General features: G+C 44.8%; 2 protein-coding genes and 2 non-coding genes across 9 annotated transcripts in view; 1 reads left to right on the plus strand and 3 right to left on the minus strand.

The window, feature by feature from the left end:
• Positions 1 to 35,624: 35,624 nt before the first annotated feature.
• Prp4k (Pre-mRNA processing factor 4 kinase) lies at positions 35,625 to 215,396 on the minus strand. 6 transcript variants are annotated; one of them, XR_012886888.1, is made up of 20 exons: positions 214,993 to 215,394; positions 201,445 to 201,909; positions 199,842 to 200,507; positions 183,315 to 183,512; positions 170,573 to 170,686; positions 151,429 to 151,513; positions 145,053 to 145,157; positions 118,821 to 118,926; positions 118,602 to 118,663; positions 118,407 to 118,494; positions 117,650 to 117,797; positions 110,974 to 111,111; positions 109,044 to 109,197; positions 99,288 to 99,402; positions 95,410 to 95,648; positions 80,098 to 80,303; positions 70,497 to 70,641; positions 66,357 to 66,421; positions 65,628 to 65,712; positions 35,625 to 35,759 (listed from the first exon to the last, which is right to left on the minus strand). XR_012886888.1 is itself a non-coding variant. In XM_037427374.2 (17 exons), exons 1-16 carry the CDS (start codon positions 215,064 to 215,066, stop codon positions 80,100 to 80,102), a joined length of 2,961 nt encoding a protein of 986 aa, XP_037283271.2. In that variant the 5' UTR covers positions 215,067 to 215,394; the 3' UTR covers positions 68,531 to 70,641; positions 80,098 to 80,099. The 6 variants fall into 6 exon arrangements, 2 of the variants coding, with proteins under 2 accessions (XP_037283271.2, XP_037283272.2); XR_005110443.2 differs by lacking the exon at positions 35,625 to 35,759 and adding an exon at positions 64,975 to 65,134; XR_012886887.1 differs by lacking the exon at positions 35,625 to 35,759 and having other exon boundaries at positions 65,495 to 65,712.
• On the minus strand, positions 144,017 to 144,089 carry TRNAT-CGU (transfer RNA threonine (anticodon CGU)). Its single transcript has one exon. It is a non-coding gene; the product is annotated as a tRNA-Thr (tRNA).
• Positions 144,268 to 144,340, plus strand: TRNAT-CGU (transfer RNA threonine (anticodon CGU)). The gene has a single exon. It is a non-coding gene; the product is annotated as a tRNA-Thr (tRNA).
• A 72,791-nt stretch (positions 215,397 to 288,187) lies between the features above and the next one.
• The window catches only part of LOC142775058 (uncharacterized), a 6,200-nt gene continuing 6,029 nt past the window's right edge, over positions 288,188 to 288,358 (minus strand). The window contains exon 2 of the mRNA XM_075876375.1: positions 288,188 to 288,358. This exon is cut by the window's right edge and continues 1,549 nt beyond it. The gene's annotated coding sequence lies outside the window, so the exon portion shown is untranslated.

A 288,358-nucleotide genomic window follows, 5' to 3' on the forward strand; every position in this document is an offset into this window, starting at 1 on the left:
AAACAGCCACAGATCCTGCCCAAGCTGTCGAGCGGCAGCGCGAACATGACGACGCCTTCGGCAGCGGCCACCCCCCGGTCCCAGTCTCCACGGGCGGCCCAGCACAAGGCCACACCGTGGCCCGCGCCTGTACCGGCGCCGCAGCCTGCGACCACGGTGCAGCGCGGAGCCGCGATGGGGCTCAACACGGGGAGTCCGCTGCTCATCGGGAACCCCGCGGCACCGCAGCCGGGCATGTTTCCGGCTGGACCTGCGCACGGCACTTTCCTGCTGAACCAGTACATTCCGGGCCTGGGTCACAGCCCGATTCTGATACAAGGCGCACTGGGGCAGACCCAGAGCTCTCTGGGACAGATACAGGGGGTCCAGCTGGCCCTGCGACCACCCCATGCCACGGGCCTGACCCTGGGACCTCAGACGGGGCCCAGGCCCCATGGGGGACATCCAGGACCGCCTGGCACCCCGACGCTTGTCATTCCACAGAACCTGGGGCCAAGGCCCAACATCTTTCTGGCACTGCCACGCATGATGTCGCCCCCCTCGTTTGCCATAGTCCCGGGACAGCCACTGACGCTGCAACAGCTGCAGGCCATGCTGCCCACGCAGACCATGCTGGCCCAGCCCACACTGGGTGCGTTCCAGACAGACCAGCACCAATCCCTGGTGCAGATACCGACGTTCACCCAGCCGCAGATACTGGCGCATGCCCACCATCACCACCACCACCACCACCATCATGGCGCACTATCGGGACCTCTAATCTCAACAGGCGGCAGTATAGTGTCCTCTGCACCCAGCGCCAACATTGTCACCCACCATCCTGTCATGACCTCGCGACACACGGTCCACTCTCGGCCTTTCCGACCAGGTCACCGTGAGACCCGCTTGTCGGCTACCACAGCGACCCGGCACTTCCTCCTGCGTCCTCTGCGCAACTCTGAGTGTCGCCCACCAGAGACCCACTGGTTCCCGATGGTCACTACACGTTGACAAACTGGACTTGCCAAAGGAACACTTTATGGACTGCCGTTCATGTACATAGCATTTGTCGCCCTCTTTCTTTTTTTCATATGCGTTCAAATCGCGCAAAGCGCTAGGGGGGGAGCCCTGTAGTGCCATCATCACCATCGTCATTTTTTCCATCACCGCGCCGCGTCTCTCGCGCAGCTGGCGCGAGCTCGAGCTGCGCGAGAATTAGAACGAGCTCACGCACCTGGCGCGTCGGACGTGGACAGCCACCGCGGCTCCTCTTCAGGCATGCAATAAAGTGGCGAGATCGGCACGGCCCCGTCGGCCGCCTTCGACGTCATCTCACGTCTCTCCTTCCTCGCCGCTACACATCCATTCATCCATCCATCGGAAACCGCGGCAGCATTGGTTCTTCATTCTATGGCGGAAGACAGCAGAGCGCACGGTATTCAAGCGTGCGCATGTTGTTTTTTGTTGTTGTTGTTGTTTTTTTGGGGGGGGCGGGGGTACAAGCAAGAATCACCACCAGAATCCTCAGTCTGGACTGAAGGAAAGTATTTTTTTTGTTCCTGCATTTATTTTGGTCCAATTAACGAAGAAAAGCCTGGAACAGGTGCATTTTTCTTATAGGTGATTGCAAGAAGTTATCAATTCATCTGTGGCAGTATAACTTTTTTTTTCAATATGGTCCATTTTGTCTCGGTGATAAATGCCTAGATTTCAGAAATATAGAGGGATTCTAGCATTCCTTTTTTCTGGAGACTTGTATGAGGAAAAACTGAGCTAACTATCATCGTTGAATGGTATTGCTCTCCTGACCTGACTCATAATTTTACTCCTATATCGCATATGGACATTTATGAGGTGGTCAACTGAAGTGCAGTTTCGCTCTAGATAACTGAGTACCCTGTCATGTCACTAAAAAAGGTACGTAAGAATTATTTTTGACAGAATTTTGTAGAAGGCTTTCATGAGCTGACCTACATTCACTCCCAACGTCTTTCACGGTGAAAGTGTCTGAGTTGTGATCGTCTCCTTTTTCGTTATCTGGATTTTGATTATGTTTTAATACCACAGTAGCAATATCAGTGCTGTGTTCATTTACTGTACTCTGGACTACATCTATTTCAAAGGGTCACTCATGCCGCATAATGGCATATTTCTAATGAAAACTAAGTATTCGCCCAGGTATAGACTACTAAAGAAATAAAAAGTGCAAATTGTCACTGTTATGTAACACCGCAGCGTTTCAGATTAGGCACATCAAACTCTGAACACGTGTTGTGTGCTTCTTGAACGAGCAAAACATTTCGGTGTTCGTTTTTACATTGCCCAACGTATTCAATGAGCGCAGTCAAATTCACCGTGCAAATTGGCGACCATAAGTGACCATAACGTAGCTGTAGCAGCCCGTGGCCATCGCAGAACCAGCGACGTTCAGTCTAGACAGTCTAGACGCATGGCGACCGCCTGCACCCTTCTCCCGATATCCTGCTTCTGCGGCTCGACGGGAAGATTCTTGAAAAGGCGTTACAATGAAAAGCAGCGCTAGTTCCACGACAGGGAAGAATGAGCAACCCTTTTAATCAAGTTTAACCAGTGAGCGCAGAACGCGGCACATTTCTGACACCGACGTTGATCAAGCTGTCATTTTTTTTTCTCCGCCAGTACCCTCCATTCTATACAGCCTGCAAACTTCTAAGTAAAGGAAGTTTCCAGCAAACCCGGATGTCCTGCAGAAACATCGCAATTACAAGTGTTCTAATATGGGCGACGCAAATCTACAGCAAAAAAAAGCCCATTTGCGAATATATACGTCCACGCATTCACCTTGCGTCTCGTACACCTTGGCCCGATATTCCCAAATGAGAGCGAAGTTATATAAACGAGCAAAACCATTTTTTTTTGTCGCCACATACGAGCTTCGCCAACGACAACCTTTTTCACCTTACGAAGGAGCGCCGCAGTGCGTAGAAAAGAGCGGGTCACGCCCGCCTCTGGAAACACGCTCTCTCCGTGCGATTGGGACAGCCAGAAAGAAACCCGCCACGCGCCCGCCATCTCGGAAGCTATGCGGGAACTATCTTGTTTTCAGCATTACCAGAGGGATGACGCAATGAGCGCGCGTCACCAGATCGTCGCGACGCGGCGGCGCAAGCTCTCGTTTCCCCGCGGAAAGGGGGTGGGATGGACCCTCACGCGTTCGCGTGCTTATTTCGCGGTGGGCATAATCGTACGCATTGGGCTTTCACCGGAACAATAGACCTCTCCCTGTTTGTAAACAGTGTGACGTCACTGCGGGCACCCCGCCCCCCTACACCCTCTCTCGGAGCAGGTGCTGGTTGGCAAGAAAGTTTCTCCGGCAGCATCTTTATGCATAGCAGAGCTGCGTGTCTACATTCTTTCGACAAAAATTTCTACATTGCTATGTTCTAAAGTCACAGCTTTTAAAAGAAGGGGGTCGCGGAAGGGTCACTGCTCATAGTGTGGGAATTTGCTCGTCGTAGTTGGATGAAGAAACTGTTTAGAGTACTGAGAGATGCGACTAGCACGCAGTGGGCTTCATCACGTAGATGGCAGCCATAAAACAAAATCTGATCTTTTTCGAAAGCAAACGTTTTGAATGTACACGATTACTGGCACTTTGAGAAATATTTGCATGGCATGGATGTAAAATTGCTCAATTTCTATCGTGGCATGTGCAATGCAGTTTTAAACGAGGTAAAGCATTGGCGGCAGCATGGTTTTGAGCTGCTGTGCACAGTCACGGAAAAGATTCTCATTCATTGCCCAAAAGTCTCATCGGAGATGAATGAAAAAAAAAACACTTGTTGGTGTGGGTTAGGCTGAGGTTAACATATCCTCGTGAAAATCAAAGTGAAGTTCTGCCGCTTCGTTCTTTAAATACCCAGTGAAAATTCATATGATGTAAAACCCGACATTTTAATAATATACTATATTATCTGGCACAGTTACCTTGCTGCATTTGACACCTATAACGTGTTTGCGTACTTATCGCTCCTTTAGGCCTGATACACAAACTTCTAACGCGCATTGTCACTTCATAAGGATCGAGCCGTAAAAGTACAAAGTAAATTAGAAACCGAAATTTCCGCTGTTTCCATTAACAGGTATCAGGTATCCGATATTACAAGTTATAGCCGTGGTGAAGCGTATATGCAGATTCGGCAACGCTACAACATGCTTATAGCTCATGCGTAGCCGTATATATCACCAGGATAACATGCCCTTTTATTTTTCTGCACGCCACGCATACGCTGAGATGTACCCACTCACAGATGATCACGCCGAATGTATTTTTACCTTGACTACAATGTCAGATCGTAAAGTTTCATTGACAATCAGTTACTGAAACCGGCCCGCAACGAATGCCAGTGTTTTCGCATACAGGACGCATCACATTATTCACTGTGCACACGTTCCCAGTTTCACCGTCCGGAAAGATGAACCAATATTGTCGATGCTTTTCAATACACACTACACGCCACAGTCACAGTCAGCACTGCACATTTTCGAAGACGATGCCGCTGTTCCTCGCACAGGCCGCCACGTGTGTTCACTTCTCAGAGATAAACAGCCAGCCAGCGTGGCGAATATTTCATCACGCACTTTATCACACACCTAGATGCTCTCTGACACATGCCAAAGCTAATGTTGCCACTGTGAGATGAAGATTAAGCTTTCAAAAAGAAAAAAAATGCCCCAAACACCGAGCGACTGCACCCCACTCAGCCACCGGCGGGAGTGTTTTGCCAACCACCGCTTTGCACGGGCACCGGTGACGTCACGCTGTGACGTACCTCGGTAGTAGTCTATTCTCTTGTAGTTACCGGGCGCACAAAGGCCACTGCACTTGCTGCACAATCTCCATTCGAGAAAAGGGCGCGCTTTTCAGACACAGCGAAGTAACAGGTGAGACGCTTATTCGCGTTCATCTGCACCTGTGAGTACGTTTCACGCGTAATTTGTGCGGGAGCAATTCGGGGCACGTTTCGATCTGCTTGCCATTCTTCGCGTTATCGTCCAATTTATTGCTATCGCGTTGATTGTTTCGCCTTTGCGGCAAAGCTGGGACTTTTTTGAACCATGAGGTAATCGAAAAATATACTTTATAAAGAGTGGTCACTCGAGCCTTTTCGCGGCCGAGCAATAAAGGGTCTGACCAACCACTAGATGGCATACCTGTGCTCACTTCTACTCCTTTGTCAAGAAATGTAATAGCCGCTTCAGGAGGACAATAAAGAACCAAATTTCGCATCGAATTTTTTCCAGAAAAAAAGTTTTTGCTTGTTATTGGTTTATGCAGTTCTTTATATCGGCTCTACATCGTGTCCCGCTAAGGACGTTTAATGCGTTTCCAAAAAAATTCAATAAAACCTGACTAGAAAGCGTTGTCTTTCTGCATTTGTTTCGCACGAAGAGTCCACATAATGTGGTTTAGATGTACTGTACATGTATTCCCTTTATAGAAGGGTGGGTGTGCAGCATAGTGGTAAAGACACTCGCTTTCAGAGCATGAGTGTACGGGTTTGAATCCTATCATCGGAACGGAAAGTCGTTGTTTTTGTAACTTTTTTTGCTTAAGACATTATCGGGTCTGACCAGCCGCTTGTGGCGCTGAAAGCAGCGTAGTAGCTTGGCCGCAGGGCCCTCCGCTCTTTACCTTAGCATGTTTCTCTATGATGAGCTGCCAAATGGGCAGGCCGCCAATGCATGTGATTTTCACCCGGCGAGGACAGCGACAGCGATAAATCCCATGGTTCGCAGAGAGATAGGGGCCACCTTCGTTTGGCTGCGCATCGTTTGATTGCATCGTTTGGCTGCGCAGGGTCGTCACGATAAGCTCCATACAAGGCAGCCAAGAATGAAACTCGATAGTAGCAGTGGCATGCTCAAATGGAAAGTCATTTTTGGGAGTCTGCCTGAAGCCACCCCTCGCCTTTGGTCGAATTGATATTGATATGTGGGGTTTAACGTCCCAAAACCACCATATGATTATGAGAGACGCCGTAGTGGAGGGCTCCGGAAATTTCGACCACCTGGGGTTCTTTAACGTGCACCCAAATCTGAGCACACGGGCCTACAACATTTTCCGCCTCCATCGGAATTGCAGCCGCCGAAGCCGGGATTTGATCCCACGACCTGCGGGTCAGCCTTTGGTCGAAGGATTTCATGCTGCGGCAATGAAAAACCTCGCAATGCAGTGACTTAGCCATGTGTTGTTAGTTCACGAATAATTGTGCAACTAATAGGAAGAGGAGGAGGAAAAGAAAAATGGAAGAACAGGGAGGTTCGATGGTGATCAACGTGATTCTGGCAACATTTTATAGGAACACGCACATTTAAACGTTATCTTTTCAATTGCGAGTGTACTTGTCACAAGAGGTCTAGAGGACGTTTTGTAAATAACAGTCATCACGGACGTCGCTTCTCATATTCCATGACTTATTTGTCATGTTATGAAAACCTTTAAATGACAGAAATTTGTTCGATCAGTGAGGTTATTTGTCGTAATACGGCTATTTATCGTGTTCTAGCCTCGATAAAGTAACATAATAAGTACGAAGTACTAGAAGTGACAAGGCATAAGAAGTAACAAGATCGTTCGGAGTCAAGAAAACAAAAGCTCAGGGCAGGGCGTGAAAGTGTGGGAGCAGATAGGTGTTCATTTGAAAAGCAGCGCAACAAAGACGAAGACAAGAGGCGCAAAAGTACCATATAAAAGTGCTGAGTCCTGCATGTGTATTTCACTGCTTTTTTTATTTCGACTCATATGCACTTCCCGTACTATACAATTTCAGGGACCGAGTTTACAGATACGTTCGTTTGTGAGTGTTGTTTCATAAAGTGCAGAAGTTTTTTACATCGCCACTCAATAATGTGGGCAGAGAAACCAACGCTCAAGTACATATTAAATGCAGGAAGCGTACGTGAGGACAAGAGGTGGTATTATGAGATCAAATTCTTCCGTTAAGTTGGTCAGGTTACGTTACAGGAAAAAAAACACGAGAAGTGTACGAACATTAAGATGTTTCAAATTTTTTTTATTTATTACGTAGTGACCTGATTAGCATTGATGATGAGAAACGTGGAACACAGATATGTTTATATGTGTAGACTGGAGAATCGTCCTGCATATATAAGCAGGGGCAAAGAAATCTTAAGATAACGAATTCCGACGCACTGAAGCGAGGCTCTTAGAAAAACTGAAAGCTGAGCTAGCTGGTATACGCATTCATGCTAAGAGACTGAATGTGCAAACGCGATCATAAAAGACGCGCGTAATGGCGAGGCCTATAGAACGCTTTGAACCGAAAAATTCGAGAAACAGCTGAATTCCCTCTTCTAATAACCACGCCCCTGGGCGCAAGCACTGAAACCAACAACCCCATAAAATCATCACGTGAGAAATACAGGTCAACTAAGAAACAAGCAAACACAATGGAGACACAACGGCACAAGTGCTCCACGCGTATGCCTCGCATGTTGTCCACCTGACTTTGTCGTCACGAACTGCGGAACGAATCACTCCGTTACCACAGGCGGCCACGCGGCGATGTTTTCGGCGCTACAAAGGACGCGCGACGCACTAATTCATCGCGGAGTCACGTTTACCAGGCTGGACGTGCTTGAAGCTTGGAACAACGCGTCTGCATGACACGCCCTTGTTTTGGTTGCTGCTGGTGCAGGACGCACTAACGACTTAAACGTCACGTTCAGCTATCTCCTTTAGGTGACCTTGCACGCGAGGCGGTCGCTTGTGAAGTTTATAACCATATGTGCATTACGTTCACCTTCTTGCATTGTTATTTTTAGCATCTGAACACTTTATAATTTTTTCTAAACTGGCGTGTATGTAGTCGACCTTTAGCATGCAAATGTTTCAGCAAAGTACACTTCATTCGAGAAATTACAAATGCGCAGGCTCAAACCCGCGCCTACGACACAGCAATTACCAGTGCGCCTGGTGAACCTGCCACTGTACCCGCCAACCCCACCGTGGCCAGGATGATCGATGCGCCTGTTCTTTGACAAACGCGAGCGGGCCCTCAATGATCGATGCAGCGCATTGCAGCTGGAATCGATGAGCGCATCCGCCAATATTCACCGATTGGCTCTCTGGAAGCGGAACCTCAAGCATGACTCTTTTTTTCTCCTCTCTTTCCTTATATACGAACTGTTCACGGTTGATACATGTCCGGGCTTGGGACATAGTTGTTCTTGGACTGGTGAAACAAAACACTGCGCAAGCGTATACGAGGTGGTCTTTCTGTGATTTTGCCACTTTTTCTTTAGCATCAAATTATCTTTATTTTTGCCTATAGTGTGCATATATATAATTAAACGGCCTTTTTCTGTCTCCTGAATGCTGTCGACATCATTCAGGGCAAATAGTAAACGTGTGTTGAACATGTTACATGTAAGAGAGGCGTTATAAATTGTAAAGCCCTTAAGCGTAAGTTGTGAGTAAAACTGTAAGTTCAAGTCATTGGTATTGCTGTTAGTTTGCATATAGTGGTGGCACTAGAACAACCAATGCCAGGAAGCATTTGCCTGCACATTCAACACGGCCTCACTATAATTATAAAATACTGCCGCATATCATATGAGGCCCCACGAAAGAGCACATACAATTTCTTATCAAAGGGAAATTGACAAGCACCCGTTTGCAGCACGAAGCCACAAGCAAATAAATTAATAGGAACTTCTCATAAGCTTTTTTTTAAATTCGTGTAGATTTCCTTGTGACTCCATGCAACATACAGGTATTGGGGGGTAGGGGGGGGCAAAAGTTTTAAGGCCATTATCTGATGTATTTTTATGGAAGCACAACCTGGGAACTTTTTACGAGAACTGTACTTGTCAATTTCCTCATCTTAGCCCAGTACAGTTAGTGCGACTACTCATCGGGCCTCCACGAGTTACGTTTCAGCGGGATGTATGCGGCATCATATACGGGCTTCACAATCTGTTTACTGTCATATCGATGCCCTGGTCCTATACAGTGATTGAGTGTTACAAACGGCTATCTATGCCATTGCTTTTCTCAACGTAGAGCCGAAAGGTCGAGGGCTGACGAGATAGACTTGGTCTAGGCCCCGGCCGTGATACCGCCATGCATGGGCCAGTATTCTACAGCCATTAGTTTCGAGAAAGCGTTCACATCTGCAAGAATACGCGTTACGCGGCAATGTGTAGAGTCTATAGCGCCACGAACTATATTCGCACAGTGATACGCGAACACCGCCGCCTGTTATACTTCCACGCCTGGTTGATATTTTACTCTTGCTATATTAAATATGTTAACGTGGTTTCTTACCGACATAACGCCTGTATAAGGTATTGTTGCGATGGAGTTTTGAGCATCGGCACGACTCTGTAGTATACTGGGCTGCCACGGAGATAGCCTAATTCGAACCGCGTTTCAAGTATCCCCGATATTTAATCTAACTTTCTTTAACACGAAAGTGTTTTATGCCGGGGTCCTCCGCGGCTCCACTGGCGTATTTCCGTCATGGATGCGGCGTTGTAAAAGGTATACTAATATATTGCAAAGAAAAAAAAACGAGAAGGAAAGGTTCTGTCGCGAGGCATCAAACCAGCCACATCCCAATCCTCCGCGCGGCGCCAGCCACTACACCTTATAGCATACGTTGTCATGAGCGCTAAAGGCAAGACATTTATATACACCATATATCATTTGGTGGCCTTCAGAGATCCGAAACTTCCGCGCGTTTTCATCATCCGTAGCGAGACGGCGCGATGACCTCGCTTTGGGTAAGCATTGGGTAGCCTTGGGCGCTGCTCCTCTCGCGTTTCGAGGAGCGCCACCTCCACGGAGCATGGTCTCCCCGGCGCGCGCTTATCAGACTCGTGGTTCGGGAAAGCAAAAAAATCACGATTCACTTCGCTCGCTGCCACGGCCACGTTTATCGTAGAAGCACGATGCTCACACACGAAAATGTAAAAATTTCGACAGTTATTCGGTTTGTCCTGTGTATATACTTCAGCGTACGTTTCGTGCGTCTTTCTTCCCGGCAGCACAGTGTGCTTCAAGCGTCGAGCTGTGACAGCTGTTAGTCTGCGCTCGTCCTGTGTATGCTCATTTCGTGCCTGCTTTTTGCTTGAGGTGGGCGCTGCAAGCTTCGAGCTTCTTGCCATTCTTCGCGTGACCCTGCAATTGGTCTCTGCATTTATTCCTTCGCCCTTGTGGTAAAATAATGTTCAATAAGCGTTCAACTACCTCTCTGAAGACGCTTTTCACCTTCGTGTTACACCGATACCTAAAAAAAAGAGGTGATCAGTTACGTTTCTTTTTATTTCGCGGAATAGCAGTTACGAAAAGCGGTGGCGGCTACGGCGGACAACTTTGGCGCCAAAAACGGCCCCTTGCTGTGATCTCATAACAAGTTTCGGTGTAAAACAAAACATTGGAAGCGATATTAGTGGACTAAGCCACCACACATAGTAAGAACCGCATTTTTATCAGCCATATAAAAAAAACTTTTGGTAAACAATCACTTACAAACGTCACTCGATGTTGCAATGCAAGTGTGATCAATGGCGCAGGTAGCGCTGAGCAAATGCTTCGTGTCGCCTCTCGACGTCTACGAAACTTTAATGTAACGCGACATCCTACAATGGACGTGCAGAAAAATCGCATGCATTCATGAAGCTACCAGATATATCCACTCTCCCAGCGTTTACACCCTCGATCTGCACGTTCGCGCGCTCGGCCCGAGTTGCCGCCGCCAAGGCCGAGCGCACGCGCGCTGACCTTACGCTGCAGTTGCGAGAGCTGCGCAGTGTCCTCGCCGCCATTTGTATCAAATACCTGTCTCCGCCACCGAAACTTAGCCGGGACAACTACAGCCATCTGCGTCGGACCTTTCTCCCTTCAATGTCTTGTAATAAAAACTTAACGTTTCAATGCGAAAGCATTTTACTTGGCTCATACTGCGACCCGCTATTATCAGAAAAAAAATAATAACTGGGGCTTTACGACCCAAAACTACGATATGATTATGAGAGACGCCGTACTGAAGGGCTTCGGAAATTTGGATCATGTAGTGTTCTTTAAGGTGCACTGACATTTCACCTACACCTGACGCGCACTGATCATTTCACCTCCATCGACATGCGACCGGCGTGGCTGGGATCGAACCGGCGACCTTCGGGTCAGAAGCGGAGCACCCTGGCCAATGATCGAGATCACCGAGATCATTGAGATCACCGAGATGCACCGAGATCGACTGTTATTAAAAAGCTATGGCAGGAAAACGGCAAACAGGTTACGCCATGTTAGGATGTACATTGGGGTCTACTTTTAAAGGGAACACCGGAGTGCGTGTCGTCTGCTAGGCGCCACTGTTGGCCGCCATCCGCAACTATATTTCCGCGCAGGACCAGTGAGCGCAGTGGGTGGCGCCCGTTCGCCGTCTGCTACAGTGTGTCGTCTCCTACCATAGAGTAAGCGACAAGTAATGCTCTCACATTCACTAACCACAAAAATTGCTTATACATGCACCCTCACAGTGTTTTCCATCTACTTCCTGTCGGACTAGGCCGATGCATGTCTACCAACCGTAAACATGGGAAACAAAGCAAACTGTATCAACAGTTATAGGCACCCGGGACAGAGAGAGAGAGAGAGCATGCGGAAGAGGGGGAGGGAGATATCACCACGCTCTTTCTTCAAGTACTTTTACCAATCATTATTATCATTAAAAAAGAAGCGGAACAAGAAATCACTCATCTCCAATAATTTCTCATATTTCTTTAGATATACAACTAATCATTGGTGGCATGGGACATTTTGTGCCATGCGCACGCTTTTGCAGATGTATTCAAAACCACACTTATATTTCGAACTTTTAAGTTCGGAGCACTTTAGTGGGCCGGGCTGTTATATGCCGTCGTGCGCGGTAGCATGCGGTCATCGTAGCTTGGCGTAACGCTTCACGTGTAGCATATTGAGCGTGCGCACGCACGAAGGAGAAGTGTTGTTCCAGCTGTTAATTCTTCGAGCACCTTGAGGACGATCACTCATCATGATCAGTGAAAAAACTACAAGTGCGCTTGGCGTAACCCAGGGAAAACAACGGATAAAAATAGAAAAAGGAAGAAATAGCGATATAGACGAAGGGAAAAATAAGAAGAAAAATAGAAAGATAAAAAAAGATGATTAGAGAAGAAGAAATAAATAGAAATACATGGGACGACATAAAAAGAGGAAACGAATAAGAAAGAAAGAAAGAAAGAAAGAAAGAAAGAAAGAAAGAAAGAAAGAAAGAAAGAAAGAAAGAAAGAAAGAAAGAAAGAAAGAAAGAAAGAAAGAAAGAAAGAAAGAAAGAAAGAAAGAAAGAAAGAAAGAGAGAAGAAAGAAAGAAAGAAAGAAAGAAAGAAAGAAAGAAAGAAAGAAAGAAAGAAAGAAAGAAAGAAAGAAAGGAGGACAGAAGTAGCAAACAAACTAGAAGAAAGAAGGCTGCCCAGCTCCACGATTCCTTCCGGCTTCGCACTCTTATAAAGAAACTGCCCGTATTTTTTGCTCATCTAATCATTCGCCTACGAGTGCATTTACGCGGTGCTTCCGCCAAGAAGCACATTAAGCGAAAAAATTCCTTATGTGCCTACGCTAAACAAACACACGAATTTTACACAGGCTACATGTATTCTATCCCACAGCAACAGAGTTGGTGTGGAGCCACACCAACTCTGTTTCACATTACGAGGGAATGTACACTTCACAATGAGAAACACCACAGCATGAACAACACAAAGGAACAATGGGAGGCACTGCTGTCCAGCTCGGCATTTGATTATCGGCGTTGGCTGGTGCAACGGGCAGAGATGATGGAAAGGGGCAGCGGAGCCCTGGAATTGGGGCCCGACCATTTGGAATGCTCTGCGTTATGCGCAAATTAAAGTTTCCTATCTATCTATCTATTTATCTATCTATCTATCTATCTATCTATCTATCTATCTATCTATCTATCTATCTATCTATCTATCTATCTATCTATCTATTCAACGCCTCCTAGATTTCCCGTGCCAGCCGGATGAGCACGAAACGCCGGTCATCTATGGCGGTGCTGCCTGCGTAGGGGTAAGGGTCTTTGTACTTGGCCTTTGAGATTGGCAATATTGGCATTTGCTACTAATTTCAGAGGATGCCTTGTATTAAAAAAAAGTAGTTTGCTGAATGACGGTGTCACTTGCGTAGCGTTAACTAAAATTACGTTTACGCCTTTTTAAAACTTTTTACGTTATTTTTGTTGCATATAAGCTCCGAAAACGTAAAAACCTATTTGGAGACACCTCTACTTGAGTGGCGCCACCACCATAGTTCCGACGACCGCCGCTTCCCAAGTGACCGCCAATAATCCGGCAGGCACGGGAAATCTAGGAGGCGTTGATCTATCTATCCATCTATCTATCTATTTATCTATCTATCTATCTATCTATCTATCTATCTATCTATCTATCTATCTGTCTGTCTGTCTGTCTGTCTGTCTGTCTATCTATCTATCTATCTATCTATCTATCTATCTATCTATCTATCTATCTATCTATCTATCTATCTGTCTGTCTGTCTGTCTGTCTGTCTGTCTGTCTGTCTGTCTGTCTGTCTGTCTGTCTGTCTGTCTGTCTGTCTGTCTGTCTGTCTGTCTGAGCTTTCCGTTCTAAACCCTCATGCTAATTGACGCAATGGAAAGACATCGTACACCTGGACTTAACATAAAGCTCAACGGGTGCCTCGCGACTTCGCAAAATAACGATGAATTGCGGCGTAGAGGGTACTTCGAGTAAAAGCACGACTGTACATGCATATGATTCAATCGGTGAAAAGTGAATGAAGTTAGTACTGAGTTAATTAGTGCCCGTTGGTTAGTGATGAATAGTTATTGAACGTTGGACGTCGACATGATAATCCCGAGAAAATGGCCACGCCGGACGGCTTTCATCGTTGAGTTGTCTTAGGTCTATGCATAAGGGGAAAACTGCGTTTTGACAACCGGGAAATCTTCATGTGCATATGCAGAATTAGTCATCTAGGCCACTATCCGCAAAATAAAAAAACCTTAGCCTAAATTAGTCTTAAAGGGTAATCGCAATGCCGGGCATAGCGAAAGCGGCTGGCTGGCCAATGAAAATCATCACTTACGACGTCGGAGCCTGTATACCGCTGAACGCTCTTAATTAGCTATAGAATTTTTCGTGACAAAAAATTTGAGCCAATTTTTTTACACGAGTTGAGGGGCCAGCGGCAAACGGAACTTACGAATAAAGATCGACACTGCAAAATAGAATAAAAAAAGAACATAAGGAGCAAAAAGAAATTAAAAAAAAAGATGTTTGATGCTAAATTGCTCGCAATAGTAGATGCAAGGCGATGATGATAGAATAACGGAAAAGACCTACCTACCGCTAACAGCAGTCGCGAGCAAGAAAACGCGTGAATTTGGCACAAAAAGCTTTGTGAATCATTAAGTTTGAGCTGCTGTTTTGATTTCAACCCAAACTTTTCAATGCGGATAATCTAACCACTGTTCGTGAGAAGAAAAGAAAACGAAAATGTAAGGCTAAACTTTTCCGACTCGGGAAGTTTCCACTTAATAAACTTTGAGCTATTTTACGCCAACCAATGTTGAAGAATTTGATTAGGTTAGTCAAAGAAGTACATATAAAATGAAGGTTTTCAACGCTGTCGTTCTCTTACTACTTTTGCGGCAAATTTGCCCGCTTGTGACTAATCACTGCAGCTAATAACGTGCGCTTACGCCATTAACAGACTTGTAACAGACAGATTTAGCTGAGCGTCTGCAGTAGCTCTGCAGTAGCTCTGCGGTCGCTCATTTATATGTGTCTATTACGTAGGCACTCGCTGTAGGTATATATATAGTGCGCACGCGAAGAGAGCCGAATGCCACATTGTGTTTCGGGGTTCACCATTCTATGCCCCTGATGTTAAGCACCCAGTACTGACGCGTTGAGTACACGAGCAGCTCGAAGAAGGCTCAATAACTCCACAACTGCAATGATAGAAATATCAGTTCTTCCCTTTTGGTAACACAATATTTGAAACGGTGCAGGACAGTAATTGCGCGATAAGCGTACCCTTGAGAAAATAATCAATATTTATTAGTTAACACTTCAACTAGTAACTATACTTCAGCTGAAATGCTACAACGAGGTATTGACTGGAGTTCTAAGAAGTCGCTGTTTACAAGGATCTTTCAAATTAGCAGCAGGGTTGAGCTACATTCACCAAATACACTGGTATTCTATTGAACACACATGGAGTGCTCATCCGTTTACAATATGCCAAACCTCAACGCATTTTTTTAAAGATTTCGAATACATATAGACTTATCTCGAAACCGGTACTGTCACTTTACGCATTTGAAACACATGTTACAATTGCGTTACGAAAAACATCGCAAAGTAAAACCTTTGTTAATGAACTTGTTTACCACTGATTATCACACAATAACACATGTCAATCACGGCTCAACATACGCAATCGGAAAAACGAAGTTATCGTCCTCCATTGTAGATTCTTCAGGAAAACTGGTCATGAAGCTGGTCACATCGTTGTGCCATCTATATACTCGACTGAAGATAATGAGTCCTTTAATAATCATTGAACGGCAGCCATGGGAAAAAGCGACAAACGCAGCACGACTGTTTGAGTGATCTGGACGCAACGTGGTAGAACTTGAATTCGTGGTGAGGGAGGTTCAGCAAAGAGATGAGCCCGCAAGATGATACACCCAGTTCAAGCCCGAATGCACGCAGTGCTTCCACGGGACGAAGTGCACGTGCTGTGGAAGCACTGACGAAACCTGGCCTTTCCCTGCACCCCTACAATAACTTCCATCAAGCGTTGAACCTTGGGTGGTCCCGGTAGAGAAAATTACTGCCTGTTGGCAATGCAGACTTCCTCAACGCAAGAGCACTGTCGCACCAGGTATATATTACTGTTCTTCAAGATATCTACCATAAACCATACAGGCGATCCAGCCTTAACGTAAATCCCGCATAGGGATTATGCCTGCGGAAAGAGGACTCGCCGGCGTTGATGGGAAAAGCACGTGCAGTCACTTTCATCCTGAGATTGTTCATTGCAAACCTCGCATGGTATAAGTCTAATCACACCGCGGTCTGCCTAAGAAAGCTCTGAACCAAAAAAGCACATCAAGCGAGCAACATCATCGTTCCAATCATACAGCTTACACGCTCGATCCTCCATTGAGTGAAACGCACGACGAGCTAATGCGGAAGTTTTACGCGAGCGTGGGCTGCGGACGCGGGGCCTGTTGCGCGAGGGCGCAACAGTGCGCCTCTCCCCCAACTGACCTGCTGCGGCAGCTGCTGGTCGCTGGTGCTAGAGGCGGCCAGGCCGCGGTTCCCAGAGTGTCCGTCGCCATGGGCGCGCCACAGCGCGAATGCTTCCGGACGGACCACCGCCGACGGTGTTGAGGCCAGAAGGCTCGTCTCCAGGGCAACGCGCCGGCCAACAAGCTTCGTTCGTGCTCAGCATTGTCCAGCTCGATATTCGCGGCCACAGAGCCGATGACGTGCCCATCGTCGTTTGGCGGTCCGCTGGTTTCTGGGCGATCATTCTCGTACGGCGTTCAGTCACACGCCGGTGTTCCGTGACGCCCGTTTTGGAGGCGGACGCCCACTAGAGGCGTGCCTCGCACGACGCAATAAGGTTGTCACCGCTCGTGTCGGAAGGTCAATTAATCGGCGGCTGCTTGGAGGCAGTACACACGGAACGCGAATAAACGGCATCTGTATACGTAAGCGGAGTGTAGCAGTAATTCGATGTCACATATGTACGTTGTCAAGCTACGCCTCGTTTTTGATTCGTTCGAAGAAAGAGACAATGAGAAAGAGAGAGAATTTTAGAAAGAGAAAATTGTGAGAGCATTTCTAAGAGCACACACGCACACAAATATATATATATATATATATATATATATATATATATATATATATATATATATATATATATATATATATATATATATATATATATATATATATGGCGGATCCCATGCATATGTGGGAAACAGTTGTCCCAGAAGTTTTATTTTGTAATTTTGTATTGGTTCAGTTTTTTCTTCAACAAAATTATCTACAAATTATACGCAGCTTAAGGTCTTCGTTAAATGAACGTGTTAGTTCGGTTGCTGCTGCTGCTGCAGCTCTTCTTATCTTCACAAGACACTAGCAAGCCCCGCCACGGTGATCTAGTGGCTAAGGTATTCGGCTGCAGACCTGCAGGTCACGGGATCGAATACCGGCTGTGGCGGCTGCATTTCCGATAGAAGCGAAAATGCTGTAGGCCAATGTGCTCAGATTGGTGCACGTTAACGAACCCCATGTGGTCAAAATTTCCGGAGCCCTCCACTACGACGTCTCTCATAATCGTATGGTGGTTTCGCGACGTTAAAACCCACACAACAATCAATCAATTGATCATTCAATCAATCAAGAGGCTAACTAACAATATGGCGCATAAAGTGGTAATAAGATGAATAAAGCTAAACAAACATAAATATTAAAGTGAATTCCAAGAACGGGTAAATTTCATGGGTCAGGTTCAAGAAAAAGAAATGACAGCTTATGTTGCAGCGTACTAAGCAGTAAAAAAATTAAAGCAAATGGAAATCAAGCAGTAGACAGAGGCTTGAAGTGATGAGGAATCGGTCAACAGGGGATGTCACTGGGGCCAAGTGACCCCCTCGTTTTTAATAAACCAATCCTAACTAAGAACGCGGAGAAATACACCAGGTGATAAACACCTTGTCTGGTCGACTTTCTGTTTTTTTTTCTTTTTCATGCTCTAAAGTAATGAGCGATGGCAGCTTCGCATTTTGTAACACCAGCGCGACAGTGGACTTCGCGTATCCACTTTGTTTTGCAAATTTTTATATAGAGGCGTTTCTTTTCTTGTTTTCTTTTGCCATGCACTAAAACAACTGAACTAATAACATCTGTAGATCACCTGCCCCAATCAAAAAAATATTCTTTGTTCGACCTTATGATTCGAAATTCTATGTAACAAGCACCAAAGCATGCAAGTGTGTATTTGTGCACTGTTCTTTTTTTCTTTGAAGATGTAATTTGCCAAAACGTACAATGAACTGTCGCCATAATCAATAATGATCAAGTGCCACACAAAATACTGGCACCATCGGCACATCGCGCGACATAAGAGCATATCCAAATCCTCCACTATACTATTTGGCTTTATGTGTAACGTGGCGATGAATTGATGATATGTCGTCGGCTTTTAAATGCCGTTTTATCCAGCGAAACGGCTCGCTGAACCCAACACCACCATAGGTTGTTGTCATTTGTTGTTTACTCAGAAAACAGGCAACTTCAGGTGAAATGGGTAGAGCAGATCAACGCTTTGTTGAGCCCTTTGATAGTCCGACCATCCATTCATGTCTTGGAAGGTTGACAGAGCGAAAATTGTATGAACTCCCTCGTACTTAAACTACGAGTACCACAATGGTACAAAAATGGTGCATGTATGGGCTAGGCATCAGGAATACAAGAATGCACTGCAATACTTTAATATAGTAGCGTTATTCATAACTATATTGCTGCGGCATAATCAGAAGCGTCCTTGCTGACGAATATTTTTGTCATTTTTACAACGTATACCTGTTAATGGCAATGCCTGCTAGCTGTCGTGGCCTCCTTCCGTGTCTGCGCCCGAATCGAAAACCCACCTTACCTCATCCGAACGCGTGATGACGTAATCATGGTGTGCAGAAAGCTTCATTGTAGAAGCACGTCTTTCGTACGCGTTTCGCCACTCCAGTCGAGTTTACGCGGTGCGTCGGCGTGGTAGCGCGTTGAAACTATACGGCTCGACCGCACATTGTGAGAACGCCCGTGTAGCAGCGTGTTTACAACTAACGCCGACAAAAGCAGAGACAGGAGAGCGTCCACCAGCTTTTATGGTCACCGACCTTCCGAGAATGAAATGGCGCCAACTTTTTGTAACTATAAAATTATTCAATGTAGCATACCTGGTAATACGTGTAATGTTTCCATTCTTTAGCTTCTCAGCAGCATATTTTTCTAGAACTATAGTTTAATTGGCTGTTCTATTTTACCCCCGCGAGAAGTAGCAGCTAGGCTACAAACCCGCTTTTTAGGCCGACCTCTCCTTCTTCATCCCATTGAAAATCTTTTTCTCCCAATTGAAATCAATGCTTTCCATTGATGTTCATAAACGAGAGTTTCTCTTTTAGAGCGTATTACTGAAAAAAATTTCCCTTAGAAGATACCGACCTTGGAGCAGTGGCGTAGCCAGGGCACACTGAGCGCTGGTGAATATCTTTTTTATATTATACCGAGCACAAAATAACACTCGTCCACATTTTCAGTCCGGCCCCCACTTAAAGAGACCCCGAAACGGTTTTGAATATTTTTTTACAAACGCACTGGGCCAGTAGACCAAGTCCCAAGGGTAAATTAGAGGCTGATTTGAGCTCTCTGCGTAAGCTGTGTAATTTATTACAACGCTTTAAACCTGGAGATCGCTCCACATCGCTGTAGATCGCCGCGACTCGGCCAAACGCGTTTTTAACCACCCATACACCAAGCGACACGCTTCGCCTCACTGACGTCATCGTTTCCAGCTGATCTAAATGGCTGTGGAACACGCAGCATAGACTGCCAGTATCGGATCGGCGGCTGAATTTACGCGTATGAGGTCTCACGCCACATCGTGACGCAGGCGCTGGAGCTTATCCCCGAGCACTCAAAGGAAGAGTTGAGTGCAGTTGAGGGTGGAAGGCGGAGCGAAGGAGGAGAGTACTTTTTAATACTCGTAGCTACGTTAATAATGGGTGTTTTGATTGAACTGTGGTACCAATGATATGCTCCAGTTGCGGTTTACTCAAAAATGGAATGTGAAAAAAGTAACAGCTAGCTTTGTCGCAAAGGCGAAGCAATGAACGCGATAGCAACATTTTGAAAGGTCACGCGCATAATGGAAAGCAGATCGAAACGCGGCTCGCGTTTTTCGCGCATAAATTACGTACGAAACGTACTCACAGGTACAGATGCACACGAATAAGCGCCTCATTTGTTACTTCGCTGAGTCAGAAGAACGCGCGCTTTTCGCGAACGGAGAGTGCAATGATTGCAGTGACCTTTGTGCGCCCGGTAACTACAGCTGAATCGTTTCACGTAAAGCTCAAGGCCAGCCAAGGCATACGATCATCCCCGCCTCGCCACCTCGAGATAAGGGCGCGTGAGGGAGCGTCGCTCCCCTTCTCTAAGCCGGGCAAAGTACGCGTAGGAGATTGAAGTGGGCGCTGTTGCGCAATGTAGCGACGTGCGCTTATTGTGCCTTCTTTCTGATAATGCCGAAAACACAGCAGCGGTAAGTGGTAGATATAAATAGCTTGCCGTTTGATCTGTGAAGAATATTCTCCGGTGTGGCTCAGTGGTAAATGCCTCGCTTTCACAACGCAGGGGTCCCACGTTCTATACAACGCGCCGGAGTGCTTTTTTTCTGGATTTTTTCTTTCTTGTGTTTTCATATATATAGATACGTATACATATATGGTGCATGACGCCAACGTCAACGCCGGCGGCAGCAAAATCAAGCCGAGAGTGCCCATATAATTGCTATCGCCATAAAACCGTTTCAAAGGCATCTTAAAAACAAGCAGGTACCCCTCCCTCCCGCACCGAAAACTTTTGTTTTTGCCTATGCCCCTGCCTTGGAGTCCGTAGAACCCCTGTCGCTAACAAGGTTTCCCAGTTATGATCGTATGAGAGGTCACTGCGCCAACTCGTTTCCCCAAGCTGCGAACCTACATGCGCGCAGCAGTAGTACAACAGAACAGCATAACTGCAGCGTTAAAAGCTGTCAATCGGAATTCCTCATGTTACAGATTACGAGGCTTAAAGAAACCCTCAGAAGAGAACATTTATTTCGCTTTATTCATACCCTTCTACGATATTGAAGACAACATTTCTGTAGCCAGGAGACTCATTGGCGCTAAAGTTTTTATTGTGATAGCAATTATATCGACACTCTCGGCTGGATTTCGCCGCCGGCGTCGATGTCATGCACCGTATATGTATACGTATGTATATATATTGTTACGTGATTTCGGCTGACTAGCTGAAACAGGGCATAGTGGGACATAACCAAGAAAGGTGCCTCAGGCTGATAGTGAAGAAGTGGACGTTGTCGGTGAGCTGCGTTGTGGCTGCGGACTGACTACTGTTATTTTCCACGTAACATTTTGGTGGAAGTGCTGGGTGCTCTTTTGACAACGGAGCTACGCAGTGGACGTCTCCTTAAGTCTGCTACCATGACTCCGGGTGAGGATACGGCTTCGCCACCTACCTTGGTAACGACAGCAACTCGGTACAACGCCCTAACGCAACCCCGTGATCCCGGTACCATTACTGGAGAGGACAACGCGAATGTGGAGAAGTGGCTTTGTATGAACTAGTGCGTCAGCAAACAATATGACTAAGACCCAACTGTTATGCTTGCGAATGTCATTTACTATCTTGATAAGACCCCTCGCATCTGGTTTCAGACCCGTGAGCATGAAATCACAAACTGGGAAATGTTTAAACAACAACTCCGCGACCTCTTTGGCAACCCGTTTGGTCAACAGCTTGATGCCCGAAAGCAATTGGCCGTACGTACACAGACGTCCACTGAGCCCTACTTCACTTATATTCAAGACGTCTTAGCGTTGTGTCAAAGGGCCGATCCTAACATGACTGAGGCCGACAAGATTTCGCACGTTTTAAAAGGAATCGCCGACGATGCGTTCAGCCTCCTTGTATTTACGAACGTAACGACCATCGACGCCGTGATCAAAGAGTGCCGCCGTCTCGAGCAGGTGAAGAGTCGACACATTTTGCAGCAGTTCCAGCGCCTACCCGACACCGCGGCAACGTCGTCTCGCAAAGCCACTCCTTGTCATCCGTCTACAACCGAAGACGTGACGCCCATCCTCCGACGTGAACTCGAGGCTGCTTACCCGGCTGCCAACAAACCGACGTTGCCCGACGCCTCAACGCCAGCTTTCTCCTTGATCCAGGCTGTTGTCCACCAGGAATTCGCTAACCTGGGTATCCTGTCTACTGCACCCACCCTGGATAATACTGATCTCTCGATAGCTTCTGTGGACATGAGACGTCGCCGTCCGTACTGTATTCTAACCAGAAACCCGTCTGAATGACGAACAGCTGATGATAAGCCAGTCTGCTTCCGCTGTGGTCGCGCGGGACACATCGCTCGTTACTGCTGACCCAATGGCCATCTATGTCTTCTGGCTCGTACGCCGCTTACAATAACTCATTCCGTCCACCAAACCACCGTTATCCGACCCGCACTGAGTCTACAGCATTTACTGCCCCTGAGGACTACGGCCACCCTTCCCGTCGTCACCGCCGTCTCAAAGCCGCCCTTCTCGTTCAAATACGCGTTGCCGCTCTTCCTCGCCATCATTTACCCGCCGCATGTCCCCGGAAAACTAGGCTGCGCAGCTTCTGGAGGTGAAGCTGCCCTATCGACCTTACCCGAAAATCCTCTGTTGCCCTTACGCTTGAGCCGGAACACCCTTGAAGTATGTGTTGATGGCACACCTGTTGAAGCTTTGATTGATACGGGCACTCACGTCTCTATTATGAGTTCGCGTTTTCGTCATCGCATAAAGAAGGTCCTCACGCCCCCCTTGACCAGTGTCGTCCAAGTTGCAGCTGGTGCAACAGTCCCTGTCGTCGGTATGTGCACAGTTCAACTTACCGCAGCCGGTCATCGAGTGGTCATCCTTTTTACCGTGCTTGCAACATGTCCCGACAACCTCATACTAGGCCTCGATTTTCTTGCCACCAATTCTGCTCTGATTGATTGCTCTGCTGGTGTGCTCCACCTTGAACTGCCACAAATCAGTGACGCCCCGTACCAACCTACATGCCGATTACAATGCAGCGACTTTGTTCAGCTGCCCTCCAAAACTGTGACGTACATCGATTTTCTGTGCTCACCAGCTGTGCCCGACGGTGACTATTACGCTACGCCTCTCACCGACGTACTCCTTGCGCACAATGTTGCAGAGCCCTACACAGTGTTCCGCATCACAGATAACAGAACTTGTCTACCACTTGTAAATTTCGGCTACATGAATCATGTGCTTACACAAGGCCTTTCAGTGACCCACCTGTGTCCGTTGCTCGATTCACAAATTAAATTGCTTGCCTTAGACACTCATGTTTCACCGCAGCGCACACCACTCGCAACACATTGGGGCAGCCGTCAAATTGTAGACATGATCGCCACTGATCTTCCGCCTCCGCAAGTTGAAGCCCTACAACATCTTCTCGAGGCCTACCAGGATATTTTCGATTTTGGCGACCGACCTCTACGGCAGACGTCCTTTGTCCAGCATCGCATACACACAGGTGATGTCAACCCTGTTCACCACCGTCCCTACAGAGTGTCTGCTTTGAAGCGGAGCATCATTCAGAAGGAGGTGAGCAAGATGCTAGCGAAGGACATTATTGAACCATCCTCCAGTCCCTGGGCATCCCCGGTGGTATTAGTTAAAAAGAAGGACAGATCGTGGCGATTTTGTGTGGACTATCACCACCTTAGCAACATCACCGAGAGAGATGCATACCCTCTGTCCCGAATTGATGACGCCTTTGATTGCCTCCATGGTGCCACTTACTTTTCTTCCATCGATCTTCGTTCTGGTTATTGCCAGATTGCCGTGGACCCCATGAACCGAGAGAAGACGGCTTTTGTAACACCCAATGGCCTCTACCAATTCAAAGTCATGCGTTTCGGCTTACGTAATGCCCCCGCCACCTTTGAACGAATGATGGACTCCCTGCTTCATGGATTTGAGTGGTCTACGTGTCTTTGTTATCTGGATGACGTGATTGTGTTTGCTCCCACTTTTGAAGCGCACCTTGAGAGACTGTCGAAAATTCTTGATGTATTCCGTCTCACCGGCCTTCAGCTGAATTCATCCAAGTGCCGGTTTGGTCGCCGCCGCATTACAATACTTGGACATATTGTTGACGCTTACGGCGTACAGCCTGACCCAGAAAAAGTACGAGCTGTGAAGGACTTTCCTGTGCCTAACCGCCAAAGATGTCCACAGCTTTGTGGGGAACTGCTGCTACTTTCGGTGGTTCATCAAGAACTTCGCGGTAATCGCTCGGGCTCTAACAGATTTACTAAAACCAGATGAGACGTTTACCTAGGGTCCCTCGCAAGCAGCAGCATTCTCCGACCTGACCACTTTGCTCACTTCCTCTCCTGTTCTGGCTCACTTCGATCTTATGGCACCGACCGAAGTCCGCACCGATGCCAGCGGTAACAGAATAGGCGCTGTGTTGGCTCAGCGACAACGTGGGCAGCATCGCGTGGTAGCTTATGCCAACAGGCTGCTGTCCCCCTCGGAGCGTAATTATTTCATCACAGAGCGCGAATGCCTAGCGCTGATGTGGGCAGTCGCGAAATTTCGCCCTTACTTATACGGCCGACCATTCATAGTTCTCACCGACCACCACGCTCTTTGCTGGCTCGCCTCCCTCAAAGATCCCACAGGTCGTCCCGCCCGCTGTGCACTCCACCTCCAAGAGTATACTTACACCGTAGTGTATAAATCAGGAAAACTGCACAAAGATGTGGATTGTCTGTCACGCTACCCTGTGGCCGACTGCGATCCTACGAGTACTGATTCTGTGGGTCGCGTCTTTTCCATCTCTCAGCTGCTTCATCTCCGGGACGAGGAGTGTCGCGATCCGGATATCAGCCGCCTAATACAACAGCTCAAATCTTCACCTCAAGACGCTTCTGTTCGCATGTTTACCTTAAAGGGCCACACCTTATATCGGCGTAATTTATCGCCCAATGCTCACGACCTACTTCTGGTCATACCAAAGCACCTGCGCTCCACAGTCCTACGCGAGCTCCATGACGCGCCAACCACGTGTCACCTTGGTGTCTCTCGCACATATGACCGTGTGCGCCGCCGCTTCTACTGGCTTGGCCTTTCACGCACTGTACGTCGTTATGTCAACGCTTGCGAAGTTTGCCAGCGTCGCAAGTCGCAAAAAGCCGTCGGGACTCCCTTCCGGATATCTTCAGCCCATCGACATCCCATCGGAGCCATTCTTTCGTGTTGGTTTGGACCTTCTCGGTCCATTCCCAACATCCGCCTCCGGAAACAAGTGGGTCGCAGTTGCTACAGATTACGCGACCCGCTTTGCAGTTACGTGAGCCCTGCCAACAAGCTGCGCTACAGACGTCGCTGATTTTCTACTACGCGATCTCATTTTAGTGCATGGAGGCCCTCGTCAACTGATGAGAGACCGAGGCCGTACGTTCCTTTCAAAAGTGGTTGACGATATCCTGCGTTCCTGCTCTACCCAACATAAGCTCACGACATCGTACCATCCCCCGACAAACGGGCTTACAGAACGTTTAAACCGCACCCTGACAGACATGCTATCAAAATACGTCTCGACCGACCATCGTGATTGGGACCTTGCACTACCCTACGTGACGTTTGCATACAATTCCTCCCGGCATGACACAGCTGGGTACTCGCCATTTTACCTTCTGTTTGGACGCGAACCAACATGTGAGTGGCGTGCGAACAGCATCGTTGGACGGTTGCTTTACAACATGCGTTTGTTCATGCAGATAGCGGGATGCCTTCAAGTTTGCGCGGCATAGAACTCTCCAGCTGTTATCGCTTCGTGCACACCTACTGATTGCGGCCACCGCCATGAAGACTACACTGGACATGACTTGCCTTGGCAGTCCTACTGGACCTTGGCTCCATTGCACAAGTTCAGCTCATCGCCTACGACATCAACATTTCCTCTGGATAGTAAACGGACGCCAACGGCCCGCGCCTTCCAGTGGGCGTGCGAACAGCATCGTTGGACGGTTGCTTTACAACATGCGTTTGTTCATGCAGGTCAGTAATAACACTTCGTTGTTTGCTAATAAATCTTGCAATGCCTGCCTTTTGCTGTTCCCACGCCCACGAGTGCTACTTGTTTTATTTGTGCAATCATATGATGTTTGTGGTCAGCTGCTTTTGCAGTCAGGAAACGTAGAGTTAAACCCTGGCCCTTCTACTGGTGCTTCTGGCGTTGTCACACGGTCTAAAGACAATGCTAGCGAGGAGGCACTACAGAAGAAACTGAATGATGTGTTAACCTTACTACAGAGCGTTAATTCCCACCAGCTAGGATGGAAACGGAACAGTCACGTTTAATTACGTCTATTGCCGAGTTAAAAGAAGCTCATGAAACTATGAAAAGCAACATAGCCAATATTGATATAAGGTTGTCCGCTGTTGAAACTAGGACGCCTACCACTGACACCGCTCAACAAGACCTGCTGGCCTTACGAGAACTTGCGGATAACCTAGCTCGTGAAAATGACAAATTGCGACTTGGTCAATCACAGCTGGAGGACAGGCAACGAAGAGACAATTTATTGTTCTTCGGTGTACATGACAGTTTATCGAAAACATGGGAGGCCACAGAAAAAAAGCTCTTAAACATGATTTCTAGCTGCTTTACTCCTGTGCTTACAAAGGACGTGCTAGAACGTGCTCATAGAATTGGTGCATTCTCGGAGGGAAAATGCCGTCCGGTAATCGTGAAATTTCGTTCCTTTAAAACGGAGCAGCTGATTTTATACCAGTCAGTGAAACTCGGGGATAAAGGTATCACTGTAAAGGAAGATTTTTCTTTAGAAGCGCGCCAAGCCAGGAAAAGGCTGCTTCAATTTGCAAAGAATAGGGGCTCGCATCACAAACTGAGGTACAACAAACTGTACATTAACGGTCAGTGCTATAGCTACAGCGCAGTACGTGATCATGTTTTTTATGGAAAATAATTTTCGGGGCAGATATCGCGTCACGATATCGACGATTATAGTATCTGTGACTTGTCACGTACCGAGCATACTGATCGCTCTGCTCGTTCGCTGGTCCAGAGTCAGCAGTTAACCCGTGATGTCACTGTTCTACCACACCCTGCGCTGTAGGGTTGCGCGAGGGGCAGTGGTTCAGCGCCCACTACCGCAAACTCTCTCTCTTTTCTTTTTACAAATATTAGAAGTTTATTACCAAAGCACGATGAACTTGACTCTATAATCGATTCCTGTGATGCTGATGTTGTTTTGTTGACTGAAACATGGCTTTCTTCTAAGGTAACAAGTATGGAATTGTTTGATTGCAAAAAGAAGTTCAACGTATTCCGCTTCGACAGAGGCCAAAGGTGTGGCGGTGGTGTTTTGATAGCTGTTGCAGATAATTTTGTTGCGTTGCCCATTAATTCCCCAAGTAACCTGGAACTAGTCTGGGTTGAGCTTTGCGTACGTTTTAAGAAGTTGATCTTGGGCATATGTTACCGTCCCCCGTCTTCGTGTCCCACTTTCGTTGATGAATTGCATGACGCGCTTAACATGATCACTGTACGTTTTTCCAACACTCCTATCCTCTTGGCTAGGGATTTCAACTACTCTCGATTGTGTGGAATAATGCATCGCCTTATCCTAGCCCTTTCTCGACTGAATGTAACAAGTTTTTGATGACTTGTCTGGACTTCAACCTGTCAAAACTTGTCTCTGAACCTACTCGAACTACCTCAGCCACATCCAGCATTTTAGATCTTGTTCTAACTAACGTACCGCATCTTATCTTTTCACTCGTGTATCTACCTGGTCTCAGTGATCATTCATTACTTCATTTTGATCTTGAAACTCCTGTCTGTAAACACATCAATCAGAAAAAATATATTGGAGACTATAAACGTGCTGACTACAACGCGATGAATCGTGAGCTAGCTCTTTTTCTCGATGATTACTTGCGGGAGTTTTCACTGCACTCTGTGGACACTAATTGGGAATTGTTTAACGGCATTGTTGAGCGTCTTATTGACGCTTTTGGGCCGCTCAAATATTTGAGGTGTGAGAGAGAATCACCTTGGTTTAATAAGTATTTGAAAAGACTGTCCAATAAAAAGAAACGTTTGTTTCGCTCTGCAAAGGATATGAATTCCGAGGTGCAATGGGAATCCTATTCTTTCGTGGCTGCTGAGTACAAAGCTGCATTAAAGAGCGCCAAGGACACGTTCAACGACCACACTTTGCCTGCTATGCTTATTAACAATCCTAAACAATTTTGGAATGTAATAAACAAGAAATACACCACCACAATGTTACTTACATCTACTGATGGTGTTGCAGTCCCGTCACACGAATGTGCTTTTGTTCTCAACAATGTTTTTGCGGCGGCTTTTTCTAATGATGTTTCGTGCGATAATTTTAACTACCCTGTTTTTGAAGTTCCTCCTATGGACCCTGTTATTTTTGACTTATCCGGCATTCAGAAGATTATAGAAAATCTTAAAATTTCTTCTTGTGGCATTGACAACATCAATTCCAAATTCTTGAATAATACAAAGTTGTATTGTTCCATTATTCTTAATAAACTGTTTGAACAATCCCTTGAAACAGGTTGTATTCCCAATGATTGGAAAGTTTGGAAGGTGATTCCTCTGGACAGGTCTGGAAATACACATTGCCCTGAGAACTTTCGTCCCATTTCTCTCACTAGTATACCTTGTAAAATCATGGAGCACGTCATATACTCTCATCTCGTCTCTTTCTTAGAATCGAATTCTTTTTTCACTATAGCCCAGCACGGATTCCGTAAATCATTTTCATGCGAAACCCAACTCATATGTTTCACGCATGAACTTCATTGCATCCTCGATCACGGATCTCAGGCAGACTGTATATATTTGGATTTTTCGAAAGCCTTTGACAAAGTTTCGCATGAACTTCTATTTCTTAAACTACGTAATTTTAACATTAACTCTAATGTACTTACATGGTTGATCTGTTTTCTTTCAAACCGCTCACAATTCGTAACAGCAAACAACTTTGACTCACATCCTTTACCAGTCCGTTCTGGTGTACCTCAGGGGTCCGTTCTTGGGCCCCTTCTGTTTCTAATCTATATAAATGACTTGCCGACTAATATTTCTTCTTCAATTAATCTTTTTGCAGATGATTGTGCTATTTATTGCGAAATTAACGACAATAACGATGTCTCTTGCCTTAAATCCGACATAACAAGGTCATGGACTGGTGCAACACTTGGAACATGAAACTAAACATTAATAAGTGTAAGCACATGCACATTTCTCGAAATTCTAGCCCAGCTTCCACTTACCACATTAACAACGTCTTTCTTGAAACTGTACTCTCTTATAAGTACCTAGGTGTTCACATTTCTTCTAACCTGTCTTGGAAAACTCATATTCATTATATCATAAATAACGCCGACCGCATGCTTTGGTATATTTGCAGGAACTTCTCTCATTCATCCAGTTCAATAAAACTATTACCATATAAAACACTGGTTCACTAAAAATTAGAGTATTCTGCATCGGTCTAGAGCCCTGGCATTGAATCGCTCATTTGCGATTTAGAAGCTGTGCAGAACCGTGCCTGCCGTTTTATACTCTCCAACTATCACCGAACAAGCAGCGTAACCGCCATGAAATTAAGTTTGTCACTCTCTCCTCTTTCTCAACGCAGGTCAGTAGCTTCATTATGTCTTTTTCACAAAATTTATTACAACAGCTATCTGAGACAGAAATTATCAACAAGGCCATCATACATATCAGCTCGAATTGATCACCGCAATAAAGTTGCAGTTTCATCATGTCACACCAAATGTTTTCATGACTCATTCATACCCAGAACTTGTGTCAGTTGGATCGCTTGTATAACTGATAAATGTATGTTTCGTGAAACTATTAATCTTCTCTAAATGTTTGTATATATATATATATATATATATATATATATATATATATATATATATATATATATATATATATATATATATATATATATATATATATGTAGTATATATGTGTGTATATATAAGGTTATTATTGTTAGTATACGTTTTTCCTTATAAATTGTTGTCATTTATGCCTACTTTATTTCACTTACTTATCTGCTGTGAGTTTTTTTCTTGGCTGTTTTACATTGCTTCTGTTATGTATATCTCCACTCCCCTCTGTAATGCTCTCGGCCCCTGAGGGTACAATAAATAAATAAATAAATAAATAAATAAATAAATAAATAAATAAATAAATAACATTGCCGCTAGATACCTTCCTGCCAGCCACTACGCAGTCTACTTCTGAATATGCACGCGACGCTATTACCCGAGCTGACCATGCTCGTCCGCTTGCCCGCAGCAGATTAATGGCGTCCCGAGACTCGCAGAAGCATCGTTACCACGAGCGGCATCGCGACGACCACTTTCCGACAGGTTCCCTCGTTCTTTTTCGGTCCCCTACGCGACATGCAGGCCTTTCAGAGAAGCTTCTCTCTCGTTTCACGGGCCATAGCCTCCTATATTTTTTCATGCCCACCGAGTGGGGAGCGGAGCAAGGCACCCCACCCGTACCTTCTATTTCATGCGCTCGCCACCACACGGCGCTGTCACCCCATACCCACTCCCAGAGCAGATGACGCGACTACGCTGTTGCGCGCATGCTTTTGGAGAGAAACTTGCGTTTGTATTAGAGATGGAGCTGTAAAATGAATGCGCAGGTTGCATTTGTGTTTCTTCATGATGCACAGGGGTGATAGAAAAAAAAACGCAAACAGTGCGGCGTGATCTTTGCATCCCGCTGTGACCCTGGTGGAAATAAAAATAAAATATGCTAGAATAGTTTTATTCTAGTGGCTTTTAATTATCATGCAGGATACAACAACCCGAAAAGAAATTCGAAACAGCAGAAAATGTAGATGCCGCACTTTTCGCGTTTCTTTCCATCCCCACAGTACATTCAAAGCAAGCAACACGATACATATTGTGAAAACTGGACCTTTCACTTAGGCCCCCAGCTGTGACATCAAGCTCACAGTTTCAGGGTCTTTCGTGAAAGCGGCTTCATTTCGAACAATTTGGCGACGTCATGTTTGTCTGTCGCTCTCAGAGCGAAGTTGGTGAATATTGGGCGGAAGAACTTTATCAGCAACAGTTTGAGCAAATTCTCCTGGTGCCCTGGCTTCACTGGCGCAGCTGCCTCGCGTTTTCTCACAGACGCGTCGCTTCTCTCTCTTTCGGAGGCTGCAGGTACGGAGGATAATCTTCGAAAATGCTGGGAACAGCGTCTTTCTTGAGTTTGCGAATTTCGCAGCCCTCCTTGAAGTCAGAGGAAGCGAAGTGTCGGCTGCATACAGTCGAGTAGCACGACGTCGTATTCGTTGTCCAGTCGTCCCGAGAAATGACCTTTAGCCATTTCGCTCGAAGTTCCGGATCGCTTGGTATTTCGTGGAACGATATGCCCAGCGTCCGTTGTTTGCTCGAAGACCTGCAGCGTGGTACGCAGCACTACGGCATCTTGTCGGGTACAGAACACCCTTACCGATTCCACACTGCAGATAGAAAACCGAATTGGTATGTGAAAAGTAATGGAGCATGAATATGCACCGTAAATCACAGTTTTTAGAGTAGCAAACAATATAGATTGTGACGGCGCTAGCAACTCGCACATGGACCTGTAGAATAGTAAACAAACGGTCGCTTCATTCAGTGGCACTGAACCTTAAGGATCAGAACGCTGTTAGAACAACAAACGTTCATGTAAATAATTCAGTGTAAAATGCTCAAGGAATTAAAAGCGACAATTTAAAGCTATGTATTAAACGTAAGTTCCACTTGCAGCGTTCCGAATTTTTGCTACGATGGCGTAGGGCTGCCTCTTACACTTACACCAGAGACCACGTTAACATTAGCGGTCAGATTTGCAGCGATATTGCGTTCTTATTATGTTAAATTGCATATACCATTTGTTGTTTTTGAATCTTTACAGGCCGCGTTTTATTACGCGAGCACTGTACACATTGTTTGCGAGTTCTGTCATGCTTCCTTGATAGTCCAAAAAAAAAATTAAAACCGTTGCTTCCGCAAGACACACAAGCTTACCTGCGGCAAACACGACGGACACGGAACAACTTTTGCTTGTAGAGCCACTTTTGTAGGTACTTCAAGGGCTTCGAGGTGCCTCAACACGTTGCAGCGTAGCGAACTATGCTGCTATGCTGACTATGCTTGGTACGCTCCAGAGCATGTACGGGCAAGTATGGGGTGCGAGCACCACTTGCGGAGAAGGCAGGCGTAAATCGAGGAGGAAGAGAGAGGGCAGCGGACGGCCTCCGCCGCTCCACTGCGCGGGCATGAAAAAATATAGGAGACTATGCACGGGCCCATACCGCGTGCTTAGACGAGTGACCGACACTACATATGAAATTGTCCCTGATAATCCATCAACCTCTTCTGCTCTACTGTCCCGGGACATCGTCCACGTATCAAGGCTCAAGCGTTACCTCACTGCTCCTGCTGTGGCCCCATAAGCTCGCCGGGTCGACGCTTTTGCCCCTGGGGGTTGTTTTAAGTGATTTCGGCTGACTAGCTGAAACAGGGCATAGTGGGACATACCCAAAAAAGGTGCCTCAGACTGATAGTGAAGAAGTGGACGTTGTCGGTGAGCTGCGTTGTGGCTGCGGACTGACTACTGCTATTTTCCACGTAACAATATGAAAACACAAGAAACAGAAAATCCCTGAAAACCCTCCGACGCGCGGAATCGAACGTGGGACCTCCGCGTCGTAAATACGAGGCGTTAACCACTGAGCCACCGAAAAGTACCTCACTGAACATTCAAAGGGCAAGCTATTCATATCTACCACTTACCACTGTTGGCGGGTATCTCGGGGGAGGGGGGGAACTATCGTGTTTTCAGCATCATCAGCAAGATGGCGCAGTAAGCGCACGGCGGCTCTCATCTCTCACACGTACTTTAGCCCGCGTAGAGAATAAGGGGGTGTACGATCGATCGCGCGCCCTTATATTGCAGGGGAAGAATGGTACATTTTGACTAGCATTTGAGTTTCGTCGGAACGATTCTGTTGTAGTTGCTGGGCGCACAAAAATCACTGCGATCCTTGCGCAGCCTCCGTTTGCGACAAGGGCGCTCTTTTCAGACACAGAGAAGTAACAACTGAGACGCTTATTCGCGTTAATCTGTACCTGTGAGTACGTTTTGTGCGTTCTTTGTGCGTGAAAAACGTGGGGCACGTTTTGATCTGTTTGCCATTCTGCGCGAGACCTTCCAATGTGTTGCTATCATGTTCATTGCTTCACCTTTGAGGCAAAGCTGTGACTTTTTTATATTTGCTCTTCTAATGACGAATCTTTCATCACAAAGTGACTCTTAGTAGAGTTGTGAAAAAATAATTTATTCTTACATACTTACTTGTGCGATGTTTTGCTTTGAAGTTCCTTCAACGCACGAAAGCAACGCCTATAGCATGGGCTCTGTTTTACTGGCCTCCCGGACATATTTGAATTGCAAATCTACAACGAGATTTGTGTGTGTGTGTGATAGCAACTATGGACCCTCCAGGCGCATTTTTGCTGTTGCGATAGCCGTGAGCTTCCGTATAAAGACCAATGGCGATAACATCACCCCACGCGTCATGTGCTCGATGTGCGAGGGCAGCCGACGATCGGGGCTTAAGCGTTGAGGGAACGTGCTGGCTGTCTCGAGTCGCGCGAAAGGCTCACACAAAGGGTAGGATGGGAGAGCCTTTGAGCTCCGGACGCGGTGACCCTACCTCAGCAGAGATTAGCAGACGGCCGGAGTTGCTCGGAGGATTTCAATCTGAACGGTCGGCGTGCCGCCCGCAATATCCGACGCCAGCGTAGCTCTCGCCGACTGGTCCGCTCTCCGCGACCTCCTGACGCCGTCCAGCTCTCACCGTGTGGTGCTCCATCCTCGGACTTCTCAACCGGCTCCCCCCTTTCCTATCTCCTTTTTTCGCTTGACTGTCCTATTTTAAAGACGATAGTCTTTCTTGGGGACCTTCGACGCCAAAATTTTCGTCTGTCTGTCTGTGTATTTCTCTGTTTTCCCGCGGTAACTGTCCCCCTATATGTAGGCACCAAACGATAACTCAAACGGCCAACCCTATCTGCAGCACCCACCAATATTGCTCTAGTTTTAGCGTTCACACTTGTGCTATTGTCAATTAAAAAACAATTATTGAGAATATCAATACGCAAAACTATCGCACGCAAAACTATCGTCTTTCGACGGCATTTGCAGTTGAACATGCAGATACGGGGCCAATTTTTGTCTATATCTTGTCTATATATTCTCTATATTTTTTCGACTATTCTTTTTAACACTCTTTTCCCCTCCCCTACAGGCACTGCGCCGAGTCGCCCAAGAATCAAACAGAAATTTGGCAGCTTTTTCATCTTCTCGAGAACCATTCATTCAGCCGACGGCCCATACATTTCTACTACTGTACTGTCCACTCGGCTTACGTTAAGGCGACAGACAGTACGAAAATCATTCAGTTCATTACAGCGGTCACGTCTCTTTAGGTCACGGTTGTGTGAAGTTACGCCACGTCGGATGATAAATTAAGGAGTAAGCTCTTAGCCCGGCTTCGTATAACATTGAAATTTTTGTAAACGTTGGTTGACACATGGGAGATACTGTGGTTAAGAGGATGTTGAGGCGAGCTCTCTGGTACTAATCCATTAGAATACACAGCGCGTAGTCAGCCCGTCAGCGCTCGACTTTGTTCTCGCATCATGCATTTCTTGTTCATTTAAGGTCCCCTAAACCACCTCCGGTATTCTTCAAACACTTCAAGTGAACACGCGCATCGGGTGCAGAATGCCGTCACGATCAACGATGCGACGCATGATAGCGCTACGAGACGCCTGCGCGCCACAAATTCGAACAATCCATCCTCCTCTACAGGGCTTTCCGGCCTTTTGTGGCGCGCAGCGCAGTTTATTCTTACGGGCGGCGCATTGGTCGAGTCTGCAAGCAGCTGTCCGCACTCCTTGTTGTTCGTCTTGTTAAAGACCCTGGATATTTGCCCACGTGCGCCACCTCCCTGCAGCACACGTTCGCCTAGGCATGCACGCGTCTCATTCTTCCTCGAACCACCCACCACATAACCACACTGCCCTTGCGGTAGCTACCGCAGCTATACGATCTGGGTGGCTTTTCGCGACCGCCATTTGCGTAATTTTTTGTAGAAAGCCCAATTGCGGTAATATGTGTGCTGTATTGCGCCCTTCACGCAGCATGCCGGAGTGTAAGAACACTTGCGATGGTGAGTTGGTAAAGATGACGTCATGATGCACGATTGATTGATATGTGGGGTTTAACGTCCCAAAACCACCATATAATTATGAGACACGCCGTAGTGAAGGGATTCTGAAATTTTGACCACTTGGGGTTCTTTAACATGCACCCAAATCTGAACACACGGGCCTACAGCATTTTCACCTCCATTGAAAATGCAGCCGCCGCAGCCGGGACTCGATCCCGGGTCATGATGCACGTCGTCCTCCCGCGCAGTGTCACCGCTGCTGGCTACTTTGCGCCAGATTGGCCAGTCTAGGTAACCGCCTGGCTAGTAAAATTTCAGGATGGCGCCATGGCTACTTTTTTGGATATACATTAAGTGTTGTGGCGCAATTAGTAGCCAACATTGTCTTTATTTGCATCTTAAATACAAACAACCTTGAAAAGCACCCAGTTTCTTGACCTTTTTTGCCGCGCCACCCGATGTGCAAGCATGTCCTCGCCCCAGCAGCAGGCTGTAAGTACGTAAGCAAGTAAGTAAAGTAAAGTAAGTTAGTAAGTTAGTGAGTAAGTTAGTTAGTAGGTTAGTTAGTAAGTTAGTAAGTAAGTTAGTAAGTAAGCAAGCAAGTTAGTAAGATTGTAAGTAACTAAGTAAGTTAGTAAGTAAGTTAGTAAGTTACTAAGTTAGTAAGTTAATAAGTAAGTTAGTAAGTATGTTAGTAAGTTAGTAAGTAAGTTAGTAAGTAGGTTAGTAAGTTAGTAAGTATGTTAGTAAGTTAGTTGGTAAGTTAGTAAGTAGGTTAGTAAGTTAATAATTAAGTTAGTAAGTAAGTTAGTAAGGTTAGTTAGTAAGTACGTTAGTTAGTAAGTTAGTAAGTTAGTAGGTTAGTAAGTTAGTTAGTTAGTTAGTTGGTAAGTTAGTAAGTTAGTAAGTTACTTAGTAAGTAAGTTAGTAGGTTAGTAAGTAATTTAGTAAGTTAGTAAGTAAGTAATTTAGTAAGTAAGTTAGTAAGTTAGTAAGCAAGTTAGTAAGTTAGTTACTAAGTTAGTTAGTAAGTAAGTTAGTAAGTAAGTTAGTAAGTTAGTAGGTAAGTTAGTAAGTAAGTAAGTTAGTAAGTACGTTAGTTAGTTAGTAAATAAGTAAGTTAGTAAGTAAGTAACTAAGATAGTAAGTCAATGAGTAAGTAAGTTAGTAAGTTAGTAAGTTAGTTAGTTAGTAAGTAAGTTAGTAAGTGAGTAAGTTAGTAAGTAAGTTAATTAGTAAGTTAGTTAGTAGGTTAGTTAGTAGGTTAGTTAGTAAGTTAGTAAGTTAGTTAGTAAGTAAGTTAGTTAGTTAGTAAGTTGGTAAGTAATTTAGTAAGTTAGTTAGTAAGCAAGTTAGTTAGTAAGCAAGTTAGTAAGTCAGTTAGTAAGCAAGTTAGTAAGCAAGTTAGTTAGTAAGTTAGTGTGTAAGTTAATTAGTAAGTAAGTAAGTTAGTAAGTAAGTTAGTAAATTAGTTAGTAAGTTAGTTAGTTAGTAAGAAAGTTAGTTAGTAAGTTAGTTAGTAAGTAAGTTAGTAAGTTATTAAGTAAGTTTGTAAGTAAGTTAGTAAGTAAGTAAGTTAGTAACTAACTTAGTAAGTTAATAAGTCAGTAAGTTAGTAAGTAAGTTAGTTAGTTAGTAAGTTAGTTAGTAAGTTAGTAAGCAAGTAATTTAGTAAGGAAGTTAATAAGTAAGTTACTAAGTAAGTTAGTTAGTAAGTAAGTTAGTAGGTAAGTTAGTTGATTGATTGATTTGTGGGGTTTAACGTCCCAAAACCACCATTTGATTATGAGAGACGCCGTAGTGGAGGGCTCCGGAAATTTTGACCACCTGGGGTTCTTTAACGTGCACCCAAATCTGAGTACACGGGCCTACAACATTTCTGCCTCCATCGGAAATGCAGCCGCTAGTAAGTTAGTTAGTTAGTAAGTAAGTTAGTAAGTAAGTTAGTAAGTAAGTTAGTAGGTTAGTAAGTTAGCAAGTTAGTAAGCTAGTAAGTAACTTAGTAAGTTAGTAAGCAAGTTAGTAAGTATGTTAGTAAGTAAGTTAGTAAGTAAATTAGTATGTAAGTTAGTTAGTAAGTATGTAAGTTAGTTAGTTAGTAAGTAAGTTAGTAAGTTAGTAAGATAGTAAGTTAGTATGTAAGTTAGTAAGTAAGTTAGTAAGTAAGTTAGTGATTTAGTAAGTTAGTAAGAAAGTTAGTAAGCTAGTTAGTAAGTTAGTTAGTTAGTAAGTTAGTTAGTTAGTAAGTAAGTTAGTAAGATAGTTAGTAAGTAAGCTAGTAAGTTAGTAAGTACGTTAGTAAGTTAGTTGGTAAGTTAGTAAGTAGGTTAGTTAGTAAGTTAGTAGGTAAGTAACTTAGTCAGTAAGTTAGTAGGTTAGTAAGTAAGTAATTTAGTAAGTTAGTAAGTAATTCAGTAAGTAAGTTAGTAAGTTAGTTAGTAAGTAAGGTAGTTAGTATGTTAGTAAGTTAGTTTGTAAGTAAGTTAGTAAGTGATTGTTAGTTAGTAAGTACGTTAGTTAGTAAATAAGTAAGTTAGTTGGTAAGTTAGTAAGTTAGTAACTTAGTAAGTAAGTTAGTTAGTAAGTTAGTTAGTAAGTTAGTTTGTAAGTAAGTTAGTAAGTTAGTAAGTAGGCAAGTTAGTTAGTTAAGTAAGTAAGTAAGTGATAACTTACTATGTAAGTGATACTTACACACGTATGAGCGGCTTGTACATATGCCTGAAACTACGTATGAAAGCATTTGGTCTAGAGCAGCTGGTAATGCACTGCGATAAGATCAGCGATGTGCAACTTTCCAAAGTGTTGTGTATTGTCGTTGTACCCTGTACCCTTCATTTACCAGAATAATTTCAGTGTGGGTGCCGCTTTGTGTTTTAAGTAGATTGTAAAATGCACTTGGCATCGTCTCAAATATGAAGATTATTAAATGGTGAGTGAATGCAGCGTTTGAGTGACTTAGTTGTAAACAAGAACGAGGCTCTAGGCCACGCACTTGCACCTTGTTGTTAGGTGTATAACTACGGCACTCTATATAGTTAATCGACAATGCAATGAGCTTTAGTTATGTTTATCTGGTCATGATACTACTACAGAAAAGTAATTCTATCAAATAAATTGTGACACTTCAGTACATAATTTACTCTACTCAAAATGGAGCTGCCGAGTGCCATTTTTTTTAGCTTGGGGCAAAATTTACGCTGAAATACCCTTGTGCTTATATTTAAAAATGCCTTAAAGAACCCAGACGTTCAATATTAATTCAGACAGCGCGCCTTACATTACTGTTGTATAATTTCACGGAAAATTTCATCTTTTTTTACACTGTCTTGAGAGTTTGCGTGGACCTGTTATTGACTGACGGAAGGCACCAAATTTATTTGTCGATTGAAAAAAAAATGAAAAAGAAAAAATGTTCTGTCCTCGAAATAAGCAGACCTTTGTTTTATCACTGTCATATGCACGTAATCCTTCGATGAAAGCTTTCTGCAAACTTTTATCAGCTTTTGATAGTTTCCCTGGTACACGAACCTGTGCGTACGTGGTAAACGTCAATGTAACGCAAGGCGCTGTCAGCCACGAAGTTTTTCTGGCTACACTCTAAAAAAGGGTGTCTTTTTGTCCCACCACAATAATTGTCATCTATATTGCGTTTCATCCTTGCGCTATCGCCCCGCGCCCAGTACATTCCGGTCACGATCTACATGCCCATTATCAGGGTTATATTGCGTTCTCGATAGGAAAGTGGCCAGCGCCGAGTTTTCAAGAAAGGAAGCGCACGCAAGGCTGATGACGATTACTGTTGTGGGACAAAAACACACCCTTTTCACTCGACATTTTTTTTAGAGTGTAGACTTACCGACTCCCACATTTCATGGGGAACAGAATGAGGCAAAACAATGCGCGTGCGTATTCGGTGCGAACAGTGGCACCGACCACGTCGCACCGATATGAGGGATATCTTCCCTTTTTTTTTTGTTTCATAGTATTCAAATGTACTCAGTATTCATAGTATTGTCATGGAAGATGAGTGCGTAGTAGGCGGAATATAAGCGAAATGCATACAAACAACACAGCACAAACGTGATACAGTGCGAAAACGCGCAGTCAGCCAGCCAGGGCGAGCTTGACTCGATCGTAATAGTAACGTTACATGGGCTTCATGCATCGATTCGGCAGAGAGGAGCTTAAATATTACTAGTAAACTGCATTCAACGCATTTCATTCGCTGACAACCGAGACAAACGGCTCAAACCACGCGCAGCGAAGCGCCACTGCGTGTATTTGTATTGACCTCGAGATCTTAGAGTGGCGCCCTCTCACGTGTGACGTCAGTTTGTGGACTCCGCTCCAAGCCACGCAGCAGCAGCCACTGCTCCTGTGCGCGGATCGTCTGCTTCGGGCGGGAACATTGTCGAACGAACCAACGTTCCAAGAATAATTTCAGTTTCAAAGCTCCATATCTCCCCTAGCGGAGGAGGATGAGCCGAACGGCGGTCGCGAGAACTAGTAGCGCTGCAGTCATATGCGATACTCTCGCCGGATGGATGGATGGATGGATGTGGCTGTACCCTTTAGATCGGGCGGCGGCTAACGCCACCTAGCCGTAATACTTAGTGAACTAACCATTACATTTATCTTTTTTTTCCTTTAAATAATGAAGTTGAGGATTCGTACTTCGCAGTGAAGGGTTTAATTTTCACTCGTGCCTTGACTTTAGCCACCAATCAGATAACCTCCTTCTAGTTAAGTCTACCCGCTTAAAGTCTATTTTGCCCTCGCTGTCCCTAAATCCCAGTGCTTTGAAAAACTCTGCGCCATCATCCTGAACTATAGGGTGAAGCCCTTTACAGAACATTATCAAGTGTTCGGCAGTTTCTTCTTCCTCTCCACACGCACCGCATACTGTGTCTACCCCTTCGTATTTGGCCCGATATGTCTTGGTTCGCAGTACTGCCGTCCTGGCCTCAAACAGTAGAGAACTACCCCGAGTATTATCATAGATCCTTTCCTTGGCAATCTCCTGCTTAAAAGCTCGATAGATCTCTAGTGCGGACTTCTTAATCATGTCAGTCTCCGTTTCCTTCACTTTCTTCTTAACCGATAGTTCTTTTTGGTTTGGCCACCTGCTGTTTTCTAAGTATTTACCAGTCTACTTCCTGGTTCGCTTCCTCCATTTTGTATCTACATTCTTCATGTACAAGTAGCTGAAAACCTTCCTAGCCCAACGCTCTTCCCCCATTTCTCTCAATCGCTTCTCAAATTTTATCTTGCTGCTAGCTTCCCTGCCCTCAAATGATGTCCATACCATATCACCTTTTACTCCCTGATTTGGTGTATTCCCGTGAGCTCCTAAAGCAAGCCTACCTATTCCACGTTGCTTAATTTCTAATCTTGCTTCGTCTGCCGCATCGTCTGCTACAGCGACGTACCACGGCGGCTTTCTTGATGTACTATTATCAAACTTAACCATTTATCGTGCTTCCGGTAAAGATTTTCGTGTCGTATTTGTAAACTGCTTATGTGGATGCGCACAAGGTCGTCTTTACAGATTGGCCCGGATTTGTTGCCTATTACAAGTTTGCTGAGAATCGATGTCCTCCCTATATTTCAGCTGTCTGCAGTGCGTTTACCCTTGTACGTTGAGTTCTAGGTGAATAAGCATTTTCAAGGTAGCTCTCATGACAACCGCTACTATTTTAACCAGAGCCATCTTGCCTAGACGAAAAACAGTCCAAAACGTCTGTAAAAGCCTCAAACAAGTTGATCTGCATGCTGGAATACAAAAATGCTCTAGAAAACAGTACTCATGTTTTTACTAGTTGCAAAAATAGACGTTCTAGAAAAAACAGTACCCATGCTTTACAATGTTCACTAGACAAGTCTTTGCGATGGCTATCGATCGAGAGCGGATTGCGAAATGTTACAGCAACTTCACCTTCTTTCTCGCCTTTTCGGAACACTCCTGATTGTTTTTCTTGCAAAAAGAAAAAAAAGAACGGATATTCGCATCACAATATTAAACATTACTACTCTAGCCATCAGGTTCTATCATGAATGGTATGACCCAAAAATGCAGTGGCAACTACTCCAACTTTTCAAGCACATTCCAAAATCGGTCACCAACTATGGCGTTTACGTGAAGTGCCTCTACACAGCTTTCTCAATTGGTTTTAATGTAGAACGAAGGCCGCGCAAGGGATGATGTAAGCAGCCTTTATGAAAACACCTCATCTGAGTGGTCACTTTCGTGTGGTTTGGGCACGGCTGCCCCAGGGGTATTTCTGACAGTTGCTAGGCACTTTTTGCACGTTGTCACTTATTCAACTTTCCTGCGAACGTGCCCATGGATGTAGTACACTCACAGTGTGCTACTGGTAGACAACGCTGCACCGGGAAGAAGTGACATTTGAAGAAAGGTTCGATTTCAAAGAAGAAAACTGTATTATACTGAAGGTACAACTGAATCACCTGTGATTATGCTGCGATTGAAAAATTATCAACTGGTACAATATGAAGCAAATGCAACAAAACATGGTCACTGGTAAAAGATGACCACTTATATACAATTGCGTTGGTTCATAAGGGAAATGTATACTAAAGCAAAAATATCCACTGCTTTGAAGGCAGTGGGGCAGTTGACAATTGATCGAATGTCACTGTGATGCAACTTTCGAAGCATCGAGAGCGTTGCTCGTCGCGTGCCTTTTATCTTGTTCTATTACTGGCGGCTCCTTGAAACTGCGAACAAGGCATTCAAGGCACGCCGGGTGGCATTTTTTTTTTTTTGGGGGGGGGGGGGGGGGGAATTGGCATTTTGGTTATGAACATTTTGGCTTCGATATATGAGGCGCCATAGCTGGGTACAAGCGCGGAAAGTATCGGGCGCTAGCTCCCAATTTCCGCGTGAGATGGTCAACTTTTTGTCCAGAAAAACATGACGGTAGTGCGTTACCATGTCACCATTCTCAAATCAAACGTCATAGGCATTGTGTTTGGCCGTGAGCTTTTTATCTTTGCTACGCAAAGCATGCTCTCACCTTTTCAATTACGTCGAATTTACTTCGAGGTCTGTCACAATCAACCATTATTGGTTTGTACCCAAATTAAGAACAAATTATGGCATGCAAATGATTCAATTCACCATGACGAATTTAAATACTTGGCTATAGTAACATGGCGTCGAATTGTTTTGCCCGTCCGCTCACAGCCCTGGTGTATTTTTGTTGGAGGTCACAACTACCTTTCAGTGTGTATCTTGATCATGAGCTCAAATTACGTTGTCGGAAAAACGACTAGTCTCTTCACTTGTACGTATATTTACAATATTTATATGTACAGTGTACATTATTTAAACTCGATAGTGTTCAAGTGCTGGTTTGACAGAAATTCCGATATCAGCGTCTCCGGTTGTGAGCGAGCAAACATTATCTTGTCCGTAACAAAAAAAAAAAAAACAAGGAACTTGCCAATAAAATAATTAACAAATAACTTCAATACGAGCACGAATCGAACGAAGACTGTCTGCGTGGTAATCAAGCGTTCTATTACAGCGACACGCCAATTCGAAACTGATCCGAACAAAAAAATGGCCATATCGTGTAGAAGTTGTCATTGACATTGTGTCTAACCACAAAAGCGAGGATTTATGTTTACTCTTCTTTCGTCCATGCACTATTAAGCGATAGTAGCGTAGAATTGCGCCAGGCGTCAAAACATGTGAAAAACTCCACGAGTGAGTGGCTTAAAGGCCCACCCGTTACATAACTTCAGAATTTATTATGTTCACGTGTTGCCTTACGGCCGCGTAGAGGGCCCTTCGCGGATTGACGTAGTTGGCCAACTACGGCGATTTTTCGACCATGTCAGGACAATGGTGCATTTATGTTCTTTAGGCACTCTTCTCACACGCCCAATTAAATGCTAAAAAAATGAAAAGAATTTTTAATTACCGAAAAACCGCAATACCTAAACCGAAACCCAACCGTGTGCGCTTCTCCGTGTGACGTAAAGATTTGCCTGACGCTGCCAGAACCTTTCGGATTGCACATAATGCCCACCAGATGGCACTACCTGTCCACGCCGTCCGCGGCGATCGGCTAAAGCGCCTGTGCTGTTATGGCGAATATATCGCGAATCATGTGTCGCTCAGAACGCAGCACCAATTGGCACCTATCACGCACCCACGAACACAGAAAAGAAAATAGCACGCTCAACCAAAAAAAAGCGCCAGCCAAACCCACACCATCATAGCAGACAGGCAGACGCTGCATTAGTACATCAGTCCGTCACTTCCGCCATACAAAACTCAACGTCACACACACAATGTGGCTATTAATTCTGGCAAGCGAGGTGAGTGTTTCGAGACAAGCTATAAAATTCATTTGAAAAGAATCTGCGAAACTCTCAAACTTGCAATTTGGCATGAATGGCGCAAACGTGGAAATGAACGTACCCAGTGAATTTCATTGAGATCCACTGACTTCTAAAAATCGCCGGAGTTCGCCTTCAACTATTGTACTTTCAATAGACATTCAACGACAGCTTGAAAAACCCAGTGTTGCATACACCCAGACCCAAGGTAGGCCAGTAATTGAGATTATGCGCGCAGGGTCCCGGTTACATATGATCGCGGTCTAGTCTTGAAGCCCAATCGTCGTCCACGTTTTGTAGTTGATCTGTTTGTAACTGTTGTGAAATTGTTCAACACAATATATACATATTACTCCCCGGTATCACCTTTGCCATATCCACCAATCGCTGCCGTGTGTAGTAGTAGTAGTAATAATAATAATAAAATTATAAGTTTTATTTGCGCAACAATGTGAACTCTCGGGTAACCTGCAAGGCTAGCGAGGGAATTTCTTTACGATCGTGCGTCTGCTAACCTGTCATCTTACCTCAGGCAACGTGTCCTTTATTAAGATGCCTGAAAAATGGCTCGTGTTGCCAGTGGAGTCTCCCTGCTTTCAGTTATGAGCGAGCGCCGCGAAGTCGCGCTCAGGGTCGACACTATTTTCAAGGTTTTTTTTTTACTTTTGGCCCCTAGGGGCGCGTCTGTCGAGGGTTATTCAAGATCTGCAACTATACACGACTATTTCGAAGGCTATGCAAAATGTCAAGTTGCTGCACCGTCCACCACAAGTGGCGCTAAACACCGACACAAATCGACTACGCAGATAAAATGTTTTGCATGTTTTGAGCTTGTCTTTATAATTATAAGGCAGCAGTTAAAATCACTGTAGGACTTATTTTATTGTACGGCTTTTTCGGGGGTCAGTCACCAGGTATTAGTTTGTGTGTGTTTGATTTTTTTGTTTTTTGTTGTTTTTCTTTTGCCACCGCGTGGGGGAGGTGCACGTACATTGAACACGCAATTTTTTTAAATAGAGCTTGGACTTTCTCTTTTTCGTAGGGCAGGGCTCGAGTTTTGTAATTACCGAGTGAGACAAGTCATACAACAATCGGTGTAGCAAAGACATGGTTAAAAAGACTGTGAAGTGTTCAGGATGTAGGGTTGGTTTGAAAGTGGACCCAAGTGTAGAAGCGGAAGGAGAGGAGGCTGACGTGAAGTGTAGGCAATGTGAGATCGAGGAAAAAATGGAGTGTGAGATCGAGGAAAAAATAGAGAAAATGATGGTTACCCAGAGTGACATGCTGATGAGAATCACCGAGCTCGAGACTGCGTTGGCGACAGAGCAAGAGAAAACGAGGGCTATGGGAGAAAAGCTGAAGTCCGCCGAGGAAGCACTAGCCAAGGTAAACAGAGGAGCCGCCTACGGAGAGAACAGTAGGGAACCGGCAACCAGAACTGCGGAGAAGAAAGAGCAAGCAAGTTTGGTAAAAACAGAATCAGCCGCTTCATTTGTCGCAAGGCCCAGCTTCAGCGAAGTAGTGGTGGGGCTGGGAGGGGACAAAGCAGTTGGCGTCACAGGTGCAAGTGACCAGCAGGTGCAGGACGCTCCAGCTGAAAAGTCACAGCATGTGATATTCGCCGGGGACTCGAATTTGAACCGATGCACAGAAGCCATCAAAGAGAGGGTAAGAGGTGACAAGAGGGTTGCAGTAGGGGCGTTCCCATGACGCAAGCTGGAAGCAGTCATGAGGCAAGCGAGCGCAAATCTCAAAACTACAGCTGATAGACGAAACCTCGTGATAATTTCAGGCGGTTTAAACGATGTCTTAAATGAAGATACAGCAGGACTAGCAACTACACTGCCGAAAGGTGTCGATGACCTGCGCGCCACTTCTCCTGAGGTACAGGTAGCGATATGCACGATACCGGAGGTACCGGTGCGTGATAGCAACTTGCAAAGAGCGGTTGTCAACGCAAACCAAGAGATATGGCGGATGAGTCGAGAGAAGGGCTTTGAGGTGGTGGAAATAAACAGAGAGGTGCATAGGTGGGGTGGTTTTCAACGAGACAGAATTCACTTCGATGGTCGGCTAGGTAATGAGGTGGGTTGGCGACTTGCAGGACGCGCAGTAGCTTTTTTGGGGGGCAAGCGGGCCCTTCGGGGTGCAGTATAGCTAGTAACGAGGAAAACAACCAGGGAGACTCTTTGACAGATGGTATGGACAGATACGATTCCAAAGTGGCACCAGTATATAAGATAGGTAGAGTCCGGGGCAGAAATAAACGTAGCCACAGCGCCGAGCCAATTCAGACATAGGGTATATTAACATGCAGGGCGGTAGGAACAGGCTCAAGTGGGAAGCGATAGAACAGCTAAGGAAGGAGAGGCCGATGGTATACGGTTTTGTAGAAACACATTTCAGGGACATGGAACAACCTCCTAACAATGCAGACTACGCGTGGGAATATTGTAATAGAACAGAAGGCAGCAGAAAGGCGGGGGGGTGGGGGTGGCATTGGGGCATTCATTCATAAAAGTACAGACTGGCAAAGGGTCAAGCAGAGTGCACGGAACATTTATGGCTGTAAGGGAAAGTGGCAGGGCAAATGACACTCCTTGGTTTTGTGTACTTGTGGACGGGAGCAAAGGCCAGAGAGGAAAACCAGGCAGTGGTAGAGTGTATATCAAAGGACATTCAGGAGTTAGGAGGAGAGTGCGAGATAATTATACTAGGAGATATGAATGCACACATAGAAGATATGGATGGGTATACCAACCCGACAGGCAAAATGATCATGGATATGTGTGAAAGGCTTGGTTTGATCATTTGCAACAGTACCGAGAAGTGTGAAGGGCAAATAACATGGGAGGTAGGAAGGCTGCAGTCGGCGATAGATTATGCACTGATGTCACATAGGATGTATGATAAGCTCAGATGAATGCACATAGATGAAGGTGGCTCCAGAAGTCTGGGTAGTGAACACAAACGTGTCAAGCTAAGTTTTGGAAGAGCAGTGAAAGTGGGAAGGAGGCAAGATGAGCAACTACAGGAAAATTTTTATTCAGAAAGGCAAATTGAAATAGCCACTAAACAAATCGAGAAATTAATCACTGAGGATAATAAAACAGTGTGGACATACACGAATCTAATTAGACTGTTTGAGCTAGAGCTCGCTAAGGCACGTGACAAGTCACCCCGGAAAAAAAGACACAAACCCAAAAGTTGGTGGGATGAGGAAGTTAAGAGAGCCATAGCAAAACGTCGGGAAGCCTCTAGGGAACACAGACATGCTAAGGCAGCGGGGTGAACCGACAAATGGTGTTGAAAGAAAATGGGAAATCTTTCTAAGCTGTAGAAGGGATGCATCTCTTCTGATCAATGAAAAGATTAGAAGAAAGGGAGCCCTGTGGCTGGCAGAAGTACATAAAAAAGATAGAAAGACAGCTGCGAAATTTTGGAACCATCTAAACTCCTTAAGAAATGAGATGAGCCTAGAGCAGAGGTTTATAACTATAGCTCAAGGTGCTAGGCTAGAAGGGGACAAAGCTATTGAATATATAAAAACAAGGGTGACAGAAATATTTCAACACAGAAGTGCTTTAAGCACCACAATAGACAAGGATGAATCAAGTGGCGCAATGGCTCCATTTTCACAACAAGAGTGGGAAAGGGCTAAGAAAAGGGTTCCTAGTAGTACATCAACAGGCCCAGATGGCATTCCAATTATGCTGATAAAGCCATTAGGTCCAAAGTCTAAGCAGGCTTTGAGAGAGACAGTGAGCAAAATAATGATCGATGGAGAAGTTCCTGATGGATGGAAGCTTAGCAGGATGAGCATGATCTATAAAGGAAAGGGGGACAAAGCTGACATAAACAACTACCGTCCTATAACAGTGACATCAGTGGTCTACAGGCTGGCGATGCAGAATTATAAAGACTGCAGGCATGGATAGAGGATGAGGGGGTGCTGGGGGAACTGCAGAATGGGTTTCAGAAACACAGGAGGTTGGACGACAATCTGTTCTTACTGACGCAGTGCATCAAAATAGCAGAAAAGGAACACAGGCCACTGTGGCTCGCATTTTTGGATATCAAGGGAGTGTACGATAGCGTGGTTCAAGAGGAATTGTGGGGAATACTGGACACACTAGGCGTGGAAGATGTAGTCACTTTAAAGGAGACCTATAAAAGTAACAAGGTAGTTATAAAGTGGGAAAAACAGGTATCTAAGCCCACAGAGGTGAAACGGGGGGTTAGGCAGGGGTGTCCTCTGTCACCCTTGTTATTCATGACGTACCTACAAGGATTAGAGGCCAAAATAGAGGGAAGTGGGCTAGGCTTTAACCTCTCTTTCGTCAAACAGGGAAAACTGGTTGAACAGGCACTACCAGCATTGATGTACGCAGATGATATAGTGCTAATGGCCGACAACTAGGAAGATTTGCAGAGATTGATGGACATCTGCAGTAATAAGCGAGATAGGTTAAATTACAGATTCAGTAAGGAAAAATCAGCAGCCATGATTTTTAATGATAATGAAGGTAGTGAACTTAGAATACAGGAGGTCACGCTAGAGATAACAGATAAATACAAATATCTTGGCGTATGAATAAGCAATGGGGCCGAGTACCTAAGGGAACACGAAATATACGTGACTGAAGGTAACAGAAATGCAGCGGTGATGAAAAACAGGGCACTGTGGAATTAAAATAGGTATGATATTGTGAGAGGAATATGGAAAGGGGTCATGGTTCCTGGTCTAACGTTCGGCAATGTGGTCTTGTGCATGAGATCAGAAGTTCAAGCAAGATTAGAAATTAAACAATGTGGAATAGGTATGATTGACTGATATGTGGGGTTTAACGTCCCAAAACCACTATATGATTATGAGAGACGCCGTAGTGGAGGGCTCCGGAAATTTAGACCACCTGGGGTTCTTTAAAGTGCACCCAAATCTGAGCAGACGGGCCTACAACATTCCCACCTCCATCGGAAATGCAGCCGCCGCAGCCGGGATTTGAACCCGCGCCCTGCGGGTCAGCAGCCGAGTACCTTAGCCACTAGACCACCGCGGCGGGGCAACGTGGAATAGGTAGGCTTGCCATAGGAGCTCACGGGAATACGCCAAATCAGGGAGTACAAGGTGATATGGGATGGACATCAATTGAGGGCAGGGAAGCTAGCAGCAAGATAAAATTTGAGAAGCGATTGAGAGAAATGGGGGAGGAGCGTTGGGCTAGGAAGGTATTCAGCTACTTGTACGTGAAGAATGTCGATACAAAATGGCGGAAGCGAACCAGAAAATTGACTGGTAAATACTTGGAAAACAGCAGGGGGCCAAACCAAAATGAATTATCGGTTAAAAAAAGGTGAAGGAAGCTGAGACCGATATGTGGAGAATCGGCATGATTAAGAAGTCCGCACTAGAGATCTATCGAACTTTTAAGCAGGAGATTGCCAAGGAAAGGATCTATGATAATACTCGGGGTAGTTCTCTACTGTTCGAAGCCAGGACGGGAGTATTGCGAACAAAGACATATCGGACCAAACACGAAGGGGTAGACACGGTATGCAGTGCGTGTGGAGAGGAAGAAGAAACTGCCGAACACTTGATAATGTTCTGTAAAGGGCTTGACCCTGTAGTTCAGGTTGATGGCACAGAGTTTTTCAAAGCACTGGGGTTTAGGAATAGCGAGGGCAAAGTAGACTTTAAGCGGGTAGAATTAACTAGAAGGAGGTTATCTGATTGGTGGCTAAAGTCAAGGCACGAGTGAAAATTGAACCCTTTGCTGCAAAGTAAGAATCCTCAACCTCACTATTTAAGGGAAAAAAGTAAATATAGTTATTGGTTCAATAAGTATTACAGCTTGGTGGCGCTAGCCACCACCCGATCTAAAGGGTACAGCCTTATTCATCCATCCATCCATCCAATTGAAAATGAAGGCGAGAAAGGATGTGGCAGCTGTTTTCGTTCTCACAGGGCGGACATCTAAATAGAGGAGGCGTTGCCTCAGGGCGAAAGAGAACGGGGCTCGGGCAACATATATGAGCTTCTCAAGCTGCTTATAGCAGCTACTATCTTGGCCTCTCCCACTGTGTAATTATGTTTACAAAGAAAAAAATGAATAAAAAAAAGTAAATGAACAAGATTGGTGGAACGCAGTCGTCATTGCGGTCGTCACTGTTGGAGCCCTGCGCGAAGCAAGTCGGCGTTTCTCACTGTAGATAAATCTGCTCCTCCTCGGTAGGCTTCATACATGACAAACGCATTTTCGCACACGAAACTACACTGAGTCAAGAACAGCCTGAGAAGTGACGTGTGAATACAGCGGGACATGTGAATACAGCGTGCCATTCCCGGTAACTGTTTGCCATGCCATCGTAACCGCCAATCACAACTTACGCGCCCCGGGCCGCTGCAGCAAAGTCGGACTGCAGCGCCACATGTTCACGCTACCGCCACCCGGCCCACCTCTCCGGCGGAGCTTTCAAACCGACTTAACGTTGGAACAAACAGCCTCGCAAGGGTCAACTACCGCTTACAACGAATGTTTTCAACACAATTATGAATTTGTTTTAGTTGCAGCCCAATCTACGGGGCCAAGAAACCTCCCAGATGGCCGATAAGCACACTGATATTGCATTTTTTTGGTCACTAAGTGAAACATGTGCGAGTGTTCGCGCTCGTCATCTCTAGTTTCCGCCGTGCGATACTAACTAGTTCGGGCGTTTCGAAATTTCAATTATCCTGCATTTCTCCAGCACCTACAGGCATTTAGATACAGCAAGCGAAACGTCGCGGTGTCTCATAGACGGCACAGTGCTGTACGACGCAGGCCATGTTGTTGAATGTGCGCAGCCGATGCCGTCAATAGAGATCGCATCGGCGTCACGGCTCCGGTCTTTAAATCATGCGAACCCGCCCCACAACGTCGCCGTGGCGATGGAGCAATGCGCAATGATGAAGTACTGCTCTGTGCCTCGGTGCGCTTCGTCCGCCAGTAAAAAGGACGTTTATAGCTCTCACAACAATCCTAAAAAGAAGGGCACGCCTGCGCTTTTCCCTTTGGGATATTACTCCTGCAGTGCAACGATAGTGGCAGTGAACAAAAGGATATGCGTGCGAATCGCTGATTTCTGCCACTCTGGCATTTGCAAACACATGAGATCATTACTGTAGAGCAGCTGTTCAAATTGCAGCTCCGGCAGTCAGTTGACCATGCATGGCATCTACAAGAAATGCAAAGCAGCATCAAATTGCCAAATTGTGCTTGGATTGCTGTTATGGGCTTCGGCAGGGTGCAAGCCCGAGTTGTGACGCAGTAAGAAAAGTCTTGAGGGGTATAGGCGCTGTTGTGACTCTCGAAAGGGGCAAGTTGTGCCTCAATGCAAATGAATGCATTGATTGATTGATATGTGGGGTTTAACGTCCCAAAACCACCATTTGATTATGAGAGACGCCGTAGTGGAGGGCTCCGGAAATTTCGACCACCTGAGGTTCTTTGACGTGCACCTATGAAATGAATGCAGTTTGTCTCAGCAATGTTTGTTCAATGAGAGTGACATCATGAAGCAGTTCCTATGAACACCACACAGGGCCGTAGATCAGATATCAGAACATTACAAATATATATCACTTATTGTGTATATCGGGCACAAGGCCACAAAGAGTATGTGACCTTTAGTGAATGTTCACTAAACAGCGACTGCAGGTATCGCTTACTTAAGGAAGCAGTGTGCTAGGCACAAGCTTGTCTTGATCAGTATACAAACTACGTATACATGTACTGTACGCACAGTACGCATTCTCAGCTGTATTCTCAGATGACCTGCGCCACTCAGCTGTGCTCCCGAGACACGCTTACCCGAGGCGATTCGGAGGCTGCTTCGTCGTATGGGCCTAAGTGGTAGGTTTTGGGACGGCAGCTCACCTGATGTAAGTCGCCCACGCCTGCAAGCAATGAATGGCTGAAGTACTGCCGAGGCGCTGAAGCACGGTTGAAAGTTTACCGAGAAGTGGAGCGTAGGGCGGGTATAGCAAAAGTCACTGTCTACGAAGCGATTGCTGCACACAGACGATGGAGACGTGGGGAGCTTTCCCTTTTCGAGTTTGACTATCCACTTCTTCCTCAGCTTTGGGTCCTTAACATAGTTGTGAAAGCTAACACCCTCACGAGTGGGTGATCAATCACATAGACGCACAGTGCAGTACTCCACGATTGCGCAGAACTTGCCGCTAAGACAAGCGGCAGCAGTTTTAAGAAACAAAGCGCTGTGCTTTTAAAATGAGCATTAAAAGTGGACACCCACGGTTATTTAAAATGAGCATTAAAAGTGGACACCCACGAGCAGCGCCTCGGAAGCACGCGAATCCTCGAACTAACGTCCTAAAAACGCGGTTCAGAGCCCCGCCATTGGTCGTACACCAGGCCGGCCATATACCACTTATCCACACTTCAGCGAGGACGGTGCTGCCACCTATAGCCCTATCTCATCGCAAATAACCATCACTCCCTAAAGGACAAAGTTCACAGCTGCTCCTGGAGCGATCAGCGTTTACGAAACTGATACTATACCAGCTTCGATTAAACTAAAAATACGACTTTTCAGCCCCTTTTAGGGGCAACGCACTTTGCGGCTAAATTCTGGTGCTGAGGTGCCGTACGGCGCTGATAGGAGAGTTTGGCGCAGTAGAGGTGGTTCGGCGCAAGTAAGCAAGTTTGGCGCGCAATGACGCAGCTGTTCCACCCCTGCATGCAATTGCACCTTCCTGGCTCAGAGGTTTACATGGAATTTGAATACTTATTCCCCCCCCGCCCCCTAACTGCTCTCCCCTGTAACTATATGCATAACCCGCAATGCAGTGCATTTCCAAATGAGCAGTGGCTGCATCAAATAAGATATCATATTCAATTCGTGTATAAAATTTTGAATATTTGGCACCTCTGTTGTTCAGCATTTAGATTCTCCATCTCAGTATTTGCAAGGTACTGCTCCTGTTAGTCACTAGCCAGCACTGAGGGAATGTCATTGTTATTTGTCTAAGAGTACTTTTTCTATGAAATCCAGTATATAGCCAGTACTGCAGCAATAAATTAAAAACGAGAATGTGCAAAACTGTTCAATAACAGTGCTTAACAGCACGACCCAAAGGAGGGGATAGAAGAGACGAGACAGAACGTTGAACAGCCAACAATTTATTTCTTGCGAAAGTCTTCGCTTTTACACGGTTACTAATTGCACCAGTCATGCTCGAAACACAATGATAATGCATAAGTACATCATACCGACAAGCAAAAGAAAAAACTTTTCTTTATTGGTGAGCGCGACAGAAGGGGTGCTAACACAAGCATCTTTCAATGAGCGTATCTTTTCTGCCTATATGATGCCGCGTGTGGTGCGATCCCTGCATGTTGCAACAATAGTACACTCTGAAAATATTGGCCGGCAGCCACACGTGCTGCAGTGAACGGACAGTCATCCTTGTTTATAATAATCCGCATTATACATATGTTCCTTCAGAGTTTATACAACGACCTGTCTGGCCGACGTAACATCTTCCACGTCATAATGGCAGCCGATACACCACATTACAGATACAATCTCTAAATTTATTTGCAAGTTTTGTAATGCAACAAAGGGTGGGTCTGGACAGAGGAACGGATAGTTTGCACAGACTGTGTGCACTGAAGAATATAAGCATTGAATATATACAATGCACTGAAGAAAGAATATATACAATGCATTGAATAACATATAGATGAGTTTGGTGCCTCTAAATTCTAGACTCAGTCTGGCGTCAGTATCAGTGTGTTTTTAGATCTTCTTCTCTTTTGCCTTCAGTCGACATATGTCCTACGGGATAAAAACCTCACCTTCAAAAAGCCGATATCTGTATTAGTTCTTGCATCGCTCCCATCGTCAGTGATCCGTTAGGCAAATTAGACAGATCCATTTTGGAAGTTTTCACTAACACTAATGTGACGCAGGTTTTCAGACAAGTAGATGATTTTTATCATTCTTATGGACACAGATGTTGCGTCGTATAAGAATTTCTAGACCTAATAAGAATTTTTAGACCTCAGTTTTAGACCTAATTCGAAATGGTTTCGAACATTCTGAGCTTACTCACGAACTATCTGAGAATTGTGAAATCAGGTTCCTTGACGTTAAGCTATTCCTAAATAATGGCCGCACTTGCTGGATATATCAACCGTGTGGAAATAAGCCCGTTTTGCCATTTCACTCTGCGCTTCGGGAAGCGCAGGGCTTGCACCGAAAATCCTGTGTGTACAAGATTACCGAAAGCTTTGCTGAGCAATCTTCAAGGCTGACGTCGGCTGGTTACCCCGACCACATGCAAGTTTCCGTTGCCGAAAGCCTCCTGCGTGAACTTCAGGCCAAAGAAAACAATACCGTAGTTCAACCTGTCACAGCTAGACAAGCTTTCGCCGTGGTTCCTTATATACACAAGATAGCGCACAATCTTAAAAAGGTGGCACAGCGAATTAATGTGAAGGTGGTCTTTTGAGCCCCTAAAAAATTGAGTCGCCTGTGTAAACTGTCGGTTCCTTCGTCCAGACCCACACTCGGTTTCAATACAAAACAAATAAATTTAGAGATTGTATCTGCAATGTGGTGTATCAGCTGTTATTGTGTGGAAGATATTACGTCAGTCATACAGGTCGTTGTATACATGAGAGGCTGAAGAAACATATGTACAATGAGGACCATTAAAACATGGATGGCTGTCCGTTCACTGCAGCAAGTGTGGCTGCCAGCCAATATTTTTAGGGTGTACTATTGTTGCAACATGCAGGGATCGCACCACACGCGAGATCATAGAGGCAGAAAAGATACGCTCATTGAAAGATGCTTGTGTTAGCACCCCTTCTGTCGCGCTCACTGATAAAGCAAAGTTGTTCTTTTGCTTGTCAGCGTGATGTACTTATGCATTATCATTATGTTTGCCGCATGACTGGTGCAACTGGTAACTGTATAAAAGCGAAACTTTTGCAAGAAATAAATTGTTGGCAGTTCAGCGCTCTGTCTCGTCTCTTCCATCCCCTCCTGTTGTTTGTGCTGTTAAGCACTCTTTATCATGTTATACCAACACGCCCAATCCTACTGTCCCAGAACTGTTGGTCGCAATATTTCAATTCCAGGTCACAGCAATCAGCTCAAAATTTTTTTATGACAAAGCTGATGTTCTTTTCAATCATCCATCCACTCCAGTTTCATTAGGTGAAAAAAATGCAGGAAAATACAAACATTTTACTGGCATGCGTATGTAAACTACTCTGCTGCTCTTTCATGAATAAACCACATACATGTAATGCAGACTTCCAATAACAGCTGATGCACAATCACAATTATGTGAGAGCTTTTTAGCGAAGTGTGTAGTTTTTAACAAAGCATTTTGTTTTGAAAAAGTTATTAAAGAACAAACATGTTTGGTGAATACCCCCCAAGTAAAAAAAACAAGGAAATTGGAGGCCTTTAGTATAACAATGCACTGGTTACTGAACAGTAACTACAAGACTAAAGCTGCTAATGGTGGTCAGAAGAGAGTAAAATGCTTGTTGGCATCTATGCAATAAAAGTACAGACATGGTAGCAAGTACAAAAAAAGAACTCTTAGAATATTTGCAAAATTTTAGTATGTATCTGATGCTATGAACCATTTCAAATGTTACCCTCTGGCTTGAGTCCCTCAAGCAGCCCCTCATGCAAGCCAGTTTGCCTAAACTGAAAAATAAGAAAAGTGTGTAACTGAGTGGCAATCCTCAGAATTGACTAAACTGTTAACAAAATCGCACAGTCCTTGGGTTAAATATGACTGCTGAAACTCACATTATGTAATGCGTAAGCTAATGAACAGCACTTTGGGCCTAAATAGATGCCTATTATCCCCTACTTGAACACATTAGTACTTGGACATGTTGACAATCCGCAAGTTTAACTAAAATGTGCAAAGAGGACCCAAAAAAAAAGGCATATAACACACACACACACAGCTCCTGCTTAGGTGTGTTATGTGCCTTTCTCGTAGACACTCAGATTGTGCTTGCTTGGAATACTCATACGCTACTTCCTGTTGCTTCCCCCATAGGCCAAGCCCAGTGCCAGTGAAATGCTTTGCTGAAAATGTTATCAAAAATCAGGCTAAAAAGAAATTTGGCAAGTTCCATGTATCACTGAACCAAGAATGAATACACAAGATTTTGAAGTTCCTAGAAATTTTATGGCAAGACCCTACATCTAAATTACACACATCCACATTCACGCTTGGAAAATTAGTTCTGTAGAAGTACATTTTTTTTTCCACAGAACTTCCACTACCTTGATGATTTTCACAAGACTAATTTGCCACAGTCAGTGTCTTTGCACTATCGATCAATTCGGCTTTCTCCTCCAATGAATTAGGCTACAGGCTTGCTTCGACAGCACTGCAACTATCCTGGAAAAACACTGTAAAGTTGGAGAAATCTTTAGCTGTCATGCATGAGTGGCAGTTTTTTCTGTGCAACTTTGCCGTACGACTGAATTAAGTTACGAAAAAAAGGATTGGACAAGTGTACACCCACAAAGATCATGTCCACAAAGCAATTTCTCATAACCTCGTCCCATAATATGGCGCTGAGACAAAAAAGTGAAAAAAGTGGCCACTGCACACAATAGTTAAAGCTTTAGCCGACTGTACCTTGCTTTGGCCCCAGACAAAACAAGATATTCAACAGCAACCTTTTCTTTTCAGAGTGCTTATGAGTGCTTTTTTAAGCTTTGTACTACCACAGTACCAAACAGATGCCAATTTTTCTATTCACTATAACTCTAGGTAAAAAGAAAATGTAATGTTTAATAGTTTCTAGAACACTAAATACAATAGATGTACTTATGCATGTTACCATCGTAACTATGTTGCAATGCTTGATGTGACATAATTGGAAATAATCGTGTTCACAAGATGTATGATGCTCAGAAGAATGACACCATTCGCATGAATTCTAATCAAATACTAATCTTAAAAGCCTGTAGATCACATAAACATTAGTTCTTCATTCAAATGTCAACACCTGCAGGAGTACCTCTTGACTATGCATATTTATATCATTCCAATACATCCAAACTAAAAATTTTATACTTAGCCAAGTTTTATGTGAAAGTACAAAAAGCATCAATGTAAATGAAAAAAAAAATGTCATGCACCTATTTATAAGCATAAAGTTAGAAAGAAAACCCACATGTGTTTCTCTAACAGCTTCACAGTTAAAGAAAACTTTGTGTTGGTCATGGAACTTTTATCTTTTTTTTAAATGTTTCCCAAATGCAAAGGCTTTGTCTGTTTAAAGAAGCAGGCAGAAATTTTTTTGTAGCTTTGTACAAATGGGTGATCTTGAGTTTCTCTCCCTCACGAACTTTCCTCAACTTTGTGCACTTCCACACAATTTATTTGACAATGACGTCAACATTTCAAATCTGTTACAAACAGTTAAAAAAGACCGCTATTTTCGGACACTAATTAAAATTTTGTACTTTCAGAATTTTTAAAAATATCCAATCACTGGTTCTGTTTGAAGACAGAGGTGGGATAAACTAAAACCACTTTGGTGCAAAAGAACTTTGGCTCAGCCTCTGGAGCAGCTAATACATCATTTTGGAGCTGCAAATCAGCCTTTTGTTACAATTGTTTGTCATACAATGTAGAACAATACTTTTCAAGTCGCTAGGCACAAATAGATTTACCATGTTCAAGAAAGTGAATGCACATGTATGTACACATGTAGTATGTATATTAATATCACAGGATGAAAATTGGCTCAATGTTCCTCACTTTCCTATGGAGAGCCCTCAATTCCTATGAATTCGTGATACCAAGCCACATGAAATTTCGTTAGAACGCCCTTAGCATGTCCTTCAGTGCAGCTTTACTTGGTGCTTCAAGCTTTAAGTTTCAAGCAAATTTCACGTTAATTCCACTTTCATACTTCGCTGCACAACAAGGTAAGCCAACAGCACAACGACAAGAAATCATGGTAATAAGCGTATGGGGATAAGAAATACTTTATACTTGCTCCGCGTGGCACCCTTCTAATCACACCACTTGCTCTCCCAAATGCACGAAGAAAAATATTTTTCCATAAGGAAAAGCCAATCATTTGTGAAGTAAAGCCACGCTCGTTCTGCACTGCCCGAATTTTATTATATTAAAAGGGCCATGACACGGTTACCCACCAAATTGCCGTTTTCAGTGAAAAATGAAAGTAGAGGGTTTGTGCTTACACATATAAGAAAAATAGACTGTAAAGCATTATCTCAGTGCGAAATGAGCCCGAGAAGCTTCTGGCTATACACCCCATTTCCTGCTGGCGACTGCTTTTTTTGTCCCGGCATGTGTGTCATTATGTGCTTCATAGAGCGGAACTGTTGTCTTGTACCCAAGTTTTAGCCACTGCAAATCATCCAGTTTTCAGTGCCAAGCTGAAACAAAATCGTTGGCCAGAATACAGACACCTGCAAAACAAGTGGTTAGTAATGTCACAGCTTGCGGTGCACAAGTGTTGTCAGGCTCTCGGGTCACTTTATAACGAGCATAGAAATGCTCGTTATAAATTAAGGGTTCAGCAAAAAGCACTGACATTTTGCCAGCTTGTTTGCGAATACCAGAAGATTAGCCCATAAAACACAGATTAAGAGTGGGAATTGAGTGCCATGGCCCCTTCAAGTGTTCGGGCTATTTTGTTTGATCTAGCTATAAAATTTTCAATCCATTGATGTTAAAGCACTCCCATGGTAAAGGTCCACTAAACAACCCCAAAGTCTGAAAATTGTTATAAAGAGAAATATGTGCACTTTGGCTTTGTGAACATGCTGCTGCAAGAATTTTATGAATACATGCTATATTAAGGAAGTTACAGGGGTTAGAAGATCAGTTTCATCTGGTTTCCAATTTTTTCGCGGCCTCACCACCTTTCTCGCTCACAGGAGGGGAAGGCGTAGCTCATCATCGTGACTGGTTTAGACCAATCGACAAGCTGCATGCTAAATCAAGTTGCCAATCAGTGACTTTGCATAACTGCATGTGAAAGAACAACTGGTAAGTCGTAGGACAGAAGTGCGGCCATCACTGCGTGTGAAAGGAGGATTGGTCAGGCATAGGAAAGAAGAGCGGGAATTGTTTTTTGAAATGGAGGCTCTGCGTGGCACTGTAGTATTTGCAAAACGTGATTGCATTGTTCTACTCTACGAATTGCCGAGTTTCTCTGGGTGGTGCAAAAAAAAAGTCAAAGCCTGTTGACTGGCTCTTCAAAAAGAATAGTTTGATATAGCTAGGTTCGACTGTACAAAAAAATCCTCTTCCTCATTGGTGTCTCAAGAGGGCATAGAGACAGTAAATTATGTGCTTTGTATTTATACAGAAGTTCATTATAAAAAATTCTTGGCAGGATATATTTACTAGGAGGGGTTGCACTTGTTGCAGCATGATGGTATTGTTTTGGATGCAAACTCTTTTGAATACTATTTCACATAACTCTACAAAACACTGGTGAAGAAGAATACCGATCCTCCAAAGAGAAATGCAGTTTTCGCAGTCTCTTCGTGTTGAGAGCATAGTAAGTAGTGCGCTGATGCTTACCAAAATGGCGCGTGCTATCGTGACCCAAAACCTTCTCACAATGCATTTACGGGAAATTTGTTCATTTCGTTAAATCCAGGTTGAACTCTTTCAGCTTTGCAGATACGTAGAACAGTCAATATGTGACATCTGTCTTGTGCTCGTCTGCATGAGGAAGAACCCTTGCATGCCCGTAACAGTTATACAGTTAAACCTCGATTTAACGAACCCAGATAAAACAAATTATCAGTTATAAAGAACTAAATGAAAAATAGCTCCGTGATATACAGAGTGCAACAAGTGTATGTTTATAAAAATTTTTTTAATATAACAACATATTTTCATGGCACTTGAGACTGTTATAATGAGGTTTGAGTGTACTCTGTGGTACATTGGAGAACATGGCAGCTAATTTCCAAATTCTGCTTTCTATAGGAAAAATATAAGGATGCAAATTTAAGAGTCTCAAAGCCAGTAGAGCCCAATTTATGAAAAAATATCTAAGAAACCTAAAATGTTAAGATGTGCTTACACAAATGAAAATGTATTCGGAAGATACAAAATTGGTAGAATGTAATTCTTCGCCTTCTGGAACTCATCTTTTCTCACAAAAATAACTGAGTATTCACTGTATATAATGGCCAATGACACAGAAATAAATTCAATTTTTCATTCAGTTCAATATCCCTCTAGACACCTTTTTTTGAGGCTTTGATAAGGTACAACATACCCTACCACAACTGAAAATTGCCCCGCCGCGGTGGTCTAGTGGCTAAGGTACTTGGCTGCTGACCCGCAGGTCGCGGGATCGAATCCCAGCTGCAGCGGTTACATTTCCGATGGAGGCGGGAATGTTGTAGGCCTGTGTGCTCAGATTTGGGTGCACGTTAAAGAACCCCAGGTGGTCGAAATTTCCGGAGCCCTCCACTACGGTGTCTCTCGTAATCATATGGTGGTTTTGGGACGTTAAACCACACATATATCAATCAATCACTACTGAAAATTTGTTGTTTAAAGGCACCGACAACTGCACAGAATATCTCCATTGAAAATTGAGAAAAATGACCTGTGGTGCCTCTAGCGACAAAAATGTGAACGATCCGATGTACCCTGCCACATGACTGTCAATTGCTGTACGCGATGAATGATTTTTTCCTTAGTACAGAAATATTTTTTTTTTGCATAATAAAAGATGTTACTCCATAAAAATGTACATATATATAGCCTTGCGTCAGTAGTATCCATTGGAAAGGCATTGCCTTTGCATGATGCAATGATCTCAAGCTCGTCAAAGCATCTTGAGCAACTCTTCAGCGTGCTCATGCAACAGTGCATGCAGTTTCCGGGTCGCACAAATTTTCAGTTTCCAGGTTGTTTCTAAGTGTCAGAAATGATGTGCGCTACTACTCGGCGTGGACGTGCATACGTGTAGTGAAGTTTTTGCTGGATTGGCTCATGTAACGAGAAAGTAATGACGCTGGGACAAGCCACCTATGGCACAGGGGCAGGCAACCTTCATACACAACGCAATACAGGGGAAATGTATAATGCCACATCACTTCATTGTAACAGCTTGTTATTTTTAAAAATATTTGAAAAGCTCGAAATAAATGTCGTTAAACCCAGTTACAAAAACTGTTGTGACAGCTTTCATACATCACGAGAAGGGCAGGCAGCATCACTATCAAAAGGTACATCTGTGTTTACAGCCTTTCAAATAGAAAAATACTGCTTTTCTAAACAGATACTGCTGTTACTACCCAGTATGTGATGCTGCTGATTAAGAGACAAATTATCGACCGACACACCCGAGATGTTCGAGGAATATTGGCCATTGATCTCGCCAAAGCCTTTGATACGATTTCACATCAGTTTATACTGGAGGAGGTAAAACACCAAGATTAGGTCTTAAGTTCCATGCCTATATTCGCGCCTTCCTCACAGACCTCAAAGCCACCATAAAGATTGGCGAATTAAAATCGGAGGCCTTCACCCTGGGTGCGAGGGGCATGCCGCAGGGAGCTGTAATTTCACCCCTTTTGTTCAACAAAGCCATAAAAGGCCTCTTGGAGCACCTCTCCACTGTAGCCAATACCAAACACGCCTTACATGCCGACGACATTACAGTCTGGTGCATGGGCGGTTCGGATGCTGAAGTGGAAGAGGCGCTCCAACCTACTTTGTCTATCACAGAACGTTTTCTGCAGGATACAGGGCTTCAGCTATCCCCTCTAAATGGGAGTTGCTTCTATATCGACTAGTTCGACCCGGAAGAAGGAACGAGTCACCACTTGATTAGGTGCAGATTACTGTAAACACACAGGATGGGCAGTCGATTCCTAGATTCAATTGTATTCCTGTGCTAGGCTTTCTTCTTGAATCCGATGGCAGAAATTTGCAGGTTTTGGTTCGCATCCCCTCCAAAACAGAGAACATGCTCAGACTAATATACTATAATATAATATAATAATAAACAGAGAACATGCTCAGACAAGCCGCAGGGAAGGGCTGAGGGAGAGCAATCTCTTTCGGCTATTCCAGGCATTCCTCATGAGCCACATTAATTACGTGGCATCCTCGCTAAATTGATCTAAAGGCAAGGAGGACAAACTCGACACTTTAATGCATAAAAGCATCAAAAGGGTACTAGGCCTCCCCATGAGCACCAGCACGAACGGGCTCATGAGTCTGGGCATGCACAACACCCTCACGGAGGTGACCGAGGCACAAACACTAGCTCAGGTCGCGCGACTCTCCTCCACAAAAGCTGGGCAGTGTTTCCTACAGTCGCTGGGATATCATCATACGGCAGGGAAGAAACAGAAGATATTATCACGAAGGTGGCACCCTTCCCGTGTAACATTCATCCACAGTACAATGTTGGCTGGTGAAAGGCACTGGCCAAGTCTCTCCCTGATTTCGTGGCTAGGTCCACGGGCAGTGTAGATTTTGACTATGCGGCACAGTATGGCCGCTCCGATCGTTTTGCAGCTGTGGTCGTTGATCATCCCTGTCGCGTACGCAACTCAGCTTCGTGAGGAAAATGTCCGCCTCCGTAACAGAGCAGGTAGCGATAGCCTTGGCGACGACGGACCCTTCGCGTCCAGAGATATTCACTGACTCCAGGGCTGTTGCCCAGACCTTTGCCTCGGGAGTAATCTCTAGGAAGGCTGCCGCTATTTTAAATTCCAGGGGTCTAGTAGGCTACCGCACAATCACCTGGTTTCCGGCTCACACGGGCTCAGAGGTGCATCCGACTCTTCCCAACGCCAACGAACTTGCCCATAACCGTGCGCGAGAAATCACGTGCTGCGGCGGTCCAGGTGGGTACGGAGGTAGGTTCGCGGACAACTTTAAAGATCTACTTTGCATCTTTAACGAAGTGACGTCCCATTATCAGTTGTCTAGGCAGACGAACCCGCTTCCGCACTCTAAGCTCACTCGGCTGCAGTCGTCGGTTCTTCGGATGCTACAGGCAGGTTCATTCCCATCTCGTAGCACATTCAGCCAGTTTGGTGATGGCGTAACTCCAGGATGCTCTAGTTGTGAGGCTCATATCTACTCACTCGCTCACATGCTCTGGCAGTGCCCGGCGTTACATGTCGCAAAGTTCAGCACAGAAGAAGACTGCGAGAGGGCTCTTAAAAGCTCCGACCTCTCAGTCCAATACTCAGCAGTCCAGGAGGCCTGCGAACGGGCAGAGGGCCACGGTCTTCCAGTCCCGGCGTAACCGCGGCCAGCAACTGCGGCGGACCCCTCTTAGAGGGGTGTCTGACTAGTTCTCCCGGACCAAATAAAGTTAATTTTACTGCTCAACTAGATTCTTTTGACAGAACGACAAAGCGCGTCTGGCCCCTTTTTATTACAATAGCAATTATATGAACAGACCAGGCTGGTTTTTCGCCGTCGTCGTCGCCATTCCCCATATATGTATACATATCCATATGTATGAACACTCAAGAAAAAAAAAAAGCCGCCTGCGCTCGGCGTCCAGCTCGTCGCAATGCGCCGACGCGCATTTATCGCATACTTTGCCTCGTGGATGGGGGGGAGGGGGATTGATGCTTGTGCACGCATGCTTATCCTTTGATGGGGAGAATCGTGTGCCTTTGGCTTTCACTAGAACAATTGCGTTAGTTGTCGGGCCCACAAAGGTCCCTTCGGTTTCTCCACAGGCTTCGTTTGCAAAAAGAGTGCGCTTTTCATACACAACAGTTCTTGTCACTGAAGGGAAAGCTATGGAGATGGAGCTTCTGCACATGCAGCACTACGCGAAGTAGTCCGTTTTGGCTCGCGTCTTGTAACGCTGTGGAAAGTGACGGGGGTGCATTATCAACGTTTCATGTAGACCCAGATGCTGCTTAGCGTTTGAGGTGCATGTAAAAAAGCGGGACTTTTTCACGTGTTCAGAAACGCAGTCACAACAGATAAATTAAAGGAAATACGAACATTTTACAGGTGTGAGCTGCGTGCTGTCTCAAATAGCTTCACATAGAAAATAAAGGAGGAAAATTTATATTTTACATTGAAAATACGTGTGCTACTTTGGGATGCTCGTGATTAGGCTCCGTAGCTTTAACTTCAGTGCCAAGCAAAGTTGCCCCTGAGTATAGTTTATACTCATCTGTACCCGTGATTACGTAACGTGGATCGTTTTTGTATAAACAGCATGTTAAGTGTGGAGGGAGTAAACGTTGTTAGTTTGCTCTCGTCCTGTGTGTATCGTTTTCGTGCGCCCTTTGTGCGTGAGCAGCGCGCTGTGCGTTTCGATCTGCTTGCCGTTCTCAGCGCGACACTTCAAGTTGTTGCGGCTGCATTCATTGCTCCACCCATGCAGCGAAACTGTGACTTTTTTCACGTATTTATGGCCTTTAATCTACCGCTGCGTGCCCTCGGAGCTTGTAGAATGCTATCGGGTCACCGTGACCGCAGTTTTGTGCGCGGGGGTTGCGGCAAACGGTAGTTTAGTTTCTTATACAGTCCCAGTGCGCTTTGCTGCGCACGTACTCTCATAACTAAGTTGTTTTATGCCATCTACGATCGCATCTGCCGCAGTTTTGTCCACAGAGTCTGCGGCAAGCAGTGCTGCTTTGACTGATTGAGCGCACACTTTCGGGATTCTGTCAGTTACGTCGTCGCCATAGATGATCGTGTCAAGAGCGACCATGGTTTCGTCCACAGCGGGTGTGGCAACGACAATCACACACAATGTAGAAGACAGTGCGTGCAACAATCACACACACTGTAAAAGACAGTCCGTGCGCCAGTCGCACGCATACTTTCAAAGCTTCGAGTACGCTTTCTGCTCTCAAACTTCGTTCGACGGTTTCCGAACTGAAGTTCATATCACCTGCCGAGATTAAGATATGTGTTTGGTACATTCGAATTCAAGCCCAATGAACATAGTGAAATTTGGCCGGGGATTTCCCCAAATTTGCATCTGCCGCAGTTTCACATCACTCACCTTCTACTGTATGTTTAGATGAAGGCCTCTTATATAATAAAATGTGGTAAATTCAAAAAAACTGGAGCAGAGTGAGCTGCTTTTTTGTCCATGTGGCCAGATCACGCACAGAAATTTCGATTTTCGGGGAGATTTTCATGACAACCGTACAAATGGAAAAAAACGGTCGAAATCCGGGAGTCTCCCGGCCAATCCAGGAGACTTGGCAGGTATGCTCTTTGGTCTAATGGGATTAATTTACTCTAAACTATGTAGTGAGAAAAAAAAAAGGAAGCAGCTCAATAGTTTTCATTATTTCCAATAACGCTGTCAGCAACTGGCGTCACAAAACTCAAATGCTTAAATGAAAAAAAAAAAAAGAAAAAAAAGCTGTCGCATCCGAGTGTTGCATTGGCCAGCAACATGGTTCAGCAAAGACCTGCAGAAATAGCTGCACAATAAAAAAAAAGGTAGAATTTCAATGGGCCAGTGGTTATCTAGAACATGGCTATCACAATGAAGAGCTACTGAATCACGATGGTTAGAATGTATTTTTCGAAGAGTTCCCACAAAATAACTCATCTTCTAAGCAGCACAACAGAACTATACTGTCAAACTTCTAAGCAAAATAGTATGCCATTTCAGCAATGCTTTGTTGGATCAGTGGCGCATGAGTGCACTTGAATTTGTTACAGCACGAAAAATCCTGCGATTAAAATGTGCACGGGTTGGCTAAAGAAAGATTTTTGCTTTGCATTGCTATAAATAGACCCATGGTTTACTTTAATTATGGTAAAATTAGGGTGCAAAATTTGGCAACCGTGAAATCAAAGCTTTTAATCATGAAGATGTGTGATATAATAATGTCATCTGTCATCTTTTCAATTCACAAACATGTACATGAGGATTAGTCATGCAGACCAGAGGTACACGACATCAACTACCTGAAATGTTGGGAAGCCTTCGGAAATTTCTTCACCAATGCCCCAGACTCAACATGGCCTTTGGACTCATGGTTGTTAGAGTCAACTGAACAAAAAAAAGAATATAGAACAAATTTATGCATCTTGCTGCTTCACTTTTAGAAGTCAATGCTAGTCTTCGACCCAAATTGCTTTTTCAGTCCTACTTTCCACTTGGTAGTAATTAAATAGAAAGTCACACCAACTGTGTCCGAGAGCTTATTATAACAAGGAAATACTAATTATTTTCCCAACTCTGAAAAAGTTCACTTCCTATGTGCCAAAGACTAGCAATGACTATCTCCAAAAGCTATGCACGCCAGAATTATGGGTCATGCCTGGTGCACCCTACTACCCTAACACAAAAAGAATATCTAGATTGTATAATAAAAAGCAACACAAACCACCTCTTAAATTTTACAGAAACATCTAAGAATATGCCTGACAAAAAAAATGAACTGAGACTGAACTGAAAAATTAAATGAAAATGAACAAACGATTCAGTCAGTATTCATCAAAAAATAACTACTAATAAAGAAAGCTTAAGGAAAATGGTTTACTGTATTTACTTACAAAATCACAACACTGAATGCCTGTAGTTACAAGTTTAATGAGGCTTACTTTAGATGTTGTTATTCTCAAAAGTCTGGTCATGCACAAATTGCACTACAGACCACAAGCCAAGTACAACAAAATCAAGAAAAGAATTACCACAGTTAGTACAATCGGTAACCAATCATGCCAGGTGAATCCTGTCCTTGCACCTTGGGCTTCACCTATATACAAACAGCAGAAACAGATCAATACCAGAAGCCATAATGCTGAGCACATAATTTGTGGCGATACCGAAAAACTGATTTAGTATGAGCCACTGCAGTAACATGCCGGTTTTAAGCTGCCAAAGCTGCTAGTCGCTTCAAACCTATCCACTCTCCAACTTCTAATGGCTAACATTCAGTACAGCCATCATCATATTAGCTCACAAAGATTTCTTCCACAATTACATAAAAAACATCTTAAATGAACATCTTCAACTATAAAAAATGTAGGTTTCTGGCACTCTGTTTATCTCAGCTTGTACACATTGAAGAATACTACACCCAGGCTTTCTGCTAACACAGTTGCGCCAACATGTAATGGGAAATTGTGTACTGAAAAAGTAAGCAAGTTTTGTGTGTGATGCACACACAGTCAAATGAAGAGCCATACACTGCTGAAGCAATGGAAGAGGAGAAAAAAAATGGGAGGAACAGCAAGACAAAATCTCATACACTTATATAAATAATTCACTTTACAGAGCAATCGCATGATGAAATAAACTTCTATGATACAGTCACTAGAAGCCAGGACAGTTAGTTGGGTGCTTTTCATAATGTGTACAAGGCATACCCAACGATGGGAAGGAGATAAAGCATGCTCTGTCTCTGCAGTTTCTATGACCATCATCTTTTGCACTGTGCATCTGCTACATCTCTGGCATTGCATTAAACTATGATACGAATGTTACTCTCTCCAAATACTGATGTCATGAGGTCATTGAAACATTGAGCAATTTTTTTTTCAAATACACATAATGCAGTACAGTAACATGATTGCTAACATTCAAACAATTAATTTTTAGCATGTGGCAGCAAATGGAAGGCATCAGTTGCAATGAGCATGATGTACCAAATGTTACATAAACAGAAGTAATATACAACTCTTCCACCTGAAATAAGGCTTGTTTACACTGAAATTCTACACAGAGATAACATTTTATGGCTGATTCAATTAAAAACAATTTATTTCTGCACCTGACCAGAAAATTCACAATATGAACTGAAATTGTACATTGTCTAATAATAGGACTATTGTCATATGAATTCCCTGCAATGTAACATTTCTACTATTAGTGGTGACAAATAAAGTAGCTGTTCCACTAGAGGAGAATCAAATTTTTAGTAGCATTGCCCTGAACAAGCCACACTTCAGTTTTCATGGACAAAATGGGCAAGTTATACTAAAAAATGTGGCGGACCAACCACAAAATGCCACCTCTAGACAAATGAGCCAGTCACATAGCTACAAAAAATGTGTATATCTGGCACTCATTTTTTTAACAGTCGTTACATGCCTGAGCAATACGAGAGTAATCACCATAACTTCCATTCTAACATTTCCACCATAAACAAAATGCTCCATTAGATAAAATATTCAATGTGAAAGTACCTTATTCATATCATGAGTCATCCAGAGAAAACAAAGGTTGCTCCTATAAAAGCAATCCTCCAGCAGCAACCTTGAATTTAAGCATCATATTACTTTTTCACAAGTTGCCCGCACTTGCCTATGGCATCACTACCAACGCCATCACCCTATGTGGATGTTCAGTCTTGAACCAAACTTGCAAGACCTCTTTTAAATCAACAAAAATTTATTTTGCTACGCCATATCGCATCTTTCAGAATTAAGCAGACATAGTGCTTTAGATGTCAGAAGCAGATGTGGTGGCCATGAACAAAGTAATAATTCAGTCTATCGTCACAAGTTATATTTGTTTTTACAACATCCAGAGAGGTTCGATTCTCACCTTATCGGAATAGAATGAGAGCAACAGTTTGGTAAAATGAACTCAGTTTGATTGATTTGTGGGGTTTAATGACCCGAAACCACTATTTGATTATGAGAGACGCCGTAGTGGAGGGCTCCGAAAATTTTGGCCACCTGGGGTTCTTTAACGTGCACCCAAATCTGAGTACACGGGCCTACAACATTTAAAATGAACTCAGTTTCACACTGCCTTGGATGAGCCATGGCAGTGGAATAAACACCAAAGCTTTGGGTTTGTTTTTGCTTTATATCATTACGAAGAGAAAACTGTTGGTGCAGCATCAAACCTCCAGCTCTCAGGTTGAGCAAAACTGAACTTTTTTATTTGTTTTTCTCTGGCTGCCTTATTATTCAATCATTATTACAGCCTGATTGATACAAAAAGAAAAAAAAAGGCTGGCAACAACGCAAAAAAGGTACAATATCAACTACTTAGTAAAACAAGGTTTCAACACAATGATGAAATGTTCCACATGAAATGAGTAACAAACTTCTCTACTTTTACACTGCTCTGAACATGAGCGCTAGATGTAAACATGTGTGCTGCATCAACACAGCTGCTGGTCATCTCTTGCTTGAAAATCATGGGAAAGATAGAGGGGTGTCACAAGCATTACGCCGATGTCTACCTATAATACTCACGCCTAACAAGAACTTATACAGTACCTGTTAAAAGTGCAAGCATACACCACAAGCAATACAAACACAAGTACTTTGCTCAAATCGTGGAGCTCATGTACAGATCAAGATTTCATGTACGTTACAGCGACCAATGAACATATCAATCCACTGGGCGTCGATCTACAAGTAGCGCGTTTAATGTTAGAATCTTCACTGCTTATTTCGAAAGTACAATGCTCTTTTCCGAACACAGACCATCATTTATTTAGCTGATCTCACACTGAACTTAGCACACATGCTGCACACTACACAAAGCGGTACTTTCTTTCTTTGCTAGTGTGTAGCAACAATTGCAACAAACAAAGGTCCTTTACATTCAAACATTAGACATTTATACAGACTTTACCTAAGATAAAATCTGCAAATGTTATCCAGAATAACTTACCTGCACATTACACTACAGAGATCTCATTGGCAGAATGTAGTAAATACAAATATTTAATTCATGTTAAATTGTAAATACAAGCCAGATAAAAGGATAGCAGTTTTCTAATGCCCTACCCCTTTCTTAGTTTTTTATATTTTTTATTGGATTTTTTATCTTGCTTTGGATGGTATACTAGGTACACTTTGTATTTTTATATATTTACTGTATATTTTCTCACACTTGTTAAATAGAACTATTAAAACTTCTGGGAATAAAGTATCCCTGAACTAATTTATTAATGAACTATAAGTGTAAAATTATTTAAATAAGAATGCAACTGTTTCTTGTAACACTTTTACACAGCACGGTTATTTTATGTGAAAAACTCATTTCTGATCTGTGCGGGACATTTACATCACAAAGATACAGAATTAAAACATAGCAAACTTGCCTGGAACCAACATGCACATGTAGATAACTTTTCAGAAACAACACACATACCGTGCATACAAACTACATGAAATCTCTGAAAACGTCCAACTATACAGATATCAAAATATGTGCACGCTTCAACAGAATTATTAAAATGTTTTCCTATTTTCCAATAAATGCATGTTAGTACCATGAAGTTACTGGCATCACTGTGTGAATCATAGGAGACGATTCAAAAACAAGGTGCCTATAGCAGATCGAGGGGGAAAAAAAGATTACACTCGTCTCACTGACAAGATACATGCTGCTGAACTGCATGAATCTAAGTCAGGTGAATAAACTACTCAACTACTTTCATCTCTCTTTTTAAGATTTTTATTTTGTTTTTGATATGCAGTTTTTACGCAACATACACTAATGAATGACCGTGGGAGACAAGTGAATGTCAACCATTTGTGCTGAAGTGGGTAAGAAACAATGCAATGTGCATGCTGTAAATCTAAACAAAACTGACCAAATGAGTGGTTTTATTTCAGAAGCATAACTGAGCAGCTGATACAAAAAAATTTACCAGTGTAAACAAAACAATCCATAGCTGACGCATCAGTGCTTTTTAACAAACACTCGTCTACAAACAACTAAAAATTTTAAAGCAGTAAGCAAATATGTGCCAATCTTCCTGTATGTGTTTCATGATTTGCACCCAAATGTGATGTCGTGAACATGTTAATGTAGGCAAAAATGCTCAATGTTAGCTGACATTTGCACTGTGCTAGAAATACCTGTCAGAAGGCAGTCCAAAGTGCCTATCAGTTCTCAAGATACTGGCAAGCAACAGGAGCTGTCACACACACTTGTAGTTTCCACATAAGGTGCTAGGAAATTCCTTCAGTCCTTTGACCAAAATCTTGTGGAAGATCCAATGCCCTACAGAAAAGAAGACAGCTCATCACGTTCAGCTCAGGTTTTTTTTGAGGAGCTACACCATCTTGAAATTGCTAGATGAGAATAAACTTTGCAAATGACGGCTACTCGCTCGCAGCCATCACCAAGACACTCTTGCGCAAATATGTACAAGTGTTCCAGTACTGCAATGTGGTGCCTTTGCAACACAAATTCTGTGAAATCCTTGCAATGAAGGGCATGTGCTTTTTTTTGTTAAAAGTTTCCATGATTTCCACACCACAGAGCCGTTTCGTACTTTGCAGACATGATTGCCATTGCATGACCTACACGCCACACTGGTTCTCTTTCAATTCTCTAAGTGGTTATGAAAAGGAAAAGAAGAGAAAAGCACCGACCCATAAGTATCTCTCTTTACGAGGACACCTCAACAGGTTGGTACAGGGATGGGGTATGAGGAATAAAAGATATAATAAAGAAAAGAGGAGAAAAGCAAAAAATAATATTAATAAGGAAAATAGGACTCATTCAACCCGCCTTCCTCAATGCGCGTTCGAACCATCGCAACAAGGAGCCGGTCGGGAAATACGCTGAAAAGGCAGTCGAAATAATCGCCGAGAAGGAAGCAATAACAGGCCGGAAGACGCATATGAAGTGTATAAAGGCACGAAGAACTCGCCGGGGCTCGTAACCCAGGCATGAAAAGATTAAGAGTTCTCCAACCTAATAATAATACCTAGGGTTTTACCATGATGAAGACGTCATGTGATTATGAGGCATTGCATGGTGGAGGGCTTTGGAAATTTTGACCATCTAGTGTTCATTAACATGCACTCACATTGCATATCGCTTAGGCCTCTACCATTTTGCCTGCATCATAAACGACCACCGTGACCAGGATTGAACTAGCGTCCTTTGAGTCATCCCTCAACCACTATATTACCGAGGCAGATTGCTCTAACTTGGCACAGAGCCCTTTAATTACACTCTGCTAAAATATTATATACAAGAAAGAAGCATTTTGGACTTTAATTATTTGCAAATGTCTAAAAACAACCAATCAGTACTCAAGCCATTTGTATTCCCCTTTCAAGAAATCCATGTGTTTTGCTGTCATCATTTCATAGTGCTGTTTGTTCAAGTATGTCTAATTATTATGCTAGAAAATGATATTGGCCTTACCGTATCAATAACAATTTATTGTGCACAACTGCCATAAGAGGAAAACAAAAGAGAAAACAAAGAAAGCAAGAAATAGTTGAGCATGGCCAAACAAGAAGCTGAGGCAACTATGATACAGTCAAAAGCACATACAGTGCAACCCACTTATAACGATCCCAGATATAACGATCTATCGGTTATAAGACCATATTTCGCTGCACTTACGATTTTCCTATCCTACCCTTTGAAACTGAGTCCCGATACAGCGAACCTTTTTTAATGCCTCCTACTTATACAACGAACATTTTTGACACGGTCACAGTAAAAATATAGTGTATACAAAGCAGGAAAAAAGGGGTAAAACAGGCATCCTGAAGCATGTAATAGGCGCGCTCGCGTGTGCACTGCTGCAGTTTGCTTGGGACGGAAGATATCACAGAACGCGGTGAGCACCGCACACAGATTTCGGACGTTGCGAGTGAGATGGTTCCCTTTCCAGACGTTTCTTCACAGGCAGACCGAAAGAGAGGGGGATAAAAATTAAAAGAAAAAAATAGGAGGCAGCATAGAACATTGCGGCCAGCTTTCGCACGGTGAACTTTTCTGACGCTGTTATCTGCATCTACGACCGCCGACGATGAACCAACGATTCCTTTGAACGCTAAAAGCCATAAATGCGAGAAGCGATAACTTTTGTTGCATGAAAGTTCCCTGCAAGGTTCAACTCTTCGACACCCCCATTAGGCAACACCACGTTGTTTGCTTTCCTCTACGGCCCATTTTATGGATGCCTTCGTTTCTTGCCATGTGCTTGGCACATCTTATTTAGACGAGCGTCACCAGTCATGCCGGCAAAAAGACTTGAAGTCGTTGCGTCAATCGCGTAGCACAAGCGGGAAGCGGACGAACACACACGCGAGACGGGAGCCAGCGGCCGACAAACAACAACCAGGAAAAAAAAATTGGCCCCGTATCTGCATATTAATCTGCGAATGTCGTCGAAAGACCATAGTGTTGCGTGTGGAGAGAGTGAACAAAACATTTATTTGATGTTCTGCGAGAAAAAATCGGTGACTGGTATTCTGGAGGCGCTGCGTTAGAGTGCCTCGAGCGTGCAGCGGAGGCGAACAAGCGCATCAAGTCACGTCACACGTGAGACATAAGCGCCATCTGGCAGTTTTCTTGGAAAACGAAGCGCGGGGCCCTGAGACTGGCGAGCGCGCCCATCTCAGAGGTGATAAGGTGTAGAACGCAAGGCGACGGGTAGGTGCCACCACCGTGTTGTCTTAGCAAAGCGTTGGGAACACTTGCCTTTTCGTGCAAGCGTTGCATAGTCAGCACAGCGTGATAAACGCTAGGGTCCTTAGAATTACTTATGTATGCCTTTTCTAGTAAAAGACGCACATGCAGAATATATATGTGTTGTTTTGGTGCCTCAGATATGCACAATAATTACTTTTTAATTGACAATCGCACAAGTATGAATGCTGAACCTTGAGCAACATTGGTGGGTGCTGCAGATGGGGTCGGTTGTCGGGGTACGGCTGATGCCGTTTAGAGTACCCGGTACGTTAAGGGTGGACAGAGAGACAAATGTACAGATGGACAGACAGAGACAGCCAGCCAGCCAGCCAGCCAGCCAGCCAGCCAGCCAGCCAGCCAGCCAGCCAGACCAAAATTTTCAAGTTGAAGCTCCCCAAGAAGGACTATCGTCTTTTAAAAAAAAACGCAGCCTCGTTAGCCACATCAGCCAATGGGAAGCGAGAGTGGGGGGAGGGGGCTAGCCTGACACGCACGGCAGCCTTTCCTTTCATGTGACATCATTTTGAAGGGTGGCAAAATGGGCCCAATGAAATCAGCTTCAAAACGAGCTCAAGACGGCGGCGATTGTCCAGCTGCTTTGCTAGCAACGCGCGCGCGAAGTTTGAACAAAATTTATCTTTTTCGGGGTGTTTCGCAACTCCCATAGCAACTTTATAACACATTTTAACCCATTTATTGATTGAATTTAGTGTTCACAATTTCAGAACACGTGCATATAGGAACAAAAATTTGAAAAATTGACTTTTTGGTGATTTTTCACCATTCTGCCTGCCTAACAGCAAAGACCGGTCAATTAGTGATAATAACTTCCCCGCGGTGGCGGCGATGCCTTAACGAATAAGCATAAAAAGAATGATACCGAGGTGGCCGGTGGCGATGAACGTGCCATTTCGACTCACTGCCGGCGAGCTTATCACAGTCATCTACAAATAACTGCAAATAACTGCTCGGTGGAGTGATGGTGGTACAAGCACGTCATGGTGCCAATCGCAAGCCCGCCACCGCGTCGTGCGAGGCCACTTGCGCACGTTGCTCACGAAAATCGAACAGGCTACCCGCCGCACCCTAGCATGATCCTGAGTGAAACATGCGCGAAGAACGCACAAACACGCACATACATCGGACTGCAAGTGAACTGGCAAGCAACGGCGAGAGTAGCTAGGGTATGCGACATACCGCACGCAACTAGCCAGGGATGACTGGTTCGATGTCAGTGGATCGCGATTCAGTAGAACGGCGTGAGTTCATTACGAACAAGTGTCGTTTAACACGCGAAAAGGCTTGACTAGTCAGCGAAGGGGTTCTTCACACTTTTTAATAAAAAATACAAAAAAAAAACGTTTTGGTCGCTATGTGGCCGTTGTTAAGGGCAACTCCATATACAACGACCATTTATCGCGGCACTTTCGAGTTCGTTATAAATGGGTTTGACTGTATATCGAACTTGCCTATAACTAATTACTGGGTATTTCGAACGCTCATGAAATCTCCTTGAATATATTTCTCATATACCACATATTTTACATGTCAAATTAGATGAGGAATTCGGAAACAAGAGGTGGGTGCTGGAGCAAACATTTTAACAAGCAAACTTGTCTTTTTCAAGGCTGCAACTAAAGCACCTAACCCTGGTTTTTGCATTTCTCATCACAACCTTCTATCTTCCCCTTCTTGCCCTTCTTTAGAATATATCAAATGAGCCATATGTGGAACTCTTTTGTGATTCCCTTGCAGTTCGATATATCCGGATTTGACTGTATAACCAACCAAAACAGAACACCAGAAAGAGTTCCACGAGAAGAAAAACGGAAACAGATGTTAATAAAATATAACACCCAACGTCTAGAAAAAAGTTCCTTTCAATATAAAAACTAAGCTGAAAACTTAAACATTCTCTCACCAGCCCTGTGTCTGCTTCCCTAGCTTATATTCAACAGTAACTCCACAATAAATAAAATGCGCATTTTTATGTTCGACACTCCCTCTACATGAAGACTTTGTTTATGCCTTACAGTGCCATGGCACGATCACCCTACAATTGCAGTTTTTAATGAAAAATAAGTGCACTGGATCTATCCTGCCTTTAACTATATGAAAAATTGACTGCAAAAAATATTTCTTAGCAATTTTAGCTTTAGAAGTCGACGGCTATAAACTCCGCCCATCGCCGATGACCAACATTCTGCCATTGTGTGTGTGTTACGTCATGTGCGGCATGAAGTGGAGCCATCGTCTTCTACCGAAGTTTCAGCTGCTGAAAATCGTTCAATTTCCATTCCAAGCTGAAGAAAGTTGAAATAACCCCATCGTAAATGCAGCTGGTCACGAAACAAAATCGTTGGCTGTAATTCAAACTTCCGCAAAGCAAAGCAGCTTGTTACACCATGGCTCGTGAATGCGCCAGTGTTCTCCGATTCTCGGGCTGCTCGCGTGTTTATTAAAATATTCATTACAAATGAAGTGCTTGACCGAATGCTCTAAAATTCCACCAGCTTGTTTGTGAAAGCCCAAGGATTAACCTGTACAATACAGATTATAAGTGAAATTGGGTGTCATGGCACCCTTAAAGCATGCAGTAACTATACAATCGGCAAGCTCTTTATGGTGCAGGAGGAGCCACCAGTCCAAGGTGTCTATTATCCGAGTACCACAACAACAGTGATATACTTGATATTGAAGATAACAAGCTCATAAAACATCATTATACGTTTGTTACGCAAATATAGAAGCGTTGTCACCTCCCTCTCCACGCTCTAGATAGATATGTGGGGTTTAACGTGCCAAAACCACCATATGATTATGAGAGACGCCATAGTGGAGGGATACGGAAATTTTGACCACCTGTGGTTCTTTAACGAGCACCCAAATCTGAGCACACGGGCCTAGAGCATTTCTGCCTCCATTGGAAATGCAGCCCCCGCAGCCGTGATTCGATCCCGCGACCTGCGGGACAGCAGCCAAATACCTTAGCCACTAGACCACCGCGGCGGGGCACGAGTCATTAAATTGTAAAGCATATTGCATATTGATATATATCTTGTATGCAAGATCCTATGTTGATACATATCAATATATGCAAGATCATATTTAAGAACTTCTTGCTGGGCGAGTTGGTACATGTCTGTGGTATGTAACGTTGCGCAGCACACAATCGGACGAACACAGGAAGTAAAGAGGCATAAACGGAAAGAGCGCAAACTATCAACTGGCTTTATTGCTTTGGTCGCTGTAAATATATGCACACTTAGCAGACGTCCCAAAAAAAATTGAAAGAAGGTTGAAAGAAAGGAGGATGAAACACACGGCAGGAATACCTCACATCAATAAACAAAGCTGCGCAGAAAACTGCTTGCTGCACTATGCAGTGAAACAGATGTGTCGCTTAAACATTTGTCTCCCAATTTCTTATTATAAAACAGACGTGTCGCTTACACATTTGTCTCCCAATTCCTTATTATAAAAAACTTCTAATGGCTCACACCCTACTCTCTCCTTGCTCCTGCCTAGAATTTTAATTTTTGCTGCGTCATTAGGAAAAAAGAAGGGTCGAACTTGCCCACTCATTGCAGCACATGTATGGGTTGTGAGCCATATTTCAAAAATGTCCATGCTTCAACAGAATTATTAAAATGTTTTCCTATTTTCCAGCATAATAATTTTTTCAGGATGCACATATACATACCTGCCAAGTTCAAGAATTCTAAATCCGGGAGAGTTCCACAATGGGGGGAGGGGGGGTTCATATGTCTCACCACCCTTGGCACCTTTTTTTTTTTTCCACATGCGCGCACACAAACACAGACACACACACAAAAAAGACATCGTGGAAACAGTGGGGGTCCCAAACAGCCTTTTAAGGGTAAATATCAGCGTTGCAGTCTTATGATGGCCTATAAAAAACAAGGCGGAGTGTCCAAACAACAGTAAAATCTCTGTGATACATACGACTCTCAAGCGGGATCGAAAATATTCTTATCACCCAAAGCTTAGTATAATAAAAAAAACTCGCAAAAGTGGTTTTCACACTGATATATGTGCGCAAAATATATTTTTTTTCCATCAAAAACTGGTGTACGTTTTTGTGGGACACACGCGAATGGACCAATAAGGGATGGGACAGCTGGCTGCAACGAAACTGGGCATCGAAGCTTCGCTTGAGGCAAACCAAAAAATGCTTAAGTCTGCTCCACCGTAGATCGCTATGAAAAACAAAATGCTTTGTGCCTTTTTTTTTTAATGCCTTTATCGCCTTCAATCTATTGCTGTTTTAGCCGTGTACGTACAGAGCTTATAGTCCCTATCGATCGGTTCGAAGCAACCGCAGTTTTGTTTGCAGCGGTTGCGGCAAATGGTAATTACGTTCTTATTCCAAGCACGCGCCTTAAAAACTGAGTCGCTAGTTGCTATTTATAATTGCTTCTGTCACAGTTTTGTCTGCAGCTATTGCAAAAGAAAGCGTCGCTTGACTGGGTGAGCGTATGATGCATGTGCACTTTTCAAGCTTCTGTCAGTTTCGTCGTCACCATACATGATCGTGTCAAGAGTGACTGCAGTTTGGTTCGCCGCACATGTCCTTTCCAAGCTTCCAGCACGTTGCTCTCGGCTAATGCTGGACGGTTTCGTTTGAACGTCCAAACTTCTGCCCATTGGACACGGTGGAGTACGGCAGCAGAACTTGGCGAATTCGAATCACCGAGATTCCAGCGTACGTTTACATTAAGGCTTCCTAATGCAATAGTGCCGATAGTTTTACAGAAAGCCTAGATCAGACTGGGTTTAATTTTTGTCAATGCGACCAGATTACGCAAAGAAATTTCGATTTCTGGGACATATTCCTGCCAACCGTACAAACGTAAGAAATGGTGGAAATCCAGGAGTCTCCCAGAAAAGTGAGGAGACTTAGAAAGTAAGCATAAATAAAGAGACAAAAAGGAACTCAATGTAAAGGAACAGTACTGAGAAATAGCCCACACATATTGTTAAAATTTTCAAAGCAACTCTTTTTAAATATTGTTAACCCAACCTGTCAGCTTACACCACTGCCACTTATGAAAGAAGAAAAGTCAGTGACAAGAATTTCCATCAAGATGATTATTAGACACATATATCTTAAATATATATATCAAGGTTTTTAACATGAGCAACAGCTCCCTGTCAAAAAAGAAAAACCATTCTTTGAAGAAAAAAAAAGATAAGCACATCAAGCCCGAGACAATGTCTTTGAATAATGGAAAAGATCTTAAGAAGGAGTGCATTCCGTCTTTGTTGACATATTGATTGCACTTGATCAATAAAAAGTTTAACAGACTTGAGGGTGTAATTCTTGCCCATAATATGTTTAAGAAAAAATCTAGTAGCACCAAGAATTCCAACAACCTTATGTCGCAATCGTTACGACAGCTACCATGGCCATAACCAAGGAATGAGGTTGAAGGAGGCCTTTCTCTGTAATCAATACATTCACTAACTACGCTTTGCAAAAACTGCTCTACGGAAAGCTTGGTGCATATGTGGTGGATTCCAAAAATTTCAAAACAGAAATAAAGAAGCTTTTCAATTAAAACTGCCTCTTTCGGCACCACGCAGTACAAATAAGCAATGTGTCCACGCAACAAACTGCCCGAATGTACACAGACCAGATTGTTGTGAAAAAGAAAAAAAAAGTAAAAAAGGAGGTATGCCAGTCACACCGCGGAACGGCCACCGACTGAAACATAAGTAGAACGTAAAGCTAAGCCTAAAAGCTTGAGCCCAGAGCCGGCACACAGCGATGCCTTTCAAAGCACTCGTTGCAAGTTTCGATTGCAAAATGAAGCAGTGGCATATCACCGTTTATGAAAACTGTGCCATGTGATCGCCAACGTGCATTGAATCATGAATAAAGCGCCAAGGTGACGGTTAATATCGTTTAAACTGGTTTGAACAAGCATATATGTCACGACGAGTTCGCGAATCGTACCAAGTTTTTTCGCGTGCACTATGGACAAGTCCTCAGTGCTGCTACCAAGTGGCTCTCTCGCTCCCTGCAAACACCAATGGGTGGATTTGGCGTGCAATGGCTTTTTTAAGTGCAATGAAAAGTCGCTTGTCTATATAAATTAGTGGCCAATAGGGGTAAACTGGGAGCAGGTCGCACACGTTCTGTTGCTCACAAAACCCAGGAACTCACATGCCAGAGCATGCAAGAGACGTAAGCGTCGCATGCAGGGGATGACTCCACGCTTACGCAACAAGGTACTCGCCGTAAGCGTCGCATGCAGGGGATGACTCCACGTTTATGCATTAAGGTACTCGCCCACGGCAAATGCACGCGCGTTGGTGACCACTCGCAGCAGTGTTGACATGAAAACCGCAGCGACCGGAGGAATGCACTACACACAACGAAGAAGCCAAGAGTCAATCCTGCTACGCATGTCACTCTGTTAGGGGGGGTAACTCAGTGGTTTTCAACAAAGAAGCCAAGAGTCAATCCTGCTATGCATGTCACTCTGTTAGGGGGGGGTAACTCAGTGGTTTTCAAAGTGACAGTGGCACCAGAACACAGAGCTGCTTCTACAGCCTAGCTGTAGAGCACACAGCTTGCTGCTTCCACAGCCTAGCTAGTAAAAGCAGCAGACTCGATGCACGGCAGTACATTTTTGTGGAGTCGCGTATATTTACAACAGTCAAAAGGAAATTATGGGGGCACCAAGGGGGCATAGTCAACTCGGTCTTTTTTCCCCACTAAGCTGAGGGTTGGATTCAAAACTCTTGCTTTTGGGGCTGTTTTGGAGCAGTTCGGCGAAACTTTTGCAATTTTTATGTCTTTAGAGCAGCTTGGCGCAAGAAAACGGAAACTTATCAAACATGCGCAATATGTGCATGTTTGATAAGTTTCCGTTTTCTCTCACCTCTCACAATAAAAGCACAGATTTATTGAGAGTACAAGAAATTTGTCAGGGACCGCACCAAAGAAATAATAAATTCATACATTTCAAGTATTAAGTTGACACTTACACTTAAATCTTGTCATGTATAAATGGGTGGGCCAGGGCATGATTGATCGATATCCGCTTCGCAGGGTCAAGCATCAAGGTTTTCTCCAAAAGATCTTTCAGCTGACCTACTTTCTTGACTTGATCCTCTGGCAGCCGCTGCCGTCCAATTAACTCACTGGATAAGTCACGGGTCTGATTGATGTTTGTCATGACCACCACTTTCTCCTACACAGAGGCAACCAAGGCATATAATTATTTTTCATTGAATCTCACTATCCCTTGTTACCGTCAACAAGGCAGAGCATATTTGGGAGACTTATTAGACATTTCACAATAGTACATCCATTAAAGTAGCTGTAATTGTTTCACTAAGTAAAGGAAAAAAATTCACAATACAGTATATTAATGAGTTGTGCATATTAAAACAGTACTAATGAAGGGAGCGGAACCTTGAAGCAAAGATCCAGAACCAAAAAACCCATGAAGAATACTGGCAAACTTCAGAGAAACCTATATAGGTTTTGTAATAGCTTTCCTCATGAAGTTTCACTTTTGTTATCCATGAGACGACTCATGTTGTGGTGTGATGATGATGATGATGATGATGATGATGATGATAATAATTCATTAAACAAATACATGAGACAGTTTCAGATTGATTAGGTATTAAGGCTAGTATGGATGAATTGCATGTGTGTCACATCCGGGAATGAGAGGATTGAGAACTGCCATGGTTGCCACATATGCAGCTGCCTGGAAGCGTAATCAGGAGCTTTAAAGCGGCAATATCTGGTTTTCCGCCATGCTACCGGCTTTACCATGGCTACTTGTGCCATTTTTAGGTGCAGAAGAAGTGGAATTTCTGCTTCTAAAGGTCAGGCACAGCCACACATTAAAATGTTTAGTTTTCTCACAATTATTACAAACCAGTGCACGTGAACAAGAATTCATCCGAAAAGTACCATATCGCTTGGCTGGCACCCATTAACCATTAACCGGGAAAACCTGAAGAAAGAAAAATACATCCGAGTCTGCAGTCATCACAGGTAAAGTTATTTTTGAGTCATGTCCAGGTTTAGCACGATAACTATCATGATCGCGTCGCTTGTTCAAAATGCTACCTAGATTCTCAGCGATGTACAGACGACCTTTTCCCCTTGAAAAACTGCATCTCGTGCTGTTACGTGAGGTCTAATGGCCCAATACATGTGAACATCTCTTCTTTCGTGGGACAACCTGCGAATTTAATGGACGATGCGAACCCCGACTGGGCATCAAGCCTAGGCAACGGCTGTAATTAGCAGATTACTGCTGCAGCATGTGCACGTTTTCACCGCTCCAAAAAGTGACAGGCGAACACGCTGGATGCAAGCACAAAGGGCATGCCATCCATAAAGTATGGAACATCGCTCGAACTGCCTGCCATAGACGCAAAACCAAAGCGTAATGAACCATCAACAGTAAATCCTGTCCACGCCCACGAGTCTTCAGAAAGACGAAGTTTTACTTCAACTGTAACATGAAAAAGCATTGTAACCAACCTCACTTAGAACGACAACACACTGTGATAGAAGCTGGTTTGCTGCTATGCTCTTCACCCATCCACTGGTGAAGTAGTTGTAGCCAATCAGCGACTTGTAGACCATTTGTTGCAGCGTGACATGGCTCGTCGAAAGCACCAAATAGTTCACGATGTTGCTGTGTGTGCGACAGAAAGCAGCAGATCGACGTTCGGCATCCAATGCGCGGGTTGTACGGGTCGATGCCATTGCACACACACGAGCCGGTCCCACAAGCTCTTCCGAATACGACGGGCAAAGCGCGCGCACGTTTTCTTTCGCCATATCGTTAGAATGACGCCGACAAGCTCCTGCGCGGTGCTAAACTTGCACTCGCAGCCTGACTCAATGTTGACAAACATGGCAGTCGCTCACTTTGCAAGCCGGCATCGACGTCACATGCAATACATGTACTGTACGTTGCTAGGTAGCTGTGTGAAGATGCAGACAATGGGCTCTGGGAGTACATGGTGAGATTTCTGCACTTAGCCCGCATCACTTGGTCATTTGCTATGCTGATACTCATGGTTAGGCCCAAATGACAGCATAGCAGACTACTGAACACAGAGTAGAGAGAGAAAAGCAAAGGAAAGGCAGAGAGGTTAACCAAGTTGAACCCTGTTTACTATCCTACATGGGGGAAGTGGGAAAGAGGAGGAAAAGAACAGGGAAGGAAAGAGAGGTAAATTAATACACCAGCATGCATCATAGCAGCGTGTACCGCGCATCTCCAGGAAGTCATATAATTGCCTACTGTGAAGAAGTACGGGTCGACTTCGACTGTCTTAGATTGTAAAGAGTCAAAGTCGACCATTTTGAAAAAGTGTAAGGTGCCATTAACAAAAATGATGAGCCACTATAAGTAAATGCAGAGTGTTCATTCATTCAAGCAAGTGGGTACTGCACTATTCATACAATGCATTTCCCCTTTTTCCTTATGTTGTTTGACGTCTTTGATTGCCAAAGAAAGATTGAAACACTTAACACATGGTAGTACTAGTTGAGGTTAGCCACAATTAGCTGGCTCCTGCATTATGCACCCTAACTGCCACAAGAAGAGCAGCCTGTTGCTCGTTCATGATAGTTCTCAGGGTGAATGTTTTGCCACAACCAGCCACCTCCGTAAAGAACACCTGCAAAGGCGGTGCTTGAGTGCACATGCCCCCTTTGCAGCATTTAGACATACCTCTATAAAGTGTTGCTTTGCACTAAGCACACTACTTTCTCAGGTACATAATTCCCTTCTCGGCTTGCATGCACCTTCTGTCTCCAGTGATCACTTCCATCACAGCCCAACACATAACATCACTGTTTTCACAGACAGGGCATGTATGCTTGAGAGATGTAGAGAGATGCAGCACTATAAGTCATACACGTTCTTAACCCACTTAATCATACATTAAATGCAAACATTTGAAATTATATCAGTTAATTTGTTAAATTGTTTACGTGTGGCCATAGCTATATCGCGTTCGCTTCACCAGCAGAGGTGGCAGCAAAACATGAAAAGGAAGACATAAGAATTATATGCTATGTTCTAAAATTAAACTAATTTTTGTGCATTTGAGTCTTTTATATTGTTTAAAGATGGCAATTTAGATAAAAGGTGATATCCCAACATATATAATCCAAATTCAGCTTTTTTTTTTTTTTTTTTTTTCAGGAGAAAGCCTGCTTCTATGATTCCATTTACAGAAAGCAAGGATGGAACAGCTGATTTGACCATAAAGCAATTTTTGAAGAACACAATGCATTTGGAGCAGGTCAACGGGGGAGAATTAGACATTTTTTGAACAGCAAATTTTAAGCACAACACCCCAGATATGGAGTAGCTCGATGAAATGATCTGAAGTTTTTTTACTCTCGCCCTTTTCTTACATTAACATTTACATGACTTCTAAGTGGGCACAAGACTGCTACATACCACTTTCCAGTGTTTACCCTACTTGAAGTGAGGTCCTGGCCACACTAGTTCTCACAGTTAAAGCTAAGAGGTAAATTGAATAACATTTGGGGCACATCATAGCAATGACAGTCTTCCAAAGTCATCGGGCTATTATTTAAACAAAAATTCCTGATTCTGCCTACTGCTTACATGGAAGCGTAATGCCCAAACAAAAAAGATTGAGATTACAGGAATGAGAATTGGCTGGAGGGAACAGGTTAACATGCATCCTCTCTAAACAAACACTGCCATGGCAGCTAAGTGCACAAATAAAGTACATACTTACACCACAGTAATGATTGATTGATATGTGGGGGTTAACGTCCCAAAACCACCATACTATTATGAGAGACACCGCAGCGGAGGGCTCCGGAAATTTCGACCACCTGGGGTTCTTTAACGTGCACCCAAATCTGAGCACACGGGCCTACAGCATTTCCACCTCCATCGGAAATGCAGCCGCCGCAGCCGGGATTCGAACCCGCGACCAGCGGGTCAGCAGCCGAGTACCTTAGCCACTAGACCACCGCGGCAGAGCACTTACACCACAGTAAGTAAAAAAAAAAAAATTTCACGTTGGTTTGAGCAGCTGCCACGAAAACGGTACGAAAGCATTACCGGATGCAAGGTAACCAAGCCCACAAAACGTGTCAAGTCTATCATGGACTACTGACAGCTATCACAGTAAACATGAGTTAGCTTCTCCAGAGATAAGCACATACTACATCACAATACTAGACATAAGTCCCCGACAATGCACAAACATGGCTTTGCACTATCACACTTAAATTCAGCAGAACATAGGCTACAATGGGATTATATTAGATTATAGTGGGATTCAGGTAACCCAAAAATGAAATTAACAATACCCTGGTGCCTTGGCTATTTAACTACTATTTTCTTTTAAAACTAGGCTTAGTACAAAACCCTTCATGGTCCCACGCAGTGTTTTGAAGCACCTCTGACACAGAAAGCTGAAAATGTAGCTTTATCACACTGCAGCTCTACCACACCTGCAGAGAGCTACAAAATATCTGGTTCTGGACCAACAGTCTTCTCGTATTACACAAATTCAAGACCAACCTACCTTTCACTTGACCTTTTTCTCTCTTTCTGTCCAAGTACCTAATTGTCTAATGGCTTGATTAAAAGAGCTTACTGCCTCACGAATTCACTGCCACAAAACTTTTTTAAATGAAAGGGGTTAGATATTCACTATGTTTTACCCTAAGTACTTTCTGTCACCCTCAGTACCAGGGAACACCATGAAAGCTACTCCGGGAAGAGGGTAGTAAGGGGGCCAAAAGATGCATTCCTTCGTCAGCGCATCTCACGACCTTGAGCCCTTTCTTTTTTTCGAACGCATGGCTACGTTTAATGTGACAGAAAGAGAGAGCATGCACGCTTGCATTAGACAGTATTGCACAGCGACCACGGTAACTATGCAGCTCACAACACTCTTATCAGCCAACGGCCGTGGACTTGGGTATATGGTGCAGTAATCTGGATATATGGTATCATTTGTAGAAAAAAGAGGGAGCGATTTCTAGCTGATTTTGAGAACTAATTGTAAATTGCACGCTTCACAGTGCACTATAATTTTTGGCTCACATGTTCTTAGAAGCCTTAACTACCAATTAGCATCGTTTTCTGGCCATGCAGGGCCCCTACAAGCAGCGATTCTGCTTAAGCGATTCATATTGACAGAGACACTGCTGCATATTAAATTATGTATTGAGGTGCTCGGAAGCTGGCCAGTAGCTTTCCTATGGACGATTTTCCTACGGCCGGGCTAGACTGCACCTGCACGCTTCCTTCTTACGGCCTTTGCAACGGGTGTAGTACATGCCCTTCGCCACTCCTCTGAGGGGGGCACTGCGACCCTGCCATCTTCCGCTGCTCCGTACAGTGCGCAAACACATGAGTTCGGGTGTGCTTCTTCACGCACCGCGTGTTGAAAAACAAGTTGCCTAATTGTTAAAGGCACAGGAATGGTTTGTTTTGACTTTTTCTTTGGGCTAGGTGCATCGAGCTTAAGTTTATTGAAAAATAAGTAAATGTAAGAGCCCAAAGTACAGCTCTCCAATATCAAACGTGTAGACAATCTGAGGTCTGAAAACAAATATTTATTGCTCATAAGCACTGGCAATAGTTGAACACTTTCAAGTGAAAAACTTTGCCGGACTTCACAAATGTCGCAGCCTAAAATGTTTCCTAGTCAGCTTGTGTGTGTAGGTAAAAGGCTTGTCGTTCGCGTCAGTCAGTTGGTTTGTGTGGCTGACTAGGAGAATTATTAAGAATTTTTCGACTACGAGATCAGCAGAACGTCAGGAGTGGCTGTCGTCAACACTTTCAGGGCAGCCTAAGATGGGAGCGTGTTGCAAGTAGGGCTGGACTGCTGTTTGCAAAACTTCTAGCCCATTTCTGTGTGGCAGGTGTTCACAGGCGTTATCAAAAAAGACCACTATCTTGTCCAAAAGAGCTAAAAAGTGGGGCCTTGGGTAGTGTAGTTCGCCCCCTCTCTTGTGCTCGAAGCAGCTTGTGCAGCTGATGCTGCTAGTTGTTGGTCATCAGCAGCGCAGCGCAAGAGTCACATCCGAGGTCTGTAATAAGTTTGGCAATGTAACCGCCGAGGTATGCTAAGCCGGAGAAGGTGACAGATGGAGACGGACGAGCCTCGTACTCCAACACAGACCGCAGGTCCTTATCAAGTATCTTCGATATCATCGCAGCCTCTTCCTGAACTTCCACAATTGATAACTTGATTTCTTTCGGTCTTGGGATGTGCAACTTGACGATGTGGTCCAGAGCAGCAGTGACTGCTCTAACACCCAGCATGTCATTCCCATCACACATTGACTGCACCATTCCGAAGATTGCTTTGATGGGGTCACTGTTCAATTTCTTTGTCAAGACATAACAGACGCCTTGCTCCAGGAGCAATTCTGTTGTTTCCACCGTCGACCTTGTTGTAAAAAGCAAGGCTTCATACGCCTCGTTAATGAAGCCAGCACTCACTGATTCGATGAAACTCTGCTGTATTTTTTCCACATATGAGATAAACTCATTATACAGTCACAGAAGGCGATTGTCATCGCTTCTAAAAATGGGAGCTTTGTGACCGCTTCCACTGAATGAAGTGTCATGGATGTCAAACCATTTCTTCATGGACTTCACGAAAAAAAAAAAAAACCGCTGAACTTGCTCCCCTAAAATCTCTGGCAGCACCGTGGAATTCCGCTGAAGGTGCTCTATGGCTGCAGACACTTGAGGGGCAAAAACTTAACTGGTCGCAGCATATTCATTTTTTTCCAAATTGAAAGGGTAAATGTCAAATTTCGGGCCAGCTTCAGAGTCTTATGTTAATGATTCTCGTATAATTTCTGCACAAACACACCACTAATCATTCCTGTGCCATCTGCAAGTTCATATTTGAGGAACTGGTTGCTAACGTTTTTGAACACGTGGCACGGGTCAAAACTTATAAAGATAATGCAGTCGGCGTCGTGTGGATGACATACAAGCGTGTTGAGGTTGCCATTACCCATGTGCTTAAACATCGTCACGTTTGCTGAATAATTGTCTGTGACAATGCGAATGATGATAAAGCCACATGATTCCACAGCAACAATGACCTCCTTCGTCCATTCAAAGAGGTCTCTACCGCTCAGTTGCTTCGTGAAGTAGTACGAGCATGGAATCTTGTACCACCTAGTGGTATGTACCATGCAGCACAAAGCAGAGGACTCTGTTCGCAAAGGTTTCTTTCGCTGTATTCGCCATGCTACTCTCTAACGCAGTCTTTGGCTAGCGCAGCCAAAGACTGCGTTAGCCCTCCTATCATAGATACACTTTTATTATGCTAGCTTCATCTATTATTAATGAGGCCATATGTTGTTGTTTGCTGCTGAGTAGTGAGGCCTCATGAACCGGACGGTCCTTCATAGCACTGCTCATACTTGGTGATGTTGGGCTTGGACCAATACACCTTTGAAGAGTGCACTTTGCTGGCAGTGTCAGAATCCCCGAAGTGTGAGTGTTATCGTAGCCTTTTGGGTACAGAAAGTGCCATATCACACAGGGGGAGGGGGGGGGGGCATTTTTTAAAATTTTTTTGAACAAAAAAGCGCACCTTTCGGAAGTACATGGTCTCCAGGCTTTTCAACTGAACTACCTCTGCATTAGGCAGAGCAGGGTCTGTCGGCGAAAACTTGTGTCGCATGTAGTCGCACACTGTCACAAAGTAGTGCCGAACTGCCTCGAAGAGTTCCTGTTGTTCCTTGGGCTTTAGCTTGTCTTATTTTTGAACAAAGGTGGTGGTCGCCGACTTGGCCCTCCTCAAGAAGTCTTCCGTGTAGGTCTGGTTGTAGCAATGTCCAGCCTGGTCACACCTCGCAAGGAGAACATGTTGGAGAGTTTTGTGGGACATGGACGACCGAAATTCAGTTCTTGTTTTCCTCACAAGGCTGAAGAGACGCTCACACTCGGCATTGCTGTGTGGAATTGACAAAATTCCAAGCATCACCTCAGCAATTCAGCTGAACTTCAACCTTCCATGTGCAGTTCTCAGCTGTGACACCATTCTCCACTGGGCATCTACTCGTTCTTCTTGTAGAATATGGGGAGGAAGATCCTGAGCCTGCAACTTGGAAAACTCTACCTCCAGTGCGTCGACCGCTTCCATTTTCGACTCTCCCGGTTGGAGAGGTAGCATCGCTGGCAAAGAGTCCACAAAAAAGCGAACCTTTCGGAAGGACATGGTGTCCAGGGTTTTAAGCTGAACTGCCTCTGCATTAAGCAGAGCAGGGTCTGTCAGGGGAAACTTGTGTCGCATGTAGTCGCACACTGTCACAAAGTAGTGCCGAACTGCCTCGAAGAACTCCTGTTGCTCACTGGGCTTTAGCTTGTCTACCACAGTCCTAGTTTCCTGTCCAATGATGAGGTCCTCGTCCCCTTTCTGTGCCTCCCTGCTATGGTAGTCCAAGTTGAGCAGCTCTGGGCTTCGTTTCAGCCACGATGGGTTTACAAATCTTGAGAAAATACCTCGAAGAAGTTCCAAGAGAAGCGACCGTAGCACGTGGATCTGGGGAGCTTGTGCTTGCAAGGAGAGGTTCACTTTCTCGAAAATGGGAATAATATTCTGCAAGAAGAGACAATATGCTCGGTTGGTTTCCAGGCTGAGGAAAACAAAAAGCCGTTCTTCACATGTTGGGCAGTGCTGGTCAGTCTCCTGTGTAAAGTTCTTTCTTTTCGTTTTGCACTGATCAGGCTTTTCTGCTGGAGCTGTTGCTTGCTTTGCTGCTGCCTTTGGGATCTGGTACGAGTCCAAAAAGCTGGGACTCTTTTTGTCCTTGACTTCGTGCAAGAAGAAACTCAACAGAGGCTTCCACTGATCCAGGAGCCTGGTCAAGCATTTCCCAAGAGATAGCCATCGAGTTGGGACATGTTTCAAGATTTTTCTGAAGTCTGCATCATGAATTTCCTGAAACTGCCTCAAGGCCTCCTTCCTCTTAGCACTCTTTTCCAGGTAATAAAAAAGAACTTCGTCCACTTTTGCTGGAAGGCACACTGCTCCCTTCTCAGCTGCCAAGTTTATTAGGTGGCATGCGCACCCGATTTCAATCAAATTTTCTTGGACTTCCGTCAGCACCACTGCCACGCCATTTTTTTTACCAAGCATCACGTTGGCGTTGTCGGAACAAAACGCTACACAGTTCGTGACCGGTATATGAAACGACGCGAGACCCTCCAGAATTAGGTTGCCTATGTTGCGACCACTTGCTTGTCCCGTCAACGCACACAAAGAAAGTAGTCGACTCTCAACTAAGCGAGACTCCCCCACGTATGTCACCACGATCGGGTACAACTGCGAGTGGCTATCATTACTGCCGTCGATGGCAACCGAGAAAACTTTTTGCTTCAAGGAACTCACTATGCCCTCCTGAGTATGGTTTGCCATCTCACCAACAATTGCACTTGCCTTGGTTCTCGCACAGCCCAGGGTGTCTAGCAAATTATTATTTTAAGATTCTCTGACTTTTCCAGGTTTTCCCTGACAATTTCAAGTGAAATTCCCTGACCTCTGCATAGGCGACAATACATGTAAGATCATTAGTGCAGACGACAAAACATTGTTTTATTTAGAGCGCAAACATAAATAATTCACCGCAAATTGTAGTCGCTGACTAGAGTATTATTGCACAAAGTCTATGCAAACACACATCGGCTTCTGCTGTTTGTGTCAGCCACTGCACAAGACTTCTTGAAGCACTCATCTGTTACTTCTTAAGAGCATCTATTTTTTCTTGCAGGAGACTAGCTTCCGTCAGCGAGTCACTAAGCAGCCTTCGCTTCTTTTCTTCCAGTTCTTTGACAAGAGCAGCCACTCTTTTCTTGTTCTTCTGAACACCTGACTCCACTCGTCTTTCTGCCTTCTTTTTCTGCAGTTCCTCTCTGAAGATGCTGTAGGAATTCCTAACCATCTGCAGCATCTTCTCAGTAATTAGAATTTTTTCCACGCCGCCTGCCGCCAACACGGCATCATGCACCAGTCGTTGTGCTATCAGCGAGTCTTCTTTCAAGATTTCGACGAGGCATTCTTTGTTGACCGAGAAGCCTCTTTCTATGGCAGTGTTGCCGTGAGACAAACAGAGGATGATCTTGATAAAAGACAGCAGCTCTTTGTGATCATGTGAGCAGAGATCTGGCCACAGAACGTCCAGCCTCTGCTCTTTCCTGTCAAAATTTTGCAATTTTTCTTGGTTGAGGCTCAATGAACAGACCTCTATGTAAGAACGATGGGCCCGCTCTGCTTGCAGACCAGTCATCCACTGCTGCTCTGACAGCACTTCAAGTGCCAGGGTCAATCGTTTTGGGCCAGCCTCCGGAGACAATGCAAATGTGGGGTCCAAACAGCTGGCACCCCTTGTTAGCTTGTACTTCAATGGCGACCTCTCCACCACCTTCTGACAGCACGCTTTAACAAAGGAAACACAGTCTTTCTTGAATTGCTGCAAAGTAAGCTGTGGCATTTTGGGCACCTTGCGGAGCTCATTCTTCGCAGCGAACCCAATGTCGAAGGTAGGTACGGGTATACAGTTCTCAAGCTTCTCTAAGTCAATCTTGAGCAACTTCGCAGGTGTGTCTGCAGCAACAAGCACTTCGATTGATTGATTGATTGATTGATATGTGGGGTTTAACGTTCCAAAACCACTATATGATTATGAGAGACGCCGTAGTGGAGGGCTCCGGAAATTTAGACCACCTGGGGTTCTTTAACGTGCACCCAAATCTGAGCAAACGGGCCTACAACATTTCCGCCTCCATCGGAAATGCAGCCGCCGCAGCCGGGATTCGAACCCGCGCCCTGCGGGTCAGTAGCCGAGTACCTTAGCCACTAGACCACCGCGGCGGGGCAACAAGCACTTCCTTCTTGACAATCCTTGCAAGCAGTGACCGCAGTATATTGTGCAGTGCAGTTGAAAGTAGGGCCCCATTGGATTGTCAGTCTGAAATTTTGCCAAAAATGGCTCCAGTTCCTCACAATTTGACAGCATGAAGGCCAGTTTTACTGGCAACAGCCGATCCCTCACTGCGTTCGCAACAGCACTGTAGCTAGAGCATGTAGGCTGCTTCTTTGCCTTCACAGAGCCCTCCACAAACTTCACCAGGTTAGGAAGAAGTTCTAACGCCCTGGTGATTACCTTCCCATTTTCGAGCCACCTGACAGCACAGAATTTGAAGGGAAATAGTGCACTTCCTGTAAAGGTGACGTAGTCAGCACGACGTGCAGGCACACATTTGAACAAGTTGTAGCTGCTGCGAAGAAAGCCTATCACATCCCAGCCAGTTGCAGCATGACCTGCCTTGTATGCTCCATTCATTACGTGCAGACCGCACCTTCCAATATCTAGGATATTGCGACTCCCATCCAACTCCTTGAGTTCCTCCTTCAGTGACCTCAGGAACTTTATGTTCACATTCGGCCCATCCATTGAAACTTGTAGTATCTTGGCTTGCTTGAGCTCTTCTGTGGCCTTCCTGAATGCAGATGCCAGGTCCTCCGCACACGTGTGCCCCAAGAAGCATGAAGTTAGGTACTGCGTTTTCACAGTGCCATCAGTAGTGTCATCCCAATATCGGACGAGCACATCCATCTGTTGCTTCTGGGTCACTTTGTTCAGCAACTCGTCAAATGAAACAACTAAGAACGGCACACCGGCAAGGCTTGATAGAAGATTCTTACGAAAGTAAGGCGCAATACCGTGGCAAATGGTATACCCTACCTTGTCCTTCCCTAGATGAAGTTTTTCAGCGACTTCACATCCCGGAAACATGAGAGGGAAGAGCGAGGCCGACGCCGCTGTTGACCGAAAAGATCAGTGAGTCGCTACCGCGTTTAAGCACCACATTATTTCGGCCTTTGTCACAGCGCTCTCTGAAGAAAGCCGCTCATCGATGTCTTCGCACTTGTGGTGGGGGCAGGCTCCTCGGGCGCGACTGTCCGGTCTTCGCTACATTTGGCTGAAGCGTTCGTCGCTGGCGTAAAAAAGGACAACATACCAGTTTGCGAGGCGCTCGACCGATACTTCAAACCAGCAAGATGCTTCTTGCTGGACGCGTGACTGGAAACTGCAGTTCCTCCCATGTTGCTTAAAGAAAACGTTTTGCAGCACAGTGTGCAATGAGCACTGTGAGGATCATTCTGCACGGGCTTAATCCAGCTTGCGCATTCCGAAACGTTCGGGTTCGTCCAGTCCGAATTAAAGGAGCACTTTCTCGCCGCCGACATCGTCAGTGAGAAGGCTTCTCTTCAGGAAAAAAACGATGAAAACACACGGCCACGGGAAGGTTCCGTCGTTCAAAACATGGCGGACAGAAGAGGTGGTCCAAAACAACAAAAGTGTATACCCAGCATGCCCAGCGCGCACTGCTCAAGGTTGCCAGGCCACGGAGAAAAAAAGGCCAAACTTGTAAATCTTGGCACTACTGCCCCACTGGCTTGAATTGGATCTGTCCCCGTTGGCTGTTTGCGCCAATTACGGTGAGCTGAGTGCGCGCTTCGCGCCGGGGAACAAGTCACGAGTCATTTTCCCTGACTGGGTTCTCTTTTTGGCAACATTCCCTGACGATTCCCTGATTTTTCCCGGCGTGTATTATTTCCCTGACAATTCCCGGTTTTCCCAGTTGCTAGACACCCTGCAGCCGTACCGCTTTGCGAAATCCGAAGTAGGGAACACCTTTAGTAGCAGGGGACTCACGTGGTCAGAGACGGTCAATGAAAGGTTATGTTCCAGCACAAACCCAGTGAAGAGACATTCCGCTCGGATCGTGTCACTATCCGAGTTCCGCTTTGAAAAAAACTGTCTCAGCTGCTGCTGCTTTTCTTGGCATTGCACGTGACTTACGTGTTTCTTGGATGAAACGTGAGCGACAACGTCGGTTTTGCCTCTGTGAGAAACGCTGATGTCGCAGCCACACACCACGCAGAACGCAAAATGCTTGCCCTTCCTCGATTCCACGATGCAGGAGAATTCGGATGTATACTGCTTCAAAAACACCTGTAAGTACTGTTTTCGCTCCCACTCTTTACTAAGAGCCATGGCTGACAGCAAACCAAGACACCAACACCACTGCTCCGAAGCACGCCAGCTCAACCGCTAACAAAGCACAACATGGCAAACATCGCAAGCTCGATCAACTGAGTGATGGCGATGGCAGTTGGTTTTGATTAGTCTCACCAAAGAGTAAATTTTCTGCTAAAAACGGCTAAAAACTTCCGCAAAACTACGTTTTTGCACGCTTCCCGGAAGATTTTTGCGTCAACCGTACAACCGTACAAAGGGGTCAAAATTTGTACATTGTATGGGTAATCCGGAAGACTTGGCAGGTCTGCAGAAAGAGAAATCGGCAACAACCTGCGTGTAGAGCCACAAGAGAATTCCAAAAATAAAAGCTGTTTACTTGCCGAATAGTTGGAATGTCAGTTTCTCTTCCTAAACATGTTCTTCCACGAACTCGAAGTATAGCGCAGAAATGATTTGCACTAGGAATTTTAGTTAGAGCGCAAGCGGCTTGCGAGCGTAAGCAGCTGCATTTTTCACAATGGATGTGGCTTGCAGAACGAAGGAACGCAAAAGAGCTCGAGGTCTCCGGAATTAATGTTTGCAGGTGGTGTTAACACCTTGATAATGCACGCCACTCTTCCAGGGCATGCCGTCCGAAGGGATTATGCAGCAGCAAAAGTCCACTTTTTTTACTTATATTTTTAACCGTTAGAGATACAAGTCACGTACGTGGTTCAAAGAGCTGTCAAGCAGCAGACTGCAGCTTTTAGACCTGAAAACCACTACAGATGTATTTGTAAAAATAAAAAAATAGAAAATAGCTCACAAAGGGAAGATGTGCTCATCATTTCTGTAAGCGACCTTACTTAATTGCAGCCTCGTTATCAAACCAGAGCAAATGCCAAAAGTGTTTGATGCTCACCCCTTCCAGAACAAATGCAGTATTGTTTATCTCTCCATCTCTCTCTAATCGTTGCCAATGGTTTATGCTTCATGCACTATGCCTCATTAACCAATTTTCCACATTTTTACTGAGGTTCAGCTTGTATTATCCACGAGCACATGCACATCTAAATTATGCGTCGAGTTGCCTAATAACATTATTTTTTTTTTTTTTAAGGAGAGATGATCCCTCTACCCCCGACTTTTTGAATAATTCCCTTCCTCCTCATCGTTGAGAACCCTTATTCCACGTTTTCACATCGACAATCGCCCTTGTGCCGTGTGCGCGGCGCAGATGATGCAATGGCAAGGTCGCTGCACCCCCACCGCCGAAGCGTGGCGAAACATACTCATAAACTCTCCCATTGTATTCGCGATGGTTGAGAAGGCCGCACACCGTGACCATGTCCCTATCATGGCTTTTGGCAGCGCTGCTCAATACATTTCCATTTGCGTTGCGTCGTCTGCTCGTCATCCCCATAACGTCTGCATGCACATTAATAAAAGCGAGCAGATGGCAGCACCAGGAAAATCAGCATGGTGGCACCTGCAGATGCAGTTTCCTTTCGTCTCGAACTTATAACGTCGTAATTCTGCATTGTGTGGCCCATAATTTCTTTATGCTTTATTTTATTTGCTTTCTATTTGGGACCTGGAGCTTCAAGAGCAATGTACTCATCGGTATTTTGCAGCATTTTTAAGATTCATTCTCAAATTGTCGGGGACAAGGCTTTGTAGGCATGGCTAAATAAACACAACTAATCTCAACAATAAAGACAGAACATATCTGATGCTTTGTCCCCAGCAAGAGATGGCATGAAGCGATAGCTGATTTCGCCATTTATTTACTGCTATGGAAACAGTGGGCAAGTAGCAAGCACGAGTTTGGCCCAAAGTGGGTGGTCATATTTACATGGGTGCTACCATGTTGGCTTCTAACCCCTGCTACTACCAATTACAGCCATCGTCGTTTCCCGGGCAAAATTCACTGACTAGCGCAACTGGCTGGGAAAGGGCCAGTTATAGTCACGTGGTCATACATGGCAGCGCCCATGCGCTGCTACAGAAAATTGTCTATAGTTCATAGGTCTATACTTAAGGGGAACTTTTTATAAAATTAAAGAAAAGCTACAGAGGCAAAAAGAGCAAAGGCAAGAACACTGATGAAAAATGCTTCCCATTCACATCAGCATTACCTTGAGCAGGAGATGAGAAAAGAAGATTTCAAAATAAAACCAAACATATTCCAAAGCATTAAATGTGATCATTCCGCATTCCTACAGGAATGTCATTCAAACATTAAATGCAGTAAAACTTACCCTCTCAGTGACTTTGTCCACTTCATGGTAGAGAAAATTGCAGTTTGCATCAAAATGCTGGTCTTTGAAGGTTCCTTTTCGAATAAGACGATTAGGAAACTTTCCTTTGAGATCCATACAGAACTTGAGCATCTGGTTGTTAGACTTCCCAGGAAACATGATCTTGCCTGTATAAAGCTCGTACAATGTGCATCCAACACTCCACATGTCAATACCAAAGTCATAGCCCAGGCCAAGAACTGCATGTATACAAAAGATGCAATAATAAGATTACCTGAATTAAACCTAATTTATCATAAAATTTATCACTGTAAACTTTAAAGAAACTCTAAAATAAACAACTGAATCTTGTTCAAAGGATTGCTTAATAAATCCTTTGACCAAGCAAAAAAAAAACAATCTCCTTAATTTAGCACAAATATCAACATATCTTGGCTCCCATGGTTTGTAGACTGACTTGTGTCAACTTATGCTAATTTTCCCAAAGTCTGTTGTGCCACTGATGTTGGAGTACATTGAAAAATGTTGGCATTGTAGCATATCCATGCTACCTGAAATACAATAAAAGTGTTCTTCACTGGTAAGTGCTTTTTGGCCTCGTAGTCTATCAGGAAACATGATATTCTATCAGCCAGCATAGAAGCTAGCCAGTATGGTCCCTAGATTCACTTGGTATCTGGTATTCATGCATGTGATAGCCAACCACATTCAGGACAAAAGAAAAGTTGCTAATACAAATATAAGTAGTTCAGATGCTCAGTTGCATACATTTTTTAAAATTTCATCAGTGGATACATTAAAATAATAATTACTGCACAATTCCCACATCCCTTAGGTCTTTATTGGTCTACATTGAAAATATTTCTTACCAATTCCTATACCCAAGTCAATGTTTTAAAGATAGTCGAACCCACTTTAACGATCTATCGGTTATAACGACCATATTTTGGTGCACTTACGATTTTCCTATGCTACCCTTTGAAACTGAGTCCATATACAGTGAACATTTTTCAAGGCCTCCTACTTTTAGAACGAACACTTCCAATGCGGTTCGGGTAAAAATATGGCGCATACGATGCGAAAAAACAAAAACAAAAAACACTACAAAGCATGTGATAGGCGCGGACTCGCGCGTGCCCTGCTGTATTTTACTTTGACGAAGATATCGTAGACCGCGTCGAGCACCACACGCAGGTTCCAAACTCTGCGAGCAAGGTCACTTACTTTCCAAGCGTTTTTTCATCGGCAGAACGGAAGTGAGGGAAAAGTCGCAGTTTCGCCGCAAGGGCGAAGCAATGAATGCGATAGCAATAGCTTAGAATGTAATGCTGAGAACGGCTAGCAGATCAAAACATGCAGCACGCTGTTCACGCACGAATGACGCACAAAAACAACACACACAGGACGAGAGCTAACTAACAATGTTTAAAACTCTATGCTTAACACGCTGTTTTAAACAGAAACGACACAGGAAACGTAATCACAGGTACAGATACGAGTGCGAACAAACGAATGTTCCAGTTCTTACTTCGCTGTGTTTGAAAAGCACGCTCTTTTCACAAACGGGGCTTGCCCAGCGAGCGAAGCTAGCCTTTGTGGCCCAGGCAAATAATGCAATCATTCGGGTGAAAGGCCAAGGTACACGATTCTCCCCATCGAAGGATAAGCATGAGCGCACAAGCACCTGAAGCCCTCGCCCTCATGCATGGGGCAAAGTATGCGTGAGATATAAGTGCATGTTGACATATCGTGACAAGCTGGGTGCCGAGCACGGATGGCTTTTTTTCGTTCTGGAGTTTTTGTATATATAGATACGTATACATATACGGTGCATTACGGCAGATTTGGCAACGGTAAAAACCAAATGAGACTGTCCATATAATTGCTATCACAATAAAGGAAAAGAAATAGGAGGTAGGATGAAGACTGAAGTTAGCTTTCACACGGCGAACTTTTCTGACCACGGTCTTGAGCGGCATCTACGACCACCGACGATTAACCAACAATGCCTTCGCAGGTAAAAAGCCATCAATTCGAGATACGATAGCATTTTGTCGCATAAAAGCTCACTGCTATGCTCAGCCTGCCGACACCACGATCTACCACAAAAGGTTTTTAACATTTTGATAACGGCGGAGACCGGCCAATTAGCGATAACGACTTTCACTCGGTTGTGGCGTTGCCATAACAGATAAGCTTAAGAAAACAGCGATGGCAAGGTGACCGGTGGCGATGAGCGAGCCATTTTCACTCATCGTCAGCAACCTTATCACAATCATTTGCAGATATGTGCTGGGCGGAGTGACGGCGGTACAAGCGCGTCATGCTGCCATTCGCAAGTTCGCCGCCACCGCGCCGTGCGAGGTGCTTGCGCGCGTTGCATACAAAATTTATTTGTCTTCGTTGTGTTAGACGAAAAAACTACCGTATTTGCTCGATTCTAACGCGCCCTGGATTGTAACGCGCACCTGATTTCCACGACGTAAAAAAAAAAAACGTAAGACATCGATTGCAACGTGCACCCATTTTTTACGCTGGCCCACATGATCACACCACTAAAAAAAACGACTCCTTTTTGGGGCGCCTTCCGTTTAAATATGAGGTACGGGGGAAGCTTGTGCCTATCTGACGTGCAATCGAGCATTGCCGTCACTCTTGTTTTACCGTGGCCCGATGTCAGCATGCGAACTTGCTTCCCCCCTTCTTCTCGACGGTTGTGGTGCCAGGCATGTCGAAGTAAGGAGGCGTCTGATCGGCATTCCCGATTTACCCATGCAGGTAGCCGTCGTTGTGCCGCAAGTTTAGGACGAACCTCTGAAAACTGTGAAGCTTTTCTTCGTACTCCTCCGGCAAGTTTTGGCGCATGCCCGTTCGCTTTGGCGCATGCCCGTTCGCTTTCGAAGGGAAAAGCCCTTCCTCTTCATAAAGTTAGTTAGCCAGCACCTGCTCGCTTTGAACTGGCTCCGCGTTAGCCCTTTTTCTAAAGCTAACTGCATAGCCCGCACTTGGAGCAGTTCTGTCGTCGCGGGCCGCTGTGCCGCTCGCTGCTCAAGCACATACTCGGCGAGCAGCAGTTCAATTTGCGGAAACCGACCCTGCTGTGGTCCACTGAAGCCTTTGCGTGAATCTTTGCTGTCCACAATCTTCTGCTTTTGTTTCCGCCAGTCCCGCACGCACGTTTCGGAAACTCCGAACGACCGCGATGCGGCCCGATTTCGGAGGCAGCGGCAGCACCGCTCATGACCCAAGTTTTGATCTCGTAACAGCTTTCGCTATAAAAAAAAAATGTGTCTCTCTTTCTCTTTTTTTTTTAATTTGGAGAATGGTGCATCTACATCAATAAACATACATGCATCTTGCTTGAATTGACATATCACTGATGATGCTTTTTTCCCTTGTTTTTCTGTAGCTTTTTCTTTTTTTCAAAAGGAGGGAGATGGCCGTACAGTCACATGATCAGACCGGTTTGTCTTGGTAAGTTTTTTTTATATATAGGAAACAGACAATTAAACAATATAATTAGACCACTGTGCAGCCATCATTTAGTATTGATATTTACCATGTAACTTTCAAAGCAGTATGCTCTTGCTTTAGTTGTATATTAGGCTAAATTTCTGTCACTTACAATGGTACCCCGAGCATGCATCACAACCAAATTCCGAACATTATTCCAAGAGCAAATCACACTAGGGCACTTGCAAATGCCAAGCTCTCCACCCAAAAAATGTGCCAGAAGCTTGCGGCTCCTGTCTCAAGCTCTTAATACTATTAGCTTTGTAGCCTTGCAGTTTAATAAACTCGTTGCTCCATAAGCTTTATTTTAATTTTCTAAAGAAATTTTGAAAATATGAGAGATCAGCACAAAAAGGCTCTCTCACCTATTTCTGGTGCACGGTAAAACCTGCTGACAAGGTATGGTGTGATGTCATTTTCAGCCACATGAGATGCAGAGCCAAAATCACAAAGCTTTAAAACCAGCTTTGTCTCATTGACCTGAGGTGAGAAGAACGAGAAAAGTGCATTAACACCAACAGATCATTAATGACAAGGCACAAAGCTTAGCACCACGCCGTAATGTACATTGCTCAGCAATTGAAACGCAATAGTCCGCCCACATGGCACACGGTGCTTTCTTGAAATGTCGTTGAGTACTGAGGACCCCGATATAACCCTTTATGGTACCTAATGGAACAAAAAAGCCACCCACATAATCCCACAGGGGGAACCCGAGTAAATGCGTCACAGAGTGGTGGGGGTATCGCATGAATGTTGCATAATTGGGTATGGTTTGGGAATGCTTAATTGTTATTTTGTCTTTATTATTCTTATTTATTGAATGAAGGAGAAGCACTGCCTTTAACGAGTGGTGGGACACTGACGTTTGATTGTGCCCGACAACTGGTTGAAGGTACTGTTGCTTGCATCGCATCTACTCAATCAAGAAAAGCGAAATCCAAGCAAAGACGCCCTAGACTGAACTCTGAGCGCGCACTCTGCTGCTTATATAAACACCACAGGCATTTGAGGGAGAGGAGTACAGGGGAGAGGTCCACATCCCGACTGCGCATGCTTGGCTTGCTGAACGCCCAGGGTTGTCTTATTCTTTAATGGCTTCTGGAGCGACAGTGTTGCCGGTGTCTGTCTGGGCCGGCACGAGACACGAGTACGCCCAGTATGGGTGTGGCCGCCGACGCCAAAGCGTGACAATGAAATGCTCTGCATTTAAAAGCCTTGCTCCCATGTTGTGAAAGTATTTGACTCCTGGGAAAAAACCACAAAGCAGAAATTCCTGAGGAGGCACTCACTTGCATGCCTCTATAAAGTCACGGAATCAAGCACAGCACCTACATGCCCTGGGCAGTGACAGCCTGCTAGCAGAGAAAGAAAAACTCGTGCATTGCACTTTCTAATCAACCTCATTAGGTTCAAGGCCATTCAGTTCCGATTCACCACTTGTGCTGTATATGCTAATGAATCTTAAGCAATGCTTAAGCCTCCATGCTGGCTCGAAATTTGACGAACTATCGAGAAAAAAAGACACCACATACCTGTGTGAAATCACCTGCATGACATAATTTTTTAGGATGCAGAAACTATCACTTCTTTCATAGCACGGTCTCAATAGCTTTAGCACCCTATTTCCTAATAAATGATGGGACTTTTGCATAGCGACCATTTTGTATTTATGTTGCTGCTTCTCATTTCCCTTCATGCCTTTGGTGAACTGCCACTTCTGGGAATGACTATGTAATACCGGAGATAGTATTGCTCTAGGCATCCAACAATCCACACACGCTCCTAAATAATGAAATGTCCCGACTGTACTATGCCTATTTTTGCATCCTGTGAATGAATTTTCAAGCTCCCCGTAATACGGTCATCTCTTCATGTCACTCTCCCAGGTGCTTCCCGCAAATGCAGTCGAGAGCCGTGAGGTCTCAATGTCTCAATTTTTTCTTGATATTGCACGAGCCTAAACATTGAACCTCATTGGGTCACTCCATACTTTGCAGATCATTACTTCCTCCATGAAGGATGCATAACCCCTATTACATTTCCGCTGAGACACATTTTGCACCCGCTTATACAGAAGCAGTGATGGAAATACTGGAAAGCATTTGCCTTAGCGAGGCGCGAGAAGTGTGTGGAAAGCAAGAAGCCAGCACCACAGGTGCAACGTCAACGCCTACGAGAGAGCTAAAGAGAGAAAGAAAGCCTGCAGATCATGACAGCTTGTTTTCCGAAGGACACATACACACGCATGAGTACAACATGTGAGTGAGAGACCTGTCGATGCAGCAGACACTGTCTGCACAGGGACCACTGCTAGTACCTAATTCCAAGCGCTGTATAGCCTATAATTATGGCAGTATCTATTAATAATTTAAGCTAAAATGTCCGTCACCTTTAACTATCCACATCATGGACAGGAATATGGAAAAATTCTCAATAAACTAGAAGCTTTTACGATTTCTAGGCATTGCATCTGCAGCAAAACATGTAAATGATGGCAACACACCAGAAGCGCCATCTGTCATGCGACAGGGAAAACCGCATTCACTCAGTGACACTATCAGGTTACCTTCACAAGGTGTGGTGGCCCAGCAGATTCTCTTTCTCAAATACATCTTTCTTCGTGGAAAAAACAAAACATTCACCGATAGCTCAAAAAAGCACAAACCTTTGCGCAGTTCAACTATAGCGTTTCGATTGCCAAGTGCTGTACATCAAGTTGGAAGAAAATGGGAATATTGAAAACCACACTAAAGGTGTACTTCCTGTGGGTGACATCTTGTAATCAATTTACAGATGCTCAGCTTGAAGATTACAGTGCTTTCTTTATTAGTTTATGCAATAACACCAGATCATACTCTGACACAAGCCAAAAGGTTTTTTATTATTTTTTTTTGCTTGTGCATTATTCCAACATGATATTAAAAATACCTTTCAATAGTTCATCAAACAGACCACGTCTGTCTGAGTAGCCTTTACATGTTCCCAAAATATGCACTACAGAAGAGGTTTGCCTCAATAACAAGTTGCGCTCTTCAACATGTTTACCATCATGGCTAATCTGGTAAGTAGAAAGTAGTCAGGTACCCAAGTTGACCATGACTAAAAGACTTGCCAAAGCAAAAACACGAACATTTTAAAAAGCTTTCAACAGCAGCAGTATTGGACCTCAGCACATCCATTTTGCTTTGCCTTATGGCTGCACGTGGCAACATGCTATTCAATTGAGCTAATTAAACTTTCCATCGTGACCATTTGATTGATTTGTGGGGTTTAACGTCCCAAAACCACCATATGATTATGAGAGACGCATCGTGACCATTTCAACCAGCATTATTGCAATAATATGCGTATTGAAGCCGGGCAATACCACACTGAAGAAAGCACATTAAAAATGTTCTATGCGGCTTATCATTCTACCAAGCACTATCCTCTAAAAAAGGACTGATAATTTTATGAAAATAATATGGAGTGCTTGTAGTTTGGCTACTAGTAAAAACACTTTCATCCTATTTTTCATTGAAAGTTAGCCAACCTTTTAAAGCATAACTTCAAATGAGCCCTAAAACACCTCAAGTAATTGGAGATTGAAATCATTTCTGGACTAGTTTGCATCCCACATTTCCAGCCATAAATAAATTTGCATCCCAGATCTCTCTTGTCATAATTAAATTTTTAATTGTACAATCTTCAGGTATAAGCAGAGTTACATACAATTGAACAGTTGCTCCTAAGGCCTCTCATTGCAGCAGCTAACAACACTTAAGAGATGCATGTTTTTAAGGGTATTTTTTTAGTAATGAATGAGTGATAAGTGTACTACAACAGAAGAGAGAGTCAAAAGGAGGCACCAGCAGGCACAGAGAATAAAGCAAAATACATGCAGAAAGATTGGTGGTGTTAATCTCCCGATTCTCATGTTCCAGCTATTCTAGATGCCCCAATTAGTTGTGCACTCATTTAAGCTCGCATGCCAATCCCCAGTTGTCATTTCAATGCACCATCATTATTGCTTCGTTCTCGTCACTCTTTCTCTACTTTTTTGACATGTAGGAGGGGAACCACATCTCTCTTTATGCCATGCTGAATACCCTTCAAATGAGACAATATCTGACATACTGAAGGCAAGAGTCTAATCCATTAAACAATACCATCTGCACAAAGTATATGCACTACAATCAAACCTCGTTAGTATGTACCCTCTTTAGCCATAGTAACGGTTAAACGTAGTTGCCACGAGCCCCCAACCGAGTCTTGTAGAACGTAATGCATTCGTCGACTGCTTAAGTCCCCGTGGTTTGACCTGTGTGTACCAGTTAGCGTGTACCCCACGATAACATTTTGAGCCATAAAAGTTTACTGCGCCACTGGATCTGCCGACACCACAATGAGCCACAAAGAAGTTTTCAGTCTTTTCGAAAAGTGCAAAGATCAGTCGATCAATGATTCTGCACGATTGCGGCAATATCTTTGTGGGTAATCACTGGTAAAGTATGAAGGCTAGGTGGCGGCCACCGACAAACGCCCCACTATGACTTATCGCCGACAGCCCTATCACAATAGACAGTTATAGTTTAGCATTAGCATGATATAGTAGCATAAAGGAAAAGGGTTACCATGCCGCAAAACATTCCCTGCGGACAGTGCGTTAAAGTTCAGGAGGATAGCGCGTTACAGGCCCAAGCTTAAAGCCCCTGTGCCTTCGGAAAAGTACAGCATTCTCTTGATCTACACCGCTTCCTCCTCTCCACGCCTCTGATAGGGCGGCTGCGGTCACGTGGTAGCGCGCTCCTCTTTTCTCGGTATTTTGTTTCCTTCGCCTCTCGGCGCCATGTTGAAGGCTCCAACATGCCATTTGCTGTGTATTCGCCCGATGTGAAGTGCACGAATTGTGAAGCGCATGTGTGCGTCTCGCTCGTTTTGTCGCGATGCCGGGTTGCTGTGCGTTTGGCTGCCATAACCGTGACACCCAAGGAAAAAAGTTTTTTGCCATTCCGCGCGGAAAAGAGAATGCAAGTCGTCGCAAAGTCTGGCTCCACAGAATAGGTCGAGAAATCTTCGAGCCGAGATCGGCGCGGCTTTGTGAGGTAAGTGCTCGTGCGTTTTTACTCTTGACAGGCGCCTTGCTTTGCCGTGTGACATATGTGGTGTATTACTTATTTAATGTCACGGAAAAGTTTGTGGAATTTGTCAAGCACCAAGACAGTCACTTGCTCGAGCAAGGGACTGTCTTGAACACCAAATGGTCAAAATTTCCGGAGCCCCCCTCTACGGCGTGCCTCATAATCATATCGCGGTTTTGGCCAGCATATTATCAACTCTGAAAGAACGAGTGTCATGCACTGCAACACTAGGTTGTTTCACACATTCTACTAACCTTTCACTGTGATATGCGGATGGAAGGGCCAAGACCGAGCAAGCGTCGGAATGAAAATGCGATAGCAAAAAAAAAAAAACTGCGCGCAGAGTTCATCGAAGGCCGTGCATTTACGTGCAGCTCCTCCATCATACTGTGTAATTTCGCGAACCACTTCTGGGTGACAGTCAGAACTTTCTGCAAACTTGGAACATGAGCTGGGCTTTATTTCAGCGGACCACGGCTCATCGGCCGACGTGTCATCATGAATTAGCGCATCAAACATTCAGCGTATAAGTTTCAAAACGCTGCGGTAGTTGCAGCAGATGCCTCTTTGACGCGCAGTAGATGAAAGCAATAAATATTCAATTAAAGCGCAGCCATGCGCTTATTTTAATAAACGTTCGTTTATGTTTAGAACATTCTCTGACGCTTATGGTGTTTGCTGCTGTGATAAGATTTCCACCTAACTTGTTTTCTTTTTAGGATCACTTTGAAAAAAGTGAGTTTGAGCCACTTATTCTCAACAAATTTGGAGTCAAGAAGTTGAAGAAGAATGTGACACCATCGATATTTGGTCACAGGAAGCAACCCCAACCGAGAAAGCCACCAGCTCAACGTAAGCTGACACGTTGCTATTCTTTATATATGTTGTGCAAGTGATACATCACGTGCTAGAACCTCAGAGTTAGGAGAGTCAAGCTGAGAAAGTAAGGGCAATATTCCAGAGCTAAACGCACAAGCACTATCATATAAATTATTTTTAAGCTGCTTAACGCACCCTTTCAATCTGTGTCCTAGGTACTAACGTGTCTGCTACTACCTCAGCTGATTTACATCTCCATATATCAATGGTTACTGTTCAACACTCACACCTGCCTTTTATCTCACAACATGTATCCTTCATGCAGGCGCTGTGCAAGAGGAGGTTCACAATAGCCTGAACCCTTCATCACCACAAGGTAAAAGGAGTTGTTTACTCTGTACATGACAGAAAGTTAACGTGCTGTCCTCTTTTTATGATCTTTGTAGCATTACTGGTTCCTGTTCCGACTCTGGACAACCTCAGTATTCTTTCCTCGGTAGCTTCTCAGATTGAAGGTAGACTTTTTTATCCTTGAATTTGTACTCGGATTAAAGATAAATTTTTTCTGTCATTGAACCTAAAATTGAACCAGTGTTCGTTGTTGCTGTTTATGCTCTTTCAGCATTACCTGCTCCTGTTCTGACAATGGACAACCTCGATCTTCTTTCCTCGGTAGCTTCTCAGATTGAAGGTAACTTTTTGTCCTTGAAATTATACTCAGGATGGTGGTAGATTTTTCTATTTTTTAACCTATAATTAAACCTGAGTTCCTGGTTACTGTCGACGCTCTATCAGCATTACCTGCTCCTGTTCTGACGGTGGACAACCCTTCATCATCGCAAAGTAAAATGGGGTCGTTTACTTTGTAGCTCCTCAGACTGAAGGTAGATTTTTTCTGAATTTCTCGTTAGTACCGCGTGTTCCAGATGTACTTTCAAATCTCCATGCAGGTAAACAAGACTCTGCTGCAGTCTCTGGTAGCCTTGAGCTTCATTCACTTGACAACTGTGAGTGCGTGGCTTGACATCACAAACGGCGTGGCTTGACATCACAGCTGCCACGCAAATATTTCTTACCGATGCAATAAATAGTGCGTCGTGTTTACAGTATTTTATCTCAACCTTTTTTAAGTAAACCCAGTTACCGATATCCGCGCCAGATATACAGGAAAACGCTACGCTTCGAAAAGAACTGTGAACGGTGTGCAGTTTGCTACAAATTGTACATCGTTTGCAGCTCTCCTGGCGCACTATAAGGAAGTTAGAAGGTGTGCACACCCACACCAACTGGGAAAATGAACGCAGAAATAAAAAGAATCATTACACACAGCCGTATGCGAGACATGGCACGCGGCCACGGCTGGACTAGAAAGGCTATGGCTAAAGTGGCAGCGCCAGCGCGCGCAACCGGCCTGAAAGCTTCACGCATCCACATGGAGCGTTTGAGGGGGCGCTAGCGTTGCTCGTGAAAGGCGCGCAGGAGAGGAGGCAGTGTAGGGGAGAGCAGTTGGCACTACTTTTACGAAGTAGAGGGACTTTAGCCCAAGCTGGGACGGTGGAGCCACCTGGCACAAAATAAATGCATTAAGTGAAACGTAAAAAAAAAAACGAGAGTGCTTGCTTATATCTTGGCGCACAGCACTTCAAACTACTTTTTTTAGTAACAATGAAAGTAAATATGAATCGCACACCAAAAGCAACAATTTTTGTGTTGATTTGTTTGCACTGATCTAGTTAGGCCTAGGGTTATTCAAAATGGAAAGCCGTTTCAAAAACAAGGCTAAGTTATCCGTAATACTCTGTCGTCTAAGCTACCTGAAGACAAGCGAAGTTATTTTATACAATTGTATCCATCCCCACCTATGCTAAACTCAGTTTGAAGAGGGTGTCCAAGACCACCACCACGTTTTCTGTACAGTACGTAAACCACACACACACGGTCATGCTAACCCGAAAAATAGCCTGCATGCGATTTTCGATCCTGCTATTCTGCTAAGCGCGCCGTCCTACTAAGCCTACTAAATTATAACTGTCTAATAGCTGTCTAATAACTATCTTAAGCTATCTCATCAGGCACTTGTGTAATGTAGCGCTTATTTAAGCCTACTACATGCATTTAATACGCGGCAGGCTGGATGCCTTAGGCCACCAATCGCTGCCACTTTGTTATGCAGCACCGCATTCAAGCATGGACCACTTCGTAGAAATGGAAGAAGCTCACTGTTATGAAGTTCAGCAATGCAGGTCGCAGGCACAGAGAAACCTCGCTGCATTGGCGCTATCACGCTAAATGCACGCGACTGGTACAGCAAGCGTACCACTATTGTAATCATACTTTCAGCTTCATTCGACGACAGCCTAAATGCGCACTAATTGCTGGAAGCTAGTCATCGCCGTGATAACCCAACATGCTACTCACTGGATTCGTTGTTAAGTGGTAAACACGAACACGGCAGATGTGCATGACGTGGTACAGCCAGCGGCCCAGCCAGCCAAGCAGTAACAGCATGAGTTGAGTAGGCAATGTGCTGCATGCAACTAGCTTCGACACGATCGACTCCATGTACACGGTCGTACCGCGTTTCAATGAAACTGTCAGTTTTCTCTTCGTAGATGACCACGCCGCAGACGCATACACATGCATCACGAAAAGCCGAGACTGTTTGCTCTGTCGTTACTTTAGTAGCTGCAAATCAAAGGCCCTGTAATAGTTTCGAAATGTGCCTTGGCCTCAGCACCGTGCCAACATGCGCAATTGGATGGTCGTACGCGAAAGTGCCAAAATCTTTTCTGCACTCTATCAAAATGAAAGGGAAGGCTTTGTGGTGGGTATTTTGCTAAATTTGGCATGGCATTGTATTTATTTCTTCGTCATCAGGGGATGCAAATTTGTACTTTGTGGTTAATGTGTACTGCACTTAGTATGTAGTTATGCTGTGTTCTCGACAGGTACATATTAACGAGGTTTCATTTATTTTTTGGCAGCGTTGAAGGATAAGTGAGCCCAGGCAAGTGAACAACTGTTGTGTACCATCTAGCATAACTAGACACATCGAAGTAAAATGCCTGTCAAGTTCTCACTGTTGGGAGTCATCCGTGAAATCAAAGGATGGAGCCAGGTGTGGAAGTGGCACCTCTATAGTGCTGATGCCACCTTGGAAGCAACCAATGCAGTGCACGAGCTGCACAATCGGGAGGAAAGTATTTCCAGTAGTTACACCCAGATCACCAAGATAAGTCGAAATGTAAACCACAGAAATACTAACCAGTGTTTCAACGTGATGCCATACCCATGAAACAATGCTGAATCTTCATTTTTCACCTGTTCAAGCAGCTTGCACATGTCAAACTGAACACTCTTTGGCTTTACTTAATGGCCTTCAGTCACATTAACACTGCGAATATAAGGTGCAAGTCGCCAAAACACGACAACAATACACGACGACACGACACGGACAACAATTTGCATGCTGCCATGGCCACGCCTTCGACACGACACATCTCCAAAGAATTGATATTTAAAAAAAAAAGCCTCAGGGTGGAGCCGGCTCTAGACAACTCTCTCTGTCTACTACTCTCTAACAAAGGCTTTTTTCGTACTATTTCCAAGCTGCCCACTCTGGCTCGTATGTGTGATGTTTGCAAAACTGTTCCCAACCCTTATCAGTAGAGAACTGAACAGCCCTTCAAAAATGGTGCAGTGAAAACAATGGAACGACGGCTGTTATTTTCACTTCATCCTGTATGAAGCACTGTTTAATTTCATTCTGACAGAGTATCAACCAGTACATTTCTCGTGGTTACCGCACTTAGCACACTGTAAATGCTATGGTCATGTGAAAGGTGAATTGTTGCTGTAACAGACCTTAAGATCTGCATCAGACCAATAATTACAAGCCACATCCCGAAATTTGAACAATTTTGGTCTTCTTTTGAACCAAACCTGAAGTTGACAGTTTCGTACTTTGTAAAAAAAAAAGAACAGTACTTCACATACAACTGAATAAAATTTCTTAAATTTAAAATGTGACCTAACACAATTAATTCAGACAGGCTTTATATAAAGTTATGCCAAAATGTAGCAAAAGTCTATTTTACCAGAATACTCCATCAAAATCAGCACAGGGCTGCGAAAAACAAAGTCACAAAGACAACAGAAAATAGTATGAACAAAACTTACCAAAATGTTGTCAGGTTTGATATCAGCATGTAGGATATTGCATCTCTTCAGTAGTTTGAGGGCAAAAAACAGCTGCTGACTATAAGACCGCACAGCCTTTATGTGCAAACCGACATCTTTGCCATACTTCTTCAGTACCTCTCTAAGGTTCATACTGGAAAAACAAGATGAAGTCTTCGCATCTCAAAGTATAATATTGATGCTCGCTCAAAGAAACTTACATCATTACTCTGAGTTGGCAAGAGCACCTCAAATTGAGCAAAAGAAAAACACAGACCCATCATATTCAGGGCCTATGGGGGCAAACATTACTTTCAGTTTAACAGAAAGCATTATCAAATATATCAATTGATATAATGCATGCACACCTGCAAAGACATAGAAACTAAAGATATCTATGAAAAGATGAGGGTAATGCGGCTGAGTGATAAATGAAAATTTATGATTTGATTGATTGATATGTGGTTCACCGTCCCAAAACAACCATATGAGGGACACCGTAGTAGAGAGCTCTGGAAATTTCGACCACCTCGGGTTATTGAACGTGCACCCGAATCTGACCACACGGGCTTACAGCATTTTCGCCTCAATCGAAATTGCAGCCGCCGCAGCTGGGATTCGATCCTGCAACCTGCGGGTCAGCAGCAGAGTACCTTAGCCACTAGACCACCGCGGCAGGACGTGAAAATTCATGTCTGACAAGAGAAAATGGTAATTCATTCATATACAGCCACCCCCCTCGCCTGCTTTTTAACACTCCCCAGTATCAGGTAATCATGCCCACACCAGCCCTTGCCAAATATTCACTATTTCAAATAATGACCACACTGTTGGAGCACTTGACATGGGCAGCAAAATGCACACATTCATTTACAATTCACCATGAAAAAGTGACGGTCCCTAGGAAAAGATAAAAAGAGAAAAAAAGGGGGGGCGAACACACCCATAACAACCATCTAGAGCCCGATGTAATTTCGACGTGCGTGCACGTTCGGCATAACAGTGCTACACTAGGGAACGCACAGCACTTTACAGTCTAACGGACTTGGCAGCGACCAGCGTGCCCAGGCTGCAGCAGGCGTGAGATGCAACACACAGCATTTCACAGTGACGACATTACCTAGACTTCACCATGTCTGCGTCCTTTCATAACAGACAGCTGATGTGCTCAGGCGCGTATGCGTCAAGGTCACCTGGTACGGCATGCAAGTAAGAGTATAGAGTGCTCAGTTTTTGCATCAACGTACCGATGAAAAAGACGTTGCCAACTCCCGCCCCTGCTGGCTGATGCGAATGCCGGACTATAAAGGACCTTTTAAGTTTCACCTTGGATAGCAATATCAACATTCCCATGCGCATGAACACATAACATAACTATAGTAAAGGAAAAGGTTTCTGTTATCTTCAACAACACTTTTACATGCCACGCGCCCATCTCTCTAGGAGGTGGCAGGAAAAGGTGGAGAGGCTGCAGCGTGGGACAACAACACAGAAATTTTGATTGTGCACTCTTTCAAGAAGTGCGGTGTATCCAATGCACTAGGTGGCACAGAGGATTGTGCACTGTTTGAAGTCAGCGACGAGGAAAGCAGCGATGACGACTCAGAATGAGTGCGGCATCGGACTACAAGCAGCGCGAAAAAAAACGACAAAGAAGCACACACAACAGGACTAGCAGCTGTAAGTTTCTCAAGTTATTTGCATCATAAACCGACTGCTGTTTCATCTTCATGTTTAATAAATGTTTTCTCTTTGTGAACGCAGCCTACTCTGTTTTGTTTGGCCTACATTAGAGATAAGTTGTTGTTTTTTTTCCCCCTGGTTTCGAACTTAAGGGGGTTGGCTTAGAATCGAGGTCGGCCTAGATTCAAGTAAATACGGTAATATTTCTATATTTATATAAGCAAGTGTAAAGTATAAAACTGCTTACCTAAGTGGCTCAAAAACAAGACACAGATGCTGTTTGTGAAAGAAGTGTCGAAACAGCCGAAGACAATGAAACTTGTCATCAGGGTCAGCATCGTTGAGACGTCTCAGCATTTCAAGCTCCTTGAGCCCTGTGCGATGCCTGCAAAAAAGTGGCTTTTGTAAGTTTTTCAGCACTACAGTATGCACAATTAAAAGAGCTCAGTGAGGATTTCTTTCGCACAATCATATTGGTGGTGTTTACTTTTTTAGGGTAGATTATCCTACAACATGTGGCTTGCACAAAAAAAAAGCTTACTCGCTTATTTATTAAAGAGGTACTGACACAAAATCTTGCGGCCAAGATAGCTGGCTGAATCATTTCCTGTGAACATGCGCATATTATCTGCAAATTATCAACAGTAAATATAGCTTGGAAAGTATTTCAGAGCAATATTGAAGTTTAAATTTTGAAGGTACTGACATAATCAAAAGGGACCCCATGGAGTCCCTCACGTTACCACTTGCAGTCCCTCCAGATGCGTCACTACCTGCAGTCACCAATTTACTTTCCTCACATCCCCATGCTGCAGTCAATAAAACACATTATGATGACTTCATAGCCGCCATTTTTGTGTTGCCTGTTTGTGCCAGCAGTCTAAACTTTTCGGCGCCAGTTTGCGACTCTATAGCCACAGCGCATGCATTAAAATTTTTGTGTTTGGCCACACTGCTGTCTCATTTCCTGTTCCAAAGAACTTCTTGGTGTGGACCGTGCTGAAGTGTGTCACAGTTCTGTGTGCTAACGTAGTCGAGAGCTGCACACACTAGGTGGCGATAGGTGAACCTGGCAGCTTGTAGTTTTTCGAGCTCTCTCAAACTGAAACTGAAAGTGGTCGGCAATGAGGAGCCTGTATTTACAATTATCTGTCATGCGCTGCAGCAAAGTATGTGTCCTGTTATGATTACCGGGCCCCCAGCAACACATTGCAGCAATAACATGCGAGGCCAATGTTTTTTTAGAAGTACCCCTTTAAAACAAATAATTCATTTGAATTACTTTTAATTTCTTAATTCCAAAATTTCTTAAGCTTGTCCAAGATTATTTTAATCATTTCTCAATGACGGCAATTCTGGACTCATATCAATGACCACTACAGCAAAAGCTGAATAATGCGACTCTAATTACTTCGGAAATTTGGTTAACTTGGTAATGTAATCTGCCAACTTAAGATTTGGGTTGTCCCAGCTAACATTAGCCTGACATAAAAAAACAAACTGACTAGAATAATGGATTCTGCAGTTATTTGCCCTACAAAGGCACATGTCCTTTTCTCAACATGACAGAATTCGTCAGTAGCAATTCTTCGGTAACAAAAAAAAAAAAGAAAAAAAAGTTTCATTTGAACAAACAACTGCCTGGCTAGACTGTCATGAAAAAACACGGGCACAAAGTTTGCGCTACTGCCGACTAAAGCAGGCATTAAATTATGACCACCACTTGACCTCCCCAACTAAGCGCACAGGGACAAGCATTGGACACAGTGGCACTGCTGTTGGACACAGTGGCACTGATGATACTGCCCTCAATACTGCCATGTGGCAGTAGCGTGTTCCAACAACGTATGAAGTTTTTGCTTAGCAGCAAGTTGCTGTAAAGATGTGCATGTATGCATCATACACATGTATTGTGGAAAGCTAATACATGTGTCTGCCTGCACTGTAGCTATGTCAGTCAGTAAGTGTTCCGGACTTTGTTTCAAAATACTCTATCCTTGGCACTGCCACCACACATTATAGGGCAGACGTGTGACAGAGCCTGCATCTTTTCTGCACTTTGGCAAGAATAAGAGAAGGCTTTGTAGTAGGTATTCAAGGCAATTTACTTGCTTTGGCGTTGTATATGTTTCTTCGTAGGCAACAACAGCATTACGAGATGCAAATTTGTGCTTGGTGGTTACTGTGTGCTACTACCATTCAGTGCATAGCTATGCTACGTTCCCAGAAGGCATATTAACAAAGTTGTATCGTATTTACTCGCGTAATCCTTGCACTCGCATAATTCTCGCACCCCCCCACATCACCCAGCAAAAATACGATTTCTTTTTTTTCCTCGAGTAATTATCGCACCCCCGAAAAATGACGCAATAATGTCGTCTGCTCGTTCCAGCCACTGATGGTGATAGCGCGCGCCATCTCTTAAGCATCAAGCGTACTATTATTGGACAGAGATTCAATCCAATCCAAGCCAAGCCAAAAAGGCAAGTGCGTGCTGCGGCGTGTTTTGTATGTTGTGTCGGTAATCTTGTCACGTTATGGGGCGATACTGAAGCTACACGGCTGCTTTCAAGTTGAAAGTGATAGATCATGCACTAAACAACGGCAACAGGGCCGCCGGTAGGCCCTTCGGAGTCTACGAGTTTTGTGTTTGCTACTGGTGACGGCAGCTGAAAGCCACTAAGAAGCGTTGGGCCTGCCGTGTGCCTAAAACTGGGATTGATGATAAACCTTATTTCTTCAGAAGAAACTGCAAATGATCTGTTGAATAGCCATCATCCCAATACTGACGTCCTACGCTTACCTTTTGAGGGCTCCTGTTGAGCTACGAACGCTGCTGCTACGCTCGCAATGCCCACAAGCTTTGCACATGGTATTCTAATTCTCGACTATTTGCTTGCACTTTTTTGTGTCTTAAATAAATCTTGCCTTGTGTTGAACCTGTGCTTTTATTGTTGAGGTAAGTTTTAATTAATTGATCGATATGTGAGGTTTAACGTCCCGAAACCACCATATGATTATGAGAGATGCCATAGTGGAGGGCTCCGGAAATTTCGACCACCTGGGGTTATTTAACGTGCGCCCAAATCTGAGCACACGGGCGTACAACGTTTCCGCCTTTATCGGAAACGCAGCCGCCGCAGCCGGGATTCGATCCCGCGACCTGCGGGTCAGCAGCCGAGTACCTTAGCCACTAGACCACCGCGGCGGGGTGGAGTTGGACTGTACTCTCAACGCAAGCAAACTTTGCAAAAAGTTTGCTTGCGTTGAGAGTACAGTCGAGTACAGTCGAACAGTTGAGAGTACAGTCGAGTACAGAAAAGGAACAAAGGAGCCAACGTCCTCCTCCTTTAGCCTTTTCTTTTATATATATATTTTTTTGCTGTTTTGCGTGTTTTGATCAGCCAACCACAGCTCCCGCCTTTTGCTGTCTCCTTCGCAGGTGGCCATCACCTAGCTAGTGCTTTGTTGCTTCCATTGTCGTGTCGCCTACGTAACACCGCATGTGCAGAATTTTTCTTTTTCGTACGTGGTGTGCAAAGCCACTGCGGACTCCTTGAATTGTTGACTTCTCGTGTAGCTATGACCAGTGTTAAGAAGCGCAAGACCCTTGACATTGTGAAGAAGTTGAGGGCTATTCAGCGTGTTGAGGAGGGCGAGAAATGTTCGACCGTCATGGACGACTTCGGGGTTCCGCGCTACACTTTTGAGTACCTTGTTGAAGAACAAAGCAGATATCAAGGCAAAGATGGCGAAGCAGCGAACGTCGGGAGCCTGTCATGTGCGCGCTTCTGCCCACGGGAATGTAGAAAAGGCATTCTATGCTTGGTTTTTAGAAGTGCGCGCGAAGAACATTCCGGTGCATGGCCCGATGATAACCAAAGCCAAATGGTTTGCCACTGCACTCGGTGAAACAACTTCGCCGACAACACCGGGTAGCTTCACCGATTTAAGCAGCGCTACAACATCATTGGCAAAACCAATTCTGGCGAAGGCGAAGCTGTCAGCAGCCAAGACATCCAACAGTGGATGACGAAGGAGTGGCCGCAAAGCTCCGCAAAGTTTTCTCCCGCAAAGATCTTCAATGCTGGGCGAGACGTGAAGCAAACACAGTGGTCAACTGCTTTCACAAAGGCTTTGAGACGGCGAAACTTGCGGAAACCGATGAAGAGGATGACGAGTGCACAGACGACGCCATACCTGCGAAGTTCAAAGATTCTGAATCCGGGAGATTTCCGCAACGGGGGAGGGGGCTGAATGATTTGCCCTTATTTTTTTCGGCACCAAAAAAAACCCAAGGACAAACAAACAAACAAAAAAACACCACATCAAAAACAAGAGGGGGTGGGGTCTCAATTGCAAGCACCACCATCAGCGTTGTCTTATAGTGGCTTGAAGTCGCAGAACAGAAGACACAAGGGTAGGGTTTCTCACTAAGATGAGAGTCTCAAAGGATAAACATAACTAGCAGAACCTAGTATTTCCGTCAAAACAACTCGCGTACATTTTCCTGGGACACGCGTGAACGGATGGGATGGCGCAGCTGGCTTCCGCAAATGCATGGGTCAAAGCTTTGCTCACTACTAGATTCTTTTGACAGAAACGCCAAAACGAGTCTGGCCCCTTTTTATTACTATAGCAATTAGTTTTTTGCCATTGCTGCCATAATTCATCGTGTATGTCTATGTAGCTATATACAGTCGAATCTCAATAATAAGAACTCGAAGGGGCCCAAAAATTTGTTCGAATAAACAGAAGTTCGAATTAATGAAAGCTAAATCAGCGGAGGGCTCTCCATGCAGTGGTGCATGTGTATTGAGCTAACACACGAGGGGCAATTTTCAGAAGATTTACATGTGTTCACAAATCACAGGAGATCCGCTATTAATTGAAGTTATCCGTGATGCGCATCTGCACACGTTTGCCTTGCAGCGATTGCAAAGCATTTCTACTTCGGCTTCAGCATTCTCCTGGTAAGAAAAGTTGCGCGCAGAAATGTCCAGCGCCGACACTTTCTAAAGACGACGACAACAACGACTGCGTAGGGGAGTCCCGCGCAGTCGCAGCATGGCCAGCATGCGACAAAAAAGGAGGAGCGTCTCCACCCGGAGAGAGGAAGATCGGCATTTGAAAGAAAAACAACACTCCACGGCAGCTTTTTCTTTTTTTTTGCTCTCTTCGCGCGCGCCGTTGAAAGGAGAGGGTAACGTGGCAGGGACGGGAAAGGTGAAAGCGTGACACAGGCACGTCGCAGATCGGCATTTGAGAGAGAGCAAACATTCCATTGCAGTCTTTTCTTTCCTTTTCATTTCCTTCGCGCGCAGCGTTGAGGTGTCGCAGGTGCCGCGGGATTTGGCGGGGTGCTGAGAGCATTTTCGGAGCGCAGTATGTTCGAATTAACCGTCGCAAGTGCTTGCGCGTTCGAATTACCGGGCGTTTTCACCCATTGGAATACACATAGCTTTGACGGGACCTCATCGTGAGTAAGAAATAACTCGAAGTTCGAATTAAGCATGTTCGAATGAATGATATACGACTGATGTGTGTGTGTGTGTGTGTGTGTGTGTGTGTGTGTGTGTGTGGGTTGGTGTGCGCGCGCGCGCGGGGTATGTGTGCGTATATATATATATATATATATATATATATATATATATATATATATATATATATATATAGGCAGGCATCGTGGTTGAGTGGCTGTAGCATTGCATATAGTCCAGTAGATCCTCCATGAGCGGTCACAACGTGGTTTATTTCGACGTTTCGGCCTAGAGTCTGGCCTTCATCAGGATATACATATATATATATGAACACTCAAAGATGCGCCTACGTGCGCTTATCTTTCACGCGTACTTTGCTCGGCGGAGTAGAGAGAATCGTGTGCCTTCGTCTTTCACTGGAACGATTGCGTTAGTTGTCCGGCTCACAAAGGTCAATTCGTTATCTGCACAGGCCCTGTTTGCGAAAAGAGCCCGTTTTTCGTACACAGCATAGTATAACAACTCTGACACTTGTTAGTTTGTACTCATCTTTATCTGTGATTACGTATCGTGCATCGTTTTTATTTGAACAGCGCGTTAAGTATCGAGCGGTAAACGTTGTTAGTTCGCTCTCATCATGTGTGTATCGTTCTCATGCGTCATTTGTGCGTGAGCAGTGCGCTGCACGTTTCGATCTGCTTGCTGTTGTTGCTGTCGCATACAAGCAACGAAGCTGTAAGGGGCGGCACGGTCCGGGGCGGCACGAGTGGCCGTACCAGATGCACGATCAGATTAATACGAACAGGCGGGGGGTCTACGAGCGTGGCACGTCATCAAAGTCGGCTTGCGCCTTAACTTCGCTGACAGCGAGACTGCAGGAAGGAACGACGCGCTAGTGCATCCAAAACAACCCGCGGGTTGTTTTGGATGCGCTGAACACCTTTCGCTCCTTCTTCGGCGCACATGATGACGACGTAGCAATGGACCTTTTTTCCCAGTGCGAAGGGAGAGCTTTGAGGTTGTTGCATGGCAATCGTCGGCAAATTAAGTTGACCCACTTCTAGCAATAAATTTTCGTTCTGCTGGCCGTATCACTGTTTTTATGTCTCATATTCGCGGCAACAAAATTCTCACGAAAACGAATTTTTTCGATTTCCCCGGCGATTTCGTTATTGCAGGTTTCGACTATAATACAAGATCCCCTTCGAGTTGGATATATCCGCGTTCGACTGTAGTCGTAAAGGCAAGGTACAAGCTGCGGTGTATCTGTTGAAGCTCTTCAGACAATATGAAGTTTTGCAAGGCAACAGATAAGCCCAGAAAACAAAAAGCTATGTACAACAAAGGCTTGTAACAGCAAAGGCACGTAAAGGCACTATGTAGAAACGAGGTCGATGACTATGAAACGAAGGTGCTTGTCAGGTAAAGCGGGTCTTTACTCACATGACTTCATTGTTTCGTATAATCTTTACAGCAACGTCCTGATTTCCTCTTGCCATGTCCCTTGCTCGAACCACATTGCTGAAGACTCCTTGACCCGTGTAGCCATAAACAGTATATCGTGTGTCCAGCACTTCACCGATGCGAACACCTGGACAATAAAAGAAAAAAAAAAAGACTACTTTAACTTTGAGCTGCCTATTATAACAGGTAGAAGAGTACATGAGAGTTGAAGATAGTTATTTGTAAGACACATTTTCCAACAAATTCTGCTTTTATTTTTGTTAGTAACATCATGGGCTGCATTGAAACTAGTGAATTTTCGTGTTCAAAAGATAAAACGGTTACAGTTTTTCATATATCGAACTAATACAAGATCCCCTTCGAGTTGGATATATCCGTGTTCGACTCTAGTTGTAAAGGCAAAGTACAAGCTGCGGAGTCTCCCGGACAATCCGAGAGACTTTGCAGGTATGCATTGATAGCTAATAAAGGAACATTCTATCATAGAGATTGTGACATAACAATGAGTGTTCTTTCTTTTTCATTATACAAAAACAACTTCAAGTTGATCTGACTATGTAACCATGTATTTCGGCTAGACATATTTTCTTGCTCCGTCTGAATCTACATGTTGAAACAGCACAGATGCTTTATTGAGCTTCAATTAGCTGCATGTTGGTGCTCTTTTCGTCCGTGGCTTCTTCCTTTTTGAGCAACAAACTTTCATAATGACCTTTAAGCATTTGACGTTACTTACGATAATAGCCCTCTGCATCATCCCAATTGTCTGTAAGATTCGGATTTTCTTGAGCTCGCGAAGATATCTTCTGAACTGAGTTGGGACTCTGAAAGAGGAAATTTTGTCCACAGGTCACAAATTCAAAATTAAAACAAAAAGAAGGGGACATCTTTTCTGACTAGCAATAATAATATAAATGTACATTTCACTTACAGAATAATTCTCAGAAAACATGTCCTCTGAGAACATATCTAACTGCTTCTTTTTTTCTTGACCTAGAGAAAAAAATTCAACGAGTATACTGGTCAACTTAGGCTGCATTAACACTCGCAAGTATCAAAAATGAGTGAATAAACAATAAAGTCCAAATACAGCCAACAATGCTTTGTAATAGCGTTTCAAAAAATGTGGATGTTAGAAAAACTTCCCCACCTGTGTCTGTTTCATTGTTGCCTTCTTGAACCATCGTTTGGCGCTTGGCCAAAATCGCAGCCTCAAAATCAGTTGCGTCTTCACTGTTCTCATTAATGTCCGAGGCCTGAAGGAAAAATATACCAAAGCTATATGCCACTCTCTATCGAGACAAGGCTTTCAATGCTCCACATGCCATACATAAGAACCAGTACCTGAATGCCAGAGCAACACTTTGGCAAAGAATACCAGAATAGAGAAGACATCTATCACCTAAGAGCTTTTTGCTGCTGCTGTTACCATCAGCTCTGGGAATGAAGTGGTCCCCATTCCATGCCCTTTTTATCTCCAGTTCACATTTCTGGAGTAACTCATTTCCTCACTTCTCTAACATTAAAGGCACACTGAAATGGTTTTGGAGATATATCAATGCATTCAGCTGGTAAAGCACATCCCAGGGGTAGAACAGGGTACATGGGTTCGGGAGAAGTCCCGGGGGCAAGCAAATATGCTTTTTGAAGCAGTTTTGGAGCAGGCTTGAAGCAGCCAGAAAGACGTTTTGGAGCAGGCTTGGAGCAGCCAGAAGGGCTTTTTCGAGCAAGTTTAGAGCAGTAAGAACATTACGAGCAGATTTAGCCCCGTTCAAAGCCCTTGTGAAGCAAAATTTCTTCAATGCTGAATTTTTATTAACTCAGCTAAATTGTGAAATAGCCTCATTATTGCAACATAAATTATATAGACACTCCCGGCGGGTTTTTGCTGTTGCTGTGATGTCCCGTATAAATTCCAAATCGATAAGATACCCTCTCACATCGCAAGTTCTATACGTGGGTAAAACCGTGCTAGCAGGGGTGACGAACGCGGTTGAAGTAGAGCCGCTCAGAGCGCACGTGCCATAACATCTGATACCCTTGCCCAGGAGGCCTGTGAACACAGCAGAGAAGCACTGCACTTGTCTTGGAAGAGCATGAAAAAAAAAAAAAAAAAACACGGAGAGGGTTGGACAGGTGTCGCTCGAGCAATAACTATAAAATTTGCTTTTCAGGCGCACTCGGCGAACAGTCTCCGAGCTGGTGCGCACGCCAGCTCGGAGACTGTTCGAAAAGTGTTGCTGTCCTTGAGGTGGCCGTATTCTAGTGCAACTGGCATTTTTGTTTAATGCCGGTGTTCCCCACGTCACATATTTCGGTCACGAATATGACGTAAAATATATACCAACATATTGAAAAGAAAAAAAATGAGAAGAAAAAGACCCACAGAGGGGCTTCGAACCAGCGACCTCGCGCTCTTCAACGCATGAAGCTATCCACTAAGCCACTGAGCGAACCTCCTCCTACTTGTTACGGCGAGCCATTTATATACACCATGTACCACTGGCGGTCCTCAGAGCTCAGCAACTTCAGCACATTTTTGTCATCAGTAGCGAGATGGCACAATGGGCGCACTAAGGTGCGCGTGCTTTAAAAGCCATCGTTTCGCACCACCCTTAGCGTCGTTATGGGCGCGCGCATCGACATGGCGTGAGATGTTTTCTAGCGTGGTGGCTCACTCGCGCGCGATTATCTCGCGATTTGGCCGCTTTGTACCTCTTGTGCTTCCTGCACAACTGTGCTTTGAAGTTACAGGAGTTAAAGAAAGCACGAACGTCAATTCGCTCACTGCTGCGGCTGCTTTTACGAACAGAGCACGGTGCTCATACACAAAGAAGTAAGAATGGTAGCAGTCATTCGCGCCCGTCTTAAGTGTACCTGTGTGTCCCGTTTCGTGCGTCTTTCTTTCTGTTTGAGCAGCATGCTTTAAGCATCGAGCTGCAACAGTTCATCCGCACTCGTCCTGCGTATGCTCATTATGTGTGTGCTTCCTAGTTGAAGTGTGCGCTGGAAATTTCTATCTGCTTGCCGTTCTTCACGGGACATTGCGATTTGTTACTGTAGATTTTAATTTTTTAGCTCTTGTGGTAAAAGAATGTGCAATGAACACTCAACTACCTCTGCGAGAACACGTTTCACTTTGGTGTTACACCGATTCCTAAAAAGATGTATCAACCACGTTTTCTTTTACGTGAACATGCAAGCATCAACCGCGGAGTTGATAAGCATGAAGCAAAGCGGCCAAATGAATGAGAATACGCACATACGCTCGATGAACAGTAATGTGCATATCTGTTTTTGCTAGGCTGTTCCCGCAACCAGACACCACCACCCCTTCTTTCGAACGATACTGTCATCCTTTTGTTTCTGTCCAAATGCTGCTGTGACAATATCAAAAAATTTTCACCGGAATAGCAAAGCTTTGAACGCTATAGCAACAAATTGTAAGGCTGACAACCAACTCTTTTAGGTCCGATATCGCATAACTCTACAAAACGCTGGTGTAAAAGAATACAGCCATACCAGCGAGAGACGCTCTTCTTGAAGTCTCTTCGCGTTTAGAGCGCAGCACGTAGAAAGGTTCACGAGCTATTTGCACTGATGCCTGCTGTGATAGTGTGCGCAAAGCAATTGCGACCGCACCCTTAGAATGAAAGTTCACGGCTGCTCTTGGAGCAGTCACAGCCTTTACGAAACCGAAACTATAACCATTTCAATAAAACCAAAAAGACAGCCACGTTTACAGGCACGGTGCTGATAGGAGAGTTTGGCGAAGCCGGTGTGGTTGGATGCAAGATGGCGCAGGTAAGTTTGGTGCACAATGGCGCAAATGGTGTAGCTGTTCCACCCCTGACATCCTAAAAATCCTTTGCAAACCAATTTAAGCTCTCTACATCAACTGTGTCATTTATTATGAAAATTTAAACATGCAAACTGCTACAGATCGCAGCAGCTCAGCCAAAGGAGTTTTCCATTCTCCACACCCTTCTTACTTATCCCTCTTCCCTCTTTATGTAGCACTTGCGACCAATTTAACTCAGTCAAGTCCACATCACAGAACCTACGGTGAGCAGGGAGCATCGACTGCTAGCGTTACAATGTGCTCATTGTTGATGCAAGCTATGAGACTGTTCATCGTGAGGTTTCCTTGCCCATGACTACCTTGGCAAACGGTATGTCACTCAATTTGTGGTGCGAATGATTTTATGACACTGTAGCCTAAACGAGGACAAAATTTCAAAAACTGTTTCAGGGTCTGGTGCACATGCTATGGTTGCTTTTTATTTATTTTGGACAAACTCCACAAGCAAAGATGTCAAGTACACTACCGACCAATAGAAAAACTAAAGGAATTCTATCCTATGGCAAAATCTTCGAGAAAAGACACCAATCAGCTAAAAGCCTTTTCATGAAGTAGGTAAAATAAGAATTATGGTCATGATACAATAAATAATGTAATAATGAATTAATTGCAGCACGAGGTCCTGCTATACCAACCAACAGGTAACACCTAATAAGTAACCAAACAATCAGGGTAACAGATGACGTTAAAGTGACAGCATTCTACTGCCAAGGCCATCTATTATCACCAAAGTCGCTCAATTAGTTACATCATATGTAGTGAAAAGTACAAAAAGTATGCTTGTTACCGACGAAATAAGGATAGCAATGGCTGTGATCTACCAGGCCAACTGATGTAATGGTTACTGAGGCACAAGGGAAATTTGTTTCTTTTTCATTGGCTGAGAATCAGTGTCACACATGGTCGACCCAGAACTTCAAAGAACTATGCGTTGAATCCCTTTTCTCTACCTCGTATGTGTTTCTGTTCCCAAGGCATCACCCACAAAGAGCATAAGCTTTGGGTTTCTACCAGGGGGAGAATGTTAGTCGCTCAATGTACAGGCGTGGCGAGTTCAACTTCCTCGATTTCACAAATTATGTCAGCATGCTACAATGACTGCCTGATTCGGGTCACAGGATCACTGCATAAAAGGTGCAATGAATGTTCTTTTCAACATTTGCAGTGCTCAGTGATGCTACCGAGGTCTTTTGATTTGAAGCAACTTTTGGAGCAGCAAAATTTTATATTGCAGCACTTTAGAGCAGCGAAATTTTCCATTTGGAGCACTTTGGACAGCCAAATTTTCTATTTTGGAGCAGTTTGAATCAGCAAAATTTTCCATTTTGGAGCAATCTGAAGCAGCTAACTTCAAATCGTGGAGGAGAAGCAAGTTGCATTCACATTCATGGACATGAATTCTTCTGGGGCTCTTGTGAAGAGCTCGAAATATTTCGATTGATTGCAAATCTCATGGAGCCAATCATCTTGAAAGCACTCCCTATTTCAGTTGATGATGCAAGAATAATGGTGGCGTCATGATGTCGAGCATTCTGGAAAAACTTGTTCAGTGATTATTTCCGTAGTCAATAAAGAGAATATCTGTTGAATAAAATTGTACTTGATGATTGATATGTGGGGTTTAACGACCCAAAACCACCATATGATTATGAGAGACGCCGTAGTGGAGGGCTCCGGAAATTTTGACCTCCTGGGGTTCGTTAACGTGCACCCAAATCTGAGCACACGGGCATACAACATTTCCGCCTCCATCGGAAATGCAGCCGCCGCAGCCAGGATTCGATCCCGCGACCTGCGGGTCAGCAGCAGAGTACCTTAGCCACTAGACCACCACAGCGGGGCAATAAAGTTGTACTTCATGAAATAACAGTATAAATACACCTACGTGGTTATCAGCAGATATAATAGATAAACGCTGTGACGTACAATGCCTGCATTTCTCTAATATGACTTCAGGGATACCAGAAAGGTTTTTTTTTTCTTCACAACCCATTATACTGCTGGGTGTAACATGAGGTCATTTAGCTAGTCTCATAAAGCCAACCTCCTCCGGCACTAATCTCTCTGAGCTGAAACTAAACGATTTAACAAACTTCATTTTCCTTTTGCAGCGATGTTTTTATGTGGCTAGGGCCACATACTCCAAGAAACCCCTATAGTGTACTCTAAAAAGCAGTGCATGAAAAAAAAAACTTTCACAAAGTACCTTATGCATATGCGTAACACGACTTGAAGGCGAGAGCCATTTTCATAAATCCGATAGCAATTATTTGGACGTTTTCGAATGGTCTTTGTTAACGCCAAGCGTGCAGGCAAAATTTTTTTAAAAAATGGGGGGGGGGGAGGGAAGGGGTGCATCTTGATCTGAAGGGTGCCCCGGGTATGTAAAATATCATTGCGTGCTATATATGCCATGGCAAAAAAATAATTTCAGGAGAGGGGGGGAAGACATTTCTGATGTGCCCCCTCTACACTGCTGGTTGTCATGTTTTATGTGATGTCCCAATTGGTAAAAGCACACGGGCTGGGGTGACGAACGTGGCTAAAGCAGAGTGATAACATCCCCTGCAAACCAGGCCTGCCATCGATTGTTACTCAAGCAGAGAGGAAAGCGCACGCCGCCCGTCAGCAGAAGCAAAAAGGAGATACGAAGGGGGGGGGGGGGGGGGGTATGGACTTTGACTTTAAGGGTGTGATCACCTGTGCATGCACTATTTTGGCATGCATTAAAGACAGCTGGTATGTCTTTCTACCTACCGTATTCCCAATGCTCAAAGACTGTCGCGCCGCCTAGCGGAATTCAGGAGCGTCCTCTCATGGATGATCGGTAGGCAGACGCTCCCAACGCTCCCTTGTTCGTTGGTGCTAGCCTCAATGTTAACGCATTAGCAAGAAGCGAACACAAACCACTTTGTATGTTGCGTGCATCAGTGAATATACCAGACCATCCGTGACACGATAAATCAGATTCAGTCTTGCGAGCTGCGAAGTTTTCATGAAAATACGTGGCAGCTCGCGCATTCGATTATGCGAAGTACACATATGCATGCGAAATACACATATCAGCTTCGCTAGATTTTCTTCAGCCACGTTGGATAGTTAAATGTTATTGTCTAACATTTGCAGTTGAAACTCAGCTTGTTTTACGTGCATATAGCATTCGTCAGTGATTTTGTAGTGCATGAATCATATAACATTCATTGCAAGTGGAAAGTAGCGCAGGCTCACAATTTGCGCTTCCAAACCTTGGCCTACGCTGCGCCACTTGTTTTTTACGTTCGTTAATAGATGGCAGCACACTGCAAGTGATTCCTTTCTTGCCTGGTATCGGAGCGAAATGTTCTCCGCGCCCCCAGATAAACGTGGTGAGTGACGTCTTGTTGGGGCCGTGCAATGACGTGTTGTTGGTGCTATCGAAGTCATTAAGCAGAAAGAATTTCTGAGATTACTTGCTATCGAAGTCATTCAGCAGAAAGAATTTCTGAGATTACTTTCAGCAGTGATGTTTAAAGAAACCGTCTTGACATCGAGGATTTTTCACTGAACGCAGATGGTTGTCAACACGCTGAGAGTGACAACAACGATGAACGGTCAGCTGCTAGCTAACTAGCCGCGAGTTGCACTTCCCGTCCCATCGTGCATTGATGTTTTTTTTTTTTTTTCAGCCTCGTAAGTCATTTTGATTGTATCTGTTATATGATATCCTTCAGCAAGCTCAAGATAACAAAAAACATCGTTTTTCATGTGCACTGAATGTACCCCAATTACAGTGAATATTAAAACTCCGCATGCCGCAATACGCTTGAGCTCGACCAGCGAAGCTAATTGGTTCGAGCAATGATAAATGCAGTTACGACTACAGTCCACCCTAACTTCTCCTGCTCTTCATCAGTGCCGTCCGAACGACGTTGTTGTTCTGACAAATTTTCACAATTTTGCCGTTGCGAAAAGCTTACGCATGTATTCGTTTCGATATCCTTGTTTCAATCGCACTGATGGAACCTGCAACATTCGAAAGCGAATTGCGCACTGTTGGAGTCTGATCACGGCTCTGACACAAGCGTTACTTAATGAGAAGTTAAATGCTTGTGTACAGTTGAAGAATCAGCTGCATGATGCTTACAGAGCAAGTAATGACGATGGCATATTATGTCTGCAAGCGATAGCTACACTAAACATTCGGTCCTGTGCAGCCGCGACGGCATACTACTCGCTAGTGGCCTACTACTGCGGCGAATTCACCGGGCAGGCTCGGCCCAAATTACCTCGAAGAGCCGTTAAGTTCACACGTGAATTCTAGTTCGCCCAGTTTTCTGTAGCACGCAGGGGATTACGCAAAGCATCGTTCATACACGGACGATCAGCTGACACCACCACCCTTCACACTGCAGCAGGAAATGAGGTAGCGAACATTCAGCAATTCCTAGAGTTTGGGAAGGTACTTTGGTCCGATATACACTCATCTGACGATCGAGAGTTCATTCGGTGAAAGCAGCACGGGGATTATGTCCATGCGTCCTATCTTTTCCTAAGCGAGTTCACGGGTTGATCATCTCTCCGCAGACTTCTTGGATTGCACGGCGCGCCACCTATAGGCCGTGGGCATTGGGAATATACTCGTGTGAGAGCCACACTTTTATTTGAAATTATTGCTTGGTGCGGCCCTTAAACGAATCACGCTGATGACAACTCAACAAAGGTCTGTACTGTTTCCACAACAGTAGCAGAGTGTAAGAGTCACAAATGACTAGCCAGGAATGTTTTTATTAAGATTCCATTTCGCTCTCACTGTACTCATTACCGGAAGCACTCGCCTCAGCGTCAGCATCCTCCCAGAGACTATATTTCTCAGTGCAGCTCATGCAGTTTGAAATTACGGTTACTTTGAAGCTTTTCGTGACTACTTAAAATAACACAGCACGCCACGCACTCAAAATCCACTCACAAACTTGTTGGAGCAATGCCCAATTCAGCCGTCCCGTCGTCCTCTTCTCATGATTGCTCCCGGCCATCCATTCTGAATAGCAGCGGCGAAATTCCGTTGGATGGCTAATGCACATGTCGAGCAGCTGCAGCACACTCATCAGCCCTCCAGGAATAATGGCCAAGTCTGTACGAGTCGTGGCGAGTCTGTTCTTGACGCGGTCTGTCAAGCGGCTCCTAAAACTGTCCAGAACAAGGAGGGCTTTTCACTGTAGCAGGCCTCCAGGTCTGTTTGCCCAGACGGTCTTCACCCAGTCCACGACAAGTTCCTCACACACCTAACCCTTTTCTTGGGCTCGCACAATGATGCCCTGAGGGAACTTCTCTTTCAGGAGAGTCTTGCTCTTGAACACGACGAGTACGGCGAAAGTTTCCTGCCGTCTGCCGTCACGCATAGCATCACAGTGCACCTTTGACGTTCTGCGCCGGTTGTGGGCACAGTCACACTTTTCGTGCCTTTTAAGTCCACTGTGGTGTTCTCTGGCGCATCAAACCACACTGGAGTCAGGTCCGTACTGTAAATTTGGGAGAGGTCATATTCGTGCTCCCTTCGAAGACCATTCACAAAGCGATGAAATTTTATCACCTTAATTGTATACTCACTCGGAAGCCTTTGACAAATCGTTGTTTGGCGGCGGATGAAGAGCTGGTTGCGGTTCATAAACCGCGTAGCCCATCCCCGACTTGTCTTGAATTGTGCCTGAGGGATTTCCATGTGGCGAACGATGTTTTTTCTCACGTATCATATTAGTCGATACGGCGTAGTCGTCCCTTCAAGTATCGATGACATATTTGAGAAGTTTGCTTTCCACTTCTGAATATTTGCACTTCTCCCGCGAAAGGTTTTTTGGCTCCGGTTGGTAGCAGCGAGAGCATCTTTGTTTCATCCAATAACACATGTGCTTCTAATCTACATCGTACTTTCATCCAGCTTCGCGCTTGCCGTGCTCCTCGGCATATTCAATCACTTGCAGTTTCGATCCTGCAGTGAACGACCTCAAATGCCGGCCTATTGTCCCTAACCTGCACTGGCTCAAAGACACAGATTCGATTAAAACATATTGCCTCGATGCGAACGATGCGCCGCACAAAGTAAAAATGGCGCCGCCCCGTCTGTCACCAGCACAACGGCAGAAGTAGAAAAACTGGCAGCGCCATCTGGCCGCAATCGAACTAATTGCACCTTTATGGCGGAATTAATTTTTTTTTTTTTTTTCGAAATTTCTCTTTTCAAAGTAGAGGTGCGACCCTTACTCCAGGGTGGCCCTTACACGAGCATATACAGTAGTACAGTCGAACCCCGCTACAGCGAACCTGATGAGGCGTGAAAAAAATTTAGGTGAAGCAAAAATTTCGTAGTGAAATCGAAAAAATATAGCTGATCTCAGCTAGCAAAACAAAGGAATGTTTATTTTCTAAATTCAAAAAATGTCCGTTCCTTCCTTTTCTTTCCCCATCATCATGATGTGATTCTTACCCATGCATAGCGAGACCATAGTGAAAAGCATGCTGAAACAATGCCTAAAATCGCCTTCGTGAACGAATCAAATAGTTGCATCAACACCTTAACACCAGCAGCTGTCCGCCGTCAAAAGTACGCGACAACACCAAGAAGAGGCGGGGTATTGTGGAGTGGCGAATTTTGCATTATTCTATGACATTCTTATCATCCATCACTCGCGGCCAGCTGACTTTGTTGATAATGCGGACAAACATCCACTCTGATTAGTTACCACACTGGCCAAGTGCGAACATAATGATAAGCATCAGAATCAGAAAAGGCATCATTCTGCGGGTACACCCAGCAGCTGCGTGAAAAAAACCATGAATTGAGCGACTGAGCTTCAGCTTCGAATCGTCTGCGGCTCAAAAGTAAGCCAGTGGCAAAAACAGGGCAGTCTCATTGCCATCGCTATTGAGCAATGGCGGCGCCCATGCTCGCTGAACAGCGGCGGTTTCTGGTGGTGCCAACGCGTGTTTTAGACTTTGTTGACGCCTTTTCAGGCTCTCAAAATGCTTCGAATGTTAAAGGTTGGGTTTACTGCATAGAAATAAGTATCTGAGCCTGGAATTGCATTGTAAAATTTCGCCGAAGCGGGACGACTGAAAAAAAGAAAAAGTGCTCATTGTGGCAACAATATTTATGTATTGACTCCTATGAACTGCTGACGGGGAATCGTGAATTTTTGGTTGTAGCAGAAATTTCATTGAAGCGGCGTTCGTTGTAGCCGAGTTCGACTGTGATTTGTGGGGTTTAACGTCCCAAAACCACCATATGATTATGAGAGACGGCGTAGTGGAGGGCTCCGGAAATTTCGAACCACCTGGGGTTCTTTAACGTGCACCCAAATCTGAGCACACGGGCCTACGACATTTCCGCCTCCATCGGAAATGCAGCCGCCGCTGCCGGGATTTGAACCAGCGACCTGCGGGTCAGCAGCCGAGTACCTTAGCCACTAGACCACCGCGGCGGGGTGGAGTTCGACTGTACTCTCAACGCAAGCAAACTTTGCAAAAAGTGCTTCACTTTCTAGAGCGGCCATATAAGGGTAAGCACTGGGCCTTGATCGCAAAGCGGCCACACCATTGTCGCACCCTTTCGAAGTCCATTTGTACACGCTGCTCGTGCTGTACATATACAATCACTTATCTACAGGTTTTCCTACTCCCTTTTATCCAAGTGCCAGCTTAAATAATCCACACACCACTGAAATAATCTGAGTGCCAAGCTATTTATTCCATGTGCCAAACATTTAATCCTAGCGCCAACTCAGTTAGGTTGCGTGCCAGTGAGCTTAATCCAAGTGCCACCATATCAATCAATCAGCGTTTATTCAATGAACTTAATACAATAGTGGTTACAAAGTATTTTGACCATTAGCTTGTGTGGCTAGTTACTGGTCCAGTCTAATACATGAATATATTTTTACATGTCAGGAGCAGAAGAGCACAGGATATGATGATGAATCTTTCGACAAGTTGAATGATTGAGTACCTTCAAAGGCACATTATATATAATAGAAAACACATTACAATAAATACGAAATCACTGCTAAGTCCTAAGTACACAAGTAATAAAGAAGAACTAATGGCATACATTGTGTAAAAAGTACAAAAGACGGGGCACCTGAATAGAATGGGCAGAATTTTTGCATAAGGCTGTGTTGAAGGATAAATAACAGTCGTACTTGAATCATAACAAAGAAGAAAAAAATAAGAAAGGGAGAGATATGTACCAGGTGAGACAAAAAAAAAATTATGGACGTGATCTTCACGGTGGTCAAGAACACAACTGATTGACAAAATGTATTTTGCAAGTCAAATCATATTTGCGCACAAGTTTAACTTCAATTGGAATTTTGTTCCAGATTTTAGCACCAGTGAACTGAATTAACCGTTTGCCACATACATTCCTACAATTCGGAAAGTAAAAATTGCCACTGCCTGCATACCTTGTGTTGCAGGTAGGTGCAAAAACGTACTCACATGAAGTGGAAAGTTGGTGTTAATGATTGAATTTATCAATACCGCGGTTTTATAATTTCGCTGAGGCGTGAAAGGCAGTATCCGAGTAGAAGAAAACAGATCTGATGATGATGATGATGATGGTAGATTTTAGTGGCGCAAGGGCAACTCAGGCCAAAGAGCGCCAAACACACTGTTTTTGGTCGATTTTATTATAAAAATTCTACTCAGGGTGGCAAGAATAAAAGAGTAATGTATAGAACTTAAACTTAGGTGTAGTGACTATGTGTGATGGGTTTAAAACGGGCTATGTTTATGAGTTTTACAAAGTCATGCCGTGTCGTCAACAGCCCTTGTCAAAACAAGGAGTGCGTGCTGCATGACATATGATAAAAAAAATCTCAGCGATTCCCTCAGGATTGAGAGGAGGCTGAGATTAGCGAGAATATGTTATGGAATGTAGGAAGCCTACACTAGCTAAAAACTTTAACACTACTTTTGGGGGAAACAAGGGATCGTCTCCAAGAAAAAATTGTGGATGAGGCGGAATGTGACATTTGTACAGCTTTGGGAAGTGACACAGTCTTTCTGGTTCGAGGTACGGACAGGTAATTAGAACGTGAACGACAGACAGCTCATCACCACATTTTGCACAATGTGGTGCTGGAGAGTTGTTTAAAAGGTGCGAGTGTGTTGCAAGTGTATGACCGATCCTGAGTCTGCACATTGCAACCTCTTGGTGCCTGTTACGTTTTTCAGTCACATATCTTCCTATTCTTGGCTTTACTAAGTGCAGTTTGTTTGCATTTGCTGCGTTCCATTCTTCTTGCCATTGTCTACGCATTCGGGATGCGATGACTGGCCTCAGGTCCTCATACGGGATGGTGTCTACGTCAACTGATGGGCGGAGTGCTGCTGACTTCGCAAGTTTGTCCGCTATCTCATTGCCAGCAATATTGCAGTGTCCTGGAATCCAGCATAGCGTGATTTTGAGCTTAGATTTGCGGGCTGACATGATGCATTTTCGAAGTGTATTAGTAACTGGGTTTTTGAGTATCTTAGTGGAGGACAGCGCAGTCACAGCACTGAGAGAAGCTGTGTATTGAGAGAAGCTGTGTATATGATTGAGGCTCATTCTTTCTCCTTTAAAATGTGCGTTACAGCTAAAAGTATGCCATAGCATTCTGCAGTAAGTATACTGGTATGTTCGTTCATTGTTCTAGATTCAGAGAAAGCGGGACCGTGTGCCGCACATGCGACTGCAGAGGACTTGGAGGCATCAGTATAATATTCAGCACACCTGTATTTGGCCTGCAGGTACTTGAAGTGTTGATCGATTGCGACTGGGTGGCCATTTTTTCCTACCTCTAGAAATGACAAATCACAATCGATAGCCTGCATTTCCCATGGCACAACAGTGTCCTTGTGAGAGGTTAGTTGAAGATTGGAGATCGGTATGTGCATATTTCCAAGGTGTGAGGCCACTCTGAGGGAATACGATGGCGTAGCTGATGGTCGCCTCAAAAACAGGAGGGCGTTCTATGTATCCTGCAATAGCGCGCGAGCTGGGTGGTCGACATGGGAAAGCACCTTGGTGGCACATGGTGGCATACGTGACACTTGTAAACTGACGTCGCCGTTCTAGTGACCACCGGTCTGTCTCAACATACAGGCTGGCTGTCGGGCTGGTTCGGAAAGCACCGCTGGCCAGCCGAAGCCCAAGGTGGTGCACTGGGTCAAGCATCTTCAATGCAGATCTTGAAGCTGACTCGTAACCTACCGAGCCGTAATCGATACGTGATAGCACTACACTGTTGAGAAGGTTCAGTAGACAGTCACGGTCTGTGCCCCATGACTGATGCGAAAGAATCTTGAGCAGGTTTAAGGCTTTCAAGCACTTAAGTCGCAGCTGTTTGATATGTGTAACAAAGCTGAGCTTTTCATCAACCACAACACCTAAAAATTTGTGATCTTTTTTGGTAGTTATGGTTTGTTCGTTAATTGAAATGTTGGGGGATGGCCTTATGCCACGTAGTTTTGAGAAGAGTACGCAAGCAGTCTTGTCACAGTTAAACTTAAACCCATTTTTGTCTGCCCAGCTTGACAGCTTGTTTACTGCCAACTGAATCTGACGTTGACATGTGGCTAGGTTGCATGATTTGAAGCTGATCTGAATGTCGTCCACATATACAGAGTAGGAGATTGTTTTAGGCAGTATGGTGCTTATGGAGTTCATTTTTACGATGAATAGTGTGCAGCTAAGAACACCGCCCTGGGGGATGCCATTTTCTTGCGTAAACCACTTCGATAAGGCATTACCAACACGAACCACAAATGTACGGTCAGAAAGGTAGCTTTCAATAGTATTCAGCATATTTCCTGACACTCCAAAAGATCGCAGGTCACGGAGAATGCCATAACGCCATGTCGTGTCATAAGCCTTTTCTAAGTCAAAAAATACAGATAGGCAGTGTTGTTTATGAATGAAGGCATCTCTGACATAGGATTCAAATCCTACCAGTTGGTCAGTTGTCGACCGGCCAGACCTGAATCCAGCTTGATGACGATCAAGGAGGCCATTGTATTCAAGGTAATACATAAGGCGGCGATTCACCATTTTTTCGAACACCTTGCCCAAACAGCTGGTCAGCGCTATTGGCCTGTAACTAGCAGCAAGTGTGGCTTTTTTTCCTTGTTTAAGAATGGGTATTATAACTGCCTTTTTCCAGGTCATGGGCAGACGCCCAGAGGACCATACATTGTTGAAAAGAATGAGGATGACGTCAAGAGTTTCTTCGAGTAGGTGTTTCAGCATGCCGTAAGTAATCCTGTCCGAGCCTGCTGCTGAGCTGCCGCACTTTGCCAGTGCTGCCTTTAGTTCACCTATAGTAAAGGGGGCATTGTACCTTCCTGCTGATGGCCTGTCATGACGAATAGGTTTACGTTCCTCGGCAAGTTTGTATCGCCTAAAGGAGTCTGTATAATGTGCAGAGCTGAAAATATACTCGAAGTGTTGGCCTAAGGCATCTGCCTGGTGTTCCAGTGAATCACCAGCAGTACTAACAAGGGGCATCGGATGAGTGCTGTGCCCTTGGAGTGCTCTTACTCTGTTATACACCTTATGCGTGTCAGTGTAAGAGTTCACCGATGAGAGGAAGGATTGCCAGCTCTGTCGTTTAGATTCTCGTCGGACACGTCTACCGTTTGCTTTTGCACGCTTAAAATTCACCAAGTTTTCGACTGTAGGGTACCTGCGGAATTTTGACCATGTTTTGTGTTGATTGTCACGAGCATTTTTGCACTCAGAGTTTCACCAAGGTCGTCTTTTGTTCCGTGTATTGTTAGATGTATGTGGTATAGATTGCTCTGCGGCCTGTATAATGTGCAGTGTGACCAACGCTTCAGATTCATCAATGCCTAGGGTTTCAATTGATGAGCGCGATAGTTTTGAGAGTTTTCCGAATTTCGTCCAGTTCGCACCCTGTTCTCGGACCCTGGTTACATTCATAGTCATTGTACTCGTATTTCCTTTGTATTTTAGACAAACAGGAAAATGATCACTTCCATAGAGGTTATGAATTACAGCCCACTCAGTGGTTGCCAAGAGTGAAGGAGATCAGATAGCAAGATCTATTGCTGTGTATGAGTTGTGCGCTGCATTAAAGTATGTTGGCTCTTTTTTGTTAAATATACAGGAGCCGGAGGACAACAGAAAGTTTTCAATTAAGGAGCCTCGAGAATCTGTTCTTCTACATCCCCATAAAGGGTGGTGCGCGTTAAAATCTCCGACCAACGGAAATGGATGCGGAAGCTGATCGATGAGTGCTTCAAATTCTTTAGAGAGTTGGTAGTCTGGAGGGATGTATAGTGAACACACTGTTGTTACTCGTCCAAAAATTAGGGTTCGTATTGCCGCTGCTTCTAAGTCAGTAACCAGAGTGAGGCTTTGAGACGGAACTGCTTTTTGCACCACGATAGCGACACCACCAGATGAACCTGTCTGTCCTTTCGGTATACCACATATCTTTTCAAAAGGCTAGTGTGTGCAGGTTTTAAGTGTGTTTCCTGTAAGCAAAGTATGTTTGGTTGGTGTTGTGCAAATATTTCATAGATGTTGTCTAAGTTTTTAAGTAAGCCTCGGCAATTCCATTGGATGATATTTTCGGCAGCCATTTTTATGAATGAGGAAAAGAGCATGACTTATTTATACTTCGCTGCCTTTATTAGGAGGCTTCACTGGCAGGTGTCTTTTAACTCTGAGGCGATCTATGGAGCCCCGCCTCACTTGGGGGGATTCCGTCAGCATCTTAGACGCTAAGGATCCTGGTGTCACTTCCATTGCCTCCGGTGGACTCTCAGAAGCTAATGGAGGTTTGTCAGAAGAGAAAGGTGTCTCGGTTGTCTGTGTGGTCCCTGGGGTCTGATGAAGTTCGACCTCCGGGACGTGAAAGGTTGGTGCAGCCTGTGGCTGCTTGGTGGGGGGCAAAGATGTGCACGCATCAGCAAAGCTGTATTGCGTGCCCACCGTCACTAGACGCCGCCCGGCCCCCCGGCGCGCTGCGTCAGCGTACGTTCTTCCGGAGAAGAGCGACACCTTCTTCCGGGCTTCAGAGAATGTGATGTTTTCCATTACTTTTATCTGGATAATTTCCTTTTCCTTTTTCAAAATTTCACATGTCCGCGAGTACGCTGCGTGCGGCCTGTGACAGTTAGGGCACTCTGTTTGCGTGGAAGTACAGCTCTCTGTTGGGTGCTCATGATCACCACATTTTGCACATGTTTGTTTTCCGCGACAGGTATTCGACCCATGTCCATATTTCTGGCATTTGTAGCACCTTCTAGGGTTGGGTATGTAAAGGCGGACTTTGCAGTGAAGGAACGCAGCTTTCACGGATTCTGGCAGGGTGGGGCGGTCGAATGTTAGTACTATATGAGGCGTCACCACTTCTTCATTGTTTCGCCTGATGGTTATTCGACGGATGGCTACTACGCCTTGCTCTCGAAAGCCTTCAAGGAGGTCAGCTTCAGTTTCTCGCATCAGGTCACGTTGTGAAATGACGTCTTGAACAGTGTTAAGGCTGCGATGGGGGGTGATAGACACGTCCAGGTGGGCGAACTGCTTCTGTTTAAGGAGAGTGTTTGCATGCTGTTTCTGGCTTACTTCAACAAGAAGATCACCAAATGACAGTTTCTTTGCATCGTACTTTTTGCCTATTAGGTTAGCAAGGGTTTTAGCTATCAGGAAAACCGACAGTCCTGCAACTGAGACGTTATCTGCCAGAGAGTGTATGACTAAAAAGCGTGGGAAGTGGTCGCAATCGCTTCCGGTTCGATTGGAGCTTTCATCGGTGCGGTTCCTTTTCAGGGACCGATCATTGTAAGGGGGGAAAGATTTTGCCATGTGGTCATGTGGTGCATTTCATGTTCGGCGGCGATGGTGACCACCCACCACCGAGCCCAACAGGGGGACGCTACAAGGTAGAACACTTGAAAGCGCCTGTCATACATCGCCGCTATAACCAGATATAACTACCCAGGGTTGGGTAACTACACAAGGTTAACCCTTGTCGCCAGGAAATTTGGAAGTAAACAGAAGAGAGTAGAAGACAGGACAGATAAATAGTAAGAGATAAAGACGAAGATGTAGGGAGAGAGAGATAGGAAAAGGCAACTGCCGATTTCCCCTGGGTGGGTCAGCCCAGGGGTGCCGTCTACGTGAAGCCGGGGCCAAAGGGGTGTGTTGCCGCCGCTGGGGGGCCTTAAAGGTCCAATCACCCAGCATTGGCTCAACCCCCAGGATCCCCTTTTCCCCGGACACGGCAAAGCCACGCACGGCTAGGCGTGGGAGGGAGTAGAAACTCCCCCGTTAGTTCGGGTCCGTGGTGTCGCTACACACCAAACGCCTGCTTGCGCAGGCGCCCCTGCGGGGAGAAAACAGATCTGAGCTTGTGGTAAAAGAAGACTTATTGATTCGTAAGGCGCGTTTTTGTAACCGTATGATCGGTTCGATGTACGTTGGATAAGTAAAGCCCTATAGTATCTCGTAAGAATATCTGATTCGAGAATGAAATATAGAGAAGTATAATAATCGAAGCATGTTATACGGAAAGTAAAATTTGGTTTTAATGAGCGTGAAGCATGCAAAAGCGAGCTTTTTGGATATGTAAATAACCTCATCCTTCCAATTCAGGTTTTTTGTCTATTTGAACCCCCAAGTATTCAAACGTGGAAACTTGCTCAATGGGCGAGTTATTAAGGGGGGAGGCTACCCTGGAGACCGAACTTTTTTTTATTTTTTAAGATATCTGGATGAAACTTTCAGGGGTTGTTCACTACAATAAAACTAGCACAACTGCTAAGTTTCACGAAGCTGTGTTTCTTAGTTCCAGAGTTATTGAGGTTTAACTGGGTGCTTCACATGGGTGCCTGAGGAAGAGTCGTGAGAAATCCCAGGACATAGTAGAAAGCTGAAATTCATTGTGGTCATTCCTTGATAGCTATCCCAGGGCGCTAGAAAGCCGTTTTTTTTTATTTCCCCCTCCCCCCCCCAAAATTTTCACGCAACTTTGAATTTGATGTAACCAGTAATGACCAGATTCATCAAAAATTAATTGTTTATTATAAATTAACAGCACCAATTTTCAAAAAAAGGAGCTTGTTACGCCCTTGCAAGGTCATTCAGGAACAGAATAAAAAAAACGGCACACAAATCTGATGAACGGTTTTCGAGTTCTTGCTTTCCTCAGCACCACAACTAGCAAAAAAATCCGTTCTGAGAAAACATGCCGAGAAAGTTCAAAACACGTGTTTTCTTCAAAAAGCTCCAGCACAGTAGCTAGAAGTGTCCTGGCGCACTCTTTTCTTCTTTTGCCTGGCCTCCATCTTCTCTTGGTGTCTTTTAGAATTCTTTTTTAGGCGTAAAGCGTCTTTTTCACGAGCTCGCTGGATGGCCAGATGACCTGGTTGAAGTCCAATGGAGTCCGATATCACTTGGGTTGCTTTGCAGCAGCCGGCATTGTAGCGCAGCACTGCTTCATGCAGTGCTGTTTCTACCGCGATCAAGGATGAGTGTTGTTCCTTCGGCATCAGAGACCACAGAATGGAGTGGAATGATTCCGATGCATTTTGCGTCTTCCCTCCCAGGCAGCGCTGAAGAAGCGACTTTTGTGACAGTCTTTCGTAGATGGGCAGCATAGCTGCAGCGACATAGTTCGGTAGGCTGTGTTTATGTTTTGGCTGTGGCTCATGCTTTGCCTCTGCAGCTCTATGGCGGCACCACGATTGAGCCCCCTCTGGGCAAAGTTCATGGTGAGGGTCCTGGTCAGTCGATGTGACGTGGTGATATGTTGCCATCACTGCACGCTGCATGGCTGTTAGGTCAGTTGAATTGTTTCTCAGGGCCCAACCATAATATCCTGTCAGCTTTTCAATGAGGGCTTTAGTCAGCTTCCCCTTCCCACTCAGTGGCTTATCACTTTTCTGCACAATGTTTCGAAGAGCACTTCCAATCCTTTTCTGAACATGGTTCAGACATTCTTCTTTTACAATTGGCACTAGCCCGTACACATTCTCTTCTGTGAGGGCAGCGAAGGTACGGCTGTCTCCGTCGGACACAAGAGTGGTGTACCGCAGGCCATGCTTGGATACAGACCGCCCAAAGAGAGTCAAGCCTGCCTCCACTTCCATGCTTCCCGATTTTGCGTCTGTGTTTTTCTGGCAAATGTGGTGCTTCTGCCAGCTTTCGTATGCTGCATCTCCAGGTTTGGGCCCTGTTTGGCACCCTAGGCAGTGGTTTGAAAGAACTACAGCATCCAAGATGACACCTGTAAAGGAGTCAATTACCGATCCCACTCCGATGTGTGATGTGTGACCCCGCTTATGCCATGTGCCATCGTACACTACGGTGATGTCCTTGCAGAAGCTGGGGTTCATTTCTTTATATGTTTAGATCACTGCTGTGGCAGAATCAGCATAAAACTTCTCCAAAGCGGTGGCCTCTGGCTTCCTGAACGTCTCTTTCAAGTGCTTTTGAAACATCTTGTGGTGAAGACCTCTGTAAGAGACGTTCATGGCAGCCCAAAAGTCATTAAGAGCTGTTTGCCCCTTGCCTATTTGCTTTATAGCCATTATGGCGCGGACATTTACATCGAAGGCCTGCGTGTCCTTTTTGCGGGGTGATGTCCATATTTTATCGACGGTGCCACAAGAGGTGCACACGACTTCAAGTTTTGTTGCAAGTCCAAGCTTGGTGCTCTCTCGGACAGTCATAGCACCTTTCAAACATTCTTTGCACACTGTGCGGCTGAGCACGACGTTAAAGATGTTCATTTGAACGAGCGAAAAATGTTCGCGCTCACTTGTCACTGCAGGTGCAAGAGCCGGCTGCATCAGTTGAAATTTCTTCTGCATCGCCGGCGTAGACTCGAGCTCAGCACGAACGGCGTCACGACGTTTCGCATTCGCATCGATTTCTTCCTTCGTTAGGAAACGCGTCCGCAGATGAAGCGACGGTCCACTCACGCTCGATGGCGGCACCGATTCAGACGAAGTGCTGGGTCTGGCGATATCAGAAGCACTCGGTGTCACACTGGATGGCATCGATTCGGAGCAAGTGTCGAGCCGTGCATTTGCGGCTCCAGCCACACTCGATGTGTCGGATTCTCGACTGGCGACAGCCGACAACACAGTTCCGTCGCTGCAAGCGTCTACGCAGTCGGCACCCGCAGCAGAATAGCGGAATTTCGATGATCGTACAAGCCGCATAGCGCGCCTCCGCGCACCGAACTTCCGCACTGACTTCGGCTTCGTTACCGGCATCGCCCACAACAACAAAGACAAAAGGCACAGAACTAGTGCAAAAAGAAAAAAAAATGAGAGAAAATGATCGAAAAGATAGCACAAGGCGAAGAGCGGCTCGTAAGCAGACGTCTGTCGAGGCGGACGGAGCAGAGAGCAACAACGAAGCGAGCGCGCTGGACGCGCCATCGAGAGGAGCGACCGCCCCCGCTGCTGCACAGCAGCCAATGGCGGGCACGCTTTCTCCCGCGAGATATGAATGCGCTGCTCTAGCCAATCAGCGCTCCACATCGCATCGCGGGAAAACGCCAATAGCGTCTCAACTGTGCTGCCGACGCCATTTTGCAAGGCGGCAAACGAGAGAGAAAGAATTCACGGTCAAAACAACACCAAGATGGCGCGGGACGACCGCATGGTCCGGGAATGGCGCGCACGCGAAGTTTGGTTTGATTTCGGGATTTGCGCCTGTTTTGGACACCGCAGCGGCCTCGAAAATAGTATCTTTTTTGCACTTTGCGGTTGAATTAGGTGCTGATAATTACAGAATAGGTAGTTTATGAGACATACAACCCAAAATTGTGGTTTTTCAAAAACCGACTTTTTCGCGATTTTTCGGTTTTCATGGGCCGCGTCCCCCCTTAATTTCCAAGTGCAGTTGGCTATAATCTAGATTTTTTTCTCCTAGAGAGAAACATAACCTACTTAGTTTTGGCTATACAGTCGAGCCCAGATATAACGGCCCCACTTAAAACGAACTTTCGCTTAAAACGGACAATATCCGCGTGACCGTGAAAATATACATTGGTTCAATGGCACAAAATCGCACTTACAACGAACGTCTCCGAGCGCCGCTGATTGGTAACAGCGAACGGAGTCAGCGGTCCGCCGACTTCCCGGAAAACCAATATCGACCACCGATCAGACATCGGCGAGGTGCCCATACATTCTTATTGTTAAACTCCGACCCTGCCTCCGCGCCCCTTTAGTTGCCACTCTCCCCGACCGCTTTTTGTTACGCACCCCTCCGTCCTTTGTCCCCCTGCTACTCTGAGCACCCCGTATCACCAGACAAAGCCCGTGCTTTCACACTGCCACCGATTGTTCGAAGACCAATCGGCCATCGACCCTGTTTTTGATTGCTGGTACTGTCAATAGCGTCACCGGCCTGGAGTGACCAGACCATTTGCCAACATCGCCGGCCACCGACTGTATCCGATAGTCTGCGTCCAGTGCACGCATGTACGCTACCCCACCGGCTCTGATAATTTGCGATTCGTTTCGTGTTTAGGATTTGTTCTCGCTCACTTCGCACTCAACTCAGCATGCCTTCCGCGCGCGTGCGAAAGCGCGAAAACGGCTGTTAATTAGCACGGAACGAATCGCAAAATATCGAAGTTCGTGAGGCCACGCAAATCTGTCGGCGCACCGAAACAACTTTTTGACCACGGCCGCCGATTCTTCGAGCACCACCACGCGCACTGATTCAGGCGGCCATGCACTCTTTTCTAGTTTTTCTACGTACGAGTTTCACTGACCTTTCAAGCAAGCTACCCAACCTGCCTCCTTCCCGTGTGTTTTGGTTTTCAAGGTCGCCCTCCCGCCGCATCCTCCCCTCTCTTTATCGCAACTCCTTGCCCTTCTCTCACAAGTCTGCTCACCTCTCTTCATCACAACCCCTTCGCCCGTCTCCTCCACTCCGAGACGCCGGCCATGCTGGCTCGAATTAGTTTCGTTTTCTGACTGGAAACGGGCCCAGAGCTGTTCCACGCGCTCTGGCATGTGTGTCGCGTGTGCACGTCTTGCTCGCTCTTGGTGTGCGTGTGTGGTCATGATGGCAGACGGGAGGACCAGCACGCTTTTTCGTGCCGCTCAACAAAGCATCGAAAGTGTGACCGCTTGGCTTGAGCCTAATCGGCGCGTTAGGTGCCGCGTTGCGGAGTGCTTGCTCATAGCTGTTGACCATCTGGCAGCCAACTTGCCGCTTCAGGAATCCCTGTATTCAGCTGTGGAGATGGTGAATATTTTGTGGGCGGCGGTGACGATTACATGCGCACGAAACTGTTTTCGCGAGGCCGACTTCGTCGACGTCGGGCCCGATGACGAACCTTAAGCTTCCGAACTGCGGCGACGATTTGTGGCCGCCCGTCGTCGACTCCGACCTGGGAGAGCGGGTGGGACATCTGTTGTGATGGTTTAGTTACGGCCGATGATGATGCCGACACTGCGAAACCGTGCACGGATTGGGGCATTGTGAATGAAGTACGTGGCGACAGCGATTTGGAGGAATCGGATGGCGAGAACGACGAAACTTGGAGCCAGTGCTTCATGCAGCTTATGCCACGGGCCTCGGGGAACGAGCACCCTGCCGTTTTAAATGAACTCGAGACCACCCTTATCGCTTATGTTCTTTAAAACACTTGCATCACCGCCATTTTGGGGCAAAAAAAGTTTCTTTTCACTCGCAACTTTTTTTAAAAGCAGTGTTTCATTTACTACGAACTTCGGAATACAGCGAACAGATGCCGCATCACGCTGAGGTTCGTTATAAGCGGGCTCGACTGTATTTAATGCAAGCTTGTTGCAGGTGAACCATGGGCAAATATGTGATAACTCTGCCGTGACTTGATCTTTTAGCGTACTGAGAGAGTTACCTCGAAAAAGTAATGCGGTGTCATCAGCATACATAATGGTTTTGCATGAAAGAACAGACGGTAGGTCATTTATGTATAACGAAAATAACATAGGACCTAGAACGGTTCCCTGGGGTATTCCGCATGTTATTTTTCTAAAGTCTGAGGATATGCGATCAAACACAACACATTGTTTTCTATCTGCCAAATAACCAGAAAAAAACTGAAGTCTCTTGTCAGTAAAGCCATAATGAAATTCCAATTTCTTTAGTAGTATGGAATGAAAAACCGTATTGAATGCTTTTTTGATATCCAGAAAAACGCTGACGGCAATTTCATTATCATGAGTTGACGAACTGTGCTAGAGCAAAAACAGCTGTGGTAGTAGACCTATTTGTGATGAAACCATGTTGTTCAGTGCAGATAGCAGAACGATGGTGACCGATAGATGATATTCATCGGTTCTTGAAATCAAAAATAACCATTTAAAAGACTAAAGTTGCATTTATTTGAACTTATGTGAAATTAAGTTTTTAAAAAAATCATCAAAAGAGATAGATACTCCTGGTATCATTTAACAGATGATGCTGATGTTGCTGAAGCATGTCTGCTTGGAACACGTGTGTTTCATCGGATACCCATAATTTTGTTTGAATAAAAAGAGAACAGCTAATATGAGTGTAAAATATGACTTTAGTCGTCCACATCAGTATCATGACTTATGTGCACTGCAGGACAAAAAACTTCAAATTATTTCCGATTCGCTCTGCCCTGGGAGGGCCTCTTAATTTCTGGATTACTTATTTGCTTTTTACCCATCTCTGCCCACTGCCAGGTTTTCCATATCTTGGTATGCATTCCGGCACTCCAATAACCATAGTCTGTCCTTCGCACTACATTACCTGTCCCGGTCATGTAATGCTATACAAATCCATTTATGAGCTCCAGTGATGAACACAAAATATTTGTTAGCATGTTTCTGCTCTTTCTTTCATTGCCATTAAAATGATTTCACCCAGGCAAAGCACTCATCTACAAACATGTACATAGCAAAGTACAAACACGGCTCAAGCGAACAATGCCAGTAATTTTTTTTCACAAATACTAGCGGTGAATACAAAATATAATGATTGGTTCTACTCAGTGACAATTATTTGATATATTGTAGGAACTAAATTTTAATTGTACTGCCATTTTTATGCCCTGTATTCTGCTTTTTGTGCATAAATTAAACCAACTAGCACCTGAATTAAAGCCATTGACAATTGAATTAAACATGGTGGCACTTGGATTAAACTCACTGGCACACGGCCTAATTGAGTGGGCACTTGGATTAAATAGCTTGGCGCTCAGATTATTTGTATGCCATGCGGATTATTTAGGCTTTTAAAGTGAGCGAGAAAACCTGTAGAGCAGTGTAGCACGTGCCTGTCGACACTGTTGTTGGCCGCGGCTTATATCTCACGTTAGCTACAAGCTTCTGTTGATCCTTGTAGTTAGGTCACAAGGGTCTAACATGCAGCATGACCATGTTTAGTATCATTACGGCGTCCAAACATAGCATCGTGGATTACTTGGGATGCACGCGTGACCACTTTTTATCAAGCGGAATAATTCTAGGTCTCTAATTGTGACTTTAATGGTTCCAAGAAAAAGGTACACATGTTTTGATGAGTTAGTGCGGCTATTGCCGGTGGTAGACGCTCCCAAACCCGACTTTAGTGCAGTTTGGCATAATTTCTGTTGATATTATCAGGACGGCGCATTAAATCTGAGGCAGGAGTGGAATCACTGACTACTGTATACTGTGCCCTTAGCATCTTGAGTGCAAGAGGCCCCACAAAAAGTTATACATAAATAACACTGATCATTTATTACTTGAGCTCAAGTTAACTTGACTTTCAGTGATTTCACCTCAAATTAAACTTACAGCTGACTCATGCATTTTTCTTGGATCAATATTGTCATATTTAGATGCTGAACAATTAAAAATGTCTGGTCATCATACAGGCACTTGACTGCAATGATGACAGTAGCAATGACTCTAAGGTCAGAAACGTACAGTGAATGCTTCAAGGACATGTCATCCCTTATCAAAATTGCCAATGTGTTATTCGCACCAGCAAGAGTTCACACAAAAAGAGTAGATCACTTTGAGCTATTACTGTATTTATTGCTAGTATGTGCACTTTTTCTTGTTAAAAAATTCTGAAAAATTCCTCAGTGGTGCAATCCAATATGAGATAAACTAAGACTCCATTTGAAAAAATCCCGTCAGATCCAGCCCGGCCAGTGCCACTGCCACAACCATAGCAAGATGACGGCTATAGGAGGGCAGTTTGCACATCTTGACACCAATTACAAGCAGCCTTTAGTACCATTACAACCACAGTTTCAAATGACAAATTAATTTTTCAACAGTTAAGCTAGGGGCAACACGATGTGTCACATGCGCTCACCATTTGGCATATATATATATATATATATAGATATATATATATATATATATATGAGATATAACAGACAGTAATGCCAAGGAATGTACAGGGGAAGTTATTAAAACCAATGGAATGTAAATAAGAAGAAAGAAAAGTGGATGAAAAAATTACCAACTGTGAGCAGGAATCGAACCTACGACCTTCGAATTACGCGTTCGATGCTCTAACCACTGAGCTATCACAGCGGCCCTCCCTCCATCCACTTTTTTGGGTTTATCTGTGAATTTAGAAGTAGGAGCGACAGTCAGCGCCATCTAGCGACAGTCAGCGCCACACTCGTTGTTTGGCTTATAGATGGCGCTGACTGTCGCTCCTACTTCTAAATTCACAGATAAACCCAAAAAAGTGGATGGAGGGAGGGCCGCTGTGATAGCTCAGTGGTTAGAGCATCGAACGCGTAATTCGAAGGTCGTAGGTTCGATTCCTGCTCACAGTTGGTAATTTTTTCATCCACTTTTCTTTCTTCACATGTACTTTACGATTCGGTCTATTAACTTCCCCTATACTTTTCTTAGCATTATTGTCTGTTAGATCTCATTAATACTGTGTCAAAACATGAAAAAATTAGCCCTTAAGTATACACTTTTTTCCTTTATTCATTAATGAGGGTCTCATACTGGCAGACTTGGTGCCTTGAATACGAGAGACTACAAGGGACTATTGGTTGTATACTATTAGTCAGCTGCCAGCTCGTAATAAGTTCATGTGCTACGTGACGCCACACAGGCTCATAAAGAGTGTGCCACACTCGCCGCCATGGCTACTGAGGGTGCTGGCTGGCACACCCACGTTTAAATTCCCATATATACCCAATAAAGTGGTTGAGGGGATGGCTGCCGTGGTAGCTCAGTGGTAAAGCATAGAACGCGTTAGTCGAAAGCTGCAGGTTCGGTTCCTGTCCACGGCAAGTTATCTTTTCACCCACTTTTCTTTATTCACATGTACTTAACAATTCGGTCTATTAACTTCCCCTATACTTTTCTTAGCATTATTGTCTGTTAGATCTCATTAATATAGTGTCAATGTGTCAAAACACAGATACACTTTATATATATATATATATATATATAGATATATATGAGTATTACTTATATATGTAAGTATACACTTATACATATATATAATGCCACACACATAATAATCCTCACCATGTCATCAATGTTCACAGAATCTGGAGTGTGGGTCCCACTACCACGTGAAGGCACTGGAGATGAAAATCCACTGCTTTCAACTTGGTTCTCAATGCCCAATCTCTGGAAAAAGTGACATGGAAATGGTCAATGCTGTCAGTGTTCATTAACACAAATGAAGTCTTCAACATTATCTCAAGTTATACATATAGACTAGAATGTTGGTATAATGAAGCAGGCTTTAAAAAACAATAGGTAAACAAAATATAAATAAGATTCCTTGAAATCACAGAAATTCATGCATATGGCACCTTGTTTTAATGAGGTAAACTAAGAGGTATGGGAATATAAAAATTTTATAATTTGAACTGAATACAAATACATCACTTCAAATACGAACCGAACATCAAACAAACAAGAAATCAGATTTTTTTTTCAGCAGTAATATTTTACTTTACCATACATTTTGTTAAAAATAGTACACTTTTTAGCTTTTTTTAGTCAGTTATTGCACAAAAGCATATCACTGTGCTAAAGAGTTGAGCTTCTGACTGTGATATTTTGGGTTAAATTTTCATGTCAAAAAACATTTTTTGTGTAAAGTGGTTGCACTTTATTAAAAAAAGAAAAGCTTTTGTACCAGCTGCCATGATGATTAGTAAGTACAAGGCCAGTGGTTTCATTCCTGCCAGCTGTATTCCGATGAGGTGAAATGTAAGAGTCACCACCCTTGTACTCGCATCTAAATGATTATTCAAGTGCCCTAGGATACCAGTTTATCCAGGTTACCACACTACCCGTTTTGGCACTCAGATTTTATCACCCCTGTTCTCACTGGTCGACACGCTAAGGCAAACAAGAATACTTGCGGCCTATTGTAACTACACAGCAATACTTCTTAACTGGCTTGCTCTTGTTTCCATTCTCGAAAAGTACGTGCTCGCCATTTTCCTACAAGAGTGCTCTGTCATGCCAATAGCCACACGATCTTGACCAAGGAGTAACGAGTGCATGGTCATTACAAAAAGGAAGGCACGCGAGATAGATGATGACTGTTCTGTGAGAGAAAGGCTCCTCAAGTATGCCTTTTTAACGAAGTCAGAACTACCGGTGTCGAGGGCATTATTTTGCCGCATTGCGACCGCCGTCGGCGCAGAGGCTGCTGATGGAAGTAAACTGACATAGGCAAAACAGCGAGATCGCAGCAACGAAGTTACGGTGGATTGATTGCAGAAGACGCTGTCGCGCGAGTGTGATGAGCGAACAAGATGAATTCCTAAAGGTATTTTAGGTAATGCGCAGCCTAACTAAGCAGGAACGGTCTCCATTCCGGTAACCAATTATGTGTGCCGCCATTAGCAACACAGAAATATATGTGATGGCACCATTTTAACCTTACCGAAAGTGCATGCCGTTTTCTAAATTTGCCATTACGCAAACTCTTCGGCTCATTCGCATGATCGGGCGCTACTATCACATCATTTCAGAACTATTGGACCGGTAGTTAATATACGCTGACAGAGTGGCATAGCTGACTGACATGTCAGGCTTTTATCGACGCGTGCGCCTAGGTTTATGTGGCGATTCATTAGTGAAAACCAGAATAGCTACGCATGATACGAGTTATCTGCAGCATCGTCAAGCTCAGTGTCCCTAGCTAGTTGTATGCAGTGCGTCGCCTACTAAGCTCACGGCATCAGCACTGCTCGCTGTAATGTACACGTGCAATCGCCCTAGCGCAGCGACGTTTTTCTTCGTGCTCAATCAACTCCAGAATGTGCAAAGGTGCGATAAGAATTTTGTCGGGCCGATGAAACAGCAGCGAGTTGCCTTGATTTCCACAAGTGATGCGCATTTCACTAAAACGGTTCCACGCACAAGGGTGCGGCAGCGAACAGCGCGCATTCGGTATACACTTACATGAGCAGTAACAGCGCTAAACCACTAAGCCACACGTACGGCCGAAAAGGCAGTTCATGATCAAAATTCTTTAAGATGTTTATCGTTTGTAGATTTTTCGCGATGATGTGCCGGCATGTTCGTCCGTAGCAGTCATAACACTCCCGTGCATTTCTGCGCAGCCATCATTGCACTTCCGAAGTCACGGTCTACTGCCTACTGTTGATGCACTTATCGTTAAGGCGCGAAATCGGAAGTTCTTTACAGTCACATATGCGATCGAGTCTTTGAAAACATCGAATATTATCGAGTTTCTTCAAATATTCAAAACCATTGAAAATGCTGCCGATGTTTCCAATGGTGCATGACGTGATAGCTGCATACACAAACAGTCACATGTAATTCAACCATTGAATCACTGTAGTCCTGTTTCAATTTATTTCCTCGCTCTTCCTTTGTGCAACAGCAAAACTTCATTAGTAATTGGTGCATCAAAGCGTCACTGAGACCAACTGAAAACTAAGTTCTGAAATCCACTCCACCATATTCATAACCGAACAACGCAAAAACCACAATGGTTTGTGCCTTTTTCAACCTCATCCTTTGATCTACCACTGTGTTAGCCACATACCTACAAAGCTGCGTATACAGCCTAACCCATTTAGAAACAACTTGAAAGTGCCATGAGAAGTGGTCATTTTATCAGTAGTTCGCTGTATATGAACTCATCCTTAAAAACGTGCATTCAGTGACCAAGTAGTTTTTTTTTTTTTCTTCTTTGCATTTTATTATTGTGCTAACAACCGCTTTGGTGACAATTATTAAGACTTTTCGTGGCTTGAAGTGGCCCCCACTGCATGCTTAGGAGTAAATTACATCGCCTTTACGATGAACTGACACTGTTTCATTTAACTGCAGTACCGCTGCATGTAGCCGATGACCACTAGCTAGTTGCATGCAGCGCATCACCTACTCTGCTCACGCTGTCACTGCCGGGTCGTTTGTTGACATTGCTGTACACCGTTGGTACGAATTTGTGCGTTCTTCGTGCCTCCTTCACACCAGACAGTGCACGTTGACGGCGGCTGGCCTGTTTGTTCTCGCGGCGAAGGCAAGCATTTTACAAGCAACGGGCACTTGTGTCACCTAATAGAACAAGCAGTATACGCTTGCTGTCAGTACATCAACACTTATCGGTGACCGCCACGCTGTAATCCAGCGAGCTACTTTCGCATCTATGCAGAACAATGTGCACTTAACAGCAGCATAGCGCACTGGTGTCGCCGTCAGTTCGCACAGCCACATGCGCAGCTGAGCTGAGCTGAGATAGCAGCTGGTATTTTTGATAACGTTGTCAGCGATAAGTCATGTTGACACGTCCCCACCAGCCGCCGCCTTGCCTACACTCTATGCTTATCTGTGAAGGCATCACCACAGTCGCGCAGTCGTGAATTGATCAACCTGTCTCTGCCGTTGCTGCACAGACAGTTGCAGCAGATTGTGGCATCGATGAGTTGGGGGAGGTAGTGAATATTTATGCGATGAAAAGTACTCGCGGCTACCACTTGTTGCATTCACGGCTTCTTACATTCCAAGGCATTGTTTGGTTCATCGTAGGCAGTAATGGCTGCCGATAACATCGTAGTTCGAGCGAATGGTGTTAGAAAGATTGTCGCGCGAAGGCTGACCGCAAAATCCTGCTGTCATCTACTTTTTTTTTTCATGCACATTCTGCCGCTGAAGAAACACCTGGAAAGTGAGTGCCCTTGCTTGACGCATCAGAAATTTGCATGTGGTGCTGACGGATCTCTAATATCTTCACTGCAAATAAACCAGAGCAGGGCACATGCAATCGTGCACCTCTCTCAGCTTTAGAAGGCCTGTTCTAACTTTTTTCTCGCTTCGTATGTGCTGTACCTTTACCGGGACCGTGCCTGAAGTGTTCGTTATAAAAGAAGGAGGCTTTAAAAATGTTCGTTATATACGGACACAGTCTCAAAGGGTAAGATAGAAAAATCGAAGTGCACCGAAATATGGTCGTTAAAACGGATAGATCGTTATTTCTGGGATCATTATAAGTGGGTTCAACTGTAGCCGTCATCGATAGCCATGCCAATAGCGAACGCAGTTTCACAGGTAGCAGTTGCAGAAAGCATAAGTTCCGTTTTCAATCCGTGTGCACTGGCCTAAGTGCCTTAGAACTGCACTGTTATGATAGTGGCTACCATGGGTTTGTCTGCAGTGGTTTCAGCAAGCAACATCGCTTTGACTCACGGAACACTAGATGCACATGTCCTATGAGTTTCGTCATCACAATACATGATTGCATCGATAGCGACCACAGTTTCATAAGCAACAGTTGCGGCAAATAGTAGTTCCTTTTCAGGCCCTGGGTGCTGGCCACTCAGACTCCTTCAGAACTGCATTGTCGCAATGATCACGTTTATCGCAGTTTTGTCCAAGGTGGTAGCGACAAGCAGCATTGCATTGACTCTGTGAGCATTGCATGCACATGTATTTTTTTGTCGTCACCATACACGACTACCATAAAAACCAGAATATAGTTCGACCCCCTCCCCCCCCCAAACTTTAAATCTTCGAAAAATAAATTTAAAAAAAAATGCAAAGCATTGCGGCGTACTGTTACCTTGGTAAATACGTGATACAACCAACTGCACTATGGTGACATTTCCTTATGTTTGGACACTAATCTTATGTAGTTAAACGACAGAGGGTCACAAAGTTCTGTCACTCAGACTCGTCCGAACTTGAGTCCGACGACGTCTGTTTTTCACTAGTAACTTCCGAGAGTGCATCGTCCTCCGTTCCATCCAATGCGTTACTGATGCAGCATTTGTGGAAAGACGAAAGTATGCTGCCTCAGCGCGAAACCGTTCCGCTTCAAAAATCAGCGCACCCACGATGGAGATACCTTGAATTGCACCCTTGTGAGCCCAGAGTCATGCGCTATCTCGAGAGCTTTCACGCGGATGCACTCCGCTGTTATGGGTTGCGACCTCGCATGCAGCTCCCGGACGAATTCGGCGAGTAGCGTTTCCAGTTCGGGGTGCACTGCAGTCCGTCTATAAAACGTTTTTTTTTTTTCCCCGCTGCTGCAGGGATGTGATGTGCTGCTTTTGGCTCCGCCAGTATCAGACACTTTTCTCTGATGCACCAAATTCCTGTTGTGCCCTTCAGCATACTCGATTACTTTTTTATTAAAACCTATTGTAAGCTGTCATCAACTACCACTCATACTTTAAGGAAATGGAAAAAGAAAACAGCAGACACACAGCAGATAACCAAGGCAAAATGATGTTGCTAGAACACCGTAGGTCTTGCCTAGCCTTGCCCAGTGGCGCCGCTGCTGATGCTAACGATAGCAGTGAAGGCTTTCGACTTCAGCAGTCCATTGTTGCAAGACTTCCACATTTTTTTCTGCCAATGACCGGTATATAAGACGAGGGTTGACTTTTCATTGCGTTTTTTTTGAAAAAAATTCGACCTATATTCCAGTTTTTACGGTATGTTGAAAGTGACCCCAAGTTCATCCACAGCTATTGTAGCATACGATAAGCACATCAACTCTGTGAACAGGCCCACATGCTTACGGAGGATACTTGTGTCAGTCGTCCCTCAACAGTTTTGGTACCTAAATTCGTATCGCCCGTCACAATGAAGATGTGTGTATGGAACATCTAAACATTAGCCCACTGGATACAACAAAATTCAGCCAGAGAATTTAATGAATTCCCATTAAACCAAAATTCATATAAGCTAAAATGATATCACCAAGATTCTGCCACATAAAAACTACAAATAAACATGTTCTTTATATTGATGCATGGTGATCTACAGAAATGAGGTTAAAAAAATTAAGTGCTACATTAGAGTGACAATGTCATGACTTACTTTCGGTATATTGAGGTTTAACTGTATCAGTGTATTTCGATGGTGGCAGCCATTGTAAGGTAAGTACACAATTACCTCATAGAAAAGCGTGCTGTTGGTGAACATGCGTTCTTCAAACAAAGCACTATATTAAGCTTTAATAAGGTATGCACAAAAGTGATGAGAATCTAAATATATATTAAGATATATTCCAAAAACAAATCTCAAAACTGCAGGCATTTACAAAATTTTTTCCATGTGAATATGCCCTCAAGAGACAAAATTTGTATTGCAACATTCACCAAGTAGCAATAACTTAGACTTAAATAAGTGAAAGTCTGGCAATTTACTGATTATGCCTTTTTTTTTTTGTCCAAATAATATCTGCCATTCAAAGCACTGATCTGAATAAAAGGTTAAAATTGTGCTGCACGCCCTGCATGATACTTTTAAAACTTTTAACTCCTCGTAAAGTACCCTATACTATCCCATACAAATGGGCCCCATAAACATTCTACAAAGTTGCAAACAAAAGCCCTGCAATAATGACACAATCTATATCAAGGATGTTAGGCAGAGCTTTATAAACTAATGCCGACCACACCTTAAGCAGTTCCTGCCGTTGCTGTCGTTGCCGTTCAATCACCTTCTCTTCATCTTCGTCCTCCTCGATTTCGATGTCATCGATCCTGCCAAGAAAATCACAGAATTGTTTATTTTTAAAAATGCAAAGCAAACTAAAAGTCTAACAAAGATAAAATGTAATGTTCTTGGATGAACCTGGCAAAATTACCATAAATTTTGGTTACACCATCACGTGTCTGTCATCAAAGTAATCAGCAAAGAAAGTTTTACCAACATGAATTGTTGCCAGTGAGTGTAACTACGATCAAACTGCAACACAACATAATAAAAACACAAAAATTATCGCTCAATATATTCGGTGTTCATTAAAGTCCATATGTACGCTATTTTTATGAAGTACAGGTTCAGCAAGTAAGGGTTCAGCAACCCTACTCCATAAAACTTTTTTTTTAATTCTGGCTCAATTTTAATGAAACTCGCCATTATGTATCTCTGTTTCAAATCGGCAACTGTTTCCTTAGTACAATATTTATGTAGTTTTCTAAATAAGTATCAAGACATTTCACGCATTTTTTTGTGACCAAATATTTTCCCTAAACTGAGGGAGTTACAAAGTGAATCAGTATATCAAGATAAAATGAGTACATTATGTAGTAATGTAAGAACGGAAGGGCTAAACTCATTTGGGGAGCTTTTCTTGTGATGTCTAATTACCGGTTATATCCACTTCAGCCTCCACTGATCGGCTGGAGCTAGTAAGCAGCGCACCGCCTGTTTCCAATATTTCTTCTGCAATGTCAATTTGATGCCATGCAGCTGTTACAACTCTCAACGCAAATGAGAAAGACGGAATGTGTTTGGCCAAAACGAATGCTGCCCCCAGAGATCCGCTTTTCGACGCACATCTCTGAAGCCGTGCATGAACTCTGATCACGCTAGCCCTTAAATTAGGTTTAACGCGGCTGCCTGCCTGATGCCGCCGGACGGTCGTTTTGCATTCCCTGCATCGCTATTCAAACTTCTCAACACTTTCGTATGCACGTTCAGATTTGTCAAGTATAGGAGTCCTATTGCTGTACATTTCGTCTACTTATTCTTTTTACGCTGAAAAAAATGTGCTGATGAGTTATGTGCCCCAACATGGTGAAGAGCACCACGACGTCACGACTTTTTTTTTCGTAACTAAACGCGCTCTGCCGAAGTGGACATGTCAATGAACTGGACACCGCGAGAATCGCGTCCAAAAGTTGAAGAATGATGAACATTTGCAAGTGAGTTTATATGACACAGGGACTTCAATATTGAATGTTCAGTATAACATAACATTTGCACAAATGGGTTTAAGCATCCATTCTTGTATTACTACATACAGTCTGCAGAACTGATTCCATATTATTGCAATACAAAGCAGTGATCCCAAATGGTGTGCCATATAACCAGCTAAGAAGCTAATACAAAGAAGAGCTGAATCATTTTCTTCATTTATTTTTCCAAGACAAGCCTTCCATAAATGCCATAGACACGAAAATGCTGCCAACTATCCCAAAGAGCACACCAGTCACCAGGAGGCACCACCAACCATACAAATCTAGTCACCGCCCTTATGCTCATGCTGCATAAGACTGCACAAAAAAACACACACAGATAATATTAATTTTATTGCAAAGTATTGTAATGTCATCAATTCATAGTCATTTAGACTTCTCTAACACAGCCAACTCCAGCCGAAATAAAATGTTCAAATCTAGAGGAGCCAAATATAAATGTTACTCCTGAATACTGACGTTTTAACTGCAATATAGATTTGAGGTATTTAGCAACATGAACACGCTAGCGAAAATTGTTGGCGCACGCTCGAATGTACTGTTGGTAGCAAACAAATGCATATTCTTTGTTTAGCTTACGGCGGAATTCAATTTTTTACAAAAAAAAACACCTTGATTGCATACTTGAAATTATACTTGGTATAAAAAATGCTAGATACCAGCTCAGTCTGTATAGCTTACTCAAACAAAGCAATGTAACTGCTGAAGGTGACAAGTGAATTCAAGTACAATTTAGTAAAGTCGCAAAACTTCATTTCGCGCAAGCCTGTGGGCCGCGTGTTAATGGCACCTGCATTAGGCTGTGTGCTGTCACATTTCGAAAATGACCGTCAGCAAAACTTGAAAAAAAAAAAAAAGAAATAGAGCTGTGCTTCAATTTTCACAATGGCCATTCACTGACAGTGGCCCTATGAGTGCTCTAAGTGCAAACATTTTTTTGTGACCGCTTTTCACTACTATACTACATTGCAGCTTCGTTTACCACACCGTAAGACTACAGCTCCGAAACTGAAATGAAAAGATCTCCAGTACCATGTGCACAAATAAATCAGTCTCTGACAAGTGCGCCATCGCATTCGCAAAAGCATGGCAAGTGTGCCGCGAGTATGCAAAATTTCGATCCCAATAAAACTCACAGGGTCTCTTATGCATTTGTCTTAGGTGATTCAAATGCGAAAGCAGTCTTTTTAGTTTCAGTCGACTATATTGATCACACCCTACTGAAATATTTCTGCACCTCACAAGGTTTGGCAGCTACTCTAGAAAACAGGCACAGCCTTTCAGTCGCAAATGCGTACCATAAGATCACGTTTTTCGGCAAACTGCAGCATACAGAAATGGGGCTTTGAGTGATGATAACCTACAAGCAGTGAAAAGGAGCTTTCTGGGCAGCATTCGAGAGCAAAGACACAGGTACCAGGCTACATGGAACATGCACAACACGTGTGCTACATTTACAGTAGAGCGAAAACTAATGACAGAGAGACATCTCTATAATTACTATGCACACGCACATGATTTGGGCTGTTCTACGTAGGCTAACACTGCCAATGCTCAGTGACAATGACAAACTTTTCCAAAAATTCACTATCCAAACGAACATTTTTTCAGTCCTCCTCCTCTTCTTTTCTTTTCTTCTTTTTTTTTTTACCAAGAAAAAAAAGTGACAGTTTTGGCACAAGGCCAAAGCAATGAATGCGATAACAATACACAGGGCTGTTATGCGAAGTAAGGCTAGGAGGTTTAGAAACCATACGAAATGTTGTAAGCATGGTCGATTGAGCTTGAATCACAGTAATAGTAACGACAGTATCTAAACAGGTGTTGTTGTGAATGGTTCACTGCGTGACGTCCGACAGGAGGTAAAGTCCAAGTTCGGCATCGAGAAACGTGACAAGCAACTGGTTTTGACATCGAAGTACGTTAATGTGTTGAAGTCTCCATTGACTATCACCGGCTCATCACGTAGGCACACAGCACGGAAGTCGTGCAGCAAGGAGTCATGACATCAGTCTGCAAGGTTCCTGGTGAGATGTACATTGTTGTAACGATGAAGCCATGTGATGTTCTAATGGCGCAAACGCCACAACTCATCTGAGGCAATGAGTTGAGTTTGTCCGTCTAAAGAGATGTTGGTGCGCATTTTTGATGGGAACGAAATTCACAGGCTCGACAGGGCGAGGAACTTCCCGAATAGTCCTGGACTTGATGCGAGCAATTTTTTCTGTTGCTTCTTCAAAGTGAAAGTGAAGCCAGAGACATTTTGGAATGTCCCTTTCATCCAACTGTATGTGCTTCAGTAAACGCACCCCTCCATTGATAAAGCCATCGGACACGTCAATGTTTAGGGAAAGCATGTGTGGCTTGTCAAACAAAGTACCACATTTTCTCGCACATAACCCACACCCCTAACTTTGAACCCCCCCCCCCCCCCAAAAATTAAAAATCCTCGCATATAACACGCATGCTTAGCTTAAAACAAACTGTTTTGGGAAGTCACAACTGCACAGCGCATCACAATCTCAATTACAAAATAACTTTATTTCGAAGTGATTGCCGCAATGTTGACGGTGCTGATTCCCGTTCCTTCAATCATCACCCTAGTCGCCACTGCCATCTGAGGCTTCGTCGCCGCTCTCGAAGATGCAATAGTTTTCGGTGCCATCCAAGCAATTGCTTATGGTGCACTTTTTGAAGCTCTTGCGCATCATGTCTGCCGGAATCGCTTCCAACGCCTCCACGATCCACTGGCACAGTAGCGCAATGTCTGGCCTCAGCACGCACCCAGTCGGTGTCATGGCGTAACGGCAGTCCGCCATCCACTCTGCATACAGCAGCTTTGTGTGCGCCTTGAACGTCTTATTGGGGCACACGTTTAGCGGCTGTAGCATGTAAGTCATGCCAAGAGGGACCTATTCTAGGTCGCTCTAGTCACGCCACCGAGTATGATCACGAGGTCGGTGCGGTGGTCAGCGAGGCACGCTTTCACTGCGTCAGTGCAGTGGCCTCGAAACTAGTCCAACAAAGCATCAACTGCCAAGCCAACATGGCACCTGGCCTATTCTCCCAGATCGTGCGAAGCCAGGCACAGACGAGGTTCACCATTTATCTACGCATTATCTTCGGTTCACACAACAATCCCTGGTGGCAGTGGAGTGCTGGGTAGCCTTTTGCGCTTCAAGATTACGTACGAGCGCAGTTAGGCACCATCCGCCGAAACGCACATTACTGTGCAGCGTAGGTTGGTGTTTCCACCCATCAGTAGGCTTACAGATTTCAAGCCCTTTTTCTGCAGAGTGGTGTCCATGGGAATCTCGAAGTACACGGGCGTTTGATCAGCATTTCCCACCTGAGAACAAGTAGTTGTGCTCCTTGCGCAGCTCGATGACGTAACAGTGATAGCTCAACAGCTTATTCTCGTAGGTCTTGGGAAGCCACTGACACATAGTCATTCACCGCCGCATCGAAAATTCGTGCCTGGCCATGAATCGCTGGAGCCATCCACAGCTCGCACGAAACTCGCTTGAGATGTTCATCTCGCGGGCCAGCCTCAGCGTTTCCGTCTGATCTCCGTTGACGCAGTGTGACCGCAACTCCTCTACTTCTAAAAAAATATGACTAGCTGCGTCTCAAGAAGGGGGTATGCACCAGTCTTCGGGCCGCAAAATGCTTGCTTCTCCTTAAGTGCACCATAGAGAGAGGCCTTTTTTTTTTGGCAGTCGCAAATACAAGACTCGTCGACGTCGTGCCTCCTTGCAGCAGCTCTGCTGCCGATTTCTTCTGCAGCAGCTATAATTCGAGTTTTTCTTTCGCGGTGAAAGATTGACGCCGAGACCCACTCATGGTGCCTCACCAAACAAGGCTGACCAACGGTGCAAGCTGGCCACACCTGATCGGAGAAAGACGCTGTCAAATCACTGTTGCGACGCTGTTGACCAAATCAAACAAAGCACGCAAAAAAGTGAATAAACACGCTACGGAGGGGATCTGTCTATGGCCTGTTGGCTTTTATTGGCTTTGCACCAGACGATGCCGATGCGGATTTGGACTGCACAGAAGGCCATGCATTGCAGTGAAGCAGACATCTGCTTCCGGATTATTCACAGATAACCCGCACCCCCCCCCCCCCCCCCCTTTTTCAGGTGATTTTTTTTTTTTCAATTTTTGGTATGGGTTATATGCGAGAAAATACAGTGCATGCTTTGTTCAAGAATGCTTCTTTTAATTCCATTGACAGTAAGCCGGTGGCAAATGGTGTAATATACATAGCTCGCCGTTAGTGTGATGGACAGTATGAGTGCCGTGGCCTAGTTGGTTAATGCAGTGCGCTGAGAAGCTGGTTCGAATCCCAATTGGTGGATTGGAATTTTTTGGATTTTTCTTTGTGCCCCTTTATATATATATATATATATATATATATATATATATATATATATATATATATATATATATATATATATATATATATATATATATATATATATATCTGCCCGAAACAAAGAACGAAGACGATGTGTGTGCCAACAGCCTCGTGAAAAGGGGGACTGAAGAAGACGACGTGCTTTTGTTTTGCTCGCCTGCTCTAGGCTCCTACATAAAAACACACGCCGTCGGTTCTCGGACTCAACGTCTCGGTGCACTGCTTACGTTGAACCACGACACTGGTGGAGGCGCTGGGTAGCAAGCCTGCCGATGCTCAACACCCCATCTGGAAGCCGTTCATCAAGTCCCGACACGCAGCCACCTGTTACGACACCAGAGCACGGCTTCAGTCGGCGGTTGCTAGGCCTATCTCCCGAGCTGACCTCCTTCAACGAACATTTTACCAGGCATTACGTACCTTTACCAATGGCCTCCGCTAGCCAGCCACAGTTGGTCCAAGGGATACAAGGCAGCCCCGTTTCCAATCCAGCCCAGGTAACTTCTTCCGCCGCTTATGCCTGATCGCTTCAGTGGTGCCCCACATGAAGATGCTGAAGATTGGCTTGAGCATTTTGAACGCGTTGCCGACATCAACCAGTGGAATGCTCAACAGAAGCTCGCCCGCACGTACTTCACTCTCGATGACGGCGCTCACACGTGGCTTGAGAATCGAGAAGGCCGTATATCCCCATGGGATGAGTTTTGTCAGCAGCTGATTGACACCTTTGCTAGCGTCGACCGTCGAGAGCGGGCTCAGCAGTTGCTCGAGTTAAGGCTTCAAAAAACCTAACGAAACTGTGGCAATGTTTGCTGAAGACGTGACGCGCCTCTGTCGTCGGGCTGATTCCAATATGTCCGAGGAGAAGAAGTTGCGCTACCTTATGGGCGGCGTGAAAGAACAATTGTTCGCTGGACTTGTGCGCGATGCCCCAACTACCGTGGCCGATTTTATAAGAGAAGCCACTGCCATTGAGCGTGCTCTGCACCAAAGATCGAGGCAATATGATCGCTCGTCCACTACCACCCCAATGAACGCCGCTTCAGTGACTCTGGACAATCAGGGCTCCCTACTTGACCTGATCAGAGATATTGTCCGATAAGAAATTCAGATGCTTTGGACTCCTCCAGTGGATACGCCCGTGACCGACGTTACCGCAGTTGTTCGTGACGAACTTAGGCACGCTTTTTCAGCAACTGATCTCGGTCGCGATCAGCGTCAACTGAGCTACGCCGACGCTGTCCGCCGTCCACCACCCGTCCCGCCTATTACATCATACTACCAGCCACCTACAGCCGCACCTTCGTCGCAACCATTACAGGAGGCTTTCAGACGTCGGCCCATGTCTCCGATGTCTCCATGCCACCAGCCACCACTTGCCGCGCCTTACTCACCCCCACGAGAGGACATAGGACGCCCACAATTTCGCAGAACGGACACTTGGCACACCGCCGATCGGCGCCCTCTCTGCTTCAACTGTGGTGGTGCCGGCCATATAGCTCGCTATTGTTGGTACCGCGACACATCGCTTCGCACGTCTCGGCCAGGGTACGACGGTCGCCGTGCCAACGACGACTACATTGTTCGCCATGACGACCCTGGTTTTCGAGGACCCTCAACAACGTGGTCTCCCTATCACGAGTCGCTTACTAGTCGCCAGCCCAATTCCGCCCACAGGTCACGCTCTCCATCCCCTGCTCAGACATCGCCACCGAATCGACGTACTTTTGCTGACTTTCAAGGAACAAGGTCGCCCAGCCCTTACCGGGGAAACTAAAGGCGGCGACCTCTCGGGGTAAGGTCGCAGCCCGACCACAAGACGATAAAAAGTCCCCAATACTGCCGCGACAGAACGACTTGACGCCGACGAATATTAACAACGACGAAATGGTGAGCGCCGACCTCAATGTAATTATTGACGGAGAGCAAGTGACGGCCTTAGTCGATACGGGTGCTGATTTTTCCATAATAAGTCGCAAGCTGGCTGATCATCTTAGAAAAGTAAGAACGCCATGGACAGGACCACATATAAGAACAGCGGGTGGTCAATTTCTGCTCCCTACTGAAAGATGCACAGCAAGAATCAGCATAGGAGATTCTTCTTTCGTCGCGACTTTCGTTGTTCTCCCAGAGTGCTGCAAAGATTTAATTATAGGAATGGACTTTCTCAGGGAGCATGGCGCAATAATCAACATCCCGGACCGCATGGTTTCATTTTACGAGAGTGCTCATCTGACTGATCCTACATCACCAGAGCACAAATCCTTTCGTCTCAAAGACCACAATATTGTCGTGCAGCCTCGATCATGTATCCTTGTTTCAGTAGCATGTGACGTACCGTTCGACGGTAAAGGAGTCGCCGACCAACTAACCTCGCTGCTTTTCACACACGGGATTTCCGTAGCACGAGGAATAGTCAATGTCACCGACGGCCGAACGAACTTGCTGTTGACCAATTTCACCTCCGAGCGACGGCACCTTCCAAAAAGCACAACGTTGGCACATTTCGAAGAGATTGCAGATGTTTGTGACTGCTTTTCAGCACTCGAAGCAACACCTGCACAAGACCTACGTGACCTAGCACCTAACCTTGACGTCAGTCCTACTTTAACTCAGCAACAGCAGGAACGCCTGCTTGTGCTGCTAGATGAGTTCCACGACTGTTTTGCGTCGACCTCGAAAGTTGGCCGGACGTCCTTGACCAAGCACCGAATCATCACAGAGGACACGGCTACACCAATCCATCAAAATCTGTACCGTGTGGCTTCAAAAGAACGAGAAGCGATAGAACAGCAGGTAACAAAAATGCTTGAAGACGACATCATTCAACCGTCGAAAAGCCCCTGGGCATCACCTGTTGTTCTAGTGAAAAAGGACGGCAGCCTGCGTTTCTGTGTGGACTATCGAAAGCTAAATCAGGTTACAAAAAAGGACGTGTGCACGCTTCCCCGCATAGATGATTCGATTGACAGGCTTCAAAACGCACGTTACTTCTCTTCCATGGACTTAAAGCGCGGATATTGGCAAATTGAAGTAGACCCCAGGGATCGTGAAAAAAACGCTTTCGTGACGCCAGACGGACTGTATGAATTTAAGGTTTTACCATTTGGCTTGTGCTCCGCGCCTGCTACTTTCCAGCGTCTCATGGACACCGTTCTCTCTGGGCTTAAATGGAGAACCTGCCTAGTATACCTTGACGACGTCATTGTGTTTTCTACAACGTTTGACGAACACCTTGAACGATTGCAAATGGTCTTGCAGGCCATACGGGCCGCAGGCCTGACGCTCAAGCCGGAGAAATATTACTTCTGTTTTGAGGAACTGCAGTTTCTTGGCCATGTCGTCAGTTACGCAGGAGTTCGTCCAAACCCCGAAAAAGTTGCCGCCGTCGCACAGTTTGCAATACCATCAGATAAAAAGGCAGTGAGGCGTTTTCTGGGTCTCTGTGCATATTATCGGCGGTTTATTCCAGATTTTGCGCGCATTGCGTCACCTTTAACTCGTCTCATGAGGGACGACGTTGCATTTGTTTGGGGCGACGAACAGGAAGCTGCTTTCAATGACTTGCGGCAACGTCTACAGACGACCCCCGTGCTTGCCCATTTTGATAACACAGCCCCTACAGTGCTCCATACTGACGCCAGCAATGTTGGCCTCGGAGCTGTGCTTGTGCAGCGCCAGGACGACAAGGAAAGAGTGATCGCTTACGCAAGCAGAACTCCGTCACGCACAGAAGCAAATTACTCGACCACTGAAAAGGAATGCCTCGCCGTGGTGTGGGCAGTTATGAAATTTTGCCCATACCTGTACAGCCGCCCATTCAAGGTTATCAGTGACCACCATTCGTTGTGTTGGTTAACAAGTCTGAAAGATCCTTCTGGGCGATTGGCACGCTGGAGCCTTAGACTACAGGAGTTTGATATAACGATTGTGTATAAGTCGGGAAAACGACACACGGACGCCGACTGCTTATCTCGATCACCAATAGAGTCGGCTGCTGCTTTTGATGAAGAGACAGCGTTCCTCGGAATCCTCGACACGTCAACCATTGCAGATCACCAGCATGACGATCCTGAGCTACTTGGCTTGATTAATTATTTAGAAGGACGAAGCCAGAATGCACCCAAAGCCTTTACAAGAGGACTATCGTCGTTCTGTCTAAGAAACAATGTCCTTTACAAAATGAACTTCTCGTCAGACGGGTCCACCTACCTGCTTGTCGTCCCTACCACTCTTCGTTCTGAGGTGTTGCAAGCGTGCCACAACGAGGTAACATCTGGACATTTAGGCTACACGCGCCCACTGAGCAGAGTTCGAGGGAGATATTACTGGCCTAGACTCACCGCTGCCGTGAAGCATCATGTTCGGGCCTGCCTCGATTGCCAGCGGCGCAAGTCACCTCCAACGAAACAAGCCGGTTTGCTACACCCTGTCCAGATCCCAAAAACGCCATTTGACCAGATCGGAATGGACCTTTTGGGCCCACTTCCCACCTCTAGTGTTGGTAACCGCTGGGTTATAGTGGCGACCGACTACCTTACTCGCTACTCCGAGACAAAAGCCATCCAGAGAGGCACAGCAGAGGAGGTAGCCCGGTTCTTCATAGAGAACATTGTGCTGAGACACGGTGCGCCATCGATCGTTATAACAGATCGCGGAGCCGCATTCACGGCCGCACTTTTAGATCATGTGTTGGTGCTCAGCGGTACTATTCATCGCAAGTCGACAGCTTACCATCCACAAACCAACGGGTTGACCGAGCGACTTAACAAAACTCTGGAAGACATGCTTTCAATGTATGTGGACATCGACACAAAAACTGGGACGAGATTCTCCCTTACATAACGTTCGCATACAATACTGCGAAACAAGAAACCACAGGAATGACCCCATTCAGCCTTGTTCACGGACAAGAAGTAAGAACGATGTTAGACGCAATGCTGCCACACGAATAAATGACAACGAAACGAGTGCTGACGCGTTTACTCATTGCGCAGAGGAAGCCAGGCAGCTCGCACGTCTGCGAATATACTAACAGCAAGAGTACGACGCAGGCCGCTATAACCAACATCATACACCTGTAACGTACGAAACCGGGGACAGGGTATGGGTGTGGACGCCTGTATGAAGACGGGGACTATCCGAAAAGTTGCTCAGAAGGTACTTCGGACCTTATCGAGTGCTGCGACGACTAAGTGACGTTACCTATGAAGTCGTCCCGGATAGCCCAAACTGTTCAAGGCGTTGCCAGCACCGACCTGAGCTTGTGCACGTAGTGCGCATTAGGCCATACGTCAGCGAGTGACTCTGCGAGTGACTTTGCGAGGCACCGTCGCTTCTACAAAGTGACTTCATGCGCGAATTACTGTCTCAGCTATAGCATTGGGGCGATGCTCTTTTAAGGGGAGGCAAATGCCACCGCCCGAAACAAAGAACGAAGACGATGTGCGCGCCAACAGCCTAGTGAAAAGGGGGACTGAAGAAGACGACGTGCTTTTGTTTTGCTCGCCTGCTCTTGGCTCCTACATAAAAACACACGCCGTCGGTTCTCGGACTCAACGTCTCGGTGCACTGCTTACGTTGAACCGCGACAATATATAGATATATATATATATATATATATATATATACACACACACACACACATGGCACAAGACAGCGACGGTGAAAATCAGTCAAAAGAGTGTCCATATAATTCCTCTCGCAATAGAAAGTTCAGAAACTGAACCACTATTTCCTACAAACCTTGTGGTAGCATGGCTCAGTGCCTAACCACTCTACTGTAAGTGGTAGAGCTGAGCGAATATGTGTGTGAAGCGAATTCAAATACTGAAGTGTGAGTACAAATCGAACAGAATATTTTTCGAATATTTCTTCACCATCTTTCAAATAATTCAAAGTGAAATTGCCAAAAAACATTGGTGATGATTACTAAGCATATTGATAGCAACGTGACAGTGTTCCTTTTGGCTAGGTTGATGAAGCGCTGATGGGGTGGTGTTTCAAAGTTATTATCGAGAATGAAGCAATCCAGAGGCCAAACTGTATTTATCTATGTACAGCTGACCACAAAAATTTACGGCCAACAGCCTCTTCCCAACACTTCCGCAGCACCTGAAAAGCATCCATTCCTTCCTTAATCTCAGCTTGTCTCTCTTCTGACGGGGTACAAATAATTTCCCCTTTTACTTTCTAACACATGTTTTTTGGAATCTGTGTCTACGTGCGTCTGCCTCGAGAGCAGTCTACCAGCAGAACTCTTATCAGTTGCAATCTTTATCACAAAGTGAAACCAAGCCAATGGAACGGCGTTCGAGGCACACCATGATAGCTTTGACCCTGCTATGAAAACAGAAATGTTACGGTCATATCGCAGATAGGCCTTTCGCATGAAAACTGTGGACTAACAATGTGCTACTCGACAACATAAAATAGAAGGCCAGTGAATAACAAGAATACCCGTTTCCGGCCCAGCAATGCGGTCAACAGTAGATAGCGCACCACTAGGTGGCACGGACAGGCAGTTTGGCACACGCTCACATGGTCCGCAAACGTTTGTGGTCGACAGTACATAATTTGGTGCAACCAAAGTGTTGCCGACAACACTCTACACATGACAGGCAACGATGCTGTTTCCTCAGCCTCTCCTCCCCTTCTAATTTTTGTGAAAGCCCAACTGATGTGGTGAACAAAGGTGTGCTCCTTCGACGGCCGGAGTTCCAAGTTGGCTACATAGACGTTAATATATAGAAAAACCTGAAATTTGGGATGCTAAAATCTTTGAAACCCGATTTTTCAGTTCAAAGCAGTAATAATTTCAAAAGAGTATTAAATTTCAGGTTCAAAACAGCATTAATTAAACCTATCTATCACCTCCATGTCGGAAGAAGTGTTTTCTCAAATCAAGACATTTGCGACCGTAGGAGACCATGAAAGCAGCTTTGTCGCATTACGAGTGCATGATGGGGTGCAGCATATTGAAAATCTGCAGGGGCCACTGCCAATTGGACGTCTTGGGTAACTTCAAATAGAGTTCAAATGATAAAATTCTGGTGCAAATCTAATAAAATGACAAACACTATTGGAAAAATACTTGAAATTTTAAATATTTACACATCCCTAATATCGTAATTACTCGAATCTAAAGCGCACCTTTTTTCCTGTTAAGCGAGTTCATAAATCGTATGCGCGTTAGAATTGAGTACGAACAAAAAAATTACGGTCAATCTATTGCCATCGGCAAATCCGAAATGGCCGCCCCCTACGTGCGTCGGCATGGCGCGTCGGCCATTTCTGCCTATGTGTTTCCCATGTGCGGCACTTCGTGCGTGTGCTGAGGAGTTTGTCATCTAGTGCTGCATTAGCATCGACGGCGTGGAAGGGCCGACTCCAAAAACTCGAGTGCACCACGATGCCGCTTTTAAAAGAAAAGTCATCGCGTGTGCAGAAACGGACAGAAATCGGGCCGCATCGCGGCCGTTCGGAGTTCCCGAAACGTGCAAACGGGACCAGCGGTAACAAAAGCAGAAAATTCTCGACAGCAAAGCTTCACACAAAGGCTTCAGTGGACCACAGCAGGGTCGGTTTCCGCAAATTAAAGAGCTGCTCGGCGAGTATGTGCTTGAGCAGCGAGCGGCACAGCGGCCCGTGACGACAGAACTGCTCGAAGTGCGGGATATGCAATTAGTCTTAGAAAAAGCTCCAATGCGGAGCCAGTTTAAAGAGAGCAGGTGCTGGCTAACTTACTTTATGAAGAGGAAAGGCTTTTCCCTCCGAAGAGGAACATGCATATGCGAAAAGTTTTGCGGAGCAGTACTATGAAAAGCTTCACAGTTTTCAGAGGTTCGTCCTACACTTGCGGCGCAACAACGGCTACCTGCTTGGGCAAATCGGGAATGCCGATCAGACGCCTCTTTACTTCGCAATGCCTGGCACCACAACCGTCGAGAAGAAGGCGGCAAAGCAAGTTCGCATGCTGACATCGGTCCACGGTAAAACTACAGTGACGGCAATGCTCTGTTACACATCAGATGGGCACAAGCTTCGCCCGTACCTCATGTTTAAATGAAAGACGCTCTCGAAAGGAGTCATTTTTTCTAGTGGTGTGATCGTGCGGGCCAGCGAGAAAAATAGGTGCGCGTTGCAATCGATGTCTTGCGTTTTTTTTTTTTTTTCCCGCGGTGGAAATCGGGTGCGCGTTACAATCGAGGGCGCGGTAGAATCGAGTAAATACGGTAAATAGTTCTGGGGTCACACATCACTGTTAATTAGACTTTTTACTTTCTAGTAAACACAAAACATTTGAGTGGTTTTTACTAAGAATGCAATGCTGATCAAGCAACCAGACTTGCCTGAAATTCATATATAATAAACCTCACAATATCAAGAGTGAAAAAGCAGCAACACAAAGAAAAAACATAAGCGGCATTTTGGACAGCTATTAGACCACAAACGAATGAAAAAAAATTATGTTAAAATGTTGCAATGTTAAAAATGTGATTAAAACACCGCATCTAACATGAACAGCAACACAAGATTAGAGATGAGCCCCTGCATAATAAAGGTTATTTTCATACTAAACTTATGGGGTGCGATAGAAAAAATGTAGAAAACTTATGTTCAGGTCATTGAAGTGCCACAGCCGGCATAAGAACCCCGAAGAAATTTAGATGCGCTCGGCACGCCATTGCTAGGCAATTAAGTGAAAAATGTTTTATTACAATAAAAATTCTACAGACACTCGACGAGTTTTCGTCATCTGCGCTATGTTGCGCGTAAACTACAAGATGGTACCATGCGCCGCGCATTGTACGTTTGACCCGCGTGAAAAATTGTGCAAGCTGAGATGATGAGCGCTGCTCCAACAGAGATTAAGCAAGATCGCCTATCTCAGTCGCTCAGAGGGTGCACGCATTAGCATCCCACCGCGTGTAAGAACTGCCGTCGAATGCTTAAGCAGAAGGCGACACGCCGCCAGTCTTGAACGAGCACGATAAGTTGCGAGAAAAGGGGGTGGCTCGAGCAGCAGCTGTGATCTTTGATTGTAATTAAGGGCATGGTTGAGATAGCTGGCGCGTGCGATATCGGCAAGCATATCGACAAGCATATCGAGCTGTCGATATCGCGCGATAGGCAGCATTTATACATCTTCCATCGAAGATTCCAGTGTTATCGCAAGTGGCCACCTAAGTTCCAGAACAAACTGTGACCTTCAGGGTTCATAGCACCTAAGTGAAACAAAATTCAAGGGTTTACAAGGGCCTTTAACACTTTCATAACCAGCCCATAGGGCCATCGGTCGTATACGACCGATGGGTTTTAACGCACTTTCAAACTAAATTTTTTGCGCGTTTTGACATGTAGCGCCATCTGCGTGGTATTTCTAACACCACTCTTACATTTTTCAAGTAGTATGCTTTTTTTCCGGGAGGTGGCGGTGGACAATCGCAGTTTCTCTTGGGTGCGGACGCGTCAGCTGATTGAGAGAATGGCGTCAAGTTCGCGACACGGCGCGCTTGAAAAACGGCCCGGATCTCGCAATTCCGCTGCTTCAACGGCTGATTTCGTTGATAATACGAGCAGCGAAGAGTCGGAAGACGACTTCGGAAGTTCGGATTTCAGTTCGGACAGCGAGTCGGAGTCGCGGACGATCAGCCTGGAAGTTCAACAAGTGGACCAAGGTTGGTTTCGCTTTCCTTTCAGCTTGCTCTTGAGCATGCTTGCACGGTCGTTAGACGTTCTTATTGTGTTATGTTGATTTGGCAGGGTTTCCGCAACGCATGGCAATGACTTCCTGCCACCAGCGCAGCAGCTGATCGTCTTTGCGCCGCACCGAGCGTTTGGTGTTTACATCACTGACTACGTAGGCGTGGCACTCAGGAGCGGACCAAGAAAATTTTTGACGGCCCTCGACTTCTTCGCTCTTTTTTTTCACAACTCAAGTGATCACTATGCTATGCGAAAACTCGAACAAATACGACTGCACGAAAATACTAGAAAAACCGACGCACGCTCGTCCCGATGGTTCGTGGGAAGAGGTGACCCCGGACGAGATGATGAAACTCATTGGCCTCATAATTTACATGGGCTTTGTCAAGGTTCCACGCCTGAAGCTCTACTGGAACGTGGGTGAGCTCTACAGTGGCCTGCTCCCACGACGAATAATGCCCAGACGCCACTTGATAGCGTTGCTCGCTATGCTCCATGTTGCCGACTTGGATGATGCGAGCCAGCTATCGAGAGGAAAACTCCGGTTCATGTGGTGGCTCATGGAGCATGTGAATCAAGTGTCCGCGAACCTTTTTCAGCCAAATTGTGATCTCTCCGTGGGCGAACGAATGGTGAAATCTAAAGGGCGATCGGGAATCAGGCAGTATATGAAAGATAAAGTCACAAAATGGGGCTATAAGCTTTGGGTCCTAGCTGATCCCGGCACCGGATATACGGTACGTTTCAGTGTCTATACCGGCAAACGGGATGAGCCAGGACCTCATGGATTAGCATTTGATGTAGTTTGGCAGCTGTGCGCCGAATATCTTGATCAGGGGTACCGAATATTTATGGATAACTTTTACACGTCGACGCATTTGTTCAGTCACCTGATTGACCGAAAAACATTGGCTTGCGGTACAACAAGAAAAGACCGGCGAGGATTTCCAGTTGAACTGAAAGATTCACGATGGGAAAAAAAAAGCGCGACGTGGGGACGTAAGATGGCTCCGTGATCGCGGTATATTATACCTCCAGTGGAAGGACCGTTGTGTTGTCAACATGATGAGCACTATTCACACAGCCAATATGACCGTCACAGCAAAAAGAAGGGAAAAAAGGGGAAATACTTGGGCTCAAATTTCTGTACCAAAGCCATTGCTTATACATGAATACAATGCTCGAATGCTAGGAGTAGATAAATCAGACCAGATGATTGGCTATTACAATGTCCTCATGAGAAGTGTTCGGTGGTGGAAGACACTCTTCTTCCACTGCATTGATATCGCCTGTGTCAATAGTTTCATTTTATTTCAAGCACACCGCGCATCACACCCAGATATCCCCGAACTTGAAAGAAAATCTGAATACGACCACCTGGCATTCAGAGAAGAGCTCGTTCGTCAGATCTTCAACATTGATAATGCCAAGCCAGCACGCACTCCTCCTCCACCCTCCACTAAACGAACGCTCCACAAGCCCGAAAAGGCAAAAGGCGCAGAAGCTGCAAGCTGTGCTATAACAGCAAGAAAGTTGAACTCAAAACTAATATTTTTGCAGAACTTGTGATGTTTACTTGTGTTTTACAACAAGAAATTGTTTCTTGCAGTGGCATGAGAGCCATCAGCTGTGACGGGCACACGAGTGCTCCGAGTGTGAAGCAGGCTGAGCAAAGGCAGTTGTAGATAGGCGGACCAAAGTTTTATTTTAGAGAAAGAAGACGTTTTGCCACTTTTTGTATATGTTGAAATTTTTTTAGTTCACAATTTTACTTGTATATGCATGCCTTTTAAAACTTTTTTGTGTTTGTTTTTCGTGACACTTTCTATTTGACACTTTTTCATTATGTATAAACTTTTTCTGTGTAATATTTAGCATGCATCTAAAAGACCATTCAATTACCTTTGTTTTGATATATAATACATGAGTATATCTTGTTTATCTGACTTACTAAAAATATTTATTGTAACACTCCTTGTGACTGTCTGATTTTCCCTGGTCCCGAAAGTGTTAAGGACCTAACAAATACTTTTCAAGGATCTAAAATAACACTCGAAACCACAGAAAATGACAACAGCACTTTTTACAGTATAAGAATTTGTACTTCATTTTATTTGTATGATCGGCACCATGAACGCACTCAAGTTACCATGGACTGTAGTTGCTTTCATGTTCTCAATGTGTTTCGTACTGTTCATGCAACTTTCAAAAGCATCAATCACACGTCGAAGCTCTTCCTACATGGGAAGACTTAAGACTTTGCCTGATGAGGGTTTAATGAATCCAGTGCAATCCACTCCCCATAACCAGCAATGCATGACCGAGACGGCAGGAATTTGCACTTGCCCGACATAGCTCCACCATTCGAAACGCGACTGCGGATATCTGCGAACACTTGCACAGTCTCCACAAAAAAGCCAGGCTTATCTCCGTCGCTGCTGTAACCACGCAAGTGCTACCACAACTACAGTGTACTAGAAGAGTACACTGCACTATGGCTAGAGAAACGAATTACATTGCATGGTTTGTTGGCTTGAGAGCACATAGTTGCCAAGCAAGCAAAAAAAAATCGACTAAATTATGGCTTCAGGAACTTCAATTGACGAAATTCAAGAACCTTTAAGAACCTCAAACAAATTTAAGGGTTTTCAAGGCCTTAAAAAAGGTCATTTCAAAATTCAAAGGTCTTCAAGGGTTTCAAGGACCGCTACGAACCCTGGCCTTGTGCACGTAATCTCATCGGAGGGTTCTAAGATTATCTAGAGAGTCCCCAGTCATTCAGGCGCTGTTTGTGCAAGGCAGCGTTGCATGCGTAATGGTGAGGTAACAAAAATGGAAAGAAAGGAGCACGTGCGGCATCCCCATTACAAGGATACAAATTGTTGTTATCGCAGTCATCGCTACGCCAGTGACACAGATATTTTACTTTTTTTTTTTTTCAGTTTATGACAAAAAGCTCACCGCACCTCTGCTGAGAAACCACCGTGCAAAGCAAGAGCTCAGCGTTTGCTCGGCAATGGTGCAGGGAGTTTTTTCCAACAGCAGTGCCGTCTTTATAGTTTGCCTAACAGCTTTGCTGTTAAAACATACATGGAAGTCACACAATGAGGTATGCGCACAAACGCCACCCTAACAAGAACCATGATTTGTGTTCATGTGGCGCAAGATTCATGCGCGATTCGAAATACGACATTTGATATTCTTGTAGAATTTTATACGGACGCAATTGCGTCTTTTGCGAAGGCCACACGTGTTGCTCGGTCGATAAAACGTTCGACTAAATTTGGCGTAGCACGCTCCAATTGCCATTTAGGCGCAGCTTGGTGGAGCAGGCCACATAGGCGCAGCATGGCGCAATCGGCGCAGCACTTCCACCCCTGATTAGGGGCAGAGGGTGTAGCCATGCCCTTGAACAGAAGGAATTAGCTGCAAGAGGGAGAGACTGCAGCATACTGCAACAACAGGGAGTACATTTTCTTCCACTTTTTGCAGACATGACTGAGTGGCGGCGTCTGGTTGCTCAGACAGACCTACTCTCAAGACGGCAACAGTGGAACCGCCACCTGTGAGAGGATTTCCAGTTGAACACTTTCATGAACATATGCATTTTTGCATGCCTGCCTTGAGAATCACGCTGTCAGCTTATTAACAATGCAAGCCATCATAAAAATCCAACTTCCGTATTATGCATCATGCTCAGGCATGCTTACTCATCAGATGAAGAGGAAGGTGATTTTTGCTTTTTTCTAGAGCTGTTTCCGTGACGCCCTTTATCATCTCTGCGGTCCCAGTGATCCCGACTGTGCCTCGATCTTTCATCGTTCCTGCAATGCATGACATAAAGATAATGAATTCAGAAAGATCATTAAAGCAAACTGCCTGTGTTACAAATGAAAGAAAAATTCAATGTCTAACTAAAAACAATAACATGTAACATATCTACAAAAGATTACTACTAGTTTAAATAAGAAAAATAATATAGCTAATAAATTCAGTTTTTGCTTTGTGTAATTCATTATGTAAAATACAGTCAAAGTCATGTGTACTGAATCTGAAAGGGATCACATTAAAGCTCTATACATAGGTAATTCTATATATATATATATATATATATATATATATATATTTATTTATATATAGATTGAAGTAGATTTTACAACTGTCAGATACGCAGTAAATCACATTAATTCCACTCCATTTATTAGAAAGCAAATGATTCAGACAAGCTTTCTGGTCCAGGCAAGCACACGTCCAATTGAAAAGCATAAAACTCGTGTTAATTTGGTCCTATTTGGCTACAACCTGGTCACATTGAACAATCCTCAGAAAGCGTAAGTACAAAGCGCCACAAATGTGCAATTCATAGGAAAGGAAACAGCATTCAAAACAACAGAAACAGCCGCATACTTTCAGAAAGGTGTGGTTGCTATCCACAATCTTACAAAAAGCGTGCTGTTGGTGATCAAGGCTGCAGCAAACTTGTTCAGTTTTAAATTTTACACGGCACACGCGAATTGAGTGGGTGCTATCTATAAAAATGTCGACAGAGACTACAGTCTAACCCGCTACAACGCCACTGACAAGGCGCGGCAAAAATTTCGTTGAAGAAAATTTCATTGTAGTGGAAACGAAAAAAATATAGCTGATCTCAGCTAGCAAAACAAAGCAATGTTTATTCTCAAAATTCAAAAAGAGTCCACTGCTTCCCGTTTTTTCCCAGCAGCGTCACGATGCGATTTTCACCCATGCATAGCGAGGCCATGGTGAAAAGCACGCTGAAACAAGGCCTATAATTGCTTTGGTGAACAAACCAAACAGCTGCATTAGCACGTTAGCACCAGCAGCTGTCCGCCATCAAATTGTATCCTGCAACGCCGAGATGGAGGCAGGATATCATGGAGCGGTGACTTTTGCCTTATTCTATGCCATTCTTACGTCCACTACTCGAAGCTATCTGACTTCGTTCATAATGCAGACGAACAGCTGCTCTGATTAGTTACCACAATGGCCAAGCGCGAACGAAATTATACGCATTGGCATCGAAAAAGGCATCGTTCCGCACAGCTGCGTGCACAGCTGTGTGAAAGAAAACCATGAGCTAAGCGACTTAGCTTCAGCTACAGATCGTCTGCGACACAAAAGCAAGCCAGTGGCAAAAGCAGGGCAGTCTCATTGCGCTCGCTATCGAGCAATGGGGGCACCCATGCTTGCTAAAGGGCGGTGGTTTCTGGTTATGCCAACGCGTGTTTTAGACTTTGTTGACATATTTCCAAGTTCTGAAAATGCATCAAAATGTTAAAGACTGTGTTTACTGTATAGCAATAAACATCTGAGCCCGGTATTGCATCGTGAAATTTCGTTGAAGGGGGATGGCAGAAGAAAAAGTGTTCGTTGTGGCGACATCATTTATGCATTGACTCCTATCGACTGCCGATGAAGAAGCGTGAATTTTTCGTTGTAGCGGAAATTTCGTTGAAGCAGCGTTCGTTGCAGCGAAGTTCGACTGTAGCAATCTAAGTGAAACAAGCAGCAGTTTAATTTCCACTGCATGTCTCAAGAACTGCATAGTCATCATCCATGATTGTTAATTAGCGGGTCAGGTTTCTATAGCAGCAGATGTGATGCTCATCAGTTTCGTTTTGACTCAGGATGGAAGACCCACGCAGGCTTCCAGAACTGTGTGGGCACTATTATTGTGTTTTTAGTAACCACAGTCAACCCCAGCAGATGCGGAACTCTGCAGCTTTGTTCTGGCTTTGAGCAATGTACGCCCATTGTGACAAGACTGAACATTGTGGAAGCTGTTGAAAATGAAGACCTTCAACTGCTTCAAGTGCGGTCCGCATGCTGATATAAAACTCACTTGCTACACTGTGATGGACGAACGGTCGCTTGCTGGCCATATTTAAAGTCAAAGATCACATGCGTATGGTAATGTTGGTGGTGGCAGTACAAAATAAGGCACAAGTTCAAAGCACATTTTGGCTGAAGACACATGGGTCTTGAACTGCAGTCACATCCCGGACGAAGTTGCACATGATAATGATAGTCAATTTTACACTACTCGTATGTAAAATAAATACTACTTGATTTTTAATTCATCAACCAAAAAGGAGAGCAGATTGATAAAACAAACATTTGTTTATTGTTTTCCTTCAACCAAAAATGAGATAGATTGATATAACAAACATTTGTTCATTGTTTTCTTTATACTTTCGGTGATTCGGCAGTCGGATTGATATAACAAACATTTGTTCATTGTTTTCTTTATAATTTTGGTAATTCAGCATTCGGTTACATAGAAATACCGAGCAAGCACAACCCCTACGATGAAAGATAATTGGACAAGATTTGGAGGGGAACCCACCCTTGATCGGTCGCAGAACCATATTCAAGATGGCGGCCAAAGACCCAGTAAGAATGCAAACCTGTGCTTCTAATGAAGTTATTTCTTGAATTATATTACCATTTTTACTTAACGAAAGGGAAGCCTTGTGGTAAATGTCGTGTTATGATAGAGGGGAAAGACAAGTGTTTCGACAATTTGTGACAGCTCCAAATGCAACCTCAATGCACCACACTGTAAATGTACAAAAATCATCCACATATCTGGAGACTCTGGAGCTCCTGCACCAGGATTTTGTAGTGGATAACAGGATGAAAAGAAATGGCACCAGGGGACGAGGGAAAGAAGGCTTGGCTGGACCATTGGCGCATATTTCAAATCTCCCAAAAAAAAAGGATGGGTGGGGGGCAGTTGCTTAAGATTTTGAGGTAAGTCAGAGATTTTTTTTAGTCCTGTGAAATCCAAGTCAACGAGCTTTTACTGCACACAGCTTGTTTCATGTGTGTGTGATATATGTACAGACGAATCTCGTTAATTCAAACTTAAAGGGGCCCAAAAATTTGTTTAATATAATGAAAGCTAATGCACACAGCTTGTTTCATGTGTGTGTGATATATGTACAGACGAATCTCGTTAATTCAAACTTAAAGGGGCCCAAAAATTTGTTTAATATAATGAAAGCTAAGTAAACAGAGGGCTCCCCATGCAGTGGCGCATGTGCATTGAGCTAACACACGAGGGGGAAGGTTCAAAAAACTTACATTTATTCACAAATCCCAGGACATTCGTAATTATTCGAAGTAATCGGTGATGTGCGTCTGCACACATTTGCCTTTCAATCAGTCAATTTCGCGTGCAGCTTGCAAAGCATGTCTACTTCGGCTTCAGCATTCTCCTGGCCAGAGAAGGTGTGCGCGACTACGTCCAGCGCCTACACTCTCTGAAGACGATGCCTGTATCTCCGCTACTTCCCTCTGCGCCAAAGCCGCAGCATGGCCAGCACGTGACGAGAAAGGAGGGGCGTCTCCACGCAGAGAGAAGCAGATCGGCGTTTGAGAAAAAACCAACACTCCACACTCTGCGGCAATTTTTTTTTTTTTTTTTTTTTTTGCTCTCTTCGCCTGCGTTGTTGAAAGAAGAAGGGTACGTGGCAGGGACTGGAAAGGCGAAAGCGTGGCACCGGCGCGTGAAAGAGAGCCACACTCCCCAACAGTTTTTTTCTTCTTCTTTTTGCGCGCAGCATTAGAAGGAGAAGGGTCTTTACACAGCAGGGGCGGAAAAGGGAAAAGCGTGGCACAGGTGCGTCGCAGACCAGCATTTGAGAGAGAGCAAACATTCCACCGCAGCCTTTTCTTTCCTTTTCCTTCACGCGCAGCGTTGAGGTGTAGGAGGTGCCGCCGCGGGATCGGGCAGGGTGCTGAGAGCATTTTCGGAGCGCAGTATGTTCGAATTAACTGTCGCAAGTGCTTGCGCGTTCGAATTACTGGGCGTTTTCACCCATTGGAATACACATAACTTTTACAGGACCTCATCGCGAGTTCGAATTAACCAGAAGTTCGAATTAAGCGTGTTCAAATTAATGAGATTCGACTGTATAAATGGATTTGACAGTATAGCCTCCTGCCTGGCTTAATTTCTCTTAAATGCTCACATATAACTACTAATCAGCACTTGTATTTCAAAATGGTGACAATAATTACTAATCATATCAATTTAACCACAGCAGTGACAAATGTACTTCATGTTACAACTAAAGCTTTATTGAGTGAAGGATGACATATATACAGTGAGCATGAAAAGACAGCACGAGCTCATTGGCAAAAGATGGTCACATAAACACTTCAATCACTGGGTGACAATCTACCTTCTAGATACTGCGATTCGCAGTTAGTAAGCTGCGACGACGGACCACTGCTCCATCCGAGTCTTCGACCTGCATGTGCGTGCGTGCTGTCTTCCACTTTTTCTGTGTTAGAACTACTTGGTATCAGAAAAACTTATTTTTAAGTTGATGAGAGGCAGTAGGCTTCTTTAAAGATTATTTTGTTAATTTCCAGCAATCCCATATAGCTGATAAAATTTTACAAAGTGTTTCTCAGCGAAAGGTCACTGTGAACTTATTCTTCAGGGTGTTACAATCACCTTATTTCTACGCATCAAGTTATATTGGTGCGCAACTGCACATTTCCGTTGATGCTTACATTACAGCACAAGGGTATAACACGTAGTAGGACTATGTTTGGTAGCTTTACGGCATCTCTCTACATATTTCTGAAGAAAACACCAGCTGGAGCAGTCGACTGGGCGCTCTAGACAAGTCTGATTCCATCTGTACGTGCATCAGCGTGCAAGAAATGTTTCAGGGGTCTCTAGTCACACTAGTCACGACTATCGAACACCGCGCGTGCAGCAAGTTTTTGCGAGTGTGCAGACCTTGAAAATGGCAACCGCACCGCTAGCGCTTCTCACGGCGTCAAGCCATATTATTTGGTACAACAATACAATTTGTTGATATCGCATTCATTGCTAAGAGCGTAAGTGAAACTAACAAATAGTATCTTTTAGATTCAATATCGCGTAACTCAAAAGGAAGCTGGCTAAAAAGACAATGATTACTCTATAGCTGCCGAAGCTTTCATGCTGTCAGTTATCTAAACGCGAGGCAAATGTTAGTTGCACACAAAGTTCACGAGCAGTCTCATTATGCCTCAAGATAGCGCACGCCAGCTACTGCACTCTTCCAGACCAACTACGGCGATTTTTCGACCATGTCAGGGTAGCGGTGGTTCTGTGTTCCTAAGACACTAACAACAACTGCTTCACGATTCTCGTTTACAAGATTCCATTATACTTTAAACAATGCGAATACAGCCAAAAACCGAACCTTATAGCAGCTTCAAATGCTGCCGCGGCATTTGTTTGCGCGAGCGACGACACGGCAGCATGTCTACTCCGGTTAAGGCACCTGGCGGTGAAACGTCGCACTAATTCTGACGGCCGCTTCCCCTTGATTGATTGATATGTGGGGTTTAATGTCCCAAAACCACTATATGATTATGAAAGACGCCGTAGTGGAGGGCTCCGGAAATTTAGACCACCTGAGCTTCTTTAACGCGCACCCAAATCTGAGCACACGGGCCTACAACATTTCCGCCTCCATCGGAAATGCAGCCGCCGCAGCCGGGATTCAAACCCGCTCCCTGCGGGTCAGCAGCCGAGTACCTAAGCCACTAGACCACCGCGGCGGGGCCCGCTTCCCCTTGAAATCTACTCTTTTGCTCGGGCACCGAAAAAATAGAGGAGGCACTGCTACAGCCTCATATAACTATTGCCAAATAAGGAGTAAATAATTGGAGCAGAGACCTGGAGGCTTACAAAGAGGATTAAACTTAAGTTGAGGATGACGCAGCGAGAAATGGAAAGAAAAATGATAGGTGCAATATTAAGAGATGGGATAAGAGCAGAGTTGGTCAGGGAACAAATAGGGGTTAAGAATGTCATGGTTGAAGTCAGAAAGAAGAAATGTAGAAGGGCCGGGCATGTAGCGCATAGGCAGGATAACCACTGGTCATTAAGGGTAACTGACCGGATTCTATGAGTAGGCAAACACGTGAGAGGGAGACAGAAATTTAAGTGGGAAGATGAGATTATGTTTGTCGGTATAGCATGGCAACAGAAAGCACAGGACTGGATTTATTTGTGGAACATGGGAGAGACCTTTGCCCTGCAGTGGGCATCAACCATCTGACGATGATGAATTAGTGTGAGATCAAAGCTATCTTGCTCCTTTTCACATTTAACCACAATAGCCTGCATGTTCAGTTGAAAAAAAAAAAAGCTACATGAGCTACATGATTGACATGCCAGTTCCTGTTATATAATTAGTCAGAGCTGATAATGCTGCACTCTTGTAGCCTACTAGGATGACGATACCGTATTTACTCGCATAATGAACGCACTTTTCACTTTACTCACCTTCGGTGCTCGATGGCGCTATCTTCTGCAGGCTGTCCCTGTGCCGCCCGTGCATACCATAAAAGCGTTTGGCGGCTATCTTTTCTCACAAACGTTTAACCGCAACAGTGGTATCCGATATGATCTCGAGAGGCGCCCAGAAGCGTGCGCTACGACGCACTTTGCCAACTTGGCGGCAACCTCGCACGACGACCGTGATGCCGCCGTTCACATTGTAGCAAGTAATCGACATTGGAGCTAGCTACCCCCAAAGCTTGAATCAAAACAAACCGTCAATAACAAGATTAATGACAAAATATGGCCACCGCCTCGCTTCCACATGAGAAGTTCCTGTACATGTGCATAGCAAGCGAAGCGAAAATCGAGGGTTGCTAGAATGCTGCAGAAATTATCACGATTCTTTGTGGGTGACAAGCAATATTTTCTGGTTTTCCAGAAACCTGAGACGCAATAGTGACGAATGACTCTTCGCGACAGCCAATCCTGTCATCGCTCGAAAATCGTGTGCACGTGGTTGAGCCTTAAAGTTTCGTATTCGCAGGAAGTGACCGCCGGTTGGCGCAGGCGATTGCGTGACCTTCGCTCGCTTATCAGCTGCGATGCCTCTACACTCGCACCGTTTGTGAAACCCGCTGTGGTGAACAGATAAAAAAAGAGGGGGGATGTGCCATGCACAGATAGAAAGAAAAACAATACGGCGCGCGGCAACGGGCGAAGGTGAAGGAGGCAGCGAGTTGAGGTGGCCGAGGTAGGTCGGCATAATAATAAAAAAACGAAAGAGATCCAATAGGTGAGAAGGTGCCAGGTGTCGGTTAGCGGGACTGCAGCAGATGAATGTGGGGGTGTGTTTATTAAATAACTCGGGGGAAAAAATTCCAAATTTTGACGACTGAAATTGGGGGTGCGTTTATTATTCGAGTGCATTCATTACGCGAGTAAATACGATATACAGTCGAACCCCTTTATAAGTGACACTGATATACTAAGAGACAAATGGGTATAAGAGACACCAATGCGCCTACAGTAAGATATGAGGGATTAGAAAATGCATACAAAGTCCCCTGCTTATAATAGATATCTCGTATAAAAGACGAGAATAGCTGCCCAGAGCATGCCTCTTATAAAGGGATTTAACTGTATATAGTGTTTTTTTTTTTTTTTTTGTCTTTCTTTAAGGCTTAAAGACTTGGGCGTACAGTTTCTTCATTCTCATTCTCTTAGTGCCATTTCCAAGCTAGCTTGGGGCAATCCACAACATAAATCAGTTTGGAGCAGCATGGAACAGCATTTTTTTTTTTTTCGAGCAGTTTGGAGAAATCGGAGCAACAATACTATCACTGTCTTGCCATTTTATTTATTTATTTATTTTTATTTACAGTACCTTACAGAGCCCTCGAGGGGCATTGTGTAAGGGGGGCGGTACAGATAATATGTTAGAAAAATACATATACGTAATATCTACACATACATAGGCAAACAATGAATACAATAGAAAATGCAGTTTTACTTATGAACATGTAAGCAAAATACATGAATGTAATGTACACAAACGCTCCCGCCCAGTGTTCCATTGCATCCTGCATGATCTTCAACTTTTTCTCTAGTTGAAATGTCACCCTTTATGTTTCCGCCCAATTAGCCAAACTGGCATAATGCAGCTATTCTATACTTTTCTCTCAATCCTTTGAATGTTTTTGCTGTACATGTACAACAGCAATTTTCCATGCTACACTGTCTTTGTCGTATGGGTACGTTAACGATCCTCCACTCGAAATTTCATGCCGTAATGAGAATGCATGCGCACTGAGAGGTGCTGCCACCATCTAGAACTTACAAGTGTTAGAAATAATTGTGCTATCTTCTTGTGGAGATGAACAAAACCAATGTTTTTCCATCCGCGCACAGCACAGTCTGCAGATACGTTGATGGGCAACACCCTTTTTTGGTTTCCGTTTCCCCGCGTCATTACAGCCAGCACAACTCGTTCCAAAAAGAGAAGAAAGATGCATTTTATATGCGCACCCAAAAATAAGGTGCTGCGCATAAACTGCGTTTCAAGCAATACCACGCTCTGGAATAATAGTAAACGTTTTATAGTTGTGAGCAGTGGTGACACAAATTAACTGTCCTGAATTATTCTTTTTTTACAATTTTTTTTCCTACTTTACACATTTCATACAATCAAAAACTGCAATAAGAAAATTTTACCATCCGAATTTTTTCACAGAAAAATTCAACACTCAAACAGCTAGCGTTCGTATCCCGGCTCTGGCGGCTGCATTTCCGAAGGAGGCGGAAATGTTGTAGGCCCGTGTATTCAGCTTTGGGTGCACGTTAAAGAACCCCAGGTGGTCTAAATTTCCGGAGCCCTCCACTACGGCGTCTCTCATAATCATATGGTGGTTTTGGGACGTTAAACCTCACAAATCAATCAATCAAACAGCTAGTGAGGTTGGCAGATTTCCCTTTCCCGAAACTATTTAGGAGTGCCTACCAAATGTGATTTGGCCCATTCTTATTTTTCAGCGAATTTCCTTTCGTGACTATGCTCTCCAGTCGTACTTGTCATAGGTGTACATATTTTTGTGTACACTCTAATATACGGTTTCCAATTGTGAATGCTTTCACAATAGCTGCTGTAGTTACTAAATATGTCCCGAAAAGAAAAAAGTAAGGTTAAAGAAAGTATGATACCAATCAAACAACTAAAATTTATTCAAAAATAGTAAACACGTCATCACAAACTAAAATGAAATGTTTAAAACAGCAACCTAGGAGCAGTAGGCATAGTAGGAGAAAACCTTAAAAGAGAAAAGGGAATAAAGCCTACTTTATTTACTCGATTCTACCGCGCCCTCGATTGTAACGCGCACTCGGTTTTTTCGGCGAAAAAAAAAAAAAGTAAGACATCGATTGCAATGCGCACCCATTTTTCTCGTTGACCCGCACGATCACACTACTCGGGAAAACGACTCCTTTCGGGAGCGTCTTCCATTTAAATATGAGGTACGGGGGAAGCTTGTGCCCATCTGACGTGCAACGGAGCATTGCCGTCACTCTTGTTTTACCGTGGCCTGATGTCAGCAAGCGAACTTGCTTCGCCCCCTTCTTCTCGACGGTTGTGGTGCCAGGCATGTCCAAGTAAAGAGGCGTCTGATCGGCATTCCCGATTCGCCCAAGCAGGTAGCCGTTGTTGTGCCGCAAGTTTAGGACGAACCTCTGAAAACTGTGAAGCTTTTCTTCGTACTTTGGCGCATGCCCGTTCTTCGTACTTTGGCGCAGTTTTAGCGCATGCCCGTTTGCTTTCGGAGGGAAAAGCCTTTCTTCTTCATAAAGTTAGTTAGCCAGCACCTGCTCGCTTTGAACTGGCTCCGCGTCAGCCCTTTTTCTAAATAACTGCATAGCCCACACTTAGAGCAGTTCTGTCGTCACGGGCCGCTGTGCCGCTCGCTGCTCAAGCACATTATCGGCGAGCAGCTCTTCCAATTTGCGGAAACCGACCCTGCTGTGGTCCACTGAAGCCTTTGCATGAATCTTTGACAATCTTCTGCTTTTGTTTCCGCCAGTCCCACACGCACGTTTCGGGAACTTTGAACGACCGCGATGCGGCCCGATTTCCGCCTGTTTCGGCACATGCGATGACTTTTCTTTTAAAAGCGGCATCGTGGTGCACTCCTCGAGTTTCTAGAATCGGCCCTTCCATGCCGTCGATGCTAATGAACTACAAGATGACGAACTCCTCAGCAGACATAGGAAGTGCCGCACGTGGAAAATACATAGGCAGAAGTGGCCGACGCGCCATGCCGAAGCACGTAGGGGGCAGCCATTTTGCAAATGCCGATGGCAATAGAATGACCGTATTCATTTTATTTTATTTTTCGCACTCAATTTTAACGCGCATGCTATTTATGAACTCGCTTAACCGGAAAAAAGGTGCGCCTTATATTCGAGTAATTACGGTATTTCTGACGGCTGCGGTTCGAACCACGATAATGATCACAGTAAATCAAGCCCACCTGTTCTCACAAATCCACACACTGCTATGCCCAAAACTCAGTTCATACTTGCATCAGTTTTGATGCCATGCAAGGCTCAGTAGCCGACAATGCAATTTTTAAATGTACTTAGAAGAACCAGGCACACTAATATTGCACTCATATAGTGCACCTAGTTTTTCTAAGTACATGCCCTCGTTAGTCATTGCTCACAAATTTGCACCTCTTCCTGTACTTTTTTTTTGTAATTACCCCATTCATGGTGCCAAAGGAGGTCTCCCTGTCAGTTTCTCTGAAACTTTGAGACCTCCTTCTGTACTATTACAACCATGTAACCAAATATGAAATATGTAATAAACTTGTATTGGACATGTAGCCCTAAAATGTTTGTTTTTCATGGCACAGCTATAATTTTTGTACAATTATGGCACTGAAATCAACTGTAAAGCAATCCCTAACCATCTTCATGCCCTTGTGCTGCACTGTCTCTCACCTATAGAAACATAAGTATTTGCTTATAATCTCCAGAATGAGTTCTTCCGAACATTCCGTACAATTAATGCATCCTGAACTAGAAAACCTATTCAAAATATGTAAGAGTAAGGATTACTAATAAGGATATCTAGACTAACTGTTAGATACAAAGTGATAATTTCTGTGAAATATGTACACTGACACAAAAAAATAACTTGGAACATCCCCCGAAGGGAACCCTGATGGAATGCGAAGCAGCAGTATGGCGCATGGGTGGCGTCACGGCTTGATCCGCGCTAACGCAGGTGCTCCGGTGAGCGCTAGGATTCGTTTGAAGTGATGGCTGGCGTGGGTCTTGTAGGTGACACGTACAGACATGTTTCAATATGTACATGAGGCACGCACCATGTTTATTGTGCATGAACCGACAAGTCGACGCTGTAGCGAGCAGCGGTTGCGACAGATGTTGCGGGCAAACGGATGAGGCGGCAGCTGCGGGCACCGCGGCAAGTGCGTGGCAGGCAAGGGAGAGAGTGAGTTTCTTCTCCTAAACATTTCTTCCTCCGTGCCTTAGACAAAGATAGCATCGTCGATCAAGCCTCCGGGACTGAGCAGCTCATCGACTACATATGCACTGCAGGCGTTGACATGCCCTCGAATGTCTCGTTTTCCGAGTTTGCAGACGTGAACCGTGAGTTGCAAGTGTGCGCTGACCTCACGGATGAAGTAATCATTTACCAAGCACTTGCGGAGCTCGAGAACGACCACGACGGCTCAACTGCAACAGCGCAGCCAATGCAAGCTGAGCTGATGCGAGCGGTCACAACTCTTTCATTGGTTTACAGTGACGCAAAAACTCTCGCGGTAATATTCAGGTAGACTTGCTCGCACGGAAGTGAAGCATGGTCCAGAGAAGAATTAGTCACTTTTTTTGCCCTCTATCTCAATATAGTGAAAATAAATTGAGCTTTTCTGGGGCACATTTGCTTTCTTGAACAGTTTATTTTTTGGACAGTTTCACTGTCCCTTGAGGGCCCGAAAAATCGGTCATCCATTGTAGACTGTTCCTCACCAGGGAGGCTACCACACAGCCCCATTCATCTATCAGGAATTGACCTAACACAGGACCACACGATTATCTGGTGCCAAGGTCACGCAAGACATGACGGCAATGAGCAAGTGAACGGTGGGTGGTGCAGCTCGTGCTTTAATCAACAAAGTAGCCAACCACTTCAACAAAAAGCTTTATTACTGCGAGATGTCCTTGGGCTCAAAGGCTTCAACAGCAACAGTAGCAGTCCATCCCATCCCAAACTATCCTGAAAGTTTGCTATGTATGGTGCCGTGCACGCACAATATATACCTGAACTTTCATTTGAAACATGCCATTTACCCAGACTACCGCTATAGCTGTCTAAGGAGCACAGGCCACCCAGAATCAACATACCGTAACTAGCAGGCATAATTCCCAGAAGGGAGCATCGGGAGACTTCGCTTGCCAGCAAAACTAGGAGATGCAACTAGAGCAGCACAGTAAGCACAGCAGCCTGTTATATTCCCATTTGTATGTGCCATAATTATTCGCACTAGCAAACTAACTTATGTACTTGCTCTATAAAACAAGTTTTTTTACACCTAAATGATAAGCCAGTAGTGATTTACCTGTTCATGCCATGAGGAGAGCGGCTCCGTCGAGCCAATGTGCGAGCATCTCCCCTACGAGGACTCCGTGAATGCCCACCTCTGCGTCGCACTGGGCTGCGGGGCTTTGTTCGTCGTGGACTTCGCTCCCGCCCAGCTTCACGGCTGTCCCGCCAAACATCTCGGTTGGCTTCTCTGCTAGGTTCCCGGCCAACGTTCCTGCCGAAATGCATTGCAGTGTTCACCAGAGCCCATACAGTTAGCCCTTTGTATCCCATGACTAATCCAGTTGAAGGCACTTTTTTGGCTTATATTCAATAACAATACAGGCAAAAAGGTAAATATCTCCAAAACCAGAAAAATTTTGCTTTAATTCTAAAGAAATGAAGTGTCCACACATGGACACTGGGTTAACCAGCTACACTGTCTATAATCCTTCTCTGCCATACATAGGAACATTGCTTGCCAATGGTTCCATTTCAACGCGCTAATAATTATCATCAACAATAGTTTTAATGAATGCCTTCATCCGTTGGATCCGTACATCATCAATACAACCATCACACTAATTGTTCATGAGCCCTCAGCAGGCTAATGGCTGTGCTTTAACATGTTCATCATAATCATTTCTTATGATCACCATCATCAGCGATTTTAGTCATAGACAATGCTCTCACCTTAATCATTCAAGGCAAGTACACTTGCTTGCAACCAGCTCTGCTTCAACATGTTTACCATCATCATTATTGTTGCTGATCTTTATAATCAAGGCATTTATTGTTACATTGAAATTAAACACTTTCATTACCAGCAGTAGCATCATTGGAGATTTCCGAGCTAGCCGACAACTCTGCTTCAATGTGCTTTTCATCAGAGCACTCAAAATCTGAATATTTCCTTTCACAAGCCAACTCGAAAATTGTGGAATATATTGTCGCGACGTGAAGACCGAGGTCGTATTTGAAGACGCTGAGAAAACAGCAGCGGGTCGGTCTTTTTATTAACCGCGCGCGCCAGAGAGTTCGTCTTTTTCGTTGTTGCGTTCTGCATAAAAGCGTGCAGATGCGCGTATGCACTGTCGCCTTCGACTTTTCAGCGGGACACACGTGACATTTGCCTCCCTCCAAAAATGGCATCGTCTCGATGCGCAGCCAAGGCACTCTACTTATAAAAACGCACATATGCACCGGCACCCACAGAACAAACGAGAGTTAGCTGGACAAGTAGGGTTTCATCCGGATGACATGCACAGTCTCGGGCGAGCGGTTTCGGCGATGATGATATATGGTGTTTTTTGGCGCAAGGGCCATTCGATGGCCAAAGAGCGCCAGTTCATGGGACAAGGAATGTGGACAATGATTGTGATTAGCGGCTGTATAAGGGCCATAAAATTCCTCGCAGTAAGGCGGGTAAGAACATACAAGTAATAAAATCATGACCATGCTGTGAAAGGTGTGTGTGGTGTGAATAGATGACAAAAGTTGGTGATAATAAAAGATGATGGTGGATATGTACGGCATTAGCACAAGTGCCTCACTCGTTCATACCCTTGCGTCCAAGGGCCGTAAGGCAAGTGCTTTCTTGTGTAGCCACCGCAGCAACAACCTCTCTGGAGAGGTCGTGCTACGGAATGCCCGGGTATATGATATGAAAACTATGAATTTCTTGTAAAAACGCTAACAATGATTTATGACTAAAAAGTGGTTCCCTACCGACGAACATTGCAGGGTGTAAAGGTAAATGTTGTCGGTAGGGTAATAGAAAGTGTTGTTTTCTTATAGTGTCCAATTGTTTGCACTGAATTAAAATGTGAAGAACTGTTAGTGCTTCACCACATCTGTCACACAATGGTGGATCGCCACCGGACAAAAGATATCGAGTGTGTGGTGTATGTGTGTCCTATCCTGAGCCTCGTTAATGTTACCTGTGTATGACGTGATTTTGATACTGGTGGCCAATGGCCAAGGTGTGGCTTGATAATGTGTAGTTTGCTTTGTGTGCGTGTATCCCACTTGCTCTGCCAGTAGTCCCTGAGGTTTCGTTTGATAGACGGCTTAAGATCAAGGGCCGGGATTGATATGGGCGCAGGGGCAGTGCTTTTGTGGACGGATGCAGCGAGCTGATCCGCCCTCACGTTGCCTTGAATCTCACGGTGCCCTGGCACCCAGCACACTACAACATGTTGTTTGAGTGTGTAGAGTGTGCACAAAATGGAGTAAAGTGAGACGAGGACTGGATTTTTGTGTTTTTTAAGAGTGTGCAGAGCCGTTACCACACTGAGGGAGTCCGTATAAATTACTGCTTTTTGTATTTGTAATTGCTTCATGTGTTTAGCCGCCACAAGTATCGCGTAAGCTTCCTCTGTGAAGATACTTGTGCCTGGATGTAGAGGGCCAGCATCCGAAAAGGATGGGCCGACAGCAGCGAAGGACACAGAGGAGTTAGACTTGGAGGCATCTGTAAAGAACTCAGGACGTGTGTATTTGTGTTGAAGTTCCAGGAAGTATGTTCGGATATGGGCAATAGGCGCATGTTTTGTAACTTCTAGAAAAGACACATCGCAGTTTATAGTCTGCCATTGCCACGGTGGCGGGTATGCTACAGGAGCCATTAAACTGTGTTCAAGTGAGACTCCAGTTTCCTCAGCTAGACTCTTCAGGCGAACTGAGAAGGGCTGCCTCATCGAAGGCCTGTTTCGAAACAGAATTGAGCTCGACAAATCATTAATAGTAGAGTATGAGGGGTGCTTCTTGTCTGCTTTCACCTTAAGGAAATAAACAAAGGACATGTAAGTTCTCTGCAGATGAAGCGACCACTCATTTGACTCAACATAAAGGCTTTTTACGGGGCTGGTGCGAAAAGCACCCATAGAAAGGCGGATGCCCAAATGGTGCACGGGGTCCAGCATTTTCAAAGCACTTTGAGTCGCAGACTGATAAACAACGGCCCCATAATCTAAGTGGGTGCGAATGAGGCTTCTATATAGGTTCACGAGACATTGCCTGTCACTACCCCAAGTAGTACGTGACACCACTTTTATAACATTCATGGCTTTTAAACATTTTGTTTTTAGATACTTGATGTGCGGTACGAAGGTCAACTTGTTGTCCAAAATTAGGCCTAAGAATTTATGCTCGGCTTTGACAGACAGACGTCACCCATTCAGTCGAATGTCAGGTTGGGAGTGCATGCCTCTCTTTCGAGAGAACAAGACACACGTGCTTTTTTGTGGGTTAAGTCGAAATCCGTTTTCATCTGCCCATTTGGAGACCTTGTTTAAACCTAATTGAACCTGCCGCTCACACATTGCCAGATTGCAAGATCTAAAGCCAAGCTGGACGTCATCGACATATGTACAATAAAACATATTGCGAGGAATGGACAAGCGCAAGGAATTCATTTTGATGAGAAAAAGTGTGCAGCTAAGTACACCACCTTGTGGCACGCCTGTTTCCTGGACAAATAATTGGGAAGGAACCGTGCCCACTCGGACACGAAATGTCCGGTTTGACAGGTAATTTTCGATTATGTGAAACATTCTTCCGCGCACGCCAAGGTGGGACAGGTTTCTTAGAATTCCAAAACGCCATGTTGTATCATAAGCCTTTTCGATATCGAGGAATACAGAGAGAAAATATTGTTTATGGACAAAGGCGTCCCTGATCTGTGCCTCGATACGAACAAGGTGGTCTGTGGTGGATCTACTTTTTCGAAACCTGCACTGAAATGGGTCGAGCAAATTGTTTGTTTCAAGGATATGTACAAGTCGGCAGTTTATCATTTTTTCGAATACTTTGCACAAGCAGCTTGTAAGTGCAATAGGCCTATAACTCGAAGGTAAAGAAGGGTCCTTGGCCTCTTTCAAAATGGGAATAATAATAGCCTCTTTCCAGGAGGTAGGGATATTGCCAGAAAACCAGATAGCATTGTACAAACAAAGTAAGGTTTTTCGTGTTTCGATTGGTAGGTTTTTTAACATTTCATACACCACACGGTCAGAACCTGAGGCAGAAGTACTGCAGGAGTTTAGAGACGTTCGCAGCTCAGCTAGACTGAAAGCTTAGTTATATGCCTCGTATCTAGTGCATTTGTGTTCGAGTTTCTGCTTTTCTATTCTTGTTCTGTATTTTTGGAAAGTGTCAGTATAGTGGGATGAGCTGGACACCTGTTCGAAGTGTGCACCGAGGAAGTTTGCCTGATCTTCCAAGGTATCACCCTGAGTGTTTACGAGTGGAAGTGTGTGTACTTGTTTTCCTGCTAACCTACCGACCATGTTCCAGATTTTAGCCTCCTGTGTGTATGAATTGATCCCTGACAAAAACTTCTGCCAGCTTTTTCTTCTGGCCTGCCGACGCGTTCTCCTGCCTTGAGACTTTATTTTCTTGAAGGTGTCAAGATTTTCGGCTGTCGGTGAGTTCCGAAGCAGCCTCCAAGCTCTGTTTTGCTGTTTGCGCGCGTTTCGGCATTCAGAGTTCCACCATGGCACAGACCGTTTTCCAGGGTGTCCATTTGTTTGTGGGATGCATTTTGTTGCAGCATCAATCAAAAACGCAGTGAAGTAGTTCACAGCAACATCAATGTTCAAAGTACATATGTCATTCCAACCTAGACGAGCGATGGTATAAAACTGTTCCCAGTCGGCTCTATTTATGAGCCACTTGAGAACACGTGGTGGGCACTCAGTTACTGTAGTTGTGCTCAAAAGTACGGGGAAGTGGTCACTTCCGTACAGATTACTGACGACTTTCCACTGGAGTAGAGGCACAAGAGATGGAGATACTATGCTTTGGTCTATGGAGGAGTAGGTGTTATTAGCGAGATTATAATAGGTTGGTTCTTTTCGATTTAGGAGACGCGCTCGACGAGAGAAGGAACTGTTCGATCAGTCGACCTCACGCGTCATACCGAGAGTCACCCCATAACCTGCTATGCGCATTAAAGTCTCCATGGAGAACATAAGGCTCCGGAAATTCATCAATTAGAGAGTGTAAATCATGTTTTTGCAGCTGATAGCTAGGAGGAATGTAAATAGTGCAGATTGTGATCAGTTTATCAAAAAGAACTGCTCGAACAGCCAGTGCCTCAAGGGATGTTTGGAGTTGTAAGTGTGTGCATGCAATTCCTTGATTCACTATGATGGCAACACCTCCGGATGATGTCATGGCATCAACACGGTCCTTTCGGAAAATAACGTATTTACGAAGAAAATTTGTGTGTTTTGAATTAAGGTGTGTTTCTTGTACACACACCACTTTTGGTGAGTGTTTGTGTAAGAGTTCTTGGATGTCGTCAAGGTGTCTGAGAAGGCCCCTGACGTTCCATTGAATAATTTGAGTGTTCATGGTGAATGTAAAATAGTGCTGTGTGTACGAAAAGCGAGTGGCTGTTTAGACAGGGAGTTTGAGTTCACTTAACAGGGCCATCACCAGGCCCTGTTATCTGCTTTTTTGTTTTCTTGGCGCGCTCCAAGGAGCCACGCCGCTCTTTCGGCACCAAGGGTACCGACGTATCCATTGCCTCCTCGGAGCCACTGGATGCCCGCACGTGCAGGCTGTTAGTTCGAATTTCGGGCCTCGCCTGGTGAGGTAAGGCCTTGAGACCGGAGGACTCTGGAGTCTCCGGTCTCTGTTTGGGAGTAGGCGGTATAGCCTGGGCTACAGCCGCCTTGGGGGCAGGTGCCACAACCACCGGCTCGGTATGCGCGGGCCGAAGGAGTGGCGAGGGCTGGTGCGGTGGTGCCCCCTGACCCGCCGCATCAGCGTATGTAGGTCCATAGAATGGAGCGACTCTTCGCCGTGCTTCCTTAAATGTAATGTTCTCCTTCACCTTCAACGTAATTATTTCTTTTTCCTTTTTCCAGTATGTGCAGGAGCGTGAATATGCGGCATGGTTTCCTCCACAGTTTACACAGTGTGGCGGTTGTTTGCAGTTCTCAGACACATGGCCTAGGACTCCACATTGTGCACAAGTCTGGCGACCACGACAGGTTTTAGAGCCATGGCCATACCTCTGGCATTGGAAGCAACGACGAGGGTTTGGTATATACGGCCTGATAGATGTCTTCGTGTACCCTGTTTGAATGGAATCTGGTAGTTTACTGGATGCAAACATGAGTATTAAATGTTTCGTCGGTATTTCCTTATTATCTCTTTTGATGATGATTCTCTGTACATTATTGACATTTTGGCTCTTCCACCCTTCCAAAAGTTCAATTTCGGTCAGGTCAAGTAAGTCTGCGTCAGATACCACTCCGCGAGTGATGTTCATAGATCTGTGTGGTGTTACGGTTATTGGTACGTCACCAAACGTTGAGAGGCTGTCTAGCTTTACAAATTGTGCTTTGTCCCGAATTTCGAGAAGAAGGTCACCGCTAGCCATTTTGGTTACTTTGTATCCAGCCCCGAGAGTTTCAGTAAGACACCTGGCAACTACGAAAGGAGATACGGTCCTGGCTTGCTTTCCGGTTTTTTCACAGTGAATGACGTGGAAGTGGGGAAAAGTTTCTATTGGCTGGTTGAAGAAATTTATGTCGTCGGTGCGTACCCGCTTTAGGCCGGTACGATCAGACAGTAGAGGGAATGCTCCATGCATGCCGGTCTTATTTTTGTTCAGCAGCGTTGGCGGCCACCCACCACGGAGCCCAACAAGGGGACGCTGCAAGTTTGCAGGTGCTGAAAGCTTGCAGACGTCAGCCGTACAACACTGCCATAAACCAATGCGCCTAGACCAAGGTAGGCTATTCGCACAGGGTTAACCCTACCCGCCAGGAAAATTGGAAGTAAACAGAAGAGAGTAGAAGACAGGACAGATAGATAGTGAGAGATAAAGGCGAAGATATAGGCAGAGAGAGATAAAAAAAGGTGACTGCCGATTTCCCCTGGGTGGATCAGCCCAGGGGTACCGTCTACGTGAAGCCGGGGCCAAAGGGGTGTGTTGCCTCTGCCGGGGGGCCTTAAAGGTCCAATCACCCAGCATTGGCTCTACCCCCAGGATCCCCTTTTCCCCGGACACGGCAAAGCCACGCACGGCTAGGCGTGGGAGGGAGTCAAAACTCCACCGTTAGCTCGGGTCCGTAGTGTCGCTACACACCAAACGCCTACTTGCGCAGGCGCCCCTGCGGGAGCGGTTTTGAGCGACTGGAACTACAATCACCGTCGGGCATAACTTCGTAGTTGATATTGTTCAATCGTCGGGTGACTCGATATGGGCCGAGGTATCGTCGTAATAGCTTCTCTGAAAGTCTGCATCGACGTATTGGGATCCAGACCCATACCTTGTCGCCTGGTTTGCAGGTTACCAATTTATGTCGTAGGTCGTATCGTTTCGCATCTTTGTGTTGGTGGTGACAAATACGCACGCGGGCTAGCTGTCGGGCTTCTTCGACGCGCTGACCAAATTCTTCGACGTCAGCGTGAGTGTGGTCACACTCGTGCGGCAGCATAGCGTCCAACGTTGTACTGACTTCACGCCCGTGTATTAAACTAAACGGCGTCATTCCGGTAGTTTTCTGCCGGGCAGTATTATAGGCGAAGGTCATATAAGGCAAGATTTCGTCCCAGTTCTTGTGTTCTGTGTCGACATACATGCAGAGCATGTCTGCGAGGGTCTTATTAAGCCGCTCTGTTAGTCCGTTCGATTGTGGGTGGTACGCCGTTGTTCTCCCGTGAGCTGTACTGCTGAGCCTGAGAACCGACTCCAAAAGTTCTGCCACGAACGCAGTTCCTCTATCCGTGATGAGAACTGTTGGAGCACCGTGCCGAAGAACGACGTTTTCTATGAAGAAATGAGCCACTTCTGCTGCTGTGGCCCTCGGAATGGCTTTAGTTTCTGCGTAGCGAGACAAGTAATCGGTGGCGACAATAATCCATCTGTTCCCTGTGGTAGAAGTTGGGAATGGGCCCAGGCAATCCATTCCGATTTGGGCGAATGGCTTCGCTGGTACTTGGACGAAATGTAATAAGCCTGCCGGCCTGCCGGGTGGTGCTTTGCGTCTTTGACAGTCGGCACATGTTTGAACGTGATGTTTCACAGCTGCAGGTGGGTTCGGCCAGTAGTAACTGTTTTGCAGACGGGACAATGTTCGAGAGTAACCGAGATGACCGGAGGCGACTTCGTCATGGCAGGCTTCCAGAATTTCTTTTCGCAGTGATGCAGGGACGACGAGCAAGTGTGGGCTGCCAGTGGGAGACAAGTTTTTCTTGTATAGGCCGTCGTTCCTTAAACAAAAAGTTGACACTCCTCCCACAAAAACTCGCGGCACGTCTTCACGTCGTCCTTCTAAGAAGTCGATAAGTGGAAGCAAGTCAGGGTCACTGCGCTGTTCTTGTGAAATAGTGGCCGCGTTGATGACTCCCAAGAATGCGGCGTCCATAGACTCGTCATTAATAGCGGCAGGTTCGACGGGTGACCGTGAGAGACAGTCTGCGTCGGTGTGCTTCTTCCCCGATTCATACAATGGTCATATGAAACTCCTGAAGCCGAAGGCTCCAGCGTGCTAAACGGCCGGATGGGTCTTTCAAGTTAGTGATCCAGCAAAGCGAGTGGTGATCACTGACGACCTTGAATGAGCGGCCGTACAGATACGGTCAAAATTTGAGAACCACCCAAACCACGGTGAGGCACTCTTTCTCGGTAGTCGAGTAGTTCTCTCCCGTGCGAGAGAGAGATCTGCTGGCATAGTCTATCACTTTCTCGGAGTTATCTTGCCATTGTATCAATACGGCGCCTAGGCCTACATTGCTTGCGTCTGTGTGAAGTGCTGTTGGCGCTTCCTGGTCAAAGTGCGCAAGAACCGGAGGTGCTTGGAGGCGTTGGCGTAATTCGTTGAATGCAATTTGTTCCTTTTCGCTCCAAAGAAAGGGGACATCCTCTCGTGTGAGCCGCGTCAAAGGCGCCGCAATAGACGAAAAGTTGACGATGAATCATCGGTAATAAGCTCAGAGGCCTAAGAAGCGTCTCACTGCTCTTTTGTCATGCGGTGCGGGAAACTTTGCGACAGCGTCGATTTCGCCCGGTCAGATCGAACACCTTCGTGGCTGACCACGTGGCCTAAGAAGCAAAGTTCGCTGAAACCGTAATGGCACTTCTCTGGTTTTAAAGTCAGGCCAGCCGAGCGTATAGCTTGTAGAACTGCGAACAATCGACTTAGGTGTTCCTCGAATGTAGCTGAGAAGACGATAACGTCGTCTAGATAGACCAAGCATGTCTGCCACTTCAGTCCTGATAGCACCGTGTCCATTAAACGCTGAAAAGTGGCTGGCGCAGAGCATAACCCGAATGGAAACACCTTAAATTCATACAGACCGTCGGGCGTGACGAAAGCAGTTTTCTCACGGTCTCTCTCGTCGACCTCTATTTGCCAATAGCCACTTCGCAGGTCCATCGATGAGAAATAGCGTGCATGTTGCAGCCGATCAAGAGAGTCATCTATGCGTGGCTGTGGGTAGACATCTTTCTTCGTTACTTGGTTTAACTTGCGGTAATCTATACAGAAACGCAAGCTGCCGTCTTTCTTTTTAACCAATACCACGGGGGATGCCCTGGGACTTTTGGAAGGCTGTATTACGTCATCTTCAAGCATCTTCAGAACTTGCTTTTGGATCTCCTCACGTTCTTTCGGAGCCACACGGTATGGATTTTGACGGATCAGTCTCCTATTTACTTCAACGATGATTCGGTGCCGGGTCAGTGGTGTTTGCTTGGCTTTCGACGTGCACGAAAAACAATTTTTGATCAGCTGTTTATCCGAGGGTGACAGGGTTAAGCAAATGTTGACAGACAAAGGTGTCGAGGCTGGGATGGTCGCGTCATCCGGTTGCAAAGCGAAGCAATCTCTGGCTTGGTCCACGTCGTTGTAGTAGGCAGTCGCGGTGCCCTTCTGGATATGCTGACGCTCGTTGCTGAAGTTGGTGATGAGCACTTCTGCCCGCCCATCAATTAGTGCCAGAACGCCTCTCGCTATTGAAACACCTTGCGTAAGCAATAGCGTGTCTATTCGCTCCGCTATCACCTCATTATTGCACGGCCGTTCACATAACACCGACACAAGGCAGCAAGATCTCGGCAGGAGCATCACATCATCGGCTACACGTAAACGTTGCAATTGTTCTGCAGTGGTGGCGTCGACGTAAGGATGGGCGGAAAAGGTGAAGATACGTTCTGGAATGTTGATGACAGCACCGTACTCTTGCAGAAAATCTATACCCAAAATCAACTCTTTAAAACAGTCCGGTAAAATAGCAAAAATGGTGACGAAGCTCGAATCACCGATTACGAGCCGAGCGGTGCATTTACCGGTTGGCGTCATTAGCTGTCCACCAGCACTCCTTATGCTCGGCTTACTCCATGGTGTCTTGACCTCCTTAAGGCGGTCGGCAAGCTCTTGTCTCATAATACAGAAGTCGGCACCAGTGTCAACCAGTGCTGTTACGTAGTGTCCGTCTATAATAACGCTAAGGTCGGCACGTACAAATTCATTAGAATTAGTACTCGTAGTTGTCGTCGTCTTCGTCATCACCGTCGTCGCGTCGTCTTTGTGTAGAGGCAAGGGGGTCTTTTTGGCGTCTCGGCGATTGGCAACCTTGTCCCCGGAGGTCGCGGCAGTTAGTTTCCCTGGCATGGGCTTGGGGAGCGGTTTCTGACGGCGTCAGTGTATCATTGGCGATTCGGGGAATTCTGACCTCGTGCAGGTGAGGGAGACCGCCAGCGACGACTTGGTGAAGATGCTTGGTTGGCCGGCAGGTGATCAGCACCATGGTCACGAGGGTCTTCAAAATAAAATGAAGCGGGCCGAGAAAAGTTTCCAAACCGGGCTTCTCGATGACGGCAGTAGCGCGAGACGTGGCCTGGTTCGCCGCAGTGGAAACAAAGAGGTCGACGGTCGACAGTGCGCCACAGGTCGGTCCGACGTACTGGTGGTCGCCGCACAGGTTCCCGCTGCCACCACGGCAAGGTAACGGGCCGTGGCTGAAAGGGTGCTTCTTCTGGGGCAGGTGGATGACGGCGGACGGCATCAGCATAGGTCAGTGGACGTGGTTCGGGTGGTGGCGCCGGTTATGGAAAGGTTTGCTGTAGTTCCTGGAACACGATTTCCACAACGGAAGCAACTGGAGGCTCGGTAGACGGAAGGCAGAGAGCCCACAGCTCTTCCCACAGGATTTGATTGATATGTGGGGTTTAACATCCCAAAACAACCATATGATTATGAGAGACGCCGTAGTAGAGGGCTCCGAAAATTTTGACCACCTGGGGTTCTTTAACGTGCACCCAAATCTGAGCACACGGGCCTACAACATTTCCGCCTCCATCGGAAATGCACCGCCGCAGCCGGGATTTGATCCCGCGACCTGCGGGTCAGCAGCCGAGTACCTTAGCCACTAGACCACCGCGGCGGGGTGGAGTTCGACTGTACTCTCAACGCAAGCAAACTTTGCAAAAAGTGCTTCTTTGATGTCGCCTCTTTGATGAATTCATCCTCTGTTGTTGGCGGATTTCGTACAAGGCTGGGGAAAAGCGGTTCCTTAACTCCCCGCATCAGGTGATGAACTTTTCTTGCCTCGGGCATGTCAGGGTCAGCGCGGCGAAATAGACGGGCCATAACCTCAGCGAACATGGCAACGCTTTCATTCGGCTTTTGCACGCGGGATTCAATCATCTGTTGTGCAAGATTCCGTCGGTCCGCACTCAGCAACATCTCGAGAAGCTTTTGGCGAAAATTTTCCCAGGTTTGGAAAGTAGGTTCCCTGTTCTCGTACCATGTGCGAGCGCTATTTTCCATTGCGAAGTAGGCACGGCCTACTTCGCAGTTTTTTTTGCATGCTCCAACGATTCACCACAGCGGTCCGCTCGAACTGGTCGAGCCAGTCCTCGACATCTTCTACGGTTCTCCACGGAAGACTTCGGGAACACGAGGAGTCTCAAAAGTTACCTGGTAAGGATGAGTCGTGTGGGCCGGAGGAAGATTCGCAGACGTTGACGGGGCCGCCATGTTGATAACAGGAGATGCTGTCAAAAGTTCTGGACTTAGGCCTAGTAGGCGCCGGCTGAATCGGTGTACTGGAGTCGTAACAAGATGTTGAGGCTCCGGACTGGGTGTACGGTCCCAAACAACGCTTTCTTGCATCAGGTTGCAGGATCCAGTACCTCCACCAGTGTCGCGACGTGAAGACAGAGGTCGTATTTGAAGAAGCTGAGAAAACAGCAGCGGGTCAGTCTTTTTATCAACTCCACGTGCCAGAGAGTTCCTCGTCTTTTTCGTTGTTGCGTTCTGCATAAAAGCGTGCAGATGCGCGTATGCGATGTCGCCTTCGTCTTTTTCGCGGGACGCACGTGACAATATGTACTCATCACTTAGTCACCGTCTTGAATAAAGTAAGTAAAATTTTAAACACAACTTCTAAAAGGCATATTCAGCCCTACGGCATAAAAATTTTTGTAAAGAAATGCATAGCAGCAAGGAGAGTCCAACTACCGCGCAGCATTCCATCAACTTTTCACTAAAAATCCATATAGTGTCCACAAACGTGAATGCCACAGCATCAACTCGACATAAAACACTATGGGCGCTCACAGTGCAACAAAAGTAACATAAAGACAAGATACTCTTCCCTTCTCGAAAAAAGCCAATTAATTCAAAAGTTCTAAGGCATTCAAGCTGAACTGACAAAAAATGCAGGCATACACCTCGACGGTCGACTTGCGGAGAACATCATTGTTCTTAGCACACTTACTGTAGTTTGTTTCTTGAGGTTGTTACCTGGATATGTTATGAAACGCTGAAGAAACGCCAACATTCGAAATTGATTTTTATTGTGTTGACTACCTCGCACTCCACTAAAAGGTGTTGTCCACATATATGGACGCCAGTACAAAGTGTTAAATGTCAATGCATAATGAAGATGCAAATATTGGCACATTAGTTACTAAAATAGTGAACCGGCCTTAATGGTCTAGTGGTGATTGTGCTTTACTGCTTACCCAAAGGTCGCGGAATCATATCAGCTGCCCCATCTGCATTGAGGAAAAACGCTACGAGCCTGTGTGCCTAGGTTTAAGTGCACATTTAAGAACCCCAGGCATTCGAAAATTTATGTAGTCATCAGCTACGGCATCCCTCATAATCATATCATATTATTTTAGGAGGTTAAACCTAATCATTACTATTATTACTTTAAAAAGCTATACGGCATGTGCTGTCACACTGAGAATTATGGCATGGAAAGCCCGTGTAGCATTGTCAACCTCGCACCACTGTCGTTTGCGTGCTATTGTAATAGAAAAATTGCTCCAGAAGCAGTGCACTCACTAAAATATTGTACTGGGATAGCAAGCATACGGACACTTTTGGCGGGGTTTTTGTCCTCGCCATCACCCGTTACCACCATGTTCTGTATATGCTAAGTATATATTAATATATACGATGGGGGTACCCAAAAGCAACCGGACCGGAGCTGTGCTGGGCGGAGCTACCTTAGTATGCAGTTTGTATCCCGCTAGCTGAGAATTGCGCGACTCATTTCAAGTTCACTGAATCCGGTAATTTCTTCCATGAAGCTTTTCTAAGCACATAGTGATTTTTTTTTGTGTGTAAAAGCAGTTTCACGCTCAAAACCCTCTTTTCGCGATGGCCAATTAAAGTGATCCAAGGGGGGGGGCTTAGAAATTTTGTTCCATGCTCTGGGAAACTTACTAGGCAACTGTTGGGATATTAAATACTGTTTACAAAGATGATGCGATAGGAAAAACACAACAGTCTGAGTGATTTTTTTTTCTTTTTTGAAAAAGAAAGAAATGTTGCTTCCTCAAAAACCTCGTTCTGGACGTGTCATCTTCATGAATGAATGAAAATATCAAAAAATTTTTGACATTTGTGCTTGAAAACCGGCCGAACAAACAAAGAGTTGGATAAGTTATCTGGTATAGCTCGGAGGCCGTTCAACAAATTTTTAAAAAAGATTTTGGGATAAGAAGGGTCATTGTGCAATTTCAGCCACAAATTTCGACAAACGAGCAAAAAGGTGGTCGAACAAACAAAGGCCATGCCTTAAAAGAATATCTGTAAAGCTACCTAGACTTTCACTCAAAGGTTGTTACGTGACTAGTCATAGTACTAGTCTCACCACCAGAAAAAAATAACATTTCCTCACCGCTCAATTAAAGCAGCCACTAAAAAAAAAGGCCAGTGCGTGACGCTGTTTGCTAAAAAAATCACTGTTTACCGGGAAAAGGTTCCTGGAAGAATCTACGGGATGCGAAAAACTCAAGAGGTGTGGCACGATGCACACGTAGCCGGAGAACTACGTACAACAGTAGCTCCTCCAAATGCAAACCAGTCCGATCACTTTTGGGTACACTGTCGTAAAAGCCAGAAAAAGAACTAATACAAAAAAATACTTACCAGAGCCCACAACTGGAAATTCGAACTAGCGACCCCTCACTTGGAGCTCACTACATTTGACAATTCCACCATGCAGTATACGTCTTCCAGCATACTAGTTGTGACCTATTTATACACACCGCTTATCACTGGCAATACACAGAGCTTAAAGGTATGTGTGTTCACTATCTCCTAGAAGATGGCATGAAGGGCACACTTCAAAGGTCAGAGCGCTGGAGTTTAGGTATCTACTTCTGGCTTGTATTTTGATATACAGGGCAAGGCCGCCCATGCTCATGCGCTTATCTCTTTCTTGAGGGGAGAGGTTTCTACTTTTTGCTTTTTCAACCCAAAGTTTGCATCAAAGCTATAAAACGAAGGTCAGGGAAGAGAAAATAGACAACCACCAATTTGTGGCACCAAGCCACAAGAAAATCCATATGAATTTCTCAGAAAGAAAGGCTTCTTAGTTGCCAAAAAAATTTTTCTTGGTCCAGGGATCGAAACCGGGACCAACGCCTTTCCGGGGCGGTCGCCCTACCAATCGAGCTAACCAGAAAGCTAGCAAATGGCAGCGCAAGGGTGAATTCGACAACTCTAAGCACATGGGTACAAGTAATGCAAATGAATTCTGCGAAGACCCGCAAGGTGGTGGAAAGGTTAAAAATGAAAAAGGGTTCTGAGGAGACCCGCAAGGTGGTAGGAGGGTTAAGAAAGCGAAAATAGACAACCACCCATTTGTGGCACCAAGGTACAAGAAAATCCGTAGGGATTTCTGAAGGAAAAGCTTCTTAATTGCCAAAAAAAACGCCCGGGTTCGATCCCCAGACCAGGACTGCTTTTTCGGCAGCTAAGAAGATTTCCTTCTTGAGAAATCCATATAGATTTCCTTGTGGCTTGGTGCCACAAATGGGTGGTTCTCTATTTTCTCTTTGTTAGCCCTTCTGCATCTTTGCAGGCCTCCTCAGAACTCATTTGCATTACTTGTGTGAATGTGCTTAGTGTTGTTGATGATTTCACCCTCACGCTGCCATTCGCTAGCTTTCTGGTTAGCTCGATTGATAGGGAGACTGCACCGGACAGATGTTGGTCCAAGGTTCGACCCCCAGACCAGGACAAATTTTTCGGACTACTAAGAAGCTTTTCTTTCTAAGAAATCCGCACGGATTTCCTTGTGGCATGGTGCCACAAAGGGGCGGTTATTTATTTTCCCTTTCTTGACCCTCCACCACCTTGCGGGTCTCCGCAGAACTGATTCGCAGAACGAAGGTCACCTTGCTTGCTGCAGCAGCCACATTTGCAAAAGGAATGACCTTCTAGCTGGAAGGGCCAAAGTAGGAGCTAGTTGAAGCCACAACTGTGACAGTTGTTGGTTTGCACTAATCTTGTGTATACATGTGCATTATTTCCGTGTATTTATCTTTCCTTTTTTTTTTTTGTTACAGCAGAAAAATTTACGAGAGCGCACGACTGGGGATTTCAACCAGCGACCCCTCGCTCCACAGCTCACTGCATTACACATTTCCACAACTGCAAGTGTTGAGCGCACTGCAAGCGTTGAGCTGTGACAATTGTTAGTTCACACTTGTTCTGCATGTGTTCCTTACGTGCATCCTTCATGCTTGAACAACGCGCTGCAAGTTTCGAGCTGCTTGCCATTCTACATGTAACATTTCAATATGTTCCTACCGTATTCATTGCTTCACCCTTGCAGTGAAAGTTAGACTTTTCAATTTGTGTTGCTTTGAGAAACGAGACTAATTTAATGATTAGACGGGATTGACATCCTGAAAAACAATTAGACTAGTGCTCTAGACATAAAAACAGAGCATGTCTTATACTCTCCACAGCAAGAGATTAACTCAGCACGGTTTTTCGCACTCATGAAAAAAAAAAACCGTTGACACATCTATACACACAGTTTGCAGTTTTAATATACGCTGTACAGGAAGAGTTACAGGGCTCATAAAAAGAGCTGCGTGAAATCCACCAGCAAGCTGCGTAAGTGAACTATGCCTATTTTTTCCAACATAACAGGAAAAGAGCAGTGCCATGCTCACAAAGCATTGTAAGCATAAAGCAATTCTGAGATAATATACCAAACAATGTCAACGCTTCCTTCAAGAAAAGCTTAGAAAATGTCTACCAGAAAAGTAAAAGGTACTACAGCATACCTGGGTGGTGATAACCGCCGGGAAGCTGCACGTCGAGGTGAAGGACTTCTAGGAACATGTCGCTCTCCACCACGCCTTGGTGATAATGAGCGCCGTCGCTCAAACTCAGGTCCTCGATAGCGGGGTGGTGAAAGTTTCCTCAATGGTGAAGTCTTCCTACTAGGCGATATATTCCGTACAGGTGAGACTTTTCGCACTGGGGATTCTTTTCGTGAAAGTGACCTTCGAAATGGTGATGTCCTGCGATCTGGTGACAATCTACGAGATGGTGAAGCTCTCCAAGCAGGTGAAATTTTGTGTAAAGGGGACACCTTTCGAGGTGACACCCGGTGCAAAGGTGACACTCTCTTGGGAGATGATGCTCTTCGTGATGGAGACCCCTTTCGGACAGGAGAATATCTGCGGACTGGAGACATGCTCTTACGACCAGGAGAATATCTACGGACTGGAGACATGCTCTTACGACCAGGAGAAACCCTGCGACTAGGGGATGCTTTTCGACTCGGTGACCATTTCCATAATGGCGACTTGCGGGAAGGAGAGCTTCGCCTTGAGGGGCTTTTCTTTGGGCTCTTCCGGTATCGTGAAGGGCTCTCTTTTTTCTGCATGAACCGTTTCTGGCTTGGACTGGAAACATCCTGCCGAGACTTTTCAGTGTGGGCTTTCCTGGTAAAATAAAAACTCATGTTCAATACGCTGAAGTTCAACATTAAGTGAATGCTTCGTTGCTCAGGGTACAAGGCCAGAATTGAGAAAATGAAGTTAAACTTTTTTTTTTAATTATGACTTTAATATGCCACAATCGGGGGTGGCCTGGGAACAACAGGCCTGTTTTCCTCCAACTTAAAAGTTCCAATATAAATATAACACAAAGCAAAATAGACAGAAGGAAATTAACAAGAAGGTAAGGCTCGCTACTTGAACATGACTTTAGCCATTTGGCTAAAGCCCATAGAAGAATTCGGGGATGAGAGACGACTAGCTGTCACTGGCCTAGGTAAGAGGTAAGAGCGCACGCATTGACAACAGCTCTGCCTGCCCTACTGGCAGGAAGGTAACAGGGCATTCCAATTTCTTCTATCTCTTTAACAATATAGGAATTAAAAATATTTTGTATAACACTCCACAGATGGTGCCTTACAACTTCCAGTACATAATCATAACTTACAATGGGCCCAGATAGAGGGGCCTTTTAAGGGTATGCAAGCACAATATAAATCAGCATGCCTTAACCTAAAGGACTATTTTCATCATATGTTCATGATTACTACTTTCATCATTTATCAAAAATGCTTGCAAGCTCACAGAACAGTAAAAATATGAAAGCACGACAAGCTGATACTACAGTCTGTATGATAAAATAGTAGAATTTATATAAAAGTGCTCAGAAATGCCTGAAATAGAATACAATATTTAGCACACAACTTTTGTGTGTGAAAGGTATATTTCTGAAAATTTTAAAATCAGAACCTGAGACGTAGATTCAAGTATTTATAAGCTGAATGCGCATAAATTGTTTATCACTTCTTTAGCCTCGCAGTAACAAAAACAAATTACACACGAATGGCAATCACTGGCAGCAAGGATGAACCAACCAACCAACCTGCTTGAACGAGGAGAACCGTCCTTTTCCTTTTCTTTATGACGATCACTGCGAGAATGAGCATGCTCTCGATTTTTTCCCTCCCAATCAGCCTTATGGTCTAGAGAAGATGTCCTTGAATGCTTCTTGCTACTGCTGTCTTGGCTTTTGCTAGACAGCTTGGTCTTCTTGCCCTTGTGAATTTCTTCATCTGAGCTTCCATAGTCACTCGGCACAAGTGTATAAAGCTTGGCCTGTAAAATTGCTTTCTGCTCTTCTAACTCTTCAAGGTTCATGTTGCTAACTTGAAGTGTGTCCCGATCGGTCACGGTGTCCAGAGGAGGGGGGCCTTTGTCACCACTCGATTTGCGTTTTTTGTCCTTGGAACTACGATGATGCTTATGCTTGTGCTTATGCTTCCTCTTTTTGTGTTTCCCGCCCCCTTCCCTGGCCTCTTTTCGGTGGGGTTCTGTAAATGGCTCATCACTGAAAAACAGAATAAACATGGCTAAGACAAAAAACAATACGACAGCAATCGTACAATGGTTATGGTCTCTACTTCGTTTATAACCATGGTATCACACACCATGTAATGAATGAGAACAACTATGTAAGCATCTGAGCACTGATGCAAACTTGTAATGATAGCATAAAAGTAAGAAAATTATAAGGCTAGTCTTACACTCAATACAAACAGAGTGAAATCAACATTTGCAGGGCTTGCCTCATGATTCTATGACAGCCCAACAAATGATAACAACCACCACAAAAAAAAAAAAAAAAACACTGGCTAGAACTACCTAGACTCGATTGCCCACAAACAGTGAAAAATATTTTCCTGAATTTACACACGAAAGGCTTTGTCCCGATGTGTTTGATTCCATTAACTATCACCAGTGGAGCAGCATTTTCAAGGGCTTAAAGCACAGTGTTACATCATTTACAACCATAACCACCTCGAGGGTAATGTGCAGCTTACCCATAATTGCGGAGACACAGCACATAAGTTGGGAACCATGTTTAAGAGATACCAGGCGACCAGGAGTAAGAGAGCTGTATTAAATAAAATCCTCATGCCATCTACACTTCAAGGTGCTTGCTTTAGTGCACGTTTACATATATATAGAATAAAGGAAAACACTAAACTACATTTTATTACTGTTAGACTACCAGTTTCCTTGACAAGTATTTGACGTTCAAATACGGGATAAAATTTTATCAAAGGAGCAAATAAAGGAATCTTTTACATTTGGTGTCTGTGCACATAATACTGCAGCTGGGTGATGCAATAAATTTCATAATACATAAGATATTTATGCCTAATCAGAGTAGTAAAGTAGGCTTTCATTTTTATTATATTCTGAACCTTTTGGTAATGCCTATTTAGGACAGCACCTTAAAATAGAACGTTATAGGGCTGGCCCACATACTAACATGAACACTACCATGACATCCTATACATATAAATCAACTTATACCTTCTCACAACACCAATTCAAATAAACCACTTTTTAAAATAGTCTATTGAATTGGCCAAAACGAACTCTGTTTTTTTTTTCTTAACATGTAGATTTATATTATTTCTACCCTAAAAATTCCTTTTGCAACCCTAGGCGGCAAAAAAGTAAACATGCATTTGATCTCTACCACATTACCTTTTACTAACTGTATGCTGTTAATTGTCCCTATATTAGAGTTGATGTGGGAGTACACTTTTTTATTACAATCTTTTGCAACTTAAAATGTGCAGAGATGCCTTAGTTTGTACTGAGAAGAACAGCAGCACCGCCTTCGCTTGACATAGGATCAATGCTCATGAGAGTGACAGCATAAATGTTGTCAACTGCGTGCCTAGCGGCACCTGCAGACGAGTTGGAGGAGTACAGGGATAGGGTGGCAATAGAGGGACCTGACGCGAGGACGAGCATCCAGAAACCATCTTTTAACTTCAAGAAGGGCTCAAAACGTCATTATAAAGGTGGTTAAGCCACAGTTGCACTCGCTCCTGTGAAAGCAGAACCTAACGTAATGAACAGTTTGCAAAGTGGGCTATCGGCATCACTGTCGCTTCATAACAATGCTGGAGAAGGGACTCAGTTTTTTTTGTTTTAGAGGCTTCTCAGAATGAGTAATTCTATTTACAAAATATCCATGTGCTTTTGTAATTAACCACTGCAAGTTTAACCACACCAAGGGGGAGCTTTCCGTTGCACCTTAAACTAGGTTTATAAAAAATCAGTTGTCAGTCCCATTGAGTAAGTTAGAGGCATACCAGGCTTCATTTTTATTAACATCAGTCTAGTGCAGTTCTAGTAGTACATATTACCTACCATTCTGACTCAACTACCTTTTTTTTTGTTCCATACACAGACACCTTTACTACACAACATCTTTTTTCATGGTTCTGCACTGCCCATTCTACCAAAAAAGAAATACATGAAGCAAATTTTTAAGCTGGGTTCTATTAAAAAACAGGACACTTATTATGCACTAAACACCATATGAGCTGTCAAGCTTATTAAGCCATAGTGCCCCAGCAAAAGTGAAGATTACATTTGCAGATACCACAAGCACAAACTTCGAAATGCTCTTTTATGCAGTAAAGTATCACAGCCTTACTTCGTTTCCCACAAGTACAAGATGACTCTGAACCCATACAATGGATTGGCATTGCATATTTTTTTTCCCTTCCTTTCTTCAAAAGGCTTATTGACAGAAAAGAGGGGGGGGGGATAGAATGTCCCACTGATAGTGAATATAATAATAATAAGAAGAAGAATAATAACAATAATAATATATGGGGTTTTACATCCTAAAACCATGATATGAATAATATGAATATGAGGGACACTTTAGTGCAGGGCTGTGGAAATTTTAACTATCTGGCGTTAACGTCCACCGATATCTCACAACACACGAGCCTCTGGCATGAGAGGTAATAAGGCAATTTGGTTGTTTAATTCAGCTCACTGAAACCTAGTGAAAAAGCAGTGCCGAGTTGTGCACTTAGTGACATGCCTGCTAAATCCTGTGCACACACTACTCAATCCAGTTTTAACACAAATGCTGCGTGCTTGGAATCTGCCACTTGTCTATAGAAATCAGTCAAGAAAGGTGCATATTGCTGTGGTGTTGGAATGACCGTTGCAAAAGCAAGCAGCGGAAGTTTCAAATTACTTCATACCTGTACCCATTAGCCACAATGTGAGCTGTATTGACAAAGAAGCTAACGAGCCCTTAATAAGCTTTCAAAAATGTAACAACACTGGCCAGGACTGACTCAAAGATGCCTCAGTAAGTGTAAAGACAAGTTAGTGCTTTGTGGCAAGAGCACTACCCGGCATTGATGAGTACGTAGGTCAAACCAGTGTGTCTGAGCAAACTTCTCAGAACATGTAACTTAGAAGTGTGGCAGCTTGGGCTAGTTGGTATGGCATTACGATAGTTATAGCGCGAGAACAAAACGACGACACAGAGACAGAAAGAAACGTCAGTGGACAACTTTGGTATTGCCGATATTCAGTTTCCGTTCTATTTCAGCTATTTATATGAGAAGCAATAGTTAGAAGCAGAGACAAGATTGTACGTGAAATAATAGAAGTACCAGAAATTTCAAAAAGGTATAAAAAGTGCGTCAGTTGGCATCACTTGCTCTTACAAGCAACGAGTGATTTTTTATTGTTTTGTTATTATTAATAGTTTAATAGTACAAAGGCTACAATTGCCATAAAGCAGAAATACTATGGCAGATTTTCTATTGCAATATATGCGATAATGGTGATGTTAACTACCGACAGCAATTCTTTGTGTCTTATCATCATCAGACTATATTCTGTAGAATACAGGAAAAAGGCAACTCCCGGTTACCAATTCACACTATCGCCAGCGAGCTGATTCTATTTCATTCCTCAAAGTTAATTTATCACTCCATCTAACTTGCAGCCATATTCAAATGTGTTTTCGGTCCCTTAGTAACCATCCTGCTCTCTCTCCTACACATTCCATGGCCATGCCAGGTCCATTTCTCTCGCTTAATGTCCACTTGACTATCCCCTACCCACGATTGTTGCATAACCTACTCCGCAGTTTTCTGATCGCAATGTCAGTGAAATGCCCTGTTACTTTTAGTTTTTTTGGGAGGATGAGCATTTATACTTACAATCAACAAAGTGAAGTTCAGTTGCAAGCATCTCGTCGATTTGTCTTTGCCTTATCTTCCAGGAAATATCAGACATGCAAGACTACCTAGCACAATGCTCAACGTTGGTTAAGAATGTTTTTATGCATCTCCCATATTACCCTACTTTGAGCAGACACTCTGAATGGTTAGCTTTCCATCGCTATGGAAAAAAAAATGGAACCAGAAATATTGGTTATCAGTTCTTTATAAAATCCACCAAAGTGAACACAACAAACAGTACATGAGAACATGTGCGAAATATATTTTAGGTTCTCAATGCATCACAATCAGCAGCATTTACAGCATGGACACAAATATCACATCCTGGTGCTCTGAGGTGAACTGAAACTGAAAAGAGCAGGACAAACAGTACATGGGGACATGCCCTAAACGTATTTTATGTTCTCAATACATCACAATCAGGAGCATTCACAGAATTACAACACGAATATCACATCCTGGAGCTAGTTCCACAGCTGTTATGACAATATTGACAGACTGGCGGCTGTTTAGATGCACATTTACATAAGCACAATATGTTAAAAAGAACATCAATTTCTTATTTCTCTGCATTTTATAATGCATACAGTTGCAAAGTTGTCATTAATAAAGCCTTCACATAATCAAGGACATTAAATTAGGCAACAGGGGGACGTCACAGAGCTCGGTGTTATCACCAACCTTTTCCAACATCGTGATGTTGAAACTGCCTGAACAGTTAGGAGATATTGAGAATTCAAATCACACTATTTACGCAAACGACTTGACATTATGGATTAACAAGAGCAGTGACGGGCAAATTGAAAGCTCTCTAAAACAAGACGACAAGTTAAGCTAGTTGGATTACGTTCATGTTTGAAAATTCGATTAAAGCGGACCGAAAAGACATGGACAGAAGAGGCATTGCTCCGCAGCCCAGACCCCAACATCCAGCAAAACATCATCAAAGCCCTTGCTGCTGCCATTGTGTCTCAAGGAATGCCACCCAACAACTAGGGGTGACGGGCGCTGCCTGATGTTATTGACTTTTTTTAGGGGCGAAGCTCCTTAGGGCGTGGGCTGTGCGTCCCCTGTAGCCTGTATGTAGCCACCTCTAGTTTAGTTCTTGCAGTGTTCACTAGATGGCGGTACCATCCCCTGTATGTAGCCACCTCTAGTTTAGTTCTTGCAGTGTTCACTAGATGGCGGTACCGTCTCCTGTATGTGGCCACCTCTCGTTTAGTTCTTGTAGTGTTTACTAGATGGTGGTACTTGTAGCTGATGATGAAAAGATGCAAGATGTTATAAACTAGAAAGCGGTACTTGTAGTTGATGAAAGACGCGAGATCTTATAAAATAGGAATGATGTCACATATGGCGCGTGTCATTGGTTGAAGGCAATCGTTCGATTTAGTGCGACGACGTACGCTAGGGGGAGCGATGTAATAAAATCGAGTGGGCAAAATGTACAGAGGATTCATGGTTTACCAGGTTTACCTCCGGAGCTTCGCCCACTCATCATCATTCACTTCGTGGATATGGCGAAATTTTTTTAAATAAAGTTTTTGCTCTCTTTCTCTATTAAGTGGCTTGACCACCAGTGTAACTCACACACTGTCAAGAGAAAACAGTAGTGATTCCCACTGCAGAATGCACCCTCACATGATTTCGTTTGGTGAACTCATTTCACTGAGTTGAAGTATGCAAGCCTCGATAGAGAAGGCTAACAGATATATATATTAATAGTGAAGCAGTCTGAAGATTTTTATACCACTGTTTTATACATATTGATGAAAGAGCGCAAAAGCCACATTCACACACAAAGAAAGAACAAAGAAGCATGTATGCGTCTTTTTTTACATGTGCATGAATATGTGCTTTTTGGGCTTTTCATAAATAGCATCGCTCACCAACTAACCTAGCACAGGATAAAATGTCTTGCAACATAAGTTTTTAGAGATTCATGTAAGCAGTTAATTTTCGTAGCTATATTGTGTGCTGCCAACATTGTTCATCGCAGATAACACGTGTAGAGAGAAAACATCTGAATTCTTGCTGCACTCTTCACGAGTGTGAACTACTCAACCACATAGCCATGCCAGTTCTTGAAAGGGCTCCAAAAAAATAGCCCATAAGGGGGCGTTCTATCAGGCAAGGAGTTGTATGTGCAGCGACACAAACATCGTGTGGATGACAGATGGTGGTAAACCAGGTGTCATGCCATGTCACAAGACTGCGCAGCTTCTAGGTGCACACACTGCAGCTTCAAAGTTTTTTATCACAGGTGAACTGTGTAATGTCTCGGTGCATTGAAGCAGCCAACATGTTGCCTACAGCTATGCCATAATTTGTTATCGTCGTTAACCAATAGCAGCATCAACACCAGCCTTTTATTGACATGCATTGCAGCCACATAGTATTGCATCAGGTGTCATGCTATGACAATTGAATGATGATTGGTGAATTAAAAGTTGCCTGCCTATTACAAAGAGGACAGCCACAATGTATCAATACCATTAGCAGCATCATGAATGTTGCCTTGCATTTGTGTAATATAAATCCTTCTGTCATGTCTTATGAATTATATAAGGCTGAGATCTTTAATGCTGTCAAGTTTATACAAAGGGTTGTGCCACAAGCAATCATCAGTGGCCTGGCGAGATCTTTCTCTACAAAGAAATTAACACAACCGATTTAAAGCAACTCACCAACTACATGCTATGCAAAAATCATCGACAGCAGCTTAGCCATAGTTTATGACACTGCTGGCACAGACACTTTCAGAGCATTAATAGTAACTAAGAGACTTCAACGACCTTCTTTTGTCATGATCTCGCCATGGGCTTAATGTGGACTACATGTTTACAAACAACAAATGGTTTCATCCTTTGCAACATGCTTTTTGACTCACGATGCATTTCTCACGGCATTAATTAATGAGCACATTATACCACTACATTTTATACGTAGTAACTGCAGTAAGCCCGTAAAAAAAGTTTATGGTGGGCTCTTCGAAGGTATTTCTTAAGCTTACGCTGACTGCGTTATGCATTCTGCACAGAACTTGAGAATGTTATTGAGAATGTTATGTAATTGGTGAACTAAACAACACAACAAATTTATTATTCTAATTTTCAGGCCGTTTATAGACACAGTCGCATGGGGCTTGTCACCACCCATACCACCCAATGGATGCATAGTTTGCTCCTGAGCAGCCATTACCACTTGTACCACAGCTTGCGAGCTATTGATAATAATGCAACTGCACTGATTTTCTTCATGTGTACTGTGGCTTAACTTAAATCCCATTTAAATTATACGACATAACTAATATAATAATACTTGAGGTTGATTGATTGATATGTGGGGTTTGACGTCCCAAAACCACTATATGATTATGAGAGACGCCGTAGTGGAGGGCTCTGAAAATTTAGACCACCTGGGGTTCTTTAACGTGCACCCAAATCTGAGCACACGGGCCTACAACATTTCCGCCTTTATAACACTTGAGGTTTTACGTCCCAAAACCACCATATGATTATGCGAGACGGCGTCGTAGAGGGCTCCGGAAATTGAGACCATGTGGTGTTCTTTAATGTGCACTAACATAGCACAGTACACTGGCCGCTACCATTTTGCCTCCATCAAAATGCGATCACCGCAGCCAGGATTGAACCTGCAAACTTGGGGTCAGCAGCCGAGCAGCATAGCCACTGTTTTACCAAGGTGGACTACCACACAACTATCAGGCAGGCATTTGGTCCTTTTCATCGTGTCACTCTCATTTCTCACACAGATTTCAAATATGAAGCATTGGAAATATATCAACCTTTACTGCCCCGAAAGGCTGAGTTGCAGAAGATGACCATGTTTACTAATAAAGGGCTCACAGTCATTTTCAATTGAAGGAAACAATTAGAAAGACATCTGGAACACAAAAACAACCTGGAAGTTTTAGCTAGACTGTAAACCTCAATACTGGCACTGCTTATGCATAGTTAGCCAGTACTAGCTGCCCCTTAACACTAGACTTCCAAGACATATTTAACAGAGTGCTGTGTCATCATATATAGTCTATAAGGCAAAGTTTCCACCTTTCCATTACAACTTATGTGTATGGGCTATACTGACACTACCAAAATACAGGGTGTTCAATCTGCACTGAACTGAGGACTACACCCTGGAATTCGACCTCATTCCCACTTCCAAGTATACCTGACACACAAACAAACAATAGCAGCCAGTCTGGAAGACACAAAAACAAAAAAGAAAAAAGCACTTGGGGCAGTGCACACAGTAAAAAAAAGAGAAAAACATGAAGCCAAACAAAAAAGTTTTGCTTCAACTGTTGGCCCACCCTACTTTTGTTCAGTTATAACCTGCATGTTGATTTGCATGCACCAGTGAGGACAGATGCTGCATACATACCAACAACCGCAGTAACCTACACAAAGACAACTGAGGTTTTTTACCCATGTGGTGGTTATGGTGCTCGACCCAAATTTCACGGGATCAAAACCCGGCTGTCACGGCTGCACTTCTGTGAAGGCAAAATGATAGAGGCCGGTCTGCTTGATTAAGGTATAGAGGGGGGGTCAAAAGTTCCCAGGCCACTGTCCCATGTATTCCTATGGCAGCGTAACCTAGAAACTTCTCTCCCCCCCCCCCCCCATCATATAGTGGTTTTGGAATATAAAACCAAACAATCATTATTATTACTCACGGTTCGTTTCAATTATTCAATCTTGCATAGGCCTTTTAAGAAAAGTGTTTTCAGGAGGTCTTAAAAGAACAAACAAATGTGTAGCATGTAAACACAGGCCATTAATGCAGAAAGGTCAGACAATAGCTGTAAAAAGGACAGCAGCTCAAATGAGGTAACAAAACAAAAATAAATATCTAAGGTGTGCACACCAGAAGACATGGAAGTGCAGCCAGTTAGACTATGGAGGCAATGAGGCAAGCCAGAAAAAGGAATGTAGCCATCACATTGCTGGTGTGCATGAAACCCATGTTAGCTTCTAACAATGTTGCACAGACCACCACAGGTGCTACTCAAAAAGACTTTCACTTTTGCAAGAAAGAGATCCAATAAAGCAGAGAAAAAAAGTTATGAGCGTAAATACAAATGCTGCTTGAGACAAGCATTACCACTCTCAGAACTTGCATACGACACTGCTGTTGGTGAAATTATGCACACAGAACAGAAGCCACTGCAAGCCTCTAAAAGAATAAGGATAGTGAGCCAGACAATTTTGGTGGGTCACTATGAAACAAAGCAATCTATGAGTAGCCTTATAATCTTACAAAAAGAAACTCTTTGTCCTGTTGCTAACCTCTCTTTTAATGCCCATACTTCACAAATATTCGTTTAATATATAATAATCAGAATCAGATTAAACCTGCTCTACAAGTATTTTTTAGTAATCTCTTTTAGATCTGATATCACAAAAGGTTGCAGCTATATAAGTAGTTTGCCTAACTTATAATTGAATCCTTCGACGCACCTAAACCAACACTCTGAACATTGGAAGGCGCAGAGACTGCACACAAATTATGGCTTCCAAGCATTGCGATATTGCTGGCCAAATACACTAAATAAATTAATAATTCTATTGTGATAATGTTATTACACTCTCTAACACTTCTATTTTAAATAAGTTTTATTAGTATATATGCGTACTATTATTTTCTGTTTGTATACTTATTTCTTTCAATGTACAGCATGTGTGTTGCTGGTTTGAATAACATTGTATACCTTCTTTGTTCCAATGCAAAGCATGCACATTGCTGGTTTGAACTGTCTTGTGGTTTACTTAGCTCTTGCCGTTTTGTTGGCACAGGGAACATAGGGATGTGGGGCACTGTCAAGCTGGTATGTGCAGCTTGTTATCCCTACACCAGCCACTTACTGTACAACTGTATGTGGTAAATAAACTCAACTCTATCAGGCACGTGGTAAAAGTACAGCTCTATTGCCTGTAGGTTTAAAGAAATGCACATATGAAAGAAGGTGCATTTTTAAAATGTTTAATTTTTGAGCACATGTGACTATTTGTCATTGCACAACACATTTTACCGTGACACATTTTACTGTCACATTTCATTTTTTTAATTTGCCTTCATAGTTACCAAGATGCAATATTATTCCCTTCGATGCCTTTACATTATATCAAGATTGTAAATATGTGCAAAAACTTCTAACTGAATAGTAATCACCGCTTCTTTTGCTAGAAATATATTTTTACTCGTGGAAAACTTTTCTTGGCAATCAAGGGAAACTATGGGGACAGAGCTACTGCACATGTACTCCTCTGCGAAGTAGTCTGATTCAATCTCGCATTTCGAATGACGGCAGTGTTCGAATAATAACAACGCATACAATTTGCTTCGTCTGCTTAGACAGCTATATATGAGTGAGATTCATCACTAGCTCCTTTGGCAAGTCGTTGGAATAGCCGGAGGATGACAAACGCTCAACTAAAGACGAAGACAGCATTTTCACTGCGAGGTGCACATAAAACATGCGATGTTCTCACAAGTGCAAAAATGCGAAATTACTCTGCATAAAGTAAAACAAATGTGAATATCTACTTGGTGCGTGCTGCATCCCTTTATAAACACCGTCCCATGGAAAATAATGTTTTTTATGATCTTCATATGGATAGATGGACGCAATTGTGAGACTATATTCTTCAGTAGCAGGAGCACATGCCCAGTCTGGTTCTGTAGACTTCCCTTCATTCAGAATGTTCACAAGAAAATGTTTTCCGCGACTATAGTTACCTGCAGCTAGTACCAGCACATAACATGACACTAGCTGTGGCAAGCAAAACAGAAAGCTTTACAGGATGTACATATCTGCAAATGTTTTTCAGGTATGTGGCTAAAACAACAGTATTTCTCTCAATCGCCTGTATATTTGCTCAATTAAGAATACCTAACGCTAGCCAGACAAATGAAATTAGTGGTAAAGATGGCACACATATTTAATTTACCCAAGCAATGAACTTCCACCTTTAAAACCACATTAAACACAAGTTGCTGTTCTTTACGTGTCAATGAAGTCATGCCCTAATTATATGCAATAAGGCCTTATATACACAAGTTAGTCACTACATGCAGCGGGTCACAATGTCAACATGTGCAGCCCAGGATTTAAACCATTGTTCAAGGCCTAATTGCAAATATTTTTTGTTTATTTTATTTTACCAGCGCACAAGAGCAAGAATAACAGTACAGTAGCTTGGCCTATATCAAGCTAGTACCCAGTGCTTTTCTGGATATTTACATCCTGCCAAAATGAAACACCTTTCTTTCGAGACTAACTGAATGTAAAACTAGTTTCATCCAAGCCGTTTAAAGCTTGCCAATTGGTAATAATAAGATTTCCTTGTACCTTATTTCTACATGTGCTACTGCAATAAAAGCATCACCAAATGTTACCTGAATAATGCAGAAAATCAGGTGGACCCAGTTTTTCATCACTGGCACCAGCTTGCTTGTAGTGAACATCAGCAAACTTGACACAGTACAAGTCTAACAAAGGCAACGTTTGACTGCAACCAATCGACCCCATTCGCTAAACAAACATCATCCTTCCCGGATTGAGCCTGCCTTCCTATTTTGGTTATTGCAGTACAAGCCAACTAGTGACAGGCATCCTAATGAGAGAATGCAAATAGCTCATTGGCAAGCCAATAAAGCCTTGTCACTAGTTTTTTCTGCTGCACAAAGTGTGCTGCACAAAAAAATGTAGTCTGTAAAAAGTCTTCAGTATAACTCTTTCAGAGCATTGCCAAAAAAGCTCGGTTTTGCTTTCTAGAGTGAAAACTGCTTTTTACACATATTTTATGCATAATTTATATCAATGCACATTGCATGCCTTCCCTATTTGCATTACATGGCTAAACTGTGGCTTAGTGGCTTAACATATCAACACTGGAGGTGAGCTGGTCTTGTTTGTTTCTCCTTACCTTCAAAGGCTTCCGATTTGCACTTGACACATTTAACCTCCTAACACAATGTCGACTAACCTCGAACACGAGCCAGTTGCGAGAACTGGCTCGTGTTCGAGGTTAGTCGAGTGCAGTTTTAAAACAACAGACAATTTGCAAATGCGCTCCTAGACGAATATTCCAACTAAGAACGAATTAAAAATAAGAAGTACTATACCAATATGTCGATTATCAGTAAAGCCGGCATATGCGACCGAGGCTGCCGTGCAACTGACCGAAGACGAGAAGTATTGATTATTTTACATTCCAGATAAGATTGAACGAGAGATGGCGTGTTACCTTGAAGGTTAAAAAAAACACGCACATATGTGTTCGACCGTGAAAATACATATCGAATCTGCATCTGGCCCAGAACTCATTAAAAATATAAGCCTAGTAGAACGCGCAGAATGAACCATGCTCGTTGCGTCTTCCATGGTGTTAAGGAAAAACATTTAAAGAAAAAGAACAAGAAACGGCTCGGCATGCTTGTTTACCTTTGCCGCTGCTTCTTGAGCGATACCATTTCGCCAACTCGCACCGAACGCCGTGCTACTAAAATGATGAGGCCTCTTCAAATAGTCTCTAGCGTCCCAATGGCAAAAAACACTACACCATGGCCTCTGAACAGCTGCGTGTGTTAACTAGCATCACTCTACCAGAGAACACCTCTCTACCATTAGCAAAGGTTGCGAACAGAGCGGTAGGGGCGAACAGAACTTTTTTTTTTTTTTCGCTGCAACCGCGGCATGTGACACAGCCTTTACCAGCAAAACCACGACGAGAATAACGCCAGAGGGCTCTTGACGCAATGTTGCCAGGATGTCCCCAGAATCGTTACGAGTTGTTGATATGATTGATTTGTTGGTTTTAACCTCCCAAAACCACCATATGACTATGAGAGACGCCGTAGTGGAGGGCTCCGGAAATTTCGACCACCTGGGGTTCTTTAACGTGCACCCAAATCTGAGTACACGGGCCTACAACATTTCCGCCTCCATCGGAAATGCAGCCGCCACGGCCGGGATTTGATCCCGCGCCCTGCTTACAACGAGTTGTCTACCAAATACCAGCCAAATACAAAGCACGAGTTGCGCTTTTTTAACCCCTTTGTTTTCAACCTATTTTCACTAAAGGTCACAATGCAACATTGCGTTAAGTATCCCGGGCTCGCGCGCAAAATGTTCCACGTTCCAAGCCTACAGCTACGCAATGCCCCAAAAGTGTTTACACGAGAGAGGTGTTCTCTGGTTCTACTGTGTAGTACAATTTGCATTGCCCGTACATGCTTTCTGGAACGGCAACAACAGTACCTCATTCCGCAAATCACTAAAATAATCATCCAAAGAACACCTTCGCGAAGTAATGCGCTTACGCTGCAACCTCATCGACGAGCCATCACTGTGCACTCACCTAAAATCACCGTTCTTCACATCTTGGGTGGCATCCACGCTGAGAACGGTACTTTGAACACAAGACTTCGCCATTCTTCCCGCTGCACGTCTTTCGAACGACAAAAGATAAATCACTGACGCAGTTCACGAAGCAACCTAGCGAGAGCGTTCGACAGCGGCTGTTGATGTCACAGCGCGTGAGAAGTCACCGGAGCAAGTAAGTGTGCAGGCACCTCACCGCTGGGTGTAAAGGCCGTTTCACATGACGCAAAAGTAGCGATTTTCAGTCCACGTATTCAGCCAGCGAAAAAAAGGGCCAGTTCTTTCCAGCCACAGCGGTCCGCGGCGAGCTTCCAACATGGAAATTCTCGCTCTGGTCGCAGCAGCGGGAGCGATTCTTAGTCGAGACCCGTCGAAATAGGGCAGGGCCGACACCAAGCCGTCGAAATACCGTCGACGTTTTTTTTTTTTTTTTTTTTTTTTAGTGATGGTCGGTTATGGAGGAAGGAAAAACTTGGAAAGCGTTTTTAAATGACGAAACACAAGTGCTCTTCGTTACCAATCATGAAAAATTAAAACCATAACGCACAGATTGTTACATCATATTTGAAAAATTCTACAGTGTCTCCCACAGTCACTGCCCACAACGAACGGCGGCAAGAAACGTTTCTCGCCGCTCCATCCGCAGAGCGAAAATCGCGGACCGTTCGCGGTCCATGTGAAATGAAACAGCCATCAGCGGCGGTTGCGAACAAAGTGGTTGGAGCGAACGGAACGATTTTTTTTTTTCTTTCTTCCTTCGCTGCAATCGCGCTGCAAAGGCGGCTTATAGCCGCTGACCGCCGAAGTAAGTCATTTGATTATGGCCGTGAAATAAAGCAGAAAAATACTTCAGAATCAAGCCATTCTTATGCTTAGCAGGGCGCCGGAACTTTCACGTACTATGCCGGCCTTCACACTTTCAGTTAGAGCAGCGCTTCTAGGCGCCGGTTAAAACAAACATGAGAGCAAAAAACGCAAATCCGACAGATTGTGGCGCCCACTTTCGGCAGGACAGAACGACAGAACAGAGGAGGTGAACAAAAAAGGGTGATATAATTTTTCATTTCTCCCCTTTTTGAAGCGAAGTTAAATTATTTTTCGATGTTGCATTTACAAATGCTGCGTATTTATGAAAGAACGCTTGCATAGTTTGTCGGAGCTGGGATAACTTGAACTCGATGCGGACATTGAAGTTTGCGAATCAACATAAAACTACTGAGCATTATTAGTTTGTTTACTTGACATGACGCAATAATAATCAAATTTACAAATTTATTATTTGAGAGAAATAGTGTGTCGGTCGTGTGTGTCGTTCAAGTAATGAGAGGGGCTCCACCAAGTTAGTGCGCCTGACATCAAAAGGAAAGAGTAATGGAAGATCGGGCTGAGTTTTAGCCGTCTTGAGCTAGTTCGTACAATTACAAAATCTTCAATCTCCATGGCTTACTGTTGCTGTTACTGCACGAAAATATATGCCTTTCCATGTGCCACTGCTGCTGAATGAAAGGACACGCGGTAAAAGAGAGAGGATAAAACGAGCTGCCTGATATACACTCAATCGTAGTATGTATATTCTAGGGACAATACCCGTAGTTATGGTACTGATTCGAAGAGAGGATCGACCCATAGGTGCGGCGTCGTTTGGGGCAGGGCAAGGGGAGAGTAAAAAAGGTGAGCGGAAGAGGTGAGCCACTTGAAAAAACGGATAGGTGCTTGGCGAGCTGAGAATCGAACCCCATACCTCCTGTATTTGGTGCCTTTACCTCCCCGCAGTCTCTATCTTTCTCCATATCTTTCAACAGCAACTGTATGCTTGAAGAGTAGCTATGAGCTCACCCTATCTGGCACCTTGCTTGATCGCGGCTGTGGCTGACACTTTCTCTTCAGAGCTAAGCTCGAGCCACCATAGTCGAGCCTTGTTGTTTCACGTCCCGCATGCACCACAAACCGAAACCGAAACTGAACACCTTGGTTACGAAAAACGAGAATATCTGTGTAAAAAAAAACCGATTTCATGTGTAGACCAATTACATGAAAGCACATTACATGTTCACCTGCACCGACCGTCCGTCCTTCCATGATTCATCTGTCCGTGTTTCCGTTCGTCCTAACACCTGTCCGTTCAACCATCCGTGCGTCCGTCCGTCTTTCCGTCTTTCATATTAGCCGGCGACTTCAACGTAGATATTACAAACCTTAGGACGTAGCTTTGCCCACTCGTCATCATTCACTTCGTGGATATGCGCGGATTTCTTTCTTTTTTTTTTTTACAGGGACAAGATTAGTATAGTGTCGACCAAACAAACAATTATTTCATTTCTCGTATCTCTCTTCTCAATTTTCACCGTTATTCTCCAATATACTCATCGCTAGCCTCCCGGCCAGCGCGATGCATGAAAAGAAAATTAATGAGAAATTTTTATTTAATCGTCCCAGAATACTGGCACAAATGCGCGATGAGAAAAAATTTATTGATACGTGGGGTTTAATGCCCCAAAACGACGATATGATTATGAGAGACGCCGTAGTAGAGGGCTACGGAAATTTCAACCAACTGGGGTTCTTTAACGTGTACTAAAGTTTGAGCACACAGACCTCCAGCATTCTCGCTTCCATTGAAAATGCAGCCACAGCAGCGAGAATTCGATCCCGCGACCTGCAGGCGCAATTAGAAAGAAGGAAAAAAATGGATAGTACGAGTGCTGTGCTACTTACGCTGTGTGTTTTTCTGCAAGATTATATATTCTGTTCATTTTAAACCTCATAAACTAACTAGACAGCGCTACAGCAGCGCTAGCTAGATCAACCTTTTTTATATAATTTCTATTTGAAAAATCGTGCGCATTGCACTACGGCAATGCGCACGAAGGAATAGAGTTGTGCGCCGAGACGTTGGCGCATCGCCGCCAACAGCTTTGTTGCGCCGCTGCCGACGCCAGCTTTGGTTTTACCGCAAAACCAGTGTCACCAACATGGCCTTGCGTAAGTAAAGCACCGATCTGTAATTCATTAATTATTTTTGGCATCACGAGAATGCTTCTGACACCATCCCGCATGCCGCTCAGAGTGAGCGGCATGCAACAGGGGGCCAGAGGCATTTTCACAACGCCAAAAACGGTTATTGCATTGCAGATCGAATCTTTATTTACACAAGGCCTTGTTGGTGACACGGGTTTCGCGGTAAGACAAACGGCTTTCTGCTAAATTTTCGCGAAGATTTTGACACCATATTCTGTGTCATACTTAATGTTTTATAGAGGGACGTCGGACTTTTAAGTAAGATTGCGCGTATATAGTATGTGTGCTGGCAGTGAAAAGAACTGATGATTGTATGCAACAAAAATCACGTAGCACTACTCCCCCACACAGATCATTCGCCGGTGAGTCGCGGGATATGGGGGCAGCAATTGTATTTATATTTGTATTTTGATTTGTTTTCTTAAGCAGTCACCGAACACATCCATTGCCGTGGTCACCGACCTGTATTCGCTTGACTGCAGTGAGCTTGAAATTAAAATTAATGTTTATTTTGAGTCCAACACTATCGCTCTACGTTATTAGGGTATAAGGAGCACTGGGCAGTTGTTTCTGATCCTGTTATTTAAGTGTACCCAGCAGCCCCACCACGGTGCTCTAATTGGTTAAGGTAGCCGGCTGCTTTACCCACTTTTTGTAAACACACGATGAACGGTGAAGGTCGTTCACGTTTCGTACCCCTAATGCACTCAGCAAGTCATTTTTGTTCATACGTCCTCATCAAGTGTGAGGCTTCCGGGACGGCATTCAGCTCTCTCATAGTAGAAGAGTGCCAAGTGTTCTAATAGTTACCGACTTTTAAGGGCGAAACTCCTGAAGCCGTGGGTCTGTCCCTCCTAGCATGCCTAGATCAATGCCTCACTCAGAAGGTGCGGACAGACAGACGGTATTCTGGCTGACAATCCAGTGTATATACTCCTTTCACCCAATATATATGAATATAAGGTGTGGGAAGTCGGTATTAGAACAACAATCAATACCACTGTGAAAGCAAGTTAAGGAACAGTTACAGTTCAAAGGGGAAGATCGGCGCTAGTTAATGTATAAGCGCTTCCGTATGCGTAAGGAAAGAATTGCGTACTAAGCTCAGAAGTCTGAACGAGCAAGAGCCAGCTGCTTGCTGTATACGCATTTAGAAAAGGTCAATTAGGGAATGGGAACACAGCATTTAAGGAAGCAAGAAAGGGACAAACACAACCGATGAAATATGCTCCATCAAACAAATGATCCAGTTGGCAGGTTCAGTAAAATAAAAAAATTGGGCGAGATTTGGATCACCATAAACATCGTGTGAAGTACTGCACAGAACATAATGCATGCAGACGAAACACTAAAGGGTGAGAGTGTAATGCCTTGTGTTTCCTCCGCTTTGTCATACGCACTCGCCAGACAATCAAACCGAGTGAACTCCGACTAAAGAGATCTAGATGCCCATTTTTCACAGTGGTGTTTGAAACAAGACATCAATAACGCAGCTTGCTGTTCGAGTCTTCCTAATATTCGGAAGAGGGAACCAACGAAAGACTTGAAGACAGCATAGGAGAACAACCCCAGAGAGCAAGCGCTAGACTTCAAGCTCAATGTTTATTGCATGAAGCCTACCCACACACAACACAGCAACGCGTGCATAAATAGGCTATCTGAGTCATTTCGCAGTTGCACACCTATTAGTGCACAGGTGCTAAGTTGTTACAAACAGCCCGTTTTCATGAAACACTAAAATATGGGCGCCACCATTAAATCACCATGTATAGCAACGTGAATTCTGTATTTGTTAGGAAAACTGATGGATGGTTTACGTATGATGCTTTGTCATGTTTTTTTTTATTTTGAAGGCTGTAAATACTTCTAGTTCAAGCTTAGTTTTTATGTCTTTGCCAATGACACTTATTGGTTTGAAATAAGAGACACCGAGCCTTTGGTGTGCAGAGGTGAGTTTCCACTAGTACATGTGGGGAATAACATGTGGTGTTCACTCAGCCTGTCATTGAAGCTGATCGGCCCTTCTGAAATTTGTAGGTACGGCTGCATGACAAGGAAATCTGGAAACTTACGTACGTCTGCGCTGCGAAGGCTCTAGCTGCTCCCCTGATTTCAAATTAGGCTGTCATAAAAGAGGAACTGAAAAAGAATAAACATGAAAGTTTCGATGCCCCGCCGCGGTGGTCTAGTGGCTAAGGTACTCGGCTGCTGACCCGCAGGTCGCGGGTTCGATTCCCGGCTGCGGCGGCTGCATTTCCGATGGAGGCGGAAATGTTGTAGGCCCGTGTACTCAGATTTGGGTGCACGTTAAAGAACCCCAGGTGGTCGAAATTTCCGGAGCCCTCCACTACGGCGTCTCTCATAATCAAATGGTGGTTTTGGGACGTTAAACCCCACAAATCAATCAATCAATGAAAGTTTCGATGACTATCGAAATAATAAAAAGGCAAAGTGACCTATATGTGATCTGATCTCTCAGTTTTCAATCAACGGGTGCACGTGGCGTCGATATTTTGTAATTTTGTGGAAATCGCTGCTTTCAACACCTTGACATGCTTAATTCTTGTCTTCGTACTGTTAACTTTACAATGTTACTAGGCTCAGATAGCGCCCTGCCATGGTGGTCTAGTGGCTAATGTACTCGGCTGCTGACCCGCAAGTTGCGGGATCGAATCTCGTCTACGGTTGCATTTTTGGTGGATGCAGAAATGCTGTAGGCCCGTGTGCTCAGATTTGGGTGCACGTTAAGGAAGCCCAGGTGGTCGAAATTTCCGGAGCCCTCAACTGCGGCGTCTCTCATAATCATATGGTGATTTTGGGACGTTAAAACCCCATATCTACCTATCGCTATCTATAGGCTCAGATATCCCATTTATAGGCATGCGCTGATGGTGCATGCGTGTGAGGGCTTTCTTAAATATTTAGTTGTTAGTCCAGCACTCGTCCTGTTTGCTTCGATCCTTCGCTGTTCTCGGCTTTTTGTTGGTTTATTATAAAGTATAGTACGCTAAAAATAACATTTATTGTCATGCGAGTTATGTAACAACTATCCTCACACCTTTCCTGTTCTCCCGATAATTTCCCATGATGCGCATATGCGAAATGACTTCATCGACTCCCGACGTGATCTATTGCAACATTCATCCACAAACTATACAGGCCGATCAACCTCCTTTCAGCATGTTGTACGAGATATTCAGAAAGATAACCTGAATTGCACACGTAGTGTTTTACCATAGATCATCCTTGTGTGAGCAATCGAATAATTGAAAAAAAAAAACTCCCCAATAAAAATTGAACCCTCTGTATGAGACATTATGAAACAGCATTAAGCTTTGTAGGTTGTGTTAGTGTTGTGTCCGGTCGTTCTGGCACAGGAGATTCGAAAAGTCGGTGTCAAGGCAGCTTTATTATACTTAAAGAAACTTGACGTTTATTTATTTGTCCGGTCTGTGTGTACTTGGGACGCGGGAGTAGACGTTGATTTAAAGAATAATTACAGGAGAAGCATTTTGCTACGCGATGAACATATCGCGAAACAAGACGAAGATTTCATATTCATTCAGCCCATGCCCTCCCAGGGCGATGTTTGTTACTAGGCATTGCCACCACACTTTACCTATGGCGCTAACGTGTCCCTTTCTTGATGTGAGAAGGCGGCTGGGTCATAGGTCTCACGCTCGTACTATCGAAGCAACAAAAGAACCGCCGCTCGCCACGCTCGATTAGCGGGCTGGTCATCCGCCGCGACACCGCTCTCCTCAAGTAGAGTGTCGACCGTGGCCGGGATCCTTCGTTTTCGTCGAACACCTCGCCTCGTCTGGCTGCATAACGCCGCAGTTCTCTTGTCGGGAAGACGACACATATATTTGGACGGTCATCAGCAGGCTCACAGCCCTCCAGTGACCTCATTGATTGATTGATATGAGGGGTTTAACGTCCCAAAACCGCCATATGATTATGAGAGACGCCGTAGTGGAGGGCTCCGGAAATTTCGACCACCTGGGATTCTTTAGCGTTCGACCAAATCTGAGCACACAGTCCCAGAACATTTCCGCCTCCATCGGAAATGAAGCCGCCGCAGCCGGGATTCGATCCCGCGACATACCGGTCAGCAGCTTAGTACCTTAGCCACTAGACCACCGCGGCGGGGCATCCTCCAGTGACCTGTTCCTTGTGGTAGGAGGACGAGAAAGATGAAAAGTGACACCGCTTTGTCCGAGACTCGGCGCCGATGCCAACAAGGTGTTCCGTCGACAAGTACATGTGTGCGATTGCAAAGCTACTCCGCTTTAAAAGAGAAGAAAAAGCTGGAAAATTTCTTCTAACATTGGCAAACTGAGGTACTGCTCAGCAACCCCCTCCATCACCCCCCCCCCCCCTTTTTGCTCCAAAACAAAGGACCCGTATTAGAAAGGAGGTGCATTTGGGGAGGGGGGGGGGGGGTGTCACGCTTGTTTGCAACATCACCGAGGGGATTAGATGGCACTTGAAGAGCCTTCGTTGAAAGTCGTTGATTGAGCCGTTGAAAAGTCGCAGGGTTGTGTTGAAATGAAATGGAAGTTTTAAAAGAAAGAGATGGAACTTCATGTACGTGTGAAAGAGGGTACAGTTGGCGAGTGGTAGTACAAGATTTCTCATAGCGTGAAAAAAAGTTGCAGAATTCTCGGTGCCATGCAATGCTTTCGCAATTTTGTGAGATCATCAAAAACCGGAAACCAAGGAGCACTTGCAATACTGTCCATGTAAAACATTAACCGAATTACTCTCAAATGTCAGGAAAGAAGTGTACATTCAAGGGCTCATTATTTTGTTAGAAGTTATACGTATCACACACCGTTACCTTGTGGTACGAGGAGGACGAAGAAGAAAGGAAGGACGGGGATGTTAGCCATGCCTCGTGTTGTGGTAGAGTGTGCATCAGACTGGCGGGATGCTCAAATAACAAGAAATGTCCATCACATCAGTGGAGTTGACTCGTCTGGTCGACTGCAGTGTGTGCGGTTGCTCACCCGATTTTAATAATACCCAGGAACGAAATCAATGCGAGGGGGAACTGGTGGAAGCATATCAAATGCCACGATATGCGAAAGCATATCGTGGCATTTTCGCCTGCGCTATTTCTGCTTGCCAACTGCTGCCGTCAACCGGGAATGCAAATGTTTTTCGCAAGCCCGGAAGCTGCGTGATAGTTGCCGTACCTGTTGTTGGGAGGAGGGCTGGAGTAGTCAGCGAGAACCTTTGTCAGCAACTTATTTTGCAGGCTAAGATAAGGATTTCACTGATTCCTTGTTTTAACCACGACCTTACGACTCATACCAGCATTTAGCGCGAACGAATATCCACTCCGATGATGTTCTGTCGGACGGGTGGAATGAGAAAAATAGAGAGCGTGGCATTTGATGCATTTGAAGTATATAAAATGCAAAAAACATGGTCCTAATTGTGGACCTTCCATAGGGTTATCACAAAAAGAGGCTTATCATCTTTTTAGAGAAATGTTTTCTAGAATGTATCATACTCTGCGTTAAATATTTATGGTTTTTTGCAACATGGGTGCATGTTAGTAATAATTTGTTATCAGATTCTCTCATGCGCAGTGTTTTCATTTGTACTAGCTGCATTACGTATAGCGTATGTGCGTCTTCGTTTTACTTCCAAACCTTCCTGCTTCATTGAAGAGCTTCTAGTCCAAGCTTGCGTATTGGATCCTGTTGTGTGCGCGTGTCCTGAAAGGCTGCGTTTTTCGTATGATATGCCAGCAGCTTACCGCAATGAATCATGTTAAAGATATGCAAGCACGGTACCGAAAAAAAAAGGAATGCTACACATTTTTGAAAGCAATAAGTACGTACCGCGGTAGCAAGATGTTCTGATGCGTGCTCGATCCCATCCACGGTAATCACAATTTGAGTGCTAACCAGGTGGTCAAAATTTCCAAGGAAATAATAATATACTGTACATGACAAGCGATGACGACGACGATGTCTTTTTGTCCTTTTGTCGTCGTTCTGACCTCGCGCTACAACAGTTGTCTTTTATGCCAAATCTCTTCTAGTAACCTCATATGTCATTTTTTGCCGTTAGTGTTATAACCTTGGAATTTCAACTAATTAGGCAAACAAGATGCTGTAAAGAGCTTTCTGAATTATCGTTTCCGTTTTAATGTTGCCGGCACCACCGCCGAAGACGAAAAGTGCCTGTGCACCGCCGCTGATGACTATAGCCGACGATGAAGCCGCCGCCGACTGGAAACGAACCCCATGCCGCCGCCGGTTGAAACCGCCTCGGCGCAAATCTCTAGTCTGGAACAGCGGTATCGCATGCAGCGTAACTCTGGCCTTGGTGAGTTTATAGTGGAAAATGAATGTATCTGACACTCGTGACACACGGGAAAAAGGGAAGTACTTTGATGTAAACCCCTTTTGTCGCCAAAAGGGACCATTTACAGAAAGGATTTACGTCGATGACACATGGCACCAGACACTGCAACTGCGGCTATATATGGTACTAGGGACCATACAGCCACTTCCAGCGCGGTGCTAGTGACGTCATGCGGGCGTTTGAAAGTACGCCTTTGCAGGCCTAAAAGTAGACGCAAGATATGTTTAACGAAAAGGATCTTTGTCGGAATGGAGTTACTTCTTCGCCATGTGTCACTACGTCCAAACGCCTTTCTGGAAGACCTCCCTTTGTCTAAATGACTTTAGGGCACCCTTGTGTCACGGGTATGAGTTCTTTTAAAACGCTGTGTGTATCGCGTATGCCATAAAATTTCACACTATGCTTACAAAACAAATAGTCAGTGAGCTTTTACTTACCATGCTTATGGCAGATATGTCAATATAGGTGCTCGAGGAACAACAAAACAATAAATTTCACTGCATTTTCGCTGCTCCTTTTTTGTTTGCGCCATGGAAAGCCCACCAAATATAAATGTGCTGCGCGTGATCACATAATATGCCAGTGGCGCGACGACATAGGTCTCTAGCAAGTGTAGGAGGATAACCTAATAGAGTTTTTTATTGTAATAATTGCATGACACTCTACTAGCAACCTGCACAGGGCGCCTCACTTGTGCTGGTTGTGGCGACGACACTCAAAGTCTGATTTATGTTGAAGTGTGTTGGCTCCGTCTGCGAGTTCGTAACTATAAGATGCAATTAAAGGGAATTAGGAGTCCTTTTAGCTCCCTTTAATTTGGGAGTAATCGTTGAGAATTATTTGAAGTGATCATTACCCGCAGAGGTACATAATGTCGAGGTGTAATTCAGAGGTGCTGTCAGAAATTCTATTCGCGAGCGTTCAACTTCCCTTTATGTTCGTGCGTGTGTCTGTATGTGTGCTCCTATCTACACACATGTAGCATCGAAAACTTTTGGGTATTCAAAACCATAGAGTTTCCCAACACTAACTAGAGGGCACTCTGGCGCCACGATCGTTCAGCGATTATGGGAATTATGGGTAGTACACACATTTGCCTAGTCTTCGTACTTGCGGGCGGCGAATCGTACTTGCGGCATCCTTTATTGATGAATATGTGATAAATAGATGCGAGATGGTGGTACTTGGAGTGTTCACTCGATGAACAAACGTATGGACAGACGCATGGATGGAGAGACAGACAGATGCACGGACGTACCACAGACGGATGCACGCATGGACACACGGACAAACGGATGGACGCACAGATGGACGGACACTAGGACGGACGGAAGCAAGAACGAACGGAGGAACGGAAGCGCGGACGGACTGACAGATGTTTCGCTCCACTCATCATCATGCACTACGTGGATATGCTGCGACCTTTTTTTTTAATACAGGGGTAAGACAGGCAATTTTAAGGACAGTATCTCTTCAGCGTGTCTCTTAACACCAAAGTCCTTGAAAGTTTTATTCCAGATCACGTCAAAAGCACTATGGTGCTTGACGTGAACACTTGATCAGGAACACTTGATCAGGAACGCTTGATCAGGAACGCTTGATCAGGAACACTTGATCTTCGATGGAGCCTCTCATGTAAATGATCTCGTTAAGGTAAACAATACGCAAGTGGTGACTTCATACTTGCTGCTGGAAAGTTTCGATTGTTCCCGCTCCAGCATTTTTTTTTTGGACGCTTTCTTGGACCAGACATTACTTCGAAAGGCAGGACGTGATCGTGGTATCAAGGTGACTTTCACCCGGCCAAAGAGGTAACCTTGGCAGGCTCTTGAGTGGATTTTGACACCTGAATATCGAAGTAACGTAGCATCTTCCTTCCGAGCGTTTGTCGCTTACCAAGCGCAGTCCTTAGAAGCGTCGTATTTTTGGTACCACGAAAAAACGATTCCCTAAATCGAGTAACCTTGTTTTAGAGGCGAAACTTGTTATGGTCCAGCGAAATCCAGTGGGCGGCTTGACATTTACTACGTGTACCCTCCGCCTCTCTCTCCTCTCTTACGCTTCCCCTCTCTCGCCTCGCATTGGAGGCAGCGTCTGCTGGCCAACGCTCGCACCTCCCTCTTTCTCTCTTAGGCATCCGTATCCGTGCATGCTCATGCGCGGAGAGAGATGACCATTGCGCATGCGCGCCCTCCTCTCCTTTGTTCTCCCTATCTCTCACATCGCAACGCCGACGCAAACAGCGTCTGATAGTCTATGCTTGCTTCCCCTCCCAAGCATCCTTCCTCGCGGCCATTACACCCCCTCCTCTCCTACGCTCCCCCCTCTCACCTTGTAACGCCGAAGCAGGTAGCGTCAGCTAGCGAGTTTCTTGATTGAAAACAAAGACTGCTCGCATTGGTGGTGGTGGTGGTAAAAACATTTACTTCCGAAAAAGTTCACGAAAGAGTGCCGACGTGGCGCATCGGCGTGCTAGAGTGGCCAGACCCTATTCCGGGACGCCAATGGAGCTGGAAGCTGCCCGTGCGCACTTCACCAAGGAGCGTTGCGCAGCCAAGGTAGAGCAGCCGCGCAGGTGCTCCTCCCAAGCCTCTCTAGTTGGGATAGAGAAAGATGATGAGAAATGGATGGGATTAACTGGGCACGATGCTACGACGTGAAATGTGTCGGTGAGGACATGACAGGTCGAGCAGGTGCCATTGATTTCCAGCAAAAAGTGCCTGGTGACCACCGGACTGATAAAGGTGTTCGTCTGCAGGCGGCGTAGCAGTCGTTCGTCCGCTTTCTCCAGACCGCGTGCGGGGTCCGCGTAGAGGCGGCGCGAAGCCCGGTAATAAGCCAAAATTTCGCGAAAGCGCGTCAGGTTGGTGTTGCCAGATTCCGTCTCTGGACATGGAGGGGCAACGGCCCGGATAGGAGAAGCGCGGGCAGCGGCATTTGCTGCCTCGTTGCCGGGCAGGCCCGAGTGGCCTGGGGTCCAGACTATACGAATGGGATGAGGGTTAAAGCGCCAAAAGGCTGCCTGAAGTAGGTGAGCCACCAGCTGGGCAATGGAGCCCTGAAGGTACTGAGAACAGGCCGAGCGTGAGTCCGTCAGGATGGTGCGCGAGGCAGGGTGCACGGCGGTCAAAGCTATGGCAACCGCTTCAGCGTGCGTTACTGTGTCTGCTCCAAAGGAGAGGCCATCGACGTGTTTGCCCTCTGTAATCACGGCTGCCGTGAAGTGACCCGAAACCGTTCACTGGCCACCCCGTACACAGGATCTTGATCTCCAAGGTAGTGTCAGTGGGAGATTTCTCCCGTGCGTTCTTGGACCATAAATATTCGCAAAATGAGCGTGAACTAAAAGCGGACTGCCGGTATCTGTATTATATAAGAGTCTTCTGTGTCTCATTGCCCATTAGCAGTGATTGGCATGTTCCAGTAGGAAACATCGGTCCATCACTGCGCGCTTTGCGCCTCTCCAAATTTCTATCCTGCGCAACGCCACGATGAGCGCCAGCGACAACGCAGCCTAAAGCGCCCGCTGCTTCGCATCTACACATAGTTCTCTTTATGGTGAGTCTTTATAGTGTCCCTTCCACACGCCACGCCTTCTATTCCACGCAGGCATTTCGGATCCGGAGACTGTGCCGACGTCCGTCCACCAGACACTCGGCTCTCAACCTGGGGCGTCGAGTCCCGGCTCCCGGGCTGGGTCTCAGAGCGGGACCTCCGCGAGGCGGGCTGCTCGAAGGGCACCCATCAGACCAAGCAGATTCCCGTCATCAGGTTCTGCCCCGGCTCCCGACCATCCAAGACGGCTCGGCTGCAGCGCAAGGCGACCGCGGTGACGGCGACCGTGGAGTTGATGCCCCACCGATGCCACTCATACGAGGACAACTTCGTGAACCGGCAGAGCCAGTACCTGGCACGGTTAAACCTCACCGAGGAAAGGGACGAGGTCGTCGTCTCCCCCACCGACGACGATGACGACGAAGACGCGAAGGAGATGAACGGCATGGATGAAGTTACTTCGCTGAAGGCCACCGTCGTCTACGCTGACGGCGACGGCCGTGGATCTCTTGTTGGACGAAGAGTGAGAGGGGACGTGCGTTAGCGCAGCGCACGCAGCGCGTGCTTCGCTACCGCAGGTACCACAGGTATAGATTGCGTTCAGCACCCACAGAAGCTCCGCGGAAGCAGGCTTCTGGGTGTCTGTGATGGATATGGAATGGGTTACAGGAAGCCAATCGCACCTAGCATGAGGCGACAAGGAAATCCATGTGGATTTCTCAGAAAAAGGAGAGCTCGCGAAAAAGGAGTTGGATGAAAGTTACTTTTAGTCCGGGTATCCAACCCGAGCATACTCGGGTTCGGTCCTCCAACCCGGGCCTTTGCGGGGCTGTCACTCCAAGCAGTCAAGGAATTCACGGTGCGAGGACGAGTTAGAACTCGCACTCGAAACACGTGGTCACAAAACATTGCAAATTGCTAATGACTGACAAGCGACCGCTCGTATATTTACTGCAGTCAGCGGAGCTGAAAAGGGATGGTTATGCCTGTCACTTACCCTTCCCGCCACCTTACGAGGCTCCGCAGAAGCCACTAGCGAGATATTTCCAATGGCTGCCTGTGTTTGCAGAGCTGCGGCGGACGCCCCCAACGAAAATGTCTGTATAGTCATGACCACTCTATATTGTCGATGAGGCCACATTTGGAGTCTAATCAACTCGCGCACACACATTCACTGTCGCTCTAGAGCTCACTCACACTAACCAGGCGCAGCTGTACGTGGATATCAGTGCCTCGTTTTAGGTATCGACACCTGCATTCGCTCGCACTTACACTTACGTCTACTCACACGAAAGGAACTTGGCAACGCTCGCGATCGCGTTTGCCACACTCACCCCATTTCACTATCATAACTCTACTCTCATGATAGTATTCACTTTTCAAACAAGGAGTAATGGTTAAACGTGAGCAAGCAAAGAGATAGCGAAACGTGTCATAATAAATGATCGCTGTTAATGTTGACCAATAGACCACCTGATGTTTTCTAGCTAACTACAGTCGCACACAACATGACAATGCAGGGCACTATCCTCCCTTTATTTCTTTATTCTTGATTTCACGTTTGCTCCTCTTACAAAAAAAAAAGGCGCAAAGAAATGATGTTGAATAGTTGTTACACCGTTGACTCTAGTCGGCTATTGCTCTTCAGAGAGCATTGCAACTCTCTCTTCATTCTACCTCAGTGCAATGGCTGCCTAACAATTTTTCTCTGACTCACAGGTATACAGCGGGCAAGACCGAAGCGCACGGCCTACAACATCTGCCTGGCGGGATTTTCCAATCAACAAATCGTGCGAGCTTAAGCAGCTATCAATAAACAAATATTTCGGATGGTTCTCGGGGGTTGTATATGCGTGGTATTACGTATCTAAGGTCGAGGGAAATTGAATTCACGCGGTGATGGACGTCATCTGCCTGAGGTCAGTAACCGGGGCAGACCGGGTCCAAATTGACGTCCCCGAAAGGTGGCATCTTGACGTGTTAGCGTTGTCTTACCTGATAAACGGGGATCTCGCATAAAACCGGCGCTCGCGAAACAGGATTCGCAGGAAAACAAGAAAAACAATAATCTCATTGGGCTATCAAAAAAAAAAGAACGATTTCTTGTGGCAAACGCTTTTTACAAAACTGTAAGTAACAGGACCGGGGGATGAAGTCTCGTTATAAATTACAACCCCCTGTCTTCTTTGTATAAAACTTCTTTGAAAGTAAGAATTTCAAATTCGAATTTGAATGCTTCAGACATTGGAACTTAACTTTTCACTGATTGAAATGCTTTAAAAGCTGAAGCGTTCTAATTGGTGCGTAAAAAAGCGCCTGAGAAGTGCTGGAACGCGCGCATCAATTCGTTACAATAACTGTAGCAATCCTACAGTTTTCACATTGTTACAGTTTACTGTCCGTAACATTTACTATATTCGGTTTCACTGTCGAGACTATTTCTTGCTACGCCTTTCACTCCTTCTTTTCTCTTCATTTTTTTCTATCATCTTTACTTCCCCCTCCCCACCCATAAAGGCGCTCAGCGTACACTGGACGCGACGCGCGGTGAGAGCTAAAGCCCCTGCGAGAGCTACCACGTAGCTCCATCTGCTGAGAATCTCTTATTGACGGTTGATGTGCTTCGTCTGCAAGGGCTCAACGGTGCCTTCTTGAAGATTCTTATTTTGTATAGCCGTCCTCTTTCGCGACTGTCAAATTTCCTTCGACCAACTTTTCTTCTTCCAAGTACCTCTGCTCCGGACCTAGGAGGCGCCACCAAGCAAAAGAAAACTTTGTGCTGACCAGCGTAGTTCGCATTGTGCGTTGTACGCTAAATAGAGAACACAAAGTCTCGCTCCGCGTGTTGCGCGAGCAGGAGAGGTCCGTCCGGTCACCAACCAACAGCGCAGCGATCTCATTTAACCGCGCCCGATGTTTTCCTCGAAAGGGTTGCATTCCCTCCCATCGCAGGTCTAAATCGTCATTCTTCGAAAAGCGAAGGCGCGGAGCCGTTCCACTCATCCGCACTTCGATGCAAGCCGTCTTCGCCCGCCATATCTTGTTCGAGCGGCTACGTGCGCAAGAAACGTACGCAAAGAATCGAATCTCACGTACGTCCGTGACTCGCACGACTGCTCTCTTCTGCGCATGCGCGCTGTTTACGCGTAGAAGCTCTACGTACGCAAAGCCTCTACGTACGCGAAACTAAAGCCGTCTAGTACAGGAGGTTTCACGCCCCAAAACTACGGTTGAATATGAGAGACAGCGTATGCTGGAAGGTTCTGAAAATTTCGACTACCCGGTGTTCTTTAACGTGGGCTGAAATCGCACATTATACACAATCCTCCAGCATTTAGCTTACAATATTTACAGCTCTTCATCAGAGATTATCTTGGGGAGTATGTATTTATTCTAATACGCTTCAAGCATCAACCACCCAACTCGCACATGATCGTCCCTACTATGTCTCAAAGTTTAACTGTGGTGACCGGTTGAACTGTTTCAAAAGTCTAGCATTCCAATCGGTGCATAAGGTACGCTTGAGGTGTGCTGGAACGCACGAATCAATAATTAATTACGACCGTTGTAAAGATTCTACAGTGATCAAACTGTTACAGTTTATTATCCGTAACATTAACTACGTTCTGTCTAAATGTAAGCAACAATTTTGATTTAGCTAGCCGAGCGCGGCAATAAAACCAAAGGCATACTATGCAGCAACACAGATTAATGTAGCGTTTATTATTGGGGCTTCCGTTATAAGTCACGCATAAAGTCGACGCTCAGTTCAAATACGTATATCCCTGCTAGCACATTTAATTAACCACTTCATGTTTAACATTAGTGACAAATTTAAACGTCAAAACTGAAGCGTTCCGGAAGTTGCGCCTGTGACGCGCATGGAATGCGTGAATAAATAATTCGTTGCTAATGCTGCAAAAATCATACAGTATTCAAGTTCTCACAATTTGTTATCCTTACCACTTATTATTGTAAATATAAACACTATTTATTCTCTGGCTAGCCGAGTAGAAACAACAAAACCGGCTTCATACCTCGCACAATGCACAATAGTAGAGAGACAAAAGAAGTATTCAGTGAAAAGCTTCAGAGACAAGTAATTAAATAATTAAGCTACGCTACTGCGACTTCCGTTAGTAATCAAACATAAAAGCCCGCACTCAGTTTAACCATTTTTTAGCTCCCTTACGTTAGTCAAACGCTGAAAGCGTCTCAAATCACACCTGCGTAATGTCTGAAAAACGAGACCTTTAGCCACACTTTAGTTCAGCGCCCATTAAGTACTCATGCGCTTCATAATATGTCCGCACATCCTGGCCAAGATTCCAGATACTCCCTGGCAATGTAAACGCGGTAAATGGTCTAAGCTCTTTGAGGCCTAGCGTATACCCAAAGCATCGATGTAAAACTGAGCAACAACACCAGGCGTAGTAGCCAGGTATTTAGTCATGTCGTTTTCTCTCGAGTCAAACTCTGTGGCATACCGCGAAGCTTGATCTAGCAGTAGAAACTTCAGAAAGAGTGCGCTTTTATTGCTTTTTTTACATTGGTACCGCCGTAAAACAGTGGAACCTCAGCTTGAAAGGCATCCGCGCTGCAATGCTATACGTTGCAGCCGGACCGTGACATGAACAAACCAGCAAAAAAAAAAAAAAATCGTGGTACACAATGCGCAAAGTTGGATCAGTGGGAACTTCAAACACAATATTTTTCAGCGTGACCAAAATAGCTCAAATATGGAGCACAGAATTCGAAATGACAGGACATTGAGAGTGCTCACACTACTGCCATCTTTTGTGCATCACCCTTTATTTTATATTTATTTCTTATTTTGCACTGGTAAATACCACTCTCACTGAGGTACCCCGACTCTAATATATTTCTCTATGTCCAAATCGCTTTCATTTCCCTTCTATTTTCGAGTACTGCAAAAGTATGCATGCTTCGCAGCTCCAGAGCGAACCCCCCCCCCCCCCTCCGATCTAAAGTAGGTCAGCCGATGACTCATCCTTGAAGTTTCGTACAAGACCATGAAACGCGCAGAAAATGTTGTCAGCGTTCCGCGAAATCAAAATACAACAAGAAAACGTTTCGCTGCCATGGTAAATGGTAAGGGTAGTAACTCAGCGTACTTTTGAAACGAGGAACGCCGACTTGCTTTCCCTATTGAGCAGCTCAGCGTCTCAGCACTGTGCACGAGCGGGTGACGGGTCACGTGATCTCATTGCTCCCTTTTGTTCTTGTTTGTTTTATTTCCCATGATCACACGCGCACTGCGCCAATTATATAGCCAGGGTGGAGGGGATCGCACGCAAGAAGACACCGAAGCTGCGCGGTCAAGGTGAGAGAGCAAATAGCATTTATCGTCTGCTTTCGCCGAACAGACGGCTTTTTAATCATCGCGGCGGCTGAGCAGTGAAGGGTTACCATCGCAGTGACCCTCCTAGGTTTCAGCACGGATCCGCTCCTGACTTCGTACTTCGCGAGGACCGCCGCGTCCATGGAGGACAGCATCGAAGAAGACTACGGCGAGGGCACCCAGGCGTCGTCCGCGCTTATCGAGAACACGATGCCCGAGCCGCCCGTGCCGACCCCGGGCCGTGGCCGGCGACGCGCAACTTCTGCTCGCGGTCGCCGCACCACAGCTAAGCCTTACGGTGAGTGTCTTCGCCATCTTGGCATGCATCGGGGTGGTCCTCCATTCTTTTTGAGAGTCTAGATGGTAGCCTGGTAGTCAGTTTTATGAATGATGTACTAAGTTTTGGTGCGCACCAGTGCCCCGGCTGTTTTTTTTTTTTTTCGTCGCAGCGCGTGCGCGTTATCGTGCAACTTTTGGGCGTGCGATCGAGATCAGCTGCCCGCTTGATTATCATAGACCGCTATGGCAGACGTCTCCATGATGGCTTCCCGGACCGTCCGTGGAACGTTCTTTGTTCACCGTTTGTTTGTTTGCTTTTTTTTTCCTCCTTTATTTTGCCTCATTGCGGAACTCTGCGTGGCTATATATTGTGTTATTGTGCTAGACATTGTTGATTCTCGCCGAAATATCGTCGCAGATGTTAATTCTGGGTGTTTTCGAATCCTTTTTCTTTAGAACGGAGGAACTTCGCTCCTACCGTCGATTTGAAAGTCACCTTGAAACACGTTTCAAGTGCTCCAGACTACGACGCGTAGAAAACTCAGCTGCCGTTGTAAATTCTTGCTTCGAAAAACTTTTCTCACCCAATTTATTTTCGTGACTTCACTTGCACATGACGAAATTATGTTATTATTATTATTATTATTATTATTATTATTATTATTATTATTATTATTATTATTATTATTATTATTATTATTATTATTATTATTATTATTATTATTATTATTATGTAGTTAGGTACGCTAGTTTGCTATGTCGACCTCCGCAAAAAGAGTGTCTGCGGAAGCGTAATTCTGGTTTTCCTCGCCTTATTCATCAGTGTGTTATCAGTTGTGTATTGTTATCAGGTGTTCTTGGATCATATTTTAACTGTCTTGATAACAGCCTTCTCAACGGTGCCGAAGGAAAGCACGCTTGTTATTTTTTTTGTTCTGTATCTTTTGTTCTCCAAATTCTTCATGCTCTTGACTTCAATTAAACTCACCGCCAACCTCCAAAGTGTTGTTTGCTTGGAGTTACCGCAGCGAATAAACATCTCTTTTTGTTTTTACGTTATCAACCGAGGCTGTCCTCAGTTATCAAGTTTTTATATACCTTCATTGGTAAGGGCATATTTTGGATAATGTATCAGATTGTGTGGAGAGCCGACCAGTTACATGTCCATGGCTGTACCGAATATAGCCGCATATTACCGGCAACACTGGCTACCACATACACTCAAACAATACCAGCACTGTTGTTTAGAGGTAACTGACGTCTGACAATGGCGTATGACTAATGCATAGCCTTGGCTGTAAAAGTAGGAGAAAATAATTTGAGGTAACACTATTCCAGAGAACACTATACAACAATTGTTTTTCAGCACTTTGTTTACCAAGTGGCCTAATATATTATTACATAATTTTTTTTCTATCCTTGCGCTGCCGTTATATTTCTATAGTATTATGGCCTTCTGATTCGATCATAGTGTACTGATGCTACTGTATACAGGTACTTCGCACCACGTTGCTTTTCGCCAACTTTCACGCATTTCGAGACCACAATAATGTCTTCGTCACTCAATGACGCATATCCATGTGTTCTTTCGATTTAAATGGTACTACAATTTACAGTTATGTCGAAGCCTTACCTAGGTTTTATCTGCTTTTTTGCGAATGTCTTACCACCAAAGTATTTATTCATAGGTGTCCAAGCCGTTGTTAAGCTGAGAGTGGGCTCAAGTTTACCATTGATGGCGAAAAAATATCAAATTTTAAAGAAATGTAACGTTAATTCTAGGTTTTATCGCTATAATACCGCTGCGTTAATTCAGTGGCGGCAGTTATTGTTGTTTATTTAAACTAGTGCCGTGAATAACTGCCGTGAGTAGCACTTAGTTTTCGTCTCACGTTCGGAATGAAAAATTTGTTAATTCATTTTTTTGGATGTTGTGTAGATGCTTTTTTTTTTCGAGGGGTGCGACGAGGGATGCTAAACTAGTGCATTACGTGGCGTTGCTTTATTGCTTTCATTTGTGTCTAGTAGTTGTCATGAGAACGACTCCCTTCTCGACTAATCAGCATACTCTCTTCAAACAGCGGACTGGCATAAATTGAACGGGTGCTCGACGCACTCCAGTTTTCTTTTTGCTCTTTTTTTACTGATATAGTGGGAAAACTTTGCGACTACTTTCCGCCTACTAAAATGGAAGAGTAAAGCAAACCTCACAAGGTACGTAAGACGGTTTCAAAGCAAACGTTATCTTCATTATCTATTTCTGTGTCGACTGTGATGACTGATTTTATCCCAGTGCCCCCCCCCCCCCCCCCTCATTTTATTCCTTAAATCTTTCGCACTTCACGCAGCTTCACGTAGCTTTCACCATTCGCTCACCGTTCACCAAACCACGATCTCATATGATCACTTCATCATTTTGTATTCTTCAAGCATGATTGTCCGTCTCCCTGGTGGTTTGCCACCTAGTGACGCCGTGGAAACCTCGTCAACTTATCGAGCTTTTAATCCCGCACTCTTCCTATCGAAAGCAAATAAAACTGTTTGATTGATTTATTGATTGATTGATTGATGCACGATGACGTCAGGTATTTTGGTGAACTTAGATGTAACGCTGACCTGACACCTTGACATAACGTGCAACTAATCTAGTAGTTTCGCATGACGACATACAATCCTTCTTACCACTCGTGTCGCCGACAGTACCTAATCCAGTTTGGTGAGAGATGAGTGACCGTCAGCCTTTTCGACTTGATATTCGCGTCTTGTGTCAATTTTCAGGGATTAGCGCAACACGTCCTCCAGCGAAGCGTGCCCTCTCTCCACTTTTTGGTCATGTAGGGAATTTAACATTCACCTCCACTTCAGGGCATAGTACTATACCTGCGCTCTAGGTGCTAATAAGTACGCAGCTTACCACCTGATTTTCGTTCCTGTAAGACTTCGTCATCGTGAGCGCTATAGCTTTGTACTCGAAAGCACGCGCTTGCATCTGTGTGGCTGCTGTGATCGCGCTGGCGCGTTTATCGTTGCGGGTGCGTTCCCGCGCAGAAAGACTTGCGCCAACGCGAGCATGCGTGTGCACTTAAACGCATCCGCATACGCTAACGGTAACCTTCCCGAACAACCACGAAACGGGCGATATTGCAAGTGCAGGCACGTTAGGCGGTACGGTGCATGTTGCGAAGAGACTACTCTTCGATCTTGTTCGCAATAAGACGTTGTACTTGTGAACCGCGACATCGTCAAAACAGGAAAGAAAAATAAAAGATTTGCTTTGTCCCCTGAGAAGCTTGCCTTCTCTTTCAACACATGTGCTATAGGAGACGTCAACTCTGATCGCCTTTGCAGTCATGACAGAATGTTTCGAGGGCAGGTCGCTCAAACTACCGTTCCGACAAGCGGACATGTCATGCTGTGACTGCCCACCTGAGCACGTGCACGCACACTTCCTCGACTTTCTCGGTGATGGGGCTCCAATCAGTGATAGATTTAGAACGACGCGAAGACCTACACAAGAACTGTACGTTCCCGCTGTGTCAACCGCGGGATGAGCGCCGGATCAGGGCAGATTTGGTGCTGCATTAAGCGTTGGATCGGATCCTGTTCTTTGACGCAGGTGGCAGAAGCAAGTCGACAGCCTCCAGTACGAGAGCCGGTGGCAGCACGCGGGGTCGCGCTCGCCGAGCCCCCACCACCGCCTTCGTGACCTCCGCCGCACCCTTGACTGTCAATGCCTCGCCCAGGGGGCGCCACGGCGTCCCCGCCAAGCGCGAAACGGCCGTAGTGATGAACTCGACGCGATCACTACGGTGAGAATCGGCGTGACGCCATTGTCTCTCGCCTCTTCAGTCGCAATGCTTCGCCATACGACCGCAACGTGCATTTGTGCATTCCCACCAGCGACCAATGTGGGAACCACGCTGTGTGAACACGAAAGACTGACAGCGTCTCTTATGCATTCGCCTAAAACTACTGGAAAGACGAAAGCACTGTTTTTCAGCAGAGCTCTAATTCTACCCTTGTAATGTTAACACAGCCCTTTGATGACATTCCGTTTTGTCCACCGACGTGCCTTCATAGCATCGGTGGACAAAACAACAAAAGCAACAGAACAATAACAAGAAAAGCAACAAAAGCTTCAGAAAACAGCCCGCTGATTTTCGAGTTTCTTTCCCTTCTTTGCCAAAATATATTCAAGTAAATGTTCTTTTGAGCTACACAAAAATGATGAAACATTTCCTTGTAATTTACGAACGTTACTTTTATATGAAAAACGAAAAATAGACTTTCCTTACCATAGAACAGAACTTGAAAATGTGCTTTCAGTTCGGACGTTAGAAGGTGGTAAATGAGGTGACCGGAAGTTTTTTTCGCGGTACAGCGCTTGCAACGTTGAAACCGTCTATACTGTTTCACGTAGAAAGATGAGTATCATTATCACGAATGGCTCCCAGCTTTCTAGCGCGCATGCCCTCTTCGACCTCTTCTTCGTCTTCTGCTTCCCCCTCCAAATCTGTGCACCCGGTTCGTGCTAGAGTTACTGTATATGCTACCTAAAGGTAGCATATGCGGAAACTATAGTTCATGTTCTCCAGCAGCGCCCTCCAGCGTGATAGCAGTAAGCCGGAAAGTGCAGAAAAACAAAGAACGAGGCGGGATTCGAACCAGCGTCGACGATCTGAATGCGAACCTCGTAATCCATCTAGCGCGCCAGCACAGCAAAACATAACGTCGTGTAGCATGGCATCAATCAAGCGTAAATCATGTGATGTGGTTGACTTGTATTTAACGAAAAGCCGCAACTACTGAAATGTGCAGAAAATGTGTTAAGTGACGCGGGAGTGGCGCGGCGATTTAAAATTTCTCACTTCACCTGCGGTTCTTCATGCCATGTACCCTGAACGTGCGGACTGCCCTGCCAGTGGACTATTAGCAACATTCAACCATGTGTTGTGGGAATGTCAAACCATCGGCTCCGCTTTAAGCGAGGACAGGTGGGCAGCGTTATTACGCAGCCGCGAACTTAACAATCATACCCTGGCCGTCCAGAGTGACTGTGAACGGGCCGCCAAGCTCGGCTTCACGGCCCCTACGTGGAATTAGCCAGGTTGCGTGGGGCCTCCCCTGCGTCTTCTCGAGACCAAAATAAAGTTTTACTCATCAACCATCACTGGAAGAAATCCATGCCTTATTTACATGTAGTCATTCCTATCAATTAAAGTTTTTGTCACGGAAATGTTTCCGTAGCAATACTTTTTTGTCTTTTTTTGTTAAGTAGAGACTCATTAAAGAGCCACTGACGAATGTCATTGGTTAACACTCGTTTTCGGTAGCAATGTTCTTCCGAACGCCTTTCCAGCGTCTGGTCAAACAACGGGGGACGCGGGTGCGCCTTGCGTTCGCATGCCGTCCCCTGAATGGAGCTCCGCTAAAGTGCTTAAACGTACGTACCTTTGTAAATCTTCTAGGTTCGCTCGAACCTGACAGCAGGTGCCAGCTGCACGTAAGACGAGGTTGGGAGAGGAGGCAGCTGCCGGTATCTATAGGTAAACGTGAAATGTTCTTACGGACTCTATAGACACTTCAACGGTTGTTGGGGTTTTATACGTTTCAAAACCTCAGTAAGATTCAAAAGAACGATAAGATTATGAAGAGCACCGTATAGTCTAGGGCTACGAAAAGTTGACCATCTGGTTTTCTTTAACGTGTAGCTATATATATCAAAGGGTACACATGCTTCACGGCGTTATCACCTACATCGAAATCAAGCCACCCTGACAGGGATTCGTTCTCGCGACACTAGGGTTAGCAGTCCGGCAGCATGACCAGTAGTGTCGGGTAGTATATAGGTATTAACTAGCGAGATCACGTGTGTCATTATCATCATCATTTTCATCTTTTTCGTTCACTCTCCCCTCTGGTAAGGTGACCTGAGTTCACTTCGGCTCCTTCTCCTCCTCCTTCTCCTCCTCCTCCTCCTACTACTAATATTTCAAGTGCAATTACAACTGCTATGGCTTCTACTACTATTACTACCCCGACAACGACGGCAGAGAGTAGAGTGAGACAGCCTCGGTGTAAAAGCCCGCGTTGCGCTTTCAAGGTCATGTGGAAACAGTGTATGGCTGGTCACATTTTGTGCCACGTTGCCAGCAATATTGCTCGCTCCTTGGTGTTTTTTGTACCTCGAGCTTACTGTGCTGCTCTCGCAATGATGACTCGCAGGACAGCGAGTCGGTGATCGACATGCAGACCGAGCAGTACATCTCGGCCATAATGCCCGACCCGTCGACGACCGTCTACGCCACGGGCCAGACCTCCGGGCACTCGGCAAACGCTCCGCGCAGCAGCTACTCGGCGGGCGACGGCTGCGAGGAAGAGCCGCCCGTCATGTCGTCGCCGAGACGCCCCCGTGATTCGGTCATTAACTCTTATTAACGCAATAGCGTTAACGAGCTCGTTTTGCGGAATATCAGCGTTGTTAATGGGCTAAAATCCACGATGTAGTCAACTAACTTAAAAATAAAAAAAAGCTTGCACACAAGTGGCAATCAAACCCAGACCACCAGCGTGACAAGTAGGTGATCTACCACAGAACTGCGCCATTGCTTGTAACTGCCCCCTCCCCCCAACAAAAAGAAAAAAGTATTAAATTGGCCGCGTATCTTCGTGATCGACTGCAAATGCTGTCGAAAGACGAGAGAGTAGAGAGATGAAAAAATTAGGAAGAGATGATTGATTGATTGATTGATTTGTGGGTTTAACGTCCGAAAACCACCATATGATTATGAGAGACGCCGTAGTGGAGGGCTCCGGAAATTTCGACCACCTGGGGTTCTTTAACGTGCACCCAAATCTGAGCACACGGGCCTACAACATTTCCGCCTCCATCGGAAATGCAGCCGCCACAGCCGGGATTTGAACCCGCGACCTGCGGGTCAGCAGCCGAGTACCTTAGCCACTAGACGACTGCGGCGGGGCCTATTAGGAAGAGATAAAAAGGACGCTATTTTCTGCCTGATGTCGCGGGAGCACGGCTTCTTGCCTTGAAGGAAGGGGAGGGGGACGTTAAGGTAACAGAAATAAGAGAGGAGAAAAAGAAAACTTGAAAGGCATGACAAGAGAGAGTTTGTCAGTGCAGTCCTTAGCACGAAGCGAAAACACTCGGATATAAGGCGGTGATGTCCGCAGAAGCGCAGAACTCGCGTAAAGCTTTAAGGGCTGGAGTTTTGAGCGCGCGGGACATGGAACGTCCTCCACTGTTGCCGCAGGCAGACCGAGCAGGCGATGACGGCTCACAATCGCGTGATGTTCTCCGGCCAGGGTAGGGCAGCGCTGCGTCGTCGCGGAACCTTCGGCACGCAGGCGATGAGCAGCGCTACCGGAAGCCAGGCGCTGCTGGCGAACCAGCAACCACCGCTCACATCTGTTCAGGCCGGTCTCATTAAGCACAGGCTTGCCACTTGTCACCAGCGTGTCAGGGTGCGCCGTTGGTAGGAAAAGCCGCAGTCGTGGCCGGGAGTCATTCGACTCGGCTACCACTTTGGTGACTGGCGTGTCACAGTGGTGCGCTGCCTTAGCGGTGGCGTCAACCTCCTCGTTACCATGGCTGTCCTAACGTGCAAGAGAGCCTCGCTATCTCTGATGGTGGTCAGCTTGGCGTGCAGGAACGCCACAGTGCTGCATGCTTGGTCTGGTTGGAGCAGCGCTTGCGTGGCTGGTTGGGAGTCGCACAGAATCGCCATGGGCAGTTGGAGTGCAAGGAAAGAAGCAACAAAAAAAAAAAGAAGGAAGGTTAACCAGAAAGGGCAGCTGGAGTGGTGTCGCAGCGAGGTACGTAGCTGCCGAGTGAAGGAAAAGATGATAGTCGTCGTCGAAAGACGATAGTCTTCTGCCGGCCTTTTTTGGTGCATAGCTTCGCATTATCAGCCCAGCCTAAGAAACACTATTTAGAATTACCTGTCTATGCGTATTGTAATAAAAGAGCACACCACCTAACTCATACGTATTCATGCTGCGCCTCAGATACGCGTAATGTTTGCGTTTTGATCGATAATAGAGAGTTTTAGTACTGCGTACGCTGCGCACGTGGCGGCGTTGCGTACGTAAGGACGCCACGTTCTGCGTAGTGCGCATGCGCAGACTGCAACGCGCACGTATCGCATTACGTACGCAGCCGCTACGTACGCACGCATGAGATGCGTGCGTGCGTACGTATGAGGTAATTGCGCCGCTCTCGAACAAGTTCGATACAGCGCGAGACTTCGTTTTGCATGGCGGCATCGAAGGCAAGCACAGACCGGATCTGTGGCCTAAAATATGGCCATAATCTGGCTATAACACTTGGATTGGCTCTTATTGGCTGTCAACAACACGTGCTTCTACTTTGATCTACCAGATGGCGCAACACGCTTCACGCTCGTTACGTACGCGGGTACTACGGCGTACTAAAAGCCGATTAGTGGCAAACGACGCCACGTAACTCAAGGCGCTCTCGTGATGCGTACGTAGCACCATTCCGCAGTACTAAAACTCTCTAATGTTCCGAGGTATACGAACGCAACGATCAGTTCAAGATTAAACTTTGGCCGTGTGGTAGAATCGTTTCGTGTGGCAGATAGATCAGAATCTATTCGTCTAGATATCCAAAGAAAGACTCAGTTTTTGTAGACCTATACGATTCATACGTAATGCAATGATGTCGATAATGACTGTAATGTTCCGTGGTAGAAGCGTCGGCATCCGAAATACACAACGAGCGGGGCAGATATAGGTCCACTCATTGCATCGAATCAGACATATGTAGTCAGCATCAGCAAAACGTGACATCCGAAGGTCACCCGTCGCGTAGAGTTTTCTAAAATTCAAGAAACTATGACTCCGTTGTGCCAACGCTTACGGCTTCAGAACGGATTGGCTTTGACGAGGCTGGCTGCATGACGTCATGCAAACTCTTTTCTTTTTTTATCCTTCCTCAATGGCTTTAATAACCCACACACCTTCTCGCCCCTTCTCTTCGCTTGAAAGAACGATTCCGTAATCCATTGCTTCGCGGTATTCGCAGGTGGACGCCAAGCGCGAAGCGCGCCTGTGCGCCGGCGGCGCCGTATGGCACTCGATGGTGACGAGCGCATAGTAAGTGAGCCCCAGATGGGACGCTGGTCGTCGCTGCTGCCCGTGGGCATGGTGGTGCGCAGAACCTCGACCAAACTGGTGCAGCTCGTCGCGCAGGCCATCCACGAGAGCCCGCACCGGGTGCTACGAGTGACGCACGTCTACGCTGCGTTGCGGTGAGTGTATACACTTCCCACCTACGCCGCCTTTGTCTCTGCGCCCACGGACCTCTTGGAAAGGCTGCACCGCACACAGACGAAGAAAACGTGAAGAGACAAGGCAAAGTGATTGCGCCTTCCCGACTTTCTCTTCGTATGCGTGCGCTGCAACTATTCTAAGATATGTCAAGCCATCCTCGAGAGATATCAGACAGTTTTACGCAGAAAGAATTGCTCCCCTGCAGGGTTTCGGTTTGCCTAGCAGTGCCTTTGGTAGCCGAGCCAGGAATCCTAATATTTTCAATAGAATGAGCTGAGCAGTGTGCATTTGGGTGCCGTGTTCTTGCTGAAGGGCAACAATAATAATTGTGAGGGCTTTACTTCCCAAAACTACGATATGAATTTGAGAAAGCGGCTGCTTGGGCTAGATGGTTCAGCATACTTAAAGTTTGACAGCGCAAAAAATAAATAAATACACGGCGGATAGGACACATAGCGCTTGTCCCGTCTTTTTCATGTCGACCGTGTATTTTTTGACGCTGTCAAACCTTAAAAATTTGAGAAACCTCGTGGTAAAAAGCACTGAAATTTTCGGCCACCGGGGGGCTCATTAACGCGTGCGTATTTGTGCAGGGACCTCAGGCACTTCGCCCCCATCGAAATGCAGGCACTGCGGTCGGTATTCGATGTCCCGACCTTGCAGGAGCAACGAGTCAGCAACACCTACAGAATTTCATTGATTAATGCGTACAATTCTCTAAGCTAGCGAAACGTTGGCCTCGCCACTCAGGAGCAGAAACTGTGGTCTGAGGTTGGTACCTCTCAGCCTTTGGGACACGTTTTACAGCCTTTGTATGCGGATTGGGTGACAGTCATCATCTGGCTCGCTTGAGTTCCCTTTGTTGGGAACCCTTACGCTTCCCGAACAAAATGCCGGCTATTAACGTTCCCGTTAGAAAGGAGTCATCTCGCATGTCTCATGTATAGGCAATTCTAGAAGGGAATTCTATGTGAGCATTCAAAAGCATCTCGACACGGACATACAGAAACACTGAAATATAGACGACGATCCGTAATCACAGATGTTTGTTGCGCGGATATCTTTTAACATACGGTGACACGCGAAAAAAAATCTTCACAGCAGTCACATCTGTGTAGCTCACGAACACGCATGTTACAGATATTCAAAATATTTGCACTCACGTGCAGGCTGCCTGTGAAGGATCAGCGGCCCACACGTTTGAGACGCTTCACATTCCCTGTTTATTATTTTTTTGTGAAGTTGTGCTTTATTCATCGTAGCACAAATCTCATTCACAGCGCAAGTTACTTTCCGTAAAATTTTCCATTTCATACGTCAAAATTTATTTTACAACTGCGAAACTATTTCTTCGAGACCTTCACGTAAAAGCTACACTCGTATTACCATCGGGCTTTCCAGATTACGGCCGTAATCCTGTATCTGCTGAGCCAGAGGAGTTAAAAGCGAACACGCAGCCGGTTTATACCCAATGACGTTGTGCCACTTATACGTCATCTAATGCACGTTACAGGAGCAAGTACCCGTACTACAAGCTGCTGGACAAGGGGGGCATCAACAGCTGGAAGGTAAGTGACGCAACAACTACAGCTGTTGCCACCAGGGCAATCCTCCACCACTAACGTCGTCACAGTGGCTTAAATCTAGTCAGCGCGGAAGAACCCGCCGCGACACGGGAGAGACGAGGACAAGTTGCCGAAAAGTTCAACTTGCTGTTTTTAATTTCAGGGGAAGGGGCAGTTTTAGGTATGAAACGTCAATTAGGCCATTCCAGCGCGTTGTCAGGGTGGCATTTAGCTTAACACTCTAGAGCAGAACACAGCGGAAAAAAAAAAACGCAGATAGCACATGAGGCAACGTGATGTACTACATCTTCAGTTTTTCACGCTGTTAAACTTACTCATGAACCTTATTGCCTTCCTAACACATTCTGATTTTAACACATTCGGATTGACACTTTATTTGTGCTTTCAAGTGGTTACTTTCCATTTTTATAGGCCTCCATTATTTGGCTGATACGCCAGGAAAGAGTCTCTAGCAGGGGCGGCGAAGTTCCTGATAACTCACAATTTCGTTCAGTATGAGTGGCAACACGGTGATCCTGATCGTAAACCCCTCATGTGTAAGTGGTGGCCCCGGCGCTAGGGTATATTTATAGAAAGAAACACACATTTGGGATTCTGGCGTTGCGTTTGATCAATTTATTGCACATGGGTCCTACAATAGACATTGAAAACCTACGAGTGCCACGTCGGAGTTCTCATTCAATGTGACTGTACATTGTAGACCCTGGATGCTGTTCTCCTTGACGGAACAACCGGTAAGCCACCTCTCGTAGTCGCTACTCATTTGGCAAACAACAGGCACGAAGCCGGACATTTTTTGGTTCGGGAGGGGCACCACCTTTATGCAATGACGAAAATGAATTCGGGGAGGAAGAAAGGGGTGAGGGGCACGCGCCTGGTGGGCCACCCCTGGCTACGCCCCTGGCAACCATGAACTACCTATTTGTGTTCGCAGTGTCTGCGCGTCCACACAATATAACCGACGTACTGAAGACCTCAGTTATCACTCTCTCAATGAAGCACACACTAAATGAACAGCGCAATAAATCAAATGCTCACCTACCAAAGTTTTGAAAATTACCATTGTCTTGTGCGTATGGTATTTTTGTTTAGTATATTTTGACCTAACATGTCGCACATGAAGCAGTTAACAAGCAGTCAACTACAACTTGCGATCAAAGAAAATGAGCACATGATCGGCTATCTTTCAGGCGCCTCATATTGCATGTCTATTGGAAGTCTAGTAATCAGTTCAAATTAAGAATGCTCGAAAGAGATTGTTTAAAGCTGGTGAGCTGCTTGGGTACTTCGAATGCTTGGGGTGTACGTGATTATTGAATGTGCGGGCCTCATATTATGAACCAAGGACATCCTTCAAAGGTACCAACACATTATTTTCAGGTCAGGTATGGCGTCAGGATACCAACCATCTACAAAGGTAGTGGCTGTGAAAAAAAAACAAGCAAAAAAAACTATTGTTTCGCACCATCACTTGAGGCACCGTCATCATTACAGATAAAGGGTTGGACGAGATGGGGGTAATACTCTCTCTCCTCTGCCTCGCCTAAAGGAAACTGTCAGGCTGACCTTAAACAAAGTTTACTCACACGGCGGAATAAACTGATGGGTTCCTAGGAGACTTAACAGACTCGTTCTTCGAGAGTGATGCAGAGCCCTTATAGATATATAATTTTATCTGGAAATCGATATCACGCAAGGAAAATAATTTTAACACAAGTGCGCTATCAGCACAGCATCTGGCCGTGCAGTGCTGCTAGTACACTGTGGAACAGCTCGCGCCCTACAACGCTTGGAAAAAAGTTTGTCTTTGTCGATCGCTGTTATTCGCGGTTACATTCTATCAGCTAAAACTTGTGAAAGGAGTTTAGAAAGTGCCGCACAGCACAATGAGTTACGTTAGAATCTGCGTTTCTTTCATTTGTCTCATTCTTTCATGCTTATAAATATTGAACGGACTAGGCAGTGTTTCAGGTATGCATGCGTGTTCATGTATACGGTCCTTTTTGTACAGTGCAGAACACTTTGCAAGCGCCCTTCTAGCTTTCCACCTTGACTCCCGACAAACGCCCAGAAGACGTTACACCTCATTCGCCGCCAATAACGTCATGCTCAACGTAGTGCGTGACGCGGGGGTCACGTTGCGCCAAGCGATGCGAGGGCAGTATAGTTGCGATGCGTCTGACCTCTTCTCCTGTCCGAAGACAGCGAGATGAAATAAGTGAAGCGGTGAAGTAAGATCACTCGCTCACACCTCGCAGAGCTCGGTGCACCACGCCCTCTTCCAAAAGTGGTTCGTCAAGGTGTGCCCGACGTCCATGTGCTAGAATGTTCGGCACAGGAATTACTTTTGGGGACTCAACTACTACCTCAGGTGGGTATGCGCGCGGCAGCGCGCTTTTGTATGTGTGTAGCTGTGTGTGTACTTGTGTGAGATTAAACACGGCCGGCTGACGTTTGGGAAGCACACACGGGTTCCTTGTTCACTGAGATGGACTAGAAGTGGCAGTCATGTTCAGAAATCGTTGTCATTCAATTGACGAGAACTTGTAGTCCAGCTCAGTGAACAAGGAATTCAGCATGCGGTTCCGAAACTTACGACCTTGATCCGACTTAGCGACTGTGTTTCATATCATCCGTCCATCCAGTGCCTGACCAGACGAACTTTCGTCGTACTCATGAGTGCTTATGTTAGTGCATCTGTGTTTGTGTGTGGAAATGTATGTTGTGCGCGTGAAGGCACGCTATTGCACCGCAGTGTGTGTGTGTGTGTGTGTGTGTGTGTGTGCGTGCGTGCGTGCGCACACTCGCTCGCTCCACTTTTAGGCAATGGTGTCATGTGCAGCAAAAGCAATGCAGATGATTTCAGCTCATCGAAAACTATGGGGAGTGTTACATGGTCGACCATATCCAAGCTAAATACATCGTCGTTATTTACGTTGGTTAAGCTAGAATTTTTCTTCACTTTTGCCGTAGAAATGTCCGTTATCTATCGCACCCGGTCATGGTGATGAGAAGCACAATAATAACTCTCCCATCTGTGTATTCAGCCTCGGCTGTCTGAGCTCTCTAATGCGAATGATGTACTCCGCTGCTCCCCGTGACTAGTCATTATTCCGTATTTTGCTTCTATAGTCTTGCCTAGAAATACTTTAGAACTAACAACGTAGCTCGCGATGAAATTCGCTGATTGTGTGTATGGTTGCAGAGTACCAGTAATACGGTAGGATGATGATCGACATAGAGAAAAAGAGTTCGCACCTCTGAACCTTCATCATCCTTATCAGAATACAGCGTGAGGCAATGTCCACCGCCGAAGTTTTGTAATACGGGAACACGAAAAAAAAAAAAAACTCGCTCGGTACGCGGTGTGAGACTTCAAGGCATGAGAACGCGCGTTCATTACTGTTGTCGAGGAACGTGACTTCTTCCTTGCAGATGAGCTCGAAAAAAAAAGGGGGACAATAGCAGTCAGATCGAGTCGAGCTAGGCCATGTCCGAATTAGAAGCTTGCAAGTTCAGACGGCACAAGTTGACACAGACGAGGGACTGGAGAACAAAGACGCAGCTCTTGTCTTCTCGTGTTTCGTTGTCCGTGTTTTGCTCTCACAACCATTACGAATGGTATGTGACTTACCGACTTTCTTACGGTTGGGTCGCAGGCCATAGGAGTGGGTGATGCCCCAGCTAGAACCGAGGGCCTTTTCGTCGCCGGTCCAGGTCAAAGCAGGTCATCGAGGCGATGATGACGAGCCGCGGGAAAATACGGCGGCGCCGTCCGCCTTCCAGCTCGAACCGGAGCGGAAAACCTCGCTGCCGGAGACTAAGAAGCCATCGGGCCGCAAACGGAGGCAAACTGCAGCCCGCGGCCGTTCCGACTGCACGCCTTCGGTTCCTCAGCTGTCCATGGAGAAACAGGCCGGCCCTTCGTCCACCTACCCGCTGCCCCACATGAACCTGTGGAAAATGAAGTACATGAAGATGGACGCCTGGCCTGCCGCCTCTCAGGTAGGAGGCTGTACCGCAGCGCCGGTCTACCTATGTGGCGTGCCAGTAAAGTGTTTTTGGTGATGCGTTCCAGGGCAACTCCCCCTCCAGTGTAAGAGGCGCTGGTTCAGGGTATGTGCGCGTGACCAAATCCATATTCAACTTGCTCCACGTCATGCACCTACAAGTTGTAGACGCATTTGGTGTATTTCGCGAACGAGAAATCTGACGTGCGGCAAACGCCGGTATACCGGCGTTCGCCGTAATATATGCGGCAATATGTGCGGCAATATATGCCGCCATATATCCCGCGATAAATGGCCCATGTATTGCCACCGACTGCGTCATACATTGGCGACCATATATGGACGTCATATATGTACTGACGTCATATTGGCCGGTCATGTATTGGCGACGTATACTGCCGCCAACTACGTCATTTAGGCACCCTGCTGTCGATATTTTCATTAGTGACTGCAGCACCAGAAGCCAAAGCCAAGCAGATAGAACAGCAATAATGAGACGGGGTCGGTCGAAATGATGCACGCGTCTCCCTCCGTACATTACCGGGCGGACTGGGGAAAATCGTGGCCAGGCTAGATGTGGGACGCGTGCACATGTCTTAGTTTCCGCGGGCCCCTAACGGCAAACGTTATTGACAAGTTTGATACGGGGCAGTGCGAGCAACGCCACTTGACCTGGTGGCTGCCTGAGCAATTTTCTCTCCGCCGACGATAAATATCCGCTGCTGTCACCGGGCCGACGGAAGACACCTATACTTTATCTAGAGGAACGCGCCTCGCAAACAGGCCGAGAAGTGTACCCCCCACGGTTGTGAGACAGCTTTTAGGGCTTAAACCCCTATAGAACTACACACTGAAGCCGTTTAACGGAGTTAATTCTAAGGCACACAAGATCATGCGTTAATACTGATAATATAATAATAATAAATACGAACATTATTATTATTATTATTATTATTATTATTATTATTATTATTATTATTATTATTATTATTATTTGGTGTACTACGTGCCACAGCCACGATATGATTACGAGAGTGGAGGCCTCCGAAAATAGGACCATTCAGTGTTCTTCAATGTATACGCTGACATTTCACAGCACACACGGGCCTCTGGCATTCTGCCTCTATCAAAATAGAATCCCCGCAGCAAAGAAGCAAAAGAAATAAATATCCAAACAAAAAATGCTTTCACAATATGAGCAGTAAAAACATTGGTGCGGAAGCATTCACTGCTGGAACTCACCCTATAGTACCGAAGGCTTTGCGCCTGAAGCATGAAACAAAATATGGACAGGTGAAAAGAAAAAAAAAAGTGACATTTACGGCACGGTTGGGCAGGCTGGCGATTGAGGTACGCGTTTTCGAATCACAAGCACGTAAAAACGGAGGCGACAGAAACACACCTCAAAGAATGCTGGCGCTATCCTACCACGTCTTTTTCGTTCGCCTAGGCTTTAGCTGAATACTTCCTAGTGGTTTAGTCCCTCTTGCGATACCTGTCTGCGGAAAGATGCTATCGCAGAATAGCTGGTACGCGAGACCCGAGCCTTTGCTCCAGGCCGTACGGTATAACGGCGCATTGTTTAACATTGTATGAATGAGTGGATAAATATTTTTTGAAAGTTTTACGTGCAAAAATAACGAAGTCGTTATGAGACACGACAACGTAGGTGAAGGGGGAGAGAGGTGCTACGTGAATTTCAATCACCCGGGGTTTTATACGTGCCCACGCACTATAAATGAATCGATGAGTGAATGTTAACAAGACCAGTGTGTGCAGGCATTCGTGAGACCAAGTGAATCTGCGACCACGTCCGCGGTGCCTACAAAGGCGTCGCCGGCACCGGCATTTGTGCCAGCGGCCGTGGACAGCTTCCAGAGTTCATTGAAGCCGGAGTTTCCACCACTTGATCAAAACGAGCAGCAGCAAATGACGTGGCCGGAGTCTCTACAGAAGTCCCAGGAGTCCCAGCAGAGCTGGGGAGAGTTCATGGCGTTGGAAGCGGGAAACGGGCTCTGGGAGATGACCACATCGGTTGACATTGGATGTGAGTGGTGTTCCCACGAGAAACAGAAGTGACATCTGTTTACGCAGGAACCTGAAATGTTTCCCTTGCATATAGGGGCCCTTGAAAGAGTTTTCAGTGATCTCGTAATGAACTTGTCACCGCTCATAATGCAAAAGATGTCACGCGATGACAATGAAAGCGTACCATAGCATGAAAATCTGTAAGATGTAGTTATGAGCTATGAATGCGAAAGCAATAAAGAGGCACTAAAGAGGAAGACAATTTTTCCGTTATCAGTAGGAAGAAAACTGGCCACATTTTGTACAAAGTGTATTTTTACGGGAAGGGCACTGGAATCTTGGAAGAACGCCAACATCATCTTAATTCATAAGAAAAGAGACGCCAAGGACTTCAAAAATGACAGGCCGATCCGCTTACTAACCATTCTCCACAAGCTATCTGCAAAAAGAATGGCTAATAGAAATAAGGCGACATTACAGTTCAATTAACCGAAGGTCCGGGTAAGATTTCGTACAGGCTACTCTACAATAGACCATATTCATACTGTCAATCGGGTAATAGAGAAGTGTGCGGAATACAACCAAGTCCTTTACCTATAGCCTTCATAGATTACGAGAAGGCTTTTGACTCATTTGACACATAGGCAGTAATGCAGGCACCACGGAATCAGGGCATCGAAGAACCCTACATAAACAAACTGGAATGAATCTACAGCGGATCCGCAAAACACAGTTCTCCATAAAGAAAGCGACAGAATCCCAATAAAGAAGGGCGGAAGGCGGGGAGACACGATCTCACCAATGCTATTCACCGCGTGTTTACAGGAGGTTTTCAGAGCCCCAGATTGGGAAGAGTTAAGGGTAATGTTTAATAAAGAGTGTCTTCGTAAGCTGCGATTCGCTTATGACATTGCCATGATGAGTAACTCAGGGGACGAATTGCAGCTCATGAATACTGAACTAGACGCGGAAAGCAGAAAAGTAGATCGGATATAATATTAATATACCCAAAACGAAAGTAATGTGCAACAGTCTCGGCAGTAAACGGCGCTTCGCGATAAGTGGCGAAACGCTGGAACTTGTGAAGGATTTAACCAAAGTATATAGTTACCACGGAGCCGAACCATGAGAGTGGAATAACTAGAACAATAAGGATGGGGCGGATCACATTCGGCGAGCATTATCAACTATAGTATGAAGTTGGGCGTGTTCGTAAGACGTAGGCTTATGACGTAGCGCGTAAAATATGTGAGACACAGGACAAGGGAAGGGACAAAGGGGGGCACTTTGTACTCTTTGTCCCTTACCTTGTCCTGTGCTTCGCATTATTCTACGCGCTACGTCATTAGTTAAGCATTCTCAAATCGTTAATGGCATTCTGCCACTAACCCTCAAGAAGAAGGTATATAACATCTGCATCTTGCCGGTACTTACTATCGAGCAGAAACCTGGAGGCATACAAAGAAGTGAGCGACGGAAAAGAAAATGATAGGTGTGACCTTAAGAGACAAGAAGAGAGCAGAGTGGGCCAGAGAACAAACCTGGGTTGGATATCATAGTTGAAACCCAGAAGAAGAAATGGACATGTGCCGAGCACACAGCACGTAGGCAGGATAAGCGCTGATCATTAAGGGTACTTTATTATCAGAGAAGGCGAATGCATAAAGGGAATACAGAAAGTTAGGTGTGCCGATGATAATAAAAAGTTCGCAGGTGTAACGTGGCAGCAGAAAGAACAAGACCAGTTTTATTGGAAGACCATAGGAGAGGCCTTTGCCCTCAGGTTGGCGTAGTCACGCTGATGATGATTAAGATGACACGAATTTGCCTAGTCTTTGTATTGCGGGTGGTGAATCCAACTTACGGCTTCGTTTATTTTTTTGTTTCTGTATATTTCTTTAAGAAAAGAACGAACCCTTTTGAATATCGTTACCGGATTTGAAATGGTAAGGCCAAAAGATTAAGCTGGTGAATTGCAACTGCATGCTGCACAGTTGCCAATTGTTGGTTCGTGATAACGCAGCTTCAAGCCACGCGAAGCCGAGACGAACGTAAGGTACAAGGACTAGAAAAATTCCCATAATTCTCAGGCTCACTGAAGCGCCACGCGTTTCAGCTCCCACAGAGACTAGGGCCAGAGTTCCCTCTAGTGTATATTTAGAAAACTCTATGGCGTGTGATGCTTTCGCCTAAAAGTTTTGTCATGCAAGGGCTTAGCTTTGAATAGCGATCGTGATTGTCGCTGCCAATAGCGAACTTCTTAACAGCGATATTAATGCCTCTGTAATTCTCGCTCGTTTTCACTCAGCTCAATGTCATTCGGTGTTTCACGTCACTGCTCTTCTCAGTTGTTGTGGCACGCTGATCGCAGTTCCAGCCCAACCGTTTGATGACAAGTACAATTTCAACCTTGCGGGCGAGCACTCACACGGGGCCACGACGAACGGAGCCAGCGGGAAGTTTTCGCCCCGGTCTGTCCTCTTCTCGCCAACACACCTCCCGCAGATAACTTCGCTTCCGAGCTACACAGATTTGCCTTTGAGCGATGCGAAGCCGCCCCTGCTGTCACCAGAGCCACAGAAGGTAAACCGAGCTTAAGATCTGCATTTAAACGCAGAGGGTTTAAACGAACCAGCACTCCCTCACATTGGTCGGCAGACTCGCTCATCAGTCGACTCGCTCGAACTCACTCAGAGTCGTATCGAATCATGAGTGCGAGTCTGAGTTTAGCCCGGGTGAGTAATAGTTTGTTGAGCTTGAGTGCGAGGGAGCCCAGTTGAAGAAAGGTTTCGTGAGTGTGAATCCGAGTGCGTCCGAAGCACGAGGCATATTTCATGAGTAAGTCTTGGTGAGTTGCCTTTTCTTTTGCCGATCGTTTCTTTTGCTGCTTTCTGGTCCGAAGTTACTGCTGATCTGTAGTCGACGATCCTCTGAACAAGTGCGCCAAAAACTGGACCGCAGTACACCGCCTGAATTTAAAAATTACGTTAAAAGTCGGCTGAAAATCATTGTTTTCTCGACAAGTGACGCCACAAACCGATGCCAAGCCATAAGTCCACGGCCATTGGTTGATTTGAGCATCGTGAGCTATAAGTTTAATGCAGTCGCTCGATGTCTCTCTGAAAGTAAAGCGCACGTTAGACGAAACGAAATTAAAAAAAAAGTGTTCAAGGACATGAAGTGCGTTTCTTTCTTAGGTGATTCTAAAGAGAAAAGAAGACAAAAGTGAGCCTCGTAGGTGTTTGCATCGTAGTGCGACACCTCAGCAGTAGCTCACTAAGGACCGGGGTAAGGAGGGATTAAAATGATAGGTTCAAAAGGTATAGAGATAGATGAAGAAGGAGAAAGTGAGGCGCAGGGACAGCCACATACGGAAGTAAGGAGAAGATAGGAAAGATGGACACGGTCGCAGAAGTCCAAGGAAGGGGCACCACTCGGCGAGAGCTTTTGTCGGCGTCAGGAGATAGCGTATAGGCAAACCAGTCGGCCATTGCTGCGCTGTCGTCGGAGATTGCGGAGGCACAACCGGTCGGCACGATATCCAAAGAGCGAGTCCAAGTGCATTTACGAACAGATGTTGCTTCTTGACACCTTGCCATTCTTCCCAAGTTCCTTTCGTAGCTTGTGCACACTTGCTGGTCGAAAATTGAGCACAAAGACCACGGGACAGATTCTGTGTCGCCGCGCGCATTTGACGACTTATAAGTATTTTTGCGTCCAGCAATTTGCGAGGCAATAAACTGCTCTAACCGAACCATTCGATGATTACTTGGCATAGTGTTGCAAGGCCCCTTTAGGTGAGTCAAGATTTGAGCTCTGTGTAGTTTACAATGTTATCCCCAACTGTTCATACCTCCGAGCGGCGCTGCCAGTCAAATGTGCTTTTTAGAGAGCACACAGTATCCGAAGCGCCAACCAATGTAATAAATCTCGTTGCTTACGCCACCACTCTAGATCCTGTGCGAAGTCGCCACTTATGAAGCTGCACGATCACTCTCTCTCTCTCTCCCTCTCTGCAGAATGCCCACTTCGTGGAACCGGTGGCGGTGGTGCGCTGGTCAAAGCCGGAGGAGTCTCCTACACGTCGCGACAACGGTGAGGACACGAACGACTTTGACGACGGGCTGCTCCTCCCTTTAGAAGAACTGGACAGCTGCTCGGCACATGCTCCTACCGAACCCGACCCGTCGGCGCCCACGGACCAAGGCGACGTCTACGCTAGTGCTCATTGGAATGGCGTCCCCCGTGTCTAAACGTCCCTGAATTGACTATACTGCGCATGCTAAAGTTCTGTTGATTTTTAGGATGGCAAACGTCGGATGCAATATCAAATTCTGGTTAGCGGTACGCCTTTCGGCTCAATCGCCGCGGTGAGCCTGAAGAGAAAGTCGTGCCACGTTGAGTGGAAGATTTCATTTCCACGTGAAAGTTCTCACTGTATACGTTAACCCTTGCTTTCGGGGAGAGGTTAAGCAGAATAGATGTTATGTACTCAGTGAGGTGCGCGTGGTGCAGCCTTTAAGCCACGTCTGCAGCTCTTCAGGAATAAGCAAGAAGCATCTCTCGCCCAAGCCATCCTTGCATGACCTTTCACGTACGGCTCGAAGGCACCATGCCCTTGATAACCCCCGAAAGGCATTAAGGTGTCAATTGTGCTGCTGGCGACGTACAATCACTGCGCACCATCGCTGACGTGTGCCCTTCACTGGGAATAAGTTTATGTTCTGCTAAACTCCTCTATTGAGGCTTACCGCGGTGCTTTGACGACGCCAGCCATAATTATAGCTCTCTCCTTGCACGTTCAGCAATCGCGTGTTTTTTTTTTTGTCTTTCCTCGATTCGAACATCCAGTACAATGATGGAGCCTCCTGCCTCGTTTGAGCCCCTTAGAAGTATGCAAGTTGTCTCGCACTCATCAGCCGCACAGGCACTGCTTCTAGCGTCAAGGCAAGATAGTGAACTTCACTTCTGCACATTCTTCTTTTAACGTTGCTGCGTCGAAAATGCAGTAATGCGGACCGATTACTGGTGTAAAGATGCCTTGGGGTTATTTTCTTTTTGTTTTTGTTACTTCGCAGGTAAAAAAAAACTGTTCGCTTGTGCAGCATCTCTAAAGTAGCTTCTCTGTTAGCTTGTGTAGCCTTCGTTAAAGGTGTGACGTGTTCTTCCCTGACAAAAGATGCCACGGCCTCTTCAACGCAAATTCAAGCAGTAGGCGTGTTTTTTTATTTTTATGTATAACTCGTGCTTGTACTAGGCTGGGCCACAGGACGGTTGTAAATGCAGTGTCGAATTCATCTCTTTGCTACGTTTCGCATTGAATATTCGGTACAACGGTTGTGTTTCAGTACTAAACGGACGCGAATTCGATGTCATAAAGGTCAGCAATGCGTGAAACAGTTGTGAACTATTCATACTCTTGGTTGTTACGTGCGACAACTTCGCTTTAGGTAACGGACACGGAATATGGGAACATAAGACGAGATCGTTCTCCCCAATGGGAACATGTCTCAGACGGTTTATACTGGGAAGTTCACCTAGGAAGTGAGTACAAAGTGCAAGAACGGGAATAAGCGTCCATTTTGCGGGATGTTCGAACATAGCTTGACGAAACGGGTGTATACTCCTACAGCGACGGCACTCGAGGCGTGGTGCGCTCTGAAGGCATCGTGCGAAACGGGGCATATTCCGCAGTTGAGCACCATCGCTCTTCGCGGTGTTCACATAAAGCCTAGCTGTATTGTTTCTGTACTTCGGACGGCAGACTTATTAATCTTGAGTACCTGGCTTCTGCCACGTTTTTTCGTTCTCTCACGTTCCCGAGAGTTCATACTAGCGGCCGATCTGATCTCTTTTAGCGAAGTCTGACCGGCCTCTCGCGTCTCGATAAGCTACCAGAGTACAAGAATTGCTTTCTAGTCTACGCCAGTCTGTGATATGAGCAAACTGTGATGTTGTGTTTGTTTTCTTATAGTGACAACGGCCATCCGCTTTTTTCAGACGGCTGCATTTTATGTAAACGAAGTGGCCGATGCCAAACGTCGCCCCACTTTTTTTTTTTTCGTCCGTGCATGTCACCTGGTTCCTGCGCTTCGCACGGACTGATATTTTCTGTTGTTGAAATAGTGCTATATCGTCATATCACGTTGTTTCTATTTTTGACGGCAGCAGCGTTCACAGAATCATCGAGTGTCGACATATGCGCGTTGTGGCTGCCAACTCCTCGGTGTGCTCAGCAATGGGTTTCTTGAAGATGGCACCAGTTAGGCCTTTAACAAAATTCCATTTTGTTCATGCTGCTGTATTTCGTGCTGTCCCAGCCTTGGGCGTCAAGTATTTTTTCTACCTTGCTGAAGGCTGTCAGCAGACATTTTGTGTTGTTTGGCAACGGCAAGGGTTAACTCCCAAAAAATTTCGATTATCGATAAGTTTTTCACACTTTGTTAAACATAGTCAAGGAACATTACCTCAACTCGGGTGTTCTGACAACACATTTTTTTTTCATTTCATTTGTTAACCAAAGCTTTTTTTCAATTCATTCTTGGTGTCTGTATTGCGTTCTCATTATCTTGCTTTCTGTTTTAAGACTTCTCGAACCTTGAGCACACTTCTTTTTTTTTTCACATGCGAAATACTATGTATGTTTATCGTTATGTATTTGTTTAATTCTACTTGATTTTGTTCGCTGTTGTCATTTGTTCCTCTTACAAATTCGTTCTATATCATAGTTGTTCATTGTTAGATTTGGGCGTATCAGAGTAGGTGTAATCAAGTGAAGTGTCCGAACCAACAGGGACTATAAGGTAGTACATCTTGGATTAATGCGCATATATAAGCGTTAAACGCCGTAAGTTACACGCTGATACTAATCTTGGTGTTCCACAACAAACTGCACACAAGTGTGACGTAAATTTCATTTTAGTACAGTAGCTTCACATGCCTTTTCGATTTTATTGAAGTGCTATTGCACGTTCTTGGTAGTATCTTGCTTCCAGTCTTTCTTGATCAGACGCAGACTTTAAATAATGTTTTAGAATTCAAGAAGTCAGCTAATTTAGAACATCCTGAATGAACGTTCAGGTCTGCGCTCGCCTACGTTTGATCTCACCAACCTAACGACGCTTATAGCGTACACGGGTGATACTAAAGCTGTGACTGTGATAAGTTGTGAAGAAACGCGACATCCGAATATTGCTGTGTAATGTGCCATTGCCGACAAAAGGAAGAATGCAAACCTAAGAGCTTGCAAAAAAAAAAACTGTAGAAAGTTTATTGCCACGTGGAATTTGTACCATGAATAATGTGCATGACAAATATTGCATAAATTTTGACCATCGTTTTGGTATTTAAATCGGTTGGTTGTAGCTCCAGATACGGACTACAAGAAATGTACTGTTGTGCAAATGTACGCATAAGATATATGAAACTGAATCAGTTTTTTTTTGCTCTTTCTGTTAGTAATTGCAGTTGTTAAAGGCAATGTAATTTTACTCTCATCAGTGTGTAATCCTCAGTGTGTCATCGTCGGCTAAAGCATAATCTGGTGTTCTTAGATTCAATAAAAAGTTGAAAAACCGAGATCAACGCTTACTGCCGGTGTCCTCCCTGCAGAAGGTGTTTCTGATTCACTCACATGTTTCCACTGCACTAACAGTGTTGTGGCTCGTGATAACACTGAAATAGAAGAGTCATCCTCTCTATCACCGATGTGATTAAAAAGGCAATAGAAAAGCACATGCAACGCCTGGCCGCAAACACTTGTAAGTCCCTGTCACAGATTGCAACTAACCAGATGACTCATGTATTTGAATCACCAGGAGAGTCGGGCATGGCTTCACAAAATTCAGAGCTTTTGCGACCATCCGACGACGCCTAATCTGAAACCAGGCCCGTATATATAGAGTTCTCAGTCAGCAGGACGCTCTCTCTATAGTAGGTGTACAAAGCCAAAGTGAGGATCGAAATGCAGAAACACCACCCACTTGCCCAGAAACTTCTTGTGGAATAAAAATAAAGTTTCTTCTCTTTTTCTCTACCTCACCGAAACAGTCAAGGAACAACATGTATTTGACGGACAAGGAGGGCCTCTCAAAGAGATCTCTGGAAAGAAAGCGCTTTGGATACGCTCAAGAGTCTCCATTGGAAGGGTCGATCTATTCATTCTGCAACAACAGATCAATTATATTTGGCTTCTGAATTCGCCCCTGATATTACTGCATTACAATTTACATGGCAGTCTATACATAATTTCACATAATCGGCAACTGGTCTTTCCGACTAGAATATCCATCTAGAGGCAGGGGCATTCTTTATTAATAAAATAATTACTATAAAAGCCAATTTCATACATAAGTACGTCCTGCTCATGCTAAATTTTAGCAGTGGACATTACATTACCAAACTGGCTTACTTTAACTTTAGTTATCTTTTTGTCAGGGAGTACAAGACACACGGCGCTTGGATAAAGCCATAAGAATATAATGAACTAGAACGTTCTAGTTCACTAAAGTCGCAGGCGAGAGGGCGTTTGGGTTCGTTTCCATCCATGGCACAACGCGAATATGTAGCCTGAAAGACGCCTATTCTTCATCGTGATCAACTACAGCACATACAAAGTTCGCGTAATGCCTTGCAGATGTCTAGCAAGTACATCATCAGCCCCCGCCGCCGGGGTCTAGTGGCTAAGGTACTCGGCTGCTGACCCGCCGGTCGCAGGATAGAATCTCGGCTGCGGTGGCTGCATTTCCGATGGAGGCGGAAATGTTGTAGGCCTATGTGCTCAGATTTGGATGCACGTTTAAGAACCCCAGCTGGTCGAAATTTCCGGAGCTCTCCACTACGGCGTCTCTCATAATGGTGGTTTTGGGACGTTAAACCCCTCATATCATCATCAGGTACATCATCAGAATGGAGAATGGCACACTGGGTACTTCATAAAGGAAGGAAGGAAGGGGAAGGAAGGGAAGTGCAGGGACTCCTACTTCATGAAAGTGACGGCGGGCATAGAGTGGGTATGTAGCGTGTGCTGGACCCACAGACGGACTACGGAGAAGCCTAAGCCCTTAAAATTCTGGTTACGAAACTGCGCCCGGCTCCGAGCCGGGCGCAGTGTCGTAACCTCATGAACGATATGGTCCGGAGAGCGCGGCATATAAACAATGTTGTTCATGAGAAACAAGACATGATTCTATAATGACCTGTCATTTATGATTGCCATACGGTCGTGTTATGCCCCACCAGTTTTGATATAAACCCCATGAACGATATGGTCCGGAGAGAACAAAGTCGTAAGCGGCTAGATAGAAAGACAGATACGCCCAAAGTTACCTAAGTTCATTATTGAATGTTTCACATTTAAGGTACTCTTGCGCGATATGGTTTTTCCGAATGATATTGCTCACAACGCGTTCTATTTTCGCTGCAGCAATCCATAGTCCTCTATCTGGTGCACGAATCGCAGTTCGAACCTCGTGATTTTTTATACGAGTGATACGTGAAAAATTAAATGCAAGACGAAGTACATGCATTGAAAAATATTGTGAGCGCCCCGAGCAGTTCCGAAACACACCGATGCAAATGCGGGGCTTGAAAACAACAAATAGGCACATTTTATACTCCGCAAGTTCACTTCCCTGCACTGCATATTCGTCCAACTAACGGCAGCACCTGCCATTCATCAAATGTAAATGAGGCCCTAGTTGCACATGGACGCGTTTTCCTCGTCAAACTGTAACCAAACAGTGCAACATGCTATTTTCTAATTGTTAACTGGCTTCTCCGTTATACCAAGGTTTATTGCAAGAAAGCCAGCTTTAAATTTATGAAAAGGGTTTATTAGGTTTACAAAAAACGATCCAGAAAGCTACATGGCTTAAGCTATGAAATAACGCATTATATTAATCGAAAGATCTAAAACCGGGAGTCATTTTTTAAAATCTATTTTCTAAGCTTTGCAATCGATGTTTAAAGAAGCCAAAGTGTGTCAAAATTGGGTCCGCTCCCTTAGGCTGTGTGGAAAAATATTCAGATTGTCTGGGAAGGAAGGCTCTTAGTCGCACGACATTGAAATTAGGCGTCAAATGTTATGGTGGTTGCGTAATAATATAAACCGGGAGTCGTTTTTGATATCGTGTCTGGTTCGTGAGATATGAATTTTTTTTCGTGCGCTTCCCATTCAGTTACGCTGAGGTAATCCGGCTGCCGCCGAGAGATAGCGCGACATGTTATGTCTAGAATTCCTGGGGATGTTACGGTTTTGTTTTGAAAGAAAGAACGAACCCTTTTGAACTTAGTGACTTGATGTGAAATGGTAAGCCTAAAAGAATAAGGTTTTAAATCGCAAACGGTGAACATTTGCTAATTTATGTTTTCGTGAAAAAACAGCTCCAAGCCACACGGACACACACGGAGCCAGAAACAGGCGAGAAGTACGAAAATTAGACAAATGTGTGTACTACCCATCATTCCCATGCTCGGTGAAGCGCTGTGTGTTGCAGCTCCCATAGACACTAGCACCAGAGTTCGCTATCGTGTATATTAAGAAACCCTATGTTCAAAACCCCGAACGACCCCTTCGGGGTTCTCCAATAGTGTAATTAGGGAGATTTATATACAGGCGTTCCACAACTCATATGCGGACGTTGTGGGTGCCATAAAAGTTTTAGAGTAGCTTTTGCCCCCCCCCCCCCCCCCCACCATAGAGAAATGTCTAGAAACTTTAGCCTCGCCCGTAAACCCAAATGTACAGAAGCTACATCATAGCCTATACACCATCGCTTTGCGGGCCTTGCGGGCCGCACGCGCCGCATGCTATTTCGGATATTTCGCGCCGCATGCTATTTCACCGCAAGCGCGAAGGGCAAATGGCATTACGACGCATGCGCAGTGGCAGCGACCACCTCGCAAGGGCTTGCGGTGCACTATTGTAATACTCCCTATTAATTCTTGTGACTTTGTAGAGTGCAGGGTGGGAAGGTTGCACAATGTCAAAGTGGTAGTGATCACATATAAGAAAAAAAATCGTTTTCTCCTAATAATTCTAGTAACAGAAATCATTAGTCAGAAAGAAAGTACACTTCGCAACAGCCCTGGCGTGGTGAGTCAATAGTCATCGTAAGATAAACTTCGGAAGTCGAAGTCGCAGAAAACAATTCACATTTCTCTTCAAGAGCGACTCTACCTATTTTTCCATGAATTTCGGTGTCTTATAAACAGTCTGAAAGAGTGCTCTATTAGTGTTACATAAATACAAGTGTCTTGCACTGGAAAATAAAATCCAAATCGCTACATACTAGCAGAATGCAGTTGCTCCTTTTAGAAGTTGTCTTTTTGTTCCACAGAAGTAATAGCAATCTACACGGCTTGCTTGCGTCTCCTATCTTGAACCCAGCCCGGTGGTCTATCGTTATAATGCTCGACTGTTGGTCCGAAAACCGTGGGACCGAATGCCTGCATGCGGCGGCGGCCACATTACTATAGAGGCCCGCCTACTTGTGTTAAAATGCGTGATAAAGCCCCCCCCCCCCCCCCCAATAATTTTGACAACCTTATTATTTCACTTGTTTTACTTGCGGGTACTGTAGACCGGAGGCTGAAAAGATTAGTGCAGCAGAAACTGCAGTGATAGGGGCACGCAGTCTGAAGCTATTCAGCACAAAACAAAAAAACGAAATACTATAAAGGAGACGAGTACCCACATCTTCATTTTCGTGGTGCCACCTGACCACGTTTACTTCGCCCTGTGACGTCAGATGAGCCCCAATAAAATGAACTTTTTTCCCTTTCAGGCCTGAAAGAAAAAAAAAAAAGAAGCTGGCAATAATATAGCTCTCAGGACATCTTGAGTGGCTAGTTGGTTCATTCTATGCAGGAAAGACTGTGCTAAATAGAAAAGAACACCACAAAGACGCAACGCTAAACATATCGAGCTCTCGACCTGTTTAGCGTGCCTTATTTGCGGTATGGTGTGAAGACCTTTATTAAGGTCCTGAGGATCAGTCTAGGACTGATGCTGGCTGCTCCCACGTCGGGACAGAGAGGCCAAGCCCCCGACGCCGCCGCACGGGCGTTCTTTTCTATTTAGCTCAATTTTTCCTGCATAAATAGCCCCCTCTGAAATAGCTATAGGATGGCCACCAGTTCGTTGTTAGTGAACAGTAACCGAAGACAAAAGAGGCTTTTAGCTTGTGCGTATACTTCTATACGTAAAAAAATATTCCGGACAAGTGTCGGGCTGGGGGGGGGGGGGGGGATCTCTATTTTTCATGAAGCCGTCTGGAGGGAGCCCGAGCCCCTGTTGTGCCTGGGAGTCCAGACCGAACGCTTCTGTAATTGCTTCTGCAAAGGCAACCAATGACAAGGCAACCAATGCAAATGTTTGCAATGCAACCAATGCAAAACCAATGCAAAGGCAACCAATGTCAATGCCCACCTGACGCCATGACCTCAGGGACGTCATCTAACCCGGCAGCGCCGGTGTGTCTTACGCAACACACGGCACGTTCTCTCCACGTACGGGTCCGGCTCCAGCCAGATAATGCAACCGACGCCATCGAGTCTGGCGAGTCTTACGCAATGCATGGTAGTACCGTAGATACCAGTCACTCGCGCACGGGTGCAATCCGGCGCGGCGGTTCCTGATTGGAGGATGATGGCGCCGGAACAAGCGGCGGTTCTGGTTGGACGTTGCTGACGTAAGAGACCACTCGAGGCCTATCAAGGACCAAGCGAGGCGATGCCTAGCAGCCGACCTATGCATCAGAGAGAAGACGACAGCGTCAGAGCGTCCGAAGCTGTCGGCCCCAGTGCCGAATATGTAACGCCTCTATTTTATGCTGTACATAAAAGTTGCCTTAACTCACCGTCGCTTTGTTCACTCAGCCTATCAGCTCTGCGCAGAAGCAGCCGCGATTTGAGAAACACGCGCTACCGGACAGTGGTGACCTTGGCTGCCAGTGACCTCGGCGCACTACGCAACAGTGGCAGCGGCGACGCGTGTCGCAACATCCCTCAACCCCCCTGTAGAGAAAGGGAAGAACGCTACCGTTCATTGAGGATCGGTGAAACTGTAACTGGTTACGTTTACGAGGGAACGGAGTTACTTTTGTAAACGTTCCACGATATTCAACTGGCGCACACACGAATTCCATCATGCAGAACTGGGGGGATGGGCGACAGTTAACTTTTTACAGAGCTGTTATGCTCCAGCTTTGCCGCGTGTTATCGAAAAATAATATCATCATCATCAACCAACACGTGCTGTCTCCGTGCTCCTCCTCTTTTAGTTCCCTACCATTACACGTGCGCTGGTTTGTACGGCAAAGGATGTAAAAAAGCTTCGATATACAACAAGCACAGAGAGGATGACATAGAAGACACAGTGAAAGAAGAAAATACAAAAAATCTGGTAGGTACTAAACTTTATTGAGATCCTCTAGAAGCCAGTTTTCATAGAGGGAAGACCACGGGCCACTCCAGCAAAAAAAAAAAAAAAGCATGGCGAGATTCAAGACCGCCTAGCCACGACACGAAAGTGAGCGTAAGCACTCGGATAACACTTCGTTCCACTATCAAGGTATTTATTTAACATAAGCGTGGCCCTCCGCAGCATTTCAATACAGGCAGAGAACTAAAATGTCCGTTGTGCTTGTATCACGTCCCAACCACGAAAACAAAGAAGAAAAGAATTAGCATTTTATCATTCATAGAACGAATGCACCAAATAACGGCCCACTACACTACAATCGTGGTATCAGGATAAGATTTCACCTATGCAAATAGCATTCCGGCAGACTTTTCATTTTCGAGTCTCTTAGCTGAGTGACCATCGCAATAAAGTGGGATGTTAAGGAAATTAATGGCTTCCTGTTTCTCTGCAACATGTGCGCACGATGGAAGAGCATAGCTTGGCTGCTGTGTAGCAATGTTGTGGGAAAGGGAAGTGAGGGTTAAGAGGATAGAACGTAGGAAGGGAGGAGGCCGTAAAAGAAAACAGAGAGAAAGGAATATATATATATATATATATATATATATATATATATATATATATATATATATATATATATATATATATATATATATATATATATATATATATATATGGCACAACGGGAGCGTTGTCAACAAGGATAAATAAATTTATTTCCCAACAGTTTCGGGAGGGGTCCTCCTTTCTTCAGGGGATGAGTTATACTGACATGAATTTCCAAACTTCGTTGCTGCCGCGTCCCTCTCGCCCTGAAACATGTTTGCGAGAGTGAGAGAGAACTAAAAAAAGGAAAAAAAAACAAAAAAGGGGGAGAAAAAAAGAAAAAAATTGCCCGCAGCTTCCCTCGGGGGAACACTGAGGAGGATGCGGACCATATAATTGGTTAACGGGGTGTTAAAGTGCGACTTACTTGGGTCGATGGCTAAATTGCACCCTTGATACCTATCTGGTTGAAGCAAAACCTATATAATTCATTGTTCTACTCTAGACTATGCTACGGAATACTGGTCTGGGGTACCACTACAAAAACCAACTACAATAGGATTATTCGTCTACAAAAAATGATACTGCGCATTTATGAAAGTTATCAGGGGCCATGGTACCAATTAAGCACGTCACCGTTATTTTTAAAATATCAAATGCTTCAAGCAAACAAAGTTTATGACTTCAAACTACTGCAGTATATACATTCCAATGCACTATATCTAGACGACAGCAGCAGTAATGAAGTCCCATACGACATGAGACTGAAGAGAAGACGAACATTAAAAACCAGGACTAACTATGGTACACAAACAACCAGCCACCAAGTACTTATGATCCTGAATAAGCTAGAAGGTCATATTGAATTCTTCACGACTAGAAATGCATTTAAAAATAAGGTGAAGGAACTGTTACTTGCACAGGCTTTGAGAGAATGACCATTGCAACACATGTGTGTGTGGGTATATGTGTGTGTATGTGTGTATATATGTGTATGTGTATATATGTGTATGTATATGTGTGTATATATATGTGTGTATATATGTGTATGTAGGTGTATATATGTGTGTATATATGTGTGTGTATGTGTGTGTGTATGTATATATATGTGTGTATGTATATATGTGTGTATGTGTATATATATGTGTATGTATATATATATATGTATATATATATGGATGTATGTGTATGTATCTATGTATACTATTGCATTCCATGCGTTTGATTGAGCTTGATTGTGTGCTGATATCAATACTCCTTTTGTTATCTTATGCCTCTGTCTATTAAAAAAAAAAAAAAAAAAAGCACAGTAACTATGTGGACGTACGAATGCGAAAGACTTTGTATTCCTAACGCATTGTATATCAAATGTGTAACGATTTTTTTTATATTTTTGTTTACTGCCAATGAACTACTATTATGCCATGTAATATGATGTTGTAACATGTTACGGGTACCGGGGCCCCTGTCAGGCGTTGTTCGCCTTTAGCTCCTGTACCTTTCTTGAAGTTGTCAAGATCAAATAAATCTTATTCTTATTCTTATTCTTAATTGGTTAACGTGGTTGTGAAATGGGGTGTTAAATTGCGACTTACTTGGGTCGATGGCTAAATTGGTTAACGTGGTTGTAGGAGGGGGTGTTAAATGAGTGAACACGTACACACGTATGCGAAAGGGCGGCGCTGGTCGAAGGGACGTCGATCATTGTGTTTGTGGATTCGTTGGAATTCATTTCACCGCGACCTTGGACGTCGACGCGCCGTACAAACCAACCGACGAGCGGCAACTGAGCGAGCGAGCGCCGACCTTGAGTATATATACAGCACGACGGCGCATGCACTGTCAGCTGTTGAATGTTCTCGAAGCGCGACGCCACATGCGCGTCCACTGGAGAATCAGGAGAATTGTAGATGTCGAACGCGGTGTGTAGAGGAGGAAGGGTGCACAGATGGTGGAGGAGTGAAGCGCGCGCGGTGTGTAGAGGAGGAAGGGATGCACAGATGGTGGAAGAGTGGGCGACGGCGCGACGGCGCATGCGCGCGCGTCAGCTGTCGAATGTTCGAGAAGCGGTGCGGACGGCGCACTACAAGGCGCGAGTATAAGATGCTCCGCATCTAAAAGAAAGAAAAGAAAGAAAGTAAAAAAGAGGAAGAACCACTGTTAACACTGAGAACGAAACCAACTGTCCGTGTACGTCCACATACGTTTCTTATCACGTGCTGTTCAGTTCTCGACGTGTGTCGGGCCACCCAAGATTGTCGCCGTGGTGCCGGGAGGGTCCGTGAAGGCGTGCGTAAAGAAAGGGTTTCCCCGTAATGGGTCGGTCGGCGTGCGGCGTGCGTAAAGGAAGGGGTTCCCGTTATAGGGTCGGTCAGCTCTTTTTACCTTTAATCTTCGTCCGTTTCCCTTCAATGGTCATCAAGTGGTAGGCGAACGAAAACACTTTGTATGTGCATGTGGAAAAAAAAGAAAAAAAGGAAGAAAAAAAGGAAGAAGAAAAAACGAAAAACAAAAAACAAGAAAGGACAGTGTACATGTACGAGTCAGTCAGAAGAAATCATGATCTCCAGCTATCAATCTTTGTCACCAATTTGCTCCTGGCTTACTTCTCGGAGGCAGTTGAGTTTTCCGGGGTCTTCGTTGATGCCGGCTACTAATGTTCGAAATTTGAAAATAAAATATGCATCACGCTGTTCGCGCTCGCGTCTGTTTGAGAAACCGGACTGCAAAAGAGTTACGCTGATATTTTCAAAACTGTGGTTTGGCAGGCGCAGATGTCTAGATAAAGATATATATATATATATATATATACATATATATATATATATATATATATATATATATATATATATATATATATATATATATATATATATATATATATATATATATATATATATATAAGGGCAAAGAAGTGTGTAACTAAGGGCTCTTTTTTCCATGTTTTGACACAATATTAATGACATCTAACAGACAGTAATGTCAAGGAATGTACAGGGGAAGTTATTAGAACCAATGGTATGTAAATAAGAAGAAAAAAGTGGATAAAAAATAACCAGCCGTGAACAGGAATCGAACCTACGACCTTCGAATAACGCGTTCGATGCTCTAACCACTGAGCTACCACAGCGGCTTTCCCTCCGTCCACTTTTTTGGGTTTATATGCGAATTTAGAAGTAGGAGTGACAATCAGCGCCATCTATAAGCCAAGCGACGAGTGTGAACCACTCTTTTATGTGCATGTTTGGCGTCACGTAGCACGTGAACTTATTACGAGCGGGCAGCTGATTAATAGTCCCTCGTATACAACCTAATGACACTATATATATATATATATATATATATATATATATATATATATATATATATATAGATATATATATATATATATATATAGTCCCGTAGATCCTCCGTGAGCGGTCACAACTTGGTTTATTTCGACGTTTCGGCCAAGAGTCTGGCCTTCATCAGGATTAAAGGTACAGTTTGTTGGTGCTCAGCTTTATACAATCTCAAATCAGTGGGAAAGGAAAGAGGAAAAACACAGAAAAAAAGAAAAAAAGAAAAACGAAAAAAGGAAAGAAAAAGAAAAAAAGAGAAAAAAGAATATAAGGTGAACTTCCCTCGGGCGCTCCATTCTTCCCTCCACTTCCACTTCATCTCTCTCCCTTTTCTCCCTTTCACCTTTCTGATGTCAGTGGTCTGTGTATGCTTCCTTTCACTAACGCATTCTTCCCGACCAGACGGCGCCTCCTGGCACTGGCGGTTCGGTGTGGGGCAAAAAAAGAGCTTTTTTAGGAAGTTCTAAGCCTTTAACTACTCGGAGCCCTGTCAACATGTCGTCGTAGAAAGAGAGGTACCGCGTATTGGGGCAGAGGCTGGTAAGCAGGCATGTTAGGAAGTTTTAAGCCTTTAACTACTCGGGGTCCCATCAACATTTCGTCGTAGAAAGAGGGGTTCCGCGTATTGCGGCAGAGGCTGGTAAGCGGGCGCAATGCGAATTCCTTGCCCGCTTCTGGATTACGCGTGCAGTGGGGGCTCCCGGCTGTGCACAGGGCTGCTGTTGGGCATGGCACAATTGATTGAGTAGTAAAATAAAACAAAAAACAGACGACAGCTGCACATAGGAAGAGTAGTTACACTTAGAATCATTTTGAGTTTGCCAGTGCCCTTCCCAGCAGCAGTGCCGTGAACTCAGTTACTATTTTCATTATTGCCGTTATTGTTTTCTAATGCTTTAATTACCTCAAGTGTTCCAGGATTCTCATTTATTCCTCTATCGAGGGTGTTAAATCGGTGGATAAGGTATGACTGTCGTTGTTCACGTTCTCGATTTGATTTAAATCCCGTCTCTAAGAGCGTTACTGATAGTTTGTCGAATGCATGGTCGGGAAGATTAAGATGTTTTGATAGAGGTAGACTTGGGGCTGATTTCGCATGGGCTCTGTGATTATTGAAACGAATCCTAAATGGTGTTTCTGTTTGTCCGATGTACTGCATACCACACACGTTGCATTCGAGTAGGTATACCACATTAGAGGAATCGCATGTTAGGTTTCCTCGTATGTTAATCGAAAACTTGGATTGTGTGCTGGTTGCTTTGTGTGTTTCTCGCATCACCTTACATACAAGACATCGTGGCTTTAAACAAGATCGGCATGAATTATTGGCGGGTGATGTGTTAATTTGAGAATGGACAAGTGTGTCTTTGAGGTTACGTGGTCGTCGGTAAACGACGCCTGGAGCAGATGGAAATGCGCGTTTCAGACGTTCACTTTGTTCCAGAATGTTGTAATGTCATTTAAGGATTTTGTTTACATTGGGGAAGTTTGTGCTGTAAGTCAAGCAGAGGTTTGTTCGTTGTGGGTCTTCTTGCGGTGGTCGCTTCATTAGTAAGTCTTCACGCTTTAGTTTTCTCGCTTTTTGAACAGCGTCATTAATTACATGTGGGGGGTATTTTTGTTTCTCGAGCATAAGTTTTAGCCTCTGTGAGCTCGTGTCAAAGTCAGCGTCTCTAGAGCAGATTCGCTTAAACCGGTGAGCCTGGCTGTATGGAATACTGTTTTTACAGTGGCGTGGGTGATCGCTTTGGTAATGGAGGTATTGTTGTCGATCCGTTGGTTTGCGATATAGGGTTGTAGAGAGCTTCTCTTCTTCTATCGTTATGGTAACATCAAGAAAATTTACGGTTACTTGCGAGTACGTGTGTGTGAAGTGTATGTTCGGATGTACAGCATTGTAAGTGTCGATAAAGCTGAGACGTTCGTCCTCGCTGTGGGTTCAAATAAGAAAGATGTCGTCTATGTTTCTTCTGTATAACATTGGTTTCAAGGAACTTTGTGCAAGAAATTCAGATTCTAGCTTTCCAATAAATATGTTAGCATAATTAGGTGCCATTTTGGTGCCCATAGCAGTCCCGCTTATTTGTCCAAAATACTCTTGGTTAAACTCGAATGAATTTAATTCGAGGACCATATTCGTCAAAGTTGCGTTGGCAGAGAAATCTGGGGTGTTAGATTGTCTATGGTTTGTGTACATGTTTTGTAAGGCAGCTATGCCGTCATCGTGAGGAATATTTGTATACAATGAAGAGACATCAAGAGTAACCACGTACGAGTAACAAAACGAGCGTGGTCACAGATCACAGCGTGGTCATGATCTGTGACCACGCTCGTTTTTCACGTCGGTACGAGCGAGCTGGCGTCATACGGACTAGAGGAATCGCTACGCCGCCTTCGCCACCTAGTGAACAACACGCTTCGGACACGCCAGGAACTCGAAAGGCTCGTTGTTTCATGCGTGCTGCCCCGTTACCTCAACCTACACCTGGAACGATCGAACGAACAATTCGTGCACCGCTTCAACCAGGACGCTCGTCAATTCAACGAGACAGTCAAGGCCTACTGCCGAAGACCCAGCAAGGTGTCATACATCGACTACCAATTCGAGCAGTTGCCACCAAGACGCTTTCTTGCTGCGGATGGGCTTCATCCGAGTTTTATGGGTGTCCCTTTGATCGCAGAAACCCTCAAGAGTGCACTCGGTCGTGGAGACTTCGAAGCTACAACGGGGTGGTCGACTCAACCAGCAGCTCCCATCAATATCCGTTCAACACAACAAGACACCCAGGACAAGAACTCTGCATATCAACATACACCAGGAGCCCCACACCAGAAGCCACACCCACCCAACATCACAGATGAGTTCCCGACGATCAGCGAAACTGTGACTCCCGCGAGCCACAAGCACCCCCTCACCATCATCAACAGCGCACCACTACTAGGAAGGAAGTCTGCTGAACAGCCAACACTCGTCCCTCCATAACGGATGTCGAGACCAAAAGCACTACACGACAGCACCACTACACCACTCCTCATAGGGAAGCCTGCCGAACTACGAAACCGCGTCCCCATATTGCGGACCCCGGAACTGCATACGAACACGTTCGCCGGGAGCCCAACGCCGAAATTCTCCCTACAACGACAAAGGCCTGCCGGACATAACTACAACCTGCGCACCTCATCAGTGCCATCCCAGCACCCAAAAGAAGATTGACTTCTGAAATGTAAGTCCAGGTCATCGCTTCCAGTTGCAGTGCCACTTTCCTTAAAGTACGAAAACTTGCTGACAAACGAATTAGACATGAAATGCATAAATCAACATTGCAAGTGTACCTTCGTGCTAGAATAGCCCCCAAGGGTATGACACTCTCTATCACACCAACCGCTACAAATATAGATGAACACGACCAAATAACATGGAAAAATGTCCTCCTTGAGGCATCTCTTAAATTAACAGAAATCACTCTTATTCACAGTGATAAGCAGGTAAAGAAACTGGTCGCTATGACCAACACCATTCTCCGCCACAACACTTTATCGAACGAAGAAATCACCCGATTAACAGAATTTGAACAGAATAAATACCAAGCCATCATGACCACAAAAATTCATAAACTCAAAAGAGACCATGTGCCCAAACCCGCGTTCCCTGACATAGTTCTTTATCACTACAACACCACCACTCAGGAAACCACTAACGGTACAAACGAGCACCCATCTAGGAACACACCCTGTGACACTGTGGTTGTAAACTTATCGGACACGAGCTTGTCACCTGACGAAGAAAAACTGCTATCTAAGGGACTAAGCTTCTGCCCGACCACAAAATTTTTCGATGAATTCCACTTGTTCCGAGACCTCGACAACTTCGCTCGAAGCTTAAGGTTGCGCGAGCATTTCTTGGACAGTCCTTCTAACCACGAAACAATTCACCGTCGTAAATCAAACGATTGGACACCGAACAGTAATCGAGACAAGTGCTTGGACTTTTATATCACCGCAGTACAGAAAGATATAGTACACGAATACCACAGACAGAAAGAAAACTGAGAAAACTTGACAAAATCTGAAAAAATAAGTATGAGAAATTTGGCATCTAGGACAGACATAACAATAAAAGCCACTGACAAAGAAGGAGCAATTGTAGTCCTTAATACAACCAACTGTATACTTACAAGAAGCATACCGCCAACTAGACGACTCAAGATTTTACGAACGCCTCCCAGGTGATCCGACAGACGAATACAAACGTACCGTATCAACAGAACTAAAGAAACTGTTGGATGCAGAAAAGATAACCAACACTGACCACAAAATGATGCGAGTAGCATACCCTCGTCCAGGTCGCTTCTACATCCCCCCGAAAATTCATAAACCTGGTAACCCAGGTCGACCAATCGTATCAGGCATCGGCACAATAACTGAACCCATATCAGGGACGTGGACAAACTAATAAGCCACATTCCATGCGCCCTTGCCTCGTACATAAAAGACACCACACATTTTCTTCGAGACATTGCAGGCCTGTGTGTGCCGAAAAACTCGTACTTGGTTACTCTTGATGTCTCTTCATTGTATACAAATATTCCTCACGATGACGGCATAGCTGCATTACAAAACATGTACACAAACCATAGACAATCTAACACCCCAGATTTCTCTGCCATCGCAACTTTGACGAGGATGGTCCTCGAATTAAATTCATTCGAGTTTAACCAAGAGTATTTTCGACAAATAAGCGGGACCGCTATGGGCACCAGAATGGCACCTAATTATGCCAACATATTTATTGGAAAGCTAGAATCTGAATTTCTTGCACAAAGTTCCTTGAAACCAATGTTATACAGAAGATACATAGACGACATCTTTCTTATTTGAACCCACAGCGAGGACGAACTTCTCAGCTTTATCGACACTTACAATGCTGTACATCCGAACATACACTTCACACACACGTACTCGCAAGTAACCGTAAATTTTCTTGATGTTACCATAACGATAGAAGAAGAGAAGCTCTCTACAACCCTATATCGCAAACCAACGGATCGACAACAATACCTCCATTACCAAAGCGATCACCCACGCCACTGTAAAAACAGTATTCCATACAGCCAGGCTCACCGGTTTAAGCGAATCTGCTCTAGAGACGCTGACTTTGACACGAGCTCACAGAGGCTAAAACTTATGCTCGAGAAACAAAAATACCCCCCACATGTAATTAATGACGCTGTTCAAAAAGCGAGAAAACTAAAGCGTGAAGACTTACTAATGAAGCGACCACCGCAAGAAGACCCACAACGAACAAACCTCTGCTTGACTTACAGCACAAACTTCCCCAATGTAAACAAAATCCTTAAATGACATTACAACATTCTGGAACAAAGTGAACGTCTGAAACGCGCATTTCCATCTGCTCCAGGTGTCGTTTACCGACGACCACGTAACCTCAAAGACACACTTGTCCATTCTCAAATTAACACATCACCCGCCAATAATTCATGCCGATCTTGTTTAAAGCCACGATGTCTTGTTTGTAAGGTGATGCGAGAAACACACAAAGCAACCAGCACACAATCAAAGTTTTCGATTAACATACGAGTAAACCTAACATGTGATTCCTCTAATGTGGTATACCTACTCGAATGCAACGTGTGTGGTATGCAGTACATCGGACAAACAGAAACACCATTTAGGATTCGCTTCAAAAATCACAGAGCCCATGCGAAATCAGCCCCAAGTCTACCTCTATCAAAAGATCTCAATCTTCCCGACCATGCATTCGACAAACTATCAGTAACGCTCTTAGAGACGGGATTTAAATCAAATCGAGAACGTGAACAACGAGAGTCATACCTTATCCACCGATTTAACACCCTCGATAGAGGAATAAATGAGAATCCTGGAACACTTGCAGTAATTAAAGCATTAGAAAACAATAACGGCAATAATGAAAATAGTAACTGAGTTCACGGCACTGCTGCTGGGAAGGGCACTGGCCAACTCAAAATGATTCTAAGTGTAACTACTCTTCCTATGTGCAGCTGTCGTCTGTTTTCTGTTTTATTTTACTACTCAATCAATTGTGCCATGCCCAACAGCAGCCCTGTGCACAGCCGGGAGCCCCCACTGCACGCGTAATCCAGAAGCGGGCAAGGAATTCGCATTGCGCCCGCTTACCAGCCTCTGCCGCAATACGCGGAACCCCTCTTTCTACGACGAAATGTTGATGGGACCCCGAGTAGTTGAAGGCTTAAAACTTCCTAACATGCCCGCTTACCAGCCTCTGCCCCAATACGCGGTACCTCTCTTTCTACGACGACATGTTGACAGGGCTCCGAGTAGTTAAAGGCTTAGAACTTCCTAAAAAAGCTCTTTTTTGCCCCACACCAAACCGCCAGTGCCAGGAGGCGCCGTCTGGTCGGGAAGAATGCGTTAGTGGAAGGAAGCATACACAGACCACTGATATCAGAAAGGTGAAGGGGAGAAAGGGGAGAGAGATGAAGTGGAAATGGAGGGAAGAGTGGAAGGGGGGCCGAGGTGAGTCCACCTTATATTCTTTTTTCTTTTTCCTTGCTTTTTTTTCTTTTTTCTTTTTTCTGTCTTTTTCCTCTTTCCTTTCCCTCTGATTTGAGATTGTATAAAGCTGAGCACCAACAAACTGTACCTTTAATCCTGATGAAGGCCAGACTCTAGGCCGAAACGTCGAAATAAACCAAGTTGTGACCGCTCACGGAGGATCTACTGGACTATATGCAACGCTACGGCCACTCAACCACCATGCCTACCTATATATATATATATATATATATATATATATATATATATATATATATATATATATATATATATATATATATATATATATATATATATATATATATATATATATATATATATATATATATATATATATATATATATATATATAATAAGATCTAAAAGACAATAATGCCAAGGAATTTATATGGGAAGTTATTAGAACAAATGTAATGTAAATAAGAAGAAAGAAAAGTGGGTGAAAAAAATACCTTGCATTGAGCAGGAACCTACGACCTCTGAATAACGCGTTCGATACTCTACCATTGAAGTATCACGGCGGCTATATCCCAGCCACTTTATTGGGTTTATATGTGAATTTAAACGTGGGAGTGTCAGTCAGTGCCACCTGTAGCCATGGCGGCGAGTGTGGCACACTTTTTTCATGAACCTGTATGACGTCATGTAGCACGTGAACTTATTACGAGCTGGCAGCTGACCAACAGTCCCTCGTATACAACCTAACGACACCAAGACTGCCAGTACAAGACCCTCGTTAATGAATAAGGGAAAGAAGTGTATACCTAAGGCCTGGTTTTTCCGTGTTTTCACAGATATATAAAGAAGGAGAAAGAAATGGTAGAAAGAAAAAAAAAATAGACAGAGAGTGAAATATACAGATATATGCTCTATTTATTTTCATGCTGAAATATTGAATCAGCACTGTTAAACGTCTAAGTATTGTTTTTTTGTGAAGTTTCCGATGCAATAAATTTAATGATGCTGGTACATTAGTGGATATTTCTACTTGAATATCTGAAGCACTGTATTCTTACTGCGACTTTCAGGACTGAAATGGAATGTGCCACATGTGTTGGACCGGAAATAGAAGAGTGCAAAAGTTGCAATGTAACCGGTGCTCTCTAAAAAAAAATCAACTAAGTGCGTTTATTCAGATTCTTTTTACGTAGGTATAGCCTGCTGGCGGCGATATTAAATTCGTATGAAACATATATAGCTTCATGGGAGCTTCAAACTTATCACTTTCTTTCGGCTCAGCCTTATCGGACACTCTAAATTCATTAAAAAGTCAAATGAAACGGTAATGTACGGACATGTTCCGATTTTTGAAACGTAACGGTAACGAGTTCCTTTTCTATTTATGGAACTTGTAACGGGAACTCGTTCAAAAATTGGTAAGGAACGAGCTTTTGTTACAGTTTTAGAGGAACGTGTACAACACTCCCTTGTAGACTCCGCCTATGATTATGCCCATAGTGTTTCACCATTGTCTTACAGCTCTACGACGGCTCCTTTGAGAGGCGCAGGAAACAGGGCAAAAAAAAAATGAAGGCATGGTGGCATGCGTTCTTCCAAAGCAGAAGAAGGAGAATATGTTTAATGGGAATAGTTCAAAGGTCACAAAGAAACCAACAAGAAGGAAAATGATTTTTTAAACCACAGTTACCTGGTCTATCCCCCACAGTGGGTATGCGCCACAGTTAATAGGTGAAATTATGGTAAAGTGACGGCTGAATTTTCATCTATTTGATTTTGCAACACACTACTAGCTTCTACAGAAAATGCAAAAAACTTGCATCAATTTAAGACAAAACTAAAGTAACACATCATGCATGCTTAGTATTACTGTTCTCTTCCATAGCTGCATCTTGTTTCAATGTCCACATTTCACGTCTTACAGCTTTTGTATTCTTTTTCAGCTATACTGCTTGCATTATTCAACGTTTCATATTGTTTTATTGTGTATATTTTGTTTTCATTTAGTATATAGATATTTCTTTAGTGTTCTGCTGCAAACGTTTTAAGTTTATACTTTCGATTATTGCTTATGTTGCCTCTAACACTGTTTTACAGGAGGTCCCGATGCAGTCTCTGACTTTGGGACCTCCTTTTGTATACTAAACCCATGTAACATTCTTGTATTCGTATCAGTAGAAAATCTGAAGTCTGAAAGAGAATAAGAAGGAGAGGTCGGCCTGGAGAGCGGGGTTTTATAGGGTGCTACTCTTCACAGGGGTATAAGGAAAAGGGAAAGAAAGAGAAAGACATGATGAGGAGTGATTTTAGTACAGTAGCACAATGAGTCACTGCACTCACTTTCCCGTTCGGGGTAGCACACACATGAAAGTGTCTGGAGTTTAGCTGCACAAGCACATGCTCTCCTCCAAAGAATGGCGACACCGTAAGTGGGGTGCATGCACGTATCGAATCACACCATACACCGATGCAAGCGTTTCATTGGGAGTGTTGGAGGGCACATTTAAAAAACACCAGATGGTCGACATTTACGGAGACCTTCACTTCCGGGTCTCTCATAATCATATCGTGGTTTTGGAACGTAAAAAAAAAACTCACAGCTTTGCCGCAAAGGCAGAACAATGAACGTGATACAACAAATTGGAAGGTCACGCGAAGAATTGCAAGCAGATTTAAACGTTCCCCGCGTTTCTCACGCACACATGATGCACGAAACGTACGCACAGGTACAGATAATAAGCATCTCAGTCGTTACTTCGCTCTGTCTGAAAAGCAAACAAAGACTGTGAAACAATTTCAATCGAACCATTGTGCACCTGGCAACTACAACCGAATCAGTTCGGTGAAAGCCCAAGGCGTACGATTGCCCCAAGGAGTTTATAGATTTAGCATAACCTCCTTAAATTGTCACCACCGCGAGATAAGCGAGCGCGCGCGAGAGCGTCTCCTCTCCGTGGGGCAAAGTACGCGTGGTAGATGAGAGCGCGCGCCACCGTGTCGTGACAATGTTGCGACACGCACTCACTGCGCCATCTTGCTGGTAATGCTGAAAACATAATAGTTCCCCCCGAGATTCCCGTCACCAGCGGTAAGTGGTAGATATAACTAGCTTGCTGTTTTAACGTTGAAGGAGGTGCTCCTTCATGGCTCAGTGGCTAGCGCCTCGCACTCAAAATTCAGAGCTTCGATTCCGCACGCCAGGGTCTTGACTGGATTACTTTTCTTCCTTGCGTATATATATATATATATATATATATATATATATATATATATATATATATATATATATATATATATATATATATATATATATATATATATATATATATATATATATATATATATATATATATATATATATATATATATATATATATATATATATATATATATATATGGTCAATGATGGCGATGCCGGCGCAGGTGTCAAAATCTAGCCGAGGGGGTCTATGTAATTGCCATCGTAATAAAAGAAAGCATTTACGTTTACAATTACCCGTATTGAAAAGTTCACGCTGGCCACTTTCATAATTATCGAGAATTCTATGTCATGCTGTTTTCGCGCCTGCCTTTCGTGGCCTAAAGCTATCGTACGCGCGGGTTCAAAGTAAAGTTTAAGATATAAAATGTTTATCATTATAAATCCACTTTACAAAATGCAAAAAGGCTGCGTACATGCATGCATGCTCAGGTGCCCCGCTGATCGCGTACGGCGAATTGGCTTCATGAATTAGGTTCGGCTGGATGTTGCCGCGGAGGGAGTGCAAATGCGCTATCTACACCCACTTGCCGGCTATGCATGAACATGACTTCGCATCGAGTGTGATTTCTTCACAGCTCTGGAAAAGAAGGGGTAAATCCTACAAGGAGAAGAGATTATGCATGGACGATGAAAGTGCGCTAACGGAGCTAGGTAGCCAAATATCAGCCGAGCATCACTCACCGCAGGGTTGTATTTTAAAAGGAGCCAGAAATCAAGCTAAATATAGCCAATGTAGCCATATTGCATTTTATTTTAGCTTCAGTTGTGTAACCAAATATTAAAAGAGATATTATGAATACAGTTATCATTATCTAACAGCAAATAATGAAATTTTAGATAAGCGAAATCGAAGTATAACGAACACAATGCCTTTCTTTTTGCTTGGTAACTGATCCGCAGGTAAATTACGAATAAATTACTAATACACTATAAATTAAGAAATTGGACTATTTTCTGTGCACTTGCGTTTATTTTGCCTACAATAGAGTTCTTGGCGAAGTAATTTTGGCCAGCAACTAATTAGAAACAATGTTTAAGCTATTTTTACTTGAAGTTGTAGTCTGAACTTGGCACAGAGTTACCGGGTATACTCTGCACAAAGGCTTGTTCTTGGGCTAGTTGGTGCTTGCTGATAATCATAATGTAGGGCAAAAAAAAAAACACACAACGGACACCCATCACTTGTGGTGTGTGGTTCTGTGTGTACGTTGTGTTTTTTTGCGATACATTATGATTACCGCAATAGTATAGTCCAGATATAGGTAACAAACCGTGATCGAATGTGGACATTCTAGCCCCATGTTGTTGCGGATATGTCCCTTTCACACTCAACGCTTCAGCATTAGAATCTTGCATCAGCAGTGTTCAGTAGCCGTGCGTTACTTTACATTTCAACGCGTGTCACTCTTTCCCTACAATCACGCGGCGCGTATAAGGTGTCTCGATGTGCACTTGAGCCGCATTCTGAAATGATTATTGTCCAGTGGCATGCGTGTACACCAAGACGACAGAAAAGCTCGCAAACAATGGTTATTTGTTAAATTTGCTTGCTATATTATGTGCACATAACAAGAGAAATGGCTATGGTAAATGCGCCAATATAGAAGCTTGCAGTAGCCAGAAATTAGCCCTGGAACCAACATGAAAATTTTTGATCGATTCGGTGCAAAGTATACCCGTCAACGGCAACCTTGGCTTACGGGCACTTCTGACTTGAGCCGCATTCTAAAATGATTACTGTCAGCGACATCATCATATTGCTTGACATATGGTGTAGCGTGTATATTTTTTTACTGAAGCGACGACTTGCCTGCCATTCCTCAACCACTGCAGCCAATCAGCTCTCATTGAAAGTGACATCTATTAGAGTGCGCATGAGGAGGGCATGGAGGCGCAGCCGAGCACCACTAGGGAGTGTTGGGCAGCTGCCACCCCTCTTCAATAGTCACCTAAGAGAGGGGGGAGCACAAAGCCTGCGCCGTTATGTTGACCTAATAGGGAAAGGGGGGTCTACGATGAACCATGGCCCCATTTGAAGGGGAACCCGGCGTACGCTTACGTAGTGATATCGCCAAACGCGATCGTCTCAGAATGTGGCTACAGATAACGCCAACACTAAGAATGCATAGTTTTTAAAACTTTATTGAATATGCTATCTTAGAGTGCACCCTTTCCTTCTGTGAATTTTATAATCGAGCAGGCCCAATACACCAGCTTGCGCTGATCATCCAATGTGTAGCTGAACAGGGCCTCCCATAGGGCCTCCCAGACCCTCCATGGGCCTCCCATCTTGAAATGTCAGTTTCAGTGAAAATTAAAATTGTGTATGAGCAGTTCCAACTCGTTCTTTTCTGCAGCCATGCTTCCTCCCCCACCCCCAAATGCTTTAATTCCTAAACTACTATCAATTCGCTCAGATCTCTACCCTTGTGCACTACATTAAAGAAATGGTTGCCTTTGGGTTTCCTCCGAAGATTTACTAGAGGCAGCCAAAGCAACGCATGACGGTGCTGCTACTCTGGACAGGCAGCGCTATCTCTGGTAAAAAAAAAAGTAGAAAGCGTTTTCTCTTCCCACTAATGCTCTGCCGCTTGCTTATGGGCTCGAGCAGAGCGCGTGCGGTGCGTTTGAGTCACTTCACAATGCAGGCACTACGCCGTGATCCCGACCGGGTTGCAGAAATTAGGTGCCTTTTCTCATCTTCTAACCACTACCACCACCACCACAATGTACCACCTGCAGTGCGCCTTCACAAATATCTCCGAGCTGGACAAGCACTTCCGAAAAGTGAATCTACCTAAAGGAGTAAAGCTCGTTAGTCACGTTTATGATGTGGCGCAGACGATAGAATACTATCGTGGACGCCCGAGTCACTGCGAAATGCATTTCCCATGTTCGTGACAATATCGTGTATGACGTATGCCTCGAGGTAAGTCTCATTCTGTCGACATGAAGCCTTGTACTCTGTCGATGTGCTGCGTTGACGTTTATAAAAATCATACATAATTGTTGTGTTGATGTGGTTAAAGGCGAAAGATTAGTGCGTAGACTGTGTTGATGTGGTATCTAGCAGAAGCAGCCATGTACTGTCATATGCAAACATTTTCGGCGTGCTGAAAATAAATAAAAAACCTAGTTATACCGGCATGGCATTAAACTGTCCGAGAAGCTTTAGAGACATGCCCTCCGTGCACCGCGGCAGCATGACCCGCAGACTTTGACGCGAGGCAGCAAGCCCAGCTTTAACCACTGTGGGTCAAGTGGAAGTGCTCTCCTCGTTTTTTCGGGCTCTCGTGTCATGCTTGCTCCAAGTTTCACTAACGCGGCTTAGTGTTTGGTTTCCCGGCATGACTTGCCGGGAAACCGATACGTATTTACACGTGGAGATCATCCCTTGGAGCCCATGGCACAACAATACTTCGGACCCCACCGACGCTTTAGTAAAGTCGCTTCTTCCATCGAGGAAAGATAACATTACACAGCGAGCTGACGGCACGGCGCCGAAGTTCCCCGTACCGACTACAGAACGCGTTCTTGCGTGTTTCGCGCGCTCTCTCGCTTCGGTGAAACAAACTGAATCGCTTGCGCCCTCTGCTGCACCTATCCTCAATTTCCCGGGAACTTGCCGCCAGAGCCAGGCACAGCGTTGTCGTTGCTCCGCAAACTTGAGCTTTGCTTTGGTTCCTTATACACCAGCTTTATTTAAAGAGCATATGCTTGGGTATGATTCTAATCCATATAAAGTTTGATTGCGCACAGAAAGAACAAAAAACAGAACAAGGACTCCACACAGACAAGGATAAGATTGCAGAATGGCATATTGCAGCCAAGTTACCACGGCCTTCATTTTGACATTGAATAGTACATCAGTTGCACACTAGTACCATAACTGTTTTTTTTAATTTAGCACTAAAGTTATGCAAATGTGCCTGCCTGAGATGGTATCTGTTTTCTATACGTACGTGCTATATATATAAATCAAGTGTTGAAAGTTAGAGCACTGTGTTCGCGTCACTCATTTCGTTCTTTCTTCTTTTAGTGCGCTGTAAAAGTTTATCCAGTCTTCTCTCGTCTCAGTGATACTCAATCAGAATCGATCGGCTGGTGCTCGAAACTATTACGGCGAAGCTGTTTTTGCGGACCATGTGCCTTCAACATCGTCAGCATGGTCACGCTTAAAAAGTGCGCGTGACCAGAGTGGGGAAGAAGAGGTCTGATCAGAGGAGGAGAGGGAAAGGGGGGACACATGATTAGGCTTACTGAAAGCGGGTGATTCAAACAGTGGATTGAGAGGTGAGGTGTGGACATCAAGATGACATTTCAGAGTGGGCAGTCCACCTCCACTCTACGTTATAAAATAGACTTGGGGTGACAGGAGAACACTCAGAAGCATGAGAAAAGAGCAGGCCCGTAACTAGGGGGGGGGGGAGTTGAGGGGGTTCTGACCCCCCCCCGAAGTTTTTTTGATGCTTTAACTTTTCGGGTGATACTAAAATATTTACACGCCTCCACAGCGACCACCAGCTGCCAAAGTTACACTGCAACTTTCCTGGCATTGCTTCCCTCTTCTTCCTTTCTTCAAACCTACCCTTTTACCAGAACACCTCAGCGCTCCCTCCCCCGCACGCGCACCTGCCCTATTTGTACAGCTTTGCACTTCGCCATCGCGTTCCTTCGAGTCTTTTTTTTTCGTCTTTCACACCATAGCAGCTCCTTTATTGATTCCAGATGCTTTCCTTGTGCATTGCCACTGGAGAAGTTATCCGTCTGTGCGGACCTCACGTGTCGGCTTTGGGTTCCTACGAAAAGCGCGTCTACTTCTGTGAAGGTAAACAGTTCGACAGCAACGGCAACACCAACACGACGTGCGCAAATTTGCCAGGGAACGAAACCCCTAAACGGAAAAACTCAGCGGCGCATTCCGAGGACGCAGGCTGCAGGGCAAACTTTTCTCAAACTGTAGTCCTCGCCACCGAAACGAATCATCGAAGATGACATCTACTGAAAGACTGGCATATCCGAGCAACTTCGAACAATCTTAACCACACGCAAGGAAATCTACCTCTTCTGTACACAGAAGGTATATGCGCCTCCCTACAAAGCGCACAAAGCGAGGATACAGCCGGCCCACAATCCGGCACCAGCGGTCAACTTTCACAGGAGGAAAAAAAAACGCCACCAAGCTGGGCTGCGCGCGGGAGTACAGAGGCTGACGTCGCAGCCTACAAAGTGCATTTTTGGGGGGTCACGGCTATTTAATTAGGGTAGCCCAGAGAGAATTATGCAGGCGCCCAGGGAGCCGTCTGTGAAAAGGTGACTTTTTCACAGGAACGGAACAACACCTCCTTTCTGGACTGTACCACGGGAGTGCAAATGTCTCGGCAGTGCATTCATGGGGGTTCACGTATATTAAGGGGAGTATGCAGTGCCCATGGAGTCTTCTGTGAAAAGGTCTTTAAGTAGCGTTAATCCAGTTTGCTGCAGCTGGAGTAAAGTAATGGGCCTGCATGCACACCAGCTGTAGCGGCGTTCAGAAAACACATGCGCCACGTGGGAGCCGGCGCGTTCATCATACTTCTACATTCTAGCCACTGTAAAGTGGATAATAGAGGAAGAAAACATCACCCGCCGTTCACGCCAGGCAGTCGAAGCAGTCGCAAACGTCTTTTTAGAGCCACTGGCCACTTCTGTGTGCGTGCGCAGGATTGCGGCCGCAAAATGAAAAGACACTGCAACAACGAAGCAAAGGAGTCTTGCGTCTTACTTCAAGAAAGTTCGAACCGATGAAGCGGACGGAGAAGAACCGCCTCCTTTGAAGGATAAAACTTCGCCCTCCTCAGCAGTGGTGGAAAGCCAAGTGCGTCCGAACTTCTGTAGCGACTCAGGAGAATGCACCGGTTTATATGAATCACCTGAGAATGAACACAAGCAAGACACCCATGCTCCGCCGGGAAATGATGGTGGCCGCCGTGCAACTCCAAGTGATTTTTGTTCTACAGTCAACGCTGGGCAAAGTGACGCCTTTACCACTGGGCAATGCCCAAGGAAGGGGAGTGGCATGGCACCTACACATTCTGGTTCGCCTCCCCTCTGTGCGACGAGTGCGAATATTTTCGACTTGGGATTGTTTGTCTCGAAAAGCAATAATGTAAATGATCTAGAGACGATGGAGAAGCTGCTGCTCAATCCGTGGACCCCTCCGGCTAACTATGATTATCTAGCCACAGGTAAAAGGAATCTGAAGTTCCAACCTCACTGGGTAGATCGTTATTCATAGCTTGTTTATTCAGAGAAGCTTCAAGGAGCATTATGCAAATATTGCGTAGTCTACGCAAGCGAGTGTGCAGGAAAAGGGGAGCACCAGCGCTTGGGCTGTTTTGTAACTAAGGAGTTCACCAATTAAGAGAAAGCCATGGACGCCTTTAAGAGCCACGCATCCAGCAGTTATCACGCCATGTCAACAACGCTATCGGAGAACTTTTTAGCAGTCCGGTCCCGCTCACAGCATGACATCTTAACACAACTTGACCACGGCCTTAAAAAGCAGGCGGAAGAAAACCACAAGAACTTGCTGCCAATAATAGAAACAATCCTTTTCTGTGGCAGGCAAGAAGTACCACTTCGCGGCACAGACGACTCTGGTCCGATAATTATGTCTGAAGTGCTGCCATTCAAAAATGATGGAAATTTCCGCGCACTGCTTAGGTTGAGAGCAAAATGTGGAGATGCCGCCTTGAGAGCTCACATAGAAACATCTCCGGCGAATGCGCTGTACACGAGCCCAAAAATTCAAAATGAGTGGATCACCCTCTGTAGTAAAATCATACAAAGAAAGATAGTGGAAAACGTCAACTCAGGTTCGTGTTTTTTAGTTCTATAGCTGACGAGGCCACTGATATATCTCGCACCGCCCACATTTCCCTATGTGTAAGGTACGTTGGACACGACACGTCGGGAGTGCCCATTCTTGAAGAAGATTTTGTAGATTTCGTTCCCGTGTACGATCTCACTGGCAAGGCGCTGGCGAGCACAATCCTGAACAGCCTTAGAGGTCATGGCTTTGACCTGAACCTACTTTGCGGGCAAGGATACGACGGCGCGGTATCAATGAGCGGCCACCTTAACGGTGTTCAAGCCTTCATTCGCCAAACAGCGCCCAAAGCGTTGTACGTGCATTGTAGCGCCCACTCGTTGAACCTTGCTCAGCTTCACGCATGCAAACTCCCCAGCATTCGCAACTGTTGGGGAACTGTATCCTCAACCTGTACGTTTGTGAGAGCTTCGCCACAGAGGACGAACCAACTGCGAGACAAAGTAGAAGATTTAACACAAGAAAAAAGAAAATCAGTTCTCTCCTTTTGCCAAACAAGGTGGGTAGAGAGTCACGATGCACTTCAGCGTTTCCTTGAACTGTACGTGCCTATTGTACAATTCCTCGAATATTTGGAAGAAGAGGCCGCGTCATCTGATACTTCATCAAAAGCTTCTCAACTGCTCAATGTCATTACGAAGCCCGAGTTTGTCGTTTTGCTTCAGATCTGTAGCGATCTCTTCTCTTTGACACTGCCACTTTGCAAGTTTCTTCAAAAAATTGACTGTGACTTGGCTCAAGCGTGTGATCACGTAAAGAATGTTATAGACGTTCTTTCCACAAAAAGGGCTAGTGCGGAAACGGTATGTAATAAGATTTTTCTGAAGTCGCTCTCTTTGCTGACGATCACAAATGTTGAGATGGCCCTACCACGCATCACTGCAAGGCAGATGCAAAGAAGCAACGTACTTTCTGCTACTCCCGAAGAGTACTACCGGAGGAATGTGTATTTGCCTTTGCTGGCTGACTTCGAAAATCAATTAAGAGACCGGTTCGATGCCCATAAGAAGGTCGTGGTTGGCCTTAACATGCTGCTGCCAAAATTCTGCGCATCGGCTAGCCTTTCTGATATTGATGATGCAGTGCAGTTTTACCTTGGCGACATTCCTTCGGCTAATGTCATCGAAGCAGAGTTCACACTGTGGGTGAACAAATGCTGCCAGATCGAAGAAAAGAATCGCCCAGCTTGTGCTTTACAGGCCTTAGAGATGTGCAACCGCGACTTTTTTCCGAACATCCACAGCCTACTTTCTATCCTGGCGACATTACCCGTGTCGACGTCGACCCCGGAACGGACTTTTTCCACACTGAGAAAGCTGAAGAGCTACCTTCGAAATCATATGAACAACGACAGATTGACCGGACTAGCACTGCTCAGCATCCATCGAGAACTTCAAGTGACCCCAGAACAAGTCCTCACCGAATTTTGCAAGCTGCCGAGAAGGAAAAACTTCCTCGTTTAAACTTCCCTCTATGTTTCAAGAGTAGATTAAAAGCTAAACCCAGCTAGCCCAAGCTTCAACCCTTCTATCATTTCGCAATTGCGAGGAAACTATCTAGCAAGCAGAATGTGCGAACGGTAACAAGAAGATCGGAATGTCGGGCGACTTGTTTGTTTGCTTGCATACATGCTGTCACGGACTGCCATTTTTGCGACCCGGCGTAACGGCAAATTAACGGGTGCCGCACTACCCCGCTGACCGGTGGAACCGTTCGCTCATGAAAAGACTGGCCTTTAGTGCAGGGAAGTACTGAATGGGGTGTTCTTCTTCAAACGTTAGTCGCCGATGTTTGATCATTTGTACCTACGTCGGCGTCGGCAGGGTCGTCAAAGGCCGCGATGCACCCCGAACTAGCTGTAGACTGCAAGACGCACCGGCTGAAAGCAAGGAAACTGACCATTCCCACGGGCAAAACTGCTTGTGGACAAGCCGTATGAGAGAACCCCAACAGGTTGTCACTCTCGCTCAGTTGAGGACCCTCTCCTAATTAAAAAGGGACGTGGTCAATATATTTTTAGGGTGGAGTTTCTAACAATGAAACGTGCATAATTGGACCAATGTAGAGGTCTCTTTTCCCCCAGAACGAGAATCAGGGGACACGGAGGTCGATTTAAGAGCAGAATTTCGCCTTGCTAAGCAGTCTAGTTGCTGACCAACATGGTGTAAAAGGAGATCAAGAAGTATTCCTTAAGTGGTTGTGGCTCCGTGTCGGCTGGCCACCTAAACCTAGCCATTCGTCTAGTTGTGACGCGAAATTAACGTCTGTAACGTAGGCATCGGTACTTGAATCTCGAGTAAGCTCAACCTGCCCGAGATCGGCTTCAAGCACTAGCCTCCCGGAAACACCAGCGCTGCAACACCACCGACATCGCAGTTGTGCCAGAACTCTCTCTGACTTTTCGCATCCGATCGTCGTGGACTCAACGCTGCCGGTCATCACAGGTATCCCTTCACCTGGTTATACCTTCGGACTTTCTCATCTGTAGTTTTATTGTTGGTTAGTTTTGTCTAGTTTGTAATACTTCTCTCTTGTAAGCTGATTTATTGATTTTATATGTATTTTGTTAGTTGGTATTAGGTGTTGTACTAGATTCCTCTGCATTATTCCTAGATTCCTCTGCAGTGCTGCAATATGACTAGAGTTTTGTTTTTCCCCACATACGTCTCTGATCTCTTCACTGTCTCTGCTTACGTACGGAACTACCTAACCTGCTGCCATTTCCGTCACCGACTTCGCGCTGGCAACGCTAGAGTGGCAGCTTGTAACACATACATACCGTTTTTGTACCGCAGTTACATTGTGTTACTTCATCAGGAGCCGTTGGTCGTGGTGTCCCCGGCTTTGGTGGTGCTATTGTCCAAACTTATTTCTTGCTTTAACCAGAAGTTGAGGTCGACATACCAATTTCTTTATTTGGGTACAAATAATTGAAAAGTACCATCGAATTATTACAAGTAAGCGATGTACTTGTTTTATTCACGAAAATAAGCCAGTATAAATCTTAAAAAATGGCAGCCGTTCCACACGCAAACCCCCCTCGAAAAAAATTCCTGGGTACGGCCCTGGAAAAGAGTCTAGCGTTACCCACGCGTATACCAGAGCCGTCGACTGCTGCTAAAGACCTGACTCAAAGCTTAAATGAAAAAAGACAAAGAAATGATTTCAAAGTAAGTGGGCATAACGAAGAGACTTGAAGAAACTGAATGAAACGGACAACAGCTTCACGGCGTCTTTCGCGGCATCGAACTGCCTAGACATTTTTTTGCATCATAGTTCCTTGGTTTCTATATCGTAATATAACTACATTCTCTCAAGGTTGTGTATTTATTTCGAGCTATATATACTTGGCATCAAATTGGTCATTGTTGATAAGTTGACAAAGGAATGAGTTGAATGTTCCAGTCAGAGCTTGTGACAGATATATTTTCTTTTGTTTGTGTCACACGAATAAAAGAAAATATAACTAAGAAATAAATAAATTAAATAAAATATTAAATGAAAAACGGTTATTTATTTATTGAAAATTAATAGCATTGCCTGCTTGACGCGAGCTCCCTAACTACCCCGGCTTGCATTATAGTCGATCGCCAAGCGAAAGCGGAATAGCAGGATAAGAGGGTTGCGTCTGCTGCGCCTCCGATTGGTACGGTTCCCTTACGTGTGTAACTTGCGGTAGCTTGCAACGATCACGGCGGCTTGCAATGTGGTGCTAAATACAAGGCATCACAGCCAATAAGTTCACCCCGTGATATCGTATATACTCATTGTATTTGCTCGACAGGGTTACGGTACCATGCAAAATACTTATGCTATTCTCTCCGGCAGCTAT

The sequence above is a fragment of the Rhipicephalus microplus genome, chromosome X (assembly GCF_043290135.1).
Source record: "Rhipicephalus microplus isolate Deutch F79 chromosome X, USDA_Rmic, whole genome shotgun sequence".
NCBI lineage: Eukaryota > Metazoa > Arthropoda > Arachnida > Ixodida > Ixodidae > Rhipicephalus > Rhipicephalus microplus.

Bases quoted from the DNA above. Each gene is read 5' to 3' on its own strand.
- Prp4k (XM_037427374.2), bottom strand. From the start codon at position 215,066: ATGGCGAAGTCTTGTGTTCAAAGTACCGTTCTCAGCGTGGATGCCACC. The intron at 201,910-214,992 runs GTGAGTGCACAG...TCTGTTTTTCAG, and splicing joins GTGAAGAACGGTGATTTTAG to TGATGAGCCATTTACAGAAC. The intron at 99,403-109,043 runs GTAAGTTTTGTT...TTCTCACCTCAG, and splicing joins TCAAACCTGACAACATTTTG to GTCAATGAGACAAAGCTGGT.